The sequence below is a fragment of the Clarias gariepinus genome, chromosome 6 (assembly GCF_024256425.1).
Source record: "Clarias gariepinus isolate MV-2021 ecotype Netherlands chromosome 6, CGAR_prim_01v2, whole genome shotgun sequence".
Lineage (NCBI taxonomy): Eukaryota > Metazoa > Chordata > Actinopteri > Siluriformes > Clariidae > Clarias > Clarias gariepinus.
Genome location: NC_071105.1, coordinates 11159220 through 11375121, shown reverse-complemented (window position 1 = coordinate 11375121; position 215902 = coordinate 11159220). Strand labels below are relative to the sequence as shown.

Below are 215902 nucleotides of genomic sequence, written 5' to 3'. Positions count from 1 at the left end.
TTTTTGCACTTGCATTTATCAATTTTCCTGCACTCTAAAACCATGCATTTCTAAAATTACATTTATTTTTTTTTGTTTGTTTGTTTGTTTGTTTCCCTGCAAGCTCAAACCATGCAAATCTGAATTTACATTCACAATTTCTTTTTTGTTACATTTATAAATTTTTCTGCAGACTAAAAAACATGCGTTTCTGGAATCCCATTTCCCCCCTGCAATCTCAAACCATGCATTCCTGCTTTTACATGCAATTTTTTGTGCACTTACATTTATCAATTTTCCTGCAGACTAAAACCATGGAATGGAATTAGATTTTATTTTTTATTTTTACCTGCAAGCTTAAACCATGCATATCTGCATTTGCATTAATCACTTTTCTTCCTCATAAATGCAGTGCATTTTTGCACCTACATTTATCAATTTTCCTGCAGACTTAAACCATGCATTTATAGAATAACCTTTATTTAATTGTTAGTTTGAATTTACATTTATCATTTACTGGTTACATTTATTAGCTTTCTTGCAGACTAAAAACAATGCGTTTCTGGAATTCTATTTCCTCCCTGCAATCTCAAACCATGCATACCTGCATTTACATTTTTTTGCTGATCAAGGAAGTGCATTTTTTGCCTTTAGATTTATTTGTTTTCTTGCAGACCTAAACCAGACATTTCAAATCGGCAATCTCAAATCATGCATATCTGCATTTACATTAATCAACCTAAAAACTATGCATCTCTTTACTTACATTGAACACTTCCCCTGTAAACTAAAACCATTCTGCACAATGATTTTTTTTACTTTTCTTGCAGACCAAAGCTGTGCATTTTTGAGGATTACATTCATCACTTCCTACATTCCTATATTAATAATTTTTACTGCACTGTGATTCTGTGCATATTAGCCACCGTATTTGTTGCTTTTCCTACCCATTAAGGAATTAACATAAAATTTTCCTGTATGGTATAAAACGATGCATTTCCCTATATTACATCCATTACTTTCATCAATTTTCTTTGCAAACTAAACCACGTATTTCTGAATTTACACTGAACACTTCCCCTCTACACTAAATCCATGCACTTTTGCACATTTTGTTTATTACCTTTTTTGCAAAAGCTAAACATTTTTGTGGTTACACTTATCACTTGTCCTGCAGATTGTAGCTGTGGTTTCTGCGGGTACATTAATCATTTTTCCTGCACTGTAATCCTGTGCATATCTGCAACTACATTTATAAAGTTTCCCAAAGACTAGATCTGTTAATTTCTGCAATTGCAATCATTATTTCCCCTATACAACAAAGCTAAACTACACTTTATTAATTGGTTTGTACATGAATATAAACACAATTATGTGAATCAATAGAGTCCCTTTCTTAAATGAAGAATTTGAAGCAAAAGTTTGTTTAAAATAATCAAAAGCTGGTACATATCATCTTATTTCCTGTTTTTTCTTTATTTTTAATCCTTATTAATCCTTAAGGGCTCCAAAATATGCAATAATTACCTTCTAACGGTTGATAATGAGATGCGCCTGCTACTTATGCTCTGTTAAGTCTTCATAACAGCTCTAATGATCTACATGAGGGAGCCAGTGTCATCATGGTGCTCGATGAGTTTTACTTGTTAATACTGTTCTTGCAAGAACTATTCCTGAACAGCTGACCTTCCGGACTTAAAATAGCAATTGACTGTTGTTGTTGTTGTTGTTGTTACTTATTTAACTAATGCCATATGTGTTATTTCATAGTTTTGAAAAAAAAAAAAAAAAAAAAGATTAATGTCTTCATGTGTTTCATGTCTTTAAGTTCAAAATATCGGTTATTGAAGTTTTTGAAGAAACATTAATGAGGGGAACTCATTCCCCTGCACCAGGACCTACTGTAATCCTGCACACTCATCACTGCATGTTTTGCATCATGTTCTCACACCTGTCATGTCCACTTATTCTTCCTGCTTTGGTTCTATTTTCGATCCTCGAAAGGCGTTGGCAAGATGGCACCAGGATAAAATACTTCAGTTTAGAATATTTTTCATTTTTTCAGATTCTCTTTCATTTGCGCACGCAGTTGACGTAGCCTAATATCTAACAGCGATAACGAGGCTCTAACCCGCAGCAAAACATTTAAATGGCGTAAACGTTTTGAGGAAGGCCGCAGGTCCACAGATGCCGATCCTGGCCGAGGTGCATGCTGTGCTTCCACTGGATGTGTCCTTAGTATCATATTATATTTTGATTAATACTTGCTGAAATTACATTCTGTGACTCATTTGCCTTGGAGGTAGTGTAGCCTACACAACAAGAAATAAATCTAGGAGCCCTAAGACCACCTCAAATCCTGATTCGTCATGCATCACTGATCTACAAACACTGCTCCGAGGAAACATTTCAGCTAAAAATACTCGTATTTAACGATTGAGATCTAACTACACTATTGTGTTCATCCTCAGAGAAGGAACGGCGGTGTGCAAGAATGTTTGGGTGGCATCGCAATAAGCCGAGTTGAATCAGCCAAAGCCATTTTTAATAGGGTTGCTATGGCAACCCCGGCTCAGCAGTGGCCCAACTTTAGAAACCATGCTGTGGCAGGAGCTCAGAGAGCTCATCGCTTCTGTGGTACAGATAGCGATGATTAAAACGCAATGCTCTCTCTCTCTCTCTCTCTCTCTCTCTCTCTCAGTATCTCTATTTTCACATACATTTTCCCTGCTGTGCTCTCTCTCTTTCTCACCCTTTCTCTCTCTGTCTTTTTACATCATGCACACTTACTCCTGTGTTCTCTCCCACTGTCTATAACTCTCACTCTATCTCTTTTTATCCATCTCCCTCTCTGAGGGTCGTCTCTATTTTCACACAGACACAAAGTCCCTGCTGTGCTCTCTCTCTCTCTCTCTCTCTCCATCTCTGTGTTTCTTTATGTACCTATAGTTTTGCTCAGCACTCTAACATGTTATTTTCCAGCACTTTAGAACAACCCTTCATTACCATCATTGTTCTGCGTAAAAAAAAAAGGTCTCATCCCATAATCGCATTAACACACACACACACACACACACACACACACAAAACCAAAACGACAATTCGATTAAGAGGACTACCTTAAAGAATTCTAACCTCATAATCAGCCATAAACTTCCTCTCACTCTGTTGCTTATTAAACAAATGACATGATCATACTGTAGATATTGTCAAAATACATAGTGTAAAATACTGTAAAGTATGGAAATGATTCCAAGAATAACACACTACTCCTTATTTCAGGTGTGCAAAAGCACCAAACTAATCCTAAGTGATTAAGCATTCATGAGCATTGATTTTGTGTGTGTGTGTGTGTGTGTGTTCATAGTGCAAGCAGCAGAAGGGGTCTTGCTGACTGCGCAAGCAGTGCACGTGCAGTGTCCAGTAAAAGTCACCTCCATCCATCCATCCATCCATCCCTCCATCCATCCATCCTTCCTTCCCTCCGCCAGCCTCTCTGCACTGCCACTGCACTGCGCCTCCCCGAACATCGTGGCTCGGTGGATGCGAGGATGCGTGGGAGAGGACTGAGGAGCAGCCAGGGAGAATTAAGAGAGCTTGTATTTTTCTAACAGGATATTTTCCTGGTTGGTGCATGTACTGTACTGTAGAGGAGACAGGAAACTGGTGCAGGGTTTTAATGTGCTGTGATGTATTCTCATCATGTGAAATACGTTCAACCTGGTAGGACGGAAGTTATCCAGATATCTGGAAAAGGTTACTTAGAGTATAACAATGGTGAACACCATCCCATTCTATTCTTAGCAAATGTTTGTCAGTGTTATTTATGTCGTTGTCTTTGTTAGTATATTATAATGTGTAATGACGCAAGTGTTCAAAAAGGGCACATTTTTCATCTACTAGGGGTGGAGCACGATGCCGTTATCTCTGTATTTATTTATCTGTATCTGAATTAAATCCTGAAACATGTGGGTTTTCTCTTCTTCCTTTTTCTAACAGTGACTATTTTGTTTTTTTAATCAGTGCAATATTTTTTAATTCAAATCACAGTTTTTTTTTTCTTTCTCCCTGCCTGCAACACTCATTCATTCATTAATCTTCCAGACCGTTTTATTCTGTGTATATACGTAGTCATGGGGAGCTCTAGCCTCTCCCAGGAGACTTAGGGCACAATCTCAGGGCGCGCACATGGGCTTTTTAGGAATACAAATGAACCTAATCTGCATGTCTAAGCACGGAGAGAACATGCAAACTCCACACAGACAGACCCAGGATGGGAATCGAACCCTCGACCCTGAAGGTGCGAAGCCATAGGGCTAACCACTACAGTAGGTCACCAACAGTGTACCTAGTTCTATGCTCACGATATGCTCATTTAAATCACTATAACCCTTCTGATCAGGCCGTTACTAAGGATGAGTAAATCACCATTAACATTAATGAATATAACAGAATTTACCTGTAAATCTAAACGCTCACTCGCATGAAGATCTTGGTCTTAATGATTCTAAATACTGAGTGTTTTTGCTGAGTGAATATGAATACCATCTGCCTAATATTCTGTAGGTACCCCTTGTGTTACCCATCATGGCTTGGAGTCCACAAGATCTCTGATTGTGTGCTGTGCACCAAGATGTTAGCAGGAGATCCTTTATGCCCTGTAGATTGTGAGGATTGGACTTGCTTGTCCAACAGGCCACTGGCATCAGGGAATACTGTTTCCATGAAGACGTGCATTTGATCTGCAACATGTTTAGGTATACTACTGTATCTGGACAAACGCATTTCAATTGGAATCCTAAAGCAAGGACTATAAAGACGAATGAGTTCGGTGTGGGAGAACTTGACTGGCCCACAGAGATCCCTGACCCCAAACCCCATCGAGCACCTTTGGGATGAACTGGGACTGAGATTGTGAACCAGGCCTTCTTATCCAACATCATTATCCAACTCGTAAATGCTCTACAGAATGAATAAGCACGGATTCCTACAAAAATCACTTCAAAATCTTATGGACCACCTTCAAAGAAGAAAGGAAGCCGTTATGGCTGCAAAAGGAGGACGAAATCCATATCGAAGTGTATGTATTTGGATCCAATGTTGTACAGTAAGTTTGGCCAAATACGTTTGTATATAAATAGTGTAGATGTTAAAATACTGTAACATCCTTACAATGTAAACGGCAGGACCCAAGGTCTCCCAGCAGAGCATTGCCCAAGGAATCATACAGCTTTCACAGGCGTAACTTCTTGCCATAGTGCATCCTGGGGCCTTCCCCAGAACTAACTGCCCACTTGCTGCCTGATATATGCAGACAGGTGTCACTGTAATGAGATAATCAATATTATTGACTTTACTTGTCAGTGGTTTTCATGTTATTGCTGATCGGTGTAAATTTCTGATCACTCACTAGTGAATAACCGTCTCTTTGACAATAAGCAAGCAGAAAGGAGAAGAAGGGGCTGTTTTGATCAAGCGAGAGAACAGTACATTCTTCATAATAAGACTTTTTAGCTTTAATAAATCTACAAAGAAAGTAAAGGATTTACACAGTCCCTTTGTCCCTTTCCCAGAAACAAGGACTCTTTCTCAACTTCCTACAATTAGACTGTTGGTGACAGATACAAGAGGTTGTTTTTATATTCAAAGTAGAGTGTGGAGCATTCCCGCATAAAGCCATTAACTCTCCGAAAAAAGCTGCCACAGCCAGGACACTAGTGTCATTCATGCACCAAAAAGGGAACTTTTTATCGTTGATGGAAATGCATATGGGGTCATGCATGAACTCAGCGGGCCAAAACAGGAATCAGTAAACTAAAAGCAGAGATTAGATCAGCTCAGTATATAACGTCACAAGCAAATCGCTTGGGAGTTACACTTTGTGCTAGAAGTTTTTGAGAATCCAGATTCAGGGAGTGTGTGATTGTAAACAGGTGAGTTTAAACCGAAGAAATGGAGATAGGTATGTCTTTGGACTTCTGATTTAGAAGCTGAAGATCACAGGATTTAGTGTGGACATGACAGTGGATAAATCAGAAGTTTACAATTAGATGATGATGATGATGATGATAATAATAATAATAATAATAATAATAATTCCTAGACAATAATGTGGTGCAGCAGTTACCATCATATTCCACATTTTTATATCATTGTTAATACACTGGCTTTCAACAGCGAGTTAGTGTTCAAATAATTGCGTCCTGAAATATGCACAAAAATGCAGTCTATAATTCTGTATGCTTATGCAATTTTTTTGTCTCTTTAAGAAAATATAGTAGTAAAGCAAATATATATAACACATAATGGTGAGAGGTTTTGGGGTGATGGTAGCGAGGGGGTTTAACTGCTACAGTATTTATCTTTGGAATAAAATCGCTAATATATTAACGTGATGCAAGAAATCTAAAATCTCCTTTTGGACCTTAATTGCTAACTACATGACAACACTTTTCATAAAGCCCTGCCGTGCGTATTTATGTGTGTGTGTGTGTGCTGGTGAGTCTCTGAACAGATTGCAGAGAGCTTCGGGAGCTGCAGATGCTCTCAGCTCTCTTGGCTCCTCTCACGTCACCGCTTTATTCTGCTAATTGGCCAGAGGTTAAAAATAGTTTGGGCTGGCCAGGACAGGACTGATTTCTAGATTTCATATACAAAGTTAATACTCTCTCAGGGGATGATGTGAACTCCTTAGACCACGTTCTGGTCTCGTATTTCCTTCTTGACTTTTGGTGTCCTTTTATTTCGGGCTTTCTTTAATACCTTATAAAGTCAGCAGGAAGCAGGAAAGCAACTTGAACCGAGAAGGCAATTTTAGCTTTGAATTTTAACAGATAGCAAAAGAAAAAGAAAAAAAACAAATCATCACTAAAATAGAAATCATTTATATATATATATATGTATTTATTATTTTTATGTGTGTTTTTTTTTTGTTTTTGTACAGAATATATATAAATGCTCAATAAATTCTAATATTTCAGTCACGTTTTTGCTTTCCAAAAATATCAGCCATCTTATGGGCCTGTTCGAGGAGAGCAAAGAGACAAAAATAATCAGTGTGTTTCAGCAGCACTTTTGATCCGTAATGTCACAAAGGAGCTCAATCATGGCTGAAGTGGCCCGGTGGCACGGCATTCATCGGTGCTTTGAGGGAAAATGCATGGTGAAGCCTTTAAATTGTCAGTAATACACATTTTATTAATGACCGACCTAATACTGCTAATAATGTCCAAATGTTCCTGATGTCATTATAATGAATGACACTTAATAGCTACCATTTGTTTTACTGTAAATTATTAAACCTGAGCAGTTCATTATGTCACACAGTCTCAACGATGGCATGATAAGGATGGTGTTGATAACACTATAGCACCAATCTGTAACACTGAAGTGCTAGTTTCATCTCCTCCACCTGATTAAATCTTATGTTATTAACAACCTTATGTTATTTTTCAAATAAATAATCCGCTCCATCGATGAACCACTGTAGTCCAACTGTAGGCCAATGGTGAACATAGTATTCATTCCCATTTTTCTGACTGTGGTAGGACCTTGGGTCAAATTGACACGCTCACTGAAACACTACGAGCAATTTGGGAACACCAATTAGCCTAAACCGCATGTCTTTGGACTGTGGGAGGAAACCCGAGTACCCGGAGGAAACCCACCAAGCATGGGGAGAACATGCAAGCTCAGACCCCGAGGCAGGAACCCGGACCCTGGATGTGCAAGGCGACAGTGCTAACCAGTAAGGCGCCAATTAACACACGAATATATTTCAAACACTTATTCTCGATCGGCACCGCTGGCTCAAAGCAAGCTTAAAAATAAAGAAAGAAATCGAATCTCTAGGGTGTTTCACTCTGCATAATCTCCTGACCCAACTGTCACTAATGGACTGCATGAGTTAATGAAACTGCCCTGGTCTCACTCATTCATCCCATTTTTTATCGAGGCTAAGCCTTCCTAGAAGTCTACAATATTCACCACTCACATACCGTATGCTTGAGTCATCAGTTACAAAAAAAACTAAACAAAAAAGGGATTTATCCAATAATGCTTCAACCGAACCCTTAGACTGTTTAAGGGATGGTCAAGTCAAACTGAAACTTTTGATTGCAGAATAACAGAATGAGTAATGAGAGTAAAAAACTCCCTGTATTTCTCTCTATAATCCCCTGATACACTAATGCACTTATCTCAGAGTTTCACTAGTGCTTGCATACCATCAGAAAGTTTTCTCATTACACCAGGGACATGATCAGACCACCTGCTTCATGTCAGAAACGCTGGCCTCCCAGGAACTCCATTAATGATCTGAACAGGTGCAAATGTCTCAGAGCGATGTCAGGACTGTGCCGAGTTCCTTTGATGTGCAACTGGTGTTCGTGAATGATTGTGTGTACAGTAGGTTCTGAGATGTAGCTCTTGGGTTTTTGTATTTCCCATTGATTTTTAAGGATCAGGTGTCCGACACGCCAAATGTTTGCAGTGGGCTCTGAGCCAACACCACCTGGATCGTCATTCACAGAGCTACGACAGAGCTCATCACCATACTGATGCTTGAAGTCCCGGTTTGACTTGAACACCCCTCATATTACATAAGATTGTATTATAATGTCAGTCTCATTTTGTAACCTTTTTTGTTTTTACATAAACATAAAGTGGAATCGTTTAGAAAGACCTACAAAGTTCAGCCACTGATCTGCAGCAGCAAACCCCACATATGAGTTTATCCTGGGAAACAGAGCAGCGAGTGTGAGCCTGAGGACGTCACACAATGTGACCCTGTCATACCGGATTCAGCTCTACACGAGCCATGACATGCCAGAGGTAAACACAAGGCTTCTTACTGCCGCCACCAATGAGCTGCATGCTCATGCTTACAATTCGCAATCTTTTTGGATTAAGGATTATTTCTATAATTGATGTAAGGAATAAAACAGGATGAGACACGCAGCACTGTACAGTAATAGGAAAATAATCTACGACAGGGTGGCGCGATGCATACCGCCTGAGGTGTAGTGGAGTCACCGCTACCACCCTGGAGTCGACATTTTTCAATAACACCTTTTTTACAATTCATGAATGACACGTCATACACATTTGAACTGTAAATGCAGACTTTCATGTATTTTGTTTTGTTTGATGCAACCGAAGCATTAAAAAGAAACACACACATGGAACATTCTTAGTTATGGATTGGCCTCACTAAAGCCTGGATCTCAGTGTTAATAGTCTTCTGGGATCATGTTGACAGAGATCAGGACGAAAGGCAGCCAATGTCCAAAAAAAGAGCTTTGGAATGTCCTTCAAGAAGCCTGGAGAATTATATATTCATAAAGACTTCTTAAAGCTATTACAGAAAGGCTTGCCTGAAGAATAACTGTCGTCATATCAAATACTGACCTGAAAGCTCATGAGAGGCGTATGCTTGGACATCATTGGCAGTGTGTTTTAATTATTCTTCAAGGCTTAAAAAAAAAAACAAAAAAAAAAAAACAGGAAGGTCCTTGGAAACAAAATATAAAGACATCAGGGGTTGCTCAAGACTTTTGCACGGTACTGTGTGTTCCTGAGAAACTAGGAAGCATAACATTAAAAAAAAAACTTCCTGTAATGAAAAACGTTGCAAAGCACTGACGCTAGAGACTCCTTCTCAAAATAATGAATTAAATGTCTTTTATATCGTAAGCTTCACGTCACGTCAGTGATTGGAGAATTTCTACTTTTTGATATCCTGCCCCCCATAAAAAAAAAAAACATTCTCTAATGTAACATACGTATCATTTAATTTCTTTGATTATGGCCATGACATCGTTTCGATAAGCTTATGTGATGTCACAAAATTGTTCTCAGTCACATTCATTTCTTTTTCGGTGTGGTATTGGTGATGAGAGAGTCGGACCGTTGCGTAAAGTCGTCTCCAGCACAACCTGAAGATTCTCGATGGAGTTAAGGTTTGGACTCTGTGGTCTATGTGTGAAAATGATGCTCATGCTCCGTGAACCACTCTTTCACAATTTGAGCCCAGTGAATCCTGGCATTGTTTTTTTTTTTGGCCGTCAGGGAAGAAAAAGAAACATTGACTGGAAATTCCTGGTCATTCAGTATATTCAGATCGTCAACTGACCTTCTATTTGGGCATATGACGTTGCCGAACCCACATCCAACCAACTGAAGTAACCCCAGATCATAACACTGCCCGCACAGGCTTGTATGGGCATGATGCATCATCTCCTTCTCTCCTTACCCTGATGCACCCGTCATCTGACCACATGACCTTTTTCCAATGCTCAACAGTCCATTATTTATACTCCCTAGCAAACTCAAGCCTTTTCCCTTTTTCCTGAGGCTACGCAGCTGTTTAGGCCCAATCCCTCGAGATCTCATTGCATCATGCATGTGGAAATGCTCTTACATTCACTATTAAACATACTGTAGCTGTGTGTTTTTATTTTTTTATGATTTGATTTCACTAAGCGTGTAAGTGATCTCCCATCACACTCATTCAGGACGTTTTTCCGACCACATTACTTTCTCAAAGATAATGGTTCAGCACTATCATTCCATGTTTTAATAATGCATTGGACCTAATTTGTGTAGTTTCAGCAATCTCCATAGCTTGATTTGATTGATGCAGGACAATAATGAGACTCTTCTGAACAAGAGGAATATCTCTGCCATGACTACAGGTTATGTATATATGTACTGTATGTATGTATGTATGACAGTGTTGTTTAAGAAATGAAAAGCTGCTCAGTGCATCCGTTAGGGTTAAATAACTTATTGTCAGATGAACCGTATTAATCACTGCAGTAATTATTCAATGGAAGGCTCGTAAGTATTTGCTTAGTTAAATCCAGGTGGTGATTTTTTATTTATTTATTTATTTATTTACAGCTGGCCTGTATGTAATTTCCTGTTAATTAGCTGATGCCATAGAAACAATACTGTATATATTATGATGATATCATATACATAAATATAAACCTGAGTTTTGTTCTACAGCTTCATCAGACTTGAATCTGATCAGGAGATTTCAGCAGTACTGTAGGGTAAGTTAGTTCTGACTGAGCATTACATGAGTGACGATAATGGAGGGTAAAAGCACTGGGACATTTAACTCTATGTATCACTCTGTTCCTAAAGAACAAAAGACACCAAAAGAAGTGAAATATATTCATGCGTCATTTTTAATCACTTCATAGAAAAGTAGCTTTAGATTTTATTGAACACAATATACATTATACCATACATTGTGTGAAACATTAAATATTCACCTGCAACAATGTGGGATTACTAGACGAAAAACCCATCCCTCATGCAGATATTACTAACTCTGACTAATCCTTTCGGACACAAATCGGACCAAAAGATCTTAAACATAGATTAACAAAGTTATACTGAGAAAATTGAATTTCAAAACTGCTAACAAGGTCAGAAAAATAGTTCACATTAGCACAAGTAATTACAGAAGATCACATTGTTTTCATTTCTTTTTCTTTTTTTTTCACATTGGTGTTTAGAGATTGTGATATTTGTGACCAATATGTGTGGTATAAGAGTCCAGCATGGTGGAAATCTTTCTGAACCGTTCTTAGCAATCCACAAAACAAACAAAAAAAAATTTAAAGAAAAAAGAAAAAAATCTGCAGGGGTTTCCGAGCCGTCTGTGATCTCGTGGTATCAAATTGCACCAAACAGTGAAACACGAAGCTTCTAATGCCTGACGGATGTCTACAGTATGCATGTGTGTCTTATCTACAGGCTCTCCTGGTAACCAATGGGTTGTGTGTCTTTAAGCTACTTTTCTGGGCAGTTGTATATTGTGTGATATATTTATATAGCATATATATATATATATATATATATATATATATATCTCAATATTTCAAACAAACAAAAATAAACAATATTACAAAATATAACAGACTCAATCCAAGAGCCCACTACACAAAGAACACCACCAAATTTCGGTAATGCAAGTGCATATAAATTAAAAATAAATTTACAAAGAAACATCATTCCGTATTTACAAAAGGTAATAAATACACTGTTATAAACAGCAAAGGACCGACTTCAGCTAGTATAAACAAACCAAACAGAGAAGGTGTGTAAGGAAAGGAAAAAAAAAAAAAAAAACATGGGTAGATGATAAAAGGGGGAAAATGTGCACACGCGCAAACATGCACACACACAAACACACGGATGTACATACACTCGTACACACACGCGCGCTACTTTGGCCAGAACATACACCTACAGGTGATAAACAGAACAAGAACATGTATAATGAGGTCCAATAGAACGGTCTAATGCGGGTGGAAAGTAGCTTGATGCTTTAAGCACTATTCGGAGTCAAAATATTTAAAGCTGGAACGGTTTCTACTAAAATTCACGATTAAAATCATGACAGCATTAACCCACAGAGAATGTATTTAGTGAGAAATCGGTTTCCTGAAATGCGTCCTGTGAAAGAAAAACTACTCATTGGGGAATGCTTTCTGTGAGAACTGACGGTAATGAATGAAAGCTGAAGGAACTTGTTTTCTAGAAAGACCCGAGGGAAAGTTTCCTTTGTGAAAAAGGAAGTTCCGCACTGATGTTTTCGGTTTATTTATTAATTTAATAAAGATATTTTTTTTTACGTAAATATAGTTTTAGTTTTTTCTTAATTTCAATCTTATTTTTAGGAGCTCTGTAATTGAACTGCACCAAATTTAAATTGTCCGAATTTCAAAATCATCATCATGCTTAAATGCTTATGTGAATATATTGTGTGTGTGTGTGTGTGTGTGTGTGTGTACAAAACGAGCTCATAGGAAATTCACAACCGGACAAGGGGTTAAAAGAACGGGACAAGTATAAAAAAATGACAAAGTGCATCCTTGACTGGAATATACATCTCAGACATTTGGATTATTTCGTTCTATTGCCTAATATAAAGGAAGACACTGAGTTTTCTCTTCGGTTTATAGAAAACGACTCTGCGTGTAAGCTGTCTGGTTTGTCTTTAGAAAAAAAAAAAAACATGTACAATTATACTAAAGTGTGTTCAATAAATAAAAAAGACCATTAAAAAGACGATAGTAAAAAAGGCACACAAAGTCTTTAGACAAATGGTACAGAAAAGTAAACAGTTTCTTTCTTTACAAATACTTGTTCATCAGTAGTTCGTATGCTACCCCGACTTTTCCCGATAGCTTTAGAAAAAAAAAAAGTCACTTGGTACAAAAAAAATCTCTCAGTAGTGTCAACTCCACGGATGTATTCGCCTGTTCGACAAACACAACGTCAATGATTGGCCCCAAACCTTCCTGTATCTCAGAGTCACCTGTCAGTCTTTCAGCTCCAAAAAAAACAATGTCTGCAGCATTTATTTCCTGAGAGCTCCAACTCAACTGGCTCCAAACTTAAGTGCAAAGAGGGCCAGTCTCGCTCCTCCCAAGAAGGCCGAAAAAACTCTCTCTCTCTTTCTCTCTCTGGGCTTTGTTAAAAAGCTTCAACTGCCAGATTGCGAGGGGGACAAAATGGTTACTAGCCATTAAATTGGGCTACAAGGTCCTATGTGTCCACTGCAGAGGCGTCTTCAGTTACAATCTGGATGTGCGTGGTCGCTGGCTCCATCTCCACCTCTCGATCCTCGTCCTCTGCCTCTTCCTCCTCCGCTTCGTCCTCCTCGTCTCCCTGACTCTGTTCATCTTTTTCCGTGCCTTCTGAGTCCTCCTCCTCCAGGGTGAGCTCGAACTGGAACTTGTCAGCCACCGGTCCTCCACCGTGTCCTTCTTTTTCGGGCTGGTAGAAGGGTGGGGAGGGACTCTGAGGAATCATGCTCTGGTACCAGTTCCGATTGTCTTCCAGTGTGTCGAGGATGTCCTGCGCATCGGGGTGGACCAGGTCGGCCCAGGTCTCCCACAGCGGGTGGACGATATAGTCAATAAACCCAACCTGGATGGAGAGGATACATAATAAATTAGGACATCAAAGTCTTTTACATACATTCAGTGCAATCCAACATGATTCACATTAGCGATTGTTTATTTGCTAATACGGACCTGTGACTTTTCCACTGACGCCGTGTGTTTGTCGCACATCGGGCTGATCTCCATGCCGCGCTCCCTCTCCCGGTCGCCCTGGTGGAAGAACTCCTCCATGATGCGGTCCGTCCACTGGCGGTACAGCTCCAGAGACTTGGTGGGGTTGCTCAGGTCAGCGCAGTGCACCATATTTCGAAGGACCTGAATGACAAATCAAGAACAACAACAAAATATTAGATGGAGATAATCCTGGTATTCCTACAGAAGTAGGAAAAACATCAGCCTGATTTTCTTTGCATTTGGCATGACCACTGTTGAAACACATCACACACCAGAGACGATTAAGGTTCGTACCTGTATCCTGTCTGTGTAGTTGTCCAAAAGCAGCACCCCTGAACTGGTCACTTTCTTCGTCTCCACCATTGTCTTGAGATCAGCTAGTAAGCTCATGTGTTTAGACATATCTGTAGCAAGTACCTAAAGACAGAAGGAAAAACACACGCGTCTTAGCACATATCCAAACATATAAGACGTTGTTCTAAGCATTGTGTTTAATTAAGACAAGATCAGCTCACCATGTCGATGACCATCTTCCTGAGCGACTGCCTCTGTTTCTTCGTGAGGTTCTGGAAGATATCGCAGTTGTCCTCCTGAAGAAGCTTGAAGCCTACAGCTAGGTGATGGTTCTCCAGCACCGACTCATCGTTATACATGAGGGCCAGCTCAGAGTCTAAGGGGGAAAAAAGAAGGAGATATTGAGCTATCTTGTTCAGATTGACATATTGGCTGCTGGAAAATAATTTGGAAAGGTGTACGTAGATATGTTCTTACTTGTGTTGATGAGGAACTGATTGGAAACGCCTGGATGATCCACATCATGGATGGCTGCTGCGAAAATGGCAGCCAGGATCTCCAGATCAGTGAAGACAGCCTGGGGACAAACATGAAGCAAGAAAATAAGCAACCAGGTCCAACATGTCCAAGATGATCCAAGTAACTAAAAATAATAATTTAAAAAACAGTCCGTACATCTAGAGCAGGTGTAGAGAGGAGAATATGTGTGGACTGGGCCACGTCAGCAGCATGAAGACTGTTGTGGTAGGCTACATCCAAGTGGTAGTGATCCTCCAGCGTCATCATGTACGTCACAAACGTGTCTGTTGGGATCTTAAACGTCTTGAGCAAATCACGTTCCTGTTGAGGACAGATTAAGAGTTAGACGGTGGACTGTCAAGCCCTTGTTTTTTTTTTAATTTTAAATAAATAAAATGAATTTAAAAATGAGAGAGGACGGACCTGGAAGATGGCGTACATGATGCACGTCAGAGGTCGATGGTTGGAATATTCCGACACGGTAAAGATATTCAGCCCCCACTTGTTCAGATCTTCTAATTCCTGCAGACAGAAAAAAAGCGCAGACAGATTTCAGTAAGACTTTTTCTAACTTGAACTCTCCGTCACACTCTTCCAGCAGCTCGTTCAGTTGCCATTACCTTAGACAGCAGATCTTCCTTGTCGGTTTTGACGCCGAAGCGGGTGATGCTGCTGTTGAGGCTGGGCCCGTGAGACACCTTCTTCACGCCGCTGATCTGAGTCATCAGCTGCTGCTTCTTCTTCTTCTCCCGGGCCTTCGGTGTGGGCGGTGGAATCTCTACCTCGTTCTGTTTGTCTGCAGGCGGAAAATCAGAGCAACATCAGGACATGTTCAGAATTCGTCCGATTGGTTTTAATAGCTGAACTTAAAAAAATTAAATAAATAAATAAAAATTGATGCTGAATACAAGCTTTACAACTTCCATGTGTCGGTTTATTCTTTCAGTAATAAGAGATGGCATTCCTAGGTACTTAGTCTCATCTTTATAATATTCACGCCGAGAATACAGCCATTGTTCGAGAACCAGTGAAGGTGAAAAGGTTTTGTCTGAATGATGTCGGCGGCTGCCTTCAACCCGATCCAGCCCAGGTGCGCTCGACAGCTGAACGCCTCACACCTGCTCTTCAGTATGTGTGTGTGCGTGTGTGTGCGACTGAGTGTAGCCGACACAGTGAAGCCTCTGACTGAGCTTTTTTTCTTTGCTGAGAAGAGACCGCATCTTGCTTTTTTTCTTACATTTACAGATCCATCATCGAGCCACCGCAGGGGTCGCTTGCATTAATGTGATGTCTCTAAAGGTCAGGCCTTAGGAGCCGTTCATTGACGGTGAACTAGAAAGACAGCGCAGTTGGGGTGCAATTTCCTGAGACGGAAAACACCAATGAAGAGCTTCATTCATAAGCTATTGCTGTGTAGAGCTTCCTAACGTATTAATATTTTGGTTTTTCCATTAAAATTTCTCATCTGAACTGTTTTGCAAAGCCAAAATATGGTCTCAGGTGGTTCATCTGTTTCACTTTTTTTTTTTTTTTGCCACTTTCGATGAACATGTCTTGTAGGCGTGTGCATTCTGTCTTCCCACCACTTCACCTTTCTTAGCTTCTTCTAACTGTTATTAAAAATTGAAGAGCTGCATATGCTTCCTCCGACTTCCTGACGCATAAGAAAGAGAGAGAACCCTTGGGAGGGAGCCTTTTGTGCTTCGATACTGAGAGACGAAACGGCCCGGACTAGAGAGAGAGAGAGATTCCCAGTGAAAATATATACCGACGATAAACGGCATAAAAATGCGTCATGAGCCGATTATTCACAAGACTTGTTTCAGATGATGAATCTTTGCTCAGAATAACCAGAAACTGCAGGAACTATGAGAGCGGATGTGTGTGTATGTGTGTGTGTGTGTGTGGACGAGTGCGTGGTGATGGTGTCCCAATCTGATATATAGAACTAGATGAGTCATAGATTTACTGCCTGGCTCTTCCATAACAGGGGTTTCACCATGAGCATCTCTGTACAGCAGAATCCCCCCCGCCCAACCAGACTCCATCCCACCTGCATCTCCAGCTTTCTCTGCAACACCGCCCCCCCCACCTTTTTCTTCTTCTTCTGTTGACTGCAGCATTGGGGATCTCTCTCATACTTTCGCAAATACTAAGCTCATAGTGTGGCGTGCGTGAGAGCTCTAGTCAAGGTTTTTTCCCGATGGAAAAATCCAAAAAAAAAATGTGTATAATATTTTCGGCTGTCTCAAAGCATCAAACGGGGTTTACATCTTCGGCTTTTGAAGTATGGCTTTTTTTTAATTATTTGTATTCATCCTTGTTAACCGTAGACATTTCCGACCAGTTCCTTGAATATCTGTGGGATTTTATGCGTATATGTTGTGTGTGTGGGTTGGTGGTCACCTAGGAAGGTGTTGGAGATGAACTCTGACACCTGGTTGCCAGATCTGCTCATCTCGGAGAGGTGCGTCAGCTCCCTGTTCAGCATTCTCTTGAACTGGAAAAAAACAAACAGAGGAATAATCATTAATGCAAAATCTCTATAGATAGACAGATAGATAGATATGCTTATAAACCCGGCAGTTACAAATACAAAACTGTATGTACGATGTAACCCTGGCCGTATTATTAATTTACATATTAATCTATATTTATAGAAAATGCTGTGATATATACAATATTATCATATAACAGATTTGACTAAATAAACTGTATCTACGTGCATATGACCCGAGACATTATATCAAACTGGAGCCAGACAACTATTTGTATGAAACAGTCCATAAACAGGTGAATAAAACAAGTTCTGATCAATTTGTCCCGGACAAGCACGCAATGTCTTCCAGAAATAAATAAACAAATGAATTTATAATTAAATAAGTCAACATGGCAGCCATATCCTGCGTCACATCGAAAAACCTGCACGGGCTGCTGGATATCAGCGCGCGCCCCCAATGAAAACTCCATCAAACAATGTTTTAATAGGTTTTTATCACATCTGTATGAAAATAAAATCATTTTAACCAGGGAAACGAATGGAAACCCAAAGCTGCGCATTCCAGCAGAGGCACCCCCCCAACACACACACACACACACGGTAATGGTAGTCGTTTCTCAGAACCCCCCACCAGACCACCAACACTGCAGAACACACACGTTGTAGAACCAATACCCGAACCACAGAGCCTCCATTTCCTGTCTATACACACCTTAATGTAACCCCAGGACACCGAGAGAAGGTAGTTCGCTTCGGGCATTTTGGATCCTGGTTTGTATCCAAAAACCGACAAAAATCCACAACGGTACGCTCTTATTCACGGAAGGGAAGCTCGAGAGAGAGGCAGATGATAGGGAGTGCGGAAAAAATCCCTTCTTCTCTCCTCTTCTCCTTTGCTTGGTCTGGATCAACGAGCGAACAGCGGATTGAAGCTGACGTCTCGGCTCTCGGCCGACGCGCTCCGGTGTTTGGTCTCCATGTCCTGGGCAGGAGGGTCCGGCGAGGTGGTCCACGGCAATCTGAGCTGGAGCTGGAGCTGAAGCTGACTGGAAGAGTCTGCTAGCACCAATGAATTATGGAGGAGATGAAGCGAGGGAGCACATGGAGGGAGGGAGGGAGTGATGGAGGAATGAGGAAAAACACAGGGATGCTCATCTAGCTGGAGGGGGGCTTCCTCTTTCAGATTAGTGCTGCTCTGCTGCTGCAGCTTACTCTCTCTCGCTCTCTCTCTCTCTCCGTCTCTCCCTCTCTTTTTTTTTTTCTGAGTTAGCTCATTTTACCCCCTCCCTTCTGCTTTCCTCTCCCCCTCTCTGAAGTCCGTCAACCCCAGCAACATGCACACCAGCGCAGATATGATTTGACAGAAAGACGATAGAGGAGGGGGAGACCCCGCTTTGTTATGCAGGGAATGGAGAGGAATAACACAAAGATGGAGGGATAAGGATGCCCTCGCCATCTCCTGCATCCAGTATTACTTTTAGGAATCGATTTTTTTTTACTGGGCGTTTTTTTGGGGGATGTGAGACTCAACAAGCTGCGTTTTTTCATTATTAGAACCGAGGGAACTTTGCTAGAAGGGTGGGAATGATTTTTCGATCGCCTTGGCAAACCACACTTGATATAAATCGCACTCTGTTCCTTGCTATTTTTATTCTACAGGCGTCGAAAGTAGAGAAAAAGCAAGGGAAAAAAAAAACAACAGGGAGAGGAGAGACCAGGATAATTGCTTTCGCTTGTCTGCTTTTTCGTGACATCAGCTCTCTCTCTCTCTCTCTTTCCATGCTGCCACCTTCTACACCCCAACGCCATGGCAACAGCATCACGTGGCTCTGACTGCTGCAGAAGCATCTATTTTTTTTCAGCCAGGCATCTCCCTCCCTCCTCATGTCTCCCTTTTACCTCTGTCAGTGCACACTGGGACATCACTGCATATCAGCACTAAATGCCTCACACTGCCAGTGCAGCCACCCTTACCAAACACCCTCCCCTTCCACGTACACACACACTGGTAAGAGGCAGACAGCCAAAATCAATAGGCTGTCCTTGCAACATCCAGGCACTGGGAAAACCCTATTAAATTGGACTGATGACTAAGGACATTGGCTTGAAATTCTAGTCCTAGTCCTAGTCCTAACTTTCTTTTATCAGATATTGATATTGTGCTGCGGTATAAAGACATATGTTGATCACAGTATGACATGCAAGGGAAGAATAAAAAAATCTGTGGGGAAAAAACAAGTCTGGAGACGAGGAGAGACTAGAAAGAAAGAGAGAGAGAGAGAGAGAGAGAGAGAGAGAGAGAGAGAGAAACAATAGCAGAAAGTCTCTCTGCAATGTGCTGCAGTGGGGAAACCTGTCTAAGTGTCTGTGCTATTCTGGACGCACAACATCGAGTGCCATCTTTTTCCTTCAGTACCAAAAACAAAAGCAAGGACATCCATGCAAATCTGATCTCTTAGAATAGGAGTCTTAGAAATAGGAGCTTTCACTCTACGACGGTGGAAAAAAATGAAACATACTGTACGTTTGAACGAAAAAATCTTTCTAAAAAAAAAAGAAAAAAAAAAGGAAAAATGGCCTAATAATATAAAAATTCACGTTGACCTCATGTTAGTTTCAAAGCCATAACTTGTATCTCCTCTCCATTCATTTTTTTTAAACAGCTATTACTCATAGATTAAAAAATTCATATAAAGCATTTTTATACTTTTTAAGCTAATTATACTTATTATATGTTAGATAACGACACAAGCCATTTCTTTAAGGCAAGTAATTTATTTATTTTTTTAAATATGGACTATAAAGATATGTTAGAATAATGTGAGGGGGGAAAAACGCATTCATTTTGAAACTCAGTGACCTACAGTGTCCACTAGTGGGCAGTAGAAACTTGTAATGTTGACTGAAGGTTTGTGAGATTCCCCCAAACCTACAGTATATGTACACTGTGATCTATAACAAACCAGTTCAACATTATAAATTACACGTGTCCAATTTTTCATATTCCCCCCATCAACACTGAAGTGTGCGTTAAACCCAGGTGCAACATTTCCTCTCCTTGTACATTACGACTGACATTAAGGTGTTGGAATGCCCCTTGGTGAGCTCATTACTCATGGTTGTGTCATTCGAGGAACTCGGCGGCGCAATAGCGGTAAATCCATTATGCATACGTCCATCCGTACACAGCAAGACGACGCTGGCATTGGCAAGAACCCGATGACGCACTTCTAGCTGACAAACCAGTTCACGGACAGCTCATTGGTTATGACATAGCGGCTTTCTTGAGAAACAGACGAGTGTGAGCCGAGTAAGATTCGGAGAATCCAGAAGCTGTGAGGTGTTTAAGGGTTTCGTTTTGGTGTTTCACTTCCTCTAAACGCCTCATCAAGTAACGCTGAGTTTTTGAGTGAAAGTGCAGCTGTACACTGGTGTATCAAACACCACACCACCGCCTATTATAGTTTGACCTGCGGACAACGCTAATTAGTTGCAGCCTGAAGAGTCGTGTTAATTAGCTGAAAAAACGAATAATAAACCGGCGAATATGTGCGAATAATATTCAGCTTCTGGAGTCGTGGTCTGGGTCAATGTTGGACAATGATGAAGAAGGCAGAAAGCGTCTTCTGTACACGTGTTTTCTTGACTATGTCCAGCCAGATACAGCAGTTTTTGAACAATAAAGCAGTTCTAACTAAACACTGATTGTTGTATATTGCATGTAATAACTTATTATTTTTATGATCCTGATTGTGCATAAAAAAAGAAAAAAAGTGCCCTAGAAAAATATAAATATAATGAATATATTTGGAATATAATTTATATCATTATTCGTTTTTTTGGGCTATGAGTAATAGCTGCTAAAAACTGGATAGATTATCCTAATTTGATTTGAAATAATCTGAAATATTAAATATTTCCCCCCCAAATTCAATATATTTTTTGCGGTGTTGCTAAAGTAAAATTTCTAAAGTCTAAGCAAAATCTCCATTCTATGTCAGAAGATTACAAAAGCATTAGTTAAGAAAGCTGGACGTAGTTTCCCACAGCACCGCACTAATGCTCACTCACACATTTCCAAATCATTATTGCTCTCTCTCTCTCTTTCTCTTTTTTTTACAGCCAATTGTAGAAGTCTGGACTTGCACTGAGCATTGTTGCTAAAAGAAAAAAAAAACCCTCTCTAGTTAACAAGAACTAGTAAAAGCGGTGAAATAAAAAGCCTGGCTTTATTTTCTGTATTGTTTGTTAAACTGTTCTGTAGCTCTGATGAAGTCTGCACTAAGATTAAAGGGTTAAACTCCGAAATCTAGATGTGTCAAAATCTTTCTCGCAACTTTCACGCCCGTCTGTCGCCTTTTCAGATTCCGTTACATTAATCTGCATTACGGAACGCTAAGGTTGGTTAGAAATATCCTTTGCAACTTTTCACATCATGTTGCAGACACTGAAACACTGGAACACACACCAGACTGGATCGAACTGTGCGCTTACAACGGTTTGAGTGAAACAGATGTTTTGAGAAGTGTGTAGAAACGTCGAAAAAAAAATTTAAGTACGTCTAAAGGACATTAAAACTTTTTAAAAAGTTTTACCATGAAAACATGCAACACGTTTAGACAACATAAAGCCGAAAACACACAGAGATAAAGGTACTCGTTTTAGTGTATGCTCACCTTTTTCCAGCAATTAATCTTTCCAAACTTTTTGTGTTCCTTTCTTTCGAAGCAACAAGCTCCCATTTTGAGGCTGAGTGTGAAGTCTTACTTGGCGCAGACACGTGTGCGTTAGTGTCGAGCGGAGCTGAGATCTGGCATCTGACGCACACGACTGAGAGATACTGAGAGTCACTCAGGGCTGTTCGGTCTGACTACCCTTAACTGTGTGAGTGTGTGTGTCACTGTCTACATGCGCACGCCCTCTCAATGCTAGGACGTCCCACTTCTGCCTCAAGCCCTTACTCACTCACTCACTCACTCACACACACACACACACACACACACACACACACACACATAAATGCACCCAGTTGCAACATAGTTTACACTCTAAACAGTATTCTTTGCACTGGAATGAGATCAAGTATACAAATGAGATCACGGCTTTTCCTGCCTTCGAGTTAACACAACACACACACACACGGTCACTTCACATAGGGTGCTCCATTCCCAAAGCCTCGAGTAACAACGCAGGGGTCCGAATACTCTCTTCTTAGCACATCACAGAATTTCTGAGCCCTCCATCATCCAAACTCAACATCTGTGTACGTAAGAAGAGGAATTCTTACATCATCATCAAACTTGTTCTGTGCTTCTGGGTTCTCCTGCCTTCTTCTTTTTGTTTTTTCAAACTGTTTTGTTAAACCTCCTCCTTCCACTTTCCACCTTGACTTCCACTGGATTGGATCCTAAGCTGCTTTTATTTCTGATCAGACTGGAGCATGATCGCTGACCTATATACAGTATGTGTGTAGACTGGTGTACAGTATATTTCTCTCCAGTTTGCTCTCCAAATATACTGTATGCACACTCCCGTATTTGTAACGTACTGTACGCGGCGTACCTTGTGCGAGACCTGGTGTACTATTACAGCTAATTAGCAATATGTACAACATGTGAAACTGAAAAGGATGCCTTCAGTTTAATCGCTTTGTGTTTACAGGAACAAATACGCTATAAAGATATAATTAAACAAAACAACAAAGCGTGACGAAGGGGGAAAAAAATAGCAGTGCATCAGTCTTTCTCTTATGCACTAGGGGGCATTTGTTTATTTTGGCTGGCTCCACTGGACTGCAAATCATCATAATGAGGGTTAATGAGGATGGAAATGATGTAGATCGTAAACTACAGTGTGCCGTTTACGATCAAGACACCTGATCGTGTTTGGAAGATTCTGATTGGTCAGAAGGTTGATTAATTTTCTAAAACAGCGCTTTTTCTATTAATGTTTGTTATCAAATGTTTGTTGATATGGTATTAAATCCTCATAATAAACAGAATAAATTAATAAAAGTCTGTCAAAGGAATGACTGTTTATAGTTTTATACCATAACCTAAGCGTGTAGTTTTCTTTTCAGACTTTTAATTACACCGTAAGTGTAGTCATTATGATGTTATTTCACATGCACAAATTTAATTACAACATCGCAGTGCACCCCCCTCCCCTGTAATCTCTGGCGCCCCCTAGAGGCCCAGCGTTGACCCTATCGAAACTACAATGACCCTTGCAAAGTGCGTTAAATATGAAAAGGTGACTTGCTGTATTTTATACATATTGCCGTGCTTTAAGGCGAATAAAGCTCTCCGGGTGCAATTAATTTTAATTAGCAATTTCTTCAATGTGTGTGGTTCATATGTGATCGCAATCAGCCCTATTGTGTCCACCAGAGTCCCCTTGTTGTAGTTTGACGTCAGCAGAAGGAGAAACAAACAGGGGGGGGGGGGTTCACGCTTTGTCCTGACACAGCACTCTCTCCTATTGTAGTCTGAGCCCGGCTACGGCTTAGGAAGGAGACAGGAAACCTGACTCACACATCTGCAGTGCGTACACAGACACACACACACACACACACGTGCTGGACTGAACAACTAGGCAGATGTGTTGATTCATTCATACACGGTCCGAATCACATGCAGATAACTCATGGACGGGGAGCTACAGTACGTAATACAACTTTGGGCATCACGATCGCAGGTGGCATCCCGTCTCGCTTGTCCTTCCCTCGTGTACCTCGAGTTCTTAATAATTAATAACTGCACATTGCAGAAAAGCAGCAGACTTAGCACGGAATCCGGATCTACGGAAATTATAGCAATATATCACACACACAGGCTGACATTTATCACCCCTTCGACTTTGTTTTAATACCCATATAACTACAGACACTCACGCAAACGCTCACGTCTCCCTCGTGCTCATCGTCTGGAAATCCTTTCCAGCAGCGGGAGGCATGCTACGACCTGCTCAATGAGGAAAGCAGACGTGCCCAACACACACACACACACACATTTTTGCATATGATTTTCTTTCACAAGTACGGCTGCAAAAAGATCTGACCTGGGATCAGCGATCGGCTCTGATGCATTTACAAGCACCATGAATTTCAAGCACACGTGTGCAATGTTGGGAAATTTTTTTTTTGTAGTCTTCTTCTCCTCCGATGTGCCTTACAGGCATGATATTAGTCGTGGCATTTTAAGCAGCTGGCGTTTAAGATTTTTCGCATAACAGGGTTCATATACTTCAATCTGCTGGCAGGGGTTCTCAATAGCGGCATTCATAGAGACACTGAGACACGCAAAGTCAGCCTGAGCGTGAAGCAGAAATCTATGTTGACAGATTAACTTCTAAAAGTTACAGTATTAAAATAAAGTGTGCATACTGTTATTTTAGTGTGAGTCTATAAATATATGTAGGTAGAAGTGCATGGTGGCTAAGCTCACCTTGTTGGAGGCCATGTCGCTGACGGACCTGTAGGTCTGGATGGTTTCGAGCTGATCCAGGCACCAGTCCAACTCCTCCATGGTCTCCACGGCCAGCTTCTGGTACGACTCGTCTGTGTAAAGGCACACAGAGACAGACGCTCGCTCAAAACGCTCCTGCATGGCTACTCGGGCTCTCAGGCGATCCTTCATCCTGGGCTTACACGCACGCACTGAGGGGCTTGCATTCACTCACTCACTCACTCACTCGCTCACTTATTCGCTCGCTCGCTCGCTCCCTTACACATAGACACACGTCTGCACAGTATACAAGATTGAGGGAGTGAAGTCTGCAGCTGGATGAAGTGCCTGTAGCTGGTTGATACTGCCTCCTGGATCTAAGCCCTTTCCTCTGACTCGCTCTCGCTTCTCTTTCTCGCTGTCTCTCGACTGTTAGCGACTTGGCTGTGGTCGAGTGATACAGCCTCCTGGCTCGGTGCCTTCGACCCTTCATGCGCTGCCTAGCCCACCCTTGTCAGCTGTGATGTCAATAGACAGGAAGATGTGGGGTTGGTGCTTGGAGGGGTGCTTTGCTTCGCTCCACACACTCACACACACACAGTCACCCACTTCCTCATTTACAGCATTCGAAACCTCAAGTCAGGAAACACAACCACACAAAGACACACACCTGTGTATATATACATACACGTACGTACGTACGTACGTACACACTTGCAGACTCACATACACGCTAACCTACAGTTTATCTGCACATGCTTTGCCCATGAAGTGCTCCTGACTTGAGCCTGTAATCTAGTGTGCAGGCCAGAGTAACGCGTCAGCACTGTTAAACAGGGGAAGGACTCATGAAGGCTGGGCACAGATGAGTCCTTGTGTGCCTCCTCTATGTACGTGTTGTACCGCGTTTAGGACTCGCAGCTGCAGCACAACACAGCAGCGGCGAATCACATTTGCGTACGATGGGTTATTCACTCATGGGGCAGCTCTGATTCACAGTGACTTGCAGCTACACAAACACGCAAGTAGCTCAAAGAGAAAAAAAAATAGAAATCATAACCTGAGAGCAAAGAGGTTGCACAGTCGTTTAGTCTTGGAAACCTGAGGCAAGACTTGCGTAGGTGCTCAGAATAGAGTTTACACAAAAACACGCAGGATTAAAAGAGGGGGTACTAACTTTTGAACGTGACTAATAAATAATTACTAATAATGGTTCAGCTGGCAACAAGGTGTTTACCGCTAACTGATGCAGGGTGTAGCTTCTCATTGCTTAAACACCCGTGTCAGGAAACATATCCTGTGGTCGTGGCAAAGATGTTACTCTGTTTCAGAAGAGTCAAATTACTGCCCGGCATCGAGCAAAGACATTAACTAAGGAGATTCTTCAAACTACTGAAATTGGATTAAGAAACTGGAAAACTGAATATTAAAACCTGAAAGGATTGTGCTGAACCATCATCTTCGAGGAAGAAATGTGGTCGGAAAAACAAACTTGAATGAGCGTGATGGGAGACACTTACACGCTTAGTGAAATAAAAAAAACTAAATTTAATGAAGAACCAGTTGAACTCACAGCTATGTCTACTATAAGTAAGCATATGGGAAGTAAGCGCATTTCCAAGATAACTCTATGGATTGGGACTAAAGATCTGAAGAGCTTAACGGTTTAAAGTCAGTGGATCATCTTAACTGCATATTGTAAAGAAATTAAAAAAAAAGAAAAAAAAAACAACATGTTACAGGAAAACTTCTCCACTAAGAGGCCAGGACACTAAAGCGTCTCATCATGCTTACAGTCACCTCTTGCATTATTAGCATGCGTCAAAAACAATTATACAAAATACACGCGAAGTTTCACTCAAGCTATTTTGGAAACTTTTGCTTCCTGAAGCAAAACTTATTCTCATAAAACTTTTTTTTCTTTTTCCAATAACACTCGTACTGAAAAGTATGAGGGCGAGTCACAGACCTTGTCCATCCGTCAACAAGCTTTCGCATTCACTCATTAAAAAATGTTTTAGACACAGCTATGAGCCATTAGTGCACTGCTGTCTTCACTTCCTCATCAGGAGTAAATCTTTGTCATCATAGGGCTGCTTTCAGGGGACCAAACAGGTGAAATTTCTGTCTACAGTGTGGGCAGAAGTGTGCAGACATGCATTATCATACAAGATCATGACCCCCTTGGATAGCAGTCCTCTGCATTTAATCCGAAGTTCAGCTCTTCAATAAGCGTCTCACTGTAACGAGCATTGTTGATAGTTGAACATATTTCCTGATGATGTTCCAGCTCCCAGGAAAAACTGTGAGCATCAATTTTCGGATGGTTGACTTTTGAACTTTTCTTGGTTGGCGATTGAGGACGTTTCCGTTCCAAACTTTTACTCTCAGGCTCGTGGTGATGAAGCCATGTCTCATCACCAGTAATGATTCTCTTTAAAAAAACTTTCACCCTCCTTAGAGTATTGGTCCAAAATTGAGTCTGCAGATGTCTGCTTCTGTTGATGCTCTTCTGTGAGTTGTTTCAGCACCAAGGTCACCCTCAGACCACAAAAAAAAAAAAAAAAAAAATTACTTCACACCGCCCTTCTTTCATGCAAATCACAAGTGGGATGTCTATTTTTCACTCGCACCGCGATCACAGAGGAACTGATGTAACACGTTCACACATGCACAGCAGTGGCTGGGACTGAGACAGTAGCCTCGAACAAAAAGGTCAACGGAAGTCAACGGGTAATTTTTGACTCACCCTCGTATAAAGCAAAAACAAAGGAAAGATTAAAAATGAAGGCAGCTGTTTACTTTTTCTCTGGCATAAATGGGTAGAGTAAAGGCTTAACACTTTGGAGCATCATTTCAGGGCACACTTATAACAAAGCGCTATCTGCCCTCTACTGAATACTTGAGCTCACAGATGGATATCACTGGAGAAAGAGAGAAAAAGAAAGTAGGCCATCTCTCCCAACCAGACAGCATAGCCAACTTGCTCCCTTGTCTCCAGGAATGGAGACAAACTCAGTATTTTTACTTATCGCCTCTTTGTACTGTGTGTTCGCCAGAAACTTGATTATTGCATTTGCTGTAAGTTTCTCAGTCGTGCATCACCACGGAAAGAAACACTTTCAAAACACTTTCAGCACCAACGAAACAGATGGGTGCTGGCGTACAGCTTATATAAAAACAGTAAGTATCGATATTGAGCATGTCATGGTTTCAGTGCTCTTCAACCTTCGTAGAAACTATATGTGTGCTCTAGGTTTCTGAAACAGAACTAAACGTTTAGGTTTTTAGTTAGGCATATGGGGGCGTTCAAGTCAAACCAGGAGTTGTGATGAAATTTCTTGTGAATGAAGGCACAAGACCGATTTAGAAAAGGAGTTAAGCACAGGAAATTGGTGAGCCTCTTAGCAACGTATGAATGGGGCAAACGTTTTAAAGAAGTCCATGAATGATGATCCTGACGCGGTGGCTCGAGGTGGCTGAAGTTGTTCCTGCAAACATTCAGTAGTTGGAATGGCTGATCCTAGAAAATCGACGGATAACTTGTCTTCAACTTGCAGAAGAGATGCATCTGTCTGTAAAAACTGTACATACTGTATAACCATCCACCAACACCGCTTGCACGTTATAGGAACTCGTTTGGGAGTTATTGCGACATCTCCCGTACAGTCCTGATGTCACTCCGAGCCATTTCCACATGTTGGGGCCATTAAAGGAATTCCTGGGGGGCCATTCCCACATTTGCAGTCTGATCATAGCTCTGGCATACTGAGAAAACCTTCTACCTTGATGGTATCAAAGCACTAGTGAAACACCAGGATAAGCGCATTAGTGTATCAGGGGATTATATAAGAGAAATAAACGTAGTTTTGACTTTCATAACTGTGTTCTGTTATTCTGCACGATCAAAAGTCTCGGTTTGACTCTTCATTTTTGAAGTTTCTTTAAGAATGAAGTTAAATGCCAATGTATTTGAACACACACATGTTTAAGCCCGAAACAACCATTTTAATGCACATTCATTGGGGGTGCCAATAGTTTTTAAGTAGAATATGAATCCCAGAAAAGGACAGGCCAGAATTTGAACATTTAAATAAGTTTTTTGAGAAGGGGAACAGATTTACAGAACAAACCCCTGGAGTCTGATCTTAGGTCTCGGTCTGATCAGATACACTCTCAGTTTCTCATCACTCTGTTTCTCTTCCTTTTTCTATTTTCTTCTTCTGCATAGGGGGAAAAAACTACATATTTTTCACAGATATGTAATGCCACGGTGATGATAACAGGCGTGTTATTATTTCATAACAAATCATAAACGGTACGCTGCTGATAAGTGGGAATCCTGATTTTATGATGTGTAGATAAGTCATTAACCTTTGATTATGTTTTATAGTTATAATAAATGAGAATGTAATGACGCAGGTGACACACCAACGCCGTGATCATTATGATAATCAGCAATAAAAGCTAGTGGAAAAGACATTCGAGCTGTTTTTGATTTTCAAACTACAAATCATCCTCCCTCCCCCTTTCTTTCTTTTTCCCCCACTCATACACACAGCCTATAAAAATAAAAGTATCTGCCTCTCTTTGGTCTCTTTGCAGTAAAGTCAAAGTCAGACAACGTGCGCACACACGAAGGCAGTAGTGAAGGGGCTGACCACATATGCGTAAGATGGGTTTTCTCCACTGCCACACACATACTGTACACACATACACGGACCAGCACATTTAAAACTCGAGGCATCGGGCCAGGAAAAAAAATTCAGACATATGCCCATCTCGCATCTACCCACAAACCATGAGATCATCGGTTTAGCGATCTTAAAGAGAGTGGACGAAAAGGTTCTTCCATGGATAAGAGAAAATAAACATCTGTTATAAAGCGCTATCCGGTCACTTTCCCGTTTGATAACCACACAGCTGTGTAGGAGAGATCCTGAGCTGCGTCCTTAAAGTCTCACTCTGACATTTCCAGTAATGATGCATTACGTGTAATATCTTTTTGTTCACGTGTGGGCGTGAATCGTATGAGTGTGTGGAGTTGAGTAAAGTTTTCGGGTCATGTAAGGGCAGACGGGGCGCGGGGGTGGGGGGAGGTGCCGTCGTTATAAACAGTCGAATCGATGCTGCAAACATTTGGGCTTTTGTGGCTTCGAAATGTGTAAACGTGTGTGTGTGTGTGAGAAAGAGAGTGTGTGTGTGTGTGGCATTTCAGATCCTTTTGAATCACATAATTGTGATGCGCTTTCAGTTTGACAAAGCCATGTGTGTGTGTGTGTGTGTCTGTGTGCATAAACTTTGTGTCTTGAGAATGTAAAGGATGTGGGGTGTTTGTGGTGACAGCTACGACATTCATGCCTGCATGACAAGTGTGACAATATGTGTGTGTGTGTGTTTAAAAGAGCTTTAAAATAATTAAAGCCCCAATAAAAAGTCTACCAGTACAGATACTTAGACGAGCCATATGAATGTTACTACAAAACATGATCGATATAATTAAACTAGATTTCAAACACCCTCATGTGCAGCAGTCTACGCTTCCTACAGTACACACAGCTCAAGATTTATTTGCACAACATGACACTGGTGCTAAAAAGTGTCTGGTGGTAAAAAAGTGAATTTTCTGATAGACACATACTGTATAACACCATTATCACAATACTTAATGTTTTGCATCTCCCGATCTATGCTTCGTTTTTATACGTCCACATTGATATTTTTATCAGATAAAAAAAAGTACATCTGCGAAAAACTATTTCATGTCCTTTTACTGTATGTAGTGTCTGTAACTTTTTTAAAAATGAAAATCGTTCCATGATCTTAATTGTCATTTAGATTTCACATAAAAAGACCCAAACCTGAAAAAGTGTATCATTCTACTGTAAATTGCAATTTTCTTTTTTTAAAAGATACATTTAAAAAATATTGCAACATGAATTTAGTTACGGACACTACAGTTTATTTTTTATTCTTAATTTTGAACGTAATGCTTTTATTTAAGCAACATTTGTGACAGGTCATATGCTTTAAGAAGCTTACACCAATTTGAGTATCAATACTCTAAGACATTAATAATTTGCATTAGAAATTATATTATTATTGTTTGAAGCTAGACACTATAACGCTGAAAATGGCCATTTTGGGAGCACAGATAGAATTAATTCTCCAAAACAGCTAAAGTTTGCAACTTGAAATTTTAAACGTAGCAAAATTGGCCACATTGATCCTGCACATTGATCCTGCATTCTCCGTATTATGTTTATATCATGAACATTACTCTAAATAATAATCTTTTAACCTGTTTTTAAGGATGCCAAAAATTTTGGAGTTGGCGGTCCATTTCCAATCCCAGTGGATAGAACGTCTCCTGAGACTACTCTGATCATTTACTTCACAGAAGACAAACAAGTCATTTCCAATGAAAAATGCTAATGTGGGAAAGTTACTGTAATAATGCGTGACCAGATGTTTCTGAGATCAAATCCCTTGCCTTTAAGCAACTCCATTAACTGCATTGTTTCCGTTCTCAATTGTAAGTCACTTCTACTGAACCCTAAATGATAGTCATTCAGTATAAACCTTCTCTAAATGCTACTTAAGCCTTTTCTTTCTAAACAAAGGAGTCTGTAAACATATATTCGACTATGCATGCCATTTTAAAGGTCTTGGGAGACCTTTAGATAAATACACATTTTACAAAACGGGTTCACATGGGGTGAAGCGTTCCCCCAAGAGGAGCGGCGTGTGTATGACTCGATCACGCTCTGGCCTGAGGTACAGAATACAAAGGACATGTTGAGCAGAATCATCCGTGGTCTTCACCATCCCCGGGATACACTACCATTTTGGGATTTTGAACCTTCGTAAACAACAATGTACCATTAAAGTCCCATAATTATACCGCACTCAAGTCAGTGCTCACATTAGAAACAGCTACAGTATACAGTACAATCCAATCCGGCTTTGCTCCAGATCACTGAAGTCATTAAAGTGTAGTTATTTCATTCCGTTGTACAGTATGCATGCAGCGGCTTTTCAATAAAGCTTAAAGGGTTCATTTCTGAGCAGGACGAGACTGGATATACCGAAATGTTTTCCTTGAGGAAAGCCGGATCTCCTGCGCTGAAACAAGTGAGGCATTGAGGGAACAGGCAGGGAGGAGTTGAGCGTGCTAACCCAACCACATGAAGGACAAAACCTCGGTAGACCTCACACGGCCCAGGAATTGTGAACTCATTCGACCACACAAAATGAGCTCATATTTTTTTACACACATATTTTTCTTTCTGACGACAGGAAATGCAAAGAAAGATTTTTGTTACCCCCCTCATCGTTCCAAGGCTATTCGTTGAGGCAATTACCTCATATAATTATCAGCAAAGGAAATGACTTAATTAATCTAATTGGTTTACTTTGGATTTTTTTTTAGGGCAATGCAGTCGTTAACATTTTTTCAGGATGCCATCATCTATTTAAGTGGCAGGCTTTTCTTCACAGACGTGAGCCTCGCTATTACAGTTTAACACTGAATACTTGTGTGTATGTGGGTTTATGAGAGAGAAAGATTGAGCGAGCTTTAAAAAAAAAAAAAAAAAAGAAAAGGGAGGGTAAATATTCCATAGCCAATGGCCTGATCTCTGTCGGGCCACTCGCTCCTCCCTATCCCCGTTTCAGACCATACATCTCTTGACAGTGAGCCCCTGTCTCTCTCCGCAAGCGGCATTCCGGAAAATATTCCACACAAATTTATGAGGCCACGCTTCAGACTCAAACACCAAAGAGGGAGGAAAACAGGCCAGGGGGTGTTTTTGGTTATGGGGTGGCATGCAAGACAGGAGCTGAACCATGCTCTAGTGGCGTGGCCACGTTGTCTTGCATCGTCGCTTGCTGTTTTATCCTTCTGACCCTCTTATCTTACGATGGTTAAAAGTCAAGACGATCAATAAGGTGCACGGCAGTTTGGAAAACACGCACCGGTTTCCAAAACTGAAGCTTTCAGACGTTGTATGTGACCGACCTCTCTCATTTTCAGCAGAATATTCTTGAGCGCGTAGCGAAGACGACTTGAACATGAACGTAGAAATTTTTTATCACAGTTACTCCATCATCTTTTTCTCTTTTAGGTGTCTGCAGTGCAGCTGTTTATTTTTGAGTCAGTGTTACATCACCCCGCGATTAAGATCTAATGTCTCAGCTAGCTCTGTTTATGAAATCCGATTGCCTTTCATTTGTTATAGAGCAAAAGCCTGAGATAAGTCAAGCTGTGATTAAATTTCAAATCATGCTTTCAAATAAACGTTTCCCATTAGATAAATTGGATTCTGGACTGTCTCATCTATTACATCACTTAAGGCTGCAGCCAAAACCGGAACATCCTTATCAAAGTCGATTAGAACGCCCATTTATAATTGATATGTGTAAATGAATATTGAATCATTCACAATTGTAATGGATCATTTACTTTCAATTTGGCTATAAATGAGGTAAAGAGGCTTACTTTTGATCCTATGAATAAGCAAATGTTTAATAGGATCAAATGAGTTCTATAGTATCTGATATTTTATACAATCATCCAGCTTTAAAAAGCACTTTATCCAGCTCAAGGTCCAGTGAATCCTGACTCCAATCCCAGAAAATGCTAAGTGTGAGGTGGGAATGTATCCTGGATGTTTTTTTAAATGTTTTTTTAGTGGGAGGAAACGCGAAAACCTGGGGGAAACAGATGCGGACACAGGGAGCGCGTATGATCAGGCGAGCTTAGATACGAATCGAGGACACCGAATCTGTGAGGCAGCACCACTACCCACTGCGCCACTAGTTGATCTGTAGATCAATAATTGAAGAGAAAGTAAATGGCATGCATGACCGGTCCAGGGAGGGCATCTGAGGTTAGCACAAAATGATGGGTAACAGTTCCATCTTTTATCAGCGTGGGTATGTACACACACACACACACAGTCGGAGCTTTGTCCTTTTACCTGACTTGAACCCTTCAAGCAGAACCACTGCCAAACTTCACCTAGGTCATTGTGTGAGAACCTTCTATCTGGTCCTTCTACCTTCCTCCTCCTCCTTTCGCCAAAAAAATCTGTAGTGTCTGTAACCAGGTTGAATTCATGTTGCAATACCTTAACGAATTTGCAATTTGGAATAACACACTTTTTCAATTTTATATCTTTTCATGTGAAATCTAAATTGGCCAGTTTCATCTGAATGATAATTAAGATCATGGAAAGATTTGAATTAAAAAAAATGTTTTGGACACAAAAAATATAAAAGTGTACGCATATTTACAAATGAAGCATGGATTGGGAGTTAAGAAACATTTAAAAAGTTATGTTAGAAGTTATTTAGAAAGTTATGTATAAACACAAGTTATGGATAAACAGTATTTTAAAGTAAAAAAACTGACATTAATTAAATAAAAGGCAGAAAGTATTGTTAGCCTTTTCCATTAATTTAGTAGTAGTTGCTATTATTTCTACCCTTATTACGCAATTAAAACATGTGCAGACTGCATGCATTCAGAATACCATATGGTTAAAGAGTGCATTATAATTATAGGCTTGCTATAAAAAAATGATATGAGTCTGAAAAACAAACCAAATGCTTAAGAGTTCACAACTCTTTTGCTCAGCATATTTGCTAGTTAGCTTCTTATATTCCCTTGGGTGAGATCTGTTGCCCAGGCAACCGTCAATCACTTTGGCGTGCTAATATAGTGTGTAATAAATGTACTTTTGTATAATCACAGAGTGAAAAGTAAGCAGTCTCTATTCAAAATATAGTAAATCTACAGGTTTTTCATTCATTTTTCTTTTTTTTAAAAAAAAAGGGGTGTAGAAGTTAAAAGTACTGCATATGGAAAAGACCCAAGTAAAATACAGATACATGGAAAAAAAATACACTATTATATACCAGACCTTGTACAATTATGGAGTAGTTGTAGCTCATTACGTGCCACCTCTGAAAATGGGGGAGATGACGCAGGAGCATGATTACCCTCAGCATTCTTCTATTTTGACACTGTAATTAGCATCACCTGCACACCATGTCACCTCATAAACTCTGCTTAACAACATATTTTCAATGGTATAATTCAGCATCATTTACAAAAAAAAAAAACCCGCCAACTCAGCAGCTACAGAAGGGGGAGGCAGAGAGAGTCCAGTCTGATGAAGTCCAGTCCAAAGCAAATGTCACACACTTCGGTCTGTCAGTTGCCAGGCCTATTACTTTCTTCCGCTGCTCTCAGGTCACTTTTCTCCAGAACACCGGGGAAACAGTATGGAAAGGATGTGTCGGGTGCATGACGAAGTGACCAAATTGAGGATATGGAAATTACTTGGAATCTACCGCGGTTCACTTTCCACTGTTTTGCCGTATGTCGACTTCTGACACACTTCACATTTCCTTTGTAGCACTCTATCTGGGCTCAAATCTCCTCAATCATGTTGACTAAACAGCCAACTAAACTTCAACTAAACTTATAGAGACCTGCCAGATCTACTGAGCTAATATGTGTTCACCTGCCAATCATCAGGCAAACATTATAACAGGAACTAGAATGATTAAAATTGCAGTTCAGGTGCCAGGAACTACTGGATATGAACAAAACACCTGTAGAAATACGTGTGCAAAATGTTCTGTCCCATGTTCCGAGTCCAAGAACCTTGTCCCATACCCAGCTCGTAATTTTTAAGCTTGCAAAAATAATGAGCTGTAAGCTCAGTGGGAGGTTTCGCTCCAGCCATAAGGAAGGTCTGGGTTCGAATTCCCAGGCAAAGCTCTAACCCCAGCCACTTGATGCAGTGCTGGTTGCAAACCAAGCTTAAATGGGAGGGTTTTATCAGGAAGGACATTGTTTGGTTTGGATGGTTTGCTGTTGTGATCCCTTGACTGAAGCAGCCGAAAGACCAACAACACATAATTATGCAAGGGATTAAATGCAACCGGGAGTGCTGTACCATCATTTCCTTTATTTGTGTTTAAGTTTCATTCTTTGTATGGACAGCAGGGGATCTGGAGTCCATCCAAGGAAAGACACACACAAGGTGGGAGACACCTAAATGCATGCCAAGCCATCAAAGGGTCACCAGTACACATACAACCTGAAATCCCAATCAATCAGAGCAATTTGGAGGGCAGTTTGTAGATACTGCATATATTGGACCAAACTAGAGTCACTGAAGGAAACCAACCAAGCATGGGGAGAACATGTGAACACACTCTGGAGGCATGATTCAAAGACTTGAAAACTCATTGCAAACACTCCTGAACGAGAGGCAGCTTCGGCAGCAAGTTACCTGGGCTAAGAAGCAAAAGGACTGGACAGTGGCGCAGTGGCTCAAGATGAAAGGACTGTAAATGTGCATTTCACTTTGATCTTCAACATCGCAGAGTCTGAACGAAGAGTGGAAAGGGACAGAATCCAAGTTGCTTGAGGTCCAGTGTAGAGTTTCTACAGTCTGTGATTATTTTTGGTTGCCATGTCATGTGCTGGTGTTGGTTCACAGTGTTTGATCAAGTCCAAAGTCAACTCAGCCATCTACCAGAAATTTTTGAGCATTTCATGATTCTGTCTGCTGACAAGCCTTATGGAGATGCTGATTTCCTTTTGTAGCAGGACTACTAACTGGTTTGTTGATCATGATATTACTGTGTTTGAATGGCAAGCCAACTCGTCTTACCTAAACGTACAGTATGGATAACCTGTGGGTTATTCTCAGGAGGAAGTAGAAGGATGCAATAAAAGCAACTGAGTCTTCAATAATGACTTAACAGTGCGACAGGCTGATTGCCTGCATGCCATGTTGTACTTGAAGCAGTAAAGATGTGCTAAAGAAGCCTAACCAAGTATCGAATGCATAAATTGCAAAAATTTCAAAAATCAGACATTTCTTCACTGTATTTACTTTTATTAAACTGAAAGATTAATATTTTTTATATTTCTTTAATATTTTGAGATATTGTTGTTTTGATTTTTTTATGAGCTGGAGGCTATAATCATATAAAATTAAATGATTTAACTTTTTGTTTAATGGATCTATTATCTTTCAGAGTTTTGCTTTTTGAACTAAATTCCGTGGTATTCTAGTGTTTTTATACTTGTTGTACTTCACCATTTAAAAACATGACCCCTGGCACAGGTGTGAATGTATATGTTCCTTGTAATAATCATTTCTTATAAAAGTTGCAGCATTTAAATAAGAAAAACCTGCTTGTGGGAAAGCAGGAACTGAATGGTTATTCTTATGAAATTCTGACAAAGGTTGTTTTAGTTAAATGGTTACCCAGATGGCATAGAAACAAAGCCTGTCCGTATAAAGGCTGGCCTTTATTAAATTCTTGTTATATTGTACCTTCCTTTCTAAAGCCACAAACAGGAATGAAAACCTTGACACTTGGTGTACCCAGTCCATTTCAAATTTGACAAATATTTTATCAGGCAGCTTTTAGGAAAAGGTCTTATTTGAGTATCAAAACAAAAGAGCCATGCATATCCAAATAATCTCTCTCTCTCTGGTGGAGTTTGTTTGAAAACTCGCAGGCCTTTTGGCAGAGGAGCTCACAGGGGAAGGGTAGTGTGTCTGCTTTATGGCTGTGCTGACGTCAATGGCATAATTCAGATAGTTAGCAGGGTGCACTGCTCCCCACCGGGCCACTGCCAAAACCCGACACAGACTTTCTTCTTTGAGCCAGGCAAACATCTGCTCGTCTAATACAGACACACTGGCTGGCTGGCTGACGATGCTGAAGTGTCTGATTTCGCTTTGAAGAGTTGTTTTTCCCCCTTCATAATGGCACATAACATCATATTTGAACTGGAAAAAAACAATTCTGATCTAAATGACAGGAAACAGTGTATATCTGGACTGATTCCTGACAGTAAATTCACAGTCAGCAGTGCACGTGAGACACTTGAATATCTTTTATGATTTCTTGTTCATTGTTCTAGAAAACTGTTTTGATTAAAATCACAAACAGAAAAAAAAAAAATGATGACGAGCTCAAGCTATTACACAGCAGCCATAATTTTTGTTTTTTTTAATAATAATATTTAAGCAACAACAACTTATCTCTGATCATGATGATATGGATTGCATGAACAAGCTTTAAAAAACATTAGATCTTTCCAGCAAGGGTGTCTCATGCCTAATACAGAGGTATCTGCCCTTTCTGTTCCCCTAAAGATAGTAATGCCGTGTGTGATGTAGAGCTGATGCCCCAGCTGCCATGAGAGACTCAACGTAGCCGTGTCGCACATTTGCAAAAGCCAAGCTCTCCCGTTACCATCCAAACTATTCAAGCCAGCGGTCATCTGAGGAGGGGGCTACAGGATTTTATCACCTTTCATGCCTCAGGTTGTTTATTTTGCTAAAAGGTTGCATGACGTTATAGGAAAATAATCGATAATGGAACAGTGTGATGTGACCCGATGTCAAGCAAGTCGCCATTTGGATTTATATAAGCAAATATATTAAAGTCTTTCATTTGATAATGACTGTGAGCAACGAGTAGTTTCTTATTTCTTAAACAACTATGTAAGAAGTTGTATTATGGAAAAGATTTTCCTGTGTTTCAGGAGAGTAAAATTATTGGCCTGCATCAAGCAAAGAAACAACTAAGGAGATAGAGCTGACCGTATTGGAATTGAGTTAAGAACTGTCCAACGGAAAAAATGTTTTTCCACACACGGTGTGATGAGACTCTTACATTTACATTTAGGCATTTGGCAGACGCCCGTTATCCGGAGCTACTTACATTTTTATCTCATTTTACGTATGAGCATTTGAGGATTAGGGGCCTTGCTCAAGGGCACAACCCTGGAGCCCACCCAGCCCCAAGGGAGACGTCACAGAATCAGCTGTGTGTCTATAAGAAAACCACTTGTTAGTGAGACAAATAAGAAAAAGGCTTCAGTTTGTTAGCATGCATACAAGTTAGACTTTAGAGCAATGGAAAGGTTCATGTGGTCTGATGAGTCCAGATTGAGCCCATTCCAGAGTGATGGGTACTTCAGGATAAGAAGAGAAGCACATGAATGGGAGCATGAGGAATTATTTTCACACATGAACTGGCCACAACAGAGTTCTGAAGTTAACCACAGTGAAAGTTTTTGGGATGACATTACGCACTGGTTTGACTCTCGCGTCATCAATACAAAATCTCGGCCAAAACTTAATGCAACTCTGGATGGGAAAAAATGTTATGTCATTGCATAAGGTTGTTGAAACAAGGCCATGGTTAAAGGCAATCCAAAAAGGAAAAAAAAAAAAACTGCTAGTGTGCACGCCTTTTTTTGGGCGGGCAGTGTAATTTCTTTAATTAAAGCTAAACATTGTGCTTTTGATCTTTTTATAGTTACAGTAGATAATGCAGAATGCCCTCAAAACAAGTTAATTCTGTTATCACTTATGTTTATCATATAGGAAGTGAATAAGAGAGGGGGAAAAAAAACAACAAAGCTTGTTATGTTGCCAAGAAACCAGAAAGGGTTTTTAAGTCCAGGACTGGAGGGCCAGTGTCCAGCACAGATTGCTGGTTTTTCTACTCCAACACAGATGATTTAATTACAGGATTTGCCCTTATGACTTTTTTTGATGTACCAAAATGCAAAGCGCTGACACTGGAGACTCCTTCCATCTCCTCTTATGTAACAAAATTAAAAACATCCATTGGTATTAGCCTTGGATCATAAACAGTGATTCAGACTACATTTAGTACTACTACCAAAGCTGATACTCATATCTAACTAATCCTATACACACACAGCCCTGCAGTATACATATTAGGTTTGTTTCGGTTCTCAGGACATTATTTTCTTCTTTCTCCGTACTTTGATTTAGTGACTGAAATTAATAGAGAGCGAGAAAACCTGCTCTTATTCAGCTGACACAGAGGAATACCAAACCCTAAAAATAAAACAAGCCCCATGCAATACACTCCGTAATAGCAAAGCTGTCAAAAAGAAATAAAGTTTATAACCTGGAGCCAAAATAAAAGTAATGTTCATAGCTCTTAATCATCATGAAACATTAAACAAAGGAAAAGGGGTGCACTCTGTTTCTGAAAGCTCTCAAATCAAACCTGGAAAGATACAACGCAGAACATGCAGAGAAAATTTCTCTTTTACAGGGCAGCATAAATCTATCAAAGAACGATAAATTATAGTGGCTTATATAAGCTGTCGTGATTTGATCTGAGGAGTGTATGGAAGCTCCGTGGCCTGACACCTGCACTGGGACACACTGCGTAAATCACATCACAGAGAGCGCTCGAAGAAAAACAGCGTAAATCATTACAGAATCATTACTTTGTGTGAAAAAAAAACAAAAAAAACGGGACTGCGATTGTGTAACCCGGCAGGGTAATAAACCAACGAAAGGTTTTTATAGATCCACTATGTTCCTGTTGACTATTTGAAGAATCTAAAAGTACCTTAATGCACCACAAGCAAATGCATGACCTTATTCCCATGGGAGGACACTTCATCCTTCATTACACATGCAACAAGGCCTCAGTGTGTAACACTGCTAATAGAATCATATTATGTCAAATGCTTCCATAGAATAACCATTTATAGCATAATATAACTGGGAACACTGGGGTCCAAGACTGTATTTATTGAGTGTTTTAATTTTCTTACGTCTATTTTAAAAATTATGATTTCTGAAATGAATTAAGACGAAAAATAGCTGTGTCCAACTGATAACTTTTTTTTTTTTTATGTTAGCTGCTACTCTTCCTGCTACCTCAACTTATTACCTCATTACCACAAAGTATTAAAATGTCATGTTGTCGCATTGTCACTTTGTCGCTCTTGTGCATGTGCGAACAAGAGCGACAATGCATGTGCATGTGCATTTGTAAATGTGCAAACAAGAGCAACATTTACACGTTTGTGTACTTTACACTTTATGTCTCTTTTGTATAAAACCGTAGATAGCTCTCAGTTAACTTTAAAAAAAAAAAAGTCTTGTCTCAGCTAGCCAGCTAATTACAGCAGGTCTCTAAGTTAGCTAATTAGTTTTTTGTTAATTTATGTTGTCGTGTCAATCTGTCTCAGTCTTGTCTTTTATGTTGTCTCAGCTAGCCAGCTACTGTATTTAGGTCTCTAAGTTAGCTACAGTAGTTAGTTTCTGTTAATTTCAATAATTGTAATATTAGAGGAACATTGTTTTGTTGTACTAAACTGTATATGGTTGAAGTGACAATAAAAGCCCACTTGACTTGACATTCTAACTGCCTCAACACCTTATTATAAAAATAATCCATCATATATTATATATTCCATTGCAAACTTCATTTAAAAAGTAACACTAAACCATAAAATATAATAAGTTGTGTGTATGCCTGATGTCTTTAGTTTTATCTAAGATTTTTTTTTTAGTCATCATATGACTTTAATGGTTTATGTAAATTTTACACTCTTTTAGGCATTTTCAAAAGTCGAATTTTTTGGCGCTCAGGCCTGGACACTCACTCCATCCCCTTTCCCCTAACACACACCTCGCTCACTGGAGACCAGGTCTGTTTGAAAATATTTGTCATGATGTCATCCTATCTCTAAGGGTTTGGAGTACATAAACATGGCACACAGCTCAGATCAGAGGCCAGTTTGGCACACAGGAGTGGACCGATGGCTTTGGGACAGCGGTGTGGTATTCCTCACCTCCGCACACAGAATCAACACATGCTGCACATCAGTCGAGCAGGCGGCCTGCTACGACATGTAAACATCACACGCAAAGTTTCTCACATCGGTCAAAGTCATCCAGTGGTCAAACACCAGCACGTAGGCATGCCTGCGCACTGATACACACACACAAAAACAAACACGTACAAACTAAAAGATCTTTAGGTGTCTAAGTCAAAGGAACTAAAAGCATACACACGCACACACAGAGCCAGACACTTGACTCAGTAGGGATGTGGTGCACAGAAATCTCGTCGAGCCGTCATGGTTATCACACCGGCTTCCTTTCGGCTGACGTGTTCCCGAAAGACGGGAAGACCCTGAGTGTTTGGGTGGCCACGGTCGCTATGGCTACCATACCCAAGACAGATGATGGGAAAGGATTTGGCTGACGATGTCCTCCTGTTCCTAGACGGTGCCTGTGTTTAGCGAGTGTCTGTACTTTATAAATGAAGCCTTTTTCTAATGTGTGTGTGTTGTTTTTTTTTTTTTTTTAGTTTGAACATTACAGGAAATAAGGGAGACGACAAAGACAGCAAAAGGGAAAGAGTGAACAATGCAGAAAGTGAGAGGTAATCATTTATAAGGAAATGGGTTTAATTTACACTGTATAAAGCCTTTTTATGGGAAAAAAAAATAACAGCCCATAACTGTTTTAAAGAAATGACCTGGACCTGGAAACTCAGACAAATGTAATAAAGCAAACAAAAAAACAAAAAAACAACAGACAGACAGATAAGAAACAATACTGTGGGTAGGTTCTAAGCTGGACTTTGGACCAGCAGTTACACAGTGCTCAAAAGAAAAGCATTAATAGAACGTTTCCTATTCCTTTATTACTGTATGAGGACAAACAATCCATTAGCAGGCCTGGCTCGCCTGTTTAATGGTGCATGTCGGCGTGTGAGGTCAGCCGAGGTCCTGTTCTGGAAAACCGCCTCGATAATAACGTGTCAACTGACTCCTCGTGGCACACCATAGCCTGGGAAAGTGTGGGAGACGGAGCGAGTGAACAAGGCCAGATTCACTCTACGTGCCGTGGCATTACCGCATGTGCGTCTGTGCACGTGTGTGTCTCAGGGCCGAGGGAGCTGACATGGCCCGACTGACTTAAGATTCCCCTGACCATTCGCGTTCGGGAATTCAGCAGTGTTGTTGTGTAAAAACAGAAATCAACATGCAAAAAATAACCTGCGCATGGAAATACACCCTTATATTGTATTTACCACTCTGGCAAAAGTCTTGAGCTCTCAAAGTCTTGTTTCCAAAGTACCAGATCTTCTTATATTTTTATGTAGTCCATGTGTATGGAGACCTTCTCTAACCTTTTCGAAGGATTTTTCTTTGGCTCTCATTTTCGGTCCAGTCCATCTACCTGACCAGTTTCAGAGAAATGTTTTTAGTATTGTGCTTTTGATCTTTTTATAGTCACAGTAGATGTTGTGGAATGTCCACAAAACAAGTCCTTGTTAAGTTCTGTTATCACTTATTTTTTTATCGCTTAGGAAGCAAATAAGAGCGAGAGAGAGAGAAAAAACACAGCTTGTTATATGTTGCCAAGAAACTAGAAAGAGGTGTTTAAATCCAGGACTGGAGGGCCGTTGTCTGGCTGGGTTTGAGTAGAAAAATCACCAATCTGTGCTAACTTGTTAACTTTATTAATTACAAACTGTGCCGGATACTGGATCCTTATGGCATACAGTACAAAGCGCTGACACTGGAGACTCCTTCCATCTCCTCTTTTTTTTTTTTAAACCTCTTGATTCAATGAAAGTAATATATCTATTATTGTTAGCCTTGGATTATAAACATCGCTTTAAAGTATATTCAGCACTACTATCAGAGCTATTCTTACAGAAAATTATATACATTAAACCAGACGGACGTTCTTATATTTTTAATGCAGTCTTGATTAATCATTTTCACAAATTCTCCGTCTGGTTCCGGTACCTGAGCAGTTTCAGAGAAATGTTTTTTTCTTTGTTAAGCCACACAATAATCTACAGTATGAATCATTCAAGCATAAAAAAACCCAATCTAACTTAAAACATGAACCAGTGAGAAACAGGTGCAGATCAGGCCGATGATTAATATACTGGTGATGCTGAATGCTGAGTTGTCGGAACGGATGAAAGGGGAAATGAGGCTGCTGCTGAGACTGTTACATAAAACGTCCATATTTTTAGGCACTTTGTAGCCTGTCACAACAAAACATTTCTTCCCATATATCCTTAATTTAATCTACATAATTTAATGGTATTTAATATGAAGAAATGTGGGGTGGGTCAAAACTTTTGAGCTGTACTGTACATAAACAGTATGCTAACCACTCATTAGTCTTGCGTCTAAACGGACATCCATTGACTTTATTGTGTCCTGCTGCTGAAACGTGACATCATCAGCAGAGGAATGCAGCTCGATGAGTGTGACAAAACAGGAAGTGTTTAGCTTATTTCCTGGACGCCATCATAAAGCATCTCAGAGCTGCTTTCCTACGATAGTGGATGATTCACACAGTCAGAGACAAGCACACAACACCTAGTCACATACATTGCGTATGTTTCTAAAACTGCGTGCACACATGGATCTTATGATACAGGAACTACATGATACAGGAGGAACATGTGTCAGAATCATTACAAGAAACTGTGAAATAACCAAGTGTTACCTCTGACATTAATTTCAGCTATTAGTTATATGGAGGTGGAAACAAATGCTGAGCTCAAGTCTCCTGCCAAGGAGGGAATTGCTGTACCAAACCCTCAGTGGTCAAGCTCGCATTGCTCCAGGATTACTCCCTAACATTGCAGCTAAAGACCACACACTCCATTCTGGACTGAGGTAGGACCCCCACCCAGGCTCCCCAGTGACGGTGACAGTGACGCAGGTTCGCGCTCTCTGGACTGCACCGCCATAAAGCTCACTATTGTGCTTCTCTGTGGAAGCAAGCCACAAAAAGCCTTAGATTACATAAGCTGGGGAGCTTTATTAGGCCTAATGCAGCTAGATCTAACAATATTACTACTCTGTTTAAAAAACAACAACAAAAAAAAAACACAGCAGCTGGCTACATTGTGCTGGTTCAGGATCAGATTTCACTGCCGTGGTCGATCTCGTTTTACGGCACTGAGCCTAAATCAATAAGACCGAATTATGTGATGTGGCTTCAAGCTGTGATCAGCAGTCACTGTTCAAAACATGCATGCTGATCCCATTCCGTGAAGGTTTATACTGTAGACCCAAAAGACTCAACGTCAGGGACTGTACCAAAAGCTCTGCACTGACATAAGCAGTGTGGGTTTGAGCTCTCAGTAAGGGTCAAGGTTTTGGATGCGGAACGACGTGAGAAGCCAAGACACACATTCTCGATCCTCTGTAGGCCTCACAAGACACTAATCCTCAGTGTATCCTTCAAACTGAACTTTGGGAAGCCTGGAAAGGTTATGTTATTTCTATGGATCTGAACAGCAGGAGAATCTTAGCTGTCCATCAAACAAGTGGAGGCGTCGCAAATAGTGTATCAAATAGCTCATGCTCTATAATCTCAAACTCGTATTGGTATTAAGAAAACCAGGAAGTGAGCTTTACATCTCCTTTTCTAAATGTTAAATAAGGTTTTCGGTAACGAAATCAACAAGTTATGTTCCGTTCAAATGAAACAGAACATACAGTATATACTGTCTATTACAGTAGATTCAGATCAGAGAATGTGGTGATATCCTTATAGTACTCACTTGTGTTACACTTCAATCATGATTGGGTTCCTAACAATTAGGAATGACACCTTTGCTAGTGTTCCCTGAGTCCAAACAAACAAACAAAAAGTCTGTCCTGGAAAGTACATTGTAGCTTAACAGTTTGGGTTCTGGGTTATTGATCGAAAGGGCAGGGGATCAAACATTAACGCCACCAAGCTGCCACAGGTCTTCCCCAGTGGTGCTGCATCACGGCGTTCACCCCAGCCTTGACCCCACCTTCTTAAAAGTTCCGAAACACAATAAAACGGAATTAAATAAATAATAATAATTCAATTGTGCTGTGATATACAGTATACGTGACAAACAATAGTAGTTATTATTATTATCGACTTGAAAACTCTTTAACTCCTGTACTACATTCGTTCTTTGGTCCTGACTGGCTATTTGCCTACGACATGTGTGTCCTCACTCAAAATTCTAAAATGATGAAAGGGGAGATGAGTCAGAGGTAGAGGATAGTGGGAATACCATGCCAGTCAAAACAAAGTGCAATATTGTAATTTCATCTAACAATTACTGGCTATTGACCGATGTGGGAGATACACAGCACATTTCTAGCAAAAATCGTAAAGAAAAGCGTACGGAAAGAAATGTTTTGGATGTGCATGCTTTACCTAAAAGTCACTAGGACTTCAATCCAAATGAACTTTCACATTTATGGTCAAGATCAAACTGCTACACCCAACTTGACCTGTGAATTAACCTGGTAAAGCAGATTAAACAAAATAAAAACGAAAGCTCATGGAGTAAAAAATTCGATCTTAGAGATGATCAGTCAGACATGTCAAAAGTTTTTGTAAGCCAAAGTCTGCAAATCTCCCAACTGACAGGTAACAGGAGCTACCAGAATGCCCCTTGACATTAGCTCTACCAGTCTTTGAAACTGTACCGTTGAAAACACCATTCATCTGTAAGATGTTCCTTCTTTCATGTCTTCCTAGAAGAGACCACCTCTATCAGGAAAGGAATGTTTCATGGCAGGATGTAGGTGATCTGTCAGGAAAACGCTATCTAAACTCCAATCTAACTGTCTAGTAACTCTAAACATGCCAGCAAAAATACGAGGAGCGTTCAAGTCAAACTGGGATTTATGATGCGATTCTCATGACTGAAGGCGTAAAACCGATTGACGTTTACAGAAGACTTCAAGCACAGTACAGAAGACTATAACAGACAGCATCGGTAAAACATGACAACATTTTAAATAAGGCTGTACGTCCATGAATGAAGTCCCGGCCAAGGTGGCTCTCAGCCCACTTAAAATCAATGGATAAATTGTCACCAACTTGTGGGAACGGTACAAACAATCATTCACAAACACTATTTGCACATTACAGGAACTCAGCTGGGAGTTATTGACCCTCCAAGCCGTTTCCAGAAATAAAGGGTGTGTTTACTCTTAAAACTGTGTCATGTCAATCTGCACAATCAAAAGTCCCGGTGTGACTTGAACAGCCTGAATTGGAAGTCGTAAATAAATGTCCTCTACTAATGTCCTTACTTTAACTTTAATTTATTTTCTGATTATTTCCTGGCACTTACTTGTTATTCAGACGGCAAAAACAAGGAAAAGTCTACTCTTCCTGTCTGTCTTTTGTCTCTGTCATTCCTCTTCCCGTCCTAGCTCTGTGACTATGAAAGGACAACTCTGAGCTTGCCTCAGTGAGGAAAAAGAGGAAATGATACTGCAGACCTAAATGAGCAAAGCGAAGTAAACAAATGCTCACGCTGCCTAGCGTTGTTTGTTCCTACATACTGCTTCCATTTCTCATGGGTAAAATGGTGATGTGGCAATAAAGAATCCGGCTAATTTTAGACCTTAACTCTTCTTACTGAAAGCAAGACAAGTGGACACCATGGAAAATAAATATTAATAGAAAAATGGTTTCCCTGCAGGGAATCGGAAATGGACTGTTACTGGATGTAAGATGAACTACTCAGCAGGGTTTATATAAACTGTAACCTGCTCAAATAATCTGCCGCTGTCCTGTCCTTTAACTGGAAGTGCACCCATATCTGACACTTGTCTCCTAATAGACAGGCAGAGCAATGGTGGCACCATGGAAATTTAATGTGCCTGCCCTTTAGGATTGTTTTTCATTTTAATCTCGTTATCATTCCATGTTAAAATGGCATGGCAGTGATTTGCCCGTTCTGCCAAGGGCACGCTGAGTGGCGTTTCGAGCATCGCTTTAGGGTTGGGACTAGCTGTTGGGAAAGACTTGAGTTCCCAAATGCATGAGCAAATAACGTCTTCGTCCTCAAACACTCCAGTGTTGTCAGGTTATGATCAATGGCCGAGGAGTGAGTGGGGTAATGTGTGCTTGAAAGGAGCTGTTTGCCAACGCAGTTAAAGAGCACATTGTGTAAAGGACAGGCTAACTAGCGTTTCGAAAGTTATGAGCATACATGCATCATTTTAAAAGACTGAAAGCTACTTCCATTGGCCAAACCAATGGTTAATAAAGCCTGACTGATAAATAAAGCCTGGAAATCTGATGACTTGCCAGACATGGTGCATTACTCAGCATGTATTATTGTTGTGACTGTATGCTGGGTTAATCTCAGTAAGATAAAGTCTCACCTTAAAAGGCAAAAGCCCTGGTTTGCGGTTAGTTATTTACTGTTTATCACGAGACAGCACTGTTGAATTCTCTAATCCGAAGGATTAGTTATCTACAACAGTAGTAATTTCCATTGAAATTCAAATGATATGTTTGTATTAAGGTGCATGTGCTGCTCATTGCCTCGTATGTGAGTGAATAACTCCACATTACTGTACAGTAAAGCCTAAGCCTAATAATAACCTGATTAAGAAGCATGGTTAAACTTATCAAACCATAAAGAATGTTAGGTTAAACCTGTATTAATTACATATACACTACATGGACAAAAGTATTTGTTAACACACCTTAACACACTGAGCTACCACTGCCCAGGGTGTCAGTCCCCCACTATCAGAAATGATGTAGCCAAGAATCCCACATTTGTGGATTTCGTAAGGGTCAACACAGCCTCAAACTCACCGAGGGTGAACCACATTCTTGTTCACGGTATGGCGCTGTAGCAGAGGATTATATAGAGAAATATAATGTACTTTTTACTATCATAACAATGTTCTGTTATTCTGCACAGTCAAAAGTCCCGGTTAGACTTGAACACCACTAGTAACATTTAAAGAATGAGTCTTCAATGTCAAGGCTTTACAAGAGTCATAAAATATTTTGCCATGTAAAAGTCAGGAATGTTGGACTTTCCAGTTTCCCGATATCAGGCTGAATTTAGTTTGTTTTAAAGCATGGTGTGTCATTTGTTAAGAAATTATTAATAAATAATTGTTAGCAATCGTTTTGGGATGTATTGTTATTTAAAAAAAAAAAACAAAAAAAAACGACCTCACCCAAACTGTTATACATTAGATTCCAACAATAGTACAACATATTGTGTTTTATTTTTTTTTACCCAAAATGTATTATTTAAAAGCAATAACCATATCATGTTTAACACATACTGTACAGTAAAGCTATAATTTATTTATTTATTTTTTGCACATAGCAGGAAAAATGTAGAGTAGGCTTAGTTCCACCTTTGGAATCTTAACAAGGAAGTGCATTTGAGAATTTTTCCCTCCTTCCCACCTTCCCTTCAACATATACTACGTACAAAAGTCACTTATCAAATCAAAACAAATCAGGCTTATCACAAAAACACTCTGATAACTATTAAGTGCTAGGAACCCTTCAGTCCCAGATGGACTGAAGAAAAAAAAATATACTGTATATCAGCCATCTTAATACACCACATCCAGGATGCTTTTCTGTTGGTATCCTTTCACTTTTAAAAGAGTGCACCTGATAAAACATAATGTTGCACGGCTCTGTGTACACGATAAGACGTGCGGCCACACACAGACATTGCGATAAGAATAGAGTCGCACAGAGCACCTGCTGGAAGCATCATAAGGCTGACAGACCGGTGATTGTTGCTGCACGGATGCCGGTATAACAACCCTGGTGCGTGTACGTGACAGAGCGCGCACCTCTGAGGTGTCTACGTGAAAGAACAACACCTTTACCTGTAACAAAGTGACCATGTTTTTGCTTAGGCACGTACAGGTGGTGTAGCCCATCATTTTCGTCATTCTCAAGTTATTAAACTGTACGTTTGTTTGTTTTAAAGGTGTATCAAAGGGAAATATGAATACACATTGTAGCTTTAAATGTTTAAAGCTGTTTAATGTTTTTTTTTTATCTTGTATATATATTGAAGCCCCTGCACATGGCATGAAAGATCCACTTCACTTGCAGTTTGGAATCTGTCCTGATCTAATCTGATCTGTTATTTTCATGCCTACCACAACCGCCAATCTTAACACTTTACATCATCTGAGGTTAGGGAGCCATGTAATTACCTTCCCGTGCCTATTAATAGAAATAAACTTTTATTATTGAAAGTAACATCGGAGGGAAAATAAATATTTATGCAAAAAGGACTTCTCTAGAAGAAGGTGTAAATAAATCTGGTTCAGATTTTTTAGGAATATCGCACTGAGAACTTTAAAACCGTGTGTTTAATTACAGCAGTGCTTTACAGCAACGATTTCATAACATAAGATAATTAACCAAACAAGAACTTCAGCTTTATCCAATAGAGCATTACGCAATAGCTAATCTATCCAGCCAAAAGGCACTATTGCATGACAATGACTATAAATTGAAAAGATTTATTAGTTAAGTAAAACTCAGTTGTTGTTTTTCTTAAAAATGCATCATTTCTGGAGTTTTTTAAATGTCAGAATCATCTGTGTATCAGTTTCCTTCACATGAGAATATTTTGGCTCGTTGGTTGGCTCTGTCACCTTACAGTACAATCCCATTATTTGAATACTGCCTCCACTCTGTGTGCACGTACAGTAGTCTGCATTTTCTCCTTTTGCATGGCAGGTTTCCTTTAGGTTCCTCCAATAGTTCAAAGACATGTGGTGTAAACTGTTTGGCATTTCTTGTAGTGTAGGATTGAGTGTGCAAATGTGTGACGACTTTTGATTGTGTGCAGAAACTAGAGTAAAACCTAGCTTTATTTCTCTATATAATCAAGGTAGAAAGTTTTTCCAATATGATGGAGCTATGATCAGACTGCCTGCTTCATGTCTGACACGCTGGCCTCCCAGGAACTCCTTAAATGGCCCAAACAAGTGAAAATGGCTTGGAGCGAGGTCAGGACTGTACAGTACGTGGGATTTGACAGCCGAGTTACTGTAATGTCCAAGTGGTGATTATGTACAGTGTTCCTACAGACAGGTGTGTCTTAAGTTGGCGACAAGTTACCCGTCGATTTACCCGTCAGATGATCCTCCGATTAGTTACTCAAAGCCTTAATACATTAAACCCCTTATAGTTTCATGGACATTCCAAAACTCTAAATGTAACCATACATGTCTTCAAATATATATGATGCTGACACACTGCAGAGGTACAAAAGAAATAAAACATTACAGAAGGTCAGCTGCATCGCATCGTCCTGATGCTGATTATTTTCCTGTAACCCCATGTCTTATTCCTTAATTAATTCCTTCCCTAGTGCAGTAGTGCTAGATAAACTTGAAAGCATAACCAAATCTTTATTTTTTTTTAACATGAGTTTCAGAGACTAATATGGACATTTATATAGCCTGCTCTCCTAATCTAAGCATTACACCACTAAATAATCATCAACTTCCCTGTCAAGATTTTGTTCCTTGGAAGCGCTTGAAGTTGAACACGAGTGGTTAAGGGAAATGTTTGACTATGTCGAGTGGATATCAGCACACATTAATTACGACTCTAATTCAAATTGAATTTCGAATAAAATGTGTACTGAGGCATTATCTTGAAGGTGTGTATGTGTGGTTGAGGTGACACAACAGGACGCAGGAGTACACACACTCTGTACTATCAACATGGCTTAATCTGAAATAAATAATCATGTACAGCTATAAAGCTTGCTACGTTACCAGCGTGGCAAGGGCAATTCCCGTGTAAGGAAGTAGTGGTTAAGAAATCTACCACTTAAAAGTGGTAAGCAAAGAATAATTTACGTAATATTTACATGGTCTACCAATTCTCTTAATAGCAATGTTATCGCTTACCAGGAAGCATACGGCACCGTTTCCCGCAAGGGTTGCACCAAATTTGTTGGTGTACATCATTCCGTAATACACTGATGAGACAATAAAGCAACGTATATGCATTTTATAAGAAATGTCATATAGGAATGAATTCCCATATGACAGTTTAGACACACCTCTTTTGCTTTGGCCAATCACAGGCTTGGGAATATACCCCGTTCAGCATCTATGGAGTTCAGGCAATAAGCGAAGCCTTTCTACGACATTTGTTTGCTTTGCAATTACGTTTTGTTTTTGTGAAAGCTGGAACCTCATGTACTCGCTATAATGTTTTTTTTTTTTCGTTGGCAACTCAAGAAACGTGACGTAAACCTATATAAAAGTGTTGGCCCCGTTTTACATTCATTTTGTGGAAATGTACGTGCTGAGAAGAAGAATTCACCAACACACACAAATCAATCACGCTCATTTTATTTTTTTCATCTCTTCCTCTTTATTCAAAAAAACAACATCGTGCTCTGACACGGCCATGAGGAGGTCGACCCCGGAGCGTCCATGGATAAGAGAGGATTTAGCTGCACCTCACAGGACAGCTCGTCCTGATAAAAGATATGGCCTGAACTACAGTAGACGCAAATCTGTATGTGAATGTTCTGAATCATTACCGTGTGTGTGTGTGTGTGTGTGTGAGAGAGTGAAAACTATGCTGGAAGCCAATCTTCCCCCATAAAAATCTTCCCCATTTTCCCACTCATTAACTCACAGGTAGTGTCATCGCTCACATGAAAAGCTCACACGAACACACACACACACACAGGCACACACTCTGAAAAACACCTCCAGGGTTCCGGTGGATTCCAGCAGTCAGAGAAAAACAGGAAAAATCTGCGCTCTCCTTCCTGCCCTCTGACCCTGTTTGTGTGACACGCAGGAAGCAGTTTAGGAGGTCAGTGGTTCTCTCATTCTCTTTGTCTCCATGGCTGAGAGTTACATCACTGGCACGCAGCAGAAACGGAGACTCATAAAGCCTGAGTGTGTCATTGTGTCTGAGGAGGATGTTTTTGTGAGGGCTTATAGGATTCTTTAAAAAAAAAAAAAAAAAAAAAGAATGGCCAGGTGTAAACGAGTAAGAAATGAAGAAAAGCAGGAACTGACAGATCGACAACTTCCCTCCATTTACACCTCCATGAAAGGAATACCTTCCGCCGTGATGTGTATTAAAGTGTGTCTTCTGGGTGAAAAACAGCATGTATGACACAGTGCTGAAAATGCATATCAAGATTGTTCTTTTCTTTTGTTGCTGTCTCAGTGTCATATAGAATTCAACCTAGTTTAAGAAGTTTGGAAAATAGTCATTAATGTATCACACAATGAGCGAAACCTAGAGCAACACCCAAATGACGAGTAATGGATCAGAATGAGGCTATCGGAAAAAAATAAGTAAAGCTCTGATTTCAGCTTTTGCGTGTTTAGATTTGTTGTTTATCCTAGGAGACTTATAGAGGACAAGACGGGGGACACTAGGGGGCTCCCACATTAAGGCTACTACTACCATTCAGTCAAGTCGAGAGGACCGAAGACTATCATGTGTTTCCTCCAAACCACGTGACGTCAGCCGACCGCATCTTTTTGAACTGCTTGCTCACGCACTGTTGGAGGTGGCGTAACACACTCGGAAGACAGCGTTATCCGCTCCTTCCGCTCGAAGACGATCCTGATTGGCTGTAGAGCCGTGATTAATGTGGGTGCACTAAGTACATCTCATCCCACCCCTCTGAGAGAGCTCGGCCAATCAGCTCTCTCTAGACCTCCGGCTGCGAGAGGTTACAGCATCACCCGGGAATCGAACTCGTGATCTCCGAGTGCTTTACCACTGTGCCTTTATTCTTCAATCCCTGCTGGATCTTGCTTGTCTTAAAGTCAAAAAGACGTCTCAAAAAGATGTACTCCTCAATCTCTTATGTCACTTGCTGGATTGCTTTCTGACGATCATTTACAGGAATTGTACAATTCACTTGGGAATTCCATAGTTTTCTGCATTTTTTTGTGTGCAGAGGTTGAATTCCTGGTTTCAGAAAGTAAAAGTTCTGCCATATATCTTTGCTATTTATTAACTATACCTGCTAAACTCTTCATTTACTGTAAATATACAGTAGACTCAAACTTATTAGTGACATCATCCATTTCTTTCTCATTCCACAATGCTCATGATTACTGTATGATGTCTTGTTACAGTTAAATCATCTGAAGTTGCAAAACTTTTGCTTTCGGTACTAAAATTATGCCCTTCCTTTGAGGCAATGACGTATGATTTCTAATTCTTAAAGGACTTATTTTAAGTGTCAGCGGAGTCACAATGTTCTGTTGCCTACTGTGCAACAATATGCGTAAGGTTTCAATTCTGCTGCCAGTAACGGGAAAACCTCAAGCGTGCTCTTGCACAATGCAGATGTGTTCAAACAGTAACACTGCTATCAGATTCTAATTGTGTGTGCCATTGGTAATTAAACAGGTTAAAAAAAAAAAGGAATGAATAGGTAAATATAATTGCAGCGTGCTGAGATCGTGCGTCACTGCCAGTTTGTATACTGGTTAGATCGATCAGGCCTGACTGTCTTCAGGAAATGTATACCAGTCCACCTGGTCTAAGAGGAAGTCAGCAAAAGCCGCATGCTGCAGACTGACGTCAATCATAAGCCACTGCACCTGACAGGAACACCTCCTCCTGACAATACACCTCTCTCTCTCGCTCATACATTCATTCTTGTGTAGATGACTACAGATTAGAGGAACTAATAAACCGTACTGAAATGCTACAGTAGTATGAGGAAGTTAGCGGCGCTGGTCTCTTAGTATTATTTCCTTTTAATTAAAATTCGTTTTAATTCTTGGATTTATTTAACATCTTGAATTTATTACAGTGAGAAAAAAAAACAAAAAACAGAATGTTACACTGTAAAATCTGTTGTATAACATGGAACCTCTACATTTCTCAAGTGCCGCTTCATCCCTTCCAGTATTACCTCACCGAATAAACAAACGCAGCCAAGGATTTCTCAACTACTACAGCATTCGCCCCGTTTCAAAGAAACGCTCGTGTTTCCGTGCAGCGCATGCTCCAGCTTGCATCTGTGATTTTCTGATGTGACGCTCCATGTGTCCCTCAAGGCCATAGTGGGGGAAATTTGATGGAATTTTCCCAGCCATTATTCCAGAGTGCTGACCTCCTAGTCAGACAAAACAGCCCCTAAAATGGTATTGTGTGGCTGGTTCAACAGGTGCATGTGTGTGTGTGTGGGGGGGTGATGTACAGTAGGAGGGAGTGCAAAAGCTATAAGACAAATTATTCTAATTATGCTGACATTAACACAAATCCGGTCAAAAGTGTGCATGCACACGTACGCCATCATCAGCGCTACGACCGTCCTCCAGTCTCCCAAGGCCTATTAACGGAAACCAGACTCAACAACGTCAAACATGGGCACTATAGTTTGGTGTGTGTACGTGTGTATATGTGTATGTGTACGGCCATGAGTATGGGAGTAATAAGTGCTTGCCATTTCCTGTGGGCTTCCACTGCTCCTGTACTAGACGCAACAATAGGCAACGTTCTGGGTTCGTGTGCAACCCATGCGTGTGTGTATGTGTGCGTGTGTGCGTGTGTGCGTGTGTTTTGCCCAGATCAATCACCAGAGTCCGGCCTGGAGATGAGTGATGGTAAATGAAAAGATGCTGGGAACAGTGTGGAGAGTCACGTAGCCAAGTCTAACACAGCGTAGGCCCTGCTACTGAACTATTCCACTGGGGTGGAAAAAAAGAAATATCTATTTCCTCCACTGTTATTTTTATTCTTTTGGATGTTTTTATGTTTGTTATTAATCTTCCGTACACATAGTACGGGCTGCATAGACTAGTCGCAGATGTGGGAATGTCAACTTAAAAAACATTGAGGCAATTCGGGGTGAGAACGCAGGCCAAATGCACTTTGTACGTCTGAAAATATTTTAAGCTACATAATGCAATACTACAATCAGCTGCTCAAAACTATTGAATTTATTTTTGAAATTTTCTTGAATTTTTTATTTTTTATTTTTAAATGGACCACTTAAGTGGAGCGCTTCGCAAAAAGTAGAGCGGTGGCAAGGTGGCGTAATACAACTTGCGTTCAAGTCAAACAGAGACTTTTGATCTTCCTAATCTTTATATAATCCCCTGAAAAAAGCTGACACACTGGCCTCCCAGGAACTCCTTTAATGGTCCAGACATGTAAAAATGGCTTGGAGTGAGATCAGGATGTGGGAAAAACTCCCGGTTATTACGAGTTCCTGTAATGTGCAAATGGTTTTCGTGAATGATTGTAAATACAGTTTCCACAAAAACTTAATGGCAAATTATCCATCAATTTTTGATCAGGCGTTCCACTTTCTGAATTTTCACAGCAACAACTGCAGTGGGCTTTGAGCCACCTCGACTGGAATAATCATTCACAAAATCACGGCCTCCTTTAAAACGTTTGCACCATTCAAATGTTTTACTGCGGCTGGGGTTTTAGTGCGTGAATGTGTATGTGCTTGAGCCCTGTGCCGAGTTGGTACTCCATTCAGGGTGTCTCCTGTTTTGTGGCAAGGGAAGAGACTCCATGCCCCCACCCTACCCGTGACCCTATCCAGGATAAGCTCTATGAAAAATGAAAGAAGACCAGACTAAAATATCCAAGAGTATTAGAGACCCTATGAAGTTAGGGTCTAGTTAAAAAGTTAGGGTCTGGGTAGCTTCTTGTCTACTTGAAGTGGATAGAGTTTGCTCTATCCACTTCAAAAGGATTTTTTTCTTCCTTCACTCATTTTTGCTGTCCTTAGAATAAAACTTTGTGTAAAAAAAGTGGCTTTTTGATCTGTGGGTTGCATTTCACTACGCAATCCCACTCAGCTAGATTAGAGTCAGATCTGTGGCACATTCCAGCTCAGAGAGGCTAATAAATTGAAGTAGGAGTTGAACATGGAGGAAAAACAAAACTCCCTGCTGTAGATATCACACCCTTCATCCATCACGAAGTTATAACAAAGCTTCTATGCCACGCTGCGCACCCTCTGTTTCCCAACCGAAGATTTCACCTGAGCCTCCTGCTCGTCCACATGAGAGGCTTTTAACAGTAAAATAATTGTTTTGCAAATTTATTGCACTGATTTATCAACATTTGTAATTAAACAACATAACCTGGGGTTCTAATCTGGAATATAAACTGTGCAATACAAAATGCCAAAGAGCATAAAAAGGGTCGAAAAATTTTAAATTTGGAAAATATGACTACTATTATCTACTAGTAAAAATCTGTAATTGTGGAAACTTCACCATATTTTGGATTTCTGAAAAGAAAAACATTGCAATAAAAACTTTTAAGATTATATTTTAATTAGGATTTTGAAAAAATCCTATTGATATAGTATAATCCATTTGCTTTGCAATTTTTTTTACTGATATTATTGTTTCTTAGAATGAAAACTACATTTGTTGTACTTTACTAGCACTTGTACACTGTAAAGTGAAAAAAAAAGCTAACATCTGACATGAGAATAACAAAGGGATGTGAACCAACTCCAGTTTAAGTTTTCTCGTACATCCCAACCAGCGCTTACAGTATTTACACACACACACACACACACACACATCAGAAAGATCACAAAGTCGAAAAAAATGCTCCCACTTCTATCTATATAATACAAAGACTCTCTCTATATATTAAGGATTATATTACAGCTACTGTAGGCAGCCAAATGACATAAGAACTGTCTCCGCATGTGAAATGCTAGTTAACGCACATTCACATTATAATGAAGTGTGATGGCTTACCAGGCAGGCAGACTCTGGTGAGGGAGGGCTGCGTGGTAGCCGGTGATCTCCTAAATGGAAAAAAGTATGCATATAATAGTGGACTTCTGCACATTTAATACATTTAACAGGATGGAACTCTAGCGTTCATGCCTCTCTGTGTTTAATGTTATGAGGGCAAACTGACCTTATACCTCAAAGGTATGAAAAAGAAAAAAGTTGAAATAAAGTCTAATATGAAATGCTGTAAATCATTTATTTATTACTTAAACAAACTCTCTAACGTTATATGGCATTTCCTGCAATATTCAGACCGATCTTCATAAACGCTTCCAAAACGAACAGCCAGTCCGCGAGATTGATTTGTTCTCCATCTGTCTGGCCCGGGACGTGACAGACTTGATTAGAACCCAACAAACGCCTCTCATGTAGTGTTGTAATTGGTTTGACGCAGCTCGTGGTAAGTCAGGAGGAAAAATAATCCCTGTGCTCAATAAAAGTGAGGTACTGCCTTTTTTTCCCTCTCCGCTCTCGGATTCCAGGTGGAAAAACGTGTCACCGAGAGGAAACCAAAAGACCTAAGCCGGCGATTAATGTCTTTTAAGTGGTCAAGGGCTAAGTGGAAATTGGGGAATGAGGAACATGTCAGACAGGGTCAGTGCACTTTATTGCCGAGTGCAGCTCCTTGCTGTGCACACACTGTCCTCTTGTGTTTCATTAAGCACACTGCAGCCTGTTAGACTCAGAGGTTCATGAGGAACACTCTCATTGCGTCTCTCTGCGTGAGGTTTTTTTTTTACGCCGCAGACCAGAATAAAATATCCAACAGTATTAGAGTATTAGAGACCCTATAAAGTTAGGGCCTAGTTAAAAAGTATAAAAGATTTTAATTATTACAAAATAAACTTTACTTAAAAATTATTTTAATATATACTGTACAGCGGAAAAAATAAGTATTTAGTCAGCCACCAATTGTGCAAGTTCTCCCACTTAAAAAGATGAGAGAGGCCTGTAATTTTCATCATAGGTATACTTAAACTATGAGAGACAAAATAATAATAGGAAAAAATCCAGAAAATCACATTGTAGGATTATTTAAGAATTTATTTGCAAATTATGGTGAAAAATAAGTATTTGGTCAATAACTAAATTTCATCTCAATACTTCGTTATATACCCTTTGTTGGCAATGACAGAGGTCAAACGTTTTCTGTAAGTCTTCACAAGGTTTTCACACACTGTTGCTGGGCAACAGGTCTTTTACATCCCTCCAAAGATTTTCTATGAGGTTGAGATCTGGAGACTGGCTAGGTCACTCCAGGACCTTGAAGTGCTTTTTACGAAGCCACTCCTTCGTTGCCCGGGCGGTGTGTTTGGGATCATTGTCATGCTGAAAGACCCAGCCACGATTCATCTTCAATGCCCTTTCTGATGGAGAAAGGTTTTCACTCAAAATCTCACGATACATGGCCCCATTCATTCTTTCCTTTACACGGATCAGTCGTCCTGGTCACTTTGTAGAAAAACAGCCCCAAAGCATGATGTTTCCACCCCCATGCTTCACAGTAGGTATGATGTTCTTTGGATGTAACTCAGCATTCTTTCTCCTCCAAACAAGAAGTTCTATTTTGGTTTCATCTGACCATTTGACATTCTCCCAATCCTCTTCTGGATCATCCAAATGCTCTCTAGAAAACTTCACACGGGCATGTACTGGATTAAGCAGGGGGACACGTCTGGCACTGCAGGATTTGAGTCCCTGTTGGCGCAGTATGTTACTGATGATAGCCTGTGTTACTTTGGTCCCAGCTCTCTGCAGGTCATTCACTAGGTCTCCCCGTGTGGTTCTGGGATTTTTGCTCACAGTTCTTGTGATCTGTTTGACCCCACGGGGTGAGATCTTGCGTGGAGCCCCAGATCGAAGGAAGATTATCAGTGGTCTTGTATGTCTTCCATTTTCTAATAATTGGACAGGTGTCTTTAATACTGATAACGAGTTCAAACAGATGCCATTACTACAGGTAACGAGTGGAGGACAGAAGAGCCCCTTCAAAAAGAAGTTACAGGTCTGTGAGAGCCAGAAATCTTGCTTGTTTGTAGGTGACCAAATACTTATTTTCCACCATAATTTGCAAACAAATTAATTGAAAATCCTACAGTGTGATTTTCTAGATTTTTTTTTCTTATTTTGTCTCTCATACAGTAGTTGTGGTATACCTATGATAAAAACTACAGGCCTCTCTTATCTTTTTAAATGGGAGAACTTGCAAAATTGGTGGCTGATTAAATACTTATTTTCCCCGCCGTATTATTAAATACTAATCAAAAATACTATGAAATACTATAAAAATAAACATAAATATATATATGAAATATAAAATATTCTTTAAAAATATTAGAAAATACTATTTAAATAGACTATAAAATAATAAACTATGAAATACTATTTGCATATACTGAACTATAAAATATCTGGAAAATATACTATAAAATACTACTGTATTACAATAAACTATAAAATAATTTTATAAACATACTATAAAATAATATTAAAACAAACTATAAAATAAACACTATTAAAATATGCTGTACTATTAAAAACGCTATACAATGCTAATAAAAATAAACTATAAAACATAAATAAAAACATATAAAATACTATTTAAAAACGGGTAATAATATAAAGGATTAATGTAGTATGGAATGTATCTTTTCATGCATTATATTTTATATTGGATGGATTTTGAATGAATCAAGAAGTTTGTGTGTTTGTGTTTTTTTTAACCAACATTTTTTTCCCCTGATGCTATATAAACTTTGAATAATAAAAGTGCACTTAAATAGTAAATATAACTTACTTGTTTGAAGTACACTGTACATTAGTAAGCACAGTAAAGTTGTTTCTGACACTTCGAAGGCTAGCCAGGACCTAGACCCAGACAGAGTGCGTATTTAAGTAAATATGTTTAATAACACAAAAGTAAACATTAACGTAAGAAAAGCCACAGTCTACTCCTGAGCAATCACACTAATGACGACAAGCATGACGTGGAAAGATAAAGTCATGTTTACCTGAGCGAAAGGCGTGACGATTAGGTCATCCCCGTGTCTGGAAGCAAAACAGGATATGATATCTTACTTAAGTCAGATTGAATTCAAACATAACAGCATTAAGTAACAGTGTGAAGGTCATCATAGCAAGACGTGAGGAATGACACCATCTCAATGTAGAATGTAGCACAGCCTAAAAAAAGGCTGCTTATGACATACTAGAGTGACTACAAATTACATAAAAAGCATGAAGCTGTACACAATCCTACATGATCCCTCGGGCTCCACAAAGCAATTCCGATAATAAGACGTCAGTGGGAACTGCGCCTTATTGTACGTAATGCCAGTTAAGTCCATCAGAGGAAATCAGGGAGCGTAAGAGACATGCTGCAGCCTGCCATCAATTCCTGCCCCTAATTCCTCTTAATGCGAGCTTCTGTAGGATTGTTTCTTTCACAAATTTGAAGCACATTACTGAAATGTTGTTATGCCCTAACATTACCCTGAAAGCTTTAAAGAATAAATTACAAGAACGACGTATAGCCATTGGCAACTTTCCCTTGTCCCCAATGTTTAAAGCATATAATAATTTTGATTATATATTTAGAAACATAAGATAAATATACTAGCAGATGTAGCATAAGATTAAATCAATACCACACGTGAGGGAGTTGTTGCTGTTGTACTGAATATCAGCAGGGTGGCAGTGCAGTCATGGATAATAGCCATGATGATATTCAGCACAACAACACTACCCCAAGTGTAATATTGCTTTTATACAGCAGTTTCACAAATAGCACTTATTATCAACAGATGATGATTTGTTTATTTATTTAACCAGATAAATGTCTAAAAGATTTACTCTATATTTACAAAATAAGGGGTTGAATCTCAAATAGTGGTTAATAGAAATGTAGTGCACTAGGGTGTAGGATCCCTTTTTCTACACTCCAAATAATGCCTAATTAAAGTTTTAAGAGAGAAGCGAGAAAGTTAGCTTTGTAGCTCATGTTAGCTAGTTAGCTTTGTAGCTCACATTAGCTGTGAACAAAACAGCACGGACGATCCTTACTGAGGTTCAGAACGACTTAGAAGCAATTACTAAGTGTTGTTTAGAATGACATAATGGTAACGTGTTTTCTAGCTTAAAGTGCTTTTGTGATTTTAAATGCTGGTTTTGGCAGGCAGCAGCTCTTCCCTCAGTACCGCCATCCGTACAGACCTACTTTCATCCATGCTGCGACTGACGTTGTTTTTTAGAACACAGTCACATGGAGAGATACATATACAGTATTTAGACTCATTTAATCTAATTGCTTGGTCAGAATTAACTGTTGTATATTTCTTATCGGAACCACAGAAACTTAATCTTAAAAAATAAAATCTTAAACCACCAATGTATTAAAACAGCTAATAAAATAGTAATTGTTAATTGATAGCCTGTCCTGTAAAGCAAAAGTATGTAATGTAATAAATTAATACTTTACTATTGGTTCTTTTCTATTTATTTATGCACAGACCAACACTGCAAAAAAAAAAAAAATCTTATGAAGTGAAAATACTTTTGATTTTAATAAAAGTTATCTAGTAAAATAAACTGTAAAAACAAGCTACATAACCACATATTTAAGGTAGAATAATCCAATAATAAGAAGTGTACTGTACAAGTAAAATATGAACATATTTAAGGTTTAATTTTTACTCATCATTTTTGCAGTGCAGCTTAGAGAAAGATGAACTAAAGCATTTGAATGTTTAGAGCTTACAGTTAAACAATTTAATCATTTGTTTAGCTTTCTGTCATCAGTTTCAGCCAAGTTTTTGATTAATATTAAGAAATAATGTTAAGTGTAATCATAGTTTAAAACTGTCATGGAGAGTAAAGAGTCGTTTATCTGTTATTGTTCCTGTTTATATTATGTAGTACATTTGTCTTGGGTTGCCGGGATCACTTTTATGGTTATTGTTGTTACTATAAGAAGTGTCATTGTTGTTGTTAATATGATCATTCTTCTTCTGCTTATTATTATTATTAGTATTATCATCATCATAACTCACAGCTCTGAGGCGACAGAGGAGTTGCGGGACATGGATTTCGGTGAGAGGTCGTAGTCGCTGTCTGAGCGGTACAGGAAGGACTCTCGCCGCTGGTTGTGTCCGGTTTGGGAGAAGTTCGGGTGCAGGATAAGCCCCGAGCCAGGAGAGGCCTGTGGATCCAAAGGACTGCATCCTGCAGAAGGCCCATTCTCCACATCAAAACTGCAACAGCAAACACAAGCAAACAATCTGCATGAGTTACTCAACACAAACATTCACAGTCTGACTGGTCAGAAACACTTTCCTCAAGTATGCATTCAACCCCTTTTAGGCAAACTTACACAAACACGACTGGCGAGATTCCAAAGTTTCATTTCCAGATCATTTTGACTCACTCATGCATTCATTGCCCTGTAATAACTATGTACTCCCAGTCAAGATCAGAAGCCCATGAGGTAGAAAAACAACCCCAATGGAACACTTGTCTATCATATTGCACCATGCACACACACACACACACAGACACACTAATTCACACCTACTGCTTATTTAAACAGCTACCAGCGTGTTTTAGCAGGGGAAAGGAAACCATCCGAACATAGGGAGAACATTAGACAGTAACCTGAGCTCAGGATAAACAGGGGACCCTGGAGCTGTGAGTTGGCTGTGATACCTGCTGCTCCAGCAGTTTTAATCATGTTGGGAAATAGTTCCAGTAAACAGTGAAGTCAACAAAACTATCAAGTAACAGTTTTGAATTTTGTCACGTCCAAAAAGTCTTCAACAAACCATGTTTTCATATTTTATATTTATTGTATTGTTTTGGGTCTGGATATGGAACCATGTAATGCTTTCCTTTTTTTTTATATTAAATACATACATACACACACACATATATATATATATATATATATATATATATATATAGCATTTAATATAAAAAATTAAATGCCATATAGTCATGAACAAATCATTTAACCTTCCAACAGCATTTAATGAATAAACACTGATCATTAAAAACAATAGCAGCAAAAACACACCACCTAGGTTTTTGCCTCTGGGGGTGGAGCCTCTGTGGCTCAGGCTTGTTTGTCCTGCACCGTCCATAGGTCAACAATGCCAGGTCAACAACCTTAAACCCGTTGCCTGCCGGGTCCTGTGTGTAGTATGCTGTGATGTGCTGAAAGTTTCGCTGTCTTTTTGTCATGGCCAGCTACTGTACTGTAGGTATGTGCTACAATGGATTTTCTGTGGGATCGAGCTGGGTGGGCTGGACTTTGGACATTGATGGGCCTCGAGTGTGCACAATCCTGTTTTGCCAGTTTACTGGTATGTAACTGGTAATGGCTGACCAGTGTAAATACTGCAGACTGTAGAGAACACTCTTGGCAAATTAGATTTTTACACCCAGAAGACAGGAAGCTACAGGGGGATGAAATGTGTGAAGTTTGGTTAAGTGGTCCCGTAAGGCTACAAAATTTTGGAAAGTCTGAAGGATTCCCACCAAGCAGGGAGGAAGCAAATCGCATCCTTCTAAGCCCTCAGGAAGTAAAGAGGGGATGGCCTTAACCCACTTCAAATGAGACACCCACACTGGAAGCGCATCATGCTTAACTCAAACAAACACTGTTCAATTTTGGATACGTGCGTATGTCATCTCAGTGGTGGCTGGAGAAAGATATTGGTGTTCTTGTGGCTCTCGCCATTTCACAGCATGCATACTGACATGCTTTTTTTCAGCCCCAAAAGCCACAAGCAGCAATGAAAGGAAGAGACAGCTGTGTTTCTGTTTTCAAACCACCTGAAAAGCCATGCTGTCTGATGGTAGTAACAGTTTCATGAACGTAGACTTACGTACATTGGTACCACACGTTGGAGTATGTTCATGCTATCTCCATATGGATTGACAATTTCTTTATTAAAAACAAGCACATTGTTCCCAATATTATGCTCTTACACTAAATACTTACAGACAACCAACATTTACTAAACACTTACTAATGCCCCATCTACAGTACATAAGGTACGAAGAGGAGCACATGCAAATACACAAACAGAAGTCTATGATAAAAGTGTCTCCTGTTCCTTAGCTGCCTGAGTCACTTTGTGATGACTACGTCAGAGTGAGCTTTGGGGTCTGACTGCAGTCCTTGTGTCTGCTAACCTTGCACATGTCTTTGAGCACCTTTAGGATGCATCAACATCCCACTATTGTCATCTCTACTTCCTGAAAGAAACCACCAGAAATGCAATGTGTTTTCAATGGTTCTTGCGAATACAATATTTAATGCTTGCTTAACAACTGCAGCAACTTGGGCCTTGAACCACTGAACTTCTGATCCTTCTGAGCCTTAACCCACTGATGCAGCATGGCCTCTTATGTTTAAATATTATACAGCATGGTATCGAACAGTGCTATATAATACGGCAGGTGTCCTATGATGCAATAGAGTCGGATAAGACCACAGCATGGTGCAGTATTATGTGCTATGTTACAGTATAGCACTAAGCAGTACTGTATGTTAAGGCATACTGTAGTAGAGAATAGTATGTATAATAATACTGTTTATAATGCTTTAGTACAGTGCAATATAGTACTCTATGGCATAGCTTGCTACAGCATGAGAAAGTGCAGTTATGTACTTCATTGCATTATATTTTACATTTACATTTACATTTAGGCATTTGGCAGACGCTCTTATCCAGAGCGACTTACATCTCATTATACATCTGAGCAGTTGAGGGTTAAGGGCCTTGCTCAAGGGCCCAACAGTGGCAACTTGGTGGTTGTGGGGTTTGAACCTGGGATCTTCCGAACCGTAGTCCAATGCCTTAACCACTGAGCTACCCCTGGCCCCTATTTTAAACGTCACATAGTGTGCAGCATCAATTTATAGCATGGTGTAGCATGAAGCATTATGGTTCCCTTAAAGTATAAAATAATACAGCGTGGTGTAGTTTTTAACAGCATTTTATCTTATGATGTGGCATGGTAGTATATTGCAGTATTGTTCAGTTTTGTACAGTAAAGATGCACTTGTTGGCTGACGCATGGTGCATTTGTATTGTCCTAAAAGATATTTCTACTATACCTTATCTACTGCACCATACAGTACAATACACTATTGTATGGTGCAGTAGATAAGGTATGGTACAATGTCTTACATTGTTGCACAGTACATTAGATGGCAATATGGAAATATAGCATATGCAGTATCATAATGTATGATACAATATAGTTCGGGATTGTGCAGTATGGCACGATTTACAGTATTAAACACAATGCAGTATGGTACAGAATGTCTGAATGATACAGTTAATTATGAGATGAAACATCTGGTCAGGTCTCACACGCCATAATTTTGAGGAACATATTACTTTAGGGAACATATTATGTTGCTTTCCAGGAAAAGTGCAGGAAGCTGGGTAATGATTTTGCTTCAGATTACTGTCACTATGAAAGCAAGCTGACCTGGGGAGGTAAAGACCGACTGCTTCCTACATACTGTGAGAAAGTGTGAGATCTTTGCGACCTGATTAAAAAAAGTTCTCCAGAGAAGCAGGACGCCCACTCTTTTCACCCTGGGGGAAAACAATCTGTCTCTGGGGATGCGCTGTTTTCTGAGTCACTCTACACCCCCAGATGACAACAGGCTTGAAAACAGATACAAGGAAGTAAGAGTCATGACCTTGTCTATTGGATATGTCAACATAATGTCAAGTCTTAGAGTAAGGGCAAAGGCGTTTTACTGTATAATGTTACATACAGTTGTAGTATTTCATAAGAAATTAGATATACGCTGCCAGTCAAAAGTTTAAACAAACCTTTTAATTCCATGTTCTTTCCTGATTTTTCTTTCTACACTGTAAAACAATTCTAAAGGCGTCCAAAATATGCAATAATCTCCTTTAAACAGCTACTTATGCTCTGTAAAGCCTTTATAGCGGCTCTAATCTGAGGCTTCTAAGGCTGGTAACTCTACATGAACTTCTCAGCTGTAGCAGAGGTAAGTTTTGCTGGCGCTTCCCAGGGGAGGGTTTCATGAGAGACAGTTTCATCATGGTGCTTGATGGGTTTTATAAATGCACTTGACAATACTGTTCTTGCAAGTATAATTGTTCTATTTTTAATTATACTGTCTATATATATATATATATATATATATATATATATATATATATATATATATATAAATTTGCACTGTTTATTGTAAATATTTGAGTATTGGTTCAATAAGTAGAGTGTTTTGCATATTTCATTCTAAAGTGATGACTAACATTTTTTTAAGAAGCTCCATTAGGGTTACACTAGGGTTGTCGTCATACATACATTATTTTTGGTATAGAAATTATACATTTTAATGATAATTTTTAAAAAATTGAGTGTTGACTAACAGACTATATATCATTTTTTAATGCTGATAAATTATGATCAACTACAGTAACAGGATAATTTACCAAAATGTGCATAAATTTAACAAAATTTCATCATAGAAACAGCAACTGAATGTTTAAATTAAAACAACTAAAAGAGAAGGGTTTAAAATGTGCGTAAGCTATTTTTGACATTTGGATGACAAATATGAGCATGTACAGTATTGTATGATGACTCAATTTTTAGAAATTATGACAAAATTTCTCAAAATTATAACTAATGTAATCAAAGATGTTTGGTTACCGCGCCCTTTGTTTTTACACATAATACAATTACAATATTATACCACATAATAGACAACATTTTAAAATATTTTACACATAATATACAATATATATCTTTACACATGTGGTGAATTTCAATGTAACACCTACAGTATGGAGCACTTTTAAAAACATTTATACAAACACACTAAAACACATGAGCGCACACTAATTTACTACATTTGCATTTTATCCATTTGTACAGGAAAATTTGCATTTAGTTTTTCTATACCTTAATAATCCAGGGCCTTACTCTCCTGACCTGCTTTATTGCATCACATAGTAAAGACTCCCACAATCTTAGGGTCGAACAGAGGCTTAGCCCAGGGATGCTGTTGAATGAATTTGGCAGGACATGCGTGTAGGAAACAAGGAGTAAATAACTTCCAATGCTTTGGATAAAAAGAAGTGTCTGTGCCTTTTCACATAACAATGTCATCTTCCATTTAACTTGGACAAGAGACTTACAGGAACTTGTTCTCGTTTCTGAGTAAGTAATCACACACTGGGCAGTATCCTGTATACAGCCCATTTATACTCTGAGTAATTAGACAGGAATCTAGTATCAGGTTCTATTGAACTGCTGTGTACGAGTGTGTTTGTGTGTTTGGAGATGCTTACGCAGGAAAAATACAATCAGCTCCACAGTTAAAGTCATCCCTGGTATGACCATCTAAATATGGTAACAATAACCTACTGTATGTGGTTAATTACCTTACTATTAAATATTTTTGATTTATAACAATACATTTTTGGTCAGTGTGTTTCACATGGAAAGCACTAAATACCTGCTTAAAACATGTTTATTTTAAGCAAAACAAGCAGGACATCCCATGCTCTATGGTTTATGAGCTACACCATACTTCAATAGCTATGTTTATGAATTCTTCCTGCCGATGAGAAAATGTTATCACGCTAATGCCATTAGTTTGCACTAGAAATAAAAAAATATATTAATAATTATTGTTCAATAAATAGTTTGTGAGACAAAGGTTTTCTTACTTAAAAACTCACTTTATGAATCCCCTGGCTCAGGCAGCATTGGTCAGTGTGTACTGAATCAAATAGCTTGTAAATAGTTGAAGCTTATCAGGTGTTAAAAACTAAAGGTCAAAAGTCAATTTGAAGTCAATTCTGCACGCTGAAAATGAATCACCTTGGGCAAACAGCAAGCAAGCAACCAAACAGGCTACATGAAGGAATGTAGGTAGGAATGTAGGTAGGTAGGTATGTACAGTAGGTAGGTAGGAAGGCAGGTATGTAGATAGATACTGTAAATAGATAGATAGATAGATAGATAGATAGATAGATAGATAGATAGATAGATGCAGTTGAGACAGTTGCAAAAGTAGAAAAAATTACATGTTGCTTCACTTAATAGAAATAAATACTCCCTGTAAATGAATGTAAATCTTGGGTAACTTTAACACAGTTCTGTGAAATGGCTTCTATAGAAATGTTCTGGTGATGGGTTAGGACTATGGGTTATGGTAAAAGTTTCATGCCAGATATACTATGCATAACCCTTTGCATTCCAAGTTTGAAAAACAGTGCTAAGAGTACACCCCCTAGTAGCTGAAATTCCCTGACCAGGAATAAAATCCAGGCCATTGCGCTGTCTATGCCATCGCTATTAAGTCCATCAAGGAACCTAGTATTCCTTCTACCAATCTACAGACTGTTGCTCGTTCTGAAGAACTCTCTACATTGTTTAATCCAAAATACTTCATTGGGGCGAACTTCTTCAGAACTTCAGTTCAACATCCTTTTTAATTACCTGGAAATGACAAGAAACAATGCACCTGGAAAGGAATAGAAAGGATGTGAAAGAACTCCCTCGATCAAAGAAATGACCACAGTCCTCCTTGTCAATGAAACTTACTGTAGCAGGTCTGGAGACATGGAGGATTGAGAATTAAAGAGAACCTCAGTATTCTTTTAATACTGAGCAATGCTGTGTAAAGTATTAACAAGGCTAAAAAGAGCTCTTGTGTAAAAAGAAATAGTTAAAATTATTTAACTTGTTACGACGTAAAAGTTGGACTGAGTTTAGAACTGAAATTTTATAGAAATTCCCCAGATCTTTTTGCAGGGCTTGGTAATATTCTTTAGCTTTCCTTTAATGGCTGAATTTTGTACTAGTGTTAGTGATAAGTAAGTGAAATATAGTTTTGTTAATTATTACTTAAAACAAAAAGATAACCAGTTTAATGTTAGATTTTAAGTGAGATAAAAGAATTGTTGCCAGAAGTGCCATTGATTCTGGAGCATACTACAAAACGCCATGCAGCCTATTTAATTATGGCCTATTAAAGCATGTCCATAAAAGATTAATCTTATTTAATCACATACACATTACAGCACAGTGAAATTCTTTTCCTCACATTATCCAGCGTGTTAGAAAGATTAGAGTGCAGGGTCAGCTGTGGTTCGACTCTCCCTGTAGCGGACAGCGTTAAGAGCCTTGCACGAGAGCCCAACAGTAGCAACTTGGTGAAGCTGAGGCTTAAACCACCAACCTTCTGATCAGTAATCCTAAACCCTTGCCCCAACCCCCCATCCCCCCCCCCCCCCTGGGCTACCACTCCCTGGTCACATCATCTCATAACCAAAAAGATCAAAACATTACAACAGAAATAATGGATGAACCTGGAGCTATTGTTTACAACTATGACCTGTGACGTTAAAAAGCTGTTATCCCTATTATAAATAGCATCTAATTAAAGCACTTATGCATGTAATTATGAGTAATGCTTAGCCGGGAGCCTAAGAGAACAAAATTAGTCCTGCTCTCTGGGTGTTCTGACAATCAAGTACAGCAGGCCAATCACAAGTCGCCTGTTTGCTCATGTATACAAAATAGCATCGTGCAGCTCATCGTTAAACAAAGTTGCATAAGCAGCAGTATGAGAAGGTACGGTAGCTGATGAAGTACAGCTGCACACGGTGGTACATTTCAGCTTTCATACTCACAGGAGTGAGTTTAGCTATACACTCACACTAAACAGGGAAGACCCAAAAGTATGTTAGTATGTTGAACTTCGATAGCTCAGAACAATTCCATAAGTACAACAAAACCTACACTAGATACAGTTACTTGTGTAATTTTCACGTTATACAATACTCGATCTTTTATACTATACTTGATCTTTTTCATTATTGCCTGCTGAAGAGTCTGTGTGTAATACCACAAAGGATTTCAGTGAGAGCAGTAAAAATAAGAAGTGTTTAACAATGTGACAATCTATTTATTAAACACCCAGACTTGAGGAGAAGAAAGAGCTGTTTGGAGAACTTTCACATTTCATGACGTTCGCAGGTTCGACACATGACTGTGGGAACGTAGGGGACTTTTCGGCCAGGGAGAAGCATTTCTATAGCTCTGGGAAATGGGCCGTTGAAAAAAGAAACCAGAAACAGAGAAAGAGGGAGAAGGATTGTACTGTACAAATATGATCCAGGAGAACTAGAAGTGCTGCGAGCTTTGTCATAAAATTTCAGCACGAGGCAACTCTCTTTCCATGAGATACTTTCATGTGCATACTTTAGCTCTGTAAATGGCTCTGATCAGGGTAATGCCTGTGTCTGTGTGTGTGTGTGGAAGTAGATGTGTTTATGGTTTCATGTGCAGGTGTTCTAGTTCTCCAGGGAAATATGCCCCCCGAAGAAGATATATAAGATCGCAACTTAGTGGATTAATGTAAGTAAGGGTGAAAGATTAGCTATATACTGTATAAGAGTAGTATCAACAGTGAAACTCTCATTTACTCTAGATTCAATATGTGTGAAGTGAAATATTTCAAACCTTTTTTCTTTTTATTTTGATGGATACCCCTTACAGCTCAAGACAATAAAAAAATATAGAAAAAAAAGGACATGCCATACATTCTAAACAAGTATATTAATTTATGCACCCGGTATTTGGGGGTGGCTTCTTTAGCACAATTAGCAGCCTTCAGCTCATGTGTATTAGTGGGATGGGGGTTTCTCACCTTTTTCTTGATAATATCGAGTTGGCTGGCCGATCAGGCACAATAATATCATGGTCAACAACGTAGTTTTGGTACTGTGGGCAGGTGCTAAGTCCTGCCGTTAAAGGAAATCAGCATCTCCATAAAACTTGTCAGCAGACGGAAGTGCTGTAAAATGATGATACTATAATAATGATGAGACACAATGAACCAACACCAGCAGATGACAAGACACTTTAAATCATCACTGGCTGTGAAAACCTCAACCTGGAGTTCAAACAAATTGGATTCACTAAAAGGATTGGATTCAGTTCTTTTTCTCCTTAGTCCAGATAGGATGCTTCTAAATGGACTGATACTAGGAATGCAATAGCTTATTTCTTAAAGAGATGTCTGTTTGTGGTGGCTCTTGATGCACTGACACCAGCATCACTTCACTTCTAGTATAGCTCTCCCAAGGTCTTGAATCAACTTTGCTTGACAATCTCCTTAAGGCTATGGGCATTCCTCCTGCTTGTGCACCATTTCCTTCCATAATTCTCCTTTACAGTCAACTTTCTATGAATATGCTTTGATACAGCACCTTCTGTGGCTTACATTCCTTGTAGAGGCTGTCGGCGATCATCTTCTGGACAACTGTCAAATCGGCAGAACTAGACCGAGAGGTATCGAATACTGAGTTTGGGTTTTTATGAACTGTAGGCCATAATAACTAAAATGAAAACAAAAAAGGCTTGAAATATTCCCCTTTTCATGCAATGAATCTGTTTTTAAATTAAAGCAAAAAATCGTTTTTTTTTTCTTTTTACGATATTTTAATTTTATATATACATACACTTTACAGTATGTCAATGTTGAGAGTTAACAGTTTAAGTGTTGGTACTAACACGTGCTACCCTCAGCAAGCTTAGCAAACAGTCTGTGTAAGCAAAACATAATAAAGTGTCTTAAATCAACACTGTAACCAGTCATGCTTCAGAAATATTTACAGACTATGAAGCAGTTTCCGTTTGGCCACTATGAAGGACGTTTGAAGCACAAAAGAACGTTCACCGCATACCACATGGGCCGCAAAAAAACCTGCTCCAATCCTAAACCAAAAGTGTGGACGAGAACAAAACCACCAGGTACTGATACTAAATCTGCTGGCATGTCGTTTCCAATGAAACCATAAACTTTAACGACACAGTGAAGCACCCTAGGTGTAAACACAACATTCATATATATATATATATATATATATATATACAGTATGTCCAGTACAACATCTGGCCTACCATGTACATACGCACATGCTGTACAAACACAGAAGGAAAGCTCACGAGTGTAAAAGCTTTATTATGTTAATCAAACAATAGTCATATACAGAAGCCATACAGTAACACAACCCTATTGTAAATTTATCAGCTAGTATGATTAGTGTACACAATTAATAGGAGTTGTAAACATGGCATTACTTTTAGGTAAAGAATATTAAGGACATTAGAGAGTGGGTTTTACCCCGAGATAAAACAGTTTCACTTAATGTTATAGAATGTTCACAAAAAGGGACAGTCCTAGTTATCACTTACCTCATCAATCCTATTACCATTCATTGTGTCATGGTCTGTTTCTTCCTGCCTGACATTAATAACACGAACAAAAATAATACAACCACTCTCAGTGTGTCACATTACAGAGAAACACAACACCATCCAGCTTGAAGACTTTCTCACGCTGAGAAATTGAAACCCAACAGCTTTATCTCTGCATAATCCATTTTCTCCTATAAATATCCCTAGCTTAATAATTAAGGATGTGCACTTAAAAAAATATATACATCTGTGAACTGTCTTGTACTATAGTCTACGTGCACTACTGCATTAGAAAACTAACCAACCGTCTTGATGAGTGTAAAACTGAAACTAATCAAGATTAGAACTGAAGATTGTCTAGATGGAAAATTGTTGACCTTAAAAATCTAGTGAAATAATATATACTGTATTATATATTTTTTTTAAATACAAAGCAAATATAATAATATTAATGGCTATTTCTAGACACATTTTAGTTTTTTAGTGTAAATTTTTAAGAATTTCTTTCTTGGAACGCTTTATTCTGTCTACAGGGTTGCAGGGGGCCTGGAGCCTATCTCAAGAAACCCTGAATGGGGTGCCAATCCATCGCAAAGTACAGACACTCACACACTTATTCACACACTTTGAGCAATTTGGGGAAAGCCAATTAAGTCTAATCTGCATGTCTGTGGACTACCCGGAGGAAACCCAGCAAGCAGGGTGAGAAATTACAATCTTTATGCACACAGACCCGAGACGGGAATCGAACCAGAATCCTCAAGGTGCAAGGTGACAGCGGTAACCACTAAGCAAAATTATCTTACAAAAAAGATCAAGAAATTTAGGCTTAAACATTTAAAAATTTGTCTAAAAATAAGTGTTATTATCTTTAATTTGGTTTTCTTGTAATCTTATATCAAAAGCTTGCAGCTCTCTGAATAGAATCACTTGCTGAGATATCACTTTTCGCAGTGTTCTGTGATGTCTCGGATCCTCAGTGCAGCCAAAAGAGCTACTATTAATACTCCTAGTCAGCACTCTAGGCTTATCTTCGAGCAAACGCAAAGATTTAAAAGGTTTCTCTGGGTTGTCTCTCTGCAATGACCTGTAATGCGAACTCTATCAGTGTTAAATAAAATTCTGCACTCTAAATACATGAGTATTTTTATACAGACTGCAGTATCACATCCTTTTACATTCAGAGACCTAGGTACACTACTTGTATGCATATATATTTATATACATACACATACACACACACGGAACATTTGGTGTTTGTAGAGAGCGTATAAAAATGGGATATACTGCGCAAAAATAAGGCCATTTCTAAAATGAAATGAGCTAAATGAACAACTTTTACTTCCTTTTCACACAAAACACAACACCCAAAAAAAATAAAAAATTAACGCTGCACATATTGCTAATGTAAATTCCAGGGCTCAGCACAAACCCAGCACTCAAATGCACAAACACAGCGTACTGTACAACAATCCATTCCCTTGTCACTAAGGGCAAAACATAATCTCCTTCACCAATCCCATGACCAATAAAATAATACCTTCATGAATTTAGGCACGCAATTCACAATGCAAGAAAAAACACAGGTGTAGTACATTCTCACTGTCATGTCTGTGAAACCTGGGTTTGTTTATGAACTGAAACTAAGCGTGACGTAGACAATACAGGAATGAATCACACTACTGCTGCGTTCCCGCACCGACCCCCCCCCCCCCCCCCCCCCCCCCCCCGGCTGACTCAATCTGTTTGTCAGATTATACACCGGCTTAGAAATATATGTACAGAACTTCGCCCATGACCCGAAATGTGACACGGAGAAAGAGACAGAAAGTGTGCGGTGCGGACACATGAAGCCGAGCACTTTTGCTCCACATCGTGCATGAGTCGGCCTAGTTTCAGCTGAGAGACTTCAACTTTCCTGTGGTGTGACAGCCCGAGGCATGACAGACATGCAAATCTGCCAAACGCACAAAGGAAGAGAGGGAGTGTGAAAGTCAGAGATAAACATGTAAATCAGTCACAGAGACACCGAGAGGGACGGATGCAGGGAAGACGGACAGAATGACTCGAAGAAAAGGAGAGAAGAAAAGTGTGAGAACGAGCGTGTCCTGACCTGAAGGTGGAACTGTGCAGCCTCTTCACCACCTCTTCACTGAAGTCGAAGTAAAGCCTGCCCTTGTGACAGGGCGACCGCCGGTACATGGCCCTGAGACGCACTTACCCTGCACACTCTAGCAGCATCGGTCCTGCATGACTCCATACGCCGACACACTTACACACACTCACACACACACACTTACACACACACGCCCACTGGGCCCTCCCACTGAGCTGAACTCCATTCTCTAGCCACTTCCTCCCCAAGCTACACTATGAGGCTCTCAGACTCACAAAAAAAATGCAAAAGGGGAAACACGGAGCCACGCTCGAATCCGGGACTGGAGTCTCATTTATCTGATTGCATCTGGATGAAGTGTGCTTATAGCCTTTTAATAAAGTGCACAACATATGATCAGAACACACAAACACACACACACACACACAAGCAAAACCAACTGACACATGGCATAGCGATGCATGGCAGCCAGATGTAGGTAATGAGAACACAGAGTGTCAGAGACGCGTCTCATAACTTAGTAAAAACTGTTTGTTTCTTTATTTATTTAGATATTTATTAATTCCCCTTCAAGGCCAGCTGTTGAACTCACTAAACATGTTCTACAGGTTTTCTTACAAAGCGGTGCCAACAAAGCGCCCTTGTGAGCTTGTGGTTTGAGGTGTGACGGTACTGTGTGGCATGCTCTGAGATTCACCTTGATTGGCAGAAAAAAGGAGGACTAAACAAACAAATACCAATGTTTGTAAAACTCCATTATGAACATAAAATTATATAAAATCATTTATTACGCTTGTTCTTGGATGACAGAAACGGGAATCCAGTCTGACCTCGACGAGTCGTTATTTGAGTTAACGTAGACTTCCGGTTTGATCTCTGATATATAATTAAACCTTGTGTTTTATTATAATCATAACTTTTATTAATATTTTATAAGAATATATAATCATTGCACATTTAAAGGTAAAACCTTTACACAGTCAACAAACAAAAGGTCCATACAGTATACGAGAACATCTATTCTATGTACAGTACAGTGTATTTATGCACACACACACACACATATATATATATATATATATATATATATATATATATATATATATATATATATATGTTTGTATGTATGTGTGTGTGTGTGTGTTTGTATATATATGGTGTGCAAACACACACAGCCGAGCACAGAGACAGCAGAACGCGACCGGGTTTACGATTACAGTGTCACAAAAACATCAAACGTCACTTTGGTTTCGGCTGCAGCGTAAAGCATCGCCGCACACAATGCAGGAAAACACAGAATCCATTCAGATGCCCTTTGAAAGACGATATAACGAGGCGTTTTCGGTAACATACAGTCAAGACGAGAGGTTTCAAAAAAAATAAAATAAATAAAAAAAAAAGGCTTCAGATGGAAAAATCTCTGCTAGTGACTCACCTCACTAGAGCTTGATCTTAAATCAGATAAGTCGTTGGTTATATTAATAATACCTTAAATTAATCACCCAGCCTTATAGAAGGAATTGTGGTTACCTAAGGGATTTCCCTCCCTTTACAGCCTTGTTGTTTAACCCTTATTTGCCCTCATTCGGTCACTTCTGTGGGCGTCCAAAATTCAAACCCGAGTAGATTGTCTGAAACTGGTGATTTGAAAAAAAAAAATGAAAAAATGTGTTTCGAAACTGTTCTAGAAAGTTATTAAAGTATTAAATTATTTCAGAACAGTTTCAGGTTCCAGGTTTGTTACAAGTGTCAGTTTCAGTACCTCAAAAAAAACAAAAAAAACCCACTTCTCTGCATATATTTTTATGTTAAAATAAATGTACCCTGTGTTGTCTTTTTTAATAAAACACACACACACACGCACGCACACACACACGCACACACAGTACTATGCAAAAGTCTTTGGCACATGTTAATAACTGCTGTAGAGCAAGAGTTCTACATTAAAAAAATATTATTAAACAGTAATTCATAAAACAAAGTCAATAATTGATATAAAGACCCTCTGCTTAATATAAACTCTCAGGTGCAAATTGTGTAGTTTTTAGGGCTGAACCAGAATATTCGAATATTCCTTTAGAGGGTTTGCATTCGATTTTTCATTTTGAGATTCGAATATTCGGGGGAAGAAAAAAATAATAATAATTAACCCGTGACATTGATCCCTGTGAAACGGTTCTTATTCGCGCTTAAATGACTAGCCCTTGCGGCAAACTTGTGCCATGCACACTCGGTCCACGACCAGCACTAGGACCCGGATATAATACGCTGGCAAACCAGGAAGCATAAAAGGAGACAAGATGGCGTGGCACATCGCTCAGTCATTGAGTTCACGCATGTCGCTTCGGACGCTTTGGCCGATTTGTGAGTACTCACTTTCTTGGGTTTGCTTTCAGATTGAGTGTGTGTAATCAGATTAAGTGTGTGTAAATTGTGTTTTTAGTTTTATTAGTTTTATAAGGCAATTAGCTACGTAGTTTTACTGAACATCCTGCTTAACCACGCACGGTCCTTCTGAGGTCTTTCCTGCTCCTTTTTTCATGCAAAACCCAGAAAAACTAAAAAAAAAACTAAATCACAAAAATAGAAATTCTGGAAAAAGTCTTAAAATCTTTTTTTTTTTTTCAAAATTTATAGTATTTACAATAAACTAGAGATTTTTTATTCATATTTAATTAACATTTGCAAGCCTGGTGAAGCTGAGCTCTTTAGTATATTGAAAAAAAAATCCAGGTTTTATATTAAACCATGATATAACATAACAGCATTTAAGTTTAATGTCAAATCTGATGATTATTCTGCGATCAGAAATAATTATATTCATGTCTTCCAGGAAGATGATAAAAAAAAAACAAAGATTTGGATCTTTTCCAAAAAAAAGGACAATACGGTTCATAAAACACTGGAAATGTACGTATGGCATGGCTATTAAAACAGCATGAACTCTTCTTTAGAAGACACTCCTCGCTTCTCTAACATGAAATCATAAAAGTCATGACGACTTCTCGTTACAGTAAACACAATGGAAACTATTTCATTCAGCCACGAAAAAAAGGGAACAGAAAGAAAATCCGCTCTACTACAAACACACACTGCTTAATAGCACCTTTATTTTAAAACATTAAAGATGTGCGTAAGAAAATATCGCTCTGCTTGTGCAGATCACGGCTATTAATCCTACTGACGCGCTGACGGATCGGCGGGTGACACTGCGGCGTAACTCCTGCTGCCGAATCATCGATGTCACCTCATCAGATCAGAGATCAGACGCCGTCTCCTGCTTTCATTTCTTACTATGAGCGACTGAGAAAAACCGTTATGCTGTGGTAGGCAAAAAAAACGTTCAGCAGTTCAGAAAGGAGGCTGGATGATGAACGGAGAAGGCAGGACAGATGGAAAGCTCACGTCATGGACCTGAGAGACAACAATGAAAGTGGAGCCTGGCCAGACAGAGCAGTACAGACGGCGAGCGTGATTCAGACGAGGACGGCGCTGGCGTGTCGAGTGTCTGGGTGTAAAGATTACTTGCTTTCGAACAGAACAAAAGAAAGCAGAGTGAGGACCCCACCCAGAAATCTGTCCATTGATCATAAAAGTCAGACAGAGACAGAGAGAGACAGAGACAGATTGGAGGAAAGACATAATGTACTTAGGCTCTAATCTGTTTTTTTTTGGTGGAAGGTTGGGTTCTACAGCTTAGTCTTAGCATGCATGTGTGTCTGTGTATGTTTGTGTGTGTGTGTGTGTGTGTGTGTGTGTGTGTGTAGCAGATCCAGTTTCAGCTCCACAAGTAGTCATCCATAAACGTTCATTAAAGTCGTGGGAATCCCAAACCCAGATGATATCTTGGAATGTGAATGAATTATTTCTTTAATTTGATTTATTCATCTTCAATAAGCGCTTCAATAAGTTTTAATTGCGTCAACGAAAATAATGATTGGAAATATTCGATGATGACCTTTTTCCCCTATGACTAAGACGAGGCGATGACGAGACGTCACGGATATCAATGAACAGTGACAGTGACGAAGTCAGCATGCAATATTGTTGACAAAAAGACAAGAATAAAATGTGGTTTAAAAAAAATAAAAATAAAATAAAACATCTGTCTTTATTTGCGTCAACATTTAATTCTTGTCACAATCCCGTCTCAGCACAGGGACTAGTTTGCGCGCTCAGTGACGGAATGTTACAAGCTTAGTCATCTTTAACTCTTCATTATCACAGCAGTATTACTCGAGCGAAAGAGAAAAGCCGATATTTGGGCTCATTTTTTTTTTCATATTGAACCGGAGAGGAAAAAAAAACCATGTGTAGTAATACCAGAGGGGAAACAGTGTGGGAACACAATTGCTGGGAAAAATACCACAAACCTGAAGAGACGCATCAAGGCAGACCAGAAAAGTCTTAAGGTAGTTTTTACAGCCTCTTTGTGGTAATTATGTTTTATGTTACATGTTACACGTCTTATGTCACATGTAATGTTAAAATTATGTTACTGTACATGTGATGTACTGGACATGCATCAGTTGTTGTGATGGTTAAATATAAATTTTATTAGCTGAAAACATCAGATGAAAAGATTATTTTAAAATGTTAAGGAAAATTATTGTGTGAAAAAATTTAAAAAGGAGTTTTGGTTAGTTTAGATTAACTGTAGTGTTAATTATAACCTTATTGATAAATTGTTATGGTTTCATTGCCTAAAACTAGACAAAAATGCCCAGACTTTTAGTCGACTAAAACTTGAGTAAACAAAAATAGGATAAGATTGACTAAATATGATAAAATCTAACAGGGACATTTATTCCAGGACTAAGATTAAGACTAAAATTACTAGTTTGTCTCACATTTTCCAAAACTGACTATATGAGTGATGAATTGCACATTAAGACTGAGCATGGGAGATGATTACCCACAATCCCACAGCGCGAGAAAGAGAAAAACCATTGGCTCAGTTGTGATCACGTGACGATCAGCAGACCTAGCCCATGCGTACTGTTCTTATTTCAAGACCTCGCTCGTTTATCATGTCATAATTTCATTTAAAAATTTTGCTCATCTTGCCAAACGCTCGCAGACAAAGTTACTCCCCATCCAAAGTTTTAATGGATACATCCTGGTCTTCTTTAAAGCGTTTGCACCATTAAAATGTTTTTTTGCGGGTAAAAATCTCATCATCGTACTGTACTTGAAGTCTTCTGTAAATGTCCCTGTAAACAAGTCTCGGTTTGAATTGAACATCCCTTACATACTATATGAATATGCATCTGGAAAAACTGTGAACTGGAAATGTCTTCATATACAAATACTTGACTTTTCATTAGAATGTTAGGACAGTTGAGACTGATTTGATTTGATTTATACTTTATTAGTATTTACAGTACAAATGCTCCAAATTTAGCTCCGTTTAAGTTGAGCTCAATATCTTCTTTAAAGCAATATCATATGGTTATCGGTCTTGGCTGATAATTAAGGTTGTGTTGTTATCGTTGCCTATTTAACAAGCTGTTTTTCTAAAAAGGAAATAAATTAACATATAAGGTTTTTATTCTCAGAGCCTGTCCTGACACCAGCACATAGAAACACTGATTTCTGATCATATGACGGGACATCACGGTCATCTCCAGCATAGCAATAACATATCTTATATTAGATACCAGATGAAATTCCTTTAGTCATTTTTGCCAATTAGATCATTTTTGATTTTGTGAAATGTTAAATCTTATTGGTGTCAATGAAAATTTTAAATCAAATCTTTTATCTGTCAACAAAAATATCCTGAATTATCCTTTTATATATATTTATTGGTAAAATAAATGGCAGCCCCAAAGCAAATTGTTTAGGAACAAAATGAAGAAGCACATACAGTTCACTAGGGGGCAGCAGTAGACAAAAAAACCTCACTCAGTAATATGGTGTGTGTGTGTGTGTGGCTTGCATTGACCAGGCAAAAAAAACAACAACCCACCTCTATAGTGAATAAGAATACGAGAGAGATAGAGAAAACCAGATGCTGATTTTTACTTGATTTCACTTGACTTCCATGTAAGTATGATACAGTATGTGAAGAGGCTGTAGGTCAACTGCACACTGTTTATTAAAACAATTTAGATCGGCCTGTCTAAGCCAAATCCAGATAAGACATGAGCTGGGCATGAAATGATGGAACAGCAGAAGGAATGTTTACCAAATGCGAAAACCGGGGAGACGCACTAAAACCGTGACTTGGCCACATAAAGCATGTTAAACTCAACGCTTGTTTACCGATGTGTCAGAGAGAATGAACGAGGGAGAGTCTGTCATCTCTGAGTCATTCCTTTTCCAGTTGAATGAAGTCACAGATGAGAATAAAACGACAAGTTTTTTTTTTTATTCACTACATGGCTTTTGTCTGAATAAAATGAATAGCAACATGAATTTGGCTGAAAGCCGGAGAGTAAGAAAGGAAGTGAGACAGAGAGAGAGAAACAGAGAGAGAAAGAGAGAGAGAGAGAGAGAGAGAGAGTGCCATCCTCGTCCTCAAGTCTCCTGCTGGTGCTGCCTGCAGGTCTGAGCGGGACTGCAGAATCATCACGGACAAGTCGAAAGCCAAGCTCCATTAGATAACACACTGACCCAGCCTGAGAGCCACTCACAAACACAGTATATCTACAATCTCAGGCCGGTTTATTAGAAACACTGATTACTACGTACTAAAACCAAGTTGTGCACTAAGAACAGATTCAGTCGGGTTTATGCTGACATGATTGCATGCCATTGCAATTTCTTCTGTCACATCCTAAGATTCGATCAAGCGACTGAAGAGAGCAGGGAAGTACACTGGGATGATGGAACCAGTTTAAACTTTGTGTTATGGCACGTTTTCATACCCTGCATAAGGTCTTATTCATATGCACAGGGTCAAAAACAATACTTTAATAAGGTACGCTTGATTGGACCAATTTGTGGTTGTAGTGCTGGTTGGGTCCAAGGACCGATGAGGCTGAAGCCTTATTCTGACCTCTTGTGATACTACAGACATGGCAGAGGATTTCCAGTTTTTGTTCAGCCTGTCGCCTCGGATTTCTGTTTCTTTGGCACATGAATAGTATTGAGCTATCCTGTCATCTTGAATGTGCCTGGCCATTCTCCTCAGATCTTTCACAGAGTTTCTAGATGGTTTTTGTCTTTCACACCATTCTGTGTAAACTCTAATTCCAGGAGTACGGCAGAGTCTGAAGTACTCAAGGCAGCCTGCCACACAAAGGTTAAAGTCTCAGAGATCACTTTTTTCCACATCCTGGTGTCTGATGTGAAGCGGTTGATCTGTTTGTGCATTGCACTGCTGCTCCATTATTGACTGAGAGGATAATTGGAGGTTATTCCTCTAAGCATTAACTTTACTGCAATAACTCCCAAACAATGCAGTATATACATACACTACATATTGATTAAAATCTAAAGCATTAAACAAGGGGTGACCTTGGAGTACACGCTGGTGCCGGTCGATTTCAGACAATAACTCTCTTTGCTCGCTGATCGACGGGGAAATTCCTGCCTTCTTTCACCATGAGTCTCTGATGTCTCGGTCGTTTTCAGCTCGCTCAGTCCACGTCGTCTTTGGCGATGATTGCTGCCTTTTTCACTATGTGGGTCTCCAAATAAATCTGTACAGTATTTGGCTGGCTTTCATCCTGCGCACATTTAAACTATTGTAACCTGCATTTATGATTTAGAGTTTTCTACTAGATCGTGGGCTGCTTCTTACATTTCGATCATCTTTTGAAGATAACTGTGTCGGAAATCTCACGATATTTATCAAAAACAAGTGTGAAAACCTCAAGCTTGTTAATGTTAGATCAGGAAGAAAGCAATAATTTGATCTTGATCTTTAACTTATCACATACTGTACATCATGTAAAAACAAGTTTGTTTGGTTTGTAGCTTCAATTTTTTTTTTTTTTTAGGATAATTATTGTAAGATTACCAAAAAAAAAAAATTTCTGATATCCAGCGAAGCCTTTTCTTGAATTACAGTAATAAGTGATGACCGCTCCCTGGATTTTACCTCGAGATTTTTACACTCAAGTTCTAAAAAGATGTCTGTAGCCATAGTTTCAAAAGCTTTCAGGGGGAAAAAAACTACAAAATAAGGACCAATTAAAATGAGTCACCCAGCAGTTCATTTTTAAAAGCTTAAAAAAAAAAAACAACCATCCAGATGAATTAAAGAATGAAAGCAGTCTTGTTAAAGCTGGTGGTGACTGTTAAAGCGCTTCTGGTAAACATCCCTGTCGTGATGTTCAGAGCTAACAGAATTCTACAGTACATTTCCCACATTTTGTCAAAAAGGGTGAATGCGGATATAATTAAACATTTTACAGTTTTTATTCATGCAGTACGTAATTTGTCAAACTACGAGGGGTGCGCAAGTCAAATTGGGACTTGTGATCAAAGTCCTTGTGGATGAAGGTGTAAAAGTGATTATACTTTACAGAAGACTTTACGCACGGTACGGTGATGAGACTCTTAACCTTGGTACGTCCGTGAATGAAGATCCCGGCTGAGACACATTTGTACACAAAATCATTTACGAACACCACTTGCACATCACTGGAATTTGGGGCTTTATCCCCCCCGTTTAGTGCTGACCTCACTCTAAGCCATTTCCAGATGTTTGAGCTATTACAGGAGTTCCTGCGAGGCTAGCATTTACAGATGTGAAGTAGGCAGTGGGACCACTGCTCCGGCATACTGAGAAAACTTTCTATCTTAACGGGATCCAAGCACTGGTTAAAAGCTGGGGTAAGTGCATTAGTGTAGCAGGGAATTATACTGTATAAAGAAACTTTATACTTTGTACTCTCATAACTGTTTTATTCTGTACAATTAAAAGTCCCGGTTTGACTTGAACACGCCTTGTATTTTTTTTTGCTTCTTTCCAGTTATGCAGGTGTTAAGGATGGGGAGTCAAATTGGGGCTGTTATTATAAGTACTGCATCACAAAATCCAGTTGAAAACATTAAGTACAATAACAAAAATAGGTCTACTGTTATCACCCTTTAGGTAATTTTGTTATAGTCTAAAACATGTATAGTTTCCTACATCCCTATATTTTAATGCTTTGTAACTGTTTGAAAGAATAAGATAAACAAGTCCAACCTAGAATCTACTTAAACGGCCATTCATTGTATGTAGAAACCAAACCAGGATGTATTTGAGACATGGGAAGGAACCAGAGAACTTGGAAGGAACCCATGTGGACACGGAGATAACATAACATATGAAACTCTGCACGGACTGTAACCCGAGCTCAGGCTCAAACCGCAGGCTCTGGAGCTGTGAAGTGGCTACACTCCCCATTACACCATCACTGCCATCCTACTTAAAATACTTGTGCATGAATAACTGTTCCCTGTGGTGCGGTTACTGAGGATGTTCCAGAGCTTTATAAATTCTCAACAATGGATAATTGTTGTTGTTTACATTTATGTGCTTTACGTGTATAAAAAAAACGTGTATAAACGGGGGTGAATGCTTGTGAGATATTACACTTCCTTGGCTAGGTGAGGTGACACTGTACGTCATTGAAAAGTTGCTTTCTAAACAGGTAGGTGCTCAATGAAATACACTCCGTTCCCGAGCGTGCAGAAAGCCACAAGGGCTCCCCAATCTCTAATTAAAAAGCATGAAGGTAGGATAACATCAAAGTCAGGAAGTGATAAGCCATGGGATGAGTGATCTTTTCGCTGAGCCAGACCTCATGATCCTGAGTAAGGCAGAGAAAAGGGCAGCGTGCAACCACGAAACAGTGAAAGGGAAAAGGGCTTGACTTGCAATCGGAGAACGCAGCAGGCTCAATCCCAAAGCTTTCCAAGCCGTCTACTTACACATCGAGGCACCTGATCTTCCTGGTTTACTGATCCACTGCAAAAAGTAACACTCCAGTCCCAAGAGCTTATACTACATAACAAGTAGATAATCCCCTAAAACCCTACACAACTTTAATGCATGCTTATGAGAAATAAAAACCTCTATCCCTATTAAACCTCTAACAACATACATGCAATCCATCAAAGTCTGTGTATGCTTCCTAGCATTAAATAAAATCTCTTAAATCTCTCTTAAAGCTAAAATATGTTAAAGTGAACTCGCGCATCCGGGGTCGGGGTTCGATTCCCTCCTCAGGTCTGTGTGCATAGGCTCCATTTACAGTACAAACTCCGACAGTACAAAACATGTTGTTATAATCACTCTTATTTTTTGTGAATATATATATACAGTAAAACATATCATAACATCTTCATATGAGTGAAACAGCATCAACTTTGACAGGAAATGACAAAAAGACAAATTCTACAGAAAACGCAACGCAAAGAGGAAGTGATACACTCACAGACCCAAGACATCCACAGATGTTGGTTAAGAAAGCACGTTTAAATAAGCATGTGACGTCAAACCAAAGAGGCCTGTGTTAGCTTGCTACTGTACACAATGCTAGAAGCTAGAAGGAGCAGGAGAGTTTAGATGTAGAGATAAAGATGGAGGTAGAGGTGAAGGATTAAAAAAGAATAGAAGGAAGGCCTTGCCCAAAGACACAAGCAGTCTCCTCGTCAGGCTACTTCTATTGACCTCGCGCTGACCGAAATTGCACAGCGAGAAAGGCCAAAGGTTTTCAGCTCGCGACAAGAAATGGCCTCATGCTAAAAATAAATTATAAGAAAAAGAAGCAAGTTGCTTCAGCGTAAAAGCATTAATCAGATAGTTTTGTGCAGTTTGATAGTTGGGCGATTTTAAAACCGCTTTAAGGATTAGACATTTCTATAGTATCAGACAGCTCTGTACATTTGTGGTCTTAAACACTTGTTACATCTGACAGCTCTGTGGTATAAGCCTGGCATATAAAAAACCTGCGTAGTATAAGACAGTTCCATAGCTATATACAGCTTTTTAGTAGCTGACAGCACTGAACCAACAAGCAGCTCTGCACTATCAGACATCTTTATCGTACTGTATAAGATAGCTCCGTAGTATCAGACAGCTTAATAGTGCTATACATCTATGTAGTGTCAGATAGCTTTGTGGTAAGACATTTTTGTATCAATATACAGCTATGTAGAATAAGTTAGCCCTGTAGGATCAGGCAGCTCTACATTAGTATACAGCTTTGTACTATCAGAGGGCTCTATAGTAATATACAGCTTTCTAATATCGAACTATCAGCTCTGTAGTATCAGATAGCTGTATATTAACTTTAAGCTCTATATAAATACAGATCTCTGTAGTATTGGACAGCTCTGTAGGATCAGACAGCTCTACATTAGTATACAGCTTTGTTTATATAGAGCTGTCTGATGCTACAGAGCTGATAGTTTTATACTAGAAAGCTGTATATTACTATAGAGCCCTCTGATAGGACAAAGCTGTATACTAATGTAGAGCTATCTGATCCTACAGAGCTGTCTGATGCTACGGAGCTTAATATAAAGCTGTCTGATTCGACAGAGCTGTCTGATAGTATAGAGCTCTTTGTACTATCAGAGGGCTCTATTGTAATAAACAGCTTTTTAGTATCAAACTATCAGCTCTGTAGCATCAGACAGCTCTATATAAACAAAGAGCTCTATACTATCAGACAGCTCTGTCGAATCAGACAGCTTTATATTAAGCTCTGTAGCATCAGACAGCTCTGTCGAATCAGACAAGCCTTATATAAATAAAGATCTCTGTAGTATCAGACAGCTCTGTAGGATCAGACAGCTCTACATTAGTATACAGCTTTGTCCTATCAGAGGGCTCTATAGTAATAAACAGCTTTGTCCTATCAGAGGGCTCTATAGTAATAAATAGCTTTGTAGCATTAAACAGCTCTGTAGTATCAGACATCTCCGTACAATCAGATAGTTCTGTGGTATCGAACAGCTCTATATTAACAGAGCGATGTAGCATCAGACAGCTCTGTAGCATTACACAAGCACTATATAAACAAAGAGCTCTAGACTATCAGACAGCTCTGTCGAATCAGACAGCTTTATATTAAGCTCCGTAGCATCAGACAGCTCTGTAGGATTAGACAAGCCCTATATAAATAAAGATCTCTGTAGTATCAGACGGCTCTGAAGGATCAGACAGCTCTACATTAGTATACAGCTTTGTCCTATCAGAGGGCTCTATAGTAATAAACAGCTTTCTAATATCAAACTATCAGCTCTGTAGTATCAGATAGCTGTGTACACTCAGATAGTTCTGTGGTATCGAACAGCTCTATATTAACAGAGCGATGTAGCATCAGACAGCTCTGTAGCATTACACAAGCACTATTTAAACAAAGAGCTCAGTAGCTCCAGATAGCTCTGTCATATCAGACAGCTCTACTGTATATAAACAGAGCTCTGTAGCATCAGACAGCTCTATATAAACTAAGAGCTTCACAGTATTAGACAGCTCTGTAGCATCAGACAATTCTATATAAACTAAGATCTACGTATAATCAGACAGCTCTGTAGCATCAGACAGCTCTACATTGGTATACAGCTTTGTACTATTAGAGGGCTCTATAATAATATACAGCATTGTAGTATCAGACAGCTGTATATTAACATAATAACTTTTCAGTATCGGACCGCTCTGTAGTATGAGACAGCTCTGTAATGACAGAAAGCTTTGCAGTATCAGACAGCTCTATATGAACGAAGAACTCTTTGTTTCTTTTATATTAATCCGTAGCATCAGACAGCTTTAAAATTATATACAGTTATGTACTATGAGACTACCATATGACTATGTTTTATCAAACCGCTCTGTGGTATCAAGTAGTGCTGTAGCATCAGACAGCTCTGTAGAATCAGGCAACTCTGATACCACAAAGCTGTATATTCATATAATCAGCTCTATCGTGTCAGACAACTCTGATTCCATAGAATCAAGGAATCTCTATAATAACAGACACAGCCCTGTAGTATCACATTGCTCTGTAGTAACAGACGGCTCTATGGTAGCAGACACATTAGTAGAAGACTTTAAAACACTGCGGCCTGTGAGATATCCCATAACCATGACACAATGCGTTCTGTAAGATGATCTGATGTGGTGATCAGCTATCTGTTGGATCAGTATCTCTTAGATCTGTTAAGGACATGTCTGTACAACAGAAAGTAACACAACAGACTACACCATCAGAAATACTCATCAGTGTTGGCGTAAGTACCGGTTTTCTATGTGTGCATGTCTGCGTTAGATAAGTGACGAGGGTAGCGTGGTCAATTCTACTGTGATCAGCATAACCACTGACCTTTACTCTGCGTGTATCCATGAGTGTGTGTGTTCGTTCGTGAATAAGCCACACGAGACCCAAGCTTAAGTTTAATTCCAGTGTTCTGTTTGCAAGAACATAGCCCCTTTAGATGTTTTGCAATTTGAGATGCCCTGCGGTGGCCACAAACTAATAAAGGAACATTTAGCTGTGCCCTTTATTACACGGCCTCCTGCCCGGCGAAATGCCCTCAGCATGAATGATCCTCTGGCGGCACATGAAATTACAGACCCATTCTTAGCCTGCCACAGCAGGTTTAATCAGTGTAAAGGGCACAGCTTGTACAAATAAGTGTGCATGAGCATGTATACACACACACTAAAGTTTTCATTAACATGAACAGCCTCATGCATATAGCTATATATCATTCGGTAAAAGCATTTGCTTCCCCAGTTTTGCAGTTACTGAAAAGTAAAAAAAAAAAAAAAAGGTAAAATCAATCCCTAAAAAGCAGAAAAAGAAATGTAAATGTATTTATGATAACTGTCTGCCAACATTAAGAGGCAATAAATGGCCTTCTCTGCTTGACTTAGATTGAAGAGTGCAGGGTTTTACAGTATAATCTGGTTAAAACATACTCCAATAAAAAATATTATAAAGTCAGTGGCTCCAAAAGGTAATCAAAATGGTTAGCGATGGAGAAAGGCGAAAGTTGTGTTAACTTTAAAACTAATTTTATTTAGCATAGATAATTTGACCGTATTTGTTAAACCTATATACTGTACATGCATGCATACATGTAGATTGGTGACAAATTAAAGGACAAAATAAAACAGAAGGCATCAGTGCGAATCAAAACAATGTTCTTTGAACTGATCTACTTTAACGTCTGATGAAAGATTTCTCTTCTGACGGGAGTGATGTCTATCAGGAAGACTCCGGCCTCATCCACGTGTCAGGAGAACTCACTGAACGGTTTAACGATGAAAATCAAAAACATTGCACGTCACTTTTTGAAGGCTATGTATGACCTTATATAACCGGTGTTCATTTTATTCCGAAGAGCTCTAGATGCTTGTAGAATTGATGCCAAAGCCTCGAAGCTGTTCTTAGGTCTCATGATAAACCAACACATTACCAAGATTGATCATGCTTGTTTATTTCCCTTTAATCTGTGCACAGATGCTTAAACAAATACAGAAAACCTGTCCATATATGGAAAACGCGACTTGAGTGTGGTGCGAGTTATGAAAAATGTTGCTGGACACCAGCCATCCTCCAGCAACAGCTATTGTTACACTCACCAAACCCAGGAATGCCGACGGTAAGAAAACGTGCTCACGTTCAGCGAAGCCCTTTTGTCCTCCAGCAAAGCCAGAGCCATCACGTTCAGCTGCTAAGTGCATGCACCGCTCATTGTGCATGAAACTTCGGAACGCTCAAACATATCCGACTCTCTCTTGCATGTCGCCGAAAGGCTAAACTGGCTCCGGTTACAGCCTCGTGCTTTTTTTCTCTTGACGGGGTCGTGTGTCATCGGGCTGCTCTCCCACCTGGCAGGAATAGTATGCAAGTGTTCTAGATGTTCAGAGCCACTGCTGTAAACCTATGCTGGAGTCATTAGGATAATGCACAACAATGAGGAAGCCCTGTCCTGAGTAAATAAACTTCAAGCCGGGGCTATTGTAAACCAGACAAAGGCACAAGATAAAGATAAACAATCGGCAGAAGTACCTCAGGGCTTAAGGCGAAACAGTTCGAATGCATCGCATCATCGTGGCTTTGGTGCTGTTTACGATATCACGTCTTCATTCTCTATTCCTTATGAAGCAGAAATGCATGCAGGGATTAAATTGGTCTAGTCATTATTAAAAGAAGCTTGCTGCATAAGCTTATTTTATAATGACCCAACTCACTGAACCGTGTTGGATGGATGGATGGATGGATGGATGGATAGATACGGTAGACTTATTTAAACTTCAATAACGTATTCAAAAGAGAAACAAGCATGGATGAACAAGATGATAAAGAAATTATAATAAAGATAACAAAGAAATTTATTTGCGGACGTTTGATTTGTTCTCATAAACTGATTATATCAGACGGTGTAAATATGACGTTCCTCCAGGATTTGGTAGTGTTAGTGTTACCCTTAACTCATTCAGTGCTTCTGTTGCGAATAAGACAATGCTATGGAATATGCTGCGTTTTATGCTCCATAAAATGATGTGCAGGTAACGTAAACTTATTCTTTTAGTTATTTCAAGCTCTCGAATTAACAGCTCTCAAACGGTTCTGGGGTTCAAATCACATGCAACAGATCTATACATCGTCAGTGAAACTACGAGGGGCGTTCAGGTCATCCTGGGACTTATGGTTAATGAAGATTTCAAGAACAGTACATTGACAAGATGCTTAGCAGCAGTAAAACATTTAAATAGTTCAAACGTTTTAAAGAAGGCTGTATGTCCAAAAAGTCCCGGTTTGACTTGAACACCCCTTGTTTAGTTCTTCTCAGCACTTCAAGGTCAAGTGCATGTCAATTGTAATACTAACAAATGGAAAAGTTCAAAGAGGGGTGAATACAACATAACACCCAGTCTAAATCTTCAGTGATATTCAGTAAAGACTTTTACCAAAAGGTGGAAAGTATTAAATCAGCACATAGTATAAACAGCACAGAGACTGAGGAAATTATCTGACAATCTGTGCTTTAAGACAGGAAGCGTTTTCTAGGTCGAGGCTCTGTTTCACACTTCTTCATCGACTGTGTGACAGATGCTGCTCTGGATCTGCTCACGCGAGATGATACAAAAAAGAAATCTCTCTCTCTCTCTCTCTCTCTCTCGCTATCTTGATGCAATACACGGGATCTTCACTATTACACAGAACCATAGCGGTGTCCTCACAGCACCGTCTCTCTCTCTCAGTTAGCATCATGTTTAATTCATTGTGTGCTGCAAGCTAACGTGATTGGATTTTTGTAATCATATGAGCCTTTACGGGGCATCAAACTGACTCAGTGCTGACGCAGGCCAAGTCGTGCTCAAGCAACACGAGGAAGCTGACCTCTTAACTTCAAGCAACATACTGTACACTACTAAAAACACACTCAACTCAGGTAAACACTACGCTATAAGAATTAAATAAACCTATTTCTGGTGTAAGTATTATGATTAAGTACTGTACATTCAGAAATAATTATGTAATTACACGAGTCCCTTAGGATTAACAGTATTTAAATTATAAACAATTCAATTATTTGTGAAACATAAAGACAGCTTTTCTTTTTTTTTTTTTAAATAACTCGTCATTTCTCTTTCGCTAGTTTCAAATCTCAGCATTCGCAAATCTGGGTATGAACTACGTCTGCAGACTTTTCAATGCAAACTCAGTACTTTTGCATCCGTCGTTAAACATGCACATGCAAAACACTGAAGAAATGTAAAAGGCAAGAAATGAGCAAGCTTAAAATGGTTTTGTGTAAGCTTTGGTTTAGTCGTTCTCTATCAATATAGTACAATCAATACATAAAATACAGAATTTAGTATATAGTATTATATACACTATATATATGTATTGGGTAAATGTGAAATGTAACTTATTACTATGAACAGACAGTTTTCATTTACTGCCATTTAGTTAAATGTACAAGTGCACAATTTTCTCAAAACAAACAACAACAACAAAAAAATTCCACCGGATAATATTTTCAAAGCTATCATTTTTGACTTATAAGTGAAATAGCTGAAACTGTAACTGGAGAGTCAAAGACACTGGTTAGTTTAGTAAAAATGATTTCGAAATTTACTTATAAAATACAAATTCATCTTATGCAGGAATTTTTTTTTTTTGTAACTAAATCAAAATAGTTGAATAAAAACTTTTGAAAAAAAAAAAAAGAATGATGTGTATGATATTTCTGTAGCAAAGATTTTCTAGCAATTGATTTTATGAACTCTTAAGCAACATGCATTATTGAAAAATGCACCTATTTCTAACTTCTTCACTATAAAAGTAGTCTAAAGGGTATGAAGTTTGCATTGTTGGTCTGGGTTTACTTAGAACCTATTCAATAAGTATAAAAAAAACCTGGTCGCAAAATATGTACAAAAAAAAAAGATTTAGATTTGTTCTTTAACAAACTCTATGGCCTTTAGGAACAGACGTAGCATGACACTTTAATTGCGCACCGTTCCACTGCATTCAGCTAATTACATGACTCATGATACTACAGTAACTGGAGGCATCAGAGCTAATGTGGAGTTTCACAGCAACAGGAGTGAAAGGTCATGCAACTTTTCTATACCTTATTTCGAAACATGAACCATTTTCTAACTATCTGCCAGGATACACAAACACAAACACACACACCCATATACTTTAATATTATAGTCAAATTCTATATAGATTTATGACATAAATCTACATATACTGTATACACCTCTGATGTGGGAAAAAAGTTCAAGTCAGCTGCATGCTTATACAAATCACTCAAAATTACCATCAAAATCTGCTTCTTTCCTTTTGGTTCGATGTCGTTACTGTTTAACACAAGCGCATTTGCTGCTGCGCTGAAACCTCATAATTAACCTCACTGATGTGTTAATTATTGCAGCATGGCTTATCTTACTGTCACGCATGAGAGCTGAGCAGAATTCTGTAATGCTCAAAGTGGCTCTGAGGGGTTACGTTTCGTGAAAATATATTTTTTTTTTTTACCAAACTTGCAACTTCGATTTTTTTTTAAAATAACGTTTCCATCCTGTGCACTAGCAGAAGCACCTGCTGTCACCTAATTTTCATCACCGAGTACTGCATCGTTGCTTTGGTAGCCGCTTGCGTATGACTGCGCCGATGCAAATTCGGTCATGCGCACACGTACACACATGCACGTGCATGCATGAGCAACCTGTCACGAATCTCCTAGTAATCCAATCCCTTTAACGCCCAGCCTGTTTCCATAGCAACCCAAGTTTGCACCCCTGGATTCCTAGTGTTAGATGGAATCCCTGAAGCCTTGTTGTGCTGCTTAATGTATGGTATCGGTGTGTGTGTGTGTGTGTGTGTGTGTTTATATATGTGAAATATATATATTAAAAGGCTGTATGGAATTTACAACCTTGACTTTAAAACATTCTTTGATGACAGTAAAGCATACACATTAGATAACTGCACAAGAGGGATCTATATTTATATCTTTATGCACCACAATGCTGGAGCATGCTGGAGCAAGCACAGCTGTGGGTCTGTTTATGTGTGTGTGCATGTGTGTGTGTGTGTGTGTGTGTGTCAGAGAGAGACCAGACGGACAAAGACAGATGGAGTTCCTGTGTTACAGTCTCGGTAATTGGCTAGGTCAGCAAGGGCAGCCTGGCATTGTCATAACACCCATGTATACACTTATACACACACACACATATATACACACACACACATTGCACATCTATAAAAGTAAAATAATGCACAAAATCAGTAGGGATAATGTGAGCACAAGAAAACAACAGGGCTGTTGATTTAACACGAAGATGGCTGAGCATATTAATTGTAAGGTTGTACAATAAAAAGGGCTCTATTGCAACGCAGTGAGTGAATGACGCAAGCAAAAAACAAAGAACTCCTTAGCTGGCATAACTGCAGGGTATCAGATGACTGATAAACATCTCCCCCTCTCTCTGTCTCTGATCCTAGTCCCGGAAGGCTCTTCTCTTTCCTGCTTTAGGTCAGAGATATAACTGGAGTTTTATCCTAAAGCAAAGGCATGCATTATAGTTAAACAATTACAACAGAAGCATGAAACTATAAAAAGAAAAACTAGTACTCTAGTGCTGTACAGTAAATCCAGGATGAACTAAGTACGATACTACCTGTGTGTGTGTGTGTGTCTGGGAAGTGATGCAAACACTAATGCAAACAGCACCTGGATGTTTAGAGTGCATATAGAGGGTATGTATTATCAATAAAAATTCAACGACCTTTGTAAGTAATAAAAAATGCATGTGAGTAAAATATTCCTTTTGTATCCTTCCGTAAAATGTAAACTAAACTCAAGTTCACTAGGTAGCTCCCGCAGAAGGCCTGCAGTCATCATTTCTCTAACAAACAGAGCTTCATATTGTGTTTTAATCGAAGATCGACTCTGCAAAGGCTGACCCCACAATTAATTCTTCAACTTAACTTTGGAATAAAACACGACCTCATTCAATTCATGTAAAAAAGTAAATAAATTAATAAAAAAAAACACCTCAACCTTTCCCCAGAACTGCAGCCAACACAATGCAGACTCACCCACATGACCCCGCAGCCGGTTCTCTAATGACATCACTGGTGACGTGGGTCTTTTATCTGGGGGACGTTTGTGTGAGGGTTTAGTTTCCCCGTAGCATTGTAACCGGGAGCCTGTGTTTACCTCCTTTCACGTGGGTCTCGTCTCCTGGAGATCGGCTTTATAAACGAACCCGAAATATCAAAACACAGCTCCATAGTAACTAAACTCAGGGGCAGAAAACACAGATGATGTTACCGATCTGTCATTGTCGAGGCCTGCAAGATTATCCCTGTGCTGAAATCGGCCAGCGTCTGCGTCTGAATAAAAGAATTTCTCAAAGACTTGGTTTCTTTCTTGCTCTTTAAAGAGCTGCAAAATGGAGGAGGTTTTTAACAAGTCCCGAAATTGTGAAGTGTTGAAACATAGCGCTGAAACTGTGACTGCAATGGGGAAGGTAAAATGGGACGCTTTCTTTTCCGTTCCAGTGAAAAAGCTTTTGCAGGATCAGTTCGGAAACGGATACGGTCTTTTCCAGGTCTGTGCGTAAACAAAAGTGAAATTTATTTATTTATTTATTTATTTTAAATCCCATCACAATTAAGAAGAGGTAAATATTTTTCCTTGCATAAAGACGATTACTTAACTGTTGTATTAAACCTGGTCCCTCTGACTTAAAACACTTAGGCCTCAAGCAACACAGCAAAGGTCAATGATGATTTATAAAAATATATGTGCTTACAGTATATAGAAGCCTTGCCAGCGTGTGTTAACAGGTAGGCCTTAGACAGCAAACTGTGTATTTGGGTTTTTATATATGTCAGGTATAAGAAAATTATAATTAATGTTAGTTTTAGGAAGAATAATTTTACCTACCAGAATATGCCAATGAAATTACAAAATGTAGAAAATTTGCATAATATAATAATATTAATAATAATAATTATTATTATTACTATTATTACAGTAAGTCCCCAAGTTACGAACGAGTACCATTTCAGGAGCATGTTTATAAGTCAGATTGGTTCATAAGGTCAACAAAGTGAATCTTCGTCTTTGACACAAATTTACAACGTAAAGCATAAAAAACGCATTATACTCTTACAAGACTGCCTCCAAATTGCGAGTGTCCCAGTGATGCAGCGGTGTCAGCTGACCTCGTTTAAACAGAGCCCGTGAAGACATCGGGGGGTGTTTACTGCTCGCTACATGGTGTTTACATTTACATTTGTCTCAGAGCGTATCTACGAATGTTCCGTCCGTTCGCATTGGCAGAAATTCGTAACTCGAATGTCCGTAAGTCTGGAACTTACTGTATTTGGTCATAAAAACTACCGAAAACAACCAAATTATATTACTATTATTTGGACACAATTGCTTTTCCTGCAACTTACTAAGAGCATCAAAGGCGGCTGCAGATTCAGTTGATCTTATTACCTTTTTTTTTTGCTTAAAAAATTATAAATCACTCTATAATGCACAATCCTGAGCATTATACATATATTTATATATCGAAAAATACATTAATAAACAGCAAAAAAAAAAACTATGGTTTATTAGAGTAGCTTAAAGGGCTACAATTAGGCCACATTGTTTAAGCCCACCTTGACCGTAAGGCCTCGTAAGATCCTAATTAAAACCCTTTTCTAACCTATTAATCATAGTTCAATGAAAAGTCCAGGTTTATAATTAGCACAGAGCTTGCAGAGATCCATAACCCTGGCAGAACTCACAGAATAAATCACTGGTACAGTATGTTTAGCAATTGTGTGTGTGTGTGTGTGTGTGTGTGTGTGTGTGTGTGGTGAGATTGGATTGGTTTGTTTCTCTGTAACCATGGCATCTCTACTTGTGAGTGGATACTTTTATGTTAAAAGCACCTTCAAGGGTTAATCCTGGTGTTCAATTGGCTTCGACGCTGTTTAGTGTCATAAAAACCCTTTATACAGATAGACAACAAATTCAGCTATAAAAATAACAAAACTTTAAGATAAATGCAGAAGGAAAGGAATCTTACATCTCTCTCTACAATAATAATAATAATAATAATAATAATAAAGAACTTCTGTATGATGATGATGATGATGATGATGAGCCTACTTTTATTATTCTTAGCTACAGGTTTCCATCGCTCAATTTTCTGATTTTACACTGGCATACTTCCTCGAATGATTCATAGATTAGGCACTGTTTTTTTCTGGATTTGACCGGACCTGAAATCCTGTTCAATGTATGAACAAAGTTTTTAAAACCTAACTTAAAATAGGAAACATTGCACTTTGAGAGCATGTGGTCTTGAAATCAAGGCTGGGTGTTTGGAGACTTTCACATGTCAGCACCATTATATCGTCAAACTGGGAGTGAGGGGAAAAAAAGAAACTCTCACTTGAATTAACAGCTGACCCATTTGGAGCTGATGCAATCACACCAGCTGCTGGGCTGCTGAAAAGTCAATTGGGCCCTGAAGCTTCTTATGTGATAGAGAAATAAAAAAAAGAGAGCTGGCAATTTCTGGAAGGCACCAGAAGTGTCCATTAATTGAAAGCTCATCACTTCATTCCAGAGGGAGGGATGGAAAGACGGAGGGAGTGCAGGGGAAATAAATAGCCTTGCTATAAGTAATAGGGTCTTAACAATAGCCGCTCTGAGCTCTCTGTGGTTTTATGGCTCGGCGTGCAGAGGCGGCGAGAAAGACCCTAGTTAATTCACCTTACATTGAGCTTAAGCTTGAGTTACAGAGCACAAAGCTATAGGAAAGAGAATAAAGTAACATCTGGATGAAGCAGACGAAAAACTGATGACTATGCTTGATGGTCTTCTTTTGTCTCCCCCAATTAAGGGGTTGCCACATATGACTCGGCACAGGTTTTCCTCCAGATGCCCTTTTCCCGAAAAAAACCCTCCAATTTAATTTAGGGTTGCCCTGCATCCAGTGGCTGGGTATCGACCCTGGGCTTCCACATGGTAGGTAAGAATCCTCCCTCTAAGCCAGGGCTCAGGGCTTTTCAAGTCCTAGTCAGTATTTTTCTATTTCTATTTTTCTATTTGGGTTAAAATGTCATATTTGTGATGCAATAATATGCTTGGGATTGTGCTCTGGAGGATGGCAAGCAGTAGGTCGTCGGTACAGTATTTGTTAAAGTCAATAAGGAAGACGGAAGCCAGGTAAACCGCTGTAGCTATTTTAGCAGCTGTTGCTAGCACCGGTATGAAATCCCTATGCTGCTGGTGCTGAGTTGAACACGTCAGCGGGCTGTCTATGCATGTACAGCAGCAAACAATGGCATGAATTTCGATTCCGAAGTTGCATGCCCAATTATCATACTTTGTACGTACAGATTTGTGCAGTCAGACAGCTCTAAAGATCTGCATCACATTAGGGTAAAAAAAAATGCGAATGTGTCCTCAGGCATACTGAAGTCAACAGGTCTTAAGTCTCAAATCAGGAGTGTCCAAGTCCAGGTCGAGTGTCAATTTAGTGATTTAAGTCTGCAAATCAGGTCTCCCATCAGATCTTATCGAGGCCATGATAAATCTAAGTCATGTCACTGTCACATCAAAAGACAAGCCTTTAGTAAGGAGATCTTACATCCATTCAAGGATCAATTGGGTTCTCAATTCCTAGTTGGAGTGCAGTTCTCATGCTCATGGTAAATTTCAGATCATCTCACCCTCACGTACAAGACAAATCCAAAGTTCAGTTTTACGCCTGAGAATAACTGATTAAGACTAACAACTAACGTTTTACTTACTTACATGTATGACTTATTTCTCACAGATTTACCCTAACCGATTTTGCTACTTTTTCATCCCACTTCATGCATAGGTGGTCAACAGACATGTGTGTTGCATGTGTTGTTTTTCTCACTACCAAATGCTCCCTCTTTTCCTCTCGCTCTGTCTCTCTGATCAGGAACACTGAGAATGTGAAGGGACAGATGGCAGAAATTGGCAAGCCTAAAGCCATGTGTGGCGTGGGCATAACCACTCTCCACAGAGGCCCCGGGACACCAGGGGAAAGGTGGTTTGGAATGGCATGCCCCACATAGCAGCATGGGGCAAAACATGACTGCAACCTGCTCTAGTCTTTTTTCGTGAGCTGAGACAAAATGCCACAGCGCCCTTCTGCTATGTGGCAGGTGCTATAAAGCCCTCGCTGACATCTCGTTACACCCGTAAACATCCTCTAACTCATGTCAACAATCCAGCAAGCTCAGTAAAACCTAACAGCTGTTTTCTTATAAAATTGCACAAATCTCGGCTTTCGAGTGGCGCAGTGGTAAAGTGCTCGCTCACCCTATCATCCGGAGATCGCTGGTTCGAACCCCGGGTGATGCTGTTTTCCTCTCATAGCCAGGGAGGAGGGATGAGAGGTACTCGCGCTCCCACATCAATCACGGCTCTACAGCCAATCAGGGGCGTCTGTGAGCTCGCGCACGCGGAAGGAGTGGCTAGCGCTTTCCTCCAAGTGTGATCGAAAAGATGCGGTCGGCTGACGTCACGCTGTTCGGAGGAAACAAGTGATAGTCTTCGGCCCTCCGAGATAGGCTGAGTGATAGTAGTAGCCTTAATGTGGGAGCCCCCTAGTGACGGGGAGGAACTGGCTACGACTAAATAAAAAAATAAATAAATAAATAATTGCACAAATATTTGTCTAAAACTCCTGATTTTAAGCAATGAGTTCTCACCCCAAATATTGACTGTTTATTTAATTACTCTTTATTGCTCTTTATAGAAGTATCTTTCATGCAAAAATGTTTTCTAAAGCATCTGTTGCTTATGCCATAATGTTGTATGTGGCCAGGGCTTTTTCACAGTACTATAGGTAAAACCGCTGTTAGGTTTTACTGAGCTTGCTGGAGAATATGAGTTCTTCTGGTATCTTTGTCACACTCGCTCCTTTCTATATTAATACAAATTCCAGGAGTGTACATTAAGTTTATTCATTTTTAAGTTATATATGAAAATACTGAATGATTTTGTACATAATCATGCAGACATGATAAACATATAGTATATAACAAAATTGCTACAGCATATAATATGGTGCCTAAGACTGTATACTGTATACACACACACATACATACATCTTTTTTAAAATATATTTTAATCAGCTAAGACAAATCTGCAAGGTGTAATGAGAGAGCAAAGCTTGGTCTAAAGGGGGTGTTAAAGAGCTGGATTATGCGTCGACATTGTGGATTCAAACACAACAAGAAGGGAAATCAGACACCAGCCAGACACCAGCTAATCAAGATCACCAGTTGTCCAATTATGTTTAAATTTACAGCCTAGTCCTAATACTGACAACGCATAACCTTAGAATGTCTTTATTTTAAGGGCCTTCTTTGATTTTTCAGCAATGTGTCATTTTGTTTTTATGAACCCCACCCCTGTAACAGTCACACCACTGCCCTGACGCACTGGTCCAGCCTGTCGCCATGGTAATGGGTTACGTACGTGCGTGCGTGCGTGTATGTGTGTGTGCATGTGTGTGTGCATGTGTGTGCATGTGTGCGCGTGTGTGTGTGTGTGTGTGAGGAGAATAAATCTCATAGTGTCAGTGCCATATCTCTAACTGATGCATCCCTGAGGACAGAGAGACTACTGACAGGTGTGAGACACGCTCCGTGCACCCTCATGGAGGAAACTGCTAGTCACAACACTGCTAATAGCCAGAATATCTAGAATCTAATGAAAACACACATACGTAAATAAAAATAGAAATCTGTGATATTATTTATTATATATTACGTACAATTAAATTAGCAATGATAAACACATGTTGCTAGGCATGTGCCTTTTATACATAAATCCTAGGTTTTTAACTGTCACTGAGTCCATCCTCTGCGTAAAATATATACATTTTATCACCTAATGAATATGTCTTTCGCCTCGTGACGTCTCCTGGTGTTAGCAAGGGTTACAGTTAATTATCTCGCACATAGTAAGATAGGACTATAGTGCGACGTCCACAATCCATGCCTTTTTTCTTCACGGCTGAGCGCCCGCTCCTACTGACACAGCAGGCTTCCTCTGCAGCCGTGTGTAATTGAATCTGACAGACCAATTAAAACGGAACCGAAGTGATGATTTATCATCTCGAACGCACAGTCTGGGGCAGTGCAGCTTCCACAGGTCTCGCTGGTGTTGGGTGTTTAGACCCTTCTTACACGTTCTTCCTGTCAAGTAGAAACAAGCTTAAACACTGGTTTGCATAATTTGACAATTTGTAAGGTGTGAGCTAATCTCAGTCTCTCCCTCTCTCTCCTGCAGAACACTTGGAGCAAATGTGTATACCTGGATTTGTGATTTTTCCTGTTTCCTGAATAGAAATAGTCTCTCCCTTTTACATGTCATAGCATATTTTAATGCTATGGTCAAAAGGGTGAAAACTGCATTTAAACATTTCATTCTGACGGCATGAGATTACAAACTGACCGTATTAATTTTACGATCGTTTTTTGTAAACGCAAAACGTTAAGCAAAATGGCTTCGGTTATCTTTAGCATGACAGAGTGTTTCATTAAACTGGCTCTGAACTTATTATGGTGGTTAAACGGAGATGGCTAACTCAGGGTTATGAGGGAAAGAAAAATATATTTATTTTATTCTAGAGCAAAAAAATGCATCAAGGAGTTAAAGTATCCACTATGATAAATAATAATTCATCGCTTTATTCTGTGTACAGGGTCACGGGGCCTGGAGCATGACCGGAGACTTGGAATGAGGCGAGGTACACCCTGGACAGGGTTTCAATCCATCGCACATGCTGTGGGTAATTTGAGAGCAATTTGACCAATTGACCTAACCTGCATCAACTGTGGGAGGAAACCGGAGTACCCAGAGGAAGCACCAAGCATACAAACAGACCCGGGGTGGGAATCGAACCCTCGACCCTACAGTTTCAAGGCCACAGTGTTACCCCGCTACGCCAACCTTACCGCTACTATAATAAATATGTACACACAATTTTAAGGTTAAGGTGTTGTACTAAATATCGGAAGGTCCCAGGTTCAATCCCTAGCAACACCAGGTTGCCGCTGCTGGGCCCCTGATCAACTCCCTGCCAAATGCCATACATGTAATTGGAAAGTGCTTCCCCAAACATCCACACATATACTATATATTATCAAAGGTTTGCGATAAAATTTTTCTGACTACTCTATGACCCCTTCATTCTCAATACTGCTTATCCTGTATTCCTTTCCCATAAGACTCGGGGTAAACCCTGGGCAGGCTGCCAGTTTATTGCCAGACAGGTACAGGGAATTTGGAAACGCCAATAAGCCTACTCTGGACGTCATTGGACTGTGGGAGGAAACCAGAGTACACTGAGGAACCCCACCAAGCACGGGACCAAGACCATGCAAATGCCACCCACACACATATAAGGAGTTCTTGACCCTGGAGGCATTCAGCATCACCGGTATACAGTACTGATAATCTGTCGTCATCTCCACCTGTTGAATGATTCATAGGTCACTGTGTTGCTAAACAAAAAACAAACAAACAAAAATATATATATATATTTCTCTGAGACTGGTCAGGTACAGGATCTGGACTGAAAATGAGAGACAAAATCTTGCCAAAAATGAGAGCCATTTTTTTTTTCCCAGAAGCCTGGAGAACTGTTCCTCAAGATGAAATTAAAAATGCATGAAATTCTATCCCACTCCCGCTCACTCATCTTCTCTACTGCTTTATCCTGTATTCAGGGTCACAAGGGCCTAGAGCCTATCCCAGGAGACTTAGGGCACAAGGCAGTGTACACCAATCCATCACTGGGCACACACATACACACACTCCGAGCAATTTGAGAACACCAATTAGCCTAACCTGCATATGCAGAAACCCACCAAGCACGGGAAGAACATGCAAACTCCATGCACACGGAGACGGGAATCTAGCCTGTTCTGGAATCGAACTTGGAACCTGGAGGTGCAAGGCGACAGTGCTAACCACTACACCTCCATGCTGCCATGAAATACTGTCTCTTTGGAAGCAAAATATGAAGAAATAAGGGGACTTATAATGTTTATACAGTATAAAGTACATTCAAAGCAGAATAAATCATAAATTCTTGGTGTGATTGTTGAACACAGCACCCTCATCTAGCTGCTGTTTAACAATGTTTTGCGTTTACTTACGCTGCGACAGGCTCGATAAGTCACACCAGGGCATGATCACGTTGCCACACGTGAGCAATATGCACGCACACAAAAACGCGAGCAGTTTGCAGCTGTGAGCCCGAGATGTTAAAAGTTCTTGCAGCGTTTTAATGAGGATTTAAATAGGCCTTGATGAGGCGCTATTGTACATTTTCTGAACACTGCGGCATCTCAGCGAGAGACCAAAAAAACACATAATCAGGCTACAGACTAATATAGACACACACACACACACACACATATAGTACCACAACATGGAGTGCTAGCTTGAGATTATCAGTCATCTCAGGTGTCATGGAGACGAGCCCACTTCCATCCTGTGCTGTATGTGAGCATGTGTGTGTAGGCATGTGTGTGTGGTGTCGGTTATGTTATCATATGCTGCAGGTCATGTGATAACATCACATCTCTGTAATCTTTCATTGGAAAACCTACTTACTCGTTTATGTCAAAGAGTCAAATTGCATAAAAAGCCTTTTGGAAAAGAATTGAAAGGATAAAAACAGACACATGATTGCTATAAAAAGATCTTCAGAGACAGCCAAAGAAGCGGAAGAACATTGACATTTCATTGAAAGTCAAAAAGGCAAGCGGGACAATGTGAGCCGGGGAGAAAATCGTCCAATCTAATAAGATCAGAATATATCTGCATGCTTCAACCAACCCCAACCCCTGATGTCTTTCTAGAGGATAAAGCCCATAAAATAAAGACGCTTGTATACTCTATCACTCTCAGGATGCAGGGCAATAAATAAAACTGTATGACATTCGGAAGATGTTTTGCACGGGTTAGGTCTTTGGGGGAAAAGAATCGTTTTACTTGGAAAAATGGGGAAAGGAAAGTGTTTTAAGGTGGGAGGAAAGAAGAAGGGGGAGGAAAGTCATGAAAATGTGAACGTGCAGGTCAGAAGACAGTGTAAGGGTGAGAAGGCTGGCGAGTGGGCAGACCGGGCCTACGTGGACACTGCATGCTCCTTAAAGCGGCTCCTCTAGCTGTCTTGTCCAACCGGCACCTTCCAGCTCTCCTTCGGTGCAGCCGCAGATGGGAGTCCGGCGAGAAATTTGGCGACTGCGCGGCTTTGGCTGACCAGGAACGTAAATTAATTTTTTCCCTTTCGGTGGCAGGATCACGAGAGCTGGCTCTAGGTGAAAGTGAAAGTGCCATGAGAGCTTGTGCAGTCCTTTCGCGGCTGTCCTTGACATCACCCTGCTTGCATGAACTCTTCGCATTTTAAGCTTCTGCCACACAACTCGAGGCTTTAAACTTCTAGACCTCAGCTAAGCTCCGCACCTCATTTTTCTAGCGCCGAGAAAAGCTTGAGATCCATTAACGAAGATGGTTCATCAGCCATGTCCGATCTAGCGGCCCCGGCCCTTTGCACACCTGCAGGCCGCCTACCTAGTGAGCCTATGGAGTGAGCGAGGAGCAAGAAAAGATTTAGGTGCACGCCAAAACTAAGGCATTGTCCCTGTGTCAAATTTTGGAAATCAACATTGTAGCCTGTTTTTAGCTGAGCGTACGTTCTAATCAGTAGCTGTTTTTTGCAGGATAAAGAGAGATTCTATACTAAATAAGGTGTTTAATAAGGGTACACCAGAATCAGATGGCTGCATGTAACATGGCTAAATTAGTTCACTAAGTATGCTGTAGAGATGTGAGTGTAGATGAACGACTGGGGACCGGGCTCTCCCCGGATGCCATTAAAAAGCAGCAGGGTCTTAGCTTCACGCAGAGTCGAGCGGGTGTGTGTAGAACTGCGAGATGCATTTACAGCTGGTTTAGTGCGTGGGTGGTCAAGGCTGTACTGATTCAAATGATGCTTGTGGTTTGTTCAGATTTGAAAAAGAAATATGTCGAATATCTCGAGCAGGTACAGATCAGAACTTGAGTGATGTCGAGGAACTGTCAGAGCCTGAATTCACAGAGCATGCTGGCATTAGTTCCTCAAACTGGTTTCCGTTGTTTTGTAGCGTTTGCTGGCACATGGCATATTAGAATGAGTTCTATTGAACTAAAAACTTGTGCACTGTATCCTCGCACCTTCAGGGTAGAGGGTGCAATTCCCTCCTTGGATCTTTGTGCATGTTTCCCTGTGCTCGGTTGGTTTCCTCCGGGTTCTCCGGTTTCCTCCCACAGTCAAAAAACATGCAGGTTAGGCTAATTATCGTTCCCAAATTGCCTGTAGTGTATGTGGTTCGTTTGTGTTCCCTGCGATGGATTGGCACCCTGTCTAGGGTGTACCCTGCCTTTTTCCCAAATATTTGAGAACATGGCTACTTCAGACTGAAATGCAAACAGCATTAAACAAATACCGATCGCGGTATCCCGGCAGGTATTTCTGGTTGTCAAAACGTTGAAATGATGTTAATATGGCAAAGCTATGGATGTTGGGACACTGTTGGTATACGGTCATGAGAGCCTGCATCTCTTACACCTCCTTTTCCATCTGGGCTTTGTTAGGGCCTGGGAATCAATAACATCTGAGACAAAATAAACAGAACAAAAACAAAAGAAAGTTGAAATTAATTTAATAAAACGCTAAAAGAATAACAAATAACTTCTATTACAACAGTAAAAAAAAAAAAAACCTGAAGGCCGGAGCGTGACTTGCTCTCAGATTGCGGTAGTAAAAAACCCCTCATGCTAACCACTGGACCACTAGGGAACATGCTGTCAGTGCTTTTAATTGCTCATACATAACTACATCTTAGAGCACAGTAATTTGCAAGCTAAGATGCACCAAGTGATAATCTTACCAAAAAAAATATAAGCAGAGGGGTAACACTACAACACTAAGAGATACGTGATATGACATGTTGTCTTAATGTTGAACACCATTGCCACGCCGTTACAACCAAATTACATCTAACGTTACAGTTACCCCAGGATTATGTTACAGTACATGCTGCAACGTTAACTAGGAAATAGTACATTCCTACAATATCAGCTGCTCACACTACTTTAACTCACACTAGGCTGGTTAAATCAGAGTAAATGTCCATGACCTACAAGCTAGAGTTAAAATGTTATTCCGAAATACATGCGTCAAGTTGGCTAGCCTACATTCAAAGACAATGCTGTATTTATCTTCAGAGACCAAATCAGGAACACAAACATTATTCTAATAATGCAACAATTCTAATTATAACAGATATTTGCATCATTGAAGCATGTGTGAATAATGTTTTTTATTCCTGTTTTTCATCTCAGGACGCTTTGATGATGAAGGGATGAAGGGGGTCCTTTTGCACCAATATCAAAAACATTTACATTAGCCGCCTTTTGTTAGGGAAATCCCACTATACACATGCAGAACTGCGAACTTCAGGTGATGTGTGTGCATAGGTGGGTGTTCGGGTGGGTGGATGGGTTGTTTTGTAAAATATCAAGGCTTTAAAACACAGTGAAAGGAATTCACTTAATCTAAATATGTAATATGCACATGCATGAAATACTTCATGCACACACAAGCATTAAGCTTAATATGCATCACTAATTTGCAAGACGAATACCCAAAACTTGAATGCTATGGACTTTTATATCCCCGTCATCACTATCACTTCAAAGACAAAATCTATAGCCATAAAAGAAAAGCAGACTCTTAACCACCGCACCCATCGAGGTGCTATCTAACACAATCATGGTCACATGATCTCTGACCTCGCTGCAGTTCATCTGTATCCCACGCTGTATCTGCATCAATGTAAATAACACACTAAGCAAACAAGCCAACCTTCCTGTGCCAGCTAATGGTATGCTAAGTGGAAGATCTGCAAGCAATCAAGCACCACCAAGCACACCACTTTAAATCAAGCAGCTGACTTGTTCACTAAGCTTTGTAAGGCCTGATTTAACACATGTTGGGTGCTTGAAATAAAATAAAGCAGTGCAGTGCATCAACACTTGACTATATCATGTACCACCACATACTGTAGCCAGGTTCGTTTTTTTCCAACGCAGGTTTCCAAAGGTTTGTACTTAATAAGGATTTATTTCTCTTTGCAAAGTTGTGCTCTCTTTGCTCCCTTAAACCTCTCTAGTCTGTTTGGATAAATAGGGTTTAGCGTGTGACTTCTCTGTGTGCTGCCCTTCAGTATCTGGATTCTGGATCACCTCTGAAATCAGATGGCCTCTGCCATGACTAGCTGTTTCTTGCAGAAGACTGAACAGACCTGATGTGGTGTCCTCGAACCCTGAAGCAATATGATAGTCTGTCATGATAAGCTGCTTGCAAAGTACAGAAACACAAGCATCCATAATAGTGCTGACCCAGATTTCTACACATTTCTGGAGCGCAATCAAATCCCAAACCCAAGCAACCTGAGTGAGTGAACCAGATTGGTGTCGGAAAAAAGAGAGAAACAAGTTCTCAAGAAGACCAGTACTGTATATACGCCATTTACTGCGCCTGCTTCATATCCATAACTCAGTTTTGACAACAATAGTGCAAACTGAAAACTCAGTTTAGGAATTTACAAAACTATACGGGTAGAAAAAAGTAAGTTTAAAATATGACCAACATTTTCACAAATTAAGTGTAGCTGCTTTGTATGATTTCTCCATATTTCTCTATATTGGAAACGTGTAAAATGAGAAATTATGTAAATACAAATATATGATAATTACAGTATATGAATGAAACATCTGGCTTTTTTTAGGGATAAAACCTGCTAGTAACATTATTATTAGTAGTAGTAATACAAGTCAAACCAGGATTTTCTCCCTAATATAGTCGTGTCCAATTCCTCCCCGTCACTAGGGGGCTCCCACATTAAGGCTACTACTACCCCTTTTTTGAAATGCTAGCTCATGCACCGTTGGGGGCACGCGCACGCGGCATAACACACTCGGAGGACAGCGCTCTCGTGAGCTCACAGATGCCCCTGATTGGCTGTAGAGCCGTAATTAATGTGGGAGCACAAAGTACCTCTCGGAGAGAGCTCGGCCAATCAGCTCTCTCTAGACTTCCGGCTGCGAGAGGTTACAGCATCACCACTGCATTGTACCATTCAAATGTTTTACTGTGGCTAACAGTCGCATCTCATCTTTTGTTATAAGCCCTCATTCATGAGAAATTTCATTGCAAAGTCCCGGTTTGACTTGAACCCCCCTCCTCGTGATTCAAGGTTATTTGGGTGCAAGAGTTTTATTACAGAGAAGATAGATATAGACAAATATATATACAGTAGCTTTCGTGCTTTAAAATTAACAGTGTTGTTCCGCTCTAAGGACGATTTCCACCCTGGTCATTTTGACCTGGACAGAACATGATGTCCTCTCTACAGGGTTTCAGCTTTGAGTGACTGAAGTCTCATAGAGTTCTCAATTCTGTAGAAACATCTATAACTCTTTACAGGTATATGTAAGGGTGGGTCATTACTTTTTATAGGATAGTGATTTTTTCAGAAGACATAATTATAGAATACTTTTTTTGGGCTATTTTATTAAACTGGCAATTTAATTTAGGCACAAAATTGTCATCATTATGGTTCCACTCATATATTACTGTCTGGCAAATCTTCCAGAATAGTAGCTGCAGAACAGATTTCTGGGAAAACCTTCCTATAAAAAAAATTCCTATATTTATAGTGGTGACTGTGCGCTCCTGTCAGGAAAATCGGATTAGAGCACAAGACGTGCCGTCATGAGAAAGGCATGCGAGGTGTGTCATCAGCTCTTGGCTCTAATAAGTGGCACCGAGCTCCCTGACTCAAACGCACATAACCGTATACAGAAATGCCTTTAAAAATGTCATTTTAACCCTCAGACGAATGACTCTTAGAATGGTGAGGACTGAGAAATCCTTTAGCGTGTGAGACGGGAGGAAGTGACTAGTGGCTCTCCTCCAGGCTAAATAGGCATTTCAGAGTGCCGAGTGGCGCTTAAACGAGTGGGTGGCCTCTATGAGAACCACAATGAGATCCTCTTGGTTTTGATGAGGCTACAAAAAAGCAGCGTTGGAGTGGGTCACTACAGTAGTGACAACATTGAACATCAAAGAATCAAATCCTGAATAAATCGAGGGTGGAAATCTGCGGAAAGCGCGAGCTACAGTATAATGAGATGCCGACTGGCTTCAATTCATCTGCCGTTCTGTGAGGCGGTGATTCAGTGTCCACCTGTTACAGCGCTCGCATGTGCAGGATGGCATGTGCCGAACGCACACACGCGCACACGAGATCTGGAAAACATTCTGAAGAAAATTCGAACCTTGACACAAAGCAAAAACAACAAACCCAAAAGAGACGGTCATGAGAGCCTGCATCTCTCACGCCTCCTTTTCCATCTGGGCTTTGTTAGGGCCTGGGAATCATTAATATTTGACACAAAATAAACAGAACAAAAACAAAAGAAAGGGTGAATGAGTCGAATGCCTAACAGCTGGAAAGCTGAGCGATGAGACAATTGCTTTAGATAAATAGATGTAAGAATGAAAACCTTTTCTTTTATTCAGTTTTTCTCAGTAGATTTAAGCTTTTTCATGGTCAGGATCGTGTCTGACCTGTGAACACTGTGTGAGGCAGGAATAAACCTATGGTGGGCAGCTAGTCCATCACCGGGCATTGTGCACACACACACACACACACACAAACACTCGCATACTCTTCACACCTACGGGTAATAAAAACACAGCCTAGCAGCATGTATTCAAAAGGTGGGAGGAAACATACGTTCCCATTCTTATTGTTTTTCTTTTCCTTTTTTGTGTGTAAATTATAGGAGGGATCTATATTTGGAATTTTGTATGTTTAAGTTGCTACTGGAATGCTTCAATAAAAAATAAAACTTCTATTAAGCAATAATTTAATTATGCCCAATTGAAAAATGACACAATGCTTACTTAACTGACTCATTATACTGGGTCACAGGAGGCCTGGAGCCTGTCCCAGGGGGACTCAGGGGACGAGGCGGAGTCTTATACAGGGCACACAAGCACCAAAGACAATTTTTGGAAACTGCCAATCAGCTTTCTCTCAATGTTTTTGGACTGTGGGAGGAAACCAGAGTGCTTAAGCAGACCTGAGGCAGAACTTGAACCCTCGACCCTGAAGGAGTGAGGGTGCAGTGCTAACCACTACGCCACTGTGCCACCTGTTACATTTTTTGATTATATACAGTATATATATATTTTTGTTTGTTCATTACAAAAACTAAAATTAAAAAAAAAAAATAGTCATCCTTTGTAAAAAAAAAAAATAAAAAAATTGTAGAGGTTCTGTTACAAATGCTTTGAATTTTTACGCTTCAAAATGCATATTAAAATAGTATTTAAATAGCCTTTTTTGCCATATAATAAAAAAAGAGGAAGCAATGTCAGTGAAGAAAACCCATCCTTCACATCCATTCCTTACATCCAACAAATACAACATTTTAAGTGCTATTTCAGGGATGCTATTCAGAACTGGATTTGCTCCAACAACACAAAAGCATTTTACGTTACACAGATAGCTTCTGGATTATTCATGATTCGAACAGCCCTCTGGCATACCACTCTCATCCCACAATGCAGTGTGTAGGCAATGTTCAGTGGACCTATTCTAATGGCACAACAGTTTTGATCACATATAAAGGTGTTTGACGTGCATGAGCCAACTCGATTCAATAGAAAAGTCAACGATACATCTGTTTTTATTTTTGTTTTATTTTATTTATATATTTTTCCCAATCTTTACAGGGTAGGCTTGCCAGTGTAGAGCCTCAGGCTTAACAGGATCATGATCATGACATTTCAAGGACAGTAAACGTCCAACTTAGGGATTGTCTGTCAGAATTATGAAAGATCATAATGTCTCATTAGTACAGTAGTATAATACAGGGTTTAATGTTGTTGTTGTTGTGAAAAAAATTGAATCTTGAGCATTTTTTACTTTAAAACACATGTCATTTCTATCATACATTATTTTAATTGCTACATACTAATTACAGTAGATGCAGTCTATACCACATTCAGTACTGTGCAAAACCTTGACATTCTGTCCTAATTAAAATAAACACTTACAGTAACTGCTTTTTAAATAATCTAACACAGTAACCAATGTTTATCCGATTTATAAAATAAATTAATACACACTGATTTGTCTGGTGCTAAGTGAACTTTTTACTGGTCTTAGTGGGCGGGGCTTCACATTTACCCTCTGTCTCTCTCCATCAGTCTCCATCAGAGTCTCGTGCAGCTGCGTGGCTGATTTGACAAAAAGCAAAGATACAAACCGCTCTTCACCTCAAGTGCAGTAAAATGTACTTCTGTCTATAATAACAGTAAAAATAATGGCAGTTCTGTGTGCTAAATTTTTCTATTACCCTCGGGGGGGTTTAATGGGTGTAAAAGAGCTGTTAAGGGGAATTTAACAGTCACTTCCGTTCATTAGCTAACATCTGGAAAGCCGCTACTCTACATTAAGGCCCTGAGTGATGAAATCAGACTTCCTTTTACTAATTTTTTTAAAAGAATATAAATACAACACATAAGTTAAATGATAATATAATATAATATAATATAATAAAATATAACAGGATTTCCATGTTATTTTTCTTAAAGATAGTTTATTCTGTGAAGTAATTGTTTGCTTCGACAGTTATTTTTGTGCAATAAATACATTTTATAAATTCTGTCCTGTTTTTCTTGACCTTTACATGGAAATTACAGAGCAAAATTCTTCTATTGTGTGAATTGTATGTATATATTTCACTAGATGTGCCTGCGACTTCGTTCACATGAAATTTAATTGCTCACTCACAAGCACATTTAAAAAAATGTACAGCGCCATCTTTTGAGTTTTGGAATGAACCAAAAAGTTTATATTACCGTAAAGTGCCGGGAATTAAGGTGTAAGATTGTGATTATTAAGTAGATTTCAAGTGCACACACACAAGAGTATTAAACAACGTCTAGCACCATCTGTTGAATTTTAAGATGCATGAATCAGGGTCGATTTTTTTATGATAAGAGCGTTTTCAATTTAAATTTAAAGTAGCACATCTTATCTTGCCGTTGGCCAGTTGCGATGAAACACAGCCTATATGTTACCTAAATCCCAGACAAATACACCTGTGAAAACCACATTAAAATTGAATCGGTAGTTTTTACGTGATGCGTGCACAAACAACCAGACAAAAAGACAAAAGTTCTAAAAAACCCTAGTATGTGTCCTATTACTCATCTTATACTCCCTCAAATAATTTTTTCGCAAATATCTTTAATGTACAGACAAGCCAACTCTACAGTTTTATTATACAGTATATATATATATATATATATATATATATATATACCACTTCTCTCTCTCTCTCTCTCTTTCTCTCTCTATATATATATATATATATATATATATTACACTTCTATTAGATACTGTTCGTTTCTAAGTACCTGTAATGTAAGTTGTCTGTCTGACTGTCTATCTATCTATCTATCTATCTAAACTAAAAAACACGGTTGATTACCATGGTTGATTACCATGGTTATGATTTTTGACAAGTTTTAATTTTATTTTTATTAATTTACTTTTAGTTACAGGCTGAGTACAAATTAGTGTGAATGTATTTCATTACCAGTTAAATAAAGACTAACTAATTAATGTGTAACACTGTAACTTCCTCTACATTACTAACATCTTGTTAATGCTAAGTTCAACATGTGTTTATGTTAATTAGTGCAGTAAATACTTTTTTTCAGGTTGATAGAACTTTAATGTAAATCGTTACCCTCCATTTATGCACCATCAGCCATTTCCTCCTCTTTAATCATCGTTTCTGCTTTCTGCTCATTAGCATATCCAGCAGTCCTCTGCTGCTGCCAATTCTACTGCATTCGTCTCAGTACCATAATCACAGCTGTCTGCTTTATGATGGCTTGTCTGAACGCCTGAACAAATCGCTTTCAGGTCTCCAGGTGAAACTTGGAGACTGGATTTGCACCAGAGACTAGCTTCAGCACATATCAGAGAAACCAGGCAGCCAGTTGTGACACTGTCTTCATAGTCTCTCTGACATTCAGATCTGTGTAGAAACTGGAAACTAGAAAATGTAGAAATGATGCTGCATGATCGCAGTCGCATAATTACACCACTGCAGGACTGCTACATTAAGGCAGCGTGGAAATACTTGAGCATGTAATTAACATCTGCCTATCAACCCGCTCACTTTCTGTGGTTTCTGTGGAATTTGTTTCGAATGAGAAAGAAAAGATCTGTTGGGAAATCAGAGGTGAATTTTTCTCTCATTTCCTTCCATGATGCACCTGTTCCCCTTTGACATCATGCCAGAGGTATATCTTTTTAGTTAAAACTATGGTTGATAATAAAGTGTTTTCAGTGAGTTAATTATACAACAGCTGCTGGGGCCGCCGTGCATGTGTGTGTGTGTGTGTGTGTGTCCACGATCTGAGAGATACAAGCCCTAGCATAAGACCACCTGTGTGCCAGATAAATCAGAGTAGATGAATGAGCCCTACGTTCACAGCTACACTTGCAGCCTCAGTGTCTTAAAGTAAAGAACCAAAAGCAGGCAAGGTCACTGAGCTACTTTTACTCTTCTACAGTTCCGCTCGCTAAAAAAAGGCATAATAAGATTTTGAAAAAAAAGACTGCATAAGGTTCATTAAAAGCCATGCAATAGTACTATATTAATACTCTATATTAAACAAACCATATTTTTTAACTTGTATTGTTTATTTGCAGTACTGCAAATGCAAACAGTTTACTTACATCTACTTCGCATCATTTTATATTGTTCATATTTCAGCTCATACTTCAGTACTTGGTGTCCTCACTTAAAGTACCAGGAGTGTCTTAACAGTTTTCTGACATGTTACACTGAGAGTTAGGATGCTTTAGTGTGAACAGCTGAGTGACATAAAGTGGCATTTCTTTCACCAGGTGTAAGGGAAGCTATTAGACCGTGATACAGGAGTCGTCACCTTAGATCACGTGGTTTTGACCTGTCGAACCAATTCGTGTCAGGACAAAATCTCCTTAAATGAGCAGTTCCTAGTAGTGATGGCAATCCAAAAAAACAGATATGCAATCTGGCTATATACATTACTGTGATTTAACATTATTAGATTAGACAGATGCATTAGAGTGATGCATTTTCACTCTTTATATGCCACACTATTGCTATGAAAAAGATCAACTTAAAGTGGTTTCGCACTGGTATGTCACATAACCACTTCTGACTGATGAAAACAAATGTGTTTTAAATAAATGCATACTTCTCATGCTACCATTCCATTTTGTCACTGACTTCCCCAACCACAAGAGTGGGGGTACACATATAAAACACTTCCTGTAAATTTTACACTGATTTCTCGGCAACAAGGTAAAGAACTGTAAATTGGAACAACAAACATTACATACTGTAAAATATTTACATACTGTAACGTAAAGCATTACATACAGTACACTCCAAATTTCTTTTCAGGCCTTGTGTAGCTCTTACATACTAAAATATTATGTATATTTTACTAAAATAAAATAAGTTTGTAATGTACCTAACTCTATTTAATTAGTTAACCATTATTTACTATTTTATTATTTACACTCAGATCTATACCTGCTTTATCCTGTGTTCAGGATCACGGGGACCTGGAGCCTATACCAGGAGGCTAAGGGCAGGAGGCAGGGTATGCCCTGGACAGGGTGCCAATCCATCGCAGGGCACACATACTCATTTACTCATTCACACACTACTGGCAATTTGGGAACGCCAATTAGCCAAACCTGAATATCTTTGGACTGTGGGAGAAAACCGGAGTACGGAAACCCAACAAACACGTGAACCATTTTTACTATTATTTGTTTTTAAATTTAGATGTAAATGTTAATTAATAAGTATATTGTTCATACAGGTAGTCCCCCACTTACGAATGAATTCCATTCCGGGAGCAAATTCGTAAGTCAAATTTGTTCGTAAGTCTAACATAGTGAGTCTTTTGCGCCTTTTACATAAATATACAATGTAAAGCATACCAATCCACGCGACATGTGGCCAAAAACCATAACCGCGCCTATGAAAATAAATCTCACAGTGAAATGTAACTGTTGTCCCTGCACCTTTAAATCACTGGGGGAATCCTGGCAAACGGCATCTTGTCTCAAAGCTGTACTTTATCATCGTGCTCCCGGACCGATTCATTGAAACCGGTGAGGCTGACTCATTTCTCCCGCACCCCCGCACGTAAATACAACCATATAATGAACATTTCATGCAATTATTTACACACTGAAAATATTGCATATAATTGTAAATATTCATATCTGATGCACTGTGGTGTTTTCTTAAAACAATACACACGAGCTACTTTCGTGATTTGTGATTTGCATCTGTGAACAGCGGTCCGTTCTTATCTCTGGTCATTCATAACTTGAATGTATGTAAGTCAGGGACTACCTGTATTCGGTGCATTAACCAATTAGCCATCAAAACTAACAACTAGTTTAGCTAGCTAACATAGATTAAACAGCCCTTCGTAAATGCAGACCGTCAGTGCACCCTGAACTCCAGTACTAAATTATTATACCAAACTCAGAAACATAATACATTTCCCTTTACTATAATAAAACTTTGTGGCATTATTACCCTGTCTAGGGGCCTACAGTAAGTCGGATAGGAAAGGCTGTAGGCCCTGTACAAGATAAACATTATAAAAAAAATGAGTGAGGGAGTAAAATGCTTTGCTGTGTATATCAGTTGATGAATTGCTTTACATACTCTGACTCATGTGGTAAGGCTATTTGGTTGGCCATACTGAGTATCTCTCAGTAGTGGCTTTCTTTTTTTTGCATGTCAACAGAGTTGGATTTGGATTTAGTAGTTACGAACTTTTGACTCACAATTAACTGTCAAACTGTCAGTCCACCCTGAATGAGAAATCTGAGGTAAACAGGAGTTGCCTAAATAACTTTAATACACTAAACTTTATTTTGAGTCTCCATGCATGCTTGCGTATATTAATTCTGCATAATGCCTCCCACACAGCCAGAGAACAGCTCTGAATATTATACCCTGAGGGATGGTTAAATAAAATAAAGATCTCATTAGTGAACAAAGGAAAAAGATGAGTAGCTGGTTGATACGTTTTTCTTTCCCTTTGTATAAGGCACAAAGCAGAAACGTTCTTGTTATATATAGTACTCAGTCATGCCGATGTGGGACACACACTGAGCCATATACATAGGACACGCCTGAGCTACTGTATGAGGTCACACACAGACTGCTGCTTAATCTGCATGTGTTGACTTTTTAACTAAGCTTTCACGGTGTGTTTAAAGTCAATTGTCCCTTCAATGTCCTTTTCTCAACAGGACTCGAAAAGAAATGGCATGCTACAGTATCTAATACATACACAACATTTACCATGTTATTACCAATCAGCACGAATGACCCATACCATTTAACCATATTTCCACACACTGTATTATGAGGAGAAAAACAGGCTGCTGCTTTATGAATAGGCAGGGAAAGGTGGGAGTAATTGATGGGTTTTAGTGCAAAAGACAATAAATAGCATTTTTCCTTTTTCACTCAAACTGAAAAATTATCTTCTCCAGGCACATAAAGTTGTCCATAGCAAAACTTTCTTTTCTTTCACATGATCAGTAAAGCAAAACTACTGTACCTGTTGGAAAAAATTGGACTGCTGTGAATAAACTATATGCATTTTTTGGACTTTTGGGGAATGTTAAAGCCAGGAAAAGCGACCTGTTACTGTAATTCTATAGCAATTACCCCAGCGGTCATGGACTTCTATCTTAAGGTTCTGTCGTCAACTACTAAAATTAAACTGAAGCGGATAAAGGAGGAGACTGATGATACTGTAAACAGACTTTTTTTTTTTTTTTTTACTTTTTCAATATTCCTCATGATCTTTAATGTTCTTTGTAATTAAAAAGGTTTTGCTCACAACAAAATTCAGGCGCCTTTTTGTTGTGAGCATATTTGTTGCCAATATGACTTCCAAAAAAACATAAAAAGCAGTTTGCTCTTTTTTATTCAAACTTTACCAACATATTATTGTTATTAAATTCCATACTTGTAATTACAAACACAACTACAGACTAATTTATCCATTTTGACAAAAACATTTTGAGATGGATTTATAGCATTTTGCAAAAACACTACAAAAATTCAACTCACATGACACCAACAGCAATGACTAATGAATAATATTTCGGAATTAGTGGTTTTAAAAAAACAAAACAAAATATTTTTTCAGTTTTAAATACTCTTTGCATCTTTTATAAAAATATACTTTTTTATACGATGGATCTTTCCATTAAATGCAGTGCCCTATAGATTCATTGGTACCTTTAACATAAATAAAACAAAAATACACACACACACACACACACATATATATATATATATATATATATATATATATATATATATATATATATAAATATATAAATAAATAAAAGGTGCCCGAGGCAGGACTTGAACCCAGACCCTGAAGGTACAGTACAAGCCCACAGTGCTAACCATTACACCACCATGCCACCTACAAGACATCTTTTTTTCAACAAATGACTCTGCAAAACTGTCTATACTGTAAATTATTCCACTTCAAGTCAGAATACAGGTAGGTAGGCTTAAAAATTCCAAGACAGAAATTAAGTATCTGCTTCTATAAACATTTATGTTAATTTGAACAAACATTTTATTCTTTACCTTCTTGAAAGACCGACTGTATCTTTGGCCAGGACTGAACCCCCTGGGAGAGGCAAGCAGATTTCAAGGTGAAACACCCGGGTAATTACTAGAAGTCATAATGCCAACAATCTTTTCAAGAGTCCCTGAACCACAAAAGAGACCTGATGCATCTCTTATCCAAATCCAGTATATTTCATAATGAGGTCTCGGGTGCTTTTCATTGTATGAATTTCTCGTTTGTCACAATTTGGTCTGATTTGACCACAGCACTCAATGCTAACTGTAGATTTTAGGATGCAAACGAAGCATTTTTTACAGTGATCTTAGGCAGAGAGTCGGTTGCAACTGTTGCAAAGAGCTTGTTGCTGGGAATGCAGTGGTTAACAGCTGTTTTTGCAAACTAAAAAAATATGAAAAAACCTCACAAGTTAGAAAAACTGTACAATTTTAAATATGCAATATTTTGCATTCCTTTAAAATCCTTATTCAAAAATGTTTAACATTTTGCTATGGCCTTCCTTTTCTGTAGTTTTATATCCATTACTTGATTTGTAAAGAAGGACAAAGAGATCTGACATGTGTGCAAACTCCTATTTATACTTCAAGGAAACAGGATACGGTAAAAGTCAATACCAGGTTTTCTTGGGACTGCAAGCAAATAAAAAAACAAGTGTTTTAAAGGATGACATTTTATCCAGTAACCGTTTGAAGGCCATGAGCAAGCTGGCTTTTATACCTTTATTAGCTCTGGGACTCTGGTCAGTAGTGCAGTAGAGTAAAGATGATAAAGTTGAGAGAATTGCTGGAGGTTAGGTGAGGGGGAAGGGGAGACGCAGGAGGAGTGGGGCCGGTGGCTGCTGATTAACCAGAGATACTGGAGTGGAGAAGAAAGCCTTCAGGCACCTGATGCTTTTGGTCAAAATCTATTTAATGTGTTTGCCAGATGTAAAAGGTTCCATATTCACTATATTGGATTTACAGAGATTTATAGAGATAGATATCTGAAGGTCCACACCTTCTGACTAAACTTAATAACCTGCAGCTATTTGCTCATGGAGTTCAGTGGGGAAACTTATAATAATAACAGAATGGATGCCCTGTGAAACTTACCACGAGATGATGGGAAGTCATTTCGTAGTTTATAGATCAAACACATAATGCGTTATGAATAAAACATGTTAGAGATGCTGTGTTAGTGACGATTACAATGACATGGCCTGAAGCAAAGCATAGTGGCTTAAGGTGGTTTATTTCATTTACACTAATTTTCACAATTTTACAGTGGCACGGTGAATAGGTGGCTAAAACTGTCGCCTTGCACCTCCAGGGTCCGGGTTCAATTCCCACCTCAGAGTCTATGTGCATGGAGTGTGCATGTTGGGTTTCCTCCAAGTACTCCGGTTTCCTCCCACTGTCCAAAAGCGTGCAGCTTAGGCTAATTCCCGAATTGCCGGGAGAATGTGTGCCATGACATGGATTGGCACCCCATCCAAGGTTTCCCCCGCATTGTACCCCAAGTGTCCTGGAGACTCTGTATGCAGAATGAAGTTGTATAGACTATGAGTGAGTAAGTGAGTAATTGGAAATCTTTAGTTTAATTGTCTTCTTTTACTTAAAGTTTCCTTTAATTGTAGATACCTCTTTTTATTCTATTCTATCTTTCCATTATTAGGTCACAGATAATTGTATACGCATTTCACTGCACATCATACTGTGTATAATTGTGTATGTGACGAAAAATGTGAAATTTTGATTTGAAAATAAAACTGTCAGCTCTTTAAAATCTGAAGTTGCCGTTGTCATCGCTGGTTTGCAGAACGCATTGTTGAGGGGGTTGTTTATGGAATTTAACAACCATTTCTGCAAGTTCAGTGGTGTAGCTTTTCAGCGTTTCACTCCACCGCCACGTTGCCAAATGTTACATTTCCCTTCTGCACTTACTTTTATCCTACCTAATGATTACATTTACACTTTTTTTCTTTGCTTGAAGCTTTTATCTAAAGTGGCTTACAAGTGAGGAAGAGTACAATCAGATTAGAGAATCTGGTTTAACAGGAGCTGACAGAGATACATTTCCACTAAATGAACAGAAATATGTTGGAAGAGTATTAAGGCCGTTACTTAAGTTGATGCTTACATGCTTTCCTGTATATACTATAAGTGCTGAATCTTCACGCACTTTTAGAGTTTGGTAGGAAATGTGTAGAGCATGAAAAGTCTGATTTGTAATGATTTCAAACAATTGTTTTATGGCTGTGTTCACACTACCAGCTTGACGTGACTCAAATCAGATTTTTTTTTTTTTTTACCATATGTCACAGATCTGATCTTTTTTGGGCTGTCTAAGCGCACAAAGCTGATGTTTTTCAGATTTGGTCTGAGTCATTTTTGTATGTGGTGCAAGATCAGATATATATCTGATATGTGGTCATGCAACTTGATCAGAATTAATGCAACTTTTTGCCTCGCGCACTGCCAGTAATAGCTGCTAAAACAGATAAGCAAGGCGTCTGTCTTTCTTTCATCTCCTGGACCTCAACAAATACAACCGAAGAACTGCTTGCTGTCTTTCAGAGCAAAATCCCAGGCATAGTCTTTACAAAAATAGCATCAATTGTTTGACATAAATGAGTGGGCGCATAAACTGGTGATGCGTTTTAACCCAGACGGCGAGGGCACAGACGTTTCGATGTGCGCATGCGTGTTCTTTCCAGACAGACGCTACCACATTAAAGTCAGATAAAGGTCACTTAGAATTATGCATGTGAACCGTCACGACATGCAAATCCAGTTTAGCATCTTCTTTCAGCACTGCGTGATGGTTTGATGGCCCTGGCAGAAAGAGGACAGTCCTTTTTGTAGACTCTTGATCCAATTTGCTTTTTCTTGCCTCTTGGCTGAACCTAAGTGCGATGTCAAAGCTTTATTATTGACTGTCAATGCTGATCCGCTTCCCTAGTTGATCAAAGGGTTCTTGAACCCTTGGCTAATTAAACTATCTTAAAATACGTAGTTTAAAAGCGAAACAAGCCTTAAGAGTAAATCATTTAATCTGTGTTAAAGGACGACATTGTTTTTCCAAGCTTACTGAGATTTACCTGCAAAGTCCTCAACTTAAAAAGGTTAACTGCTTATGAGAGCAAGATTATAGAAAAATGTTTATAAGGATTATTTGAATTTCTTTTTCAAAGCATCCTAAAAAGGTGTTGTACTACGGCAAAGGAATGGGATATACCAAAAAATGAATACTTAAAAGATATATTATAATGAGCTAAATCAAATAAGAATACAAATTTGATCCTGAACCAGTGTGATCATGAAACTGCAGAACATCATGGAGAAATCATCAGACTGGTATTCTGAGTCCCACGATGTGGGAGACATTCTAGGTGACTTTTTTTTTAAAGTTGCCTCAAAAAAAAAAAAAAAAGAAAGCAAAAAAGAGAATCATGATTTCAAGAGTTCGCTTGTGCGTCATGGCTCTTCTTAACTGATTAGAAATGACCAAAAATATGTCAGATTTCCTGTTCATTTTTATGTGTTATTTATGGAGCATTGAAAAAAAAAAAAAAAAAAAAACCTCTTTTACCAGGGATTAAGCAAATCCAATAAAATGACGCAATCCAAACCTAGAGACGGTAATCACCAAGGAACAAACAATGCTATATTATCACGATACCTAGTTGCCGATTGGATTTGCACTGCGATTCTGTTAGTATTACAATATCAAATAAATTAAAAACCAAATTTCTTTGTTCGGGTCAATTTTAGGAAATAAGTCCCTCCTAATACAGAGGACATTGCATTGCCTGCAAATATGTGAATAGTTTAAAGTGCCATACCTGTAGGATAATAGGGGCAGTGTTTGATACACATATCGCCTCCTTAAAGAATTTTAAAACATAACCTACATGACCCCCTCCTTTGATCTTTACCAAACATTATGCTGTAATGGATATTATCCTGGGTATGGTGATGTTTATGATGAAAGTCCAGGTTTACAGCTGCTGCATTCACATGTATCTAAAATACAGATAATAAAGCAGTTCTTCACAAGCCCTGACAACTTGTACCAAATCGTGAGATGAATCATGAGATTGAAGATTGATACACTTCGTGGGTAAAAAACCTAAAATAGGTAGTGAAAGTTCAGCAAAGGTTTGGCTTCGCAGGAAAGTCATACAGTAGGTGATCATATAATTATAAGTATATTGTGACATTTTATAGATAAAGCATAGCCAAGTCGCATGTGATTTCTGGCATGTGAGGTCACAGAGTCAAGCATGCAAGAATTTCAGCTTGGGACAGTTCTAGCAAAAAGTTCAGGAATGACATTAACTTGTAAGTGAACTGATGCAGTCGCTTTACTCCCTCCGATGTCACTAGAAAAATGGGAAGTAGGCTCCTATGGGATCCTCTTTGACAGCAAAACAACATTTATATTTCAAAAGTGTGTCTGCACTGCTGTTCTATATAATGCATCAGTAGGAATACGTCTTACATCCCCAAAACCTATGTGTAGTATTATAAATCGTCCGTGCTTGTTGGGACATTCTTCAATAAAGCCCCCTTTTTGGCATTTGCTTGGATCTCGATGTACCACCGAATTGCACAGTGTGTCCCCTTAATGTCATTATAACAACCAATTTCCACTAGAAGTAGAGCCTTCATTAACTGGGTGCTGTGTTCTAACTTTGCAGGATTTACGGTCTGTGATAAGGATAATAACTGGTGTGTTTTTCATGGGTGTTTTCTGGCAGAATCCCTAGGAGAGCAGAACAGTTTGATGTTTATCAGGCAGCCAAAATTTTTCTGGTTATCGGAACTGCGGTAAAATAAACATCATTAAAACACCTTGTCGTACTGCCAAGGTTTGCATTTTTACGACCTTACATAAGCTTTTATCAAAGATGACCAATCGGAGATAGGAATCTTTGAGTCTATCAATCAAGAGGATTTGCATGTCTATATTTGAATGATATTTATGAGATGAGAAAGCTTCTCCTTACTTTAACCTTTTCAGTGTGTGTACAATATGCCTGGGGGTGTGGTTTTAAAGGCTACATTAAAAGTAGGGCATTTGTTTTAAATTTGACTTTCAAACCGACTAGCGTCATCTACCGCACCTCGCACCAAAATCACTGAACTTACCTTCATCATCAAATTTATGAAAGACACTTCTACTTCTACAAAAGGAAGAAGAACCCAAAGACTGTACTGTAACCTAGGCTGGACTATGAATTTTCAATCCTAGTCTCTGGTTTCTAATTAACGTAATTCAAACCTTCAGTGTCCATTAGAGAAAAAGGAAACCGAGACCCGGAATTTATAGTAATATTATAATAAGTGTTTTATTACTACACTGCACTCACTATTTCAATCCGACCTCCCAGACGTTTTTCATTTTTATTACTGCCATTATAACGGATATGACATGGGCTATGAATGTATATGTGTTTAAATAAAAGCGAAGGTTTTTGCACAAAAAAAGCAAGTATATTTGTGGGGACCAGCCAAATGTCCCCATATTGTCAAAGCTGACTGATATCCTCATCCTTGTACGGCTATTTAACTCCCTAAACACCCTTTCACACAAAGCCACACACACACATACAGTATAGTATACTCCTCAATAACCAAGGGACACACAACTGAATATTTCGGATTCTTAGTTTAAAAAGGAAGCCAACGAAAAGGTTTTTCTCATTTGAACCACCTGAATGTTCCCATAAAGGCTTAATGGAGCACAGAGGAACCATTCAGAGGGTATATTTTGTCTTTAAATATCCACAGGCTTTATAACCAGAGGCTCACTATCTCTGTTTGTTCTGTCTTTGTTTGCAATGATGAGTTAAGTAGCGTCAGCTGCTTGTGCAGATTTGCCATGATAAGTTGGTTGTGTGTCTGTGTGTGTGTGTGTGTGTTCTTTTTGGTTATGTGGTTCTGTGGGTGTGTGGGCATGTTTTTATATGTTGGGACAAAATGTCTGTACAATGATTGGCATGTCAGACAGTTTGACATTGTGAGGACATTTTGTGTGGTCTTCACTAGACAAAGTGCTTTAACATAAATAAAAAAAATAAATACAAATAAATACAAATTTCAGCATACTTTTGATTAATCATTGTGTGTGTGTGTGTGTGTGTGTGTGTGCATGATTTTAAGCACTATACCGGACACATTAAACATTAACAGTACCTGTCTGGCTGAGTGAGCTGAGAGACAAGCACTCGGCTCTTCTCGGACACAATGGCTGACTGTAGCACTGCAGCATTAGTGACCCCCCCCCCCCCCCCCCCCCCCCAAAAAAAAAAACAAAAAAAAACCAACACACAACACCCCACCCCACACCAATACACACCTCCTCGTTCACCTTTACCTCCCCGAATCAGACCCACACAAACAATGGTGTGTAACATGACGAGATGATGTTTGCACATATACATCATAAGCTAGCTCAAAAGTCTTGAAGATGCATGGGTAAAATAATTATCCCTTTAATTAATCCAACGCAGCCATAGCCCGAGTCTAGACAGGACGCTAATTATGTTTTATTTACACGAGTTATGTTTGCCGAACCCTCAAAATAGCCTTCGGTTGCAATTTCTCCTCTAGCCCACACACTCCCATGAAGATCTCTCTTTCTCTCTCTCACTATATCTGAGGAGAACCTGAGTGCCGAATATAAACCAGCAGACTGAAATAGATTGACTGTGTATTCTTCCTAAATCCTAGGTGTCATTCAGGGTCATATATCGTAAATGTCCCTAAAAAAGGCTTCTGGGCTTCCCCAAATTACCACATTTTTATGTACAATATGTGTTCGTTAAGGAAACTGCCCATACCAGGTAAACAATGAGAAGTGGTACAATACCAGGAAATAAAAAACAAAAACATGGGTTTTGAACTATTGTGAGAACGCAAAGCTGCTGGCTGCTCTGCTGGAGCCAAGTCACAAGCCGAGTCTCACGACTAAAGGGTCGTTAATCAGGGCTGGTGAATTCATTTGTATTTATAAAGAAATATATATATATTTTTAAAATGACTCATTGAGCCAAGACCGTGACCGTGATGACCTTGGGGGGAAAAAAAAGTTCTCCATCCTATTCTGAGCAGTTTTTAACGAGCTACGGGTCACAGCCCTGGTGTAATATCAAAACACAACATATTCATTCCTTTCGCACCGCAAGACAAATGTAGTGAATGATTAAGTCTAGAGCTTATTACAATCATGCTCTCCCTGCTTTGCACTCTACAGAAATACACAGACAGATAGAGAGAGAGAAAGAGAAAGAGAGGGAGATCGAGAGCGCTCAGCGTACTGCCTGGCACTTACACTGCAGTTACACTGTGGTTAAAACCACAAGCCTGTTCAGCAGTTCACCAACGTTAAAATGCGATGCACAAGACTTTTTTTAAACCAAGTAGATTAGACACGCATGTTCTCAAATTATAGACAGCTTTAACGTGAAGACTGTCCAGTGGCATCCCAGACATGCCTGTTACAGGTCCCAAACTCCTCTCCTCATCCCACGACTTACCAGGTGTGTGCGACGGTGAAGCGTCTTCGGTGACGGCCACCCCTGTTGACCATGAGTCTGCGGAAGAGCCGCGGGGAGCTGCGCGGGGACACTTTCGGAGACGTGGCGAGTCTCGGAGGCTCCAGTTCCAGGCGCATGTGCTCCTTGAAGGTACGGATGCAGGGCTCCGGGTCTGGCGCGCTCAGCTCGTTTGATGACATGCTGATGAATATGACAATTTCTTTCCTGAATCTCTGTGTCGTCCTTGATGTTTTGTTTTTTTTTTGCTTAAAATGCTGCAGGCTGATTTTCAGTCGGATGAACCAGCTTCCTGCTTCCAGCAGCGCTCTGTCTCTCTCAGAGGTTTCTGGCGCGGGAGCAATCCTTCGCCTGTGTGCACTGAGTGCTACTGACACACTAAGAGGAGGCTTTCGTCAGCGCAGTCACACCTGCTTCCTGAGAGAAAAAGAAACACACTTCTCTCTCTGTGTACTCTGTATACACAACCTTCCCTTTTCCAACCCCTTATTACATCCTTCTCTGTCTAATAAAAGTCATCTGACTTTTGTTAGATGTTGCTATTTTAACTCCTCTACACTTTCCTCTTTCTTTGCAGATCCGCCTGCTTCCCTCACTTTCCCCAAAGAACACATACACACGCACACACGCTTCTGTCTTCTGTCTCCGTTCAGCTCCAGGAACCTCCACGATAAATCACATCGAAGGGAGCTGAGAGCATCGCTTCAGCCGTCATCACCCGCTCCGGTTCTTGCATGCACGCATTTCGCAACACGTTTTGCACTCCCTTTCAGCACAGAATTGCTCAGCACACGGAGAGCAGAGACAGGAGAAAAACACCAGAGACAGCACTCCAAGGAGGCACACCTAAGTCCGTTGCCTTAGGCAGTGTCTTCATTGAGAATAAACAGCATAACTGGACAGATGAAAAAAAGACAGATAGTGACGGTTGAAGCTCCGCCCCCCCAGAGCTAGCTGATTGGTCCGCTCGGACGGGTGTCTCGGTGTAGAAGCAAAGCGAGGCGGCTTTATTCTGATGATGGCTTTTGGCCTTTCACAGCTCAGCGCTTCTCAGGATGGCAACAAGGAGTGGGGGAGAAAAAAAAATCGGAACAATTCAAGCCCCGGATTAGCTGTGAGGGAAAGATAAGCACCCAACCTAGGCTGGAAATTGTTCCCAGGTGATTTACGGCTTTAGGAGTTTTTGAACGTGCTGCTGGCTTGATTCTATAATTATGAATGAAGGAAAAGCAGTGCAGAATGAGAAAAAAGAAGCCTCCTGCAGGATTCGAGCGAGCTTAGAGCACAGGACACTGCGAGATGAGTCATTTCATTTTAAATTAGAAAATGAAGCTCGATTAATAAAAAAATTAACCTTTTTAGCATGAAAACAGGAAAAAACAAGACAAATCCAATAACTATTAATTGCATTTCCGTGCAAGCAGCTTGTCAGATCACAGAGGCATGGGCATAAATATCCGAGGAATCGATCCCAGTGTAAACGTCACCATGGGGTTTAAAAACACCCTAAGTGATCCAGCGCAGTCTCCTGGGTCCGGTGCGACTTTCTCTGGCGTTACAGCAGTATTCTGGAGAAACAATGCACACCGTTCTGCCTTCAGCAAGAAATCAACCTGTCAGCGTCATCACCCTAATCCTCACCATGGAGACCAGGAAGGAGAAGAAAAGGGGAGGGGGATTGAAAGATGACAACAATGAAGAACAAAGTGTACAAGAGAGATGTACAAGAATGTATAACTGAAATGTAAAACTTGCAAGTTAATCATGAGTCTTAATGGTATATTTTGTGACGCAACATTCAGTGAGTCAGCATTTAGCCTTCGTTACACAACCGGAACTTTGCGATATGAACATCTGGATTTTGCGTAACATGCAAGACCATTAATCTTGCTCTTGCGCATCATGTGCAGATTAATTATGTCTTCTGGCAAATTACGAATCTCCATGATTAGCTATCCAAAACACTGCAGGTGTTGTTTTTTAATTTAATTTAATTTATAATTTTTTTTTTTTTTACATGTAAACTAGACTGTGCAGCTCAGCGGTTAAGGGATTCCGCTACTGATTGAAAGGTCCCAGGTTCAAACCCCAGCACTTGGGCCCTTGAGCAAGGCCCCTACCACTCAACTGCTCAGTTGCATGAAAAAAAAAAAAAAAAAAAAAAATCTAAGTCGCTACCGATAAGGGTGTCTGACAATTATGTAAATGTTAAAAATATAACTGGACTCAAAATTTTACTGAAAGAATCAACGAAAGGAAACGGTTTATTTTTTAAAGAAATATTGTTCAATTTAGGGATCATTTGGCCTTAAATCTGGGTTAAATCCCAAATAGCATTAAATGGAAAGCTAGTGTCCTATGTAGGATGTACACACACCATGTGTTTCCATTGACCAGAGGTTGGAGAGCGATTCGGAATTCAGCCGTGTGTTAGGAGCTAGTTAGCATCGTAGTCGGAAATAAAAGAACATGTATGCAATTATTAAGAATTCAACATGTTTTTTTTTTTAAATGACAACATTATCAGGTGTCTTTTTTTGGTGCCTGGCAACCGACATTTAGTGTAATCAACGATTAATAATAATAATAATAATAATAATAATAATATTACATTAATGCATAATAATTATTATTAAATGATTTTTTTTTTTAAATGTACCTTACAGCACAGTGAAATTATTTTTTTCACATATCCCAGTTAGGAACCTGGGGTCAAAGCGCAGGGTCAGCCAGAATACAGGGCACCTGCAGCATGGGCAAATTGCCAAACTTGGCGGTGCTGGGGCTTAAACCACCAACCTTCCGATCAGTAACCCACAAACCAAGGTCTCAATCGTTTGAGCCACCACTGCCCCAAAACAAAAAAAAATAAGTGAGAGATATTTTTTTACCTTACCTATGACATAAAGATAGATTTATTCAAGATATTGCTGTGATATTGCTACTGAAAATTTTGTGTTGCGAGCTCGAATCTGGTGTGGAGACTGTTCTGTGGTCGGTACTGTAGGTAATTTTGCAGTCTAGGATGCCATCCCTGGCAAGGTGGGCCTTCACATTCAGAATTTATGCCTTCGTGACTATGCACAGGAGCTAGCTTGGGGCCTGAGTGGGAGAGCTTTAGAGAGGACCTTACATAATTGAAAGGGTGACATAAACCTTGCTTGCTTGCAGCTAAGGTAAAAAAAAAGAGCTACTCAAAAGAGTCTACCTACTGGTCCGTTTATAAACAAGAGAAAAGCAGGGAAATGGCGATATTGGTTACACAAGACATGGGAAGTAACAAACAAAGATAAAAGCCAGGGTGAGAGTCTGAAACACGTCATCACAGCGAGAAGGACGTTTTACAGAGCACTTCGGTATTTTCTTTTCAGCCTTATATCTAACTACCGCATCATGGCCTTACCACCAGAGTAAGCATTTCCTGTACAAAAGTAAATGATGCAAAACCTCTATTCGCTTCATGTAGGGTCTAAGTCAGTTTGAATAAATTCAGTAAAATTATTTATCTTTTTAAGCATGGCACTACATTCAGTCAGAGTTTATGTCTACATTTTATAGAAAAACTTAACGATGGCAGTAGTAGTGGTGCTAATATCATCTTTCACTTTTTTCTCAAATGATCAAACAATCACCTACTACACATCAATCAATCTATCCATCCATCATCCATCCTTTTATACACTACCCACTCTTCCATTTATCCAACAATATAATATCCATTCACTTCCTGTCATTCTATAAACTATTAACCATTATCTGTGTATATCTTACATACTTTCCATCCTTCCAGTTAGACATTTACTAATTTACTATCCATTTGTCCATCCACTATTCATCCATCCATTTATATACTATGCATTTATTTAACCACCTATTCAGTATACATTCATCCTACATCTGATCTTCTATGAAATGCCCCACTATGTGTACACAATCTATGTTAACAACTATTTGCCAATACTTATCCCTCCATCCGTCCATCCATCCATCCATCCATATATTGTACACCAATCAGCTACAGTATAACATAAAACCAATAAGGTTTTGGGGTTCCTTGCATCACCTTTCGATGCTATGAGTTGTGGAGTGAGGCCTCCATAAATCGTCCGGCAGTTCCCATGGTTTTTGATCGGATTGGGATATGGGGAGTTTGGAAGCAGAGTTGTTCTGAGTGTTCTGTGCCTTTCTATCATGGCCAGCCTTGCCTTTTTTTCACCAACTTGTGCTGCTTTGGCTTTTCTACAGGATCAGATTGAACATAAGAGCTTTTGGTAACTGTGGGCATGGGTGAGCCTTGGGTGCACATGAATTAAATCATTAATTAATGTGATAATATTGTGTGGTGTTAATGTTATGGCTGATTGGTGCATACACTATCAATCCACTACTCCTACACGGCTTTAACACATTATCCATCCACCCATTATCCAGCCCTTCATCGACTATCTATTTTTTTTAAGCCATCCATACATTAATCCATCCTTACATCACCTTTACGTACATTTGCTACCTGTCCAGTCTTCCATCCATCTATCCATCCATCCTTCCATGACCCATCATTCATACATCAATCCCTCCATTCATCCACTTCCTATCATCCATTCACTCATTCATCACCTTTACAAACATTTCCTACATACCCATCACCACATAGCTGCATCACTATATCTACTCACTGACTCCTACCTCTATAGTACATTGTGTAGCCATTTATCCATTAATTTATCTATCAATCCCCCACTTATCATCCACTTATTCCCCATCCGTCAATCCGTCCATCCACTACCGATCATCCATCCATCTATTTATCCACTACCCATCATCCATCCATTCATCCACTACCCATCATCCATCCATCCATTCATCCATCTATCCACTACCCATCATTCATCCATCTATCCACTACCCATCATCCATCCATCCATCCACTACCCATCATCCATCCATCCATCCACTACCCATCATCCATCCATCCATCCACTACCCATCATCCATCCATCCATCCACTACCCATCATCCATCTATCCACTACCCATCATCCATCCATCTATCCACTACCCATCATCCATCCACTACCCATCATCCATCCATCTATCCACTACCCATCATCCATCCATCCATCCACTACCCATCATCCATCCATCCATCCACTACCCATCATCCATCCATCCATCCACTACCCATCATCCATCCATCCATCCACTACCCATCATCCATCCATCCATCCACTACCCATCATCCATCCATCCATCCACTACCCATCATCCATCTATCCACTACCCATCATCCATCCATCTATCCACTACCCATCATCCATCCACTACCCATCATCCATCCATCCATCCACTACCCATCATCCATCCATCTATCCACTACCCATCATCCATCCATCCATCCACTACCCATCATCCATCCATCCATCCACTACCCATCATCCATCCATCCATCCACTACCCATCATCCATCTATCCACTACCCATCATCCATCCATCTATCCACTACCCATCATCCATCCACTACCCATCATCCATCCATCCATCCACTACCCATCATCCATCCATCTATCCACTACCCATCATCCATCCATCCATCCACTACCCATCATCCATCCATCCATCCACTACCCATCATCCATCCATCTATCCACTACCCATCATCCATCCATCCATCCAGTACCCATCATCCATCCATCCACTACCCATCATCCATCCATCCAGTACCCATCATCCATCCATCCAGTACCCATCATCCATCCATCCCCTACCCATCATCCATCCATCCATCCATCCACTACCAATCATCCATCCATCCCTCCGTCCATCCACTATCCATCCATTCAGCTATTAATCCATGACCCATCATCCACACATCAATCCCTCCATTCCTCCACTTCCTATCATCCATTCACCTATTCATCACCTTTACAAACATTTCTTACCTACCCATCACTACATAGCTGCATCACTATATCTACTCACTGACTTCTACCTCTATAGGACTTCTACCTCATTATGTATCCATCCATCCATCAATTTATCTATCTACCCATCTATCCAACACTTATTATCCACTCATAATCCATTCATCCATCCACTACCCATCATCTATCCATCTATCCACTACCCATCATCCATCCATCCATCCATCCATCCACTACCCATCATCCATCCATCCATCCATCCATCCATCCATCCATCCACCCCTCTGTCCATCCACTACCAATCATTAAACCATCCATCCACTACCCATTATTCATCTATCCATCCATCCACTACATGTCATTCAGTTATTAATCCATTACCCATCATCTATCCATCCATACATACATACATCCATCCACTACCCATCATTCATCCATCCATCCATCTATCCATCCATCCATCCATCCATCCATCCACTACCCATCATCCATCCATCCATCCATCCATCCATCCATCCACTACCCATCATTCATCCATCCATCCATCTATCCATCCATCCATCCATCCATCCACTACCCATCATTCAAAAAATTTAAATTTTCCAAAACAGTAGATTGAATATGGCTCCCACATTGTTTCCTCAAAATTGTTATTCATGTAAAAAAAAATGTATTTTTTAAAAAGCGGCAAAACAACAACAGTTACATCAATTCAATTACATTAAGTGTCACCGGTTGGGTCCTAAATATTTAAGACCCATACTAAAACCTGTACTTTATTCAGAAAATCCAGATTTTGGTTTAAAATTGCAGCACAGCCACCCGAAAAAATAGCAGTCTCATTGCTTATGGATGCTCTATAAACGTCCTACACAGCCCACAGGAGACAAACACCGCAGGCAATCCCAGCTGCAAGCCAGCACTAAAATAACTGTGCTCCAAAAACCACTTTTTCCAGAACAGCCTTTGTTCCTGAAGCGAACTGCATTAAACACAGCTCTAACAAGGAGAACCATGGCAGAGTGTAAGTGAGCAGGGCAGAGGGCAAATGTGTATGTGTGTGTGTGTGATTGTGTCGGGAGGGAGTGTCATCTACCTCTCAAGCCATTAACATTTAAATTACAATGCATTTACAATAGATAGCAAATCGTTAACACACATGAATTACGCTAATGCAAAATAAATGTCCCGTGTCGCATTTGCATTAGGTGATCCTTCTATGACCACTGCATTCATTGTCACGCAACTGTAAAATCTCTTTTCCATCAAGGTGTACAAGGCTTTTAACTCCGTGATAATGTGTACAAAGTGAGCACTGCCTCTTGATCTTATTGTCTTACAGCATGTGTACTCAGTCAATACGTAATACCTGTTCTGAGGAAAATATATCACTAAATAAATATAAAAAGACATCATGACTTTACAGGGTAGCTCAGTGCTGCCCTCTTAAGACAAAAAGCAAGAATGTCTTAACCATGGACACTATGGAAAAGCATTTTAACTGGGGACGTTCCCTTTCAGTCGAGTCACAACACATATCGTACAGGAAATCACGCCATCTGGTGTCCAGGCTGAAGAGAGTTTTATTCACACTATAAAGGCAGACAAACAGTCAGTTGTTAATTATAAAGCTTTAAAAAAACTTTTTTTTTAAGCTAAAATATTTTTTTTATAAATTCTACTTCAAATTCAAATGTCAAATTCTTTATGATGTTACTTACTAAATAGTTTCTATATGATGTATTAATTAGTTTTATTACCTAGGTGATGTAATATGATTTGTGTATTGATGCATCAACAGCCTGATTCACATTCTTTATCAAAAACTTCTGACACTGGAGACTCCTTCCATAAATGTCCAACAAACAGCTCCTTACAGAAAGCTTCAGCATATTAAAACGTTTTTCTATTAGAATAAAATAAATTAACCTTGTATATTAATACCTATCTATTTATGCATCTAACCATTTCTATACCAAGGGGGCTGGAAACCCATCATGGGGCACAAACACACACTCACAGACATAATTATACACTACCAGGATCTTGGATCTCGCATGAGAAAACATGCAAACTTTAAACTGTGAAAAAAAAAAATTGTGACATTGTCTTCCTGCATCATACGTTTCACAAGCCCAAACTAAAACAAACCGCCTTAAAAGACTTAAGAACTGCGCACGCCTGTAGGGTTACAGCTTGTACACGCAGCGCTCAGTGTGCGATAACCAGAGCCTCACCATTCTGAGTCCACAGGAGTGATGTCGATGCGGGGCGGCCTGATGAAGGGCAACGTGGTCGGCCGACAGATTATCTCCTCATCAGGTGTCCGTGACCTCTCTGTCTGTCGCCATGACAGCGGGGGCAGCTGCAGGTTTCCTGAGAAACGACGTCGCCCACGGCGAAGGTCCACTCCAAGAGTACAAGCCGGGGATGTGAAGGACTCACTGAGAGCACAATCTGGAGGGTCTTTACTGTCCTGCAAGGACGTAACAAAAAAGCAGAAACACAGATACAGGGATTAGGCTAACACAACACCATGTGCGTTTATCTTAGAATAGTTCTGTAACTGCAGGATTTATTTTTTGTAGCATGTAAGTACAAGGAAATACAGTATATAATACATAATAACACATAGGAGAAAGGATTCTCATTAATTCATTTCTACACTGCTTATCCTGTTACAGGGTCACTGGGGCCAGCAGCCAACAGAGACACAAAAGACTTTGGGCACGAGGCAGGCTCTACCCTGAAAAGGGTGCTAATCCATGCCACACACACATATTACAGGCAATTTGGGAATGGCAATTAGCCTAATCTACATGGCTTTGGACTGTTGGAGGAAACTGGAGCACCTACAGTGGAGGAACCCCATCAAGCACGAGAAGAACATGCAATCTACTGTACATGCACACAGAACCATAGCGGGAACAGGCCCCTTAACCCTAAAGGTACGAGGCCGCAGGTTTTAAGTTTTTTTTTCCTTTTCTCCCAGATTTTCTCCTTTTTTTGGATTTTTTTCCCATTTTCGCCCTAATTTAGTCATGTCCAATTCCTCCCCGTCACTAGGGGGCTCCGAGTGTGTCACTCACAGGACAGCGCTATCCGCTCCCTCCGCTTACGTCGACCCTGATTGGCTGTAGAGTCGTGATTAATGTGGGAGCACTAAGTACCTCTCATTCCTCCCCTATGATACCCCTTTTCCACTGCTCTGGTTCCCGTGCCGGTTCCCAAATTTTGGAACCAGTGCCGCGCTTTTCCACAGAAAAAAATTGGTGCCGGTGCCCAAAAATAAGCACTGAACCGGCCCCTAAACTCTGCTGGTCTAGTTGCGAGAACCCGTGATGTCACAAGCGGTGGGCGGAGTTATAGGGAGTGTTAAAAAAAATGGCGGAGACCCAAAGTCAGTTAATGTGGAGCGCGGACGAAACAAAAGTGTTTTTCAGGCATTTTGGACATTCGCCGAGATTCAGCAGAAATTGGAAAGTGCTTTAAGAAAAAAAAAAGTGTATGAGGAAATAAGAGAAGAACTAATAGTCGCAGGCTTCACACGAACAACCGACCAAATAGTGTATAAGCTAAAAAAACTGAAGAAAGACTTGGAGAGTTTGGAGAATAACCAGTAAACTGACTTCGGCCATGGTCGTTTCTGTTTAGCGGGCGTGGCCTGTGATGTATTATCATGCAGCTCCCGCTAAGCTCCTGTCTAGTGTAAATGCGGGCCGGTTCTCGGTGGTTCCCAGTCCAGCACCGGCCGAGCACCAGTGGAGTGGAAATGAGGTATGAGAGAGCTCGGCCAATCAGCTCTCTCTAGGCCTCCGGCTGCGAGAGGTTACAGCATCACCTACGAATCGAACTCGCAATCTCCGGATGATAGGGCACGCACTTTACCACTGCGTCACTCGGAGGTGCAAAGCCACAGTTTTAACCACTATGCCAACGTGCTGAGTAAAGACTTCCACTTTTTCACTCTAATAATCACAAAACCAGTGCATTTGGTGAGCTGAGCTTCAACTAAATGCCATCATCCAACAAAAAAAAGAAAACCTGGCTCCATCCTCTTTGTATTGTATAACATCACCTTAACCACGCATGAAGCAGATTATGTAGAATAAGAAACAGAAACTAAAGTTTGTTCAACCTTAAATAAGGTCTTGAAGGAAGAAGATCTGAAAAAAAAAACTGTTACCCTTTTGCGGCTTATTACACACAGTACACATGATTCTATGATGTGTCATGCAAAAGTAAAGATGTGTTTAGAGATGCAGTTGTATTTTGTATTTGTCACCTGTAGCGATCTCCTTGTTGAGAATCAACAAAATAATAAAATAAGGTGATAAAGATCACAACACAGTTCTCTACAGTAAGAAAAAATAAACACCTTAACATTTTGGTTTTCATTCATTTGTAATAGCCATATCATCTGGTCAAGGTCAGACTGGATCTGGAGCCAGTCCCAAAAACACAGGGCGCAAGCCAGGAATGACCTCCTGATGACCCTTATCTACTGCAGTACACTATACACACTCGATATAACTAGGAGCAACTTAGAGCTGCAAATCTGCTGGGAGTTTTTTCAAAGTGTAAAGAAACCAGAATGAATCCCACATAGTGTAGACATGAAGAAAATGTATGGAACTCCAGAGAGACAGGAACCTGAGCTCGAGTTTGAACCGAAGACCCTGGAGCTGTGAGCTCCAAATTCTAAATAGGTTAAAATGAGGATGAGTCAAAAAGTATCTGCACTCTGGCTGTAAAATTTTGTTTTAATTAACTTTTTTAAAAGTTACAAAAATACATCTTTTTTTTTCGGTATAACATGTTTGCTTTCATATTCCCTCATAAAAAAAAAAAAATTTCACCTGAAATGCACCACTGATTTCCCTTCTTGTGAACTGAATTATCGTCTTCGTAGGACCAAACAGAATGCCTTAACACCTCAAAACAAAGTTTTTGCCGAGCGTCGACAGTGTGGGTTAAAGTGTGCAGATGTGCAACGTCATGCAAGATCAAAGCAGCCTTGGACAGCAGTCCTCTGCATTTAATCCAAAGTTTAGGCTTCAGCTCTTCAATCAGCATCTCACTGTAACAAGCCCTGCTGATTGTTGAACCTTTTTCCTGGTAATGTTGCAATATTGGCTCTTGAGAATCCCAGAAAACTCACTTACACACTCATCTTCTATACCGCTTTATTCTGTATTCAGGATCGCGGGGGCCTGGAGCCTATCCCATTGGACAGAGTGCCAATACATCGCAGGGCACATACATACGCTCATTCACACACTATGGGCAATTTGGGAACGCCAATCAGCCTAACCTACACGTCTTTTTGGACTGTGGGAGAAAACCGGAGTACCCGGAGGAAACCCACCAAGCACGGGGAGAACATGCAAACTCCATGCACACAGAGACGGGAATAGAGCCTGGCCGGGAATCGAACCCGGACCCTGGAGGTGCAAGGCGACAGTGCTAACCACTGTTCCCATAACCACATTATAATAAGTTCGGCTGAGAAGTAAATGAAGATTGTAAACTGTACATGTTGATAGAGTAACTTGTTTGAAAATTCATCTATGCAAAGAATTAAACGATTAAATCTATTTGCAGTGGATGGTCTCCTCTCTGAGCTACAGTATTTTATGGAGCTGACATTACTGACAAGAACAATGTGCACAGATAGATGAAGAAGTTTAAATAAGGGGGAAAAACAAACCACACAGAGGGAGGCCATCAACTGTGACAAAGGTACTCTACCCACATGTGCAGTTTGAACCACCTATGACAGTCAATAAAAAGGTTATGCACACTTCTGCATTACAGTACTTTCGATACAGTCCTTGTGCTGTATATCTCAAACATGAACAGCAGAGCTGATGAATTGAATTACTTTAATGTACTTTTGGATAAAAGATACGACAAAATGTCCCACTGACCAGATTTGAACTTCATTTAATCCTACAGGAATTTTAATCAGTCATTGAGAACATTGCCTTTACTCACATCATTTTGATATCTTGCACGGCTACCTCACAGAATGCACTTTAGGGGAACTTATTCCCTCCAGGATTGATGGTGCATGGAGTTTCCATATTCTCCCTGTGCTTGTTGGGTGTCCTCTGTGTCCCTCTTTTCCTCCAACAGTCCAAAGACATGCAGATGAGGATATCTGCCAACTTTTCCAACTTGCCTGTAGCGTATGTGTGTGTGAGTGTGTGCTTGTGCTCTGCAATGCACTGGAATCCTATCCAGGGTATACCCGCCTTGTGCCCCGAGTCCCCTGGGACAGGCTCAAGGCCTGCCACAACATGGAACAAGATAACTAGTATAGAGAATAAGATAAGGGAGAAAGAAAGAAAGAGAGAAAGAAAGAAAGAAAGAAAGAAAGGGATTCTGCAGTATTTCTAGATTTAGATTAGATTATTATTTGAGACACTGACTATGTGTTCTGCTTTGTATTATGGTTTATCTCATGTCTGCAAATGACACTATGGATTTGATCTAAAATGGATTATTATATAATAATAAGTTTTGCACAAACCTGAGAAGTCATCGCCAGCTCAAATACACATGGTCATTAAAGTAAAAAAGCAGTTATCCTAAGAAGCTTTTGTATCACATTAGGAAATTATACATTACGCTTTTTGACATGAATAGTACAAAAAAAGAAAAAAAACTGCACCACCAAGTGTTACCACTAGATGGAGACACAAGCACTCTAATTTCACATAATAAAGCTCTGGAAATCTTTGTTTACAAAACTCAAGCATATAATTGGAAAACTCTGCACTTTTCACTATTTCTGATTAGTGAAAAATAATACTTTAAGTCCTTAATTTTTAAATCATTAATTTGGTAATACTTTTACTCTTAAAAGATAAGCATGTTTTTAATGAAAAATAGAAATCATACAGCTATGATGATTTCTATTAAAAACAAAAGTTAATTTTATTTATTAATTATTTATGACGAAAAGGTAAATATTACGGTAAATACTTTAATAACTAGTACATTTTATTTTAGAGGCACACCAAAGAACAGCAAGGCATTTTTTATCCAATATTATATACTATAATAATATACTATCCTTTAAGACAGGTTTAAAAAAAAAGAAAGAAATCGTTTTCCATTCTTATGCGTCACAAGAAACCCACAGTGCTAAATGGATCTGCACTGACAGCATCCACAGGTTCGATAAATAAATAAATAAAACATGTCTGCATCACTGTGTCACGTGATAGATTAAAGTCTAATAGAAAAAAAGTTGTAAAAAACTGACTAATATTTTGGGTCAGAGTTGCTCATTCGAACTAAGACCCGAACAAGAACATTTAACAGATAAAACTAGCATTTGAATTATTCATCATTACATATCGTAGTGACTGTATGGATATTCATCAAACTGCCACAGGTAATGAATGTGTTCTTCATCTTAACACTTATGTTTAATAGGGATTGGAATCACCAGGGGCCAGACGATATGATATTATCATGATACACAGGTGTATCACAACTTATCACAATTTTTTAAATTTACTGATTCAATATGATTTAAAAAATTGTTACAATTCAGAACAAACAGAATTGTAAGCGGTCTGCCTGCCTATGTATGAATGGTTTAGAGTACACCATCATAGGATTATAGAGGAACAGAAACATTTTACATATTGCTCTCACTCATTATCTATACCGCTACAAAGTTATACAGGTTATACCCTGAACAGGGTGCCAGTCCATCACACGACACACACATTCATACACCACAGGCAATTATTATTACCAATTAGACACATCTTCGGACTGGAACCCATTAAGCATGGTGAGAACGTGCATGCTCCATGCACACAGTCCCGAGGCGATAATCGCACCCGGACCCTGGAGGTGCAAGGCGACAGATCTAACCACTAAGCTACCATGCAAATGCAAACGTATATAAATGCCAAAAACATTTTCCTTTTTTTAGAAATCTATAAATTTCAAAATCTGTGTGGCAATACATAAATTACCACGCAAATGAATAGTGATACGTGACCGAATCGATTTTCCCCCACCTCCAACGTTTAACGTCCACTAAGTGGTCAAGCTTCAGCATTTATTAGCTCCTATTGATTCAGTATATGGATTTATAATTGATCCCTGTCTTAGACGTACAGGAAACAATTTTTCTGTCAAATAATACAACTCCAACATCTGCCAACTTAATAACAGCCCACAAACATAATAAACAAGCCACTGCTACAGTATTACGCCTGAGGGAAATTACATTTGTTGGATTATTACTTTAAAAGCTGCGGATATGTTTGTGGTTTGTTTATTATTAGGTTTGTGGGACGTTCACTTTAATTTGTGGGATTATTACATTAGAAGCTTTAAATATGTATTACGTTTGTGGTTTATTATAATTGTGGGCTGATATTACATTACCAGGTGTTACAAAAACCATCATAAATACTGGCATCTGATTGTACCGATTACAAAATTGTTTAGCCACTGAACAGACATTGTGCTTATAAAGAATTGAAAAGAAAGGCTGAATTAATAATAATAATAATAATAATAATAATAATAATAATAATAATAATGCTGTCTATTTCCAGGCAGCTGCTGTCTGAACGCTGCCCAGGGGTAAAGGGTATTAGCGTCTACAGTCCGTCTTCACACCACAGAGTCATGTGGTATTTCTGAAATGTGTTGTTAGCTTTGCTGTTGTTAGCATAAACATTCACAAATAACTGTTAAAAATCATCTTAGGAATCCTGTCAGATTAGCTCAATGTGGCTAGCTAAAGCATATAACTACACTATATGAACAAAAGTATTTGGCCAAACCTGTTAATTTATGAATTCAGGTATTTCAATCAGGCCCCTTATCTCCAGTGAAGTTAGATCTTAATGCTTCAGCATCATCTTGGACAATGTCATGCTTCCAACTTTATTTTAAAGCTTACTGTACCACATATCGAGCACCTTTTGGAATGAACTGGAACAGAGATTGCGAGCTTTCCCTCTAACTCCATATTAAAGTGTATGTATTTGAATACACCGGTTAGCACTGTCGCCTTGCACCTCCAGGGTCCGGGTTCGATTTCCGTCTCTGTGTGCATGAAGTTTGCATGTTCTCCCCGTGCTTGGTGGGTTTCCTTCGGGTACTCCGGGTTTCCTCCCACAATCCAAAGATATGGCGTTTCCAAATTGCCTGTAGTGTGTGAGTGTGCGAGTGTGTGTGTGTGTTTGCTTTGCAATGGATTGGCACCCTGTCCAGTGCCTCGTGCCCTAAGCCTCCTGGGATAGGCTCCAGAACCCCACGACCCTGAATACAAAATAAAGCAGTAGAGAAGATGGATGAGTGAGTGAGTGAGTGAGTGTTGCAGGTTTGGCCAAATACACATGAACATAGCTTAAAATCCACACTGGAATGCTGTCGGGTTTCCTCATATCAGGTTAACTTGCTAGTTTTAGAAGTGATTATTATAAACATTTACATCCAAGTCTTAAAATCCCATCAGCAATACTCAATCATTAAAAGTACTTTGCTTGGTAGCCTGTAAAGTAACCTAGAGAAATATTTTTTCAATAACATGCCTTGTGTAGAATTCTGTTGGGTTGGATGAATAAGAGCGAGATTTAGCAGTGAACATTATTAGCATTTTAAAGGTGTGGTACTATTTGATAATTCTGCGAGTTCAATTTTATAGTGTGTATTTTTTGTTGCTGATGTTTTTGAGCTTTGCGTCTCCTTTTGCGACAATCCTTATATTGTTCATGTTATATGATAAGAAATAACAATGATAAACAAAACAAATGTGAGACCACAAGTAACAAACTCAAGAGCTTAAATAATGCAACTAATTATGACATGAAACATCGACACCCGTGAATCAGAGCAGGAAGGACAAGTCGGTGAGACACAAAATCAATTAAAAAAAAACATATATATATTACAGTATAATCCTGACATAATGAACTCCGATATAATGGAATCTGTGCTATAACCGGCTGTACACCCACATAAATGTGCAAAAAAAAAGCTTTGGATATAACAAACTCACATATGGGAAATTTACTTATACCAGACTGGGAGTGAGTTCCCTGTGGCTGCTGACAGGCGTAATTTTATTTGGTTATAATGGAACACTAGCAGCATCATTATGTACATTTGAACCAATCAGACGGACTGATTAACAGATGAGGTCTGCTGCCGTGTTGCCAATGACGTAGGCGGACTGTTGGGTTTAGACTAGTTTACATGGTCACATATACTCCTTGTACACTATTCTTGGAGAACAAGTGGATCTTTATTAGTCCTGAGCGAAACTGCAGTTGTGCAGCAGTAACATTAAAGAACACAGTAACCTGACATTAGACAGGAAACAAAAGTAAAACAGACACAATAACTTAAATAAAGAGGCAAAAGTTGACAAAAAAAAAATAATAATAATAATTTCGTCAAGCTGGCAACTTCCCTCTATAAAAACTCTCTAGGAAAAAACAGATCGTTTATATCTCCAGCATTCATTGTCCCATTTGGCTGATATCATGTAGATGGACCCTGGCACCAGAACAACTTTTGGATGCTGTCAGGTGCGGGGTGGGATCTCCATGGATTTGACTTGCATCCCAAGGGGGCTCATTTGGATAGGGATCTGGGGAATTTGGAGGGTAATGTGGCGAGTTTTAAGGTGGCGAGGTTAGGCAGTTTTACACAATCAAAAGAACTATTTACGTTTGTACGGAATGTGCATGTGTATAAATCAAAATGGTCAGATAGTCCCTGATGAGCAAGCTGAGGGCGACAGTGGCAAGGAAAAACTCCCTGAGATAGCAATAGGAAGAAACCTTGAGGGGAACCAGACTCAACAGGGAACCCATCCTCATTTGGGTGAAACGAAAAGCAGGACTTGATCTGCATTCATACTGTGTGTTAGTTGGCAGGCAGTTCAGTCCAACAGTTGATGGTAATTGATGTTAATATGGAGTCCAGGTCGTTATTGGAGACTCAGGTAGACTCGTAGGAAATTCCAGTCCTAAACTATCGAGCGACTGCTGCCAAGTCAAGTCCTCAGAGATACAGCTGTCAACATCAGTCGAGGCCAGAACCGTCTTCATGGACGAGTGAAACTGTCCTCAGACACCGGACGCATCCCAAAGAGACACACGGGGCATCCATGCGACGAGATCTCCAATCTGTTCTGGTGCCTTTCTATCATAACTGGCATTCTTTTAGTTTTTGTTGTTGAGTTGTGCTGCATCGGCTTTTATGTGGGATCGAGCCGTAGGCGCTGGCCTTGGGTCCCCATGAGCATGGGGAGCAGCCTTAGGTGAGCATGTACTGTACAGTATGCAATGTTTAACCAACGTTAAAGTGTTTTGGCTGAAAAAACACTACATACTACATTCTTTAAAAGAATATACCTGTATTGTGTACACTGACAGCTCACTTTTCATCAGAAACAAGGTCGACAATACCCCAGTCGTCCAGAGACTCATTACAGGGCCTAATGCCTGCAGGTCTAAACAACCTCCCATAATGGTCATTAGAGCTGCAACTCTGTCTCAGTCTAAATGTGCTCTTTTTTTGATACAGTAATACCACTGATCTCAATCTTTCTAACTGAAGCCTTCCTTATACTGGACTCCAACAAATGTTTCCAATCCGCACTTCTCTAGTTTTTATATCAGGATTTAATGATGTCCGCTATTGTACGTGACCGAGGAGACATTTACTGCAGTATTTTATTTAATATTCCACATTGAAGATACTTTAAATTTAAAATACAATTCGTCATTACTTATGATGACTTTTCTCAACCTAAATCCAAAGGTCATGGGTCCTATTTTCTGTTTCGCTGACAAAATGTAAGAGCACGCACAATGCTAAACACTTCTTCCACATTTATTTTTGCTGCAAAAAAAAAAGGGCAATGTGAACTTTTCACCCACACAAAACACAAAGAAAGGAGTAGCAGTTTGCATGTAACAATGCATAAAAAGGTGCTGAGAGTGATGAATGCTTATGTACATCAAAACGCCTGACACACAGCACACACACACACACACACACACACTCCTGCAGCACAGCCAGAGCTGGAGAGACGCTACGAGTCATGATGCCACCCACCTACACATTTCCACATTGCACATCATCAGCGGAGTCAAGAGCAACACCATCATCCACATGAAGTCCAGCTCACGGTCAACACAATATCCTTGAAAAATATCAGATATATTAAAAGGCATTAGAATAATTGTAAGCGTAATGCACTGCTAAAGCAGATCAAATGACGTCGCCTTGCATTAGGAGCGTCTAAAGAAGTGAAAGAAGTGTACAAAAGAGTTTTAATAGAGATGTTGACTGACACCGACCACAAGATATGATTGAATGACTCATGCGGATGAGCTCGGCTCATAAGAGCGTTCAGTGTTTTACATTTTGTACAGTTCAGTACAACATAAATCACAAGTTTAACCCACATGAGTATACTCAGCCTGGACTGTGAGTGAGTGATGACACATGCTTGAGTTACTGTACTCAATCATGTGTGTGTGTGGCACTCAGAATATTAAATATTGCTTTATAGACTTACAATATACTTATGCTGAGTATGCTTTCAACCTAAATATTAAATACCTACAGTCTGGCATCACCCACAACCAAATAGGTTCACTTGTTTTGTTTAATTACTCACTAAGGCAGACGTATTTAATCTTTTTTCCACTTTCCACCTGTCTAAAAAAAAAAAATAGGGATTTAGATTACCCATTACATGAGATCCTTTAATTGGATAATCACTCCAGTAATTAATATGTTTAAACTAGCAACAATTTTAACTGTAACAATCTAATTTCTTGGACAACCATATCAGAAGATGCATCTCATGGTAATGTTGTTGTGTTTCAGAAAGGACAAACTATTCACCTGTACCAAGCAAGGAAAACAACTAAGAAGATTGCTAAAATTACTAGTATTTATACTGGTAAGAGTGTTTCCATACAACAATGATAACTCATAGAATTGGATATAAACAGTTGATAAGAAAACTACTTGCAAAATAAGGCTAATCAGAAAAATGGCATGTCTGGGTAAAAAGCGATGCACCACCGTACACCGCGATGCATCACGACAGCCGTACAGGTCCCTGGAGGCAATGCTATGATCTGGGGTTGCTTCAATTTGTAAGGTCTAGGCTCAGTGTTCGAGATGTGCTGGAAAAGATTTTACACAGTGGCTTGACTCCCCAGTCATCAACAAAAGACCTGGACAGAAACAGATGTCATAATAGCACATAAGGTCGGTGATCAGTGGCAGCGAGAATGTGTACTATAATTTAAGCTACAAGCAGTCCAACAAAATATTAGATGTAAGACATTGTTTCTGGCTTTTAAGTATATGATGGCCATTAAAATTATTTAAAAAAATAATTTTTATAGTTTCCTTTGTTGTTAGTTAAGCCTTTTCTTGAGTCCCAAGAGAGTTAAAAAGCACATATAGCAAAATATTTTGTCAACATTTTTTGGATTACGTATGTGTCTGATTTTTCAAGAAAGCTATAAATTCACCTTCTTCAGTTTTGGCACAATTGATGAATCAGCCATCAGTTGTGAATGTGGTCATTAATGTATGCAATTTAGTATCAATAATATGTTGGTTGAGCTTTTGTAAAAAATATGGCAAACTCATGCTTTAATTGTGATTCTAAAAAAACATTGCGCGTTGATTTTTTTTGCATGCAACAACTTATTAATTACAAAAAAAATTTGAAGATCATGAACATTATATGCAATACAAACGCTGGAGTTAACAGCATCATCAGCCTCCTACTTTACCAATTGCATTTTCACTTGACAAAGCTCCCTATGATATTACAGGTGTGTGCTATATGCCGCCTGTGCATCAATCGACCATGTGTTCGTTATTTGCCGCCAAAGATTTATAGCAATACAGTAAAAGCACACAGAAAACAGAAAGGGAATGCAACAGCTTTCCACGTACAATGCGTGTATCGATGTTTAACACACAGCGCATGCATCTCACTCACAAATCATGTGCATTGGCAAAATGAGAAATAAATTGTTTATTGCGTTTTACATTAAGTAAAACATTTAGCACACCAGTTCAACAATGAAATATGCAAAAAATTCAACCACTTTCGTCACATGCAGTACAGTATTTAGCAACTGTTTGAACTGTGAGAAACCCTGCAAGGTGGATTAACACGGTTAGACACGTCAAAGTAACAGAGCTTATTTAGGAACAACACTGCACTACACCTACACTAGGAAAAGCTTTTAAATCATCCGCACCATGTATTGGTTGTGAACTCACACCGCATGAGGTGCGAGTTCTTTTTCAGGGCATTCCCTTCTGTTCTCAACATGAGGTACACCCACTCTCATCAGGCTGTGTCGCAATTACAGCGCTGTGTCCCCAGATGAACCGGCAGAGAACGAGCGATGCAGACGGAGAGGGAAACGGCTGAGTAATCCATTAGACATGACCAGGTCTCAACCTGCCTACGAGCACAGAGGTGACTTTTTTTTTTTTTTTTTTTTAAGAAATCTGGTCCCTGGAGAAGCCTGCGGTCAGATCAGCTCACTGCCAGACGACACGCTCACCTAAAGCCACGACCTTACTTCAGTGGGTCACGAACCACAGAGTTGTCTCCTTGAAGCTAAAAAAATATATTAGTCACATCTAATCAGCATAAAAAACTTTGAGCATTTGCATGCTAATCAATAAAAAGAGCAAAAAAAAATATGCTTTATTGCTGAACGCATTTTTTTGAGAGCGTAAAGAAAGATGAACCCACAACATGAAGTAATGTCTTCTATACACATTAGACCACAGTACGTTGTACATATTTACCAGTAAATGTCTTTCGGCACCACATAAGCACATATGAATAATACATGGGCTGGCGTATCTGCTGCTAAACTGGCATTAAAATACAATTACAGAACATTAGAGCACATTACAGTGTCCTAAACTACTGCTGCACTTGGGGACTCGCTGTTTCTGTAGACCCTTGCTCGTTTCTAAAGGTCTAATGTATAATTTGTGCATCACATACGCGAATACAACAGAATCAAAATCACACGCTTTAGTTTTGACCTCGGTTCAGATCGTGCAGCTATTCAGGTTTGCTTGAAAAGACTTTGTTAAATATCAACGTGCGATACAGAACATCAACCAAGATGAAAAGGAAGAGATGCTAGACAAGAGTCAGGGACGTGGAATGAAAGCATCTCTGCATAACGGAGCAGAGGTTGAAGCAGGCTCTCTAAAAAGAAACACGCAGATCTAGATCTAGAAATAAAATTTTGAAAAAACAATGTTCATTCCGTGCAGTTTTTACTCACACCTACACACGCTTCGGTATCGAACGGTGGATAACAGAAACAGTTGACTTCATTGACTATGTGGCCACAGCTGTGGGGTGTGGCGAGGAACGAATTCACAATGTGATCCACATGATGGAGGGCTTTAATAAAACAGGCACACAGCTGATGGAATGCGGGAAGCGATTTAAAGAAGTGAATCAGGCAAGTAGACAGGGTAGATTATTCAATGAGGAACTGAAGGACCTGAAGAGTGTTGATGATCCGACCACAACATTCACTCTGTGGGGACTAAAACACTGCCTGTGTGCTTCACATTTTGCATAAATCAGGTTGACTGGTGAGATCATTACTTTTACAATAAGTGCTAGGCCGGTTATCTCAGGTTATAGTGAAAATTCTAATCACTGATTTTGGAAAAGCATTTGGACTTTTTTAATTGTGTTTCTCACATTGGATTTTCTTGAATTTTACTGAACAAAAGTCAACTGTAAAACAAACAAATAAAAAAAAAAAATCTAATATAAACAATGAGAAATGTCATAGCCTGGCTGAGCATGTGTTTGGGCAAATGGATTTATAATACAAAATGTAAACACACTTGCAAAATAGAATACAAATTTTGTTTTCTTTTTCTTTTGAAGTGTATTCTGCTGCAGGGGAAATGTTGTGCAATTATTTCTATAGCGTATATTGCAAATTTATTTGGGAATGTTCACATCAGTGATGAAAATCGGTGACCAATCCATACTTAATCATCAGTTTAAGTAAATCAGTTGATTATTAACAATCTGTTTAACGGCGTTAATGATAAATTATATTTTGACAAGTCTGTCAACCAAAAACAAATTAAAATTAAGGTGCAGATACAGTAAGCATGTTACCATGGATCCTAGTTGTTTTAAATTTTTCTGCTCTACAAACTGACTATGAAGTTCACCTGGAATGCAAGTACGATGTAAAGTAATCTGAGCCAAACTCCGCAGCACTTGTTTCATACACGAATGAAGTTCAGCTGAGACTCATATAAAGCTTCTGCAGTCCCACTGAGCCAAAAGTTGGTATCTTTTAAAATTACAGTGTATTAAGTACAAATTAAATGCTTTTCTTTCACGGTTAGCCATACGATTATACAGCTGATTCTGAATTAGCCATACGGCTAGTCCCGGTTAGCTGTATAAGACCATGTTGTGAGCATGTACAGTTATCGGTATCCTATCATTAGTTGCTATGCTGATTTGGTCTCTACTACCACTACCACTACTAATCCGCGGTGGTATTAAAAAGCTTAGAAATTAGTTTTGTAACACGGCAACAAATGGCAGCACAAGGCTGCACGCAGTCACAGGGAGGACCGACTGAGAAGTCAGTGTGCCAGACCGTTAATAGCAAATTCTACTGCTAGGTTTAAAGGTGTCTTTTGACGCCAGTCAAAAGCAACGAGATCTGTTATGTGTTAGTCTCTAATCTTTTTTGATGACCCTACAAAATAATAATAAAATAATAATAACAGCACAAAAATACTGTGTGCCATGGGACTTTTAAAAGCGTGTTCATGTTAGTCTTACACAAAATCCTTTTAACAAACTAAAATGGTAATGTACTTTCAATGATTAAAGCACAATTCCGTTTAAGCAATGTTGTTTTTAAATAAAAGGCTATGGTTTATTTATTTTTTTTAGAATCCAGCCCTCCACTTCACTTTAGACAATTGCATGAATCATTTGGCTGAAGCCTTTATCCACAGAGACTTTCAAATAAGCCCTGCAGTTGATGGCTAACTTCTTTGTGAAATGTCCTATTAGTATTACAACCTTCTGTTCAGTTTACAAAATTACTAACAAAAATACATTTATATACGGCAGTATCTACTGTATATAGAATAGTCTGCTTGATTTTAATTGGACTTAAAACCTCAGCTTTGCACATGACCTTTTATTATCACAAAATTACCAATACCAAAGATTCAAAAATATGTAGTAATATTAACACTTTGAAACATGTTTTTATAGGAATATGATTAAGAACGGAGCGGTGTAATCTGGCAGAACATCCAACCTACATATCTTGTATCACAACAACATGCCAAAACATTTAATTCATTAAAAGATAACACAATGTTATGTAGCCCATTAGTCTCTTTCATTTCTTTTGAAGTTATTAATTTAGTCATGTAAGTGGAATAACTACAATGTACAATGATCGGTTGACTCTTCTCTTTCTCAGAACATTTAACATTAACAGTATATACATCCACAATTCTCTGTGTGGGTTTCTATAAAAATGATAAGGAGAACCCTAAAGAACTACGATCAGAGCTGATCAACTAATCAACATCTGACCGGTGAAAATGGAGAAATCAATAGCACTGCTGTAAAAGCTTGTATAAACACTCATTGTGTTTCATTCGCAAAACACAAGACCGTAGGCACACAGAAAGGAGGTATGGGAAAAACCTAACTGAACATCTTAATAATTTATCACTCTAAACCATACCTCTTTCCATAAGCACGCTGCTTTTTTAAAAATAGGTTTACGGCCATAACGCTAGTCACAAAAAAACATCCTACTGTACATTCAAGATCTGACCAAAAGCAAGTAAGAGTGAAAAATAAGACAACTGCTGCTAGAGAATCAATGTGTAACAGAGCAGCACACAGGAGTTGTTTTTTTGATAAAAGTGTGTATGTGCTCTCTAGCTGAAAACTGTAGAAAAGGATGGGGGCGTTACTATGGTAACCTGCCACTGACGGGCCTTAAGCAGCAAACCATTCAGAAAAGTGTAAGCAGAGTAACCTTTGGAGAATGGAAACTCGTAATGTAACACGTGTACTGTGAGCTCTTCAGCTCCTTAGCCTTTATCCTGTAGTGTGAGATTGGGATACAGAGAGCAGAGTGGGGAAGTACAAGTCACTGCAACACTGCGCAAATGTCAAGTACATACCAGAATATGTTCCTCGAATTCAGACACGGGTAACTTGCGTTTGTCTTCTGATGCACATTAGTTCGCTTTGAGTAGGTGTGTCTGAGACGGGTTTTTACCAGCGTCCAGACCAGTGTGTTTAAACACAATCACTTGACCTTTAATCCTGAGCTTTAATTAACAAAAATAAATAAATACTGGAGTGTTTTATATATATATATATATATATATATATATATATATATATATATATATATATATATAAATATATATATGTTAAATACTGGAGTTTCTGACTGGCAGACCACAGGCAGTAAGGATGGGCGGACATGTCTCAGGCTCCCTCACTCTCAGCACTGGAGCCCCCCAGGGTTGTGTTCTGAGCCCCCTGCTGTACTCTCTGTACACCTATGACTGCGTGGCCACTACCAACTCCACCACCGTCATCAAGTTTGCTGATGACACTGTTGTGGTGGGCCTGATCACGAACAATGATGAGACGGCCTACTTGGAGGAGGTTGGAAATCTGGAGAACTGGTGCCAGAGAGAACAGTCCATTGTTGTACATTCTGGACCATTGCACAAAGACACTTTAATAACCATTGCACAAAGACACTTTTTTTCTATGCATATTTGCACACCATCTTTCTCCCAAAAATATAAAAATTTCACAATTTCTTAAATGTTCTTGTACAGTATATTTCTATTTGTACAGTATATTTCTATTTTCGTACAGCATATTTCTATTACAGCGTATTTCTTTTATTCATTTTTATTACTTATTATAAGCTTTAATTCTCTTTTTAAGGTCACTGGCGGTTGTGTAAGCATTTCACTACATTTCGTACTGTGTATGACTGTGTATGTGACGAATAAAATTTGAATTTGATTTATATGTTAACAATATACTGCTCTGTCAAAATTCTTTTTAAAGGTAAAGTGCAGGTAATTTGTTTTATTTTTACTTTACAGCAGTGATTCTGTTAGTGTGTCACTCACATGTGTGTCATTAGCGGTGTTCCTTGTTAATTTTCCCGATAAAACAGTCTTTTTGTTAATGTGTGTGTGCGTGTGTGTGAAACTCAAATAAGAGAGGATTCCTCCTTTTATTTTAGATTCACACACATACAAAAACACACACACACAGCGCTTGCGTGCATAATTGTAAAAACTTATCTGTCAGGATTTATTTTTACTTTTTTTAAAGGTAAAGTGCAAGTGTAAAGTTAATTTTTTTTTTTTACTTTATATTTTGTTATAAAATTATAAAAAATGAAATTATTTTTATGTATTTATTTTTTGGGGGCTGTGGAACGAATAATTTGAGTTTTTATTATTTCTTATGGGGAAATTTACTTTGATTTACAAGTGTTTTGAAATACAATCCCGCTTATTATTATGTTTATAATCCAAGGTTTTACTGTATATTATACACAGCTCTTTAATAATAATAATGGTTGCAATTATCACATTAACCTCTGCAAATCTAAATCTAGCACCTCCTATAACGTGCACCAACTACTCATTTGGCTAAATGAATAAATCCATGAAATACAAAAATGGAGGTAGTAATGTGTGTGTGAGAGGGATGTACGCATTATGCATGTGTGTTAAAATGTGAGAGAAAAGTGTGGTTTTTGTGTGTTATGTGTGAGAGCCCAGTGCAAGGTACAGTAATAATAAAGGGGAACTAATGTGCAGGGGAATAATTCTTCTCGTTCCAAAAATACTTGTCGTGACGAGAACAATAATAATAAAAGTTTTCTTTTCAACACAAATGTTTTTTTTTTCTCTTTTCTTTTCAACACACACTTTCTTTTCTCCTTTTCTGTTTCTGTTGTACTAACAATGTACATGAATGTTATCTTATGACTGACTTTAACCAGAGAGACATACAATCGCTAAGTGCATCTCCTCTAATTATTTCTATGGCAATTTTGCCTTCCGACTGAACGTGAGGTTGACCACGAATCTGCCTGTCTGGAAACCCGTGATGTCGCTGCCTGCAGATCTGTCTGCTAGGAGATCCTGGGCGTTACAGTACATTAATTTATTCTGCTTTTAATTTAGCTATTTTGGGTTGTTGAATTAATAAAACATGTCAAATGTTTTTGTCAACTTGATACACACTGCTGTAAAAAAAAAAGAAGCTCCTATGGTTCGTAGGAAAAGCTGAGTAAGCATTCATGCAAGCTTTGCTACACTGAACATAATTGCTGTCTATAAACTACTTTCTCCTCAAGATAGACAGCATCTCTGATTGATCGCCTGTCTCCTCCGATGTCCTTCATTAAAAAATGACTTTTTGTACATTTTATCCATCTAATAAATTAATTAAGAGCACCATATTTTTACACAGGACCAATTGAATACTGGCCTTAAACGGCGTTCCACAGTTTCTAATATATTTACAGCCCAAAAACATGAATTTCATCATGATATATTGTGTGTTGCATCAAACTGTCAGACAGTGCTGCAGGATTTAATACCGCTCCTCGCTCGAGCTGATAATGCACAAGAAAAACGGTCAGGAATTTCATGAGGTACGACATGTTTTCAATAAAGTCAGCTGCTCCCTAGCAAATCTTCAAGCAGTGATCAAGTCCATGTCCAAGTCTGTAATTACGTCCATGGTCTCAATAATGTTCTGCATAATATCAACATGAACTCACTATGGGCGCTTAATTTGTCCATGTATAGTTTATAATTACAAAAAAATCTCACTGATGTCATATAAATTACCAGAATCTCGAACCGTATATTATTTCAGCACGAGCATAGAGTCCACTGGCTGAGTAGAAGTGTGATACAGACATGGCAGAGATAAAGGAAGTGAATAGGGATCGTTTCAATCTTGGATGGGTTTTCTTTATCTGTCTTGTCTTGTCTTGTGAGGAAGATATCAATCTGGGAACAAGTTCTTTCAGTCATGATTTTCTTTCTTCCACACATCTTAAAGATTACTCTGTTCTTTTGATAAAGCCTGCGTTACTCACCTCGCAAGGCGACACACTCAGAACACTCCTGCTCTTCCTCATCTTTTGTAGAGTCTTCTTCCACCGGCTACACTGACACACCTGGGGAAAAAAACACAGAGTTTGGAGTTAACAAGCTGTCCGAGGGCGAGGGATCTTGTTGGTTGCTGTCAGGCAGTTCCGGCAGTCATTCCCCTCACACAGCAGTTACAATCATTAGAATCTATCCGATCTGAGCTGAGCCGCTCTGTGGTGTAAAATTAACAGGAAATTGCATAACTGAGATTGTAACACTAATGACGCTTTGAATAGGCTTGATTTGTTCTGCAAGTGATGCTCATAATAACCATGATGTGCACCTCTCTCACAAATCGTGCTCTTTGACAAACTGCATCCTTTCATTCAGGAAGTGTTGCAGTGTGTGTTATAAAACAATGGAGGAAAAAGGGTTGAATTTGCAAGTGGTCATACTACAGCTTATTCGACAACAACTTTCCTATTTCTGTGCTCTGGGTCTGAGTGAAGCAATCGATAAGAACAAAGACGGTGATGGTTCTACCCTGCTACGCGCTGCTCTCATCTGCTAAATTATAAATGCCGCACAAAGAAAACACCATCTGTGTAGTTCAATCTAATGCTGAAAGTTACCGTAAATAAACTTCCCCATTAAAAGTTTGGCAGAGGAAGAAATAGAAAAATTGCTAGTAATTGTCCGGGTAGCACCATGAAGACCCTTAGTTACAGTACCCATCATTATCACATTCGCCTGTGTAGTCTTATTTTATGCTTATTTTATTTTGTTTCTAGTTTAAAAAAAAACAATTTTTGTGTCAATTTTTGCTTGTGCTTTTAGTAAGTCCCCTGTGTTACTAAGTCGTGTTAATGGCCTGTGTTCTTGCCTCATACCAAGGTTTAACACCCTTGTTCTCTTCTTGTTTTGTGTTTAATGGCAACTTACAAACCAAGTTGCTATTTACTGCCACCTGTTATAGTGGAAGTTATAAATAAAAGCGCACCCGAGTACGGAGAGCAAAAAACATTATGAATGAGAAGGGGAAGCAATCGTTCCTGGCCAACCTTACAAATCAATTGTGGTTAATATGGAAACACCCTTAGTTAATGTTCACACCAGAATGGTGGGAAAATATGATGCCAGTAACACCGACCACATCATTGTTGTTGTTCTTAGACAAGCTGGTTTAAGTATTTCAGAAACTGCTGCTCTAATTTCCTTAATATTTTCATACACAACCTTCTTTTCAGAATTGACATGGAATAAGAGAAAAAGCAAGCAAACAAACACTATAATAAAAAATACTTCCACTGGGTGTTTTTGTGAATAAATGCTTAGTTGAAAAAAAAAAGAGATCATAAATACATGAATAAACTGGCTATAAGGGCTATGGTACTGTTACTCAAATAAACACTCTTTACAACTATAAATTGCAAAACATTTCAAAACGAAAAGATGTCACATCTTTATTAAAGTGAACTGCCACTTACTGAATGGTTTTGTTTTTGGCATAGTTCTGTGTAAACATTCAAGACTATTTTACAGAAATAGCAGCAGACTTTGTAAAATGCTTAAAGCAGCCAATTTGGCACTAAAACACCAACGTGAATATTAACTGAAGAGCTTGGCTCGTTTCCGTGTGATGTAATGCACGAAGCCGCTGCAATTTAAAACTAAATTAACCATATTTAATTAAAGAGCTTTCCATTTCCGGTTTCCACATACCCACATTTCTGCCAGGAATGGTGAAGGGCATGTGTCCTGAAAACAACAGCACTTGCCTGGATCCATTTTAAGTTAGTAGATTTGAGTGATAAACAGCCCCTGCTGGGACATAAGCCTTGGCAGCACTCTATATAATTTAACCTCAGTCATAAATTCTCAACGGCAGAATTCCAAATGCCCATCTGAAAGCTAACAGGTCTTTGGTGATGTTTTGAAAGCATCATACTACTATGTGCAGTCTTTTCCCCTGAAACCTTTATCTACACAATATAAAGCATTTTATAATTACTCTGCAAGCATTTTTGGCTTATTTTTAATTGTCATATTGGAGTATGACATATAATTCTTATGTGACATCATTTATACACAGCCCGGCAAAAAATAACGTGGCAAAGTCAAATATTTCTTTGGAAGACGTTCACCATGTAATTGGTTTAGAAATCTTAGGCATCCTGCGGCAAACATTTATTTCCATCCAGAGTTTTTGGCTACAATCTTGTATTGATGAGCACATCCCAAGACTTTTAATAGGGTTACATTCAGGACTATGTGGTGGCCAATTCATGTGTGAAAATGACTGCTAGTGGTCCCAGAACCACTGTTTCACAGTTTAAATCCTGGAAGATGCCTGTGCCATCAGGGAAGAAAAACTCCATTGATGTGATTACCTGGTTATTCAATACATTCAGTCATCAGCTGACTTTAATGAGCCTAGATCTGACCAACAGAAGCAACCCCAGATCCATAACACTACCTCCAAAGACTTGTACAGTGGGTATTATGATGCAATTTCAGCGAGCGTTTAAGTGATCTCTATTCACAGTCATTCATAATTTTATCCTGACCACATTTCCTCTGTGTAGCTGACAGTTCAACAACATCCTTTCAGGTTTTAATAATGCATTGGGCAGTTCTTATTCCAATTTCAGCAATCACCTTAGTTTTTTTCCTTGCTTGATGCAGGCCAATAATTTGAGCCTTCTGAAAAACTGTACCATCTTTTCCGTATGTATAGTGGGCACTAGGATAGGCTATTTCTACTGCATCATTATACTGTAGTTAAAAGATTTGTTGCCACCAAAAACATAATAATCACTGCACTTATCATCCAATGAAAGTCTCTTACACCAATCAGTTATAAAATCAACGCCACCGCCAGGTGAAGTGAACGACACTAATCACCAACTATATACCATTTTATAAGGAGTCTCCAATGATTGTATTCTCCAATCCCACAGAAAAGCCAATAGGGCACAAATCATCGAAAGATGTCAATTCTGGCCACGATAGAAAGGCACCAAAACACAGTGCAAGAGCCCAAGGCTGCCAACCCAACCTCCAAGGAAGACAGACCCCAAACTGATTGAGCACCCATAGGATGTGCCGTTCAAACAAGTTAAACGAAGGCCCCACCCCACAACTCACAGCACCCAAAGGAGCCACCACCAATATCGTGACGTCAGACACCACAGCACACCACCAGCACCACCGCCTTGCGAAAGCATGCCTCGAGAGGTCAGAATCGCCCAGGTGGCACAAGGGAAACCCCAAAACCTGGGTGGCTTTTATGTCAATAAATCTATGGATGAATGGGGTAAGTATTTGCTTATTTAAACCCAAACTAGGCCATTTTTTGCCAGGCAGTATATTACATCTTATACCTAATGTGCACTACAATAAATATAAAATTCAATATGAGCACAGTTCTCTTTCATTCAAAGCATTAATTAAAAGGAGGTGACTAGATTAAATAAAGCTCCACAGGTCTGATTATTAATTCGACATTACAACAGCCCCCTGAAGCTGCCCCTGCTGCTTTTTTTTTATTAGGACCCAGGTCAAAAGTATTAGTAATGATGGAGTTACTCTGTAGTTGGCTCTAAGCTGGGTTTTAATTAGCAACAGCTCCACATCATTTTTTTATCATAATCATTTTTCAGTGTAGATGAGGGTTTGGATATTTTATGCTGTTTTATGTTGTTTTTTCTCAATTTAACCTCATTCATGATGATGACCTATGGTTATTCCCCATATGTAAGCTGTATTTGACTAAAGACAGGAAAAAGAAAAAAACTCTTATTTCATGCCTCTTCTATTCTGTTAGGCATTTTAAATTTATAAACTAGCAAACCCCTTTGCAAAATTTATTTCACTTCCCGCTATTTACAGTATCTAACTGAATGTGCACTAATTGAGTTTTTTTTTTTTTTTCACCTTCTTGTCAAGAAATAAAGGGCTTCACTTGCTTCATTCAATAAATCAATTTATACAACATAAATGTTAAAATTATGTTTTGTTTTTAAACCATACTTATTTACTGTTGTGATTTCAAATGACATGCATAGAATTATTCCAACATAACAGTCTTTTTTATTTATTTATTTTTGAAATAAGCACTTAATCAGATGTCACTGCAGGACCATTTAGGTGTAATTTGAAAATACTGTATATTAATCAGAGAAAAAAAACAACAACGAGGCATGCTTATCAGGAACATTTAAATAACTCAGTGTAGTTTTCTGATTAAAGTCAAGCTAATTATTTGTTAGATAATTAGGTCATTAGATAAGGTTAATTACGCAGCTATCCCCAGGGAACCGAACCTTTTATCCTGTCGCAAGGGAGCATGGAAAAACTCTGGGTGGGGTGCCAACCCAACACAGCACAAACAAACACACACACACACACTTACACACAATCATACACAACGGGAAATTTGGAAACGCATGTCTTTGTGACATGGAGAAAAGCCACCAAACACGGAAAGAGCATGGCACACAGTCAAGAGACAAGATTCAAACCACCAACCCTCAAGGTGCAAGACAAAATCACTGCCATAGCTATAATGAGTTATTGGCTAATTCTTTTCTAATTATATGAAGCACAGTAGACTACTAAAGATGCTTTTTAGGCAGATCATGCCCAATCTGAACTCTTTAAATCCAGTTACTGTTGTCCAATAAAAGATAATGAAGATAATATAGCGCTTTCTATTGCACAGAGCTGTGTCGATAAGCTTGGCAGTGATTTTTTTTTTATGCTTCTCCACTTATAATGAACGCTCCCTTGGGCTGCTTACTGCCATTATAAAGCCATGCTAATACATTTACAATTTTATTCGGTGGCGATGCCAATAACTGTACCAGCAAAATGGATCTTCGGTGTTTAATCTGAGAGGGCCTAATCACATGAATTACACAAAACCGACTTCACAGACACTAAGCAGCTTCCCCTAGAGAGGCAATTTAGATTTCCATTAATAACCTTTTTTCCATGGTACAGGAAGTTCTTCTCTGCTAGCACAATAAACCCCACTAACAGAGCACTGGATTATGTTGAGTCTTGATAGAAATACCACACTAATCTAACATTTCCGTGGGTTCTGTAAGGCATGGGATCTTCCGTAGCCGAATGTCGCATTGAAAGAGAGGTGAGGAGGGATTTCATTGGTTGCATCCTTAGACATCTGTAAGATCTTCCATGTGTTTATTTTACTATTGATAGCAACTAGAATCTATTACAATAGATTTACAACAAGCATGTTAATCCAAGCGTATCTTTTAGAGCTGGTGGTATAGAAAAATAAATTATTTATTTATTTTCATCATCACGTGCAAACTCAACAGTACTGACCTCTTACATAAACTAGTGCACATTTACGCTTTCTGAAAAAGGTACTGTGCAAGTATGGTGAAATTCTCATTAAGGGGTTAGGAGGAGTTGCAATAACAGATCTTTTGTCAATTGTTCAGGGGGAAAAATGGTAGTAGTTAAGTAGAAAAAGTCAGTTAGAGCAGTGGTAAAGTGCTCGCCCCATCATCCGGAGATCGCGAGTTCGATCCCCGGGTGATGCTGTAGCCTCTCACAGCCGGAGGTCTAGAAAGAGCTGATTGGCTGAGCTCTCTTACAGGGGAGGAATGAGACGTACTTCGGGCTCCCATATTAATGACGGCTCTACAGCCAATCAGAGGGTGTCTGTGAGCTCACGCAAGCAGAAGGAGCAGATAACGCTGTCCTCCAAGTGTGTTACGCTGCCCCCAATGGTGCGTGAGCAAGCAGTTCGAAAAGATGCGGTCGGTGACGTAACGTGGGTCGGAGGAAACACGTGATAGTCTGCGGCCCACCTGACTAAGTGGTAGTAGAAGCTTAATGTGGGAGCCCTCTAGTGACGGGGAGAAATTGAATACGACTAAAATCAGGGAGAAAATCGGGGAAAAATCCAAAAATAAAAAATGGCTAACGTACATATATGCTTCCTAATAAAGGTTCTGTGAAGATTTGTGTAAATTCCCATGAATGATTTCAGAGGAGTTGCCGATAAAAGAAAAGTGTGTCGAGGACAGACAATAAAGACACAAGACCCGAGACAACAGATAGTGATCCCTATGTGTCTCCTTCGCTTCACAATTTATATTATAAGAGTCTTGAGTAAAAATTTGTAATTTAAACTTTTATAGTGTTTTTTGGAAGTCAGAGCTTCATCAATATTCTCCATTAAATTAAATGTTAATGCATATTAAATGACTGAACTAAAAACATAGTGTTAATTTATCAATGGTTATTTTACTGTTACACTTACATAGAAAGAAAGAAAAAAAGCTTCATTAAAGAGCGCTGAATCTTAACCTTCGTACAGTATATCAGAGGCAGGCTTAATGGTAGTGTTTAATATGATCCTTAATTCTCCACATAATAGGGTTTAGTTTAAAGAAGCATAATTGTCTGAGCAGTTAATTAATTTCGAATTAGTTTATTGTGGCTCAGAGTACTCTGCCCAAGTCTGACCATGTGAAACAGGTTTAATTGTACAAGCAAAGGTAAAAATTTAAATATCTGCTACAAAACAGTTAAATCTACATAATTTTACTATTATTTTATTATATCCTTGTCTCGGCTGATTGGATTTTTCACCGATAGCCAATTGTAAAAGTGGGCCACTTTTTTTCTCTTTTTGGAAAACGAGCAGCCTTAAATTTTTAAACTCCCAGGAGCCTGGGGCAAGTCCAGATTGGCTTTTTTACTCTTATAATTATATACTAGGCACTGCTTTTTCTCATCTTTTTTAAGCTGGAGCTCTTTCGTTAAAAAAAGTGACAAAAAATATTACACGATGTGCAAAGCAAAGGACAAACTCCTTATATTTATTTAAATAAATCAAGTAAATCTGATCAGCTTTATTGCAATCAGGGATATTATTATTATTTCAGGTTCAAGCCCACGCACATGTCTGGTTATCTTTCTGTACAGCAGAACTCTCTGTCTAAAGTTATTAATACAAAGAAATAACCTTTATAAGGTTGAGTATGTTATGCCTTGTTTATGCTAAGTTGTACTTTTTCATTGTCAGCCAAATACACTCCCGGTTTATATTAGAATATTACATCCGGCACATGACTGTTTAAAACATCACTTTAATTTAACATTTTGATTTGACTCCCACTTCAGGTATTATACACACCCTCACCTCGGACTTTTGGAGAACACGATGCTGTGTTGCACATTTGTTTGTGCCTGGATGACAGGAGCATTACAGTCATCTCTGTGTTTTCTGCACACTCGGCCATTTTACGGTCAACTTTCCCATTGATTCACTCTGTTGAGTGACGTGTATAGCTACGCCCACTTCGAGGGCAAAAGCACTGTATTTTGTTCCAAGAAGGTAATCTGATATAAAACTGATCATAATGTCTATCTACTTACATTTTTATGTATTTTATAGCATAGATTTAACTCTAAGCAAAAACCAGAGTACTGGCATTTCATGACATTCTGTCGAGCCAGTTTTGTGTGATGCTGTGACAAAATCGGCTGGACAGAAATACAGACAGAAATATTTCTGAGACTGCTTTCATGTCCTCCAATGTTTGAAATGTAAAGATAGCATTTAAAGAGCGAGTTCTGACAAATGTACAGGCAAAACCTTTGTTTTTGTTTGTTTATATAGATGGATCAGTATAAAGTTCTGTAGTTGCAGTACTCTGAGTCCCAGCTGATTTCCTACTCACTGCTGCCAGCACAGTTAATAACGGCACTATGCACACTATACTATAAAACACCAGATATTTACAAAACTCGTGGTTTGGATCATAGCACAGATTTTGGTTACAGATCTGATAAAATAAATAAATGTATTTATTCATTTATTAAATCATTATTTCATAATGTGGACACAAGCTAGTTTTTATTCACTTTTGTTCAAAGGAAGAGGGTTAAGGAGAGTTTAAGGGAGCAAAAATACAATATATTAGCACCCAAGAGAGAGTGTTTGATTTGCAGTAAAATTTTATTTCACACATTAATGCCTTAATTTTGTAATTAATCCATGGTTCACATGCGTGGCAACCCTATGGAGCTTTTCATATGTATCATAGATCATTTCAATCCACTACAGTACCTTTTTGTCTTTACATAGTCTATTCACGGCTGGAGTCAGGACCACCACTGTCATGTCCAATGCGAATTCAAGATCAAGATTAGCCAAGAGAGCAAGACCAAATCAATATCAAGACCAAAGAAGCATCAAACCTTTTTCAAGGGCAAGTCTTTATTTCAGCCAGGAGGGACGGTATTTGTAGGCCATTAAAAGCCTACTATAGTGGCCAAGGGCATAACTTTGTTATAATTTGTTAAGCATTGGAGAGGTGAGAGCTCAATGGTCATATATATCGAAAAGCCAACCACTTTATCATGCTTTATAACATTTAGTCATTTTAATTCATCATTATGACACATTAAATGTTTTTTGGTAACAGGGTTGAACTGGCCTGTTTTGGCCATTATTTTGGGGGTTAAAAAAATCTTATCCTCTTGTAAAAAGTGCCTCTTTTACTGGATCCATAGCCTTTTTAAGGTCACTTAGCCATTGGAGTTGTCCCTACCTGTATCTACCCCTCTTAGGGCAGATTCTGATTCTGCTATATATATCATAATTTGGGCATTGCACCAAGAATTGGGCTAAAAAATAAAAAGCGCCTGCTTTTCAGTGTAGCAAGTATGCCTTTAAAACAGTATTTTGTAATTCCACTTGCCATGACCATATTTGGATTTCCTGTGTCCTCATGCTGTATTGGGAAGTGTTAACCTTTAACCTCTTCCCAGTCTGCATGTGAATTTACAGCGGTAGGTCACAAAAGTTTGGTAGTGATTTAGTTTATTTCAAATAACAGATGATTTCACACTACATACCTATATAATTGTAATTATAAGTCCCTCAGTGATGTACTGTATACGTGTTTTATTGGTCATTTTGCTTTTGTTTAATGAATATTATTTCATATGATTTCACAGTGTGTGCGTGCACGTCACGCATTGCTGCCACGCGCTGTTTTAATTGCTGCACAAGTCGTCAGGTTGCCTGTTTGTGTTGTCCAGATTCAATAAACGAGGACATGATGGCAAGAATGTCGGTGTATTGAGGTTTTTCGCATGACACAACGCAGATTACACATTGCTACATCAGAATTTGTTAACAACTGAGACAAATCTACATCCGTATAAAAAAACTTCAAACCTCAGTCCTACTGTATAGCATTTGGTTTTTAGTTTTTTTAGTTTATGTAACACTCCATCAAAGCCTGTTTTCAGGCCACTGAGATGGTCATCCTGTTTAAACTTGAAGCAGGGGAGCTTATTCTTTCCAGTACCAATTCCTCTTTATTTCCTCTTAATTCTCACTGCCTGTCTTTAAACTAAGAGTCACTCCAATTCCCAAGCGATGTAAGTGACGCAATGCTTTCCAACCTTTAAGCTGCTCGGTTATTACTGCCCTTCACAATATGTTTATCACAGTGAAGTCTTGTTATAAATTTACCTGCTCATTTCGCAATACTTCATAGCATTTATTGAATAATATTCTGAAAGATGGATAAATAAGTCATCAGTCCGACCCATTTAGAATATAAATCATAAGATCCATCATTAGAACTGCGATACTCCATCTCTTGAATGTCCTAGTTTCATCCAAGTGGTAGAATTTGTCTCAATAGCTCTCAGGAAGCCTTGATCAAAGATGGAAGAGCTGTATCAGCCACATGCTGAACAGGAGAGGATGACCCTTGGGAGAACTGAAATTGTTGGAGCCTGCTGGCAGCTTGAGCAGTGTCCTAGTAACAGACCGTGGAAACTGCACATCAATCACTGAGCATATTTATGTGGAGCTCGCCAGTGGTCTCTGCTCGCCCTATAACTATCCTAAACTCCTCTTGGATCAAATGGTGGAAACCCGGCTCTGCGTTCGTTCACCGTCACCGGCTTTATAAGCAAGAGGTTTGTATCAGATCTGGCTTTGTGGGTTGTTATGACAGGGTAAAAGCCTCTGCCAAATAAAAACACGAATGGTAATATACAATGACTTTTATTCTCAGAGAAGTATTGGCAGGCATGCGGAGAGAAAGCAAAATGGAATAAAGGAATACAATATTGACAAGTGCCAGATTTTTCCCTGACAAAATATCTTCATTTATTCTTCAGTGAGCGTGTACCGACTTGCATTTCTCACTCTTGTAACTTCAGCCCTTTTCTGTTAGTTTTACTCTAATTACTAATAATTCATTGTAGTTATTAAAGAAAAGTCTTTATGCTGAACAAATAAAGATGTAAAAAAAAAATGGTTAGTTGAGAAATAAAACAGAATAAATAGTTTGTTGTGAAGTATTTCCCTTTTTACTGCACTTATACCACACTGACCTGAAAAATCCTTGTATTCATGTTAAACATTATTCTTCTGAGTCATATTTGGAGGCTCAGTCTCTGTATCTTTCCTGTAGTACACTTCTGCACAGCCACAAACCGCAGGCAGTTCTAACAGTAGTCTTAGTTACAGACATAAACTAATCAAACTATTAAACCATACACTGAGGCCACTGTGGAAACCCCTGCCTGGTAAAATCCCGGCTGGCCTGCTCTGCATGTGCAGCAAGTCGTCAATCTTTATCACGCACGACTGAGAGATCGAGGGCAAAATCGATGCCTGGACACAGAGGGAGGCACGGCGTAATTATAAAGCTCAGGGTGAAACATGTGCTGTTGAGATCACGATACAAACAGGAGCTCCAGGACTCCACAGCAAGACACTGCCTGAACCAAATGAACAGACAGACAGAGGTCATTAAAATCATTCCCAGTGTCGTTGCTGCTCAACTTTAAAACTGTAATGATACGAGGGCACTTATAACTTTAATAAGAGGCTGTATTGGACCCTGTAGCTCTAGTCTCTGAGGCTCCACATCAAACCAACAGGGAGGAGAAGAGTTTCCAAAAGAAGAGAACGAATCAACAGAAGTGCGTAACAGGGACAGTGGGGAGTTCCTGCTTGTTAAACAGGTATATATGTGATTACCCAGCTGGAGTAATGCTTGGCACCTGATACCAAACTTCCACTCATCTCACTCTCATGTGGGGGTAAATGTACGTAAACATCTAATTTCCCAGCCAGACAACAACAACTGTTATTTTATGAAATGACAGTCAGCCCTTCTGGAAGAGTTCTTACAAGAACCCATCAAGCACCATGATGAAACTGGCTTTTAAGAAGACCTTCTCAGAAAAGCAAGACCAAAGCTTACCTGCTGCAGATGAGAAGTTTATTACCAGCTTCAGAAATCACCAACTAACAACCAGCACCTCAGATTAGAGCCGTTATGTAGGCTTTACAGGGCATAAACAGCAGACACATCTCAATATCAACTGATTAAATGGGGATTATTGCATATTTTAAATGGCTTCATTTTACAATGTAGAAAGAAATAAAAATCAGGAAAGACGGTACGTTAAAAGACTGTACAGTATGTTAAAAGAATGTACGATGAAACCAAACATACAGTTAACTGTATAGCGTTTATTTTTCTTTTTACTCGTGGTAAAGCATATCATTAAAAAGCTGCTGTTAATTACTCAGTACATTGAATCGAACTTGTTCATACTGTAAGTATAAGGAATATAGGTCTAGCTGACATCCTGGGAGCTTAACAGGTTAAATAAGAACTGTCACATTATCAGTGTTAATAATTTGAAGAATAAGCAAACGGCGGTGGTCTTACAATGTAATTAATACAGCTCGCTTTTTGAATCCTATTACATTATGTATTGTAGCAGCAGGTCTGCAAGCCTGTCTAGTCTGGATCTAAATCTAATCACTAACAACCCACATCATCCACACAACCCCAGACATTCAGTAGCACTCTGTAAAGCATGAAACAACGGAAAATACAAAGTGTTTTCTACCACAGTATAAGATTCTGACAATCACAATATACTGACACTGGAGACCATTCACCATATCAATCAGTAGATGTTTTTTCTTTGTTAGAAAAAAGTAACATTTTTAGTAGCTGACTATACAAGTCCTTGCGGATTATAAATGATAAAAAGATTAAGATAAGCACATTTACATAAATCTGTCATTTGTGTGATCGGAGCTACCGTCAAAGCAGCTGCTATTAAAAAATTTATTGAAACCTTTTGACTGATCAGATCTGAGAATTTAGCAATGTTGTGGTACAAGTCCATATGTTCCTTGCTCTTTCATTTACTCCTAAAATTCAGTTCACAAATCACAAGCTTATACAAGCTTTCTGAACACATTCAGGATTATTAAACCCCCTGCGGCCCATGGCACGCAGCTATTGTGAAGCATTGATTAGCAAATTTATGTCACAGTATGGGAGTTCTCTAGAATTTCATATTGTGAATGTGTGGTCCTGATGAATCAAGATGAATAATTAATTCTATGACTGAGTTATTCTGGTGCATCCTTTTGCAGTATTATTGACCAAAAGGGTTCAGACTTGGTTCAGACGATTCTTGGTCTTGTGTTTGAGTTGTACAATCACCCCGGATTAAAATCTGCCAAATAAATAAATGAATAAATGTTTTATTTATTTTACTGTATTAGTCAGGCCTCTCGGTCCAAGCAGCAAATACAAAAGATCTGCTACACTACTAAGCAAAACAAAAACAAAAAAACATCACCAGTGTCTTGAAAATGTGCATTAAGATCGACAGAATGGATTAGAATCACCAGTCACCTCCCAATACAATACAATCACAATACATCAGTGCTAATTCGATTAAAATTGTGATTCTATGTATCATGATTTTATAAATATCCAGATTCAATATGAAATTTTTCCCTGATTGTTAAAATTTTAAAACCTTTGTAATCTTTAAAGCCTTTTTAAAAAAGTAATTAAAATGTAGCCAATTTTTTATTACAGTTGCTTTCCTATTTAAAAACCAAGCGCTGGCCTCCGAGTGGCGCAGTGATAAAGCGCTCGCCCTATCATGCGGAGATCGCTGGTTCGAATCCCGGGTGATGCTGTTTTCCTCTCACAGCCGGAGGCACAGAGAAAGCTGATTGGCCGAGCTCTCTCAGGGGGGAGGGATGAGAGGTACTTGCTCTCCCACATTAATCACGGCTCTACAGCCAATCAGGGGCGTCTGTGAGCTAGCGCACGCAGAAGGAGCGGCTAGCGCTTTCTTCCGAGTGCGTTACTCCACCCCTAATGGGGCGTAAGAGAGCATTTCGAAAAAAATGCGGCCGGCTGACGTCACGCGGTTTGGAGGAAACACGTGATAGTCTTCGCCCTCCCGGCTGAATGGTAGTAGCAGCCTTAATGTGGGAGCCCCCTAGTGACGGAGAGGAATTGGCTACGACTAATATTGGGGAGAAAATTGGAAAAAACCCAAAACAATATTTAAAAAACCAAGTGCAGCCTTTAAACAATACAAACTAACTTCAAATACAAGATTTTACCTGAGCAGCCTGTATCCCTGTAATCTGCCATAATTATTATTTCTAAACAAACGTAGCACATAATTCACTTCCACCACACGGGATGAGAATGTGTAAATAGTTTAGAGTGTACCACCTGTAGCAATGTTTTACCACAAATGCCTCTGAATTCTCAGAACTCAACTTTACAGTGAGGTTGAGTGGCTGTAAGCACATGGGCACGTGCAGCTTCTAAAGCAGGCACGCAGGGAATTAGAACGTGGGCATGTGGGACTTCTAATGCATGCGGTTTCAAACTAATTAGCGCTCACGGTATTTTAAGTCTTGTGGGTTTTTGGCCAAGTTTGGAGAAAAAGGCATATCGGAGGCTTTTAACACACACAATTTCTGATAGTGTAACACCATAAAAACAAGTTTCTGTTGCGCCACTTGGGAGCTTCTGCTCTCTGTAAATAATCAGTTATATCTGAGGCTGATCACCAATCCCGAGGAATCAAACCGAAAACCAGCCAGTACAGATTGATCATCTCTGCGTTATAAATGTAAAAATTGTTTCTAAAAATAGTTTTTTGAGTCAGTGTGGCGATGTGAATTTCCAAACAAAAGAATGGTGATTCATACCGTAATCGTCCCCCCCATCATCCATAGATAGATAGATAGATAGCAATAAGGAAGGTAACACAAAAGCAGAATAAATCCTAAACCCTTAAAACTCACAGGATATTTACATTCACATTGTTCATCATGTATATATATATATATATAGAGAGAGAGAGAGAGCGAGAGAGAGGTGGTTAGAAAAATCCAGTGACTCTTGTTCTCCTTTCCAAAGCTTAGCTTTCTTTAAAGGTGTTTCAGTAGTAAAGTAGCCTTGGCATTTGTCAACATTTATTTAACAGCTCTAACTCAAATATTGATTGCGTAATTCGAGCATGCTGCCAGAGACTGAACTGTTTGATTTTTACAATCCTTATGCAATCAGCCTCACTGCTTTCACAGGTGTGTGAGCTTTACACAAACTATTTGCCAGAATGACCAGAAGGACCATTTGCCCTGCTCCTTTTGGTCCATTGCCTACAGACGCATGATTCCTTTACCTGAAGATGTCTTTAATCAGCAGAATGAAAACTGTTGCAAAATTGTTGAAAATTTTGTCTCTATACACCCAACCTTCACACAGTTCACTCTAGAAGTATTAGAACGAAAAGGCCAGTTCTTTTGTTTTGTTTTGGTTGCACATTAAACACTTGGGTTTAAAATCAAAAGACGAATATCAAATTGCAGATCAGAATTTTAGCTTCTGTTTACTGACATTTACACCTAGATGTGTTAAAAAACAGAAAAAATGGCACCTTTAGTGGGAGACAATCCAACTGTAAATGAACAAAAATACTGGTTTCTTGCTTTCACATCCGTTTCCAAATTCTCCTATTCGGCATTTAACAATAAGTGCATTCGTCACCGATGAAACCCTTCACATCAGACTTCACATTCATAGTTATTAAGTGTTGAAATATTTAATCTTACAGGGCACACCTGTGGTCAACAAGAAACACACTGCAGTACCAGTCACGGGTTGCTTTTTTGATTAATGAAAATTACTCTTGTGACTGAATGTAAAAGTGCCTAAAGCCACAGCCTTTCGAGAAGACTGGTGACTATTGTAACAGCAAAAGAAGAACCAATGTCTTATTTGCAATCATGTGACTATCATGACACACAATATCCCACCAGATGGCAGGAAGTGAAAAACAGAACGAACGAGATGGGGGGAAAGAACATATTGAGCTGTTTTAAAACAATATTCCAAGAGAACAGAAGATCACCAAATATTTTGGATGTGGTCCTCATGTGGTTAAGCAAAGTGGTTTTACAAAAGAACTGAAGGAGGGTACATCAGAGTCCTGGGCTTATTTCGAGAGCACTTTATCCCAAAGTCTGGTTCATTTTAATCAGTAAAAACACCATCGCTCTAAGCGCGGGACATGTACAGTATAGCACAAACTACACAGGCACGGAAGCTGATCGTACCTTTACACGGACGTAGATCACTGTTCAGACACATAACCATCAGTGCCGTCTGTCTCTTATGAAATCTCTGTGCGTGATCTTAGTCTCATCCTCTAACCTACATAGCCATAGCTAATAAAGTAGGAAAGCATGCGAGAGCGTCGACATTTCTTTCATAATATCAATAATATAAGGCATAGAACAAACAGTAACTTCCTACTTCTCTTCGGCTCACAGACCAAGTCGCCGCACACTGCCACCTGCTGTATCGGGGAATGTAAATACGCAAGAACGGAGAACAAAAAAATATATATATTTAAATGCTGGCCCGTGGAGTGGAGAGGGCGGCGGGGGAAGCAATCATTCCTTGGGCACAGTACAGTACAAATCAATCAGGCCTAATGGGAAAACACCCTAAGTGTCAGTAGCGTTATTTAAGCCGGTGTTTTATATCCATCACACAAACACACACGTATTAGATTTAGCAAAGTGGTCACTTTACAGACATGTGCCTCATCCTTCTCCTGACCACACACGAAAGGTCTCCTATGTAGAAAATCACGTCTTGACCTCAAGTAACAGTTCACGCTATGCAACGCGGTGGAAGTGACATTATATGCAAAACAACCTATTCTGGAATGAGGTGTCCATATGTATGACTGATCGGTGTGATTGTCAGGTGTCCACATACTGTTGGATATATATTGTACTTTACATTTAAACTCAATGTTGCGAGATGTACTTGCTGTAACTACAGCACACACTACTCATCTATTATCTAGTGTTTAACGGCATTAATCTGTAATAATTAATGCACTAACTACCTCTTCATATGTTAATAACCTGCATTACCACTTTTTAACTAGGTATAACATAACAGACACCCAGTACCTAAGATAAATCTATGATTAGTCCATATAGATATTTCCCTTCATTTTGCTAAAGCTTAAGCTAAAAGAACACATTTTATACTTTTTATCTGCTGTACTTTTCCAGAAGAAATAGACACGATAACCAATCTCTGCATTTCTGTTTTATTCGACAACAACAAAATCGTGACTCACAATCTCATACTCGATCTTAAATTGAACCCCAAAGGCATGATGAACATTTCTGCATAAAAGATGCATTATTCCCCAGAAAAATTGTCCACATGCACATCACAGCATGAGTCACACATCTGATCCCGGTCTAAATTGGGATTTAAAGATATTGCGCATCATATTTTTAGTGCAAGTTGGTCACAATTTTAATATGTTTTGCTTAAATTATGCATTTATTATGACATACTGATGTTGTAAAGATTCAGACGAAATACTACAGGGAAAACTCAAATATGTAGGGCAGGACCAGATTTACAGTAAAAGACACTGTTATATGATATCTGTAGTTTGTCAGAGATCATATCATCATACTTAAAGAAAATAATAATAACTGTAAAGTTATAAATTATAAGTAGTCGACTAAGGTGGAAATTTTCTGCAACAGGTTTTTGTGTTGTCATGCCAACACATGCATACCAACCGTCAATGCAACCCTTACACCGAATGTGAAAGTCTATTATAATTTACAAAATGTATTAGTTCATTTATATTTAGTTATCATAGTATTATAGTAGTAGTACTTTAATGCTATGTATAGTGGTACACAGTATATATCTATCTATCAGACAGTGGAACCTTGGATTATGTGCATAATTCATTCTGGAAGTATTTCAAAGCAAATCTTCCCATAAGAAATAATAGAAACTCAAATTATTCGTTCCACAGCAAAAAAAAACAAAAAAAAAACATTAAAAATAAATAATACAAAATATAAAGGAAAAATAAAACAAATCAACCTGCACTTTATCTTTAAGAAAAAGTGAAAATAAATCCAGACGTAAGTGTTTCCGTTTCTGCGCCCAGGCGTTGTGTGTGTGTGTGTGTGTGTGCGGATTTGTGTATGTGTGTGGAGCTAAAGTAAGCGGAGAGGAGGAATCAGACCCTCCTGTCTCCCCCTTCTCATCTCACACAGTAAATGGGTGTAAAGGCAAGAGTGTGTGTGTGAGGATGCACGGTATCAAATTATGCGCGCGCACACACATAACGACAGGCTGAAACAGAGAGGAAGAAAATGGATTTTTAACCTCTCTAATAAGACTTTCTTTTGCTTTACACGAGCGCACACGTGTGTTATAAGAAACAATACATGCTATCTGTACACGCGCTTTAAAACACAAAATAGAATATGTTTTACGCGCACACACGTGATCACAGTGTTATAGTAAACAGTACACACATGCACGGATGTTGATTATACCAGTGAGAGTCGCGCACTAAGACCCAGCAAGGGAGACGATTACCCACAATTACGCAACGCAAGAAAGAGAAAAACCATTGGCTCAGTTGTGATCACGAGACGCTCGGCATCAAAACAAGAAGCGCATGCGTGATACATGATACTCGGTACTCGTAAACAAAGACTTGCTCGTTTTTCCAGTCAAAATTTATTAAAAATCTTTGCTCGTCTTGCGGAACATTTGCAAACCGTGGTACTGGCATTTCGAGGTTCCACTGTATCTATCATTTTATCTGACAGTCATGATGCATAGTCAGGCTATTCCAGAAACTCTGGAGTAAAGGAGGAAATACATCCCAAATAGAATGCCAGTTCATTTAGGTCACATAATGCAATTTTATCCCACATTTAAGTCCTATGTAATGGATTTTAAGTGAAATTTATTTAAAATGAAGTTTGATATGTAACTTTCCCCACAAGTCTAACAACGAATAAAACGAATGCCATCAACAGGCATATCAACACCTACTGTACAGTAATTACAGCTTATTTGTGTTCGTAGGAAAAACAACATGACAGCCTGAATAATGACCATTAATTAAGTTTTCTTGAACATCAGCATGTCAGCAAATACTTAAAAATTCTTAAAAATTGGCTAAAAAGCAGCTTTGTGTTTTGTTGGATTTATTCGTTTTTAAATTGAAAATGGTTTACATGGCGTTTAGAACGTATTTCAAAGGATGAGAGGCTAGTTATCTACTTCACAGTGAAGCAAAACTCAACATACTTGCTGGGTTGTGCGGAGAAAAGTGTGGCTGCAGGCACCTGCAACATCATTTACACAAAAACCCACGTTTTTTTTTTTTCTTTTAATTCAAACTGCCAAGCAAAGTTAATTATGCACAGAAGCCCTTGTCAAGGACGTGTTTCAGTGAAAGAAAACAGGATAATCGGAAAGCAGTAAATACGAGCTGAAAGCTGAACATTCTGATTCACTTGGAAGATTTACAATAGGCTGAAACTAAAATCCATAGTGTTTCAATAGTGTTCAATCCATAGCATCCAGCATGGACGAAAAAAAAAAACCTCAAGATGGAACTAATTTACGACTTTATGAGCTTTTATAGAAGTAGTTTTTGTGCTTTCAAGCATTTCATAGACATTCTGTCTGTACAAACTTGTGAAAAAATTAGCAAGAATGGATCTATGGGGTTCCTAAATATAGGTTCATAGGGTCAGACATAAAGCTGTATATTATTCATAAAAAAAAAAACTTTCATAAAAAGTTGTTATTGTTGGTCAGTTGCTATGGTACGTTTAAAAAAAATTGTTGCTTATCCAATCATACCACATATCTGTTGCTGATTACTTTCCTAAAACAGTAAGTCACCGAAGTGTTTTATTCCTTGCATAATCATAAATGATTTGGAAGAATAGAAATATTCAAAAAATCTATTAAAGATCATCTTAAACAATACACAACAACAAAATTAAAATGTGACGTTGTATCAGGGTAAGAAGGAAAGCACATGAAGTGATGCCCCCATTATGCATAGTGTCCACTGTACAAGCCTCTGAAGACAGTGTTATGTTGTTTCATCTGGGGTTGCTTCAGTTGGTCAGGTCTAGGTTTTCAGCAACATTATGTGGAAATAAAATGAAACCAGCTGACGACCCGAATGTATTACTGAATGACCAGGTTATCGCATCAGTGCATGTTCTCCCTCCCTGATGGTGCAGGCATATTCCAGGACTGAAATTGAGAAAGAATGGTTCTGGATTATAAGAAATCATTTTAACACATGAACTGACCGCCACATTGCACGCTGTAATCAAAGCTAAAGGCAATCAAATGTACAACTTAAAATGTATTTTACAGGCCATACGCTTTCATTTATTTTAATCAATCAATTATTCAGCTGGCCATAGTAAATGACTCATTTACAACTATCACTCCAAATCAAAGTTAATGCCAGAGATCCCAAACGTCTTGAGTTTCAGTCATTTCCAATAATCACACTGTCATCAATGTCTAGAATGCCAAGAAGTGCAACTGGCAGTACTATTACTATGCAGAATGCTAGATAAGTCCCTCTGTCCCAGATCCAGGAGATGGGAGACTTGGCTTGCAGGTGGAATTGGCAATTCAGTTAGTAATCACTGTCTGACTTCTGTCTCGTTTCCCGTTCACAAAGACAGCAGATGGTGTGCGCCATCAGTTTGACCAAATCATACCACCACATAGTGAAACAAACAAACAAAAAATCCTATCAAGTGAATATGGAGCTCAAATACACCCACAGTTCTCTGAAACATTTGTTGTTATAAAAAAACAAAACAGATGATATGATGAAGCATTCTATAAGGGGGGATTTAGCATTTATGAAAGTAGTGTCCAATGAAATCACTTCGTAGTGAGCAGAGACAACGTTAATAAAAAGGATGAAACGTTCTTTGATAAATTAAACTCCGTAATCATTAATAATTGATGATCTGCTGTGGTATAAAATAAAACAATTGTCGTTAAGAATTTACTCTCTCTCACTCACTCATTCATTCTCTATACCGCGAGAGTCAGCCCATCCCAGGAGACTCTGGACAATGGCCAAGCTACACTCTGAAGAGGGTGCCAGTCCATTACAGGACAGAAGCACGTGCGCACTCACTCACTCCAGGCAACTTGGAAATGCCAACTAGCCTACTCTGCATGTCTTTGGATTGCGGAGGAAACGTGATCATCGGGAGGAAACCCACCAAGCACATGCAGAACTTTTGAACTGCAAACACGAAGGTCAGAGGCGGGACTCGAAACTTTGACCCTGGAGGTGTGTGGCCAGAGTGCCAACCACTATGCCGTAATGCCGCCTGTTAATTTTATGAACAGAACTTATCTGTCTCAGAAATAATCTAAAATGTGGGAGCAACTAGATTTAAAGTCAGATTTAAAGAGTTAACATTAATCTTATCCACTTGCTCGTGCAGCAGTGATGTAAGCAGGATGCTGACCTCAACAATCCAGCTGTAATGTAACATTAACTCAGCTCTCCTTACTAGTTATGTTTCATGTATGCTTGGTAATAACTTATCTAAAGAGTAGTGTCTCTGCAGTTCCTTTAGTCAACACCAGATTGAGCCAGGCTACTTAAAATCCATACTTCCGACATCTTTATTTTCTTAGGGTCTCAGTGCTCCAACAGGTTGCGAAATCTGACTTTTCCCCCTCCAGATAGTCGAGGGTCAACGAGTGTAATGAAGTTGAGCAGCTTCTCTTTAATCCCTTTAGCCCTTGGGATGTCTGCTGGAAATTTATCTCGTTCCTGGAAAGCTTCAGCGAGCGTCTGCTGCCTGCTGGTGTCTTTTTGTCTGTTACATGAACTTGTGGTACTCTCACGTGAAACCTCTGCAGGTGCTTTATTAAAGTGGTTGTATTGTGTCACACACAACCGTACCACACACTGCTTTTATACACATTACAAGTAGCAGTCATGCTTTTTGGGGTTTCCAGACTTATATATCTCCAAACAAATGACATTAGCTTTTTTACATTTGCAAATTTACATTATAGTCAAACCAACAGGTAATGTTACTTGCTCAATCACATACGGACTGAATTTGGCACATTTATGTTATGGCGAGTTCATACTGTATGCATGTCCAGTGCAGACTGGAATGTAGGTCGGTAAAGACTGGAGGCAACTGGAAAGTGTTTCTGCCCAGTCCGTCTGATATCCGATGAGTGAATGATGTCAATATTGGCCCCATCTCTAATTAGGAAAAAAAGGGAAGAGTCCATCCAGCACATCGCACAGATACACCCCACCCTGGAGGCTTTCTGTGGCAGTTACTTATGGGTCAGGTTGACAGCTCAATGGCCAATTGTATCTAAGAACTTGGGGGTAAAATTTGCAACCCTAGTTATTATTTATCATATTGTACTATGGTCTTATTCTACATGGTGTCCCAAAAGTCTTAAAACTTTTTACAAAAAATCATTTTTTTAAATAATTTTCTTTTTTCAGATAGAACATACTGAAATCTCATGGCTGGATCAGGAAGCTGTCGCAAGGAGGTGATGAACTTTAACAAAAACATGGCAGAACATTACACACAACTCAGTTGCCTTTAACTTGTGAACAAATTTAAAAGGCTGGATAAAAGTTGCAGTCTAACCGAGAAGTGGACGTCCTTGAGCATCCACTGACAACAACATTCCCTACGTAGTGCTGGCTCCCCTATGTATGGGGTGTTGGTACAGAAATGTTACACTCTGTACTTCTAATCTGCTAACCTTTAAAGGGCCAATATCAACGTTGGCAGTCAAGCAAGCAGCATGTGGTCATCCAAACGTCATCCAAACATCTCAACGTGCCAATCTTTTAGAGATTATCTCTACTGGAACATATGGCTCCAGGTGAAACAGTCAATCAAGTCTCCTAATTAGCAAAAACTTCTTTCCTCATAACACTGAATGAAAAATTAACCTGTGTCCACATTATCAAAAAAGATAAACGAAAAAGCAATTTAATTCCACATTAATTCAATGAATATTTCACTTTATTTTAAGACTTTATTTAAACACTGGATATCCTGAACGTTGTTCTCAAGTAAAAAAAGGCGAGGGTATTTCTTTAAGTGTTCTTTATGTTGAAAGGCAAAATTCTATTTGTCTCCCTTTTTTTGCTAAGCCAAAAATGATCTGATCCGTCACTTAAACCTCACATTTGAACCTTGTGTTTTGAGATCCATTGCTCCCCTAATAGCAGATGGACAGGAGATGCCCTGGGTGTAGTGTAGTTAGTGTGTGTGTGTGTGTGTGTGTGTGTGCGTGTGCAAGTGTGTGCACGTGCACTTGGTGTCTAGACAGGTTCCCACCCTGAGTTCCCATCTCACATCCATTGCTTTTGATTAGCATAAAACGGTTACTTGAGATTAAGAAGAACAAGAACATAAAAGGAGAATAAAAATTTCTAGAATAAAAAGGAAAAAAAACTGTCAAGCTGGAACCTCTTACAACTACTAAAGTGAACTGCTTATGCAATCTCCTGGAACATACAGTATTATACTGAAATATAAAGGCGAGACATCGTCAGCAGCTGAAAAAAGCTGAATGTGTTTGAATGTGCTTTGTAGTACGTCTTTATAACATCTTCCTCAGGTCTCAGGTTCAAGCTAACTTAACTTTTACATTTAGCACAGAAAAGTAAAAAAGTGAGAACTTATCGCAAACTGACAGGTTTTAACTAGACTTATTCCGTTAAGTAACCTTTCAAATTGACTACAATAATAGTAATAATACAAATATTTTTTTTATAATATGTGATTTATATTTACATGTTTGAAACTAGTATTCTTTTCTGAATATTTTTATGTACATCAGAATAACCAATGCATATCCAATGCATTGTTAAAGAGAGAGGACTTTAAACTTGTAGGATGTCACGTTCATGTGTATTTTAAAAATTGGGGCGGAAAATGGAGGGTTTTTTTCTTTGTTTGTTTGTTTTTTTAGTGTGTGTCCACTCTACAAACCCATCATGGTGTATGGGGTGATTTTTGATGGAGTGGATTCGGGGGAATTTTTAAAGGCAAAAACAAACAAAAAAAAAATCAAGCTAGGAGTCATCAAAGTAATTTTGAACCGGTACTGTACAGATGCGTTTTTTTTCCCCCGAAAGTATTTTCATTCCATTAAGCTCAGGAGACCTGGCTGATGGTGGAAATCCCTACTAATGAACAGAAAACCTGCCTTACCAGTATATAATAATCCTTCCCCTTAACTCTAAATACATCAGAAAAATGAAAGAGCTTTCTCTAACAACAATATAGATATGTTTTAACCCAAAAAAGAGACCAGTCAATTCATTCTACTCTTCACCAACACATTCATTTAAACAGTTTAGTGGTTTGGGGTTTTAAAAGCTTGGCCATCCAAATGCAAAATACCTTAAATAAATATGTGCTTTGGATTTTCTTTTTGTCAGTCAAACTGCACCAAAACAAATTTTCACTAATTGAGTCACAACTTCACAACATTAAATCTTCTGCATTGTGATGAACTGATTAAATAATTGCAAAACGGATTCAAAGCCTGTGACACTTGAATGACTAGCGCTCATCTGATTGCTACTCCAAAGCAAAGCAGTGGCATGAAAAGAGGTTTCAGCATAGAAGAGGCAAGATAAGCTCATTCTCGTCTCAATGTCCTCTGTGTCACTTTCTCTAATAAGTCCTCACAAAGCCGCCAAACAGTAGGCCTTCAATTTCCAATATCTCATAAGCGCCAAGGCAATGTAGTCAGGTTTACCCACGCACGGCAGCATCTACCCATCTACATTTTAGTACCATTTTAATTATAACCTTCGAGTCTGTTTGGTACAAATATTTTATAAAAATAATACTACTAGCACCACATTAATGTGCTCGTTATTACACATTATGGTATCATTATTGATACTTGGGACTCCAAATACACCACATATTTATTTCCTTTTAACAAAACAGATAAAAATATTTTATTTAACACGTAAAACACACCACCAGAAAAAAGTTGGCCACAACATCTAATCTAAACAAAAAAAAAAGCTAAACCTCAGACCCTACAGTCCTCACTTAGCAGGTTAATTGTTAACATGTCAATTGAAATGCTGTGGTGAGACCTTAAGAGAGCTATGCATAAGCAAATGTCCAAAAACCTGAATTTACTAAAGTGGGTGTTGTAAAGAAGGATGGACCAAGGCGAATCCAACACTTACTTGGATCTACAAGATATTGAGTTAAGGGGGGTACTCAGTATTGCCGACATGTTTTTAGCTTCGTTTTTGTTAAATAAATCATGTACGGTGAAAAAAGTTATACATTGTTTATCTGAGGTTGTATTTGCCCAATACTAAGACCTGCTACAATCTGATGATTTTTATGTCTTCTGATGTCTTTACCAAAAGGCATATGGTTAAACAAGTGATCACTTTTTAACATCTTCACAAGACTGTATGTACATCGTGGTATGGAAAAAATAATCACCATCTCAGTCCCAGCAAAGTATGTTAAAGATATGGCAAATGTTTCCTTTACATCGCATATCTAATGGAAAAATTACATCAGCCAGCAAAACACCATAACATAAAAGTCAGTGAAGCTGTGCAAAAGCTAATCAATATTATCCACTTCAGGGCATAAAAGCTTCTGCAGGTAATAAGAGCAACATATGGATCAGCACAACCAGGACAGAAAGTCACACGGAGATGACCTCATCACTAAGAAAGGAACACAATGAGACATGAAGCAAAATGGCCTGCTGAGCCGAGGACGTTTCTCAAAAGCGTACAGGGTACAGAGTGACAGTTCACAAGACGAAGGAATAAATCAGCATCAACATGTTGCACTTTTCAGACTTCCCTCTCTATTTGTTAGCAAGACGGATCATAAAACTGCAGTGTAGTACTTTAATGCACAGTTTTACGTGTCACGCTTGGTTTTGATAACCTAACACAAGCAGGAACATGAACCATTACATGCATACAAAGGTAAGGAAAAAAATGTGAATTCTCCGTTAGTAGGTCAGAAAATCAACAAGCAAGTAAACAGTCAGGAAAATTGGGCACGGGAAGGATCTGGGGGATATTGTTAAAGAACAAATCGTGATGGCAAGACAACTGGGTCAGAACGTCTCCAAAACAAAAGTTCTTGCTGGGTGTTCCCATTATGTAGTGGTTAGTATCTACCACCATTTGTCCAAGAAAGATTAACTAATGAGCCTATGACAGGGTCATGATGTCTGGTCTGATCCCACAGAGCTACTGGAGCACAAATTGTTGAAAAAGTGAATGATGGCCATGACAGAAAGGTGTTAGAATGCTCAGTGTATTGCAGCTTGCTGTGTAACCGCGGAGCAGTCAGAGTGCCCATGCTGACCTCACATGTGCGTGTGATCATCAGTACTGGACCAGGGAGCAGTGGAAGAAGGTGGCCTGGTATGTTGAATCATCTTTCTTTTTACACCATGTAGACAGCTGTGGCGTGTGCACTGTAGCTTCCCTTGAGAAGAGATGGAAGCGAGGTGGACTATGGGCCCTAAATGCAGTGACCTCTCTCAGCAGGATAATGCTCCCTGCCACACTGCGAGGAAAGAAATGGTCAGGGATGGTTTGAGAAACATGACAAAGTGTTCAAGGTATTGATCTGGACTTTAGATTCCTCAGATCTCCCACTGATTGAGCATCTATAGGATGCCCTAGACAAACAAGTCTGATTCCACCTCACACCTTATAGAACTCAAAGGATCTGTGGCTAAAATCCTGCTGCCTGATACCACAGAACATCTTCAGTGGTCTTGTCAAATCCATGCCTTAGTGGGTTGGGCTGTTTTGGAACCATAAGTGGGAGCTACACAATTTTAGACAAATAGGTTCAATGTTATGGTTGAATAATATATTAATTATTACTTTTGGTAAATTCAACATTCTAGCGTATCAAAGTATAAACTTTTGTGCTTAAAAAAAAAACCTGCCTATAGAAATGATTAAGAGTGACATTACAATTTACAATCCTACGTACTGTATCAGCACCAGTCACCAGTAGGTTAATCCACAACAGCTTTACTATACAGTAGCTCATTATTAAACAGTTGTACTTGTTAAATAATAGGGACCCAATCACAATATCAAGGTGCCCATTCAATCTGTATTAAAACTCTGATTTTCTAAACATCCCAATCTTATATTTTACCCCAATATTATTATTATTTTTTAATAATGCGTTGCATTTCTAAACAAACTTAGTAAATAATTTGCCCGTACAGGATGCTGTGCTGCCTACCAATGTGTAGAAAATGGGGGTGGTTCAAAAATTATCTGCACTATTAAAACTTTTGTTCTTATCAGCACTTTACATTTAAGGCTACTGCCTCCCCAGGCACTGCTGTGCAGGTGTGAATGTGTTACATCAGTTCATTTGTAACTGCGGTGCGAGCAAAAATGGAAAAAAAATCACAATCCACACTTGTGATTTGCATGAAAGAAGAGCAGCGTGCAGTGATACCGTTTTTGCGGTCTGAAGATGTACCTGTTACTGAAACAACTTATGTAAGAGTAGTAACGGTAGCGTTTGGATATCTGCATAAAATTTGGACCGATGCTCTAAGGAATCAGTATGAGCCTAAAAGTGAACATCAGAGTATGAAACAGTAACATCCTCAATAGCTGATCAAGAACACTTCAAATGCAAATATATATAAATTAAAAATTAAATATTTAAAAAATGATTTGTCACAGAAAAGAATCGCGATACATACTGTAACTAAATTAGTTTTATCCCCATCTCTAATAAACAGTATCAATAAAATGCTAAGAATAAAGTTTAATTTGATTTTGCATTCATTTAAATTTATGATTGTTTGTTTGTTTATGGGTCTGGCAGCTACCTGTCACCAGCGTCTAGGTAGATCTGGAAAAGTCTTCTAATCATTTTGCTTATAAGGAGAGACAGAATTAGACAATGTTTTTAACAGATGACAGAAAAACAGAACACACACACAGACATGTCACTAACAGATGCTGGTGCTTCCCCTTTTTCATAAACTACAAGCTGCAACTCATTTGCATGTCAAAATCCCTAGTGGGCAAGATAGGGGTAGACACTGTACACATCATGCTGTGAATTCACACTGCTTTGTATCAGTGCAGTATAGAGTCCTGTGTACTTTGCTACTATGTTTGCAACCATGTTTTTTACATAATACATCGAGAAATGCCAATAAAATCCACTTAAACCGACCGGACTTGACTTTCTGCATGGCAGACAATTGAGAAACTTTACAGTTTTACTTGCACAAGACCTCACTGTATCAGTGTAATCAGGAAGCATGTGAAGAAACCTCTCGCAGCAATCAGTTTCATGCGGTTTGGTCCCTTTAACCATTGTGTTGTGAATTCTCCTCTCATACTGTAGGTGAAAAATATATAAAGCCAACTTGGCCTTTTTGGGTCCTACACACACTACTGTATGTAAAAATATAAAATATATTAAATATTCCTCAGTGGTTGTTTAATGGTTCCTAACCTTATACAACAAGCCCTAGCTAATAATGAGGAGTAGGGGTAGCTCACTGGTTAAAGCACTGGACTACGGTTCAGAAGGTCCTAGGTTTGAAACTCCACTGCCAAGTTGGGCCATTGAGCAAGGCCCTTAACTGTCAAAATGAGATAAAAAATAAAAGTCTCTCTGGATAAGGGCGTCTGCTAAATGTAATGAAAAAGAACACTATTGTGTAGGGGCAACCTCTTGTAAGTCGTTCAGCTACTCCCGTTGAGAGGTCACAACAGCGGACCACCTAATCTTTAGCACAGGTTCACTTCCTGAAGCAAACCCTCTCATTTTATCTGGGCTTAGGACTGGCACTGCATCCATTAAATAGGGTTAGGCAATGGCTGGGAATCGAGCCCAGGTCCTATGCAACCAAATAACCTGTAAGGGTTCTACTGTATATTACAGCATTCAAGATGCCACATTGGTCCATGCAATCCATAATAAATAAATAAAGAAATATATACATTAAAAAAACAAAAATACAGAAGGATTGTTTCGATCCTTTTTAATATTTACATTGAAAAGCTTCGCATGCAAAATCACATCAAGAAGAACTTTACACACTTTCCTTTGCACAATGTTAAATCAGGATATACAGTATGTGTGCGTGTGTGGAAATCTCCAGCAGAGATCAATTCAAGCAGGGGTGTACACACTGTACACACGGGTTTTTGTTTTTTTTTTTCATTCCCAGCACGCGCGTGCACACACACACACACACACATACACACACACTCCAGCTGTACTGCATGTGCCAAAAACAAGTTGATCATTCACCTGCTCTTCAAAGCTCAGTGCTGGAGCACTGCACATGAATCACATGCGTCTTTCAGATCAACATCATTATTATTATTAATAATAGTTAGTTATTTACTCCTCTTAATCCAACATCCCATCACGCGCTCAGAGCGCGTGACGCTATTATTACCAATCGAACAAAAAGCGCGTGCGTGAGCGTCCCGGACAGATGCTTACCTCCGATCTGATCCGACACTCTGCGCCTGAGAGCACGACGCTATAACGCGCGCACACCGCGGGAACGGGAGAGTCTCCGGTGGGGCTCGCGGCGCTCACGGACAGCCCGGGCTCGGATGCGTCCTCTGTGTGTTTAAACAGGAACCCATGAGGACGCGACTCACACGCGACCCGACATAAGCGTGTTGAAGTGTCACCCTGCCTCCGGGCTGCCTGTCCGTAATAACACACACACACACACACACACCACCTCCCCCTTTCTCACATGCTCCCCTTATTCACACAGGACGCACCTCCTCCTTTTCTCTCAGTACTACTGCTTCCGCTTTACCAACCCGCACGCCAAATACACTCCGTTTCCACGTGAACGGGTCTACCAATACACACTAACCAGAAGGGCGGGGCATGCATTATATATGTAAATCAGATATGTAAACGAAGCCACGCCCCACGCTCGTGCTATTTTTCTCCTTCACTTTTTCCCACATATCAAAGAACACAAGCGTTCCAGTGTAAGTTCTTTTTAAAACAAACCATCCACTTCAATCATCCAATACATTTGATCATTAAACAATCTTCTATTATTAATGTACCTGTCACCTTCCACCTCCTGGTAGGGTGGGGTATCATTTGGGTGTTTTACGATACCTGTTCCAAATCGATACTTTTAAAATGGATATGAGTGGATACTTTAGGGAAAAAATGGTGGAACATTAAAGAAAGGCTTTTTTTAAATTATTTTTTTAAACAAACAATATATTAAAAGTCGAAAGTATACCTAAATAGAAGTAAACGCAAAACACAGCAAATTTTCATCCACCCATCTAGGTTAGTGATGCGCGGGTCGGGTATTTTTCCAATATTTTCCGCAGGTCCCGCTTTTATGAAATTATTTGGCTATTTAAATTTTTTTTTTTAAAACCCGCCCCTAGGCATTGTAATTCAAATGTAAACAGCCTTTATTTCAGCCTGAAAGTGGTAGCTGCTTGGCGCTTTCGTGACTTGTCACGTGACATTACCTTATCAAAGAACTTAATAAAATATGAAAATAAATATTCCTAAATATTTTATATAGGCTATAGGGAATTCCACGCAACATACTTAAAAAAATATATTATTTTGTTTTCAATGACACTCCCCAACCCGCCCCACAAATAAAGTGAGAATTTCTTGACCCAACCCAACCCGCGGGTTACCTGCGGGGTCCGCGGGTTACCAGACGACCCGCGCATCACTAATCTAGGTCCCTGTGTAAAACAACTAGGGAGCATGGAGGCCGTTGTACATTGGTTGTACTATTTATTTCCATCTTGTACAGTACAACCCTTTTGTCAGAACTTACATGCACGTTCATACAATTCGGGCAGGATGGGAACACCAATTAGTCTAACCTGCATGTTTTTGCACTGTGAGAGGAAGCCAGAGAACGCAGAAGAAACACGGGGAGAACATGTAAACTTCACGCACACAAACCTACAAAGCTTGCTACAAACCAACCTTAAATGTCAGCAATCTTTTTTAAAGAAATATGACCATGGTAGTTTTATCTTGCGAAACAAGACACATCTCCTGAATTATTGCATGTCCTGCATAAGAGAAAACCCTCTCAGGTGGTGTTAAGAAGGCTTGTACACACTGGTACTGTATGTGTTTGAAAGTGCAGAAATATAGGGAGGCTGTCTTGCTTCTTCCACCACCAGGCTACAGGGTTTTGTCCTGAACACTGCCAGCTGTTAAACACAGTTCATCACTCTGCTTTTAGCTTCATTCCGTGTGCCCTGAAATGGTTCACTAGGTTTCATGTGTTTTTTTCCCTTCACACGCAATTGGTAAAAGTCATTTGTTGCATGTCGCGATGTGGGAGTCTTTTGGTGTGAAATAAAGCCCATTTGATTTAACCTGATTAACCATACATCTTCACTTACCAACGTCATCCTGGGCAAGTTTACAAACTGTGCCTGGTAAACTGGGTGTGACAGGAAAACATCCAGAGTGGGAATTCAGTTTATCACACAACTGCACACACAAAAACCACACACTATACGCTACGCTCTCTTTCACACCAATGGGAGGTTTAGCTTAGTTGATACACCCACTGGCATTCATAAAAACATCACCCGGACAGATGTTTGAGCTTATTTTTCTAGTCTCACTCTGCTACCAAAATGTGGTTATTCTTTCAGTTGCTCCTTTTAGAGGACACCAAAGTGGATTATCAAATATGGATATTTAATTTGCACTATTTAGACCTATTTCATTTGGTTTAATATTATTTATACATACATTTTAACAATGGTCATTGTTACAAAGCACCTTTATAGGATCAGAAAAAAAGTGTTTAAATTAATTTATACATTTTTGAGAAAATAAAGAAACCGGACTCAACATGGAAATTTAATATGTAGTCCAGGTAGTTATTGGAGGCTTAGGTAGACTCCAGTCCTGAACTATAGAGCAACTGCAGCCAAGTCAAGTCCTCAGAGAAACAGCTGTTAACATCAGTAGAGGCCAAAACCGTTTTCATGGTAGAGTGAAACCATCCCCAGACACCATACACATCCCAAAGAGACACACGGGGCATCCATGTGACGAGATTTCCAACCAGAAACGGGGCACCAGGATGGGTCAGACAGGTCCAGAGGGCAGAGGGAGTCTGGATCACTGGCAGCTCAGGAACGACATGTGTAGCTTGACAGAGAGAGGAAAAGAGAGAGAACAGGAGAGGGGAGAGCAGAAGAGGAGAGATACCAGTCACATAATGTATAATGTAAATATATATTTAGTGTAGAGTGCAAGCAGAGAGCATCCGGCAGGACTAACTATAACAGCATAACTAAAAGGGAGAGCCAGATGGAAGCACAAACATGAGCTACAATATGACATAATATGGAATCCACTTTCATTATTGGAGGCTCAGGTAAAAAAAAAAAAAAAGTTTGTAGGTATTTCAGTTTTGAACTTTTGAGTGACTGCATTCACACGTCATCAAAGAACAGCTGTCTACATCAGCTGAGTCCAAAACCATCTGCATGGTTCCTAAGTCCAAGGTTCCACTGTATAAGGTAAATGTATATTTAGTGCAGAGTGCAAACAGGGACTCGCCCAGACTAACCATAACAGCATAAATAAAAGAAAGAACCAGAGGGAAACACAGACATGAGAGCTCCCTGTAAATTAAAGCAACCAGCCACTCCTGTCGACAAACCAGAGTGATCAATTATCAATTATCAATTAATTATGTAGGATGGCCTTCCTGGTGCACCCTTTACCATACTGGATCTAGTGGCTCGAATCTTTGTTTGGGGTTGGTTTCCTACAGGTACTCGGGATTCCTGCCATAGTCCAAAGACATCTGGTGTAGACGGTTACAAATTGCCAGTAGCGTAGTGTGTGTGTTGGCACCCCATTCAGGGTAAACCCTGTCTTGCATCCGGAGAAACCTCCAAATCAATCCCAGTGTCTGTACACAGGATTAGTGGTATAGATACTTCAAAAAAGGCAAAACAGAATATAACTAGGCATTAGTCACTGGTTAGTTCAAAACTACAAGTTAATAAGACATTAACAACTTAAGTACACATTAACAACAGTATTATAGCATGTTAGTTTGGAAACTAACTGTTAGGTCTAACGCAGCATGGTGTATTGTAGCCTCGTGTGAAACCCTCAGCCTGTGGGTACAAATTAGTTTATTGATGAGCTACAGTATATACAGTAAAGTTGTCATGGCTACAGTTTGCACATTGAGTTACTGTAGCTTTTTTCATATCAGCACAAAAGAAGCTTCAGGCCACCTCCCACCTACCCTACCCGCAACCCTTACCTCTTAGACACCTTTTGGTAAAGCAGGCTTACTTTAATTGAAATGATAACTCTACAGTATAATAACCATGCATATTTTTAATGGTGAGTTACATATGAATACCTCATAAACTTTATATGACGTTGCAGAATAAATGCAAGGTAATTCTTTAATTTCTTAGAATACATATGTCAAGAGGTAGCTATTTGTTTATAAGCATGTATAAATAAGCATGTATAAATGTAATAAAATTATCTTTGGTCTTATTAAATACAAGAAACTTGTGTATTATGTTAAAATACCTTGCATAATATCACCAGAAATAAACCTTTGAAACATCCAAATCAATTATAAATTATAGTAAGTCTATCTATCTAAGTCTATAGTAAGTCTAAGTCTATCATCTATTTATTAAGCAGTAAAACATTAATAGCAAATAAAGTTTATTTATTTATTTTTTTACTTCATTCTTTTTCATTCCTTTTTCTGGTTTTCTGTCTTATCAGACGCAATGGAAATTTCGAGAAAATTTGTTTTGACTCGACATGCCTGTTTCTCATCAGGTCCGCATCCCGAACCAGCATGTTGCATTGCACGATATCGAGCCAATTCAGATCATGTTGACCCATCTACCTGACCCAGCAGATGCGCTGTAAAAAATAACCCAGAATTTTTTAAAAGTGTAAGAAACCACCAAAGAAAGAAGAAAAGCAGAAGCAGTCACATTAAGATGCACACATTCAAAAGGATAGGAAGCATAAAATCAGGTCTTAAATTAATTATACATAACCACGATAAACAAACTCTAACCCTTCTACAATAAATAATTAAATAACTAAATAAATAGACCCTACAAATGAACTTAGACAACGTCTAGATAAGGGTTGAGGACAGTTGGTTTTGCAAGAGAGTTTGGAACCCCAAGACCTTTTATACACATAATTTACAGTAGTGTCCAAAAATATCAAGACAGCATGCACAATGTATTATAGTTCCCACTGTGCACAAAACAGGTGATGTCATCTGGCAAAAAAGTTGCGCTAATTACAATTAATTGGGTGAGGTAATGGATAAAAATAAAAATTGTGCCAGGGAAGCTGGGGTGTCACAAAAATGGCTAAACTGTTGTAATTTTCTTAGATAGATAGACTTTTGCATGGCACCGTTAATAATAATGTTGTTGGTCTTTCGGCTGCTCCCAGCAAGGGGTCGGAATATCCAGTCTGCACAACAACTTGGCACAGGTTTTACGCCGGATGCCCTTCCTGACGCAACCCTCCTATTTTATCCGGGCTTGAGACCGGCACTGCATCCAGTGGCTGGGGGGTTTGGGCACTGGTTGGGAATCGAACCAGGGCCCTCCGCATGGCAGGCGAAACACCTACTGTACCACTGAGCCACTAGTGCTCCATACCAAGATAGCAAAAAAAGCTACAGTATTATTAGCGAAAGACCGCAGTCAATGTTTGAACATCTGAATACAGCTGACAAAAAGATAATATATTATAAAGAAAGTTATTTTGTTGTTGTTGAAGAGAAAAACGAAAATGGGTGACAACAGCATTGCATCAAAGTACACATTAAACCTATGCCAGATAAACCGAGGGCATAAGTACATGTGTACAGATGACAAAACGAAGTCAAGGATCCACTTTTTTTTTATCAAATTGGATTTTTGGATATGTGCCATTGTTCTAGGAGCAGCTATAACAAATAAATAGTTAATTAATGAAGAACCAGACATATAACTGTGCCTGTTTTAAAGTCCGCACACGTACAGTCTGATGTTTGCTTGCAATTACAAAAATTAAAAGTGCCTCTGTAAGAATAATCTAAGACCCACAGACTATGAGGGAGGAAGGAAGCTTAAAATTGAATAAAGCTGAGCAGCTCATTATGTTATTGTAGGGGGGAAACAAAGGTTCATCTGCTTTTCCAGACATGTCAGTGTGTTTTGGATCATCTGTGGTTTAACAATAGGTAACTGACGTCAGCCAGTAAATAGCTGCAGTAGTTAAGCAATAAGATGAAAAGATCTTTCTGGTATGCAGAAGAAATTTGAAAGATGGAGAGAACACCGTAAATGTGGGCTGTACGTGTGAAACTGGTCATCATTTGTACCTCCAAGGATACTGGTGGGCCCTGGGGTGTGTTGAATCAAAAGAATTACAATAGGTCGGTGTGCAGTAGGGTGCCAGTTAGTGCAGGATGGGATTTGAATTTAATGACAAATTTATTCGGAAATACTCATCCTCACAGAGGAACACAGCAAAACAGTAAACTCATGCTCTGTAAACCCATGCTGCTGTGTCAGTTTAGATCCTTCCATCAGAATAGAAAGGAAAATGAATTTCCTGCTTCCCCCCCAAAAAATCTATGTGTTAGTGGGTGTATTATTGATGATAGACAGTATAAACAACAATTATGTAATCACACCACAAATACGGGGAGGAACAATAATTAAATACGGCTTTTAAAGATCATAAATGTTTTCAATAGACATGATGTTTAGATCTTAATGAGACTCTACAAAAGCGTATAAATGTATGCATAATTATACTTCAAGTAATACTGCTGATTAAAGGTTCTGTTTATCTGGTATACATGAATATAAACCTTGTTACAGGCTCATAGGAAGCAGCACATATCTAAGTTAAGCGAAACCTTTATTTGTCACATATACATTACAGCACAGACGAAGTTCCTTCTTTGCACATCCCAGCATAACTGGGGTCAGAGCGCAGGGTCAGCCATGATACAGCGCCCCTGGAGCAGACAGGGTTAAGGGCCTTGTGGTGCTGGGGATCGAACTGCCGATCATCCGATCTGTAACTCAGTGCCTAAGCCCTCTGAGCCACCACTGCTACTGTGAAACCAATTTTATTGGGTAATTCAGTCTTATTACAGTCGACTTTACTAGTCATGATTTTGAGAAATTTGCCTCATCAATTAGAGATACTGCTACATAATATAGAAAAAGGAACTTAAAGCTTTTATTTAATTTATCTTTAAATAGTGTAGTAACTGTAAGTTTAACCCATTGCTTGGGTTAAACTTGCCCAATTTTAAAAGTGACAGATTCAAACCATCATACATCCTTTTAGTAACTTGAAAATTGCTATTTATTTATTTATTGATTGATTGATTGATTGATTGATTGATTGATTGATTAATTGATTTGTCGTAGTGATTATCACTGTTGCCTCACATGTCCAGGGTTTGATTCCTGCTTCAGGTCTTTTATTATTAGGTTATTTTCCCAAATTTCCCGGTATTTTATGTGAGTTTGAGTGTGTTTGGGTGTGTATGTGTACTGTATGTGTTTGCCCTATAATAAATTGGCATCCTGTCCAGGGTGTACCCAGGCTTGTGCCCTGGAATAAGCTCCAGGCCCCCGCTACTCTGTACACAGGATAAGTGCTATACAGTAGATAAATAAATGAATGTAGGTGTTCTTAAATTTGACCTTTTTTTTTATTATTAAATTGTTTCTAAATCCTAAGTCTAATAAGTGTGGTAATTCTAAAATGAAATTTTGCACATCAGTGCGGAATTTGATTGCGGATGTCTGGCACTGGCCAGTCTGTTTGATTACAATTCCTAACCTTGTGCTTTAACCCTAGTCCTTTGGATTAGAGATTTTTGATGAACCATTAAAACAGGTATACTGTACATTAAAATGAAAGAGACATGCTGATTATCTTTGGGGTCTGCAGGGGTAACTCAGTGGTTAAGATGTTGGCCTACTGATAGGGAGGTCCCAGGTTTAAATCCCACCACCACCAAGTTGCTATTGATGTGCCCTTGAGCAAGGCCCTTAACCCTCTGGCCCTTACATCTGACCCTCTTAACTGCTCATGAGCAGTTTTATGAGATAAAAGCAAAGTCATTCTGCATATGCGAGTCTGCCAAATGCTATTTTTTTTAGCACCAAATAGCAACAGCTATTCCAGATAAGCACATGCGTAGTTGCTGTCAGGCTGAGTGTGAAAATTTATGTGCATTGGAAAGAATCCAGAGCGTTCTCACATACAGCTGGTGTTAAAAAGCAGTGCTTATAGTACAGATGTTTTTCAACTGGTTTTTTAATGACCTAAGCAGCAGTGATTATGACTATAAATTCGTATGAAGAGACATTACACCCCGTATAGGTGTATCCCTTTTTCAACCCTGAGCGTTCACATAAACAGAGAGAATTTGAACAGAACCGATGATTACATAGAACCCCCCAACCCCAAGCCCTATCGTCCCAGTGTGGATTTGGTGCTTAAGCAGCATGGCTGTGATTAGAAATCTGAACCATCTGGTAGTTTTTGAGAAAAGAGAATAGAGAAAACCAACCAACACACACACACACACACGCACACACACACACAACACAGAACAGTTCTCTGATTTGAGATGATGGTTACAGTGGCCCTGCACTGCTCTATGCTAAAGCTTCACACAGATCAGAGGTTAATATGACAAGGCAGCCTATCAAACACATCACACGTTCTTTGTCCTACATCATTATGTGATGTTAGCAACCAGTGTGAGGTTGTACATATTAAATGCATCAGACCACTACATAACATCTGGACTCTCACACGCTCCACATCTCCACTTAAACACTCTGTAGCATATAATGTCGTTTTACAAAAGTAGACTTGGGAATACAAGCCGTGTTAAAGGGGTGTTGCCTAGCAACCCACTTCGACTTTAAAATGCATGTCCAGATATGTTTCAGATCCGAAGTCGCTGACAGAATTTACAAACATCGCACTACATCACGAAGCACTTTGTTCCTGAAGGAAAGAGGAAGAGTCTCGCTGCTCTCCGACACACGGTAATCACTCACGTATTTTTCTCTTAGCTAGCCTGCTTTCAAACGTTTATTTGTAATATATAAGCTGATTATAGAGTCACCTATTTGTATATTCCTCTTGATATTGCATCTTTCCATACCTTCCGGTTAGCTTCCTGTTTCCTGCTCCAACTTCACAATTGCATCCACTTGATAACTTAGTTCTACTGAGTGGTTGATAAAGTAAGGGGAAAATGAACCTATAAGTTGCCACCACAACCTAAAAGAATAGATTTAAAGTGCCTTGGCATAGGTTTCACAAGTTTCTGGAACTCCACTTAAGGCATGAACAATATATTTCCACTGAATAACCATGCATTTTGTACTTCGATGATGGTGGCTGTGAAGAGCACTGTCTAAGACAACGTTCCAGAAACCTACCTAAGTATTCAGTTGGAATTAGATGAAGTGACTGCGAAGGCTATAGCATATAGACCGCTAACATAAATGGTGCTGGGTCATCCTGGAAGACACCACTATCATTAGAACAAATGTAATGAATTAGAATATGCAGTAGTGAAACGCTTCTACTGAACTAGAAAGAAGTCCAGTTCGACTGGATGATCGAATCAGAATAATTTTGCATTGATTGTGCATGATACTGTTTTTCTAAGCAGAGAAGAGAGTGGAACCTATTCCAGAAGGGATTCCTAATTACCTTAAATCATAACGGATTTCCAGTTTTTTCTTTTTCCCTTTTATCCTGTAACAAACGTAAATTATTATGATTTTGGTTTTAAAATATGATGAAATAAATATTGTAAGGATACGGTTTTATTCATGTCATGCACCCAATATAAATCAGAAAACTAATTTCTAGTGTTTTAAATTTTTTAATACATCAGTATGGAACAGTGCTTATAGTCGAACCCTCAGAAACATTCAGTCCTGAAGGTGATAGAAACTAACTGTAACTAACTAACTAACTAGAATTAAAATGAATGCAAATTGAATTCCTGGTCGTGGCCCAGTGCATATGCATACAATGTTTAATGTCATCTGCTACTCATGATCTTTTTTTAGTTTGACCTGCTGAACATTAGAAGGAAATAAGCTTATGCTTTCGAGAAACAAGTCACCCGAAGACAAAATATCTGATTCCCTGTGTACTTGCCTAGGCATCTTTTAAAAAGCTTTATTATACAGTATGTGACCCATCACATCAAATCAGTTATTAAGTGTTCCTGATTCAATAAGGGCACTTTTTATACCAGGTTCATGTATCATGAACATTTAAATGAGGATTCTGTGATCTAATAAGAAAGAGAAAGCCCTTAGTCTCACTTTGATACTAGGATTTCCCTGCTGCTCATAAATATAATATAACCAGCAGAGTGGATTTATAGCTATATACAGTGTGGATATCTATCACCACTGAAGTGACCCGCTTGGATAATCATCCATTTATCCTCTATACTTTTAATCCTGTACTGGGTCGTGCAGGCCTGGAGCCATGGGGCAATTTGGTATCACGAATTCTGCACATCTTGTGGGAGGAAACCCGACAAGCATGGGGAGAACATGCAAACTTCATGCACACAGATCAGACGTGGGTATTGAACCGTTGACTCTGGAGGTGCGAGGCCACAGTGCTAACCACTAAGGCGCTGTGCCGCCTCCAGCTTGGATAGTGTTCATTAAAGTGCTTTAAAACAATATTTAGGATTATTCACTCACTCACTTATCGTCTATATCACTTTATCCTGTATTTAGGGTGTTGCGGGGGGGCCTACCCCAAGAGACTTAGGGCACAAGGCGGGGTACACACTGAATAGGGTCCCAATCCACTGAGGGCACACACATACACACACACTCATTTACACACTACGGGCAATTTGGAGGCGCCAATTAGCCTAACCTGCATGTCTTTGGATTGTGGGAGGAAACCTGGATTACCTGGAAGAAACCCACCAAACACGGGGAGAACAAGGCACACAGAGACGGGAATCGAGTCTGGCCAGGAATCGAACCCGGACCCTGGAAACCTTAACCAGTCGGCTCTACAATCATTGGATTTTTCCTTGATTTAGATAAAGGCATCTGTCAGGTGATGGATGTAAACTTTCTGAAATGTGATTTCCTCAGTTTCTTGGCCTTGGTTGGACCTTAAATAGGGATATCTGTGTTATCTGCCAGACACCTCATCTGCTCTGTGTGTACATCCTAGAGATTCATGTCCAGTGAGCACAAAAGTTGGAAGTATTTCAGAAAGACTTGTCATAAATGCACCCTAGTTCCATCTTCAATTTGAAAAGACATTTCCATTTTGGCCCATAATGGTTGGGACAAAGCCCATGAATCACAGGGTGCTTGAAGGTTTTAGATGAAGCGGTGTATCCTATCTGCAGGAGTGCTCTTGGTCATCAGCAATAGGATTCATCCGGAGTCTGGGCTATTACTCATCTAACTCGTGAGGTGCTGGATTCCACCCACCTGAACCAGAGACTATCACTTACACAGACCTCATCTATGATTCATCACGTGTAGGCCACTGAATTCAGCTTTCATTTACATATCTGTGTGTATGAGAGTGACTAAAAAATACAATTAAAAAAGAAATAATTATGCCGTTTTTATCTGTGTTTTCACACATACTGTATACGATATTATATATTAGCGAGGCCTGTGTTCATGTTCTTGTCACTCAAAGAAGTTTTTCGAAGCTAAGAATGCTAAAAGTCCACCATAGCTAGAAAAATAAACACCACCTGTCATGAAAAGAGCAGTAGCCATCTGTGAGGCGTGAGCCAAAGCATGACTGGTGAACATATTGCATAAGCTGCTTTATGAGCTTTACACACACCCCTGCATGCATCACCATAAATGATTTCCATACTGCTAAATATAAGTCCAAAATGAATATTAATGCACATGGACACCTGCCAAACATAAAGACGCTCATTGTCTTTAGATGCAGCTGTGTGTGTGTGTGTGGGAGAAATCAAACCAGCAGCAGAGAAAAAAGGCACATCCTCTGTTAATTGTGACTGATTTGAGCTAATTAAATATATTCCTTTTTTTTATTATCTTTATATCCATGTTTTCATCCACAAAGATCACTTTCATTCATCTTGATGTCACGCTGACATAAGACCTGAGTCACCTGACACATTTTTATTGACATAACGCTGTAATTCAGAACATTCTGGGCTGACACGTATTTAAATGTCTTAATAGCTGACTTTAATCATCTGGCTTTTCCTTTAAATTAGTAACAGAAAATAATGCATGCATACGTTTTAATATAACTCATACACCAAACATTTTATGCTGCTTTTCTGCCTGGCAATAGCAGTTACTTTATTATATTAAAAAGCAATTAATCTGTGGCATACTGGTTAGTATGGTCTCACACCTCCAGGGTGGAGGGTTCAAGTGCACAGTGTCGAGGATAGAGTGACACGCCACCTAGAGTCCTGAGCTCCCAAGGAATATGGTGCCCACTGCTTTTTTTTTTATCTTCAGCTATTTTTACACACTTCTCTCATTTTCTCAGATTTCATTTTATCCTATAACAGTAGCAATTATCTCCTGGATCTTATCATGTAACGTATACCATTTATCCTTCCCATAGACTATCTTTAAAATATCACTGTGATTTAACATACGCAAAAACAAATAAATCTATTGAGGGGATCTACTGGGGGTTACGGACAGATTGAAACTCTGAAAAGTGTCAGGTCTCAACTGAGTACTTCATTTAATTAATGTCAAAAGCAGAGAGCAGATCTTTTAATTAATGCGGCTTGATGAACAGAATTCCAAATATAGAAAAAAACGAGCAAAAATTTTTTTGACCTCTCAGATATTGTTTTAGGAGGCCTCTGATGTAGGAATTAAAGATTTTTCACATTTTTTATTTTCTAGTAAGTTTTTAGGGAAATGTTGTAATATTGCAACGTTGGGCCTAGTTGTGAGCAGAATGTCTGTATTTGTACTCACTTTGCCTGAACTGGTATACAGAACATTTAAGCATTTATTTGCAGGGTTGTTCACTTATTTAGCCCCATAGCAGTATATATCATAAGTAATAATCACACAACAATCATATTTTTTATGAATAAGCATTTATTAATAACATTTTTGGAAATAATTATTTGGTCACATTCAGTGTGGTTTGAATAAATGTGTTTATTTGCAGTGATAATCCCTAAGACAGTTCTTTTCATCTGAGAAGCACAGACGAACATTGCACTTGCTACACAGTGTGTTTGTGTATCCATTGTTGCAGTGTCTGCAGCGATGTCACAGTTAAATTGTCTGATGTCACAGTCTGCATGTCACAGTTAAATTGTTTATAAAGTGTAATGAAGTCAACAGAGATTGGAATCTGTTCCGGGACATCACATCAGAAACAGGGGTGTACCGTGTGTCTGTCTCCCAATACATACGGACTCCAGACATTTGCATTAGGCCCATCTTCAGGTACATGCCAAGCATCATCTCAATTTCCTTATTATTGGTGTTTACAGATGTTCCATTTTTTTGCAAGCTGTACTCATTTGTGTTTCTTGTCAGAGTCTCAATCATATCTTCCGTCACAAACTTTTGGAAGTACTCCAGTGGGGTCAGAAGGGAGGTGGCATCATTGGTGATTTCTGAACCAGAAAAATCTGTATTAGGACTGATAAACTCCTTTTTCAACCAACGAAACCTGTCACGGGGCACTGTGTGTTTTTTTGGTTGGGGCGTGATGTCCACATCATCATTAGCTGGGCAGTCAATGGGTTGGTGGTTTTCTTTGTCCATTTCACCTACATCCTCATTCTCTAAATCACTTGCATCAGTGTCATCCAAGTCCATTTCAAAATCACTCTCTCCATTTTGGACTGCAGCAATCACATCCTGCACACTGAATAGATGACCTTTCTGTATTGGTGGCATTCTGAAACTGAAAAGGTTTGGAAAAATGTAATTAAATATGTGAATAACACATATAGGTCTTTTATTGTAGCAGATAAACAAAGAATAGACAGGGTGGTAGACCATGTATCAAGGGTAGAGAGCTAAGTATTATCCATCAAAGTATAACCATTTCAATGCAAATGCTGATCAAAATTCCACTACATTCAAACAATGCTGTCTAATTGGCCTATTATAGTCTACTTATCATACTAAAAGGGACACATGCATCCCCCCAGAGCACTAACAGGTTCACATTCAAATCCCTAAACAATGCAACAGGCTACCACTCTGACCCAACGTTGTAGAATTACAGCATAGACATAATAACCTCTAAATCAAATTTTATCAATGTTTTCTAAAATAACTAAATATGTATATGTTCTAGACATTGTAATAAACATAGAAAAAAATATTTTAGAGATTTTACTTACTTAAATCTTGACAAATCCAGGCGTGCAAAAACAGGAGATCAGCTCAATGCGAAGTTTGCAAGTAGAGTAAGTTCACGGCAAGATGACCAGACCTATAAACACTTTTTCCATCCAATAGCATCATGAGTACAAACAATAGGACCCATTAAATATGTAAATGTGGTTTTGAGGAAAAAAAAACATTTGCTGGCCTTTTTTTAGAATTGTTAAAAGTGATGTTGTAATTCTGCAACAGTGGGCTTTACAGGGTTAATGTGTATGACACCTCGGCACTGGTGCTCCACTATGAAGGACGAAAGCTCTATTAGCTACCTCTGTGTGTGTGTGTGTACCCCTACGGGCCAGGGGTAGCTCAGTGGTTAAGGCATTGGACTACGGTTCGGAAGATCACAGGTTCAAACCCCACAACCACCAAGTTGCCACTGTTGGGCCCTTGAGCAAGGCCCTTAACCCTCAACTGCTCAGATGTGTAATGAGATAAAAAATGTAAGTCGCTCTGGATAAGAGCGTCTGCCAAATGCCTAAATGTAAATGTGTGTGTGTGTGTGTGTGTGTTTTTTTCCATACTACAGTACATTAGTTTTTCCAAAGACAGAATTTTTGGATATGCGGATCATTTGCAGTGAGCTTTTTACTGCTTCTGGGTTCAGCTACAAAAGCTCTTCGGCTTTCTCTACAAAAGTACATAAGCCAATTTAATAAAATGAAATCAAGGCTTTTCTTCGATTTCCGGATCTTTCAACTCCATCACGGTCACATTTAGTACCAAATGCATCCTGGCTTTGTACTCCTAACTGATATCGAACCTTTATTTTTATTCCATTCCCGTTTCTCTCTGCTTGCTCCTTGATGTTCCCTGCACGCTGCTTATTGATTTATTTGTTTCCAGTAATGACTTATTTACCTTTTACAGTAGGATTTTTACTCAAAAGGATCACTAGCTAGACGGAAATGGATCATACGTCAACGTGTTTGCCGTATTGTTCAGGGACACAATGTGCTGTTAACAAATTCAAGTAAGCAAGGTATAAAAACATGATATCATTTACATTTTTAAAATGATTTCAATGAGCCGTTGTATTATTCAAAGGTTTATCAGATACATGAAGTACAAATAAGTACAAAGTTTTGTGTGCAGTTCCAGAACCTCCTTAATTAAGCTATAATTGGTGCTAGACACTCAAGAGAAGGTGTGTATCAGCCTAAACTAAACTGCTTCTGTGGTGAAAACATGGATTTAGCTACTTTTGCAGGGTTACCACTTCTGGAAACATGCATATATAACATATAACGAATGTTATATATGCACGTTTAAAAAAAAAATCCTTAAATGCTCTTCTTCTATCGACATATACGGTACATTTTAGTAGAGTTTTTACAACTTTAGTACAGTTTGAGTTTCCTGTACTGAAGATCAGGAGACAGTATAGTGCCGTGAAAAAGTATTTGCCCCTTTATGATTCTTTTCCACCTGAAAATGATTGAGATTATCAAACAAATCAGAATCTTACACAAAAATAACCCAAATAAAACCAAAATAGTTTCAAACAATATAAAACAATAAAACACTTTTTCAATAATAGTTTCATTTATTAATATAATACAATATAAAATACTGTTTAATGAAGGTTCAGGGTTTTTAATTTGAGACACAGCTCTTACTAGATAAATTGTTTCTTTAAAACATCATTTAGAAACAAATGTATTCAGGCAAATGCTAATTTCCTTTTTCCCCCCTAAATACTGTCTATTCCTCAGGTTAATATTCGCTTTATATTTGAAGAAGTGATTCATTTTCCCCAGCAGGATGGCGAACTCTTCAGGAATCTCGGTGGACATGACAGGGCGGTCATTATTGTGTGCAGACAATTTGGCCACCGCTGTAGAGCAAACCCTGCTGAACAGATTGTGTTCCATTTCAGTCCTCAGAGACTCTCAACACTGTTCCTGTAGACCCTCACTGTACATTTTACACATTTCTCCTGCTCTAACACACTCTTAAACCTCAGTGAGAGTTTGTTAATGAACTGATGAGGTCAAAAAGCATTGGTCGCTTTTTGTATAATTAGGATTTTTCTTGTTTGCAAAGGATGTATTACTTTGTGTGTATTGTCTATTTTATACTAAGATGTTCAGTGTGTGTTTTGTGTCCCTTTTGTTGCAAGAAATGATCATTCTTGTTTAGATTATTGTTTAGCTGGACCCTGGAGGTGCAAGGTGACAGTGCTAACCACTACACCACCCCAGCATTATCCATATGACCGATAACCCTAAAACATCCTTGACATACTGTATGGTACACAGCAATATAATAATGAAAGAGGGTCCACATCCTGTGGAAAGAAGAAAAGTACCTTCATTTAGCCACAGTTGCTCCATATTAAATGGGAAAAGGTCTCTCATGTCTGTTTAGGAGAAACCTGTCTTTGTGTCGTGAGCTCCTGAAAGAAACAGTGAAAGGACTTAGAGCTTCTGAGTGTCAGGCAAATTGGACAGGGTTTACAGTGACCCAGCACAGCTGGGTGAGGAGGAAAGTTTCCACATTACACAATACATAATCCTCTAACAAGCTTGCTCTATTTCCTTCTCACTCTCTCTACAGCCTCTTAGCCCTGGTACGCTGAGGATAAATTTACTTCCATATCATAAACTTATATAATATAATATAATATAATATAATATAATATAATATAATATAATATAATATAATATAATAAATATTTCTCAAAAAACACATTTGTAGATTTTCCTATATATTTTCTTTCATCGTCTTATACTTTTAAATATTCTTGTCTTTTAACTTTTAATTGTCTTTTTTTTAAATGTGCCAATTTTAAAATCATTGCATACAAAATTACAGCATGCTCTCCTTATATCTTTCATTTCATCTTTCTGATTAATCACTGTGTATTTACCTTTTTTTCTTCATTTTGCCATCAAACTACTTCTTAGGAAAATACCTGAGCTAAAGTTTAGCTGAAGTTCACATTATCGTGAAAATACAACATTCCAGAAGAAATACATTAAACCAGATGTATTATGTGGCCAAATGTATCTGGACACCTGGAAAGAAAAATGAGGCTCAAGTCATAATATAAATAATAACAGAGACTTCTTAGTGGCCATTCCATACCATTCACTGTGACTACAATTGGATAAAAAGTATGAACTCATTCTTTAAAGAATTTTTTTTTAAATACTGCATTGGAGTAGTAATAATTACAGGCAGTCCTAAACTTACAAACAAGTTTCATTCCAGGAGCATGTTTTCTAAGTCGGATTTGTTCTTAAGTCAAAGTAAGTCTTATACTCCTTAGACACAAATATACAATATAAAGCATAATAATCCACTTGGCTAAATCTCTGTCTCCCGTCCCTACATTGTCATTATGTAGCCAAAAACTGTAACCATGCCTAAGGAGGACTTAATCTCACTCATGTCTAAAGCAACAGTGTTGTCTCTGAGCCTTTAAATTGCGAGGGAAATCCGGGACACCATTGTGTCTCAGAGCTGTTTTCCACTGTTTTAGAATGTGAATTCTGTTTGGTTGAGGTTTTTTTTCTTCTTCAAAATTAGGATTATTTACCACTGGGACAGTTTTACAGGACATCCACACACACATCCACAAAAACCAGACTTTAGACATTTTATACTGTACATTTACAGACTAAAAATATTGTATATAATTGTAAATATTGGTTTTAGGTGCGCTGCTTTTGTACAATACACATGAGCAATTTGTTCATGATTTGTTTGCATCTACAAATGTTTTTAGATCTGCAGTCTGTTTGTATCTGTGGAAATGTATTGCTTGAATGTTCGTAAGTCGGAGCAAAGAGGTATTTTTTTTACAACAGCATGCCCCATGTTTTATTCCATATAAAGCATAATAGTGAATACAGATGCTTAGAATTAATTTTGACTAAACTTACCAATAAATGTTACTGTTTTATTTATATTTTTCTCAAAAACCTTAAGGAAATTGTTCCTTAAACAGAATAGACAGTTTTCTAAAGAACAAATTAATGATGATTTAAAAAATTGCCAAATATACAGAGCAGGTGCCTGAAAGAAGCAGCATGGTGGCTTAGTGATTAGCACTGCCACCTCACATCTCCAGCGCTTGGGGATTGAGTCTCAAATGTGATCCTGTGTGTGTGTGGAGTTTGCATGTGCTTCCCATGCTTGGTGGGTTTCCATAAGATGGGTTTCTGGTCCCCAATTTCCTACAAAGGATAAGTGGTACAGTATGAATGAATGAATGAATGAATGAATAGATGGATGGGATGATGGATGGGATAAAAGTGCATGAAAAAAAAGACATAATTGTGGTTGAGGAAAATATCTGAAATCCAAAGTATTAAAACACATGTATGAGAACTGCTTATGTATTAAACTGGAAAGGCCATAACGTATTTATGGTGTCTCTGAGCAAGTTAATTTTGTATAGCGCATTCGAAAAAAAAAATGCAAATATTACAAAACCAAAAAATAAATAAATAATAATAATAATAAGTATTATTATTATAATAATTATTATTATTATTTATATACACCCAACAAAAATATAAACGCAACACCTTTGTTTCTGCTCCGATTTTTCATGAGATGGACTTAAAGATCTAAAATTCATTCCGGTGTCACGTATTGCTAGATGTTGGACTGTGGGCATGGTGTGGCAGGCATAGACGCAGAGAGGAATGATGTTGAACAAAAGTCTTTAATAATAAACAAACCAATCAAACAAAACAGGAACAAAGGAAGTTGGCTTTACTTGGGAGCATATGAACAAAACCAATAATCAACTAATACACGGACAAGGGAATACACACACACTACACGGACAAGGTAATACACACACACACTAATATACAGTACAGACATACAAACCAGACAAGACAAGACGGACTAAACAGACTAGAGGACTAAACAAAAGGGACAATACATGCTAGGGGCTAAACACACACAAGACAAACTTGGCTAGGTCTACTAGCTGTTATGCACATTAGGAGCTAAGCTAGCTAGTAGCTAAACAGACTAACTGCTAAACAGGCTAGTGGCCAGAGACCCAAGGGATGAACAGACTAGGTACACAGCAGACTAGGGATGCAACAGACTAAGAACTCCAAAGGTTAGTAGCTAAACAGGTTAGTTCCTAAACAGACTATAATTTAAACGGACGAGGAGACTAGACAGACTCGAAGACTAGACAGACTATGATCTAAGCAGGTTAGTAGTGCACTGATTAGTATTCATACAGACTAAGAGCTAAACATGCCCTTTTATTGTGGGCAGTATAAGGTACACCTGTGCACTACTCATGATGTCAGATCAGCATCTTGATGTGGCACACCTGTGAGGTGGGTTGGATTATCTCAGCAAAGCAGAAGTCTTTACTATCACACATTTAGACTGATTTGTGAACAATGTTTGAGAGAAATGGTAATATTGTGTATCTGGTGTTGCGTTTATATTTTTGTTGAGTGTAATATTATATAATAACAATATTAATTATAATATAATATAATAATTATTATTATATACATAATAATAATAATAATAATAATAATAATAATAATGTGAACACCAAGCAATGACTGAATATTTCAGTTTTGTCAAATTAGACATTTTAAAGTGTTCATGAGCTGTATACGGGATAAAAAATATATATATATCAGCCTTTAAATTTTGGTACAGAATATAGTGATATGAAGTTACGGTTCATTACTTTGTCGAGCAGACTAAACTTGTGTGAGTAAGCAGTACCTCTATATCAGATGCAGCGTGAAATGGTACACATTTCATAACGCCTTGAAATAGAATATGAAAGCAGCCAAGATTAAACTAGAACAAAATCAACCTACAGAAGAGTACTGCTGGAAATTTATAAACACTGATAACTGCTCTTTGTTACATTATGCATGAACACACTTGTCCACAGACTTTTTCCCCCCACACACCAGTTTTAGATTTACACATGGAAGTTCGCAATATTCTAAACAGGACGATAATAGGACACATCATACTAGCACTAAAAATATACAGCTCATCTGCTTAACACCTTCCCCCACAGTTCTAGGCACAGATCCAACCCGCTGAATCACTGTTAGAATTCAAAACAGTCCTACTTTATGTTCTGCATGCACACTAGTCAGTTTGCTCGGCTATATCAGACTGGAAATGGTTTACTAAATTTATAAGCGTTGGTACAAAAGTGGTGTCAGATCAGCCAGTTGAGGGGGTTTAGTTTGATTTTAATTGTATTGTTCCATTAACGGCGTCTTTACAAAAACGAGGACTCATCTGCATACCCATGATCCCCTGTGTCTGTTAATTTTTATTTTTTTTTAAATAATAAGTAATACCCTCTTTGGGTTTCCAGAGCGACTTACATTTATCTCATTATATCTCTGAGAGGTTAAGGGTTACGGGCCTTGTTCAAACTCCCAGCATTGGTAGCCTGGTGGGATTGGAACCCATGATCTTCTGAGCCATAGACCAAAAGCTTTAAACAGTGATCTACCACTGTCCCATTCATGGAGCGCCTCATAAAGTCTTTTCGTCTAGGCTACGTTCTTGGCACATGTCCATCGTCCCTGGAATAAACTCCACTCACAGCATAAAAAAGACAGAAAGGTCATTTTTGAAGCTGTAAACTCCTACAGTATAATTTTTAACCTGCAGCCTACCTTCAAGCTCATTCCCTTACTAATTTATCTGATTACTAATGACGCTTACCTGGTTGCAGTCTACACTACTGTCTGTCACTACAAGACATCATGCTGCAGCATTGGGTCCGTGACAGATTTAAGTGTAATCTGCATAGCTTGTTTCACTTTTTTTTCACTAGTGATGAAAAAATAAAGCTTTCTGAAGCAAAGAAAATTTCCTCCCAGCTGTTTTAAAAAATATCTCATCGCTCTAAGCTTTTCATCATAGCACAAAATAATCTTTAGTAATCTACAATGTGCTAGATTACTGTGGATAACTGCAGCTTTTGGGTTTGGGGATTTTTCAGATAAAAACATTGTATTGTAGTTATTGCACAATTTAAAAAAAAAAAAGCAATTGCACATACTACAGATATTGCACATTTAATATTTTCAGTTATTGCATGTATTGTAGTTATGGCACATATTATAGTTATTTCAGACAACCTTAGTTATTGCATACATTCTATGCATAAGCATACTGTATATAGGTACTGCACAGACCATGTGTTGCACATATAGTTACTGCCTATTGTACTGCACAATATATGTTATTGCATTGGTTGTAGTTGTTAAAAAGCCCTGTTGGTAAAGAACCAAGTTGATAATGCGAAAGCGTGACCTTTGTTATTTTAACACATTAAGGTACTATTGCCTAGTGTCCTGGTCATGAGAATGACTGCTTTGGGGAAGAAACCATTCCTGATCCTATAGGCAACTATTAATCCAGTCTCCATACCTGATGGGAGAAGATGGGAGAAAAAAATGGAAGCCGAGGTGATAATCAGAGTATATGGAGTAATAAACATCTCAGCGGTACGAGCTCCAGTTTAGCCAGGTTGCTGCTCTTGGATCCCTTGAACAAGGCCCTAAAACCTGTCTGCTCCAGGGGTGTTGCATCATGGCTGACCCTGCGCTCTGACCCTAGTTATGCTGGGATATGCGAAGAAAGAATTTTACTGTGCTGTAATGTATATGTGACAAATAAATTCTTAAGAGCCATCCTGAATGCTCTTCTTAACTGTTAGAGAGTACTTTTGAAATGTACATGCTTTCAGTATCAGGTAATGGGTATCAATGATACCATGAGTGTTTCTGATCATCTGCCACTTGTTAGTTTTTGACTCAGACTTGTTGCGGATGCGACTGTCCAGCATTGATGGTGACCAACCATGACAGTAAACTTAACACAGCGTCTCCATTCATTATCAATGGTGTGTGTGTGTGTGTGTGTGTGCCAGACTCCTGGATTTCCTAAATCCTATAATGACCTTCTTGGTTGTCTTGATATTGATGATCGAATTATTGTTGCCTCACCCGGGGACAAGGTTTTGGACTGCAGGCACATTTGTTATTGTGAGAGATTATTCCAAACACTGTTGTTTTGTCTGCTAAATTGATAATGGTGGTGGAGGAGCAGCTGGGGACACAATAATGTGCAAGGGTTTAAAGCAGGAGGCTATGGGCACAAACCCTTTATGGGGATATTGTGTTTGGAGTCAGGAAGGATTATGGACTGTATGTTAAACCAAGCTTAAAAGCATATGAGTTTTGATACACTAAGTGATCCAGCAGGATGTGAAAGAAGATGCTGAGAATGTTGCTAGTTGTTGACCCACTAGTGAGGGCACGGCTAATATATCTAGGACAGCCATTCCCAACAATGATCAACACATGAGACATGAAATATTTCCCATGGCTTTGATTATGTTTTTAAATGTAAATGTTTAATATTTGGTCATCCATCGTAATATTCAAACCTGATTACAAAATAAAAAAAATAAATATATATATTTTTTTATTGTAAGGTAGCGTACGTTGCACTAAAAAATTAACTAATCCCAATTTAAAAAATACTTAGTTTAATTATTTTCGAATAAATATTTGTTGCTGCTGGTGTTTGTTTACATTGAGCAAGTAGCAACATTTTAATTTCACTTACTGTACAGTGCAGGGTAAACTTTAGGCCGATATCTACTGTAAGTACTGCAAAAGTTTCACCTAAATTCTGTTCAGGACGCAGGTCGATTAAGCACGCATCTCCAGTTTGACGCAGTACGCTTTCAAAACTTGCGGTTTATAATTTGGCACATAACTTCACCATTACTCACCTTTTTGATTTCATCTATGGTCCAGTTAAACTTCAGGCAGATATTAAAGTACTGACAAAACTTTATTTAATTCTGTCCAGCCAGTTTTGTGTGATCCTGGAACTAAATCTGGATGGACAGACATATATAGATACATACAGACAGACAGACAGACAGACAGAAAAAATTCTGAGAGTGATTTCAGGTCTTTCAATGTATAAAACTTAAAGATATAATTAAAGGAACAAATTCTGTGAATGTACAGACAAAACCTTTCTCTTCTTTTATAAAGAAGATGAGCACATGCAGCCCACACTTTGGGAAACACTGAACTAGGACATACTGTAAATAGAAATGACTGTTTTAAGCTCCAATGATCTGTACCCAGTTTCTTGCCCTAATAAAAATTTTTAATATTTTAACCAAGTAACCCATACTTCAACTTACTGTAAGTACAGATGAGTAAAAGATCTTAAATGGTATCATCAGGAGGAGAAAAACTCCTGAAATCAGATAACTAACTCTACACATTTTCTGTTGATGAAAACAGTTGTCCTATAATTATCCACGTACCATCTGTTAGTGAAGACTTATATGTGTAAATAGAAAAAAAAAGAATGTTATTTTGTCTAATTGACAACACAGTAACGTTAGCTAATAAAACAGGGACTGTGTTTGCTAGTTGGCATCATGACCTTAAATAAAGTGACCATTACGCGGCTGTATTGTACACCGGGGCCCTCTTTATTGCAGTGATTCATTTCTTTCAAAGGTAAAATAAAAGGTTAAGGTCTTGCATCTTTTAAAAAGATTGGAACAAAAACATAGGATATTAAAGTAATGTTCTTAGCACAGTCAGTCTCTTATTTCATCCTCAGTATGGCAGTGGTTATACAACGTGATGTCACATGGAATAAGCTACTTCTGTGTAGAATTGGGTACATTGTAGTTTATACAAATGAACTTTTTCAGATTTATGTTTAATTTATGTCTCACTGAAAAAAAAATCAAATACAAAAAATTTCAATATGATAAATTCTATTTAATATATTTTAATTTCTCCCAGTAAGACTTTATAGGATTCACTGACTTTTTGATTATATGATATCTATGAGTAACATCGTCATGCTCTGTAATACAGACATAATTATCAACTCATGGAGAATAAAGATTTAAATCAGCGTAAAGTCTAGGTGATGTTGATGTAGTTTCTCTACAGTAGTCTTCCCTCCGATCCTCCAGCACATATATATATATATATATATATATATATATATATATATATATATATATATATAACTCTTCCCAGTTGTGTTGGACTAATGGCACTTAGTTATTAACCTAGTTAACCCAGTGTAAGTATGTATCCAATGATGTAAACTTAAAAGCACTGTTAGTAAGTCGCTCTGGATAAGAGCGTCTGCCAAATGCCTAAATGTAAATGTCTTGTTAAAGAGTGCCATCTGTAGGTGACAGTAATACAGCACATAACTCACTCAGCATGGCACTTTATATATTTTAATAACTAATATTACTAATATAGGACTAATTATTTATATTACTTTATTGTTTTTTTGTTTGTAGATGGCAATAAAAAAATAGAATAAAAATTTTCATATATATATATATATATATATATATATATATATATATATATATATATATATATATATATATATATGTATATACAGAATATATAATTGCCATTTATAGACATTTAAATGGGTCTTCAGCATGCATGTAAAAAAAAAAAAACAGTAAAAATTAAAATGACCCTTTGAAGTCATACAGTCCAGCATGATCTTTCATATATATTTATATATATATATATATATATATATATATATATACATACATAATTTTATGTAATCAGTGATATTATTATTATTATTTTAGGTTAAGGCCCACGTTCGTGTCTGCCTGTCTTACTGTACGGCAGAATCCTCTGCCTAATTTATTAATACAAAGAATTACAATTTTCTAAGGTTGAGTATCCTATGCCTTTTTTATGCTACAGTAGGTTGTACTTCTTTTATTATCAGCCAAATAAACTTCCTGTTCGGTAATTAGAGAGTGAATCACAGGTGAGAAATTAAAGTTTTGTCTTACGATAACTCCAGTGTGTTCAAGTTCACTTATACCACTTCAGCGCTGTTATTTCAGCTGTGAAAATATTAATTAATCCCAGTAAAAAGATTCAGTTCAGCTTTTCTTATTAATCGGGGCAGGTGTTTGTTAACATTGAGAAAGTAGCTTATTAGTAGTGTATTTTTAAGCAGATTATTAAATCCAACACCTAATTTTACGCATAACACTGTGTTTACCAGTTCAGATATTTTACATGACTTTACCCCAGACTGTTGCGGATATAATTATTCTAACGAGCCGGGTTTTATCTCATAGTGACATTTCACGTTACTGCTTTTTATTAGTGCTACAGTTTCGGCACATAATGATGTGGCCATTAAGAATGCGCGTTTTTCCCGCAAAATGCCGCAATTCGTAAGGTAAGAGTAGTATGCTTTATATATATATATATATATATATATATATATATATATATATATATAGTAAATAATGTAGTTCTGCAGAGTAGAATAACATTATTCTAGAATATCCACAACCCATTCTCACTTACCAGGTCACCATGACATACATAGCCTGAATAAATAGCTCCATCCACACATACAATCGAGGCATTTCAAAATGATTAAGATCAGTAAGCTTAATTCTCAAGACATCAGTACAATGAAGTCTGCTGAAAGTTCCAGTCGCGAAATACACCGCCATCTGAAATCTGTTGGTGTAGACGTACAGTAACATTGAGCACCATCAGAAGACATTATAAAGAACGGACATCACGCAAACGCAATCCTCGCTAAATCAATCGGTAAGTAGCTCTCCCTTATACTGTACTATCACAAATTATACACTGTCATGTGTTTGTTAGGCGGTAAATGTCAAATATTTCATTACTGTTATTTTACTTATTGTAACTTATTTTACAGAGCTGTTGTTGCAGCCATAGAAACCATCACTAGGCAAAACGACGAAATGGTTGCAAGCTCTGTGAAGAAACAACTGTGGCGTGACAATGGAGTGGACATCGGTGAGAGATCAATTCAGAGAATCAGACAAAAACTTGGTTGGAGGTATAGGAAAACTTTACACTGTCCCATCACCCGTGACAAAAATACAGAGATACGTCTCCAACAAGCTCAAACCTGGTTTAATGAAGAGGAAATATTTCACAACGTCATTTTCACTGATGAAACTATGGTGGTTTTGGATCACCTTGCCACAATGTCATTTCATAGAACAGGAAGAAAAGTGTTCAAACCCAAGCAGAAACATCCTGTGAAAGTTCATGTTTGGGGAGCCATTTCTAGACTTGGACCAGGACCTATTGCCATCTTTGAAGCAATAATGGACAGAATTTTTTTTTTCGAAGAGGTGATTATAAAAGGAACTGCTGCCCCATACATTAAGGAAAACTTCGGTATTCATCACCGTTTTTTCCAGGACAATGACTCGAAGCACACTGCTGCAAGAAAAGTGATCGCTAAAGAGGGAATTAACTGGGTGAGGACACCCGCCGAATCTCCTGACATGAATCCCATTAAAATGGCGTGGCATGCTCTGATATTATTACTATATTCGAAAAGAAGCAAAACCGACTACAAAATCAGATTTAATTTATCACCTCTTGACCAAAACATTGTCTTTTTTAAAGTGTGAGTCAGGGGTTTACGCATGCCGATTTTGGATGAATTCAAGATGAATCTTAAAGCATGATTTAGGGCATCTCATTTTATTATTATAAGCATAATTTATGAATTACACTAGAGCGGTTGGTAGAGCTCTGATTAGACTACATAGAAAATAGGCTTAACATCCTGGAGCCCAAACCTCATTTAAATTAAAATTTTAAATTAACAAATATTGTATCAAAAATAATTCGGCATCTATTTTGGAAGGGCGGGTACATGAACTCAGAGTTTGGGGGATTGTCTGGAGATCTAATTTGCCAAAACGTTGTGATTTAAAACCAGCGAAAATTGCAGCGCTTCTAGATAAAATACACTACATCTGTCCATAAATAAAAATGATTATTTAGGCCTATACGCGAAATATATTTCACTTAAAGATTACAGATTAAAACAAGGAAAAAAAGACGTGATGAGCTTCAGTTTATTGTGTTGCAGACAAAAAGTATAGAGAGGAAACAGAGACATTTCTTTTCCTGTTTTTTGCATTGAGTTTAATCATGTAGCACTTTTAGTATTCATAACAAAAGCAACCCAACAGTGTGATTAAAGTACCTGAAAGAACACAGAATTTTGACTCAGCATAAACAACCCAACGATGTGTCTACATAAACCCAGCATTTTTTGCGTACTAACGAACGGAGAAAGCGCAGTCAAAGGCTTAGCGCGGGGATTCTGTGTGCTGTCGCGTTGTATTCAGCGAGTAGCATATTTTTTTGTGTTTGTTGCATTCACAACACGACTGCCCTCTACAGGTAATGAACAGCATTTTCACAGCTTCCCGCGCGCTGCCGCGGTAGCTCGCAAGGTTCCTTTTCTCGAAACATGCGTTCTTATTGTCCCAGGTCTGTATGAGACAAACTGGTCTCTTAGGGAGAAGAAACACACAGTGATCTGTGACTTAATCTGGCACGTAACTGTTCATAACGTCCCTCCAACTCATAATAATTTAGATTTTGGTGCAGATTTAATTTTAGGCAAATACCGAAGGACTCACAAAGTTTCATTAAATTCTGTCCAACTGTCTGTGCCGTAATCAGGCTGGACAGACAGACAGACAGACAGTCAGAAATTGTACTGAGACTGGTGTCGGGTCCTCAAATGTATAAAACAAAAAGATATATTTGAAAGATTGAATTCTGACCAAAGTACAGACAAAACTTTTTTTATATTTATAGATTTATGGTGTTGTTGTTTTATTTGGTTATCTAACACAATAAGGGTTTCTTATTGTTGTTTATTGTTTTATTTAGACTTTTTTATTTTATTATTGTCTGCTTTGTAGTCTGTTACTACAGTGTGTCTGCAACTGTTTTAGGATCGTACAGCACTTTGGTGCTGACCAGTACATTTAGAGATTTTATTGGGGCCAGTGGTTAAGGCATTGGACTACAGTTCGGAAGATCCCAGGTTCAAACCCCACAACCACCAATTTGCTGCACTGTTGAGCAAGGCCCTTAACCCTCAAGTGCTCAGATGTGTAATGAGAAAAAAAATGTAAGTCGCTCTGGATAAGAGCGTCTGTACATGTAAATGTAGAAAAAGCATAAACAGAAGCAAGTATGAAAAATGCAATATCTGAGGTGGATTTTGGCTGGAACATTAACAGACAGGGGGGGCTCTGAGACAACTTGTACAAGAAAAAGTAAGATACAGGAATTGGTAACGTACATAGCACTTATGTGGATTTAACAATACAGTAATAAAAAAAAGACATTTTAGAAAAACAAAAATGGCCCACATTCATTCATCCATCCATTCATTTTTTTTTTCTTTTTTTTTGTTGTTGCATTTTTTCATGCAATTTTTGCTCTAAGTACAGTACCTGTTTTATCCTGATCAGGGATGCAGCCATTATGGGGCCTAATCCAAAACATTAGGTGAAGGAAGACTACACCCTGTACTGAAAATCTTTTTTTGCACAAATATTTAAATCAATCAGCTTTTATTTGCACAAGGACTCTTTCTCGTCTTTTTTTTTTTTATCTATCATGGTATTAACTTGCACTACCTCAACCCTCTATCTCAGTATACTGTATCACAGTTTATTGCATTGTGTCATTTTGTCGTGTTGCTGCTCCTGCTTGCACATGTGCACTTTATGTTGTCTTGTGTTGTCTTTTGTATAGTACTTTGGAATAGTTTTATGGTAATAATTTATGGTGTAAATTTGGGTTGTCTTAGATAGGCAGCTAATTAAGTAGCTAGTAATCCTAGTTAGCTAGTTAGTTTCTGTTAATGTATGTTGTATGTATGTAGCCCCTTGGTCCTGGAGGAACGCTGTTTAGTTTTACTGTGTACTGAACTGTACATGGCTAAAATGACTATAAAAGCCTACTTGACTTGACTTAAAAGGGACACGAGTCCATCACAAGGCTTTCTGCACATCACACAGCTCATTCACACATGCATCTACACCCAGTGGTAATCTAGCACAGCAGATCCACCTACTGGCATGTTTTTGAGAAGGTGGAGGGACCCGGAGATCTTCTGCATGAACATGTGGAGAACATGCACAGAAACTTCACACAGATAATACTGTAACTAAAGCTTAGGATCACCTCCAGTAGATGTATGTGGTTGCTGAAAATGAAATCAAACTAACACTATAAAGCGACTGACCTCCCTGGTGATATTTGTATTAGTCTGTGCACATTATTGATTGCATGGTGGCTTAGTGGTTAGTACTAGGAAGTTTAAATCATTTTAGTGACTCGCTTCTTTGAATCTCGTTCATCAAAACGAACAAATCTTTTTTGAGTCATTTAGTTCTTTTTGTTCTTTTGTTCAGAAATAAAATAAAATGTTACATTTTCAATAAACAGACACCCAACATGTTTACATACACAAATTTTGGCTATAGTTTCAGTAATTAAAATATTACAATGCAGCTAAGGACATATTATGTTGAACAGAATGATTAGCTCATCTCTCATATCTTCTGGTCCGAGTCATTCGTTCTTTTGAATCTGTTGCCCTGCATAGTGTATATGGGAGTCACATGACAAAAGAACGGACAATTTGGAGCTAAAGACTTAAAGGTAACTACACATTTCTGTTTCCTGTACATAACCCATGGATGTTTTGCGATGCTTTGTGCATGGGCGCCCAGTAGAAAATGAACGAATCTCTCATCTCCTCCACACATCACTTACTCACCTGGACACTAGGAAAGGGAATTATGTTAAAATGCTCTTCATCGATTACAGCTCTGCATTTAATACCATAATTCCCTCCACACTCACCACCAAGCTGGAACACCTGGGACTCAGCTCATCCATGTGTCAGTGGATCTCCAATTTTCTGACTGGCAGACCACAGGCAGTAAGGATGGGCGGACATGTCTCAGCCTCACTCACTCTCAGCACTGGAGCCCCCCAGGGTTGTGTTCTGAGCCCCCTGCTGTACTCTTTGTACACCCACGACTGCGTGGCCACTACCAACTCCACCGCCATCATCAAGTTTGCTGATGACACTGTCGTGGTGGGCCTGATCTCTAACAATGATGAGTCGGCCTACCTAGAGGAGATTGTAAATCTGGAGAACTGGTGCCAGAGGAATAATCTCCTCCTGAACGTCAGCAATACAAGGGGGCTGATAGTGGACTTTAGTACAAAGCCGGAGAGGAACTACCAGACCCCATCATCAACAGAAGCCCAGTGGAGAGAGTGGACAGCTCCTGATACCTCAGTGTTCACATCACGCAGGACCTGTCATGGTCCTGTCACATCAACACCGTGGTAAAAAAGGCCCGACAGCGTCTCTACCACCTCAGACGCTTGAGAGACTTCAGACTGTCCTCCAACGTGTTCACGAATTTCTACTCCTGCACCATAGAGAGCATCCTGATGAGAAACATCACGACCTGGTTTGGAAACAGCACCATGCAGGACAGACGAGCTCTACAGAGGGTGGTGCGATCAGCTGAGCGAATCATCTGCACCAAGCTCCCTGACCTGCACTCGATCTACAGCAAGCGGTGCTGGACCAAGGCCAGGAGGATCGTGAAGGACCTCAGCCATCCCAACAATGGACTGTTCTCTCTGTTGCGGTCTGGGAAGCCATTCTGCTTCCTGAAGGCCAACACAGAGAGACTGAGGAGGAGCTTCTTCCCGCAGGCGATAAGGTCTCTCACAGGAGTAATATCTTTTAAACATTGACACTGACTGAACAATCATGGACACATTCATGCTATACATATTTACATATCTGAAGCCTTTACTTTATACAATACATGTTTATCTGCCATTGCACATGACACTTTGCCACTTTGCCACTTTAAAACATTTTAATGCCACTTTAAAACATTATTTTTTTTTACATATATATACTTCCCCCCATTTTCCTATATTCTATATTTTTATATTTTTACATGCCCTTATTTGTACAGTTTGTTTATTTTACTAGTTACATTTATTTTCCTTTGTATTTTATTTCTTTTTATTAATATTTATTCCTTATATATAGTTTTTTATTTTCACCGGCGGTCGTATAAGCATTTCACTGCATATCGTACTGTGTATGACTGCGTATGTGTCAAATAAAATTTGAATTTTTAAATTTTGAATCACTTTCCGAGACTACTCGTTGTTTTGTGTCACATTAAATACTCGGTCAAAAAGATCGAATTGTTTATGAAAGACTTATCACTAGTCAACTAGAAAGCCAGTATAGACATTGAGTGATTAAGTGGAGGTGATATAAATGGTAAAAAGGTCATTGTTCATTAAGATATGTTGTGGATACTCACTTATCGTCTATTCCACTTTATCCTATATTAAGGGGCGCGGGGGTCTTGGAGTCTATCCCAGGAGACTTGGGGCACGAGGTGCAGTACAACCTGGACAGGGTGCCAATCTATTGCAAAGCACACACACACACACACACAGACACACACACACACTACAGGCAATTTGGGAATGCCAATTAGCCAAATCTGCATGTCTTTCGACTGTGAGAGGAAACCCACAAAGCATGAGGAGAATTTGCAAATGTTTGCACACAGGCAGGAACCTTACCCTACACATTTGAGATGCAAGACAACAGTGCTAACCACTAAGCCATTATGCCAGGGTGACCAAGCCCTCTTTTGCCCGGACATGTCCACTTTTTACATCCTGTCCGGAGCGTCCTGGCAGGTTTTTCATAGGACCATTACGCGACCGTTACACAGACAGGGAGCAGTGCAGACAGGGATCAGAGCAGAGAGCGGAGCAGTATAGCAGGGAAATGCTGAAGTGTAAGTGCAGCTTCACCGATGAACTGCAAGGAAAATTTCCTACATACCGTCCCAGTCGGGACAAGTGGGAAGCGGAGTGCACCGTGTGCAAAGTCGGTACATATGTCTCGGTATCCAATAAAGGTGCTGGGAATCTGAAAGCCCACATGGACACAGAGAAATATAAAAAAGCTGTGCGAGGTGAGAGGTCATCTGCAAAGTTGAGAGTGTTTTTTGTCAGACCAAATAAAAAATCAGAGGATGATGTACAGTAAATGCAGCAGAAGGTGCAATGGCTTTTCATACAGTGAACCATCACAACAGGTACAGGTCCATGGATTGCACCAGTACTTTGCTTAAAAAGGCATTTCCTGACTTATTTCTTGCATTGCATATTTAGAACGATAATTAATTATTTCTAATTTATGAGTCTAAAAGAGCTATTATTTTGTTATAAGTTTTAACAGATTTCATTTTATTTTATTACAGAGGTTAATTCTGCACCATTGAAGTATAATAAATAATGTTCATCAACCACCAAGAAGCTGAAATCTGAATTCGTCTGGAGGCCGTGCCGATCGTCCTCTTTTTTGGAAATCGAAATATGGTGACCCTCCATTATGCCGCCTATGTTTTGCTTTTTACGGTTCTTTAAAAGCCAGAAGTTTGAAGGTTGTAAAGGTGAAATTGAGATGCTGGTGGTATCTTTTTCAGTGTCTCTCTCTTTTGTATTCCCAAGGATTAGCACATCACTGCAGCACTGAGTCACTCTTTACCGGTTAATGACAAACCTTTCATCAAACAAAACATGTCTGCACAGATGGGCCGCACTATTTATCATAGACAGACAAACATATAATACAAAACTGCAAAGAAGGTCTTCACATAATTAAAAGACAGAAAAAACACTCTCTGGTCGGGTCCTTGAAGCCTTGAGCAGCAAGCACTGGAGTTCACTGAGATATCTCACCTGAATCAAGCTGCTCTACCGGGTTATGTTTACATCTCCAAACCAATTTAAAAATCAGATCTTGGACCTAGTTTGCTGTCCACTGATGCTTACAAAACCTCAGGAACAGTGGGTAATAACGGTGGGATATTTTTTTTTTATTATTTCGACCGATACGCTAAGGAAGGTGAAAATTTCTTAAAGACAATCATTACTGGTGAGGAGACATGGATTCATTACTATGAGCCTGAGGGTAAACAATCAACAGTGGTTGTTACAGTGAGATGTGTATTAATGAGCCGAAGTCCAAACTTTGGATTAAACGCAGAGGACTGCTATATAAGTGCATCGTGATTTAGCACTTCTGCCCACACTGTTCAAACACTCTTCAAAAACCTAATTTAGAGGTGTTAAAGCATCCTCCCTATAATCCTGACCGTTATTCATTAATACTTTCACCTGTGTGGTCCCCTTAAAAGCAGCCCCACAAGGATGAAGATTCACTTCTGATGAAGAACTGAAGACAGCGGTACATTCGTGACTCACAACCTTACAGCTCAGCCTAAAAATGTTTTTAATCCGGAGATCGCTGGTTCGATCTCCGGGTGATGCTGTAGGCTCTCACAGCCGAGAACCCAAAGAAAGGCTAAGCTTTGATGGAGGGCACTTAGTGTTCCCATGATAATTACGGCTCTACAGCCAATCAGGGGCATCTGTGAACTCGTAGTAGCCTAAATGTGGGAGCCCATAGTGACGGGGAGGAATTGTATACAACAAAATTAGGTAGAAAATCTGGGGAACCCCCCCCCCATGAAAACTTGTTAACGGATGGAAAAGATGTGTTGAAAAGAAAGATAATGTTAATATATTTTTTTTAAATAGTTTATTAAAAATTCATTTTGCAGAGTGTGGATAGTTTTGACTCTCCCTTGTGAATTATTATTTCTTTCTGATTATCAACTGGTACTATTATCGTACTAGTCCTAAAGAAAGTCCAACCTACCTGCATTGATGACTATCATGTCCCGACCTCATTGTGTGATCAAGTGCTTTGCTCTGGTGCTGCACATTTTGGTTTGCGCACTGCTCATTTGCATATAAGGAATAAGTTTAAATACTTCACGCGTAAATTGTGTTCTTCACTCACTCATTGTCTATACCACTTTATCCTGTATTCAGGGTTGCCGAAGGGGCCTGGAGCCTATCCCAGGAGACTTAGGGCACGAGGCTGGGTACACCCTGGACAGTGTGCCAATCCATCACAGGGCACAGACACACATACACATACTCACACATTCATTCACACACTATGGGCAATTTGGGAACCCCTATTAGCCTAATCTACAGGTCTTTGGACTATGGGAGGAAACTGGAGTATCCGGTGGAAACCCATCAAGCACAGGAAGAACATGCAAATGCCATGCAAACAGAGACGCGAATCGAACCCGGACCCTGGAGGTGCAAGGCGACAGTGCTAACCACTACTGTGCCACCTAAATTGTGTTCTTGTTTCATTCAATTTCTATTGATCTAAATAAATCTATTTCAGATCATCAACTTTTAGGTTATCCATTTTTATCACAGACACCTTTTACACACAGCAATAAGCCATCTCGTTACCAAGAGCTGAAATTCTGTTAAAATGCTGTCGTTTGCCGTTTATTGTTTCCTGACAACAGTTCAGTTTTTTACACTATTATTGCCCGTACATTTACCATCAAGCTGAAGAACCTGAGACACAGTCCATACTTCTGTCAGTGAACCTCCGATTTCCTAATTGACAGACCAACAAGCAGTACTTTTCTCACCCTCCCTCAGCCTCAGCACTTGTGTCCCCCAGGGTTGTGTCCTGAGCTCCGTACTGTACTCACTGAACACATACAGTATGTACACGGAGCACACGGCCTGCTTCCAACTCTTCTATCATCAAGTTTGCTGACGACCCTCGTCCCTCAGGCCTTGTGGTTGGCCTGATCTCTAGTAATGATAGTAAAGGAGGCCTAACTGGAGAACTGGTGCCAGGAAAAATAACATCCAGCAAGTCAAAAAAGTTGATGGGGGACCTTAGCATGAAGAAGGACAGGAGCTACCAGCCCCTTATTATGAAGGGTGGAGAGAGTGGACATTTTCCAGCAACTCAGTATGCACATCATGCAGAACCTACAGTACAATGGACTTGACCTGTAAGCATCGTTACCACCACAAACATCTGAAGGACTTTATGTAAAACCCCAAGTTGCTCAGGAACTTTTATATGTATGCATACAGTAGAGAGCACCTGATAAAAACAGGAACAGCACTCTCTACAGAGAGTTTTGCGCATTGTCCACGTCAAGCTCTGTGATCTGTACTTTACCTACAGCAAGCGGTGTTCAACAGGCCAGGAAGATAGCGAAGGACCTCAGCCATCCAAAGAATGGACTTCTTTCTCAGTTACAGTCATGAAAGTGCTTCCGCTCCCTAAAGGCCAACACAGAAGGGATGAGGAGGAGTTTTTTTTTTCCCAGCAGTCCATTCCAGCCCTCAAGAACAACACTAAGGACTAAATTAGCCAGCTTTCCTTTTCTCCAAACAGTACAATGCAGACACACATCCTGCATTCCCGCTAACACACCAGAACCATGTTGTAGCGCATTTCCTGCATGCTGCACATTTTTGTTTG

The 215902-nt window shown here is 39.0% G+C and overlaps 1 protein-coding gene across 4 annotated transcripts; it reads right to left on the bottom strand.

Annotated features, from left to right (window-relative positions):
• Positions 1-11156: 11156 nt before the first annotated feature.
• On the bottom strand, positions 11157-180691 carry pde4ba (phosphodiesterase 4B, cAMP-specific a). 4 transcript variants are annotated; one of them, XM_053497917.1, is made up of 17 exons: positions 180522-180691; positions 151726-151806; positions 132715-132953; positions 62340-62540; positions 60303-60339; positions 60089-60159; positions 57253-57302; positions 24837-24949; positions 17298-17391; positions 15512-15687; positions 15315-15413; positions 15048-15212; positions 14850-14949; positions 14594-14748; positions 14373-14495; positions 14037-14219; positions 11157-13929 (listed from the first exon to the last, which is right to left on the bottom strand). In XM_053497917.1, the coding sequence occupies exons 2-17, from the start codon at positions 151765-151767 to the stop codon at positions 13546-13548; spliced, it is 2232 nt and encodes a 743-aa protein (XP_053353892.1). In that variant the 5' UTR covers positions 151768-151806; positions 180522-180691; the 3' UTR covers positions 11157-13545. The 4 variants fall into 4 exon arrangements, with proteins under 4 accessions (XP_053353892.1, XP_053353893.1, XP_053353894.1 ...); XM_053497918.1 differs by lacking the exons at positions 132715-132953; positions 151726-151806; positions 180522-180691 and adding an exon at positions 124540-125427; XM_053497919.1 differs by lacking the exons at positions 132715-132953; positions 151726-151806; positions 180522-180691 and adding an exon at positions 74675-74823.
• Positions 180692-215902: the final 35211 nt, after the last annotated feature.

What these genes read in the sequence shown, in the direction of transcription:
- pde4ba (XM_053497917.1), bottom strand. Translation starts at nt 151,767, where the DNA reads ATGAGGAAGAGCAGGAGTGTTCTGAGTGTGTCGCCTTGCGAG. An exon ending in TCCTCTGTCGCCTCAGAGCT is followed by an intron (nt 60,340 to 62,339) that starts GTGAGTTATGAT and finishes TTTTGCTTCCAG; the next exon opens with ACACGGGGATGACCTAATCG. An exon ending in TCAGTTCCTCATCAACACAA is followed by an intron (nt 14,749 to 14,849) that starts GTAAGAACATAT and finishes TTTCCCCCTTAG; the next exon opens with ACTCTGAGCTGGCCCTCATG.